Here is a 288,358-nt window from a genome sequence, read left to right on the forward strand (position 1 = left end):
CCGGGATCGATCCCGACTTCTTATGCCATCATCTGGCGATGGATAACTTGGTGAGACCAGTGCGACAAAGAAGAAGAAAGTTCAACGAGGAGAGGAGGCAGGCGATCAGGGACGAAACACAGAAACTCCTCGCTGCAGGCCATATCAGGGAAGTCCAGTACCCTGAATGGCTGGCAAATGTCGTGCTGGTGAAGAAGAGTAACGGGAAATGGCGCATGTGCGTCGATTTCACTGACCTGAACAAAGCTTGCCCAAAGGATTCGTATCCTTTACCAAGCATAGACGCCCTGGTAGATAGTGCTGCAGGGTGTAAGTTGCTGAGCTTCCTGGATGCCTTCTCGGGATATAATCAGATCAAGATGCATCCCATGGATGAAGAGAAGACAGCCTTCATGACGGAGAGGTCGTGCTATTGCTATAAGGTGATGCCGTTTGGGCTGAAGAACGCGGGGGCCACGTACCAGAGGCTGATGGATCGAGTACTTGCACCGATGCTAGGAAGGAACGTGCAAGCGTACGTCAATAACATGGTCGTGACCTCGCCGGAAAAGAGCAAGCACGTTGCAGACTTGGAAGAATTGTTCACGACGATCGCCAAGTTCAGATTAAAGCTTAATCCAGAGAAATGCATTTTCGGCGTGGAGGCTGGAAAGTTTTTGGGTTTCCTCTTGACTGAAAGAGGCATAGAGGCCAACCCTGATAAGTGTGCCGCCATCTTGGCGATGAGGAGCCCAACTACGGTGAAGGAAGTTCAACAGCTAACAGGTCGGATGGCAGCCTTGTCTCGCTTCGTGTCAGCTAGCGGAGAAAAGGGCCATCCCTATTTTTAGTGTTTGAGGCGCAATAACAAGTTTGTTTGGACGAAGGAGTGCGAGGAAGCCTTCGTCAAGCTGAAGGAATATCTGGCGAGCCCGCCGGTTTTGTGCAAACCGCTAGTGGGAACCCCTCTCAGGTTGTATTTTGCTGTAACTGAGAGGGCGGTGAGTGCGGTGCTCGCCCAGGATCAAGATCAGGCTCAGAAGCCTATTTATTTTGTGAGTAAGGTGTTGCAGGGCCCCGAAACGAGATATCAGGCCCTGGAAAAGGCTGCGCTAGCTGTGGTATTTTCGGCGAGGAGGTTGCGCCATTATTTTCATAGCTTCACCATATTGGTGATGACTGACCTGCCCATCCAGAAGGTCTTGAAGAAGCCTGACGTTGCGGGAAGGATGGTGAAGTGGGCAGTAGAATTGTCAGAGTTTGATATTAAGTACGAGCCCCGAGGACCGATCAAGGGGCAAATCTTTGCAGATTTCGTGGTCGAGCTCTCATCTGAGGCGACACGAGTTGAGGGGGACGATTTCCGTTGGGTACTCTCGGTGGATGGATCGTCGAACCAGCAGGGTAGCGGTGCTGGAGTCATTTTGGAAGGACCCAACGACGTGCTGATCGAACAATCTTTGAGATTTGCCTTCAAAGCCAGTAACAATCAAGCAGAATATGAGGCGCTGATCGCCGGGATTTTGCTGGCCAAAGAGATGGGAGCCAGGGTGCTAATGGCTAAGAGTGACTCGCTGCTAGTCACAGGGCAAGTAACAGGCGAGTTCCAGGCTAAAGATCCACAAATGGCGGCTTACTTGGAGTATGTGCAGGAATTGAAGAGTTCCTTTGCCTCCTTTGAAGTAGTGCACGTGCCCAGAGAACAGAATGCCCGAGCTAACTTGCTAGCTAAGCTCGCCAGTTCAGGCAAGGGGGGTAGGCAGAGGACGGTGATTCAAGAAACTCTGAAGACGCCAAGAGCATTTGTGGCAGATCACCTGGTTCTTCAGAAAAGCAAGTCGACGGAGAAAGCAGCGAGAAGTCATAAGTCGCTGACGCAAGAAACTTTGAGATCGCCGAGAATTAGAGCATGTCGAGGAGAGAAGGTGAACATGACGCAGGTTTGCGCTATCCATGAGCCAGACACCTGGATAACACAGTACAAGCGATGCCTGGCAGATGGCCTTCTCCCACTGGATCCAACAGAGGCTAGGAAGGTAAAGAAAAATTCTAGCAAATACACATTGATTGATGGCGATCTGTACAGGTTTGGGTTCACTCACCCACTCCTGGAATGCGTACATGGCGAGAAGTGCACGAGAATCATGGCAGAGCTCCACGAAGGTATATGCGGAAGCCACGTCGGGGGTCGAGCTCTGGCCGCAAGGACCCTCCGTGCAGGTTACTACTGGCCATCGATGAGAGAAGACTGCAAGAAGTATGCCCAATGTTGCAAACAATGCCAACAGCACGCCGATTGGCACAAGGCGCCTCCCGAGGAGTTGAAGTCGATCTACAGCCCTTGGCCGTTTCATACTTGGGGAATCGACATCCTGGGACCATTCCCGCTGGCGATCAGGCAGATGAAGTACTTGGTGGTGGCGATTGAGTATTTCACCAAGTGGATCGAAGCAGAACCAGTGGCCCAGATCACCGCACACAAGATCGAAGGTTTCGTGTGGAAGAACATTGTGTGCCGGTTTGGGGTGCCTAAGCATCTGGTGTCGGACAATGGGACTCAGTTTGCAAGCCACCTGTTGAAGAAGCTGTGTGAAGGGGTGGGAATTCAACAAGTGTTTGCATCCGTCGAGCACCCTCAGACAAATGGCCAGGTGGAGTCAGCTAATCGGGTGTTGCTGAGAGGTTTGAAGAGAAGGCTAGAGAAAGCCAAAGGAAGCTGGGCTGAGGAGGTACCCCGTATAGTCTGGGCGTACCACACCACCGAGCAGTCAGGAACCCATGAGACCCCGTTCAGCTTGGTCTATGGGTGTGATGCCATGATTCCAGTAGAGATCCAGGAGAGCTCGCCGAGATTCCAGAACTTCGTAGAGGAAGACTCGAATGAAGAGAGAAGGCTGAACCTGGATCTACTGGATGAGGTCAGGGAAGAGGCGAGATTGAAGGCTGAAGCGGTGAAGAGAAGGATTGAACGAAGATATAACTCGAAGGTGATGCCGAGACAGTTTAGAGAAGGCGACCTGGTGATGAGGAAAGCCCACCAGTACGAGATGGAGAATAAACTGTCGCCCAAGTGGACTGGACCGTTCAGAATAACCGAAGCGCTCGGGAACGGCGCCTACCGCTTGGAGACACTGGAAGGAGGGGCGATTCCTCGCACCTGGAACACCACGCACCTGAAGTTGTATTACAGTTGAGAACTTTGTAAGTAAAGATAAACACAAAGTTACATTACAATGTCTCTGCCAAAACAGTTTGAAGGGGGCACTCTTTTTTCCCTAAGGAGGGTTTTTAATGAGGCCACCCAATAAAGAGAAGTTTTTAAAGTACAAGTTGTTTTAGATTGCGTGCCTGTTGTTTTCAGAAAGTTTTGAAGAAAGACCTTGTCACTTATATGTGACTTAAGGCAAGTTAAAGATATATTGCATGCTTTCTAAAAAGTTTTAAGTCCTCATCGTTTTTCGGCGATCGGAGGCATCAGTTAAAGTTTTAAGTCCTCATCGTCTTTCGGCGATCGGAGGCACGAGTTAAGGTTAAAGTCCTCATCGTCTTTCGGCGATCGGAGGCACCAGTTAAAAGACCTCAACGCCCTCGCGCGTCCTGAGGCGAGTTAAAGACCTCCTCGTCGTCGAGCGAGTGCAGGCGAGGAAGAGCAAAAAGTCCTCAGTGTTTCTGGGGGCGAGAAGATGTAAACCCTGGGGCAATGTAGAGGCACCAGAGAAAAGTCCTCAGTGTTTCTGGGGGCGAGAAGATGTAACCCCTGGGGCAGTGTAGAGGCACCAGTGAAAAGTCCTCAGTGTTTATGGGGGCGAGAAGATGTAACCCCCGGGGCAATGTAGAGGCAAGTAAAAGACCTTCTCGCCTATGAGCGAGTTCAGGCGAGTTAAAGACCTTCTCGCCTATGAGCGAGTTCAGGCAAGATAAAATCCTTCTCGTCTCGAACGAGTTCAGGTATGGTGCTAAGGGTGGACGAAGTTTGGAAGGTGGCTAAGGTAGGTTCGAAGAGAGCGCCTAGCCACCCGGTCTTTTGTTCTAAAGTTCAGGAAGGTAGAGGAGGATCCGAAAGGCGCCTCTACCCCCAGATAAAAGAACAATGGCCAAGGTGTGAAGCCAGAAAGAAGCTGATATCGTCAAGAGTCTTTGGCGACCAGGGAAAGTTCAAACAGTGGCGAGAAAGTTAAAGACCCGTTTTGGTGAAGCAGATCGGGTGAAGCAATATTTTGAGCCAGTAGTTGAGTTAAAGTTCGTTGCTTGAAGAGTAATTTTACGCTAAGGTTGATTGCCTTAAGATTACGAGTTGTTAAAGTGGTTGTTGTTTGAAGTTAAAATGGTTCGAAGCAGTTAAGTATAAGATCGTGCCTACAATTTCGCTAAGTCATTCCTTTGAAGTAAATCACGCCGGGAAAGTTAAAAGCAGTTGAAGAAGTTATAAGAGGAAATATACAGACTTTTGTCATTAAAAGTAAATATCAGTTCAGAACGTATGTGCGGGAAGATATAAAGTTTATTACATGTTATACACAAAAGGAAAGTATAAAGGCAGTGGATGGAGTAAATTGATCAGTCTTCGGCGGGAACCACTTTTCCATCCACCACCTCATTATTAAGAGACACCATGCTGAGATCCAGATCGGGGAACAAGCAGGCGAACTGTTCCCGTGCAGCCTCGAATCCAGCAGCCAGAATTTGGGCAGAACTCAGATTAAGTTCTTCAATCTGCTTCTTGAGTTCTTCAATTTGCTCCTCGAGTTCTTCAGTCTGTTCTTTCAGCCCCTTGTTCTGCTGCTCCAGCTCTTCAACCTGTTTCTTGAGTTTTTCGTTGATTTCTTGAGCCTGGAGAAGGTCTTCAGCAACCTTCCTGGATTCTGCTTGCACCTTGCCCAGTTCAGCTGCAAGCTCCCCTTTTTCCTTGTTGGCTTCGTCGAACTCAGCCATGGCGTCATCCCTCGCCTTCTCCACCTTGCCAAGGAAGATCTCCTGGTCGGCTGACCTTTGCTCCAGTTTTTTCACCTTGGCGGCGTCAGTTTTTATGAGAGCCTCCAGGTCAGCCACCCTGACGCGATAAGGCACAATCTTGCTCTCTAGTTCGATCTTTTCTTGAGCCAGTTGCTGCACCTTATGGCGGAGTTCAGTGGCCTCCTTGCGCGCCATCCTGAGCTCGGTGCTCATTGCGTCTTCTACTCGGGAGTGTTCAATCTCCGCGAGTGTCAAATTGAAGGACAACTTCTCCACCTCAACCCTCATGGTGCTATTCTCAGTTCTAAGGTTGAAGAGGTCATCCTGGAGCTTCCTGGTGGAGTTCTCCACAGCTCTGGTTATGATGGCGGGGATGTCTTCTGCTATCGTCTTCAGCTTGGCAAGTAAAGGCTCCCACATCCTCGTGACCTCAAGAGGGAGGTTTGCTGCTTGTAGAGGCGCTGGGTGAGCCTGTTGTTGGTTTTCGTCGCCACCTTCTTTAGTTGGTTCTTCAGTAGGCGCTTCTGGGTGTGGTGGCGACGTCGGGGATTCGGTAATCAGGATTGGAGAGGTATGGGCAACCTCATCCCCGATTGGAGCAACATCTGCGGCTGAGGCATTTGAAGGAGGACCCCTTCCAGCTGATACATATGGCGTGGAGGCGCTCGGGGGGTCCTCCATGAAGTCTGGCTCGGGGGCCTCAACCGCAGGTGGCGCAGTTGCCAATGGAATGGCTTGGACTGGTGAGGCAGGAGCTGGTGGAGATGGCAAAGTTGGAGGTGGAGCAGGCGTGGATGGCGGCGTTGATGTGGGAAGAGGAGGTGGTGCAGGTGGTGAAGAAGGTGCCACCCTTTTCCTCTTCGTGACAAGGCCATCTTCAGTGGCCTCGTCGTCTTCTTCCTCCTCCTCGTGGACTACTTGGGGAGCTTTCCTCTTGGGCCTTTTGAGGACAAGTTTTTTGCGTGGTGGTGAGGAAGGTGATGTTGGCATCTGCCACGCTCTTCCAAAAGAAGCAGAGATCTCTGTCCAAGGCGCCCATGCTATCAGGACTTCTGGGTCTCCTGAAGCAGCTCTTGGACTCTTTGTTCCCCTTGTTCACCCAGTACAAGGGGAAACCGTCGAGTAGGGAAGTGTCCTTGTCGTTGGGGCGCACTTGGACGAACTTTCCCTTCCAATCTTTATAGGATTGCTGGAAGATGGAGAGGATCGACCTCCCAGCAATCCCATTCAAGCTTACCCACAGGCGGTCTCCTGGGTGCTTGGCTTCAAAAAGGAATAAGAATACATCTACGGATGCTGGCAACCCCAGATGGTCGCACATCACTTGGAACGCTTGCACAAACGCCCAGCTGTTGGGATGGAGCAGGGCGGCGGCGATGTTGAGCTCGGTGAGGAGCTCCCTCTCGAAACGAGTAAAGGGAAACTTTAGTTTCACCTTCTTGAACAGAGTTGTGTAGACGAAGCAAAAGGGCCCGTCATTGCTCGCCTTGTCGTCAGCACAAACTGGCAGGCCAGGGGGCAAGGCAGCACTACCATCTTCTCATCGTGCTCCTTGTGGAATGTTTGGTGAGGCTCATCCCCCTTAGTCAACCGCAAAACTGCCCCAGCAGTGTTCACAGAAGATGTTTCCCTCAAGAGGGTCGAGTTGGCCCAGGGATACAGATTTTTGAAGTCTGGTGGGGGAATGGAGGCTCCTCCGGTGACAGGTGGAGTAGCCTGGGCCGGGATGGGGCGGGAAGGTGCAGGCCTCTCAGCCTGGGAAGACGAAGCACCGCGTGCTTGCGGTGGGTTGAGTGCTTGAGAAGAGGGGTTTCGCGATGAAGGAGGAGGATTCGGGGTGATCTTTGAGCGAGTCATTGTCGAAGCTGCAAAGGAAGAAGAAAAGGAAAAATGATCAGGGTTCGCAGAGGCTGACTCGATCATGGGAGAAGGGTGAAAAACGAACGAACGTAGGTTCGTTGCAACGATTGATGAAGCCCTAAGTTACGAGAAAGGAGAAATGGAAAAACAACCCACAACGTATGAACCAGACAGTTACAGGATGATGCGAATCGGTTAAAATGTAGGAGAAACCAGGAGAAGAGGGAAAGGAGGTACCTTTTGATGATCAGGAAGACGATGAAGGATGCTGGTGATTCAGAATGTTGAAGAACGCTGAGAGCTTTTTTGCAGAAGAAAGTTAGAGCGTTTGAGAATACGAAGAAAAGTGATGGAACAGTGGAGCGAAAAATGGGTTTAAGGGTTTTTCGAAGCGGGTTTGGGAAGCGCAAACGGTAGCTGAAGGTAACCGTTGATGAAGCCACGTGTCGAGCGATGGGTGAGGGGTTTGGTGGAGCGTCAGAGAAGCAGAAAGTACAACCGCTTGGAATTCTGCGTCAGTGCCATGTAGATCGGTATTGAAGTGACTCTTTCAGTCTTTTCGCTGGACAAGTCTTCGCTTAAGACTGGGGGGCTTGTGTACCGCCCTGGTAGTCGGAAGTGATGACGTGGCACCAAGCTACAGTGTAGGCGTGTTGACAAGGCGCCAGGTTTGCAGAAGGGAAGGAAGTCGGGGGGTTCGTGTAATCGCCAGTTATTAAGTTGACGCGCTCCGATCTCCAGCATACCAGGCGATCGCCCAGTTGAAGATGAAGTCGCTAGATTGTAAACTCAGGCGACCAAGTGATTGGAGATCGCCAGAGCAAGCACATCGCCGAAGATGAAGGTGATGCAAATTATGAAGGCGGCCGACGAGACCACAGGGAAGGTGTACGAGAGCACCCTAACTCGCCAATTCTAGTAGAGATCGTGCTCCCAAGTTAGCTATGCACTGGGCAGTACCATGCATAAATAACTTAGCCAAAAAGAGAGTCAGAAGCAGCGCCCAAGTCAAGGAGGCTCCAGATGATGGCACGTGTACGACTGGATGCGAGCCACGTGTCCAGGTCTGTAACTGCCAGGAGAGAGAAAGTGACCAGGTATATAAGAGTTCTCAACGAACTTTCTGAGGTACGCACGTTCAGATTATACTCTTTACGCTTGCGAGTTCCAGAGCTGACTGTGAGAGAGAACATTGCACGGTTCCTTGAGATTTCTTGAGTGTTCTTGCTCTTAGTATTTGGTGGTTCGGTCACTGACTTGGGCGTTGGAGTGCGATCGGCCGCAGCGGCACCGCTCTGTTCTTTTGCAGGTTCTTGAGGTGGATCTTGAAGAAGGACGGAGGTTTGAAGCGGTGCACGCGTCGATCCTTTGACGAGGCAGTTTCCAGCGTTCTGGTCAACAGGCAGGATCAATAATCTATGCAAGCCTCTTTTAAGGATTCTTCTTTTTTTTTCTATGCTTGCAAGTGTTCCTTTACAAAAGGTAAGGGTTTGAGGTTGTTCAACAAGACACATATTTTCAAAGGTATTTTTAAATCTTTTGTCTTGTTGAATGACCTTGTGGGAAGGAACACTCTTCTCCCACGCCTTTTGTTTCTCAAGGGTCTTCTCATGCTTTTCTTTTTCTTTTTCTTTAGCTTCCCTTTCGACTTCCTCTCTTTTCTTTTGTATTTTTCTTTCCTTTCTTTCCTTATGGGAAGCAAACAATTTTTCTACCCTCATTTCCCAATCTAGGAAAGCTTCTATATTTTCTTTTCCATGGAAATGGGGTTGGTCTACCCTAACCTCTCTTGGGTTTTCTTGTTCTTTTCTATCTCTTATATGTCTTCTAGGGGGTGCTTGATAATAATCATTTATTCTAAGGCTTCCCTCCCCAAAAGAATCATGATCTTTAGAGATAGATGCATGAGAAGGTAATTTTTTTTAAAATGTGAGACTTCTCATCCTTTGCTTTAGTCAATTCATTGATTTTAGTCTCATTCTCCAATCGTCCAAATGAAATCATTTGCACAGCTTGTGAAACTTCTTTCAAAAGAGTTTTCAAAGATTTTACTTCACTTTCAATAGACTTTGCAGAATGAGAAGAAGAAGACATGATTAGAGCTTTGTGTGTAGAAGTATTTTACCTTGAAAAAATTTAGGGAAGTCAAAGAAGGTAGTCTTCCAGGTAAGGGAGGTGAGTCACAATGGACTACTTAAATACCAAGCCTTGCCTTAGCCAAAGACTATCCCTCAATGTCTTCACATAAAGCTTTCTCTTAGTAAACCACTTAAAACACAATTAGGTTGGAGAAATCAGATTTTAATGCAAGAAAACAATGCAAACTAGCTAATTAACCAAACAAGAATTAACAAAGCTTTAAGCAAGACAAAACAATTAAAAACATAACTAGCTAAAGAAAAAAGGTGCAATTAAAACAATTAACAATTGCTAAACTAGATAATTCTACACTAGTCGGCCTTAGGTGAGGCTTCTTGGACACTTGGAGCCCTTGAAGACACACTCACCGTCTAATCACGTAATTAAAGAAGTAATTAACAAAAGTTAAGTTGCAAAGAATAAAGAAAACTCCCTTTGTTGATCTTTTTTTTGCTATTGGCACTTCCTTGGTTGTCTTTTCTTTGTTGGGCCTTCCAATGTTTGTGGTGTTTTTGGTAGGTATTTGTTTCTGGCCTTGCCTTTGTTCCTCTTAGAATTAGGACAATAATTCTCCAATCCAGCACCTATCAAGCAACTAGACCTCACTCAAGTCAAATTTCTACTCAAATAAGCACCAATTGAGAATCAATCCAGCACCAAATTTAGAGGCCAAAGAATTAAAGCAAGAAACAAATTAATTGGAAAAACAGTACCACACAAATGGAGTTAAATTGTGACAACTAGAAAGAGTTCCAAAGAAATATTAGACAAGCAAATAAAGGTACTCAAAGAAAGGTAGGCACACAAAATGGATCCTAAGAATAGCACTAGAATTAATTTCAAAATAATAAACAACACCACTGAAAAATTGTTGTGGGCCAGAGAGCGTGATTTCCCCCGATTTATGCTGAGCTGTCCTTTTAAGATTTTCTTCTGAAATTTATATGCAAATAATTCAAGATCTTAAATAAATTCTGGCGTTGGTTTCACTCCAAACGCATGAACCATTTTGTTTTAATAAATTTTCTAAAATCAATGTTCAGTTACGCCAACTGTAGCGCCAGATTTGCACACTGTTTTTATAATATTTATCATTTTTTTTCTATTGACTCTTTTGAGCTGATTCTCTTTTTTTTTCTTTTCTGTAACACCTCAATCTTGCATAATCCAGAGAATCAGAAATTTCCTATGTAGGAAAATAATTTTCTTAAACAAAACAGCCAGCACAGAGTTATGTAAAACAGGGGATTCTGTAAAAAACTGGTTGGTAACGTTGTATCCATGATCGCTTGTGAGAGCGACATGATACGTGCCCTGAGTGGTACAGGTGGGGCACGTTCGTCCACCGCGTACTCCTCTACTTCCTGCAAATCCCGACGTAGTTCCTCATTGGCTCTACGCAGTTCTTCGTTGTCCGCTTGTGATGCGACAATTTCAACCCTATATGCTGCCACCTCTGCTTGGAGGGCACGAATAGTCTCCAAGATTTGTTGCGTTGTAACATTGTCCCCTCTAGGGGGCACAACTCCTGTGGGAACAGTTCCTTGCCTCATACTCCTCATATCGCTGGTAAAGACTCTTAACACGATTGTGAGTGGGACCTTTCTTTAACGGGCCCCACGGTGGGCGCCAAATGTTCTTGCCGGTTGACTCGCTCCGCCGGTTAATTCTAACAAAAGCCTTTGGCCCTTCTATCTCCGCTTGAGAATGGTGTTTCCTGATCAAGAAATCTCTCACCTGGAAAGACAAAGGGGCGCCTTGATAGCCGTTTGCACTCCGACGCTCATGTCAGTATAAGGGCAAAGAAACACCAAGTGTATAAAGTAGTTTCAGTCTCAGAAACTCTGTACCTTGCTAGGGTTCTTGGCACCCTTTATATAGGTTGAAACTAGGGTTTACCTTTGTGTTGTTCCCATTGTGTAAGGTTCCTTGGAGAATGTCCCTACGTCGCTATTTACATAATCTTAGCCTATCTGGCACATAAATATTCCCTTAACTTGAATACAACGAATAACAAAGTGATCGCTTGGGTACCAACTTCTGCACCTAATCTCTAGCGCCATCTGCTTTGTGGGTGACCTAAGCATTCATGTGCCATGCATGCAGCTTTCCCTGGAAATCCTTGTTGAACCAAGTGGTGTTCAAGCTTTGAAGAATCCAAAACCCTTTGAAGGATGTTGAAGGCTAGGCTGTGCTTGCTGTTGCTGAGTTGTCTTAGATAGGATCTGGGGTAGATTGAGTTTTGTAATCCACTCTTGATTGAATCCAAAGCATAGGCATTCTCAATCTTTTTAAAAGAAAAAGTGTTTTTCAAGCTAAGTGAAAAACAACCTGTTGTTTTGTCGAAACAACCGATTGTTTTATATTTAGGTGATTGTTTTATATTTAGGTGTTTTTAGAAAAGATTGAAAACTGTTTTTCAAATGGTTGAGCTGTTAAAACCAAACAACCGATTGATTCGAGGAAAAAACTGATTGTTTGTTTTGGTACCATGACAGAAAAATGGTTTTTGTTTTGACTGAGCTTTAAATTATTTTAACTGATTACGCTCCAATCTTTAATGCTTTGACCAATCTTTAAATGCAATGAATAGTTTGTTAAGATTTGGTAACAAACATCATCTTTGATCTTCTTAAGAAAAAAAAAAATTTAAGTAAGAATAATTAACACAAGTTTTTGAGTTTTTCAAAGAGTTAAGATTTCTTAGAGATTGAGATTGATCAAAGTGTGTGAGATAGGATTTTTGCTTGTATTGATTTCAGATTTGCTTCTGTAACAAGTGTAATCCTTGTATCTGTTGAACAAGAATCTTTGTGTGTTTGGTGAGAAGTGTTGTGTGTTCTTGAGGGGATCAAGATCAACATTCTTAGTGTTGGTGTATTGCCAAGAGAAGTGTGTGTCTTGAGGGGATCAAGGTCACTTTCTTGGTTGTGTTGTAAGTGATCTAGGTTTGATTTCTTAGTGGTGTTCCTCAGTGGTTTTTGAGAAGACTGGATGTACCTCTGGGTTTAGAGTGAACCAGTATAAATCTCTGTATGCATTTTCTCTATCCCTTAACTCATTAAATTCAGTTTTGATATTTGTAGACTGATATAAACAACCGATTGTTTCTGCGAAACAATCGATTGTTTTGCTGGTGTTGTGCTTTTAGCTTTGTGTTTTGAAAAACTGATTTCTTAATCAAGATATTCTCGAAGTAATTTCATTCAAAGCTTAAAAGTTTTCGAAATCCCTCTTTAAACCATTCACCCCTCCTCTAGTTTAAAGCCATATATTCTAACAATTGGCATCAAGAGCTTGGTTCTTGAAAGTTATTTAAGTTGATCCAAATTTTTTTTCTATGGCTGGAAAACAATCTTTTGGGGAAGGTGCTTCAATCTACAAACCACTTTTATTTTGTGGATTGAATTACAAGTATTGGGAAGCAAGAATGAAAATCTTTGTGTAATCTATTGATCAAGGAATCTGGGATTCAATTGAGAATGGTCCTTACATTCCAAAGTTTAAAAAGAATGGTTCTTTCATTGCAAAACCTTTGTCTCAATGGACCAATGATGAATGTAAAATGGCCAAGCTTGATTGTACTGCTCAAAACATAATAGCTTATGCACTAGATACTAATGACTTTTTCAGGATATCAAAATGCAAAACTCCTAAAGAGATGTGGTACACACTCAAGGCTGCTCATGGTAACAATGAACTAAGGGAGGCAAGGTCAAAAAGTCAAGCAAGAAGGAAAAGAAGGCAAAACAAGAAAAACCTCAACCTCTGCTTCATGACCAGAAAGAAGGATGACTCAAGTAGTGTAAGTTCATCTAACTCCTCAAACTGTAAGAATTATAGTCAATTACTTCAAGCCTTTTAAGAAACGCATGAAGAAGCGAACTGATTGGCCCTCTTGAACAATCGGTTAAAGGGAATGAATAGCTGGCTAGAAAATAGAGTAAAATCACTGGAAGAGGAATTAGAAAATTCAAAAACAGATTTTGAAAACCTTGAAATTGTTTACAAAATCTCCTCTTGCAAGTGTGATACTCTTATTTGTGAAAATTGCGAAAATCTTGAAAAGAAGGTCCATTATCTTGTTAAAACTGTGGATAAACTTTCCAAAGGTGAATCCAACTTTGAGAATGTCTTGGCATCTCAAAACTGTGTTTATGGAAAATCTGGATTGGGTTTTAATCCACAAAACAAGCAAGATAGATTTTCAAAGTCATTTTCGAAAATGCCACAAAAACAACCGATTGGACCATCGAAACAACCGATTTTTACATGCTTTTATTGCATGAAAAGAGGTCATTCTGTGAGGTTCTGTAAAATCAGAAAATTTGTTGTTCCTAGGGGCTTTATGAAGTGGATTCCTAAGTGCAATAAAGATTCAATTGATGAATGTAAACAAAATGGACCCACATTCATAAGGGGACCAAATCTTTGTACTTGAAAATCTTCTTTGTAGGAAATCTTGGAGGAGAGCAAGCAACAATGGTACTTGGACAGTGGATGTTCCAAGCACATGACAGGGGACAAAACAATGTTCCTGAGCATCTACTTTAAGCAAGAAGGGCATGTCACCTATGGGGACAACAGTAAAGGAAGGATTCTTGGGAGAGGATCCATAGGAGACAAAGACATCTTGGTCATCCATGATGTGCTCTATGTAGAAGGTCTAAAGCCGATGTCCGATCTCTCCCTCTGTTGGCGAGGTCTGATGTCTATCTCCAACGTCGGGGTCTACGATATCAATATCCGAAGACTAACCAATTCCCTGGTGAGTGTGTTTGGGCCCGCCCACCTTACGTGGCCCCTTCCACTATCAGGCACCAGTGTGCGATGTCTGAGGTCAGTCACTAGGATCGATGACCGAGGACTGGTCGGGAAAAATTCTTTTCTCACACCACATAAAAATTTCCTTCTACTCTTAGCGTCTGTTTGCTTATGTGAATGTACAGTTTACAAACAAATAAGTGAGGGGATAATAACTATTTGGATTCAGAATTTTGTGGGGAAAGAAGGAAAAGATATACATGTGCACAGTAAATATAATTTTCCCTCAAAATGAATAGACGTAGAGGAAAAGTCAAGCCAACATATATTATTTTTGAATTCACACTCATTTATTCTCCCGTTATAGTATTTTTTTTATTTTCCATTACTATAAGGTTTTCTAATATTAAAAAATATTATTTTTTATTTATATAAGATTTGATTTATTTTTTAATTTTATAATATATTTTTAATATTTTAAAAAATTATTTAGAATTTTTGTTTTTATTTAATTTGTTGTTGTGTTTATATTAATATATTTTTGTGTATAATCATTATGTTTATGAGTTATAATTTATTTAATTATAATGTTTTATGAATTTTTTCTATCATTAATTATGTTATATTTTTCTTGTAATATATTTTATTTTTCATTATTACAGGGTTTTTAATGTTAAAAAAACAATATATTTATTTATTTATATAATATCTTATTTATTTAATGTTTTATTTTTGGAATTTTATAATATATTTTAATATTTTAAGAAATTACATGAAGTCTTGCTTTTATTTAATTTTTTGAATACATATTTGTTTTAATTATAATTTTTAAATTATACCTATAATACATATTTATTTATTTTTAATTATAATTTTTAAATTTATGAATATGTGAAAGTTATTTATTTTTAAACAAAAACAAACTCATTTCATTATTAATTTTTAATAGGTAAGGGTAAATTTGTAAAGTAACATTTTACACCATTAAAATAATTCAAAATTCTCTCACAAACATCACATTACTCAAAAACTCCAATAAACTTTCCTCATAGATTCATTCTAACATATCTCAATTCAAACATTTGACACTTCCCTCTCACATCCTCGTAAATCCACTCCCTCAAATCCCCACAAATTCACTCTTTAATCGAAACACACCCTTAGCACATAATATTTTTTTCTATATGAATTCAATATCAAGGGAGGATCATCTCCTTCATAATCTCAAACTTAATATTGAACCTAAACATTCCTATATAGTGTTCTTTTTTGAAAATAAATATATAATAAATTATAAAACTTACCAATCATTCTCCAATAATAATATTTAGCATAATATATTAATAACTTATAATAAATATAATAACAATATAGTGAAAAAGATAAACAAATTATAACACTTATAAACATAAACATAGTAATTGCGGTGTCCGCCTAACTGATATGTCAAACTGCATAGTAATGCCTAACATAAAAACTTTTTATAAAAAAAAAACATAAACATAGTAAAATATGTTTTTATTCTATGATTTTTTTTTTAATTATAACTCTCATTAATTGTAACACCCTAGAAAATACATCTAACTTTTTTAAAACATGTTCTACATCTTTCTATACATCTTTCTATACAAACGTAAAGTTTTTCAAAATATTTCTATTACAAAATTATGACTTATAGAAATACAAATATTTACATATCCATAGCTCAAAATAAAACTTTGAAACCTTTAAGGCTCTCCTAGACCTATATGGTCATCCGCTCTGCTCGTGTACATAGTACACTCATTGTGGTTCAAACACAACACGAAAAACAAGGGTAAGCTTGTTAAAATAAAAATTTATAATATACGCAATTAAATTAAAAGAGAAAATCAAATTGCATGGTCAATTTCTCACTTATTCAATCTTCTTCAAATTCCAACATAAAACAATCACATAGATATACACATCTTGAATATTCAACAAACAACGTCTTTCAGAAGACCCGTATTAAGTAAGTCCTACCAGAGACTAACACCTGATCCGAAGATTACTAGCGAATCTAACAGAAAGGATCAGGGTAAGTTCAATACAACCTAAGTCGTGCATCTCATATGTCACGGTGTGCATGAACCTCCGCATCAGCTTCTCACCACCTGATATCTTAGTCTATGTGACTTAGATCATCAGTGAAACTCGGAGATCTCTATTACCACATAGGAATCAATACTTAATACACAACAAACATCAGTCCATACATTATCCCAAATGTATGAATTCAATTCCACACCATTTCATCATACAATATCATTCCAAACACGATCCACAACATTCAAAAGCTTAATTAACATAAAAAAAAACAACACTTAAATATTAAACCAAAAAAATCTAATATTTTTATAAATTTTAAATAATATATAAACAAACAACACAATATATAAACACACAATATATCCCTACAAGAGAAATTGAATATTGGGACCACGTCCCTTCCACATTAAGATCTTCTATCCTAGGGTGCTATTAAAAATTAAATTTCGCTTCCCTTACCTTAATTGAGTGCTTTCTAAGCAACTTCTAGAATTTTATTCCCCACAGTCTGGATAAGCTTCAAGATTTATGGGCCTAATGCAAGTTATCCAAACAGAACAAAAATTCAGTATATAGTAGAATAAGTTTAGAGGATTAAACTTCTCAACTAACCCCACAAAGATTGATGACTAAATCCTAAGGAAAAATAGAGAACAAATGATCTTTAGAGCAAAAATGAACTTGCTTTGTTTAAAAATATGATTGGGTAGAAATGTTCCGTAACTCCTCAACTACAACGTGGTATGATCAGATTCTAAAATAGATGAGGTATGGAGTGAGAAATTAAGAGAGAAGATAGAAGGGAGAGATGGACAAAGAAATAAGAAGGAGAAAAAGAAGACTGTGGTGCAGTGAGGGCTTCTCTGCTTTTGTACCACGCTGTTACATTATCTCCAACTACAAAAATTTTCTTCCTCGAAAATGAACTTACCAAGAAAGAGATTAGGGTATGATGCTTGTATCTCCTTTTCAATTTTCCAAGTAGAATATACAGAGAAGGATCCCACAATACTTTCACCATGGGAATACTTCTTTCCCGAAGTTGTTTCACTTGTGAATCTAAAATTCTTATTGACTTCATTTCAAATGACAGATTTTCTTTCACTTGGATGGAATCAGACTTTAGAATGTGGCTAGGATCACGTACAAATTTTCTTAGCTGGGATACATGGAAAATATTGTGAATGTTAGCTAAAGGAGGAGGAAAAGTAATTTCATAAGGTCTTATGAACTTAAGAGTCAATTTCTTGGATTTGAGTGCTCTTCCAACACCAGTGAACAATGTAACTCTAAAAAAGAAAGATCACGTGCAGAGAATTCTAAAGGTCTTCTTCTTTTTTCCGCATAAGATATTTGCTTGTTAAGAGATGTTTTCAATCTTTCTTGAATCTTTTTTACTTTCTCATTGATTTGTTGTATTAATTCTGGTCCAACTAACACACTCTCACCATCCTGAAACCAACACAGAGGTGTCCTTCACTTTCTTCCATACAATGCCTCGAAAGGAGCCATTCTTATGCTAGCTTGGTAACTGTTATTGTATGTGAACTCTACCAAAGGTAGAATTTCATCCCAACTGCCCAAATGATCTAACACACAAGTCCTAAGAAAATCCTCTAAGTACTGGATAGTTCTCTCTGATTGTCCATCAGTCTGAGGATGATATGCTGAACTAAGTCTGAATTTAGTCCCCAAAACTTCTTGAAGTGTTTTCCAGAATCTGGAGGTGAATCTAGGATCTCTATCTGAAACTATGTTGGAGGGTAGACCGTGCAATCTGACTATTTCATCTATGTAAATCTGGGTCAACTTTTGCATAGAGATTCTCAAATCTATAGGTAAGAAGTGTGTTGTCTTTGTCAACTTGTCCACTATGACCCAAACATAGTCATGTTTCCTCAAAGTACGTGGTAAGTGGGTAACAAAATCCATTGAGATGCTATCCCACTTCCACACTGGAATGTCTAACTGAATTAACATGCCTCCAGGTCGTTGATGTTCAATCTTTGACTTCTGACAAGTCAAGCAAGCAACTACAAAGTTAGCTACATCATTCTTCATGCCATGCCACTAATAAGACTTCTTGAGATCTTGATACATCTTGGTAATTTTTGGATGTAAACTGAGTTTGCTTTTATGATCTTCAAATAACACTGTTTGCTTTATTTCATTATCCTGGTATGCATATTCCATTCTTAAATCTCAAAATACCATCCACTCCTAAAGAGAAGTCTTTAGCTTTGTCAGTATTTTAGAAGCCCATGAATTTCTTCAATTTTGAATCTCCCAACTGCTTCTCCTTCACCTTCTCCAAAAATTCATTAGTTAGAACAAGTGTATTACAACTAATGCAATTTGAAGACATGGAAACCTCCAAATTCACAATCCTGAAATCTTCAATCAATGCTAGCTCTCTAATCATAAGCGACAACATTTGTATCTTTTTACGACTCAACGCATCTGCAACAACATTTGCCTTCCCAGGATGATATATTAGCTGGAAATCACAGTCCTTTAAAAATCGATCCACCTCATTTGCGTCATATTAAACTCCTTCTGATCAAACAAATACTTCAAGCTTTTATAATCACTGAACACATTAAAGCTAACTCTGTAAATAAAATGTCTCCATATTTTTAAAGCAAAGACAACTTCTGCCAATTCTAGATCATGAGTTGGATAATTTCTTTCATGCACCTTTAACTGACGAGAAGCATAGGCAACAATTTTCTTATTCTGCATCAGAACACAACTCAATCCATGATAGGAAGCATCACAAAAAACTTCAAAAGACTGATTGGTACTAGGGATTGTCAATACAGGAGCATTAGTCAACCTTCTTTTCAACTCTTCAAAGCTATTCTCACATTGTTCATTCCATGCCAAAGGATGATCCTTTCTAGTCAATTGGATCAAAGGAGCCATTATTTTAGAAAAGCATTCTATAAATCTCCTGCTAACCCGACAAAGCTTTTAATTTCTGTAACTCTTTTAGGACGTTCCCACTTTAGAAGGATATACTGATATTCCCTGTGCAGAGATGACATGTCCTAAAAATTATATTTCTGACATCCAGAAGTCACATTTTGAAAGTTTAGCATATAGTTGTTTTTCTCTCAAAATGTTCAGGACAGTTCAAAGATGTTTTGCATGTTCTTCCCTTGTACGAGAATAGTTTGAGATATCATCTATGAACAGTACCTCTGGCGGCATTGGTGGAAGTTGGTACAGCTTTAGATACAACCGTCTTAGAGATTCCATGGGATGCCAATGTTTTTTGAAGGCATAGTAATCTACCGTTGTACTTTCATATGTCTGATTTGTTGAACCTTGCATCCGAAGATCAATAGATTAACCTAACAATTCTGCAATTATGGATGATGTAAGTTCAAATATTAAAATCTTTATACTTTTGATTTATTAAATATATTAGTACTAACTTATTGAAATTTAGGTATCTTTTTAGATTATGCTTGGATGAGGGGAAACACAATATATATGGGTTTTTAGACCATCAAGTCATTTAATTAATTGGAAAAAAGAAGTCGGAAACACAAACATACATCACCACTGCCTTAAAGAATGGTGGAAAACAAATTTATTTTGCTCCTACATCCATGAGTAAGTCCTTATTTATTAAATAAGTTATAATAAATTGTTGAAATAAGAGAAACTAATTAACTAATTTGTTATATAGGTGTCATTGGCAACTATTGATCATATCTGTTCAAGATCATACCGTTGCATGGTTTTGCTCCTTGCATAAAAAAACCACCTACCTATTTTAAAAACATTATAGATAGGTACGACAATTTCATTTAACATTTATTATTACTTATACATTATATAATGTTATGTATTCTTACATGCAATCTTATTATTTTAGTGCTTACTCTGGATATTATATGTTGTGTGGGAGAAAAAGTTCAAACGCACAAAAACTCACTTGGATGTACCTTAAGGCATTTAAAGTATATTTGTTCACTCAATTTAATGTGTTTCACTCATTTATTTTCACATGCAGTCCAACAGGCAATCTGGAAATTATGAGTGCGGTTACTATGTTATGCAGTGGATGTTGACTATTTTGCAAGCTGCAATTAATAAAGGTTGGGATCAGGTAATACCTCAATACAATAAACACTTTAAAATTTGGAGTTTATTATTCATGCACTAATTAAAAATATTTCAAATGTCACAATTGTTCAACGACCAACACCCTTTAGATTCGAAAGCATTGGAATATGTGATAACAACATGGTCAAAGTATTTTGTAACCATGTATAATACCTTAGAATAGATAAATCATTAGAATGACAAACTTTTTCATATATTAGCAAATTTTTTTTGTATAATGTTATAATTTGTTGTATGTAATTTCTATATTTAAATTATGATTTTAAATGTTTTGATTTTCTAGAATTAAAAATTTTATGCTAGTTTGAGATTTATTAAAAAACAATTTTTTTTTTCAATACCTACATATAACGACGGTTCCAACGTCTTTAAAAGAACATACTTACAACGACGGTTCCTATGAGAAATATAAAAGCCTCTTAATTTTTATTTTTTTTAAATAGGTAGAAGCCACTTATAATGATGATTGATACAACCGTCGTTATAAGTATGGTTTTTAACGACGGTTGAAGAACCGTCATTAAAAACCCCTCACATTTTAATGACGCACGCAATAACGACGGTTGAAGAACCGTCGTTAAAAACCCCCACATTTTAACGACGCACACAATAACGACAGTTATGGAACCGTCATTACATGTTGATTTTAACCGTCGTTAATCTACCTTTTTGTACTAGGGATAATGACCATACCTTGATATAAATGCATAGACTTGATGAACCATCCTTCTTCTTCACTAATAGCATTGGAGCTCCCCATGGAGAAACACTAGGTCGAATGAATTGTTTTTCCAATAAGTCTTCTAGTTGTTTCTTTAATTCAACTAACTCTATTGCTGCCATTCGGTATGGAGAAATTGACACCGAGTCTGCTCCAGGAATCAAGTCTATTACAAACTCTATCTCTCTTTTAGGTGGAAGTCTAGGAATCTCATCAGGAAATACATCCATAAACTCTTGAACTACAAACATCTCTTTTTTTACTTTATTTGTAACTATAGAACAGGCCAAAAGCATAAAGTTTTTTGCACCTTCTTGTATCACTCTTTCAAACTGTTGAGCTGAGATAACCTGCATTCCTTCTAATCCAGCGAAAATTAACTTCTTCCGACCACAATCTAAAAGGATATGATTAGCAGACAACCAATCCATTCCCAATATAACCTCCTAACAACAAATATCAAGAAACCAAGATTTGCAAGAATTATGAAATATGCCAGTCATTAGACGATCCTAAAAAGCCAATTTATTTTATTTAAACAGAATATGAAACTCAAACAAAGCAAACAAAAATAAGAGACAAAATTAAATCCTAAACTATAATTCTCCTCCCCCACACTTAAATCAAACATTGTCCTCAATGTAAAAATAGTTAATAGATATGTACGGTAAAAGTAAGAGAAGGAATACTCCCTCTTCAAGCTTGAAGGTAATTGGCGCCGTTGCCGTGAAATCCAATTTGATTTTGGTTAACAGTTTATTTTTTCTTTATCTGCAATTTATTTATTTATTTATTTTTACTTTTTATTTATTTATTTTTATTTTCCTAATTTAATTTAATTTAATTTTTTTTGCATATTTAAATTTTATTTTCTTCTTATTAGTTTTTATTCATTTAGTATAAGCTAAAAAAAGAAACGATAAAAAAACTAAAAAAAAATCTAATATTCAAGATTTTTTCTCCTTCTTGTTTAATTTTATAAAAAAAATAATAAAAAAACGAAAAAAAATAATAGTCAACATTTTTCTTCTTTTTTTTATTTGTTTTTATTTTATTCCTTTATATCTTTTATCTTTATCTTATTTTGATTTGCCTTTATTTTATATCTTTTCTGTTTTTTGTTATTTTTTTATTTTGTTTTCTCATTCTTTATTTATTTATGTTTTTGTTTTAATTTTTATAATTTTTTTTTATTTTCCATATTTTATTTATTTCTTTATATATTTTTGCATAATTTTTCTCTAAGTATTCTTTTTAAAGCATTAAGTGTAGCATTTTTTTTATATAGAATTCTGCATTTAGGGTAGATACTTCAATTGCTACTCTTTGATTTTTTTTTAAAGAAATTCGGGGAAGACTAAGATTAGGAAAGACTTGATTTTAAGTTTGTCCATTTGTGACTCACCTCTCTTTCCTGGGAGTTGACTTGGGTTGTTTCTTAAAAAAAAAAAGATTTTGCTCTGAAGGGTCTAATAGAAAATTCAATTAATACATGTCTAGTGATACAACCTCGTCTTCTAGTTGATCACCTGTAAATCCTAGTTCATCACCGACTGCTGTCGTAAGTCCTAATTTTGGAATTATGGAAGGACGACCCCATAGAGAACTTGCTGCTCCAGATGTTTCCTTCCAAACTATGTGTATCCAATACCCATATGGGCAATGTGAGCTTAAATTTGATTTGATACACTTGCTGCCTAACTTTCATGGCCTTGAAGGTGAAGACCCACAAAAACATCTTAAGGAGTGACACACAGTGTGCACCACCATGAGGCCAGCTGGGGTCACAGAGGAGCACATCAAGCTTAAAGCATTCCCTTTTTCACTCCAAGATGCAGCTAAAGATGGGCTATATTATTTGCCAGCAGAATTAATGACTAATTGGGAAGGGTTGAAAAGAGTGTTCGTTGAAAAATTCTTTCCAACGTCTAGAGTCACATCAATAAGAAAGGAAATATGCGGGATCAGGCAACAAGACAAAGAAAGTCTCTATGAATATTGGGAAAGATTTAAGAGGCTATGTACAAGTTGTCCATACCATCAACGAACAACTTCTAATACAATATTTTTACGAGGGTCTGATGGCTATTGATAAACAAATGATAGATGCAGCCATTCAACAACCATTCAACCATGATTTGTCCAGTAATAAGTATAATCCGGGTTGGAGGAATCATTGGAATTTTAGATGGGGTAACTCACAACAACAACTACCATCCCCACCACCAGCTGTTGTATCAGAAAAAGGTGGATCTTCTCTGGAGGATGTAATAAAGCACATGGCTGAAGTTAATACGCAATTCCAACAGAGAACAAGTGAAATAGTACAAAGAGCAGATGAAAGAATACAAAGAACAAAAGTAAGCATTCATAACTTGGAAAATCAGATTGGTCAGTTAGCCACTCGTATGAATGAGATGAATTCCAAAGAGTCTGATAAGCTTCCCTCCCAGACGACCATCAATCCACATAATGGCAGTGCCATCACTCTAAGAAGTGGTACTGAGTTGCAAGCACCTGTGCGAAAACCCACCAAAGTAGACGATCAGCTGAGATCGTCTAACACCTCCAACATTACTACTCCTCCAGCGAATGATGATCAAAGAAGGGTCAACATAAGGAATAATGACATGGATGCTCCTCCTAGAGCGTCTCATGAAGATGATGTACAAGGAGAAATTGTTAGTCTTGACAAACCATCTATTCCTCTTCCTTTTCCACAAATAGTTTTTCAGACGAGCATAAAAATGGAAGAGGCTGACAAGGAGATTCTCGAGACATTCAGAAAGGTTAAGGTGAACATTCCTCTATTAGACGCTATTAAACAAATTCCTAGATATGCCAAATTTTTGAAAGATCTGTGTACACATAAAAGGCGTCTTAAAGGGAATGAAAAGGTAAACATGGGAAGGAATGTTTTTGCTCTCATTGAAAAGCCGGTGGCAACAATACCTGAAAAACGCAAAGATCCAGGCACTTTCACCATTCCTTGCATAATAGGCAGTAACCGATTTGAAAATGTGATGCTTGACTTGAGAGCATCTATAAATGTTATGCCTTTATCTGTGTTTATTTCTTTGTCTCTTGGTCCTCTTAAACCCACAGGCGTAGTCATTCAACTCGCTAATAGGAGCACAGTTCAACCTGCAGTATTTATTGAAAGATGTCTTTATTTAACTAAATAAACTTGTTTTTTCTGCAGATTTCTACATTTTGGACATGGGTGGAGAGGATTCACATTCTGGTGCAACAACCATCATCTTGGGCAGACCTTTCTTGAAGACAACCCGCACCAAGATTGATGTTCACGCAGGCACACTGACTATGGAGTTTGGGGACAATGTAGTCCAATTCGATATCCTAGACGCTATGAACCACCCAGTTGAAGATCACTCTATGTATTATCTTGACATTTTGGATGATATTATGGATGATAATGTGTTAGATTTTTTAGAGGACTGTGATCTTTCTAATTTAAATGATTGGACAGACTCTGAGATAGATGAGTTTATATCATCTGATGGTCTAAACTGTTATAACCTTTGTGATGCAGGTTTTGCAACTAAAGCAAATGTTGTTGATACACACTTGACAACATTAGACGATTCTAACCCCGATAAATTGCAGGTTGCTGAAGTTTCTCTCAATAATAGACCATTACCGTCCATCATCCAACCGCCCTCACTTGAACTGAAGCCACTTCTAGATCATCTTAAGTATGCCTATTTGGAAAAAAAGGAGCAACTTCCAGTGATTCTCTCCACTGCTCTATCTGATGAACAAGAGCAAAAACTGTTACAGGTGATTAGAGAGCACAAGAAAGCCATTGGTTGGACGGTGGCAGATTCCAAGTATCAGTCCTGCTATTTGTATGCATAAAACTCTACTAGAAGAAGGGACAAAACCTGTGAGATGGCCTCAACGTCGGCTTAATCCCCAGATTCTTGATGTGGTGAAGAAAGAGATCAGTAAGCTGCTACAAGCTGGTATCATATACCCTACCTCTGACAACACTTAGGTGAGTCCAATTAAAGTTGTTCCCAAGAAATCTAGGATAAGTGTGATAAAGAATGAGCGTAATGAACTTATTCCCACTAGAGTGCAGAACAACTGGAGAGTCTATATTGATTATAGACGCTTGAATCAAGACACGCGGAAGGACCACTTTCCCCTTCCTTTCATCGATCAAATACTTGAGCGCTTAGCTGGTAAGACACACTATTGTTTCTTGGATGGTTTTTCTGGCTATTTCCATATTTGTATTGCACCAGAAGATCAACACAAGACTACCTTTACCTGCCCCTTTGGAACCTTTGCTTATAGAAGGATGTCCTTCGGTTTGTGCAATGCCCCTGGAACCTTCCAGCGTTGTATGATGAGCATATTTTCTGACTTGATTGAACATTGCATTGAAGTTTTTATGGATGATTTCAGCATTTATGGTTCTTTTTTTAATGATTGTTTGACTAACCTTAGTAAGGTACTTGATAGGTGCATAGAAAATAATCTTGTTTTAAGTTATGAAAAATGTCATTTTATGGTGTCACAAGGCATAGTCCTAGGCCATATAATTTTTGAAAAAGGCATTAAGGTAGACTCTGCTCAATTGAATGTTATTTAACAGTTACCTTACCCCTCTTTTGTTAGAGAGATTATATCTTTTCTTGGACATGCAGGGTTCTATAGGCGGTTCATCAAGAATTTCAGCACGATAGCACTACCTTTATCTAACTTGCTGCAGAAGGATGTATCGTTTGATTTTGGAGAAGGATGCAAATAGGCATTTGATTCCCTTAAAGCAGCACTTGTGACACCGCCAATTATAAAACCCCCTGACTGGACAATCCCTTTTAAAATCATGTGTGATGCCTCAAATTATGCACTTGGAGCCGTTCTTGCACAACGAGTAGATGGTCTGTCACATGTGATCTACTATGCCTCTAAAACGCCAGACAATGCTCAATCTAACTACACCACCACGGAAAAGGAGTTGTTGGGCATTGTGTTTTCCCTGGATAAGTTCATATCATATCTCCTGGGATCCAAGGTGGTTGTTTTTACTGATCATGCTGCCTTGAAATACCTGCTAAAGAAGACTGACTCAAAACCAAGGTTGTTTAGGTGGATGTTGCTGCTCCAAGAATTTGTTTTGGAGATTAAGGATAGGAGTGGGGCATGTAACCATGTGGCAGATCACCTTAGTCGTATTGAGAAGGAACAAGATATAGTGCCCATCCATGATGGTTTCCCAGATGAGCATATTCTTCTCATAACAAAATCAGTAAACAGTCCAACCAGAGCGTCTAATGCATATTCTAGGTTATCTAGCACATTTGAACACATACCTTGGTACGCTGACATAGTAAACTACCTTGCTACTAAAAATTTTCCACCATTGGCAACCAAGGCATAGAGGGACAAACTCAAGAGTGAGTCCAAGTACTATGTTTGGGATGATCCTTACTTATGGCGCTTTTGTAGTGATCAAATCATACGTAGATGTATTCCTAACCATGAGATCCCATCTGTGCTGAATTTTTGTCATGCCTCACCTTTTGGAAGACACTTAGCTGCACAACGTACTGCAAGAAAAGTATTGGACTGTGGTTTCTTTTGGCCAACCATTTTTAGAGATGCATGGACCGTCTCATCGACGTGTGAGAGATGTCAAAGAGCAAGGGTTGTTATCTCCAAAAGGCAATAGATGCCACAACAACCCATGCTCTTTTGTGAAGTCTTTAATGTGTGGGGTATTGATTTCATGGGTCCCTTTCCTGTCTCTTTTGGATTCACTTATATCTTACTTGTTGTGGACTGTCTCCAAATGGGTGGAGGCAATAGCCACAAGAACTAATGATTCTCATGTTGTTGCAGCTTTTATTCGCTCTAACCTCTTTTGCAGATTTGGGATTCCTAAAGGTATCATTAGCGACCAAGGCACACATTTTTCTAACAGGTTACTAGATGGTCTATTTAGGAAATATGGGGTGATCCATAGAGCATCCAAATGATATCATCCACAAACAAATGGCCAAGCTGAGGTCTCCAACAGAGAAATAAAGCGCATTCTAGAAAAGATGGTTAACCCAACAAGGATGGATAGAAGTAAATGTCTTGACGATGCCCTTTGGGCCCATCGTACAGCCTATAAAGCACCTATTGGGGTGTCTCCCTTTAGGGTCGTCTTTGGAAAAGCTTGTCATCTACCTATGGAGATCGAGAACAAAGCTTATTGGGCAATAAAGGCATGCAACATGGATTATGACAAGGCAGGAGAGCAGCGAAAACTCCAGCTGCAAGAGCTGGATGAGATCCGTTTAGAGGCATATGAGAACTCAAAATTTTACAAGGAGAGGACCAAGCGTCTCCATGACCACTTCATCACTGGCAAGGAGTTTGTTGCAGGTCAACGTGTGTTAATGTTCAACTCCAGATTAAAGCTTATGTGATGAAGAAGTGCCTTCATGATTGGAGTTTTTGTTGGTGAAATGGCATAAGCACAATGGATGTCTACGATCAAGGCCCTCCTAAGAGGTGTGGTGGCCTTGGAGGTGCATGCTAGGTAGGGAATGAGAGTGGTGAGGCCATCTCTCTTTGGTAGTGATATGAACCCAAGAACATGATATGAACATGTTATGAATTCAATATGAGTTGGAACATGAATAGGCACCTTTAGAATTGGATCAAGATTCTTTACCCATTCAAGAACTTAATCAAGAACACAGGAACCAAGCCAAACTCACATAGAAACCCATTTTTCAATATATGAACTGAATGAAACAAGGAAAGAAAGCTAATGAACCGATTACAACTTAAACAAACACATTTAGAACCACAAGAACAACAAACCCATGCAAACCATCGAATATAATCACAAACTAAACAAGTTCTACTGATTGAAACAACAAGAAACAACAAAGACATGTTTTAGAGTTTGATTTGGAATGGGTATGGAAGAAGAAGATGAAAAGGACAAGGAAACTTATGTGGTTGGAGCTCTTGGAATTGTGCACGCCACTTGAAGGATGGTTGGCTTCAAGATGAGTGTTGTTGCTACCACTTGAGAGCCCAAGAGATCTCCCAAGATAAGACTAGAAGAGGAGAAGACACAAGCCTCTCACACTCACTCACCAATTTGGTAGAGTTTCCTTTCTAAAAACTCAATTTTAAACTTGTTATTTCAAAGACCCAAGCAGCTCTTTTATAATAGAGAGGGCCGGTCACAAATATACAAAAGAGAAGGAGCTTGAAGGGTTACTTTCTAGTTCCTTCTAAACTAGCGCCTAAGCCATAAAGGAATAGAAAGAGCCATTTCTTCTATCCTTTTCCCAAACTAGCGCCTAAGGTGCTATACAAATGGAGGTGTCTTTTTGGTTTCCCTCTTAGCACCTTCCTAAACACTACTCCTATATGTTTACAATTTTATACAAGGGTAATTACAAAAAGGGAAAACATTTGCACCCTATTACCCAAAACTTTAGCTTTGCTCCTTGTAATCCTTTGAGGTATGAAGGATGATGAGCTAATTTGCCTTTGAGAATCTTGAACTTGAGCCTCAATCTCTTCTTCTACTTGATCTCCGTCATGCTCCTCGAGTTGGAGAGAATTCAACCACGAATTCTGAAGACCTTCAGAAAAAAGGAGTTAGATCACTGATATTAAAAGTATGACTACCAAGAAAAGTATCAGGCATATCTAACTCATAAGCATTATCATTAATCCTCTTGATGACCTGAAAAGGACCATCTCCACGAGGCATAAGCTTTGACTTTCTTTGAGTAGGAAAACGATCCTTTCTCAAATGAAGCCAAACCCAATCACCAATTTCAAAAACTAATGCCTTTCTCCTTTTGTTGGCATTTTCAGCATATTTACCAACTTTCTTCTCAATTTGTAACTTGATGTGATTATGCAAATCTTTTATAAAAGAAGCTTTTTCAAAACCATCTTTGCATAGAACATCATCAAGTATAGGAATTGGAAGAAGATCTAGAGGTGTTAAAGGATTAAATCCATACACAACCTCAAAAGGAGAATGGGAAATGGTAGAATTTACTACTCTATTATAAGCAAACTCAACATGAGGTTGTAAATTCTCCCATACCCTAGGGTTCCCAGAAATAAAGCATCTTAGCATTTGACCCAAAGTTCTATTAACCACTTCAGTTTGACCATCATTTTGGGGGTGGCATATAGTAGAAAACAAAAGTTTTGTGCCAAGTTTGCCCCATAAGGTTCTCCAAAAGTGGCTTAAGAACTTAGAATCTCTATCAGAAACAATGCTTCGAGGAATCCCATGTAATCTAACAATTTCCTTAAAGAAAAGATTTGCAATAAAGCACGCATCATCTACTTTGTGGCATGGTATAAAATGAGCCATTTTAGAAAATCGATCCACAACCACAAAGATAGAATCCATTCCTTTTGATGTCTTGGGAAGACCTAAAATAAAATCCATGGAAATATCTACCCAAGGCATTGTTGGAATTGGAATAGGGGTATACAAGCCATGGGGTTGCACTTTAGATTTAGCCCTTCTACATGCTATGCACTTATCACAAAAGCTATGTACGGATTTTTGCATGTGAAGCCAAAAGAAATGCTCATGCAAAGTATCTAAAGGTTTTGCTACCCCAAAATGTCCCATTAATCCACCCTCGTGTGGTTCTCTAACAAGAGATTGTCTAATAGAGCTTTGGGGAACACAAAGTCGTTTACCTAAAAAGAAATCCATCTTGTAAGAAAAAAATCTTTGTGTCCACCTTTAGCACACTTTTGAAAGATGAGAGAAAAATCAAGGTCATCATGATAAAGTTCCTTGATGTGATCAAACCCAAGAAATTGGACATCTAAAAGGTTTAACAACGTATAGCTTCTAGAAAGCGCATCGACAACAACATTAATTTTACCTTGCTTGTATTTGATCACATAAGGGAATTGCTCAAGGAATCCCACCCACTTAGCATGCCTCTTATTAAGCTTGTTTTGGCTTTTCTAATATTTAAGAGATTCATGATCACTATGAATCACAAATTCTTTAGGGAAAAGATAATGTTGACAATTATACAAAGCTCTAACAAGTGCATATAACTCCTTATCATAAGTGGAAAAATTTAGATGACTTCCTTTCAATTTCTCACTAAAATAAGCTATGGGGTGGCCCTCTTGAAGGAGAACAACCCCAATGCCTATACTAGAAGCATCACATTCTATCTCAAATGTCTTATTAAAATTAGGAAGGGCTAAGATGGGAGCATTAGTTAACTTTTCTTTCAAAATCTCAAAAGCTTTTTGTTGCTCTTCTCCCCACTTAAAAACCACATCCTTTTTACTATGTCATTGAGAGGTGCGACAATTGTACTAAAGTCATTCACAAACCTTCTGTAAAAAGAAGCAATGCCATGAAAGCTTCGGACTTTGTTCACATTGGTGGTGTTGGCCAATGTTGAATTGTTACAACCTTTGTTTGATCTACGTGCACCCCTTTACTACTTACAACAAACCCAAGGAATTCTATATGATCAAGCGCAAACATACATTTAGCAAGGTTAACATACAAATGTTCTTTCCTAAGGGTTTCCAAAACTAGTCTAACATGCATTTCATGATCACCCAAAGACAAGCTATAAATGAGAATGTCATCAATATAAACTACCACAAACTTGCCAATGAATGGTCTTAAGACATGATGCCTGAGACGCATGAATGTACTTGGTGCATTAGTCAAACCAAATGGCATAACTAACCACTCATACAAGCCAAAGTTGGTCTTAAAAGCAGTTTTCCGTTCATCTCCTGATTTAATACGAATTTGGTTATAACCACTCTTAAGATCAATTTTGGTAAAATATTTTGATCCATGCAATTCATCCAACAAATCATCTAGCCTAGGAATAGGATGCCTGTATTTGATGGTAATGTTGTTTATGGCCCTACAATTCGAACATATCCTCCATGACCCATCCTTTTTAGGGACAAGTATGATAGGCATGGCACAAGGGCTCATACTATCTTGTACCCACCCTTTGGCAATTAACTCCTCAACTTATTGGCGTATCTCTTTTGTTTCACTTGGGTTGGTCCTATATGCAAGACGATTTGGCAAAGAAGCTCCCGAAATTAAATCAATTTGATGTTCAATCCCTCTTATAGGTGGTAAACCCTTAGGAGGATCTTGAAACACATCTTGAAATTCCTTTACCAAATTATCTAAACATGTTGGACTAACCTCCCCCTTTTCTAACGAAAGAGTCCTAGGAATAGCTAAAAAAATAGGCTTTTGAGAAGCTATTACCTTATTGACCGAATGGCTAGAAATAAGAAGGTTCTTCTTAGAACTTTTTTTATTTTCATTCTCCCTCTTTTGCTTCATTTGAACTTGGTCCTCATGGACCTCTCTTGGAGAGAGAGACTTTAGTATGATCTTGTGTCCATGGAAGTCAAAAGAAAGTTTATTGGTAAAGCCATCATGAAAAACTTTTCTATCAAATTGTCATGGCCTACCCAAAAGAACATGTGTAGCTTCCATTGGAACAACATCACACAAGACCTCATCTTTGTATTTACCAATAGAGAAATTAATGAGGACTTGGTTGTTAACAATGATCTCTCCTACTTCACTTAACCATTGTAGTTTGTAGGGCTTTGTATGAGAGATAGTAGACAATCCAATCTTATCTACCACTCTTGTACTAGCCACATTGGCACAACTACCCCCATCCACAATCAAAGAACATAACTTGTCATTAATGAGAAATCTTGTATGAAAAATATTTTCTCTTTGACTTTCATCAAAGGGCTTTAAAACTTGACCAAGAAGACGTCTCACTACCAACAAGTCACCCTCAAGTGGACTTTCGCTCTCATGCTCACTTGTTGTTCTAGAAGGGGAAGAATGCCTAGAGGATGCAGAATCATGCCCACTAACCACTACCACATCATGTATGAACATATTTCTTTTAGAAGGGAAATTAGAAGCTATGTGACCAAATCCCAAACATTTAAAACACTTCTTACTAGACGATTTGGTTGGAGACTTATGATTAGACGTTGAAGGCTTATAATCTCTAGCTTTGGAAGATGACTCTTTAGGAGGATACTTTGAAAAAGATTTGTTTTTAATTTTTCAAGAGTTGTTGTAGAAGCTATCATTAAGAGTGTTTTTGAAAGCATTTTTCTTTGAAATTTGAGTTTCAACCTTGATGGCAAGGTGAAGTAAAGTTTGTAAAGATGAGTACTCATGAAGTTCAACAACATCTTGGATGTCCCTCCTAAGAACACTTACAAACCTAGCCATTTTAGCTTCCTCATTTTCATGCATATTTACCTTAATTAAAAGCGTGTCTAATTCCTTGAAATATGCATCCACACTTAGCGTGCCTTGGTGAAGCCTTTGGAGCTTCAACAATAGGTCTTTCCTAAAGTGTGGTGGAACAAATCTATCACGCATACACTTTTTTAAATGGTCCCAAGAAACCACGGGAGGTCTCTTGTTTAGCCCAATGTCCATAAGAGTCTTATGCCACCATGGCATGGCATGTACATGAAATATTTGTTCACATTTAGGCTCCCAACCTAAATACACATTAGGATCACTATCCCTACTAAAACTAGGCAATTTTACAATTGGAAAATAAGGCTTTGCTACATTTTGGCGCCCATCTTCATGATGATGCCTATCTCCATGATGGTGATGATGCCTCCTCCTTCCATGTTCTTTTTTATTGTCGTGAGCATTGGAAGAACTCCTTGAAGAATGTCTATGAGCATGGTGGCTTCCATGGCTGCAATTGGTTGATCTATCATGATTCATTTCAAGTCTTTGTAATCTTTCCTCCAACTTTTTTATAGCTTCATCCTTTTGTGCAAGGGAGCGTTTTTCCTCTTTCAATTCACCAAGAATAAATGCTCTACGAGGAGAGTGTGGTTTGGAAGAGTCACCACTTTAATATGCAGGCATTAGAAAAAAGAAAACAGCAAACACAAAGAACAAACAATTTCAAGAAAAAACAAGGTTAGAAAATGGAACAATTATGATGTTGTAATGAAAATTAAAAAGACACTTAAATCACTCCAAGAAAGAATACTTCCCTCAACCAATCTGCTCTTGGGGTTTTGTTAACTCTCAAATGAAATATGTCAAAGTAAAGCATTCTCTCTTAAAGCCAATACACCACAAAACTTAAAGAACAATAAAAGACAAGCAAAAGAGGTGTTAACAAGAAAGGGCTATATCAAAAGGAATACAAGATATATGACAAACTCAAAGAATAGTGAAGAAAAGACAAGCAAGAAAAACAAGGTACTCAATTAAAAGATGGCACACAAAAGAAACTTAAAGAAAAGCACTAGAGTAGATGAAGAAAACAAAAAAATAGAACTACTATAATTTTATGTAAACTGTGTGTGACTTTACAGATTTATCTGGAACTGAAGAAATCAAACTGGATTATGAAATTTAAAACAAAGAAATTTCAAGATTTTATCTCAACAATGAGACTGGAATCACACAAAAATAGTGTGCCAATTAATTGTGATAAATTTTGAAAAATTACTGCCACTTTACCGTATTTTTTGTGTGCCAGAATTACACAGGGGACGTATTTGATTTATCATTTTTTTTTCTGTTTTGAATTTTGACTCACTTTTTTTTCTAATTTTTTGTAACACTCTCAAAAACTCAAATCCAGAATTTCAGAATTTTCCAGTAATCACTGAAATTTTAATAAACCCAAACAGTCAGCACATTTTCAAGAAAACAGAGGAAACCTAATGGAAAATGAAAAAACAAAATTGAGAACTTCAAAAGACATAATAGAATTGATATTTCAAGAACTTGTATAGATCTAAAATACAAGTAAGAACTCAAATCTAAAAAGAAAAGGCACCAAAGGATCAAGAAAACAAACACATAAAACTGCACTCAATTAAAAACAAATCAAGAAACCAAAATTATCAACAAAAGGACTACATAGAATTGATAACTTTTTGGGAGAAACGTGACTTTGACAAAACTTTTAGAGATTCAAAAATCAAAATGACACAAACACAATGTATTAAGAACAAGAAAACAGCAAGAAATACCCAAAAACAGTAAAAAACAGAATGCTAATGACAATAAAGGCAAGGTATATGAAATTAAAGAACAAGAATGTAAAGTTCTTGAATTAAAAGTGCAAAAAACAACTCAAACACACAAGAACACACCTAAGACTCATGATATGAACATGTTATGAATTCAATATGAGTTGGAACAGGAATAGGCACCTTTAAAATTGAATCAAGATTATTTACCCATTCAAGAACTTAATCAAGAACACAAGAACCAAGCCAAAAATCACATAGAAACCCATTTTTCAACATATGAACTGAATGAAACAAGGAAAGAAAGCTAATGCACCCATTAAAACTTCCACAAACACATTTAGAACCACAAGAACAACAAACCCATGCAAACCACCGAACATAATCACAAACTAAACAAGTTCTACCATCTGAAAACAAGAAACAACAAAGACATGTTTTAGAGTTTGATTTGGAATGGGTATGGAAGAAGAAGATGAAAAGGACAAGGAAACTTATGTGGTTGGAGCTCTTGGAATTGTGCACGCCACTTGAAGGATGGTTGGCTTCAAGATGAGTGTTGTTGCCGCCACTTGAGAGCCCAAGAGATCTCCCAAGATAAGACTATAAGATGAGAAGACACAAGCCTCTCACACTCACTCACCAATTCGGTAGAGATTCCTTTCTACAAACTCAATTTCAAACTTGTTATTTCAAAGACCCAAGCACCCCTTTTATAATAGTGAGGATAGGTCACAAATGTACAATAGAGAAGGAGCTTGAAGGGTTACTTTCTAGTTCCTTCTAAACTAGCGCCTAAGCCATAAAGGAATAGAAAGAGTCATTTCTTCTATCCTTTTCCTAAACTAGCGCCTAAGGTGCTATACAAATGGAGGTGTCTTTTTGGTTTCCCGCTTAGCACCTTCCTAAACACTACTCTTATATGTTTTACAATTTTATACAAGGGTAATTACAAAAAGGGAAAACATTTGCACCCTATTACCCAAACCTTTAGCTTTGCTCCTTGTAATCCTTTGAGGTATGAAGGATGATGAGCTAATTTGCCTTTGAGAATCTTGAACTTGAGCCTCAGTCTCTTCTTCTACTTGATCTCCATCAGGTAGTGTGGAGTTTGAAGATCAATAGTCTAACTTTGAGAGGTTTTTTACAAGAAGTGAAATTGGCTCAAATTTGGCAGCAATTCACTAGTATATTAATCTTGTGAAAACATGAGCCAAGCCACTCCTTATAAAGCAAGTGAGGGCCGATTTACATACAAGCAAAAGGAGGGAAATTCAAACTAACTCTAATTGAAATTGGCGCAAAAAATGGGAGCACATGGAAGGCATGTTCAAGGATCTAGAATGTGCAAGGATTCTAGAACTTGCGCTCCAATTGGGCTTGCTTTGGACCGGCCTAAGTTTAATTAGAAGTTTAGGAAACTCTAATTAAACTTAGGTTGGTATTTTAGGAACCAATCTTCATTTTAACAAAAATTACAAAAGAAATTTCCTATGCTAATTTTGACAATAATTTAAATGCTACCCTATACTAGAGTCTATGGCGTCTTGAACATGTATAAGAAGGTTTCTCAGCCAACAGTAGCAGTATTCCAGTCTTCTTGAAGCTTCTTAGTCATGGCTCTAGTGGTTGGCCCAATTCTACACTTTGGTGGGCTTTCATTTGAGTTCGTGCTTGGGCCTTTTCCATCATCCCCTCCCTCTTGAAAAGGATTTGTCCTCAAATCCAATGCTTCTTCGTCTTCATTATTACCTACAAAATGAGACAAATCAATGACATTAAAAGTATCATGCACTCCATATTCCACAGGTAAATCAAGTTTATATGCATTGTTATTAATTTTCTTGAGGACTTGGAAAGGTCCATCACATCGGGGACTAAGTTTAGACTTTCTCTTAGTTGGAAATCTACCCTTCCTAATATGAAGCCAAACTAGATCTCCTTCCTAAAAAATGATTTCTCTCTTTCCCTTATTGTTATGTTTAATATATTTCTCAGTTTGTTGTTGTATTTGTTCTTTAACCCTCTCATGCATTTTCTTAACAAATTCAGCTTTTGTAGCTCCTTCCTTATGCACAAAAGTTTGTGGATTAGGAAGGGGTAACAAATCTAAAGGAGTAAGAGGATTAAATCCATATACAACTTCAAATGGAGAAATATTAGTAGTCTTGTGAACTACTCTATTATATGCAAACTCAATATGGGGAAGGTACTCATCCCAAGATTTGTGGCTACCCTTCATGACCGCCCTAAGCATAGTAGAAAGAGATCTATTGACTACTTCCATTTGTCCATCCGTTTGAGGATGAAAAGATGTTGAAAATTGAAGTTGAGTGCCAAGTTTCCCCCAAAGGGTTTTCTAAAAATGACTTATGAATTTTGATCTCTATCCGATACTATGCTTCTAGATAATCCATGAAGTCTTACCACTTCTCTAAAGAAGAGTTTGGAAACATTTTGAGCATCATCCACTTTGTGGCATGGAATAAAATGTGTCATTCTGCTAAAACGGTCCACAACCATAAAAATGGAGTCAAAACCTCTTGCAGTACTAGGGAGCCCTAGAATAAAATCCATGTTAATGTCTTCCCACAAAGCACTTGCAATAGGTAAAGGAGTATAGAGTCCATGAGGCATTGTTTTAGATTTAGCTTTTAAACATGAAATGCATCTAAAATAATGTCTTTGAACATCTCGTCTTATATGAGGCCAAAAGAATTTTCCTTTTAAAAGATTAAGAGTCTTATATACTCCAAAATGGCCCATGAGACCTCCTTCATGAGATTCCTTTACAAGAAGTTTTCTATGTGTTCCTTGGGGTATACAAAGTTTTCCTTCCTTAAAAAGATACCCCTCAGACACATTAAATCCTCTTTGTGCTCTATGTTCACACTTAGTGAAGATGGATGCAAAATCATGATCTTCTTTGTAAAGTTCTCTTATGTTGTTAAATCTAAGAATTTGGGCTCCAAGTTTTGAAAAGCTTGTCATCTACCTGTGGAGATCGAGCAAAGCTTATTGGGCACTAAAGGCATGCAACATGAATTATACCAAGGCAGGAGAGCAACGAAAACTCCATCTGCAAGAGCTAGATGGGATCCGTTTGGAGGCATATGAGAACTCAAAATTTTACAAGGAGAGGACCAAGCGTCTCCATGACCACTTCATCACTAGCAAGGAGTTTGTTGTAGGCCAACGTGTGTTAATGTTCAACTCCAGATTAAAGCTTATGCTTGGAAAGTTGCGCTCAAGATGGATTGATCCATTTTTTATCATCCATGTCCATCCTCATGGTGTTGTAGAATTGCAGAGTCTAACGTCTACAAAGACATTTAAGGTGAATGGACATCATCTAAAGCTCTTTCATGAGATTCCTCAAGAAGAGACGGTGGAAGAGATTACCTTGCAAGCCCCCAATTACCTTCAAGCTTGAAGAGGGAGTATTCCTTCTCTTACTTTTATCATACACGTTTATTAACTGTTTTTACATTGAGGACAATGTTTTATTTAAGTGAGGGGAAGGAGAATTATAGTTTAGGATTTATTTTTGTCTCTTGCTTTTGTTTGCTTTGTTTGAGTTTAATTTTCTGCTTAAATAAAATAAATTAGCTTTTTAGGATCGTCAAATGACTGGCATGTTTCATAATTCTTGCAAATATTGGTTTCTTGATATTTGTTGTTTCAGTCATTTTGCTATCAAATTAATATGAATCAAGCGTAGACTTGTTCAATGCTAGAAATATGATAGTATAACAGTGGTCAGATGACCCCAAGTCGTCTCTTAGCTGGATCAGGTACACATGAAAAATATTGTGAATGTTAGCTAAAGGGGGAGGCAAAGCAATTTCATAAGCCACAGGGCCTATTCTCTTGAGAATTTGATAAGGTCCTATGAACTTAAGAGTCAATTTCTTGGATTGGAGTGCTCTTCCAACACCAGTGAATGGTGTAACTCTCAAAAAGACATTATCACCTATAGATAATTCTAAAGGTCTTCTTCTTTGATCCGCATGAGATTTTTGCCTGCTAAGAGATGTTTTCAATCTTTCTTGAATATTTTTGACTTTCTCATTGGTTTGTTGTATTGATTCTGGTCCAATTAACACACTCTCACCATCCTGAAACCAACATAGAGGTGTCCTACACTTTCTTCCATACAATGCCTCGAAAAGAGCCATTCCTATGCCATCTTGGTAATTGTTATTGTAAGTAAACTCTACCAAAGGTAGAATTTCATCCCAACTGCCCAAATAATCTAACACAAAGGTCCTAAGCAAATCCTCTAAGGAATGGATAGTTCTCTCTGATTGTCCATCATTCTAAGGATGATACGTTGAACTAAGTCTGAGTTTAGTCCACAAAGCTTCTTGGAGTGTTTTCCAGAATCTGGAGGTGAATCTAGGATCTCTATCTGAAACTATGCTGGAGGGTACACTATGCAATCTGACTATTTCATCTATGTAAATTTGGGCCAACTTTCGCATAGAGATTCTCAAATGTTTAAGTAAGAAGTGTGTCAGCTTTGTCAACCTGTCCACTATGACCCAAACAGAGTCATGGTTCCTCAAAGTACGTGGTAACTGTAACAAAATCCATTGAGATACTATCCAACTTCCACACTGGAATGTCTAACTGAATTAACATGCCTCTAGGTCGTTGATGTTCAATCTTTGATTTCTGACAAGTCAAGCAAGTAGCTACAAAGTTAGCTACATCATTCTTCATGCCATGCCACCAATAAGACTTCTTGAGATCTTGATACATCTTGGTAATTTTTGGATGTAAACTGAGTTTGCTTTTATGACCTTCAAATAACATTGTTTGCTTTATTTCATTATCCTAGTATGCATATTATATTCGTAAATCTCAAAATACCATCCACTCCTAAAGAGAAGTCTTTAGCTTTGTCAGTATTTAATAAGCCCATGAAGTTCTTCAATTTTGAATCTTCCAATTGCTTCTCCTTCACCTTCTTTAGAAATTCATTAGTTATAACTAATACAATTTGAAGACATGGAAACCTCCAAATTCATACTCCTGAAATCTCCAGTCAATGCTAGCTCTCTAATCATAAGCGACAACATTTGTATCTTTTTACAACTCAACGCATCTGCAACAACATTTGCCTTCCCAGGATGGTATATTAGCTGGAAATTCATAGTCCTTTAAAAATTCGATCCACCTCATTTGCTTCATATTAAGCTCCTTCTGGTCAAACAAATACTTCAAGCTTTTATAATCACTAAACACATTAAAACTATCTTCGTAAATAAAATGTCTCCATATTTTTAAAGCAAAGACAACTCTTGCCAATTCTAGATCATGAGTTGGATAATTTCTTTCATGGACCTTTAACTGACGAGAAGCATAGGCAACAATTTTCTTATTCTGCATCAGAACACAACCCAATCCCTGATAGGAAGCATCATAGAAAACTTCAAAAGACTGATTGGTATCAGAGATTGTCAATACAAGAGCATTAGTCAACCTTCTTTTCAACTCTTCAAAGCTTCTCTCACATTGTTCAGTCCATGCAAAAGGATTATCCTTTCTAGTCAATTGGATCAAAGGAGCCACTATTTTAGAAAAGCCTTCTATAAATCTCATGTAATATCCTGTTAACCCGACAAAGCTTCTAATTTTTGTAACTGTTTTAGGACGTTCCCATTGAAGTACAACCTCCACTTTAGAAGGATCTACTGATATTCCCTGTGCAAAGATGACATGTCCTAAAAATTATATTTCTGACATCCATAAGTCACATTTTGAAAGTTTAACATATAGTTGTTTTTCTCTCAAAATGTTCAGGACAGTTCTAAGATGTTCTGCATGTTCTTCCCTTTACGAGAATAGATCAAGATATCATCTATGAACACTACCACAAACTTATCAAGAAAAGGTTTGAATATCCGATTCATATAATCCATGAAGATAGCTAGAGCATTGGTCAAACCAAATGGCATAACCAGAAACTCATAGTGACCATACCTTGATCTAAAAGCAGTTTTCTGAACATCTTCCGCTTCCACTAAATTTTTTTGATAACCTGAGTGCGAATCTATTTTAGAAAAGACAACTGCCCCATGCAACTGATCCATCAGATCGTCAATTCTAGGAAGAGGATATTTATTTTTTATTGTTGACTTGTTTAATTGTCTATAACCTATGCATAGACGTGATGACCCATCCTTCTTCTTCACTAATAGCAATCGAGCTCCCCAAGGAGAAACACTAGGTCGAATGAATTGTTTCTCCAAGAAGTCTTCTAGTTGTTTCTTCAATTCAACTAACTCTGTTGGTGCCATTTGGTATGGAGAAATTGACATCGGGCCTGCTCTAGGAATCAAGTCTATTGCAAACTCTCTCTCTCTCTTTTAGGTGGAAGTCCAAGAATCTCATCAGGAAATACATCCATAAAATCTTGAACTACAAACATCTCTTTTTGTACTTTATCTGTAAATATAGAACAAACCAAGAGCATACAAAATTTTGCACCTTCTTCTATCTCTCTTTCAAACTGTTGAGCTGAGATAACCTGCATTCCTTCTAATCCAGGGAAAATTAACTTCTTCCGACCACAATCTATAAGGATATGATTAGTAGACAATCAATCCATTCCCAATATAACCTCCAAACAACAAATATTAAGAAACCAAGATTTGCAAGAATTATGAAACATGTCAGTCATTAGACGATCCTAAAAAGCTAATTTATTTTATTTAAGCAGAAATGAAACTCAAACAAAGCAAAAAAAAACAAGTGACAAAAATAAATCCTAAACTATAATTCTTTTCTCCCACACTTAAATCAAACATTGTCCTCAATGTAAAAACAGTTAATAGATGTGTACAATAAAAGTAAGAGAAGGAATACTCCCTCTTCAAACTTGAAGGTAATTGGCGCCCTTGCTGTGGAATCCAATTTGATTTAAGCTAAAAAACAAAACAAAAAAAAACTAAAACAAATCTAATATTCAATTTTTTTTTCCTTCTTGTTTAATTTTATAAAAAAAACAATAAAAAACGAAAAAATAAAAAAATATAATAGTCAAGATTTTTCTTCTTGTTTTTATTTTATTCATTTATATCTTTTATCTTTATCTTATTTTGTTTTGCCTTTATTTTATATATTTCCTAATTTTTGTTATTTTTTTATTTTGTTTTGTCATTCTTTATTTATTTATGCTTTTGTTTTAATTTTTATAATTATTATTTTTATTTTCTATATTTTATTTATTTCTGTATTTATTTTTGCATAATTTTTTTTCTGTAACTATTTTTTAAAGCATTAAGTGTAGCATTTTTTTAAAAAGGATTTTGCATTTAGGGTAGATACTTCAATTGCTACTCTTTGTTTTTTTTTTCTTTTTAATGAAATTTGGCGAAGACTCTGACTAGGAAAGACTTGATTTTTAAGTTTTTTCATTTGTGACTCACCTCTCTTTCCTGGGAGTTGACTAGGGTTGTTTATATATATATTGCTCTGAAGGGTCTAATACGAAATTCAATTAATACATGTCTAGTGATACAACCTCGTCTTCTAGTTGATCACCAACTACTGCTATAAATCCTAGTTCATCACCGACTGTTGCCGTAAGTCCTAATTTTGAAATTATGGAAGCACAGACCCTCAGAGAACTTGCTGCTCCAGATGTTTCCTTCCAAACTATGTGTATCCAATACCCAGATGGGCAATGTGAGCTTAAATCTGGTTTGATACACTTGCTCCCTAAATTTCATGGCCTTGCATGTGAAGACCCACACAAACATCATAAGGAGTTCCACACAGTGTGCACCACCATGAGGTCAGCTGGGGTCACAGAGGAGCACATCAAGCTTAAAGCATCCCCTTTTTCAGTCCAAGATGCAGCTAAAGATTGGCTATTTTATTTGCCGGCAGAATCAGTGACTAATTGGGAAGGGTTGAAAAGAGTGTTCCTTGAAAAATTCTTTCCAGCATCTAGAGTCACATCAATAAGAAAGGAAATATGCGAGATCAGGCAACAAGACAGAGAAAGTCTCTATGAATATTGGGAAAGATTCAAGAGGCTATGTACAAGTTGTTCATACCATCAGATTAACGAACAACTTCTAATACAATATTTTTACGAGGGTCTAATGGCTAGTGATAGACAGATGATAGATGCGGCCAGTGGAGGAGCGCTAGTTGACAAGACGCCAGCCACTGCAAAACAATTGATTGAGATCATGGCTTCTAACAATCAACAATTCTACTCACGTAGCAACTTTGCAACACCTGTTCGTGGAGTTCATGAGATGACAACCAATTATGCAGTTGCTCATGCTCAGATGAAGGCACAATTACATGATCTCATATCCATGATGAAGCAGCTAACTATGCCTCAGATGGTTGCAAGGGTATGTGGAATTTGCACCGTTAACCATGCCACTAATGCTTGCCCCCACTCTTCAAGAAGTTGAAGGACGAAACAATGTTGAATGTCTTCAAGCCTATGCTGCAAACATCTTTAATGGTGGTAAACAGTCTAACCCACCTCAACAACTACTCAACCATTATTTGTCCACTAATAAGTATAATCCGGGTTAAAGGAATCATCTGAATCTTAGATGGGGTAACTCCAGTAACAACAACCATCCCCATCACCAGTTGTTGTATCAGAAAAAAGGTGGATCTTCTCTGGAGGATGTAATAAAGCACATGGCTGAAGTTAATACGCAATTCCAACAGAGAACAAGTGAAATAGTACAAAGAACAAATGAAAGAATACAAATAATAGAGGTAAGCATTCATAACTTGGAAAATCATATTGGTCAGTTAGCCACTCAAATGAACGAGATGAATTCCAAAGGGTCTGATAAGCTTCCCTCCCAAATGACCATCAATCCACATAATGTCAGTGCCATCTCTCTGAGAAGTGGTACTCAGTTGCAAGCACCTGTGCGAAAATCCACCAAAGTAGACATTCATCTTCAATCGTCTAACACCTCCAACATTACTACTCCTCCAGCGAATGATGATCAAAGAAGGGTCAACACAAGGAATAATGACATGGATGCTCCTCCTAAACTGTCTCATGAAGATGATGTACAAGGAGAAACTGTTAGTCTTGACAAACCATCTATTCCTTTTCCTTTTCCAAAAAGAGTTGTTCAGACAAGCAGAAAAATGGTAGAGGCTGACAAGGAGATTCTCGAGATATTCAGAAAGGTCGAGGTGAACATTCCTCTGTTAGACGCTATTAAACAGATTCCTAGATATGCCAAATTTTTTAAGGATCTGGGTACACATAAAAGGAGTCTTAAAGGGAACGAAAAGGTAAACATGGGAAGGAATGTTTCTGCTCTCATTGAAAAGTCAGTGGCAGCAATACCTGAAAAATGCAAAGACCCGTGCACTTTTACCATTCCTTGCATAATAGGCAGTAACCGATTTGAAAATGTGATGCTCGACTTGGGAGCATCTCTAAATGTTATGCCTTTATCTGTGTTTACTTCTTTGTGTCTTGGTCCTCTTAAACCCACAGGTGTAGTCATTCAACTCGCTAATAGGAGCACATTTCAACCTGCAAGAATTATTGAAGATGTCCTTATACAAGTAAATAAACTTGTTTTTCCTTCTGATTTCTACATTTTGGACATGGGTGGAGAGCATTCACATTCTGGTGCAACAACCTGTAAGAATGTATGGCTTTAAACTAGAGGGGGGTGAATGGTTTAAAGAGGGTTTTCGCAAACTTTTAAGTCAAGAATGAAATTACTTCGAGAAACAGTTGATAAGGAAATCAGTTTGCCAAAACACAAAGCAAAAAGCACAGCACCAGAAAAACAATCGGTTGTTTCGCAGAAACAATCGGTTGTTTATACCGATTCACAAATATCAAAACTAAATTTAAAGAGATTAAGGATAGAGAGAATGCACACAGAGGTTTATACTGGTTCACTCTAAACCCAGAGCTACATCTAGTCTTCCCAAAAACCACTGGGGAATTCACTAAGCAATCAACCCTATATCACGTACAACACAACCAAAGAAGTGACCTTGATTCCCTCAAGACACACATTTCCTTTGGTCCAACACAACAACACTAAGATTGCTGATCTTGATCCCTTAGAACACAAAACATTTCTCAGCAACACATAGAAAGTTTCTTTCAAAAGATACAAAGGATTACACTTGTTACAGAACAAATCTGAAATCAATACAAGATGAAAATCCTATCTCACACTCTTTGATCAACTTCAATCTCTAAGCAGTTCTCAACTTTTTCAAAACCTCAAATCAGTTCTTAAAACACAAATCTGTTTTTCTGTATTTAAAACAAAGTTGTTTGTTGCATAATCTCAACAAACTATTAATTGCATTTAAATATTGGTCAAAGCATTAAAAACTGGAGCGTAAACAGTTAGAAAATCATTTAATGCTCAGTCAAAGCACAAAACAATTTTTTGTTATGGTACCAAAACAAACAATCGGTTGTTTCCACGAATCAATCGGTTGTTTCGACAAAACAATAGGTTGTTTTTCACTTAGTTTGAAAAACACTTTTCTTTTAAAAGGTTTGAGAATGCTTATGCTTTGGATTCAATCAAGAGTGGATTATACATGAAATCTACCCCAGATCCTATCTAAAAGACAGCTCAGCAACTACAAGCACATCCAGCCTTTTATCAACCTTTAAAGGGTTTGGATTCTTCAAAGCTTGAACACACTTGGTTCAACAATCTCCCCCTATTAGGTGAAGACAAATCCCTAATTGCTTGTGTTAGTTTTGGTTGAATCTGAAGCAGTTCCTGCAAGATACAGTTTAAGCAAAGCACTTCTGATATAGGGTTAGAACAGAAATAGTATATCAGAACAAAATATCAGAGCACAGAAAAACCTACAAGGCTTTCTTTAAACAACCATAAACTGTTTTGCAAAAATTAAAAAATGAAAACAACACACAGCATAAATCTCCCCCTATTTATCTTCACAAATAGACAAAGAAAATATATAAAGATAATTGTTCTTAATAAAATAGAATTAAAGAGCAGAAGCAGAAAACAGAAGAAACTGATACAAGTCATAAAAGCAATAGGTTGTTCCGTGACATCAACCGGTTGTTTTTCCTCTTTAGTCATCTTTGGCATATTGTAGATCAAAAATCTGATTCTGGACAGCTTCAATTTGTTCATCCAAAGTCATGAAGCGTGAATCCATGTTGTTGAACCTGTTATCAATGCTCTGGAAGTTGCTTACACACAGATCATGGAGATTTCTTTGATTCTCAGCAAAGCCATCAAGCCTATTGACCATGCATCTCTCAAAAGAAGACATGGTTGGCATTTCATCTTCCTGATTTCCAGCACTAGGTCCAGCATCTTGATTTGTTTCAGGATGATCTTCATGTTCAAAATCCATATCAGCAGCATGTTCATCTTCATCAAGATCAACAGCAGCACTTGATAAGGCATCATAGTCACCATCTTTGCTTATCCATTTGCCACCTACTTTGGTGAATCCCATTTTGCTGAGAGATCCATTGTTCATCTCTTGAGTTGACTTCACCAACTCAGATGTTTCATCTTCGAGATTCACTTCAAAATACAACAAAAATTTAGAAATCAAAACAACATATGGATAGTGATAGTCACTTAACCTCATTGCCTTTTGCATGTGTTCCTTGATGATGTGGATCCAATTGATTCTGATCTTCTTCATTATGAAGTAGATATACATAAGGTCCTCCTCTATAACAACAGAATGATTGCTCCCCCTTGGAGTTAGAATTCAAGTCACAATAAGGCCCAGCAACCTTTCATCAAGCCTCAAGCCTCCAACCGAACAAGTCCTTAGTTGAGCATTTTGATTTTTCAAACAGCTCTTGTAGTATTGGACTTTGTTGAAATTATCCACTACACCAAGGTTCCCCTTGTTGATTCTGAGGCCAGAATACTTTAGACTCGCCACTGCAGTCCACACATCATAGATGATCTCCATATCTACACCCTTCATATGAGAGACAAGGTTGTTTCCCTCAAATTTGAGATTTGTGTAGAACACTCTAATCAAATCTGGGTAGATGTTCCCCTTCATCTCTAAGAACTTTCTGAGAGATTGATCTTTGAGCAGCCTCCTCACATTATCTAGCTTTTGGCTTTTCAGCCAATCAAAGGAAACAACTTTGGGGTTGTTTATCACCTTTGTGCTAGTCTCAAACCTATACCTTTCAATTAGATCATTATCTCCAGAAAACCATCCTTCTAGCCTTCCTCCAGACCTTACTGCTCTGGTTTTAACTCTCTTTGAGGTGGGAGGAGTTGATTCCATGATGGCAGAAAATGAATAGTGAAAAACTCACACAAGAATTGCAAGAGATTACTCAATTGGTTGTTCTTGTGAAAGAGATCAGCTACAACAGATTTTAAAGCAAAAACAGAATCACATAGCATTCAATGACATGAGTGGGTACCAGATTTTAAGAGAGAAAAGACTTGACCAAGCCCTGCACTGAAAACGTCAAAAAAAGCAGAAAATCACATGGTCATCACATGTGATCTTTGACTAGTCATAAAAGCTCTTAAATTTTCAAGATTGTGGAATATATTCCTTTATGACTGTTGTAACTTCTTTTTGAGCGTGATCAGCTTTCAACACAGGTTCATTGACCAAAGATTCTTTATGTAATGTGATCTACAACAGACAGAAATTCAAAATAGAAATTAAATTGATTTCTTCACAGTGTTGTCAGACACAAAACAATCGGTTGTTTCGAGGAAACAATCGGTTGTTTTTCTACAGCAGTAAAACTGATTTTGAATTTTTAATCATGAGCAGAAAGAATTCAAAGCAGATGAATTTGAACATTTTAAAAGAGATTTTTAAGCATGAATATGAATTTAAACAGAAAATAAAGATAAAGATTAGGAAGGTAATCCTTTATGATGTTTTTTCAATGAGCCATATGCTTTGTGATCAAGAAGCCTCTTTTGATCATTGAGAGCCTTTGGAGAGATACAGAACATTGATTCAGCTTCAATGTTAGTCTTTTTCTTCCAAGAACTTGATCAGATGACTCAGACCCTCACACTTCTTTAGATTTCCTACACAAACATGAGTTCTGTTCCTGTCGGTTGACCAGATTGTTCTTCGTGCATAGCTAAGACCTGCGTATCAAGGACTCTTTCTTCCTCGTTCCAAACCTTCACCCTTCGCCACTGTGAATACCTGAAACAGAGAGAACAAAGGGCGCCCTCGCGGCCGTTTGCACTCCGACGCTCAAGTCAGTACTGGCAGAAAACACCGTGCACCTCCGTATCAGAACACCACAACTACAATGTTCTGAAGGTGCGTAACTGAATTCTAACTGATTTCTCTCTTGTTCTCAAATCACTCGTGCGTACAGTGTGTAAGCATCAAATGAGTAGAACGTACCTTAAACTCCTGACAACGAGAGTTTTTATACCTTGTCAGTGCTTCTGCCACGTGTCTCTTTCTAACTTAAGCGCAACTCTGTGTGGGAGGCCTTACGACACTGTAGCCCAACTTAGGGAAATCCCAGCATGTGAGTCTCCCTCCCTCGAAGTGCATCTGGCGCGGGGGGTGACTACCTGGGTGCCAACTCATGCGCCCCAGCCTCTAGTCACTCGCCTTGGGAGTATTTCTGCCCTTCTCACGTACCACGCATGCAGATTACCCCCTGGGACGTGGCCCTCTCTTGGGTCGTATCTGTCCCAGTGGTTCTCTAAAGGTGGCGCGCATTGCTGCATCTCCACGCCTCATGCATAGGTACTTCGCGAGTCGGGTCTCTCCCTACTGGTACTGGGAGTATGGCTTTGGAGCCACCTTTCTCTTCTATTATTACTCTTCTGAGATACCGAGGCCCGAGGCCTCCACGCCCCTACCGTACCACCTCCTACTTGGTCGCCCCCTCCACGGTCACTCCTACCCGTGGGTATCGGGGGGTGGTCCTACCCAACTGTAGGTACTTCTTGGTCCAAACCTAGTCAACACCCGAGGCCGGTCAACGCCCGAGGCCTGGCCGTCTCCCTTCTCATCTCATTGTGCCCCTGATGGGTCCCACCAAGTGTTGACTTTGGTCAACGCCCGGGGACGGGTCGGTACAAGTTCAAGCAACAAGATTTGGCCTCTTCACAAATGTGGGTCCAATTGATTTCTTTTTCTCATTTGAAACCTCACATCCTTTAGGAATCCATTTCATGAAGGCCCTGGGAACAGAAAACTCTTATTTTGCAAAATCTAACTGAATGGCCCTTTTTCATGCAGTAAAAGCATGTAACAACCGGTTGTTTCGACTTAACAATCGGTTGTTTTACTGGCTTTCTTGAAAAAACTTTTGAAAACTTATCTTGTTTGTTTTGTGGATTAAAACCTAAACCAGCTTTTCCAAAAACACAGTTTTGAGATGCCAAGACATTCTCAAAGTTAGATTTTCCTTTCGAAAGTTTATCCACGGTATTAACAAGATAATGCACTTTTTTCTCAAGGTTTTCACAAATGAGAGTGTCACACTTGCAAGAAGAGTTTTTGAAATGTGTTTCAAGATTTTTAAAATTATTTTTAGATTTTTCAAGCTCTTCTTCAAGTGCCTTCACTCTCTTTTCCAGCTAGCTGTTAAGTTCTTTCAATCGGTTGTTTGAAATAACCAATCGATTAGTTTCATCGTGAGTTTCTTGAAAAGCTTCAAGCAATTCACTATAATTTTGTTCATTTAAAGAAGCACAAGAACTTACTTCACTTGAGTTACTTGACTCATCATCTCCTTCAGCAATTAAGCATAAGTTTGCCTTTTCTTCCTTACTTGATGATGAGCTTTTATCATTATAAGCTTTTCTTGAATTACCTTTCTTCTCATGTTTCTTGAAGTTTATCTTCCTTCTGTTGGGACATTTAGTTTTAACATGACCCTTCTTTTTGGATTCTGAAGAGAAAGATTCAGCAGAAGATTCTTCTTTTTCCATCAATGCACTTCTTGGATTCTTGTGATACTCTTCAAGGGTATTCCACATTTCTTTGGCAGACCTACATTCTGAAACCTTGAGCAATTCATTAGAATCAAGTGCAGATACAATGATGTTCATAGCTATACAATCAAAATGTTCAGTTTCAGAAGAATCATTTTCAGATATAGGCATGAGATAGTTCTTTGTAATAATATTCCAGATTTTTCTATCTAAAGATTCAACAAAGAATTTCATTCTTATGCACCACAAATCATATTTCATACCACAGAACAAAGGTGGTTTGTTTAAACATGCACCTTCCCCAAAAGAAAACTTTTAAGCCATTTTAAAAAGATTTTAGGATCACACTTGAATAAATTTCAAGAACCAAGCTCTTGATGCCAATTGTAAGAATGTATGGCTTTAAACTAGAGGGAGGGTGAATGGTTTAAAGAGGGTTTTCACAAACTTTTAAGTCAAGAATGAAATTACTTCGAGAAACAGTTGATAAGGAAATCAGTTTGCCAAAACACAAAGCAAAAAGCACAGCACCAGAAAAACAATCGGTTGTTTCGCAGAAACAATCAGTTGTTTATACCGATTCACAAATATCAAAATTGAATTTAAAAAGATTAAGGATAGAGAGAATGCACACAGAGGTTTATACTGGTTCACTCTAAACCCAGAGCTACATCCAGTCTTCCCAAAAACCACTGGGGAATTCACTAAGCAATCAACCCTATATCACGTACAACATAACCAAAGAAGTGACCTTGATTCCCTCAAGACACACATTTCCTTTGGTCCAACACAACAACACTAAGATTGCTGATCTTGATCCCTTAGAACACAAAACATTTCTCAGCAACACATAGAAAGTTTCTTTCAAAAGATACAAAGGATTACACTTGTTACAGAACAAATCTGAAATCAATACAAGATGAAAATCCTATCTCACATTCTTTGATCAACTTCAATCTCTAAGCAGTTCTCAACTTTTTCAAAATCTCAAATCAGTTCTTAAAACACAAATCTGTTTTTCTGTATTTAAAACAAAGTTGTTTGTTGCATAATCTCAACAAACTATTAATTGCATTTAAATATTGGTCAAAGCATTAAAAACTGGAGCGTAAACAGTTAGAAAATCATTTAATGCTCAGTCAAAGCACAAAACAGTTTTTTGTTATGGTACCAAAACAAACAATCGGTTGTTTCCACGAATCAATCGGTTGTTTTGGTTTTGACAGCAAGTCAACCATTGAAAACAATTTTCAACCTTTCTAAAAACATCTAAGTTATAAAACAATCGGTTGTTTCGACAAAACAATAGGTTGTTTTTCACTTAGTTTGAAAAACACTTTTCTTTTAAAAGGTTTGAGAATGCTTATGCTTTGGATTCAATCAAGAGTGGATTATACATGAAATCTACCCCAAATCCTATCTAAAAGACAGCTCAGCAACTACAAGCACATCCAGCCTTTTATCAACCTTTAAAGGGTTTGGATTCTTCAAAGCTTGAACACACTTGGTTCAACAATCTCCCCCTATTTGGTGAAGACAAATCCCTAATTGCTTGTGTTAGTTTTGGTTGAATCTGAAGCAGTTCCTGCAAGATACAGTTTAAGCAAAGCACTTCTGATATAGGGTTAGAACAGAAATAGTATATCAGAACAAAATATCAGAGCACAGAAAAACCTACAAGGCTTTCTTTAAACAACCATAAACTGTTTTGCAAAAATTAAAAAATGAAAACAACACACAGCATAAATCTCCCCCTATTTATCTTCACAAATAGACACAAAGAAAAGATATAAAGATAATTGTTCTTAATAAAATAGAATTAAAGAGCAGAAGCAGAAAACAGAAGAAACTGATACAAGTCATAAAAGCAATCGGTTGTTCCGTGACATCAACCGGTTGTTTTTCCTCTTTAGTCATCTTTGGCATATTGTAGATCAAAAATCTGATTCTGGACAGCTTCAATTTGTTAATCCAAAGTCATGAAGCGTGAATCCATGTTTCTGTATTTAAAACAAAGTTGTTTGTTGCATAATCTCAACAAACTATTAATTGCATTTAAATATTGGTCAAAGCATTAAAAACTGGAGCGTAAATAGTTAGAAAACAGTTTTTTGTTATGCTCAGTCAAAGCACAAAACAGTTTTTTGTTATGGTACCAAAACAAACAATCGGTTGTTTCCACGAATCAATCGGTTGTTTTGGTTTTGACAGCAAGTCAACCATTGAAAACAATTTTCAACCTTTCTAAAAACATCTAAGTTATAAAACAATCGGTTGTTTCGACAAAACAATAGGTTGTTTTTCACTTAGTTTGAAAAACACTTTTCTTTTAAAAGGTTTGAGAATGCTTATGCTTTGGATTCAATCAAGAGTGGATTATACATGAAATCTACCCCAGATCCTATCTAAAAGACAGCTAAGCAACAACAAGCACATCCAGCCTTTCATCAACCTTCAAAGGGTTTGGATTCTTCAAAGCTTGAACACACTTGGTTCAACACAACCATCATCTTGGGCAAACCTTTCTTGAAGACAGCCCGCACCAAGATTGATGTTCATGCAGGCACACTGACTATGGAGTTTGGAGACAATCTAGTCCAATTGAATATCTTAGACGCTATGAAACACCCAGTTGAAGATCACTTTATGTATCATCTTGACATTTTGGATGATATTATGGATGATAATGTGTTGGATTTTTTAGAGGATTGTGATCTTTCTGATTTAATTGATTGGACAGACTCTGAGATAGATGAGTTTATTTCATCTGATTGTCTAAATTGTTCTAACCTTTGTGATGCAGGTTTTGCAACTAAAGCAAATGTTGTTGATACACACTTGACAACATTAGATGATTCTAGCCCCGATAAATTGCAGGTTGCTGAAGTTTCTCTCAGTAATAGACCATTACCGTCCATCATCCAACCGCCCTCACTTGAACTGAAGCCACTTCCAAATCATCTTAAGTATGCCTATTTGGAAAAAAAGGAGCAACTTCCAATGATTATCTCCACTTCTCTATCTGATGAACAAGAGCAAAAATTGTTACAGGTGATTAAAGAGCACAAGAAAACCATTGGCTGGACGGTGGCACATATTCCAAGTATCAGCCCTGCTATTTGTATGCATAAAATTCTACTAGAAGAAGGGACAAAACCTGTGAGGCAGCCTCAACGTCGGCTTAATCCCGAGATTCTTGATGTGGTGAAGAAAGAGATCAACAAGCTGCTACAAGCTGGTATCATATACCCTATCTCTGACAGCACTTGGGTGAGTCCAATTCAAGTTGTTCCCAAGAAATCTGGGATAACAGTGATAAAGAATGAGCATAATGAACGTATTCCCCTTAGAGTGTAGAACAATTGGAGAGTATGTATTGATTATAGACGCTTGAATCAAGCCACACGGAAGGACCACTTTCCCCTTCCTTTCATCGATCAAATGCTTGAGCGCTTAGCTGGTAAGACACACTATTGTTTCTTGGATGGTTTTTCTGGCTATTTCCATATTTGGATTGCACCAGAAGATCAACACAAGACTACCTTTACCTGCCCCTTCGGTACCTTTGCTTATAGAAGGATGCCCTTCGGTTTGTGCAATGCTCCTGGAACCTTCCAACGTTGTATTATGAGCATATTTTCTGATTTGATTGAACATTGCATTGAAGTTTTTATGAATGATTTCAGCATTTATGGTTCTTCTTTTAATGATTGTTTGACTAACCTTAGTAAGGTACTTGATAGGTGCATAAAAAATAATCTTGTATTAAGCTATGAAAAATGTCATTTTATGGTGTCACAAGGCATAGTCCTAGGCCATATAATTTCTTAAAAAGTTATTCAGTTAGACCCTGCTAGATTGAATGTTATTTTACAGTTACCTTACCCCTCTTCTATTAGAGAGGTTAGATCTTTTCTTAGACTATCTAGCACATCTGAACTAATACCTTGGTATGTTGACATAGTGAACTACCTTGCTACTTCAATTTTTCCACCATTGGCAACCAAGGCACATTGAGACAAACTCAAGAGTGAGTCCAAGTACTATGTTTGGGATGATCCTTACTTATGGCGTTTTTGTAGTGATCAAATCATACGTAGATGTATTCCTGACCATGAGATCCCATCTGTGCTGAATTTTTGTCATGCCTCACCCTTTGGAGGACACTTAGCTGCACAATGTACTGCAAGAAAAGTATTGGACTGTGGTTTCTTTTGGCCAATAATGTTTAGAGATGCATGGATCGTCTCATCCACGTGTGAGAGATGTCAAAGAGCAAGCGCTGCTATCTCCAAAAGACAACAAATGCCCCAACAACCCATGCTCTTTTGTGAAGTCTTTGATGTGTGGGGTATTGATTTCATGGGTCCCTTTCCTGTCTCTTTTGGATTCACTTATATCTTACTTGTTCTGGACTATGTCTCCAAATGGTGGAGGCAATAGCCACAAGAACTAATGATTCTCATGTTGTTGCAACTTTTATTCGCTCTAACCTCTTTTGGAAATTTGGGATTCCTAAAGTTATCATCAACGACCAAGACACACATTTTTGTAACAGGTTACTAGATGGTCTATTTAGGAAATATGGGGTGATCCATAGAGCATCCACACCATATTATCCACAAAAAAATGGCCAAGCTGAGGTCTCCGACAGAGAAATAAAGCGCAGTATGAAGAAGATGGTTAACCCAACAAGGAAAGATAGAAGTAAACGTCTTGACGATGCCATTTGGGCCCATTGTACAGCCTATAAAGCACCTATTGGGATGTCTCCCTTTAAGGTCGTCTTTGGAAAAGCTTGTCATCTACCTGTGGAGATCGAGCACAAAGCTTATTGGTCAATAAAGGCATGCAACATGAATTATGACAAGGCAGGAGAGTAGTGAAAACTCCAGCTGCAAGAGCTGGATGAGATCCGTTTGGAGGCATATCAGAACTCAATATTTTACAAGGAGAGGACCAACGACTCCATGACCACTTCATCACTAGCAAGGAGTTTGTTGCAGGCCAACGTGTGTTAATGTTCAACTCCAGATTAAAGCTTATGCCTAGAAAGTTGCGCTCAAGATGGATTGGTCCATTTTTTATCACCCATGTCCATCCTCATGGTGTTGTAGAATTGCAGAGTCTAACATCTACAAATACATTTAAGGTGAATGGACATCGTCTAAAGCTCTTTCATGAGATTCCTCAAGAAGAGACGGTGGAAGAGATTACCTTGCAAGCCCCCAATTACCTTCAAGCTTGAAGAGGGAGTATTCCTTCTCTTACTTTTATCGTACACATTTATTAACTGTTTTTACATTGAGACCAATGTTTGATTTAAGTATGGGGGAGGAGAATTATAGTTTAGGATTTATTTTTGTCTCTTGCTTTTGTTTGCTTTGTTTGAGTTTAATTTTCTGCTTAAATATGGCATGTTTCATAATTCTTGCAAATCTTGGTTTCTTGATATTTGTTGTTTCAGTCGTTTTGCTATCAAATTAATATGAATCAAGCGTAGACTTGTCCAATGCTAGAAAGATAATAGTATAATAGTGGTCAGATGACCCCAAGTCGTCTCCCAAAGAATCCAATAGTGAGTCCATTGAACAAATCTTCATAGCTAATTAGATATCAATTTAGAAACTATTTAACAATAATAGAAACTAATTTTTTTAAGTCTCTGGTCTCTAATTTATTAAATATAACAACTAATTAGTTTTGGTCTCTAAAATTAGTTTGTATTAGTAGTGATGTTTCACAAAAACTAGTTAGAAATTGAAACCTGAAAGTAATTAAGTTATAAATTTTACGTTTTGAGATGTTTATATTTTTTGTTTTTAAAAATATATATTTTAAATCTTTAAATTTTTATTAGTAGATGGATTACTTTAATTGCAATTTTTTTAGTTTCAATTACTGCTTTTGTTTTATATTATATTATTAATCTTATACTATTTCATAGCATATTTTTAATCAAAATTTTAAAAATAATATTAATAATACTATATCAATTAGTGTATTGGAGTAATAAATTAAATATTATAATAAAGTCAAAATAAGTACGTATAAATGGAGGGGAATAAGTTAAATAAATAATAACTCGCTCTAGTTGAAATAAAACGAAAAATTTAATAAATATTTAAAAAATAATAATAGAATAAATATAAAAGTTTAGAAGTTAATATTTTAAAAATCTACGTCAAATAAAAATTGATTTGCAAACAGATTCTATTAAAGTTAAACAAGCTTCTTAAATAATAAAAGTTAGAAACTATCTAAATAACCTGGTAAAAATATTATATCTAAATTTAGTTTTACAAAAATTAATGAAAATGTTATGTAAATTTTAATTTTTCAATTAAACTTTAAAACTTTCACGTTAATACTCTAGAAATGAACTTATTCTATATATTTACACATAAATCTTTGTTAATAACAGCACTCTAAAAGGTATAAATGATAATATTTAATTTTTTTCATGTAAAAATTGATATTCAATTATATATATTAATCTATTATAAAAATTATATATTAAAATTATTTTATTCATTAAACTTCTATTAGATTCACGTCAAATACCAGTGAAGAGTAAATATCATTTTCTCAAAAAAAATGAATAGATATAGAGGAAAAGTCACGTGAGCATATATTATCTTTGAATTCAAATTCATTTATTATCCTATTATAGTATTTTTTTATTTTTCCATTACGGTAAGGTTTTTTAATATTAAAAAATATTATTTTTTATTTATATAAGATTTGATTTATTTTTGAATTTTATAATATATGTTTAATATTTTAAAGAATTACTTAGAATTTTTGTTTTTATTTAATTTGTTGTTGTGTTTATATTAATATATTTATGTGTATAATTATTATGTTTATGAGTTATAATTTATTTAATTATAATGTTTTATAAAACAAAAATTATTGTTAATTATTTTATATTTTTTCTTGTAATATATTTTATTTTTCATTATTACAGGGTTTTTAATGTTAAAAAAATAATTTATTTATTTATTTAATGATTTATTTTTGAATTTTATAATACATTTTAATATTTTAAGAAATTACATGAAGTCTTGTTTTTATTTAATTTGTTGAATACATATTTTTTTAATTATAATTTTTAAATTATACCTATTTACATTTAACACATATTTATTTATTTTTAATTATAATTTTTAAATTTATGAATATGTGAAAGTTATTTATTTATAAACAAAAACAAACTCATTTCATTATTAAATTTTTTAATAGGTAAGGGTAAATTTGTAAAGTAACATTTTACACCTTTAAAATAATTCAAAATTCCCTCACAAACATCACATTACTCGGAAACTCCAATAAACTTTGATCATAGATCCACTCTAACATATCTCAATCAAAATATTTCACACTTCCCTTTCACATCTTCATAAATCCACTCCCTCAAATCCCCCAAAATTATCTCTTTAATTCAAGCACACCCTTAGCACATCATTTTTTTTTTTATATATGAATTCAATATCAAGGGAGGATCATCTCCTTCATAATCTCAATTTTAATACTGAACCTAAACATTCCTATATAGTGTTCTTTTTTTAAAATAAATATATAATAAATTATAAACTTACCAATCATTCCCCTATAATAATATTAAGCATAATATATTAATAAAATATAATAAATATAATAACAATATAGTGAAAAAGATAAACAAATTATAACACTTATAAACATAAGCATAGTAATTGAAGTGTCCATCTAGCTGGGATGTCAAGTTGCATAGTGATGTCTAATATGAAAACTTTTTATAAAAAAAAAAAATATAAACATAGTAAGACATGTTTTTATTCTATTTTTTTTAATTATAACTCTCATTAATCTCCATTTCATTGTACTATTGTTTTCTTTTTTATTTAAAAAGTTTGAAACTTTGAGAATCTATAATATTAAAAATTAGTATAATAAGTGTTACTTATAATATTTGTAATAAGTGTTATTGGGTAGTGTTAAAAGACATGCTTGTAAAACATTTATCTCTTCACTATTTATCTACAACCAACTAATTAAAAATAAATAAAACTTACAAATATTGTTTGAGTGATATTAAATTGATAATTTATATTCCTATTTTTTACTTGATATACACAAAATCCATGATAGAAACATTTATAATACTTTCTATTTTATAAAAAACTTTCATATGTTAAGTATAACTATTCAATTTGACATCTCAGCTAGACTCACACCTCAAGCAACCACAATCATCTATCATCATATGAAAAAACATATTATTAAAAAATAAAAAATAAAAAATTAAATAAGCACTAATCCAAAATTTCATATGTTAAAAAAAATCATACATAGATAGTTTATATCTATTTTCTAGTTATAAATATTAAAATGAATTTTTTTCTTTGTACAGTAATAATTAGCTTTTAAAGGATTTATTGAATTTTACAAAATCAATGAAAGTCCTGTTAATTTTTATTTTCTAATTAATATTTAAATATCACACATTTTTTGTTCATATATAAACTTATTTTATATATTTACGCGTAACTCTTCATTAATGACAATATGTTAAAAAGATATTGAATCTTTAAAATATACACTGAATTTTACAAAATTAATAATTAATAAAAGTCATATAAATTCTTATTTTCAATCAATATTTAAAAGCTACACATTAATAATCTCTGAATCAACATAAAATTTATAAATTTATATATAATTAATTACCAATGTTTTAACTACAAACTTTAGGATTTAAATTAATCGCTAGCTATCAATTTAGAGAGTAGTTTATAGATAATAAAAATTACTTTATATACTAATAAATTCTTTTAGTCTCTAAAATAATATCTAATTTAATCAAATAACTAATTATTATTTTTCTCTGAAATCAATTTCTATTTAATGATTTTTTTAATGGAAATTAAAGAAAATAATGTAAATTTAGTTTTTAATTAATATTTAAAACTTACACATTAATACTCATAAATATTCAATTATATTTATAGTATTATGAAAATAAAGTTTAAATTTGAGTATTAGAATATGTTGAATTTGAATTCACATGTATATAAAGGCAAATGTATATTGACAAATCATATAAAGCATATTGAAGGAAAAGCAGAAAAATTGTAAGAATGGCTGGTTATTCAGTAATGTGGATGATTTTGTTCAAAGTTCTCCTTGCAGCAACAATTGTGAAACATGTGTGTCTTTGAGTTTTGATTTTGGTGAATTGTTTCTAATTTTAGTTTTGAAAATCCATAATATAGGTGTGAGGAGTCAAGATCCACCGAAGTGTTCCTTTGATCTTCAACAATTCTCTTAGTTCAGTTCTAGTAGTTTCAACCAAACAATCTATTCCTTCAATAATATTGGAATCACGTTTTAATTAACTTTGTTTACAACTAAACTCTCTCTCCCTCTCTTTCTCTCTCTCTCAATTATTTATTTTTAATTATAATTTTTAAATTTATGAATATGTGAAAGTTATTTATTTTTAAACAGAAACAAACTCATTTCATTATTAATTTTTTTAATAGGTAAGGGTAAATTTGTAAAGTAACATTTTACACCTTTAAAATAATTCAAAATTTTCTCACAAACATCACATTACTCAAAACCTCCAATAAATTTTCCTTATAGATCTACTCTAACATATCTCAATCCAAACATTTCACACTTCCCTCTCACATCCTTATAAATCCACTCCCTCAAATCCCCACAAATTTTCTCTTTAATCGAAACACACCCTTAGCACATAATATTTTTTTCTATATTAATTCAATATCAAGAGAGGATCATCTCCTTCATAATCTCAAATTTAAAACCGACCCTAAGAGAAGATAGAAGGGATAGATGGAGAAAGAAATAAGAAGGAGAAAAAGAAGAACTTACTAAGAAAGATATTAGAGTATGATGCTTGTATCCCCTTTTCAATTTCCCAAGTGGAATCTACAGAGAAGGGATCCCACAATACTTTCACCATGGGAATATTCTTTGCCGAAGTTGTTTCACTTGTGAATCTAAAATTATTATTGACTTCACTTCAAATGACATATTTTCTTTCACTTGGATGGAATCAGACTCTAGAATGTGGTTGGGATCAGGTACAAATTTTCTTTGCTGGGATACATGGAAAATATTGTGAATGTTAGCTAAAGGAGGAGGCAAAGCAATTTCATAAGCCACAGGACCTATTCTCCTGAGAATTTGATAAGGTCCTATGAACTTAGGAGTCAATTTATTGGATTTGAGTGCTCTTCCTACACCAGTGAACGGTGTAACTCTAAAAAAGACATAAGATATTTTCCTGCTAAGAGATGTTTTCAATCTTTCTTGAATCATTTTGACTTTTTCATTGGTTTCTTGTATTAATTTTGGTCCAATTAACACACTTTCACCATCCTGAAACCAACATAGAGGTGTCCTACACTTTCTTCCATACAATGCCTCGAAAGGAACCATTCCTATGCTAGCTTGGTAACTATTATTGTAAGTGAACTCTACCAAAAGTAGAATTTCATCCCAACTGCTCAAATGATCTAAGACATAAGTTGATGTGAATGTAACTACAAGAACACATGATTCTTGACATTCTTAGGAACAACTTGAGCTGGATTTAAAAGGCACTCTACTTTAGAATTGGATCAATGTTCTAAATTCAAGAACTCACCAAAACTAAGCACCAACCAAGACTCATATTGAAGTCCATGTATTGTCAAATTGAATCAAAACAAAAGGAAAGAAGAACAAGAATTAAAACTGGACAGAATTTAAATGATAGCTACTGAACCAAAACAGAATTAAGAACACAATGCTGGAAACACAAAATAAACGGTAGAAAAAGAAGTAAACTCTAGGAATCAAAACTACCGAATGGAAAATTGAAGAAAAGGGAAGAAGAACACTTATAGAATAAGATGCTTGCTGGATTTTGAGAATTGGAAGAAGCCATTCACGCCACTTGGAACCTTGAACCAAGATAAGTGATGGAGTGCCACCACTTGAAGCTCACCATAGCTCACAAGATAAGGCAAAGAAGAGGAAGACTCAAAACTCACAAATTCTCTCCCAAATTGAGTATAGTCTCTCTACTATAAAATTCCAATCTGAATTGTGAAGGACCTAAGCCCTCCTTTTATAGGAGTAAGGGCTGGTCATTTACATAGCTTATTCCCTAAGCTACCCAAAAAACTCCTAAGATCACACCCCCTTACTAAGCTCACTCCCCAAGCTTCTAGAATTTGCTAAGCTAAAGCCTAAAGATGCTTTTACAAAAGAGGTGTCTCATGTTTCCCTCTAAGCACCTTTCTAAACATTATTCTATATTATTTACAATTTAAAAGAAACTATAAAGAGAGATATTTAATATGAAGCCTATTATTTGAGAGTTTGTAGACTTCTTTATCTTTAGGCTTGATCTTCTCTTTGACTTCTTTTAATTTGTGAGAAGACTAGAAGGAAGAACTTCAAATGTGTAGGTGAAAATCCTCTTCCTTCATTAATAAAATCCTCTCCTAGTGGATATCCATCATACTCCCCGAGTTGGAGAGAATTCGTCCACGAATTCAGTACTCCTGCATAAAACAAAGTCAGTTTGCTATTATATAAGAGAAGACAAGAAGAAATGGGCAAACATGACTTATCACTTTGAAATGTTGGGAGTTCAGAAAAAGATGGTCTATACACAGACCATGTTGGAAAAGATTGTTTAGGAATGATATTATTTGGTAAAATAGGAAATATGAAAAAATCATCCTTAACATTCTTTATCCAATATGGTGTGGAAGTAGGAACCTTAGGTAATGAAAATGACAAAGAAGAAGAAGACCTTGTAGGCGTAGCACGAGTCAACAAAAGTGATTGAGTTGAGAAGGTATTAAGACTCGGTTTATCATGTACTTCAATTTCCTTTTCATTTTCTTTTTGAGTTTCTTTGGGATTGGTCCTATATGCTAAACGATGTGGTAAAGAAACCCTAGGCATTAAGTCTATTTGGTGTTCAATCCCTCTTAAAGGTGGTAAGCCTTTAGGAGGATCTTGAATCACATCTTCACAGTCCTTTACCAATTTGTCCAAACATGTGGGACTATCCTTAGCCGACTCACAGTCAATAGTCCTAGGAATAGCTAAAGAAATAGGCTTTTGAGTAACTATTACCCTTTTAACTTGTTGTGTGGACATGAGAAGGCTTCTCTTGGAATTTTTTATATCATTTTCTTTCTCTCTTTTTTCTCTCATTTTAACTTGGTCCTCATGTACTTCCTTTGGAGAGAGAGACTTAAGAGTGACTTTGTGTCCATGGAAGTGAAAAGACATTTTGTTGGTAAAGCCATCATGAAAAACTTTTCTATCAAATTGCCATGGCCTACCTAAAAGAATATGTGTGGCTTCCATTGGGACAACATCACACAAGACCTCATCTTTATATTTACCAATAGAAAATGTAATGAGGACTTGCTTGTTAACAACTATCTCACCCACCTCACTCAACCATTGTAACTTGTAGGGCTTGGCATGAGAGATGGTAGGCAATCCAAGTTTGTCTACCACTCTTGTGCTTGCCACATTCGCACAACTCCCCCCATCCACAATCAAAGAGCATACTCTATCACTAATAAGACACCTTGAATGAAAAATATTTTCTCTTTGAGTTTCATCAAAAGGTTTTAAAACTTGTCCAAGCATGCGTCTTATTACTAATAGGTCACCCTCATGTGGGCTTTCACTTTCACTCTCACTTGGGGATCTAGAAGGTGAGGAATGTCTAGAAGATTCGGACCCATGCTCACTACTATCTACCCCATCATGCATATACATAGTTCGTTTAGTAGGGCAATTAGAAGCAATATGTCCATAGCTTAAACATTTAAAACACTTCTTACTAGACGATTTTTGTGGTGATTTAGGCCTAGCATTGGAAGTGGAAGGCTTAGACTCTCTAGGTTTGAAAGTAGAGTCCTTAGAAGGGATGTTTGAAAAAGAGTTTTTATTTTTCCAAGAAGAGTGGTAGTAGTTATCTTTAGAAGAATTTTTGAAAGCATTTTTCCTTGCAAGTTGATTTTCAATTTTGCTAGCAAGGTGCACCACATTTTCCAAAGAAGAATATTCTTGTAACTCTACCACGTCTTGAATATCCCTTCGAAGTCCACTCACAAACCTAGCTATCTTAGCCTCCTCACTCTCATCCATATTAACTCGAATTAAAAGCGTGTCTAGTTGTTTAAAGTAATCATCCACACTTAGCGCGCCTTGATGAAACCGTTGGAGTTTCAACATAAGGTCTTTCCTAAAGTGTGGGGGTACGAATCTAGCGCGTAAACATGCTTTCAAATCGTTCCAAGAGACCACGGGCGGCCTCTTGTGTAGGTCAATGTCCATGAGGTATTGATGCCACCATTGCATGGCATAGTCCAAAAATTCTAAAGAAGCTAACTTAACCCTATGCTCATCCCTAACCCCATTTACATCAAAAATTTGGTCCACCTTAGCCTCCCATCCTAAGTATACATTGGGATCACTATCACCACTAAAACTAGGAAGTTTTACATTTGGAGAACAAGGGCCAGCCACATGTTGGCGCCTCTCTTCATGGTGATGATGTCTTGGCCTTGGATTATCTTCATAATAACCATGGGAGTGCCTTGAAGAATGCCGACTAGGAGGAGGAGTTCTTCTCTCACGGTTTTGATGCATTTCTTCTCGGTTTAACTCCAAACTTTGGAGCCGTGCTTCCATCTTCCTTATCACCTCAAGATAGTGAGCATTGGATTGCTTGGCATTCTTTAAGTCTTCATAAAGGGCTGCCTTTTGTGGTGAGCACGGTTTGGAGGACTCTCCACTAGAGAAATGAGCCATGAGCAGAAAATACACAAAAACAGCAAACAAAAACAGTGAAAGAAACTTGTTAAACAATTAAAAACAGTGAGATATAGGTTGCTGGAAAATGCCCAAGAAAGCACTCAAACCACTCCAAGAAAAAATTCTGTCCTCAACCAAGCCTTGCTTGTGAAATGGAGTAGCTTCAAGTGAAATATGTTACAGCAAACCAACTTACTTAAGAACAAGTCTCCACACAACTTTTAAGAAGAACAAAAAGACAAGCAAGAAAAAGGTGTAAACAATAAAAGCTAAACCAAAAACAGAGAGTAATGTATGACAAACTAGAAAGAATATGAATGAAAGACAATCAAGAAAAATAAGGAACTCAATGAATAAAGAAGGCACACAAAAAGAGTCCTAAAGAAAAGTGCTAGAGTAGATTAAAGAAAACAGAAAACAGCTACTGGAAATGTATTGTTTTTTTTTTTTTAAAGCAAACTGTGCTATGTTTACAGATTTAACTGTACCGATTGAAAGCGAACTGGACTGTGAAAAATTAACCACAGAAACTTCAATGTCTTAACTCAAAAATGGCACTGGAATGAGGTAAAAACAGTAAGCCAATTGAGAGAAATAATTTTTTCAAAATTGCTGCCCAATTACCGTATTCTTTTCGGCAGTATTGTACACTTTTCGTATTTTATTTATCATTTTTTGTGTACTTGGAATTTTTGAGTGATTCTTTTTTCTATGCTTTTGTAACACTTTGAAGTATGTAAATCCAAATTTTCACAAATTTTCAGTGAGCCAATTAATTGCAGTAAATTGAAAACAGTAGCACGTTTGTAAGAAAACAGAGTATCCTATTCAGGAAAGAAAAACAGTAAGATGAACTAGCAAAGACATAATGGAATTTGTGTAAAAGAACTTGTATAGAATGAAGATACAAGCATGAACTCAAATCTAAAAATGAAAATGCACAAAGGATCAAGCAATAAACTAAAAAACAGAAAGTAATACCAAAGCAAGAAACAATCAAAGCAATAAAAGTACTACAAGAAGTAATGACAATTATGGAATAACATGACTAAGACAAAACTTGACATGATTACAAAATTAAAAGACATATAACAAGGTATAACCACAAGTGAAAGGAAGCTTAAGGTCAGCTCTAGGAAGGAGAATGCCATTCCAAAAGAGCAGCCATACTCATATGAACAATGAGTGCTAGAGTCCTTTTCACAAACACATGGTGTAACAAAAGAAAACAGCAAGAAAACTCAAAATAAATCCTAAAACAGAATGGTAAACAACTTGAATTAAAGAGCTCTTGAAAGTAAAGTGCAATACAACTCAAGAATTAAGCAAAAACAAGCCTAGACTCTAGATACCACATGATGTGAATGTAACTACAAGAACACATGATTCTTGACATTCTTAGGAACAACTTGAGCTGGATTTAAAAGGCACTCTACTTTAGAATTGGATCAATGTTCTAAATTCAAGAACTCACCAAAACTAAGCACCAACCAAGACTCATATTGAAGTCCATGTATTGTCAAATTGAATCAAAACAAAAGGAAAGAAGAACAAGAATTAAAACTGGACAGAATTTAAATGATAGCTACTGAACCAAAACAGAATTAAGAACACAATGCTGGAAACACAAAATAAACGGTAGAAAAAGAAGTAAACTCTAGGAATCAAAACTACCGAATGGAAAATTGAAGAAAAGGGAAGAAGAACACTTATAGAATAAGATGCTTGCTGGATTTTGAGAATTGGAAGAAGCCATTCACGCCACTTGGAACCTTGAACCAAGATAAGTGATGGAGTGCCACCACTTGAAGCTCACCATAGCTCACAAGATAAGGCAAAGAAGAGGAAGACTCAAAACTCACAAATTCTCTCCCAAATTGAGTATAGTCTCTCTACTATAAAATTCCAATCTGAATTGTGAAGGACCTAAGCCCTCCTTTTATAGGAGTAAGGGCTGGTCATTTACATAGCTTATTCCCTAAGCTACCCAAAAAACTCCTAAGATCACACCCCCTTACTAAGCTCACTCCCCAAGCTTCTAGAATTTGCTAAGCTAAAGCCTAAAGATGCTTTTACAAAAGAGGTGTCTCATGTTTCCCTCTAAGCACCTTTCTAAACATTATTCTATATTATTTACAATTTAAAAGAAACTATAAAGAGAGATATTTAATATGAAGCCTATTATTTGAGAGTTTGTAGACTTCTTTATCTTTAGGCTTGATCTTCTCTTTGACTTCTTTTAATTTGTGAGAAGACTAGAAGGAAGAACTTCAAATGTGTAGGTGAAAATCCTCTTCCTTCATTAATAAAATCCTCTCCTAGTGGATATCCATCATAAGTCCTAAGCAAATCCTCTGAGGACTGGATAATTCTCTATGATTGTCCATCATTCTGAGGATGATATGTTGAACTAAGTCTGAGTTTAGTCCCCAAAGCTTCTTGAAGTGTTTGCCAGAATCTGGAGGTGAATCTAGGATCTCTATCTGAAACTATGCTGGAGGGTACACCATGTAATCTGACTATTTCATCTATGTAAATCTGGGCCAACTTTCACATGGAGATTCTCAAATCTATAGGTAAGAAGTGTGTCGGCTTGGTCAACCTATCCACTATGAACCAAACAGAGTCATGCTTCCTCAAAGTACGTGGTAAGTGGGTAACAAAATCGATTGAGATACTATCCCACTTCCAAACTGGAATGTCTATATGAATTAACCTACCTCCAGGTCGTTGATGTTCAATCTTTGATTTTTGACAAGTCAAGCAAGCAACTACAAAGTTAGCTACATCATTCTTCATGCCATGCCACCAATAAGACTTCTTGAGATCTTGATACATCTTGGTCATTTTTTAATGTAAACCTAGTTTGCTTTTATGACCTTCAGATAACACTATTTGCTTTATTTCATTATCCTGGTATGCATATTCTAGTCTTAAATCTCAAAATACCATCCACTCCTAAAGAGAAGTCTTTAGCTTATATGAATCCAAATAGAAATGACAATAAAATTGGGAATTTAGGGTTACGGAACGGAATAAATTCAAAACGGTAACAATAGAAACCTGGATAAAGGAAGGCGCCACAAACAAAGTTAGATAAGCATAAGGATGATTGCCAAAACCAACTGATATGAATCCAAATAGAAATGACAATAAAATTGGGAATTTAGGGTTACGAAACGGAATAAATTCAAAATAGTAACAATAGAAACCTGGATAAAGGAAGGCGCCACAAACAAAGTTTGATAAGCCTAAGGATGATCACCACAAGAATTGGTGGATTTTTTATAAGATCGCAAGATGCAGGGAAAAACCCTAGCAGAAAAACACTCTAAAATTGTCAAAAGATTTGTTCCTTTATTCTGAGTTCCAATAGTGTATAAATTACAAGTTTAGCTAGAGGTTTTTTCTTGTTTGTAAGAAAATAAGACGAAACTACAATCCTTATATTTCATGATGCATCATTTGCCCCAGTGGTTAAGTTGATATTTTTCATCTGGTTCTGGGTTGAAAATCCTACTTGAGGCAAAAAAATAATAATATTATTCTATTTTTAAGGATCCAAACATGTTGTGCATGTAATCAACGAAGTCTTTTTAAACTGTGGGCAATTCAACAATTGGGCCTCCAAAATATTAGCCACCTTGTGCTGTAAAGTCTCTTGGGCCTTTTTAAGCCTTCCTCTTGTCATGGGTCCGCCTAAGTCTGGGATGACTTGGTCAAGTTCCTGCTCACTATACCCTTTGGTTCGAATGTCCTCATCATTCCCTTCCTCTTGAGAAAGACTTGAAGTTAATTCCAAAGCTTCATCATCTGCAATAAAAGGAGACAAATCAGACACGTTAAAAGTGTTACTCACATTGTACTTACTTGGAAGATCAATCTTCTAAGCATTGTCATTAATGTTTTCTAACACTTGGAAAGGTCCATCCCCTCTAGGTTGGAGCTTTGATTTTCTCTGTTTAGGGAACCTTTCTTTCCTCATGTGTACCCAAACCCAATCTCCAGGCTCAAAGATTACTTTCTTTCTTTCTTTGTTAGCTTGCTTAGAATAACCTTCAACCTTTTTTCAATTTGTGCTTTGACCTGTTCGTGTAGCTTTCTCACATAGTCAGGCTTAGCCTGTGCATCTTTATGCTTTACAACAGAAACGTTAGGCATAGGTAACAAGTCTAATGGAGTTAAAGGATTTAATCCATACACAATTTCAAATGGAGAACAATTTGTTGTGCTATGAACAGCCCTATTGTAAGCAAACTCAATATGAGGTAAACATAATTCCCAAGCTTTCAATTTTTTTTTTCAAAATAGTTCTAAGTAAGGTACCCAAAGTTCTATTCACTACCTTTGTTTGTCCATCTATTTGGGGATGACAAGTAGTTGAAAACAAAAGTTTGGTACCTAACTTACCCCATAAAATCCTCCAAAAGTGACTTAGGAATTTTGTATCCCTATCACTCACAATACTTCTTGGTAGCCCATGAAGTCTTACTACTTCCTTGAAAAACAAGTCAGCTACATGGCAAGCATCATCAATTTTTTTATAAGGAATAAAATGAGCCATTTTGGAAAATCTGTCAACAACCACAAAAATAGAATCTTTCCCTCCTTGAGTTCGTGGCAAACCCAATACAAAGTCCATTGAAATAACAATCCAAGGGCTATCAGGAATAGGTAAAGGAGTGTACAAACCTTGAGGTTTGACTTTTGATTTGGCCTTTTTACAAGTAATGCAATTTTTACAAAACTTTTGTACATCACGTTTCATGTGAGGCCAATAAAAATGTTCATGCAAAGTGTCCTAGCTCTTTTGAACCCCAAAGTGCCCCATTAGCCCCCCCTCATGTGCGTCTCTTACTAAAAGATCCCTAATGGAACATTTAGGAACACACAATCTTTTCTTCTTAAACAAATAACCATTGTCCTTAAAATAGCCATTGGTACTAAACTTTGTGCAAGCATTATAGATGTCAGCAAATTCAGAATCATGTGGATAAATATCTTTTAAAAATTCAAGACCAAACAATTTTGTTTCAAGAGTAGAAATCAAAACATGTCTTCTAGACAAAGCATCAACCACAATATTTCCTTTTCCTTTTTTATGCTTAATGACATATGGAAATTGTTCTAAAAATTCAACAAATTATTTAATTTGTCTTTTATTTAATTCACCTTGGCATTTCTTTTATTTAATTTTCCTTGGCATTTTAAGTACTTTAAAGACTCATGGTCACTATGAATCACAAATTATTTTTGTAAGAGATAGTGTTGCCATGTTTGTAATGATCTCACTAAGGCATACAATTCCTTATCATAAGTGGGATAGTTTAAGGAACCACCATTTAATTTCTCACTAAAATAAGCAATTGGATGACCTTCTTGCATCACATTTAATTTCAAAAGATTTTGGAAAGTTTGGCAATGCAAGAATGGGGGCATTAGTCAATTCATGCTTAAGGGCGGCAAAGGCTTTTTCCTTTTTTTCTTTCCATTTAAACCCAACATGCTTTTTAACAATCTCATTTAGGGGTGCTGCCAAGGTGCTAAAATTCCTTACAAATCTTCTGTAGAAATTAGCTAGGCCATGAAAGCTCCTAACCTCACTCAAATTTTTAGGGATAGGCCATTCTTAGATAACATTCACATTTTCATAATCTACCTGAACTCCTTTGGCACTTACCACAAAACCCAAGAACACAATTTGTTCAGTACAAAATCTGCATTTATCAAGATTAGCATACAACTTTTCTTTTCTAAGAACATTCAAAACAACACACAAATGTTCCTCATGTAATTCCAAACTAGTGCTATGGATCAAGATGTCATCAAAATACACCACAACAAATTTTCCCAAAAATTCTCTCAAAACATGGTTCATTAATCTCATAAAAGTGCTTGGGGCATTTGTTAGCCCAAATGGCATCACACGCCACTCATACAATCCATATTTTGTTTTAAAGGCAGTTTTCCATTCATCCCCCTCCCTAATCCTAATTTGATGGTAACCACTTCTTAAGTCAATTTTTGAGAATATACAAGCACCGTACAGTTCATCCGATAAATTATCTAACTTGGGAATAAGGTGTCTATACTTGATGGTAATGTTATTGAGTGCTCTACAATCTGTGCACATCCTCCAAGAACCATCCTTTTTAGGAACCAAAATAACTGGAACAGCACAGCGGCTCATGCTCTCTTGTACCCATCCTTTGTTCATCAGTTCTTCTACTTGAGTTTGGATCTCCTTTGTCTCTTGAGGGTTGCTTCTATAAGCTGGCCTATTAGGCAAATATGCTCCTGGAAGAAGGTCAATGTGATGTTCAATTCCCCTTAGGGGTGGGAGTCCTCTAGGAACATCACTTGAAAACACATCTTGGAATTCTTGCAACAAAGAATCAACACTAGGACCTTGCATCCGGAGATCAAGAGATTAACATAACAGTTCTGCAATTATGGATGATGTAAGTTCAAATATTAAAACTTTTATACTTTTGATTTATTAAATATATTAGTACTAACTTATTGAAATTTAGGTATCTTTTTGGATTATGCTTGGATGAGAGGAAACACAACTAATTAACTGATTTGTTATATAGGCGTCATTGGCAACTATTGATCATATATTTTCAAGATCATACCGCTGCATGGTTTTGCTCCTTGCATGAAAACCACCTACCTATTTTAAAAAATTATAGATATGTACGACAGTTTCATTTAACATTTATTATTATTTATACATTATATAATGTTATGTATTCTAACATGAAATCTTATTGATCCGATCGGTCATCGGTAGTCGATGACATCAGCATCAGAGAACCACGTGGACCACTCGCAGGGTGACACGTGGACCAGGTGGCAGAGAGGTAGGGGGACCATCGCCAAGAGAGGTGATCGGTGGTCAGTAGCCAAGTTACGAACGACAGATCAGACGGCAGAGGGGTCGGGGGATAGATCACCCAGAATGGTGATCGGTGGTCAGTAGCCAAGTGACCACCAGCAGACCAGTTCCCAGACTCGCGCCTGAGGGCAGAGCGCGAGTAGCGAATAAACACTGATCAGTCATCGGGTGTATTGTCATCGGGGTCTCGTGTTACACGCAGTTAAACTGGAACTAAGGTTCCCAGTGAGAGCGTTACGCATGGACCTCGCATGAGCACCCCTCAAGGAATCATGCACGAGAGTGGCCTGAGGGAACTAGTAAGCCAGTCGGTGATTGGTGATTCCCTCAACCCATTACGTGCGTGTCATCCCGAAGGGTAAGTCGCCTACGCAGAGAGTGACGTTTGGTGAGTGCGCCTAGACCAGCCACACCCGACGCTCTGCTAAGAGTATGCAATTTACCCAGATAAGAGAAGCATCCTAAGTTACTCCGCAAGGGCGTAACTTAGGCAGACAAAGGGAGGCGCTAGAGCCCTTCCAGTAAGTGACGCGTGTGTGGTTAGATGTGAGTTGCAGGCCTCCACATGTCACCATCTGAGAGGGGCGCGGTCCAGATAAAAGAGCACTCCGTACCGCTAAAGGTACAGACAGGCGCAGCCAAGCACAGGCATGCGCAGACTCTCACGCTCCCCATTGCTGATTCTGAAGGTACGCTGTCTCTGAAAAGCACGACAGGGTTCTGACACATGCCAGAAAAGCATAACAGAATTCTGTTATGCCCAGAAACAGGGAAAGAGAGATAAAAGGAGGAACCAGAGGGAGAGTGAGGGGGAGGAGGGAGGAGAAGAAAAAGAGAGTGCAAGTTTTTCTCAGATACACATTTTTACTAAGTTTCCAGTTTCTGGTGGTTCTGTTGAACTAACTTGATCGTCGGAGTGCAAACGGCCGCTAGAGGCGCCGTCTGTGTATTTTGCAGGTCACATTTGGAGATCCAAGAGAAGGTTCTGAGGGTGATTCTGCAGGAGACGCAGTCGCGTGGACAGGGCAGAGAGTGCTACGAAGCGATTCCTCCACGTTCGAGTTGCCGGCAGGATCATTTGGCGCCCACCGTGGGGCCCGAGTGAATCGTTGTCCCATATATACCACAGTTTTAAAGCTCACCAGAGTTTTATCAGTTCCTCTGATAGAGAAGATGCCTAGAAACAGACAACCATCACCCGCGCCATCCGCTGATGAAGGAGCTGTGACAATGGCGCAGGTCCTGGAAATGGTGCGCACGCTGCAGGATAACGCAGCAGCGTCGAAAGTCGAACAAGAAAGGATGCAGACGGAGTTGGCCGCGTCGCAAAGCAGGAACGACGAACTGAATCGTGTCAACGAAGAGTTGAGAAGAACGCTGCAGGCGCAGAGGGAGCACGTTGTTGACGAAAGGGTGTCTGGGCATCCTTCACCTCCAAGGGCATTTCCCATGCCATTCTCCCCTGAGATTATGGGAACCATGGTGCCTTCCAACCTGGTGGGGGTAAAAGCGTCGTTCAAAGGGGTAGAAGACCCGGAGGCGCATCTGACGGCATTCCACACCCAGATGATGTTGTCTGGGGGCTCAGACGCTGTATACTGCAAGATGTTCATGAGCACACTGAGCGGAATCGCCATGGAGTGGTTCGTGAGTTTACCGGAAGGGCATATCACGTCGTTCTCTCAGTTCTCGAAGCTCTTCATTGAACAATACATCGTCAACAAGGCGCCTGCAGTGGTGTCCTACGACCTGTTCGACGTACGCCAATACCAGGGGGAGTCGCTGAAAGACTACCTCAACCGTTTTGGAGCTCAAGTGGTTAGACTACCCAGCAAAGATGAAGACATGCTTGTGCACGCGTTTAAGAAGGGAGTGCTGCCTGGCCCTTTCAGTGAGTCTCTCATCAGGAGCCATCCCAGCACCTTTGCAGAGATCCGACGGCGTGCGGTGGCGCACATAGCGGCAGAAACAGAAGTTTCTGAGAAGAGGGGAAGTGCTGCACCACCCAGACCGCGTGGAGGGCAAGGAAAACCGCAGCAAGCGAGGGTGCATGAGGCCAAAGAGGGGAAGAAGGTGCGGGAAAAACCTCGTCCCTATGCACCAGGCAAAGACCAGAGTAAGGGGCGTGCAAGGGAGAATAACGCGCCCCCAAGATACAACTTCATGGTGGGGTTGGCGGACCTCATCGCCCTTCCTGCCGTAGCAGCAAGACTACGAGTACCAGAGAAGACAGACAAGGTACTCGGAAGGAAAAAGAATGAATGGTGTGAGTTTCATCAGGCCTTTGGACATACACTTCATTCCTGTTTGGCGCTGGGACACCAACTGGCAGAGTTGGTGAAGTCTGGGTTTCTAGCAGATTACCTGCGTGAGCCACAGGGTGATCGCGCGTCAGGATCCCAAACTGGAGAGCAACAGCATGAAGTCCCTGTGCATGGGGAAGTGCAGACGATCGCTGGAGGCTTCTCTGGTGGGGGATGCACAGCTTCACAAAGAAGGAGATACACTCGATCTGTGATGGCGGTAGATGCAGTGGATGAGAGTCATTACCCTGAGGTGGACATCGTCTTCAGGAAGGCTGACCTACGAGACGTTGTCCCACACGACAACGACCCTGTGGTCATTTCTCTCATCACAGCAGGAAGACGAGTGCATAGAGTACTCGTGGATCAAGGAAGCTCGGCGGATGTCATGTTCTGGCCAACGTTCAACAAGCTACAGTTGTCCCCTGATCAGTTGAGACCGTATACTGGTTGTCTCTACGGTTTCGCAGGGGACCAGGTAGAAGTGCGGGGATACATCGAGCTGAGGACAACGTTCACCGACGGAACGGCAGCCCGCACGGAAAGGATAAAGTACCTGGTGGTGAACGCCCCTTCCGCGTACAATGTCCTGTTGGGGAGGCCAACGCTCAATAGACTGGGCGCAATACCATCGACAAGGCATATGAAGTTGAAGCTGCCGTCGATGGAAGGGGCCGTGATAACCATCAAATCGGATCAGGCTGAGGCAAGACGCTGTTATGAGAACAGTTTGAAACAAAAAAGAAGTGTGTGCCACGTCACCACAAAACCACCACCAGGCGTGCGCGGAGAGCGATTGGCGGTCAGGGAGACACAAGGCACGATCACTCCTCGCGAGTCAGGGATCGCGAGAGCGGTCATTGCCAGTGAGAGGAGGCCCCACCCAGCTGAAGGATGGGTCGAGGTGGACATCAGGGGAAGAAAATTCAAGCTGGGGGGATCCCTCGTTGAAGAAGAGCGAAGGCTGATCATGGATGTGATCGAGGAGCACATGAATGCCTTTGCATGGTCATCATCCGACATGCCAGGAATCGACCCCGATTTCCTCTGCCATCGTCTATCAATGGACCCCATGGTTCGACCGGTGCGACAGAGAAGAAGGAAATTCAACGAGGAGAAGAGGAAGGTGATCCACGACGAAGCGCAGAAGCTCCTTGTCGCAGGGCATATCAGAGAAATCCAGTACCCCGAGTGGCTAGCGAATGTGGTACTGGTGCGGAAGGCAAGCGGCAAATGGAGAATGTGCGTGGACTTCACTGACCTCAATAAGGCCTGCCCCAAGGATTCTTTACCCAGTATAGATGCTCTAGTCGATAGCGCCTCGGGGGGAAAGCTACTCAGCTTCTTGGACGCTTTCTCAGGGTATAATCAGATCAGGATGCACCCAATGGACGAATGCAAGACCGCGTTTATGACGGAACGGTCTTGCTACTGCTACAAGGTCATGCCATTCGGGTTGAAGAATGCGGGGGCTACCTACCAGCGGCTCATGGATAGGGTGCTCTCGCCCATGCTGGGAAGGAACGTGCACGCCTATGTAGATGACATGGTGGTTACGTCCCAAGAGAAGAAGCATCATGCAGCTGATCTGGAAGAGCTATTCACCACCATTGCCAAGTATGGGCTGAAGCTCAACCCTGAGAAATGCATATTCGGTGTAGAGGCTGGGAAGTTTTTGGGCACCCTCTTAACAGAGCGAGGAATCGAAGCTAACCCGGAGAAGTGTGCGGCGATCGTGGCGATGAGGAGCCCAACGACGGTGAAGGAGGTGCAGCAGCTCACCGGCCGCTTGGCAGCACTGTCCCGGTTTATGTCTGCTGGTGGGGAGAAAGGTCACCCATACTTCCAGTGTCTCAAGCGCAACAGCAGATTTCTCTGGACGCAGGAGTGCGAGGAGGCCTTCATTAAGTTGAAGGGATATCTGGCAAGCCCACCAGTCTTGCGAAAGCCCCAGGTAGGCATCCCTCTCCGTCTATACTTTGCTGTTACGGAGAGGGCAGTCAGTTCAGTCCTGGTGCAAGAGCTGGACCAGGCCCAGAGGCCTGTTTATTTCGTCAGCAAGGTGCTGCAAGGCCCTGAAACCAGGTACCAGGCCCTCGAGAAGGCTGCTCTAGCGGTGGTATTCTCAGCCAGAAGACTCAGGCATTATTTCCACAGCTTCACAGTGGTGGTTATGACTGATCTGCCTATCCAGAATGTATTGAAGAAACCTGATGTGGCAGGAAGGATGGTCAAGTGGGCAGTGGAATTATCGGAATTCGATATTCAGTACGAGCCCCGAGGACCGATCAAGGGGCAGGTGTTCGCGGACTTCGTAGTCGAGCTATCATCCATCGCGACACCTGCAGAAGGGCTAGATTTTCGATGGGTGTTATCGGTGGATGGCTCCTCTAATCAGCAAGGAAGCGGTGCTGGGGTCATCCTGGAAGGGCCAAACGGGGTACTGATTGAGCAGTCCCTCCGTTTCGCCTTCAAAGCTAGCAACAATCAGGCGGAGTACGAGGCCCTGATCGCGGGAATGTTGCTAGCAAGGGAAATGGGAGCAAGAAATCTGCTGGCCAAGAGCGATTCGTTACTGGTCACCGGGCAGGTTACCGGGGAGTTCCAAGCAAAGGACCCCCAGATGGCAGCCTACCTGGAGTATGTGCAGCTCCTGAAGACGTCTTTCGCCGAGTTTGAGTTAGTGCATGTACCAAGAGAGCAGAACGCCCGAGCAGACCTGCTTGCCAAGCTGGCCAGCTCAGGCAAAGGGGGGAAGCAGAGGACTGTCATTCAGGAGACCCTGAAGGTGCCGCGCGCGTTCGTATCAGACAACCAGGTGCTTCATGTATACAAGTCAATGGAGCGTCTAACGATCGGTCATCGGTCGTTGACTCAAGAGACGCTGAGAGCGCCGAGGGTGAGATCGCGACCCTCAAAGATCGGTGAGTTGATGGAGGTCCACGCGGAGAAGGAACCCCATACCTGGATGACGCCATACCGGCTATACTTAGAAGATGGTGTGCTCCCGCTCGATCTGGCAGAGGCCAAAAGAATAAAGAGGGGTTCAAGTAAGTTTACTCTCATAGATGGAAGCCTATTTAGATTTGGATTTTCTCACCCTGTGCAGATCTGTGTACACGGCGAGCAGTGCACCAGACTCATGTCTGAGCTGCACGAGGGGGTGTGCGGAAGCCATGTGGGTGGTCGCGCTTTGGCAAGTAGAGTACTCCGCGCGGGGTACTACTGGCCGAAGCTGAAGGAGGATTGCATAAGGTTTGCTCAGCGATGCAAACAATGTCAGCTGCATGCAGATTGGCACAAGGCGCCCCCTGAGGAGTTGAGGTCCATCCATAGCCCGTGGCCATTCCATACATGGGGGATTGACATCCTAGGACCTTTTCCCCTGGCGACAAGGCAGATGAAGTTCCTCATTGTGGCCATCGAATATTTCACTAAGTGGGTGGAGGCAGAGCCAGTTGCACACATCACTGCACAGAAAGTCGAACACTTCGTCTGGAAGAACATTGTCTGCCGCTTCGGAATACCCAAGAGGCTGGTTTCTGACAATGGCACCCAGTTCACCAGTCATCAGTTGAGAAAGATGTGTGAAGAGCTAAAGATACAACAGGTTTTCGCATCAGTGGAGCACCCACAAACAAATGGGCAGGTGGAGTCAGCAAATCGAGTGCTGCTCAGGGGGCTGAAGCGGAGGCTAGACAAGGCCAAAGGAGGCTGGGCAGAGGAGGTCCCCAGAATTGTGTGGTCTTACCACACCACCCCACAGTCCAGCACCCATGAGACACCCTTCAGCCTTGTCTATGGGACAGACGCCATGATTCCTGTAGAGATACAGGAGAGCTCCCCCAGATTTTTGAACTTCATTGCTGAAAAGTCCAATGAAGAGCGTAAGGTGAATCTAGATTTGCTAGACGAAGTGCGAGAGGAGGCCAGAGTCAGTGCTGAAGCCGTGAAGAGAAGAGTAGAGCGGAGGCACAACTCTAAAGTGAGGCCCAGGCGCTTCTGGGAAGGTGATCTGGTGATGAGAAAGGCGCATCAGAATGACATGCAGAATAAGTTATCCCCGAAGTGGACAGGCCCGTACAGAGTGGTGGAGACATTAGAGAACGGAGCCTATCGCCTAGAGACTTTGGAGGGAGGAGCAATCCCCAGAACGTGGAACGCCACCCATTTAAAATTTTATTTCAGTTAAAATTGTACGGTAATGGCGTTCTCACGCTAAAAGGCACATGCTTTGTTTGTGGTGGAAACAGTTGAACAGACAAGGGTGGCACTCTTTTCCCTAAAGAGGGTTTTTAACGAGGCCACCCAATTAGAGAAAAATTTCCAGCATATAAAGTGTTCTCAAGTATTAAGGTTAAAATCCTCCTTGCCCCAGGTGCAAGTGCAGGTGATTGGTTAGGCCCTACTTGCCCTAGGCGCAAGTGCTGGCACCGATCTGAGTCTTCCTCACCCCAGGTGTGAGCGCAAGCAGAAAGGTTTGAAAGGCCAGGGATGCTAGTAAGACCAAGAGAAGGAAAGGAAAGGTTTTGACAAAACGTCCTTACCCACTTGGCATGCACCAATATTGGCCCAGTAAAACTCTCAGTCAGAAAACCTTTCTCACCCCAGGAGTGAGACAGGGAGTGAGCGACTCAACCCGCCAAAGGGTGATGACCTCGGGGAAAGGGAAAGGGGTTAGCGAGAAACACTTCCTCTTCCCCAAGATGAGGCCTCACTTTGAGCAATCGATGTCAAGGTCCTTTATGCACTTAGCGCTAGAGCGGCAGAGAAAGCTAAGTAAGGACTAAAGAGCGATCACCGATGAGTCGTCAGTAATTGGCTAGTAGTACAAAGCAGCGCACGAGAACTGTCAAACACCAAGCTGAGGGAACAGCCATTCGAGATCAAGCAGATCGTGCTAAGCCTGAGTTGGTTAACACTTAGTCGCGCGCAAAGAGTAAGAGAAGCAGATCGCGCTAAGCCTGAGTTGGTTAACACTTAGTCGCGCGCAAAGAGTAAGAGAAGCAGATCGCGCTAAGCCTGAGTTGGTTAACACTTAGTCGCGCGCAAAGAGTAAGAGAAATAGATCGCGCTAAGCCTAAGCTGTTGACACTTAGTCGTGTGCGAAAGGAAAGGTAAAGCCCAAGATCGCGCTGAACCTAAACTAGCTAATAGTTAGTCGCGCACATAAAGGTAAGTGGAGTCCAAAGAAAGTACAAAGGAAAATCGAGCAATTGAAACCAAGGTATATCACCAGAGATGTTCATACAATTGTCAGTTACAAAGAGTTGAATGGTGCAGAAACATAAGGTTACAGAATGAAACTTTGTACAGAAGAAGTCAAAATTACAAAAGGAAGAGATTCAGGGAGTAGGAGGCCTAAGTTTCCCATCTACTACCGAGTGATGAATGCTGAATTGCACAAGGTCCAGTTCTGGAAGGACGCAGCGGACTTGCTCGAGCGCCAGCTCGAATCCATCAATGAGGGAATCGACGCCCACGTTCATCAAGTCCTCTTTCTCCGCCTCCAGACTTCGCCTCGAAGCCTCTGCAGCATCCCTCTGCGTGGTAAGGGTAGCAAGGGAGGAGGCAGCTTCAGACAGCTTGCCCACTGCCTCCTCAAGCTTCTTTTCGGCGGCAGCAGTTGCCTCCTTGGCGGCCTTGAGCATCTCCACCCGCTGAGAATCCTGTTGGCGTAGGGAGGAGTTCTCAGCCTGTAACTCCTCCACCATCTGACTCCGTTCGAGCAAAGAGGAATTCTCAGCCTGTAACTCTGCCACCTTCCAGTCCAGAGGACCAACAGTCTGCCCCATCAAGATCTCCATCTTGATGGTCTCCTGGACCTGCAGCAAGTACTCCCTCCTGGCCTTCTCCACCATGCCTCGCATCAGCTCGACAGACCCCTGAGCGGCTTCAAGGTCACTGTGCAGCGACTCGTTGTCGTGCTCAAGTTCCTTCACCCTTTTCTCCAGGGCTTTCTGCTTGCGATGCTGGGTGGAGAACTCCAGCGAGAGCACCACCTGCTTGGCAAGGTGTGCGTCTATCTCCTCCCCGCTCCAGTCGACGAGCTCCCCATTGCTGATGTGCTGTCGCACCATGGAGATAACTCTACTGAAGTTCTCATGGTTGGCTCCAGTGTTGCTTGGGCGCGAGCCAGACCCACCATGTTCAGCATTGGCGGTGGAGATTGTCGTTGGAGGCGGGGCACACTCTTTTTGAGCAGAAACACCCCCAGCAGGGTGAGCGGATGGACCAGGTGATTGGCCTGCTGGGGAGGAAGTTGGCGGTTGAGAGGTTGGGGGCGATTTTTGGCCAGGAGAAGGTGGGCATGCGGGCTCTGGGGCCGGTCGGGTAGGGGGAGAGTGAGGTGGTGAACCTTCCTCTACCTCTACCACCTCTATCCCTCCAGGCTGGAGAGACGAGACCCCCTCAGCCACTGCTTTCTTTCTCTGGCGGTGAATGAGGGGGGAGCCTGAGCTTTCCTCTTCCACTGAGGCAGCGGCAGCAGCCGGCACCAGCGAAGAAGCCTTCACCAGCCTTTTCCTTTTCTTCCCTTGCTCGGGGCCTTCGGCTGGCGCGACCGAGAGCGGAGGGGCTTCGATTGGCTCGGTGGTGGAAGAGGAAGAGCCAGTCCCTTTGGCCACTCGGCGTTTAGCGAGCTCCAACACCGCCAACCTCCTATCTTTCCCTGACATTGAATCTGCATAGGCAAGAAAGAGGAAATTTAGACAGCTAAAAGACGCAAGCAAGGTGAAAAGTATGAGAGCATGCATGAGGAGGTATAAATGTCCTAAGGGGCGGCAGAGAAGGAACTACCTATATATTTCTTCAGGGAAACCACATCAAACTCATCCTTGATGAGGCGAGCGGAGTCATACTTAGCCCCCAGGAGCAGCCCACACAGCTCGCGCTCGTAAGGGGCCATGGTCTCGAGGTCCTTGGGTTTTTTAAATTGAACCTGGGGAACCCAGTAGAGGGGGTACCCCTCGAGCAGATGAGGGCTTTGTGGGGTGGCGGATATCATATAAAATCTGCCCTTCCAGTCTTTGAAGGACTGTTGGTACAGGCCCAGAAGCACCCGTCCAGCAACCCCGTTCAGGCTGACCCAGAACCTGTCCCCTGGTTTCTTCGCCTCAAAGAAGTAGAGGAACACCTCCACCGAGGCGTTGTGCCCAAAGTGGTTGCACAGAATCTGAAACGCCCGGATGAAGGCCCAGGCATTGGGGTGGAGTTGGCAGGGCGCGACGTTCAACTCCATCATCAGCTCTTTCTCGAAGAAGGTGAAGGGGAGTCGCAGCCTCAACCTTTTGAAGATTGCGGAGTAAACAAAAACGAAGGGCACCCCATTGGTGGCCCTGTCGTCAGCGCAAATGGGCATCCCTCGGGGAGGGATGCGGACTCGGATGTGGAAGTCGTTTTCCCTGTCTATGGAACACGAGGGTTCATCCGGGTCGTGGCTCAGAAGCGAGTTAAGATGGTCCTCAGGTAGCAAGATGGACGTTTCAGATAGCAATGCCAGAGGGGCCCAGTCATAGACTTTGGCGTTGTCATGGAATGAGGTGACAACAGGCGGTGGCGAAGCTGGTGCACTCGCGGAGGGCTGTGCACCAGAAGAAGAGGCAAGGACGCGAGCGGTCTGCTTCAAGCGAGCCATCGAGAGATAGCTGCAATGGAGGAAAACGAAGGGTCAGAAATAGAAAGGGAGAGAGTGATGGATGGTTCGGTGAAAAACATAGAGGGGGAATGAGGAAGAAATGCCCAGGTAAAGGAGAAAGAAGGGGAGGCAGAAGTCAAAACGGAAACATGAGAAAAACCCTAGCGCGGGTTGAGAAGAAGAAAAACAGGGACGGTGAATGCATGATAACTAGAATGGTAAATGCAATCAGTAAAGATGACCAAAAGGGGGCCAGGGAAAAGAAAAACCATACCTTTGAATGATCGCAGGAGTATGGGATCACAGAGAATTCGAAGAAAGATGGGTGCGCAGAAGAAAAGTTCGCGGAGAGTTTGGGAGTCAAATGAAGAAGATGGAGGAACAGTGGGAGGGCGTGCCATTTTGAATAAGAGAAGCGCTAGCGACGCACAACGCTGGCCGTTGATGGTGCCACGTGTCGCGAGATTAAGGAAGGAAGCCCAAACGTTAAAGAAGCAGCACGTGAGGTGGCACGTGAGGCGGCCCCACTTGCCACGTGGACTGAGGGCACGACCACTTAGTCTCTTCGCTGAGAACGAGTTCTCGACTCGAGACTGGGGGGCTTGTGATCCGATCGGTCATCGGTAGTCGATGACATCAGCATCAGAGAACCACGTGGACCACTCGCAGGGTGACACGTGGACCAGGTGGCAGAGAGGTAGGGGGACGATCGCCAAGAGAGGTGATCGGTGGTCAGTAGCCAAGTTACGAACGACAGATCAGACGGCAGAGGGGTCGGGGGATAGATCACCCAGAATGGTGATCGGTGGTCAGTAGCCAAGTGACCACCAGCAGACCAGTTCCCAGACTCGCGCCTGAGGGCAGAGCGCGAGTAGCGAATAAACACTGATCAGTCATCGGGTGTATTGTCATCGGGGTCTCGTGTTACACGCAGTTAAACTGGAACTAAGGTTCCCAGCGAGAGCGTTACGCATGGACCTCGCATGAGCACCCCTCAAGGAATCATGCACGAGAGTGGCCTGAGGGAACTAGTAAGCCAGTCGGTGATTGGTGATTCCCTCAATCCATTACGTGCGTGTCATCCCGAAGGGTAAGTCGCCTACGCAGAGAGTGACGTTTGGTGAGTGCGCCTAGACCAGCCACACCCGACGCTCTGCTAAGAGTATGCAATTTACCCAGATAAGAGAAGCATCCTAAGTTACTCCGCAAGGGCGTAACTTAGGCAGACAAAGGGAGGTGCTAGAGCCCTATTCATGCACTAATTCAAAAAATTTCAAATGTCATAATTGTTCAATGACCGACACTCGCTAGATTCGGAAGCATTGGATTATGTGAGAACAACATGGTCAAAATATTTTGTAACCATGTATAACACCTTAGAATAGATAAATCATTAGAATAACAAACTTTTTCATATAATAACAAAATTTTTTTATTTAATATTATAATTTGTTGTATGTAATTTTTATATTTAAATTATGATTTTAAAAGTTCTGATTTTCTAGAATTGGAAATTTTATGCTGGTTTGAGATTTATTAAAAAACAATTTTTTTTTCAATACCTACATATAACGACGGTTCCAAGTGGAATCGTCTTTAAAAGCACATACTTACAACAACGGTTCCAGTGGGAACATTCTTTAAAAGTCTCTTAAATTTTTTTAAAAAAATAGTTAGAAGTCACTTGATACCGTCATTATAAGTCTGGTTTTTAACGACGGTTGAAGAACCATCGTTAAAATCCATCGCAATAACAACAGTTCTGGAACCCTCTTTACATGTTGATTTTAACCATCGTTAATCTACCTTTTTGTACTAGTGATAGTGACCATAACTTGATCTAAAAGCAGTCTTCTGAACATCTTATGCTTCCACTAAAATTTGATGATAACCTGAGCGTAGATCTATTTTAGAAAAGACAACTGCCCCATGCAACTGATGCATCAGATCGTCAATTCTAGGAAGAGGATATTTATTTTTTTATTGTTAACTTGTTTAATTGCCTATAATCTATGCATAGACTTGATGAACCATCCTTCTTCTTCACTAATAGCATTGGAGCTCCCCATGGAGAAACACTAGGTCGAATGAATTGTTTCTCCAATAAGTCTTCTAGTTGTTTCTTCAATTCAACTAACTCTACTGGTGTCATTCGGTATGGAGAAATTGACACCGGGCCTGCTCTTGGAATCAAGTCTATTGCAAACTCTCTCTCTTTTAGGTGGAAGTCCGGGAATCTCATCAGGAAATACATCCATAAACTCTTGAACTACAAACATCTCTTTTTGTACTTTATCTGTAACTATAGAACAAGCCAAAAGCATAATTTTTTTTTGCACCTTCTTGTATCTCTCTTTCAAACTGTTGAGCTGAGATAACATGCATTCCTTCTAATCCATGAAAAATTAACTTCTTCCGACCACAATCTATAAGGATGTGATTAGCAGACAACCAATCCATTCCCAATATAATCTCCAAACAACAAATATCAAGAAACTAAGATTTGCAAGAATTATGAAAAATACTAGTCATTAGACAATCCTAAAAAGCTAATTTATTTTATTTAAGCAGAAAATGAAACTCAAACAAAGCAAACAAAAACAAGAGACAAAAATAAATCTTAAACTATAATTCTCCTCTCTCACTTAAATCAAACATTAGATGTGTACGATAAAAGTAAGAAAAGGAATACTCCCTCTTCAAGCTTGAAGGTAATTGGCGCCGGGAAATCCAATTTGATTTTGATTATCAGGTTTTTTTTTCTTTATCTGCAATTTATATATTTATACTTTTTTATTTTCCTAATTTAATTTTTTTTTGCATATTTAAATTCTATTTTCTTCTTATTAGTTTTTATTCATTTTAGTATAAGCTAAAAAAATAAACCAAAAAAACAATAAAAAAAATGAAAAAAAAAATATATAATAGTCAGCATTTTTCTTCTTGTTTTTATTTGTTCTTATTTTATTCCTTTATATCTTTTATCTTTATCTTATTTTGTTTTGCCTTTATTTTATATCTTTTCTGTTTTTTGTTATTTTTTTATTTTGTTTTGTCATTCTTTATTTATTTATTTTTTTTGTTTTAATTTTTATAATTATTATTTTTATTTTCTATATTTTATTAATTTCTTTATTTATTTTTCCATAATTTTCTTTTCTCTAACTATTTTTTTTAAAGCATTAAGTTTAGCATTTTTTATATATAGGATTTTGCATTTAGGGTAGATACTTCAGTTGCTACTCTTTGATTTTTTATTTGTTTTTTAAAGAAATTCGGGGAAGACTCTGACTAGGAAAGACTTGGTTTTTAAGTTTGTCCTTTTGTGACTCACCTCTCTTTCTTGGAAGTTGACTTGGGTTGTTTCTTAAAACAAAAAATTTTACTCTGAAGGGTCTAATAGGAAATTCAATTAATACATGTCAAGTGATACAACCTCGTCTTCTAGTGGATCACCAACTGCTGTTGTAAATCCTAGTTCATCACCGACTGTTGTCGTAAGTCCTAATTTTGGAATTATGGAAGGATGGACCCTTAGAGAACTTACTGCTCCAGATGTTTCCTTCCAAACTATGTGTATCCAATACCAAGATGGGCAATGTGAGCTTAAATTTGATTTGATACACTTGCTGCCTAAATTTCATGGCCTTGCAGGTGAAGACCCACACAAACATCTTAAGGAGTTCCACACAGTGTGCACCACCATGAGGCCAACTAGGGTCAAAGAGGAGCACATTAAGCTTAAAGCATTCCCTTTTTCACTCCAAGATGCAGCAAAAGATTAGCTATATTATTTGTCGGCAGAATCAGTGACTAATTGGGAAGGGTTGAAAGGAGTGTTCCTTGAAAAATTCTTTCCAGCATCTAGAGTCACATCAATAAGAAAGGAAATAAGTTGGATCAAGCAACAAGACAGAGAAAGTCTCTATGAATACTGGGAAAGATTCAAGAGACTATGTACAAGTTGTCCATACCATCAGATTAATGAACAACTTCTAATACAATATTTTTACGAGGGTCTGATGGCTATTGATAGACAGATGATAGATGCGGCCAGTGGAGGAGTGCTAGTTGACAAGACACCAGCCGTTGCAAAAACAATTGATTGAGATCATGGCTTCTAAGAATCAACAATTCCGCACACGTAGCAACTCTGCAACACCAGTTCATGGAGTTCATGAGATGACAACCAATTATGCAGCTGATCATCCTTAAATGAAGGCACAATTACACGATCTCACATGCATGATGAAGCGGCTAACTATGCCTCAGATGGTTGCAAGGGTATGTGGAATTTGCACCGCTAACCATGCCACTGATGCTTGCCTCACTCTTGAAGAAGTTGAAGGAGGAAACAATGTTGAATGTCCTCAAGCTTATGCTGCAAACATCTTTAATGGTGGTAGACAGTCTAACCCACTTCAACAACCATTCAACCATGATTTGTCCAGTAATAAGTATAATCCGGGTTGGAGGAATCATCGGAATCTTAGATGGGGTAACTCACAACAACAACTACCATCCCCACCACCAGCTGTTGTATAAGAAAAAGGTGGATCTTCTCTGCAGGATGTAATAAAGCACATGGCTGAAGTTAATACGCAATTCCAACAGAGAACAAGTGAAATAGTACAAAGAGCAGATGAAAGAATACAAAGAGTTAGCCACTCGTATGAATGAGATGAATTCCAAAGAGTCTGATAAGCTTCCCTCTCAGACGACCATCAATCCACATAATGGCAGTGCCATCACTCTAAGAAGTGGTACTGAGTTGCAAGCACCTGTGCGAAAACCCACCAAAGTAGACGATCAGCTGAGATCGTCTAACACCTCCAACATTACTACTCCTCCAGCGAATGATGATCAAAGAAGGGTCAACATAAGGAATAATGACATGGATGCTCCTCCTAGAGCGTCTCATGCAGATGATGTACAAGGAGAAATTGTTAGTCTTGACAAACCATCTATTCCTCTTCCTTTTCCACAAATAGTTTTTCAGACGAGCATAAAAATGGAAAAGGCTGACAAGGAGATTCTCGAGACATTCAGAAAGGTTAAGGTGAACATTCCTCTGTTAGACGTATGCCTAGATATGCCAACTTTTTAAAGGATTTGTGTACACATAAAAGGCGTATTAAATGGAACGAAAAGGTAAACATGGGAAGGAATGTTTTTGCTTTCATTGAAAAGCCGGTGGCAGCAATACCTAACAAATGCAAAGACCCAGGAACTTTCACCATTCCTTGCATAATAGGCAGTAACCGATTTGAAAACGCGATGCTTGACTTGGGAGCATATTTAAATGTTATGCCTTTATTTGTGTTTACTTCTTTGTCTCTTGGTCCTCTTGAACCCACAAGAATAGTCATTCAACTCACTAATAGGAACACAATTCAACCTACAAGACTTATTGAAGATGTCCTTATTCAAGTAAATAAACTTGTTTTTCCTGTAGATTTCTACATTTTGGACATGGGTGCCACAGGGCCTATTCTCTATTATTTTGGTCTAAACTGTTCTAACCTTTGTGATGCAGGTTTTGCAACTAAAGCAAATGTTGTTGATACACACTTGACAACATTAGACGATTCTAACCCCGATAAATTGCAGGTTGCTGAAGCTTCTCTCAGTAATAGACCATTACCGTCCATCATCCAACCGCCCTCACTTGAACTGAAGCCACTTCCAAATCATCTTAAGTATGCCTATTTGGAAAAAAGGAGCAACTTCCAGTGATTATCTCCACTGGTCTATCTGATGAACAAGAGCAAAAACTGTTACAGGTGATTAGAGAGCACAAGAAAGCCATTGGCTGGACGGTGGCAAATATTCCAGGTATCAGCCCTGCTATTTGTATGCATAAAATTCTACTAGAAGAAGGGACAAAACCTGTGAGACAGCCTCAACGTCGGCTTAATCCCCAGATTCTTGATGTGGTGAAGAAAGAGATCAACAAGCTGCTACAAGCTGGTATCATATACCCTATCTCTGACAGCACTTGGGTGAGTCCAATTCAAGTTGTTCCCAAGAAATCTGGGATAACAATTATAAAAAATGAGCGTAATGAACTTATTCCTACTAGAGTGCAGAAAAACTGGAGAGTCTGTATTGATTATAGACGCTAGAATCAAGCCACGCGGAAGGACCACTTTCCCCTTCCTTTCATCGATCAAATGCTTGAGCGCTTAGCTGGTAAGACACACTACTGTTTCTTGGATTGTTTTTTTGGCTATTTCCATATTTGGATTGCACCAAAAGATCAACACAAGACTACCTTTACCTGCCCCTTTGGAACCTTTGCTTATAGAAGGATGCCCTTCGGTTTGTGCAATGCCCCTGGAACCTTCCAACGTTCTATTAGGACCATATTTTCTGACTTGATTGAACATTGCATTGAAGTTTTTATGGATGATTTCAGCATTTATGGTTCTTCTTTTAATGATTGTTTGACTAACCTTAGTAAGGTACTTGATAGGTGCATAGAAAATAATCTTGTTATAAGCTATGAAAAATGTCATTTTATGGTGTCACAAGGCATAGTTCTAAGCCATATAATTTCTAAAAATGTTATTCAGGTAGACCCTGCTAAATTGAATGTTATTTTACAGTTACCTTACCCCTCTTTTGTTAGAGAGGTTAGATCTTTTCTTGGACTATCTAGCACATCTAAACTAATACCTTGGTATGTTGACATAGTGAACTACCTTGCTACTTCAATTTTTCCACCATTGGCAGCCAAGGCACATTGAGACAAACTCAAGAGTGAGTCCAAGTACTATGTTTGGGATGATCCTTACTTATGGCATTTTTGCAGTGATCAAATCATACGTAGATGTATTCCTGACCATGAGATCCCATCTGTGTTGAATTTTTGTCATGCCTCACCCATTGGAGGACACTTAGCTGCACAATGTACTGCAAGAAAAGTATTGGACTGTGGTTTCTTTTGGCCAACCATTTTTAGAGATGCATGGATTGTCTCATCCACAAGTGAGAGATTTCAAAGAGCAAGCGCTGCTATCTCCAAAAGACAACAGATGCCCCAACAACCCATGCTCTTTTGTGAAGTCTTTAATGTGTGGGGTATTGATTTCATGGGTCCCTTTCCTGTCTCTTTTGGATTGACTTATATCTAACTTGTTGTAGACTATGTCTCTAAATGGGTGGAGGCAATAGCCACAAGAACTAATGATTCTCATGTTGTTGCAACTTTTATTCGCTCTAACCTCTTTTGCAAATTTGGGATTCGTAAAGCTATCATCAGCGACCAAGGCACACATTTTTGTAACAGGTTACTAGATGGTCTATTTAGGAAATATGGGGTGATCCATAGAGCATCCACACCATATCATTCACAAACAAATGGCCAAGCTGAGGTCTCCAACAGAGAAATAAAGCGCATTTTGGAGAAGATGGTTAACCCAACAAGAAGGATAGGAGTAAACGTCTTGACGATGCCATTTGGGCCCATCGTACGGCCTATAAAGCACCTATTGGGATGTCTCCCTTTAGGATCGTCTTTGGAAAAGCTTGTCATCTACCTGTGGAGATCGAGCACAAAGCTTATTGGGCAATAAAGGCATGCAACATGAATTATGACAAGGCAGGAGAGCAACGAAAACTCTAGCTCCAAGAGCCTGGATGAGATCCGTTTAGAGGCATATGAGAACTCAAAATTTTACAAGGAGAGGACCAAACGTCTCCATGACCACTTCATCACTAGCAAGGAGTTTGTTGCAGGCCAATGTGTGTTAATGTTCAACTCCAAATTAAAACTTATGACTGGAAAGTTACGCTCAAGATGGATTGGTCCATTTTTTTATCACCCATGTCCATCCTCATGGTGTTGTAGAATTGCAGAGTCTAACCTCTACAAATACATTTAAGGTGAATGGACATTGTCTAAAGCTCTTTCATGAGATTTCTCAAGAAGAGACGGTGAAAGAGATTACCTTACAAGCCCCCAATTACCTTCAAGCTTGAAGAGGGAGTATTCCTTTTCTTACTTTTTATCGTACACATTTATTAACTGGTTTTACATTGAGGACAATGTTTGATTTAAGTGTGGGGGAGGAGAATTATAGTTTAGGATTTATTTTTGCCTCTTGCTTTTGTTTGTTGTGTTTGAGTTTAATTTTCTGCTTAAATAAAATAAATTAGCTTTTTAGGATCGTCTAATGACTGGCATGTTTGATATTTGTTGTTTCAGTTGTTTTGCTATCAAATTAATATGAATTAAGCGTAGACTTGTCTAATGCTAGAAAGATAATAGTATAACAGTGGTTAGATGATCCCAAGTCGTCTCCCAAAGAATCCAATAGTGAGTCCAGTGAACAAACCTTCATAACTAATTAGATATCAATTTAGAAACTATTTAACAATAATAGAAACTAATTTTTTTTAAGTCTCTGATCTCTAATTTATTAACTATAACAACTAATTATTTTTTGTCTCTAAAATTAGTTTGTATTAGTAGTGATGTTTCACAAAAACTAATTAGATTGAAACCTGAAAGTAATTAGCTTATAAATTTAACGTTTTTAGATGTTTATAGTTTTGGTTTTTAAAAATATATATTTTAAATCTTTAAATTTTTATTAGTAGATGGATTATTTTAATTGCAATTTTTTGAGTTTCAATTACTACTTTTATTTTATATTATATTATTAATCTTATACTATTTTATAACATATTTTTAATCAAAATTTTAAAAATAATATTAATAATACTATATCAATTAGTGTATTGGAGTAATAAATGAAATATTATAATAAAGTCAAAATAAGTACGTATAAATGGAGGGGAATAAGTTAAATAAATAATAACTCGCTCTAGTTGAAAAAAAAAACGGAAGATTTAATAAATATTTAAAAAATAATAATAAAATAAATATAAAAAATTAGAAGTTAATATTTTAAAAATCTACTTCAAATAAAAATTGATTTGAAAACAAATTCTATTCAAGTTAAACAAGGTTCTTGAATAATATAAGTTAGAAACTATCTAAATAACCTGGTAAAAATATTATATCTAAATTTAGTTTTACAAAAATTAATTAAAAAGTTATGTAAACTTTAATTTTTCAATTAAACTTTAAAACTTCCACGTTAATACTAGAAATGAACTTATTCTATATATTTATACATAAATCTTTGTTAATAACAACACTCTAAAAATATAAATGATGATATTTAAGTTTTTTCATGTAAAAATTGATATTTAATTATATATAATAATCTATTCTAAAAATTATATATTAAAATTATTTTATTTATTAAACTTCTATTAGATTCACGTCAAATACCAGTGAACAATAAATATCATTTTCTCTAAAAAAATTAATAGATGTAGAGGAAAAGTCACGTCAGCATATATTATCTCTAAATTCAAATTCATTTATTATCCTGTTATAGTATTTTTTTTATTTTTCCATTACGGTAAAGTTTTCTAATATTAAAAAATATTATTTTTTATTTATATAAAAAGTGATTTATTTTTGAATTTTATAATATATGTTTAATATTTTAAGAAATTACATGAAGTCTTGGTTTTATTTAATTTGTTGAATAGATATTTCTTTTAATTATAATTTTTAAATTATACCTATTTACATTTAATACATATTTATTTATTTTTAATTATAATTTTTAAATTTATGAATATGTAAAAGTTATTTATTTTTAAACAAAAACAAACTCATTTCATTATTAATATTTTTAATAGGTAAGGGTAAATTTGTAAAGTAACATTTTACACCTTTAAAATAATTCAAAATTTCCTCACAAACATCCCATTACTCAAAAACTCCAATAAACTTTCCTCATAGATTCACTCTAACATATCTCAATCCAAACATTCCACACTTACCTCTCACATCCTCATAAATTCACTCCCTCAAATCCCCACAAATTCTCTCTTTAATCCAATCACACCCTTAACACATAATATTTTTTTCTATATGAATTCAATATCAAGGAGGAACATCTCCTTCATAATCTCAATTTTAATACTGAACCTAAAAATTCCTATATAATGTTCTTTTTTGAAAATAAATATATAATAAATTATAAACTTACCAATCATTCCCCTATAATAATATTAAGCATAATATATTAATAAAATATAATAAATATAATAAAAATATAGTGAAAAGATAAACAAATTATAACACTTATAAAAATAAGCAGAATAATTGAGGTGTCAGTCTAGCTTAAATGTCAAGTTGCATAGTGATGCTTAACATAACTTTTTATAAAAAAAAAAAGATAAACATCATAAGACATGTTTTTATTATATGATTTTTTTAATTATAACTCTCATTAATCTCCATTTCATTGTACTATTGTTTTCTTTTTTTATTTAAAAAGTTTGAAACTTTGAGAATCTATAATATTAAAAATTAGTATAATAAGTCTTACTTATAATATTAGTAATAAGTGTTATTGGTAGTGTTAAAGACATGCTTGTAAAACATTTCTCTCTTCCCTATTTTTATACAACCAACTAATTAAAAATAAATAAAACTTACAAATATTGTTAGGGTGACATTAAAATGATAATTTATATTCCTATTTTTCACTTGATATACACAAAACCCATAACAGAAACATTTATAATACTTTTTTTTTATAAAAAACTTTCATGTTAGGTATAACTATGCAACTTGACATATCAGCTAGACTGACACCTCAAGCAACCACAATCATCTATCATCATATGAAAAAAATATTATTAAAAAAAAAATACAAAATTAATGACTAATACAAAATTTCATATGTAAAAAAAACCTTACATAGACATATTATATCTATTTCCTATTTATAAATATTAAAATGAAAATTTTCTTTGTACAGTAATAATTAGCTTTTAAAGGATATATTGAATTTTACAAAATCAATGAAAGTCATGTTAATTTTTATTTTCTAATTAATAATTAAATATCATACATTAATAGTTCATATATAAACTTATTTTATATAATGACGCGTAACTCTTCATTAATGACAATATCTTAAAAAGATATTGAATCTTTAACATATACACTGAATTTTACAAAATTAAAAATTAATAAAAGTCATGTAAATTTTTATTTTTCAATCAATATTTAAAAGCTACACATTAATAATCTTTGAATCAACATGAAATTTATAAATTAATTTATAAATTAATATATAATTAATTACCAATGTTTTAACTACAAAGTTTAGGATTTAAATTAATCGCTAGCTATCAATTTAGAGAGTAGTTTATAGATAATAAAAATTACTTTATATACCAATAAATTATTTTAATCTCTAAAATAATATCTAATTTAATCAAATAACTAATTATTATTTTTCTCTGAAAACAATTTCTATTTATTGATTTTTTTAATGGAAATTAAAGAAAATCATGTAAATTTATTTTTTAATTAATATTTAAAACTTACACATTAATACTCATAAATATTCAATTATATTATAGTATTATGAAAATAAAGTTTAAAGTTGAGTATTAGAATATGTTGAATTTGAATTCACATGTATATAAAGGCAAATGTATATTGACATATCATATAAAGCATATTGAGGGAAAAGCAAGAAAAATTATAAGAATGGCTGGTTATTCAGTAATGTTGATGATTTTGTTCAAAGTTCTCCTTGCAACAACAATTGTTCTTGTCATTTCATCTGGTATGTATAAATTCTTATATTATATTTTAGAACATATATTGGTGAAACATGTGTGTCTTGGAGTTTTGGTTTTGGTGAATTGTTCCTAATTTTAGTTTTGAAAATCCATAATGTAGGTGTGAGGAGTCAAGATCCACCGAAGTGTCCTGGAACATGTTCTCAATTTCCTGATTGTGATGCTCAGTGCAGGTTCATAGGTTATGGTGCAGGAAAATGCACAGGCAAATTGTGTTGTTGCTCCTTTGATCTTCAACAATTCGTTTAGTTCAAATCTTACTAGATCTGGTTGCAACCAAACAATCTATTCCTTCAATAATATTGCAACATCACGTTTATAAAACCTTGTTTACAACTAAACTCTCTCTCTCTCTATATATATATAATATTAAATATACTCTTATTTTATCTAATAATAAATTAACAATGAAATTACATTACTTAAGAATTATAATTTACCGTAAAATTTTAATTTATTATGATGTTTGTTCAAGCATTATGTTGAATTTTGTCTTTGGTTGCCATTATTGTTATTGTTAAAAATAGAGGAAAAAAAGATAGACCATTTACTAAAGATAACTTTTAACTTTCAGAGTTATTCTATACTTGTTAGATCCAACAGTTTTTATATGCAAATTTAATTTATTACTTTTATATGATTATTTTTACTTTCTATGTAAAATATATCGGTCAAACTTCATGATACCAATTATTGGATAATTTGTTATTAGGTAAAAAAGATTCATAATTGATAAGGTAACTTTTTACTTAAGAGTATAAAATGACTTGACTAATATAGTTTATATGGTAAAATAATTCATGCAAAAAGAACCAATATTGTTTATAATTTGTTTTTTAAATGTTGTCATATAAAATTTCAATCACAATCATTGGATTTCATTTTAATCTCACTGAACATAAATTTATCGCCAGAAGACTCATTAAGTATGAACATCTAATCCAAAGATTACCTGCGAATCCAAAAGAAATGATCAATAAGTTTAAACACCGTATATATCCATCTCAACTTCTCACCACCTGATATCTTAGTCTATATGACTTAGATCATCATGTGAAGCTAGAGGATCTTTGTTAAACATAGGTTTTTTTATACTAATTGTACCATCAAATAAAACTCATACATCATCCCAGATCTATAACATAAATTTCTTACAATTTTCATCATTCATATATAGTACATATATAATGCATATCATGTAATTTAGATTCTAACTACCAATTATTTAGATTATAAATTTGGTAGAAAAATCTTCATAGCTAATTAGATACCAATTTAAAAACTATTTAAGAATAATATAAACTAATTTAAAAACTAATTTTTTTTAAGTCTCCTAATTTATTAACTATAGCAACTATTTATTTTTTTTCTCTAAAATTAGTTTTTATTAGTAGTGATGTTTCACAAAAACTAGTTAGAAATTGAAACCTGAAAGTAATTAGCTTATAAATTTTGCGTTTTTATAGTTTTGGTTATTAAAAATATATATTTTAAATCTTTAAATTTTTATTAGTAGATGAATTATTTAAATTGCATTTTTTTTAGTTTCAATTACTACTTTTATTTTATATTATATTATTAATCTTATACAATTTAATAACATATTTTTAATCAAAATTTTAAAAATAATATTAAAAATACTATATCAATTAGTGTATTGGAGTAATAAATTAAATATTATAATAAAGTCAAAATAAGTACATATAAATGGAGGGGTTTAAGTTAAATAAATAATAACTCGCTCTAGTTGAAAAAAACCCGGAAGATTTAATAAATATTTAAAAAATAATAATAGAATAAATATAAAAAATTAGAAGTTAATATTTTAAAAAGCTACTTCAAATAAAAATTGATTCGCAAACAGGTTCTAATCATGTTAAACAAGCTTCTTAAATAATATAAGTTAGAAACTATCTAAATAACCTGGTAAAAATATTATACCTAAATTGAGTTATACAAAAATTAATGAAAAGGTCATATAAACTTTATTTTTTCAATTAACATTTAAAACTTCCATGTTAATACTCTATAAATGAATTTATTCTATATATTTATACATAAATCTTTGTTAATAACAACACTCTAAAAGGTATAAATGATAATATTTAAGTTTTTTCATGTAAAAATTGATATTCAATTCTATATATTAATCTATTATGAAAATTATATATTAAAATTATTTTATTCATTAAACTTCTATTAGATTCACATCAAACTCTCTACCAGTTGACTATCTCTCTTATCATAAAGTCATTGACATTAACATTACAATGCCATAGATCTATTACACTTATCAGACTACCTTTATTAACTTGTCTCATAGTAATACTACATAATGATAATAGAAAGAATTTACTTGTGTTACAAAAAAAAATTCATGAGACCTACCACAATTTTGTTCTTGCCGGTTAACTCACTCCGCCGATTGATTCTAACGGCAGCCTTTGGCCCTTCTATCTCTGCTTGAGAATGGTGTTTCCTTATCAAGAAATCTCTCACCTACAAAGACAAAAGGACGCCTTGACGACCGTTTGCACTCCGACGCTCAAGTCAGTATAAGGGCAAAGAAACACCAAGTGTATAAAGTAGTTTCAGTCTCAGAAACTCTGTACCTTGCTAGGGTTCTTGGCACCCTTTATATAGGTTGAAACTAGGGTTTACCTTTGTGTTGTTACCCTTGTCTAGGGTTCCTTGGAGAATGTCCCTGCGCCGCTATTTACATAATCTTAGCATATCTGGCACATAGAACTTCCCTTAACTGGAATGCAACGAATAACAGAGTGGTCGCTTGGGTACCAACTAGTGCACCTAATCTCTAGCGCCATCTGCATTGTGGGTGCCCTAAGCATTCACGTGCCATGCATGCAACTTTCCCTGTAAACCTTAATCCTAATCGGCTTTAGCGCCTCCCAGGAATATTCTCTCGTGCCGCGCCTGCATGTGGTATACACACTACGTGCATGGATCCTTCGTGATCTAGGCTTCCCACATATCTCATGTCTTAATTGTTAACTTATTTTGGGTGTTTTGATTGTCTCCTGTGTTAACGACCGATGACTCCTCCTCACCCCTTCCAATGTGCTAATATGTTGGACTTCTGCCAAGTTGTCTACGGTAGTCCGAGGTGTCTTCAGGGTCTCCTGAATCACTGTTCTCTGCCTGCCCCCCTTGATTGAACTAGCGAGCTTTGCAAGCAAGTTTGCTCGGGCATTTTGTTCTCTGGGTGGACTAACTTGAACACCTCAAACGTTTCCTTCATAACTTGGACGTACTCTAGGTATGCAGTCATTTGAGGATCCTTAGCTTGGTATTCCCCCGTGACCTGACTTGTGACTAACAAAGAATCACTCTTTGCCAGCAAACCTTTTGCTCCCATCTCCTTGGCCAACAACATTCCAGCGATTAGGGCCTCATATTCTTTTTGGTTGTTACTGGCCTTGAAAGCGAACTGTAGGGCCTGCTCAATCAGCAACCCATCTGGTCCTTCCAAGATGACACCAACCCCGCTGACTTGATGGTTTGAGGAACCATCAACAGAGAGCACCCATATGAAACCTGCTCCTTCTTGGTGCGGGGCTGCCTAGGAGATCTCTACTATGAAGTCAGCGTAAACCTGGCCTTTAATGGGGCCTCTAGGCTCATACTGTACGTCAAACTCAGATAGCTCTACTTCCCATCACACCATTCTCCCTGCCACATCTGGCTTTTGTAAGACCTTGCGAATTGGAAGGTCTGTCATTACTATCATGATGAAGCTCTGGAAGTAGTGGCGAAGTCTTCGCGCTGAGAATACTACTGCCAGAGCTGCTTTCTTTGGGGCCTGGTATCTCACCTCTGGCCCTTGCAGTACTTTGCTGAAGAAGTAGATCGACTTCTGCACCTGGTCTTGTTCTTGCAGCAGAACCGAACTTTTGCGCCTTATCAACTGCTGCACCTCCTTTGCCGAGATTGGGCTTCTCATTGCTATTATCGCAGCGCACTTCTCGGGATTTGCTTCTATCCCACGCTCAGTGAGTAGGAACCCCAAGAACTTGCCTGCTTCGACTCTGAACACACACTTCTCTGGGTTCAGCTTTAGCCTATGCTTCGCTATCGTGGTGAACAACTCTTCCAGGTCTACCACGTGCTGCTCCTTTTGTTGGGAGGTGACCACCATGTCATCTACATATGCTTGGACATTTCGCCCTAACATGGGCGCTAGTACTCTGTCCATCAGCCTCTAGTAGGTGGCACCTGCGTTCTTCAATCCAAAGGGCATTACCTTGTAGCAATAACAAGACAATGTTAGAATGGATAGTTTTAAACTAGAGGGGGGGGGTGAATTGTTTAAAGAGGATTTTCGTAAACTTTTAAAACAAGAATGAATTTATCTCAGGAAACAATTGATAAGAAATTCAGTTTACCAAAAACAGCAGAACCAGAAAAACAATCGGTTGTTTATACCAGCAAACAACAAACAAAACTGAATTTAAAGAGTTAAGGATAGAGAGATTGCACACAGATGTTTATACTGGTTCACTCTAAATCAAGAGATACATCCAGTCTTCTCAGAAACCCTGATGAAATCCACTAAGCAATCACAACTTGATCACTTACACAACAACCAAGAGAATGACCTTGAACACCTCAAGACACACACTCTTCTTGGCCAACACACCAACACCAAGATTGTTGATCTTGATCTCCTCAAGAACACACAGCCAATCTCAACAAACACAGAAACCAAACTTGTTTTACAGAGTTCAAGGATTACACTTGTTACGGAAGATAATCTGAAATCAATACAAGTTGAATCCTATTCCACAAACTTTGATCAATCACAAACTTTCAGCAATCTCAGCTCTTTGAAAAACTCAGAAAACTCTATTCAAAATTCTTGTTTTTTTACAAACTGTTTTTCTGAATATATTCAAAGATGTAGTTTGTTATCAAATCTTAACAAACTCTTAAATTGCATTAAAAGATTGGTCAAAACATTTAATGACTGGAGCGTAAGTAGTTAAATCATTTAAAGCTCAGTCAAAGATAAAACAGTTTTTCTGTTATGGTCCCAAAACAAGCAATCGGTTGTTTCTTCGAATCAATCGGTTGTTTTGGTTCTTAACAGTTCAACCATTTTAAAAACAGTTTTCAATCTTTTTCTCAAAACATCTAAGTATAAACAATCGGTTGTTTCGTAAAACAATCGGTTGTTTTAACTTAGTTTGAAAACATTTTACTTTCACAAAGATTGAGATGCTTATGATTTAGATTCGATCAAGGGGTGGATTACAATACTCAAACTACCCCAGAACTATACTAAACCAGCACAGCAACACCAAGCACAACCAAGGCTTCAACATCCTTCAAAGGGTTTGGATTCTTCAAAGCTTGAACACCACTTGGTTCAACAGACAACTCAGTCATAAATGATGTCTTGCACTCGTCCCTGGGGTGCATCATGATCTGGTTGTAACCAGAGAAGGCATCCAGGAAGCTGAGTAATCTGCATCCAGACGCGTTGTTTACCAAGGCATCAATACTGGGCAGCGGGTTGGAGTCCTTTGAACATGCCTTGTTGAGATCCGTGAAGTCAACGCCATCCTCCACTTCCTGTGGCCTTCTTTACTAACACCACATTGGCCAACCATTTGGGGTACTGAATCTCCCTAATGTGGCCAGCTTTCAACAGCTTCTCTGTCTCTTCGCGTATGACCAAACGCCTTTCTTCGTTGAATTTTCACCTTCTCTGGCGAACAGGTTGGACCTGGTGGTCCATGGTGAGACGATGACACAGGAAGTCAGGGTCTATGCCAGGCATGTCAGAGGCAGACCACGCGAAGGCGTCAAGGTGCCATGCTATGACCTCGACAACTTGATCATGCGAGTCTTGGCTCAAAGATTTGCGAAGCTTGAACCTCTTCCCACCGATCTCTCTTTCTACTACGTCTTCGGCGGGTTCGGGTCATTTCTCCCAGGCGATCTCTGCACGGGTGATCCCTTCTTCCCTTGGAGGCTGGGTAGTAACAGCGAACACCCCTCTCTTTGTCTTGAAGCTATTTTTGTAGCACTTCTTGGCCTCTTTTTGGTCAGGCTTGATGGTGATCACCATACCCTTAAGGGAAGGAAACTTCATCTTCATATGCCTTGTGGAGGCAACTGCTCCAATCCTGTTTAAAGCAGGTCTACCTAATAGTATATTGTAGGCTGACGGAGCATTAACGACAAAATACCTGATGCTGGTAGTGTGTGAAGTCGTGACATCCGTGAAGCTCGTCCTGAACTCTATATGCCCACGCACCTCCACCTGGTCTCCAACGAAATCATACAAACATCCGGTATAGGGCCTCAACTGGTCTGGGCATAGTTGTAACTTGTTGAAGGTTGATCAGAACATCACATCGGCTGAACTTCCTTGATCCACGAGGACGCGGTGCACCTTCCTTTCTGTTGTGGCTAGCAAAATCACTACCGGGTCATTGTCATGGGGTATGACATCCTGGTGGTCGGCCTTGGTGAAGACGAGATCGACGTCGGGAGTCTTATATACCTGTTGCACCTTCACCGCCACTACCTCTCGCGCGTACTTCTTTCGTTGGGAGGCGGTGCACCCTCCTCTTAAAAATCCTCTTGAGATCGTGTTGATATCCCCGTGAATGGAAACCTCGTGCCCCTGATCTGCCCCTACAGTTACCAACGCTTGATCGTTCTGCGGCTCTTGAAGATAATCCTTTAAGAACCCGCTCTTTACTAGCTCATCTAGTTGGTGTGTCAGGGCCAAGCAATTGCGTATGTAGTGGCCATTTGCTTGGTGAAACTGACACCAAGGGTTCTTGTTGGGCCCCATCTTCCTATCGGTCTTTGCGGGCACCTTCAGCCTCGTCGCTATGTTTGGGATAGCAATTAGCTCCTTGAGCTCCACTCGAAAATTATGCTTCGGGGGCAGGTCCCTCCGTGTGCACGTCCCCGTCTGGAACCGTTCGTAGGGCTTTTCCGTTCCCTTTTTCTCTATGGTCGCCTCGTGCACCCTCATGGGCTGAGGCCGACCTGTTGCTCGAGGTCGGATAGGACTGACAAGTCCTTGTTTCTCCGTTACTCGATCATTTGCAGCGATGTGTGCCAACTCTTGTCGTCTGTTCTTGGTGAACGTCTTTGTGTAGAACCTTAGCAGCGATTCGCTGAAAGGTCCTGGCTGTTGGGTTTAATAGTGCCAAAGTTCAAGAGGGGGGGTGAATTGACCTTTTAAAACTTCTTCGCAGAAACAGTGTTTAATCCAGTTTTACAGAAAATAAATCGATTTATGTAAAAATGAACAGATTTATTTCAGCACTGTTTTTGTTTGAAAAGCTTTTAATTCAGCAAGATTAATCACAAGATCATGCAGTGAAAATTTTCAGCAGCACACACACAAATATCAGATTTGAAAAACAGTGAAACACAAAACTGCAAGCTTCAATTTCAAGCAAGTGATTAAGGTTCAATTGGTAGCATGCTAATTAATTGAGTGATCTTTGCAAACAAGCTGTTTCAGTGGCTTTTAACAGACTATGAATGTTCTTCTTGATGTTAAGCAATTTTCCAGAAATTAAGAACACTTAATCACAGAACAGCAAGCTTTAATTTTAAGCAATTGTTTAAGGTTCAATTAATGACGTTGACAGTTTTCTTGAGCAACCTATCACGATCAATCTGTTCCAGTGGCTTTTAGCAGATTTTATATGTTCTTATCAGATTAAAACAGCTTTTTCAGAAATCAAGAACAGTATGCACTGTGCCCAGAAAGAACAGATTTATTTTCAATTGAACAGATTTATTTCTTCGCTGTTTTATCAATTATGCAGAAACGAAATTGCAGAGAGAGAGAGAGAATGAACACAAGCAATTATACTGGTTCACTCAACCTGAGCTACATCTAGTCTTCACCAACAACAGGTGGAATTCACTAACACACAGTACAATCAAGTACACTTCCCACTGTTCTTGAAACCTACAAGAACTTAGGTACTCTTGCTGAAAAAACCTATTTCAGCACTCATACACACACATCCACTCTCCAAGAACACCTATCAAGAAGAGGATTCAACCAAACTTTTGCAAGTAATAAGAAGTGAAACGACTACACCTGATTGAGGTAACAAAGATCAGCCTTAAACCAGTAGGCAAGATTGCTAGAACAGTAGCTGCACCTCACACCAAGCTTTTGGAACCAAACCAAGAACAAGCACTTTGTGATTTTTGAAATCTTTGAAGAACAAATGCTAATTCTTGAAAACACTTAACTCTCTGCTGTTAAAACTTGTTTTTTTGCAAAAGTATAAACTGTTTGAATCGTTGTTAAGCTCAGAAACAAGTTTGCATTTTATAGAAAGCCAGCTTATAACAGAATTTTGAAAAACAGTTAAAGCTGTTATAAAACCATTTGAACAAATTGAAAATAAAATAAACTGATTTATTTTCAAAAGCAGTTAGAGAATCTGTTAAGTGAGGAGACTTAGTCAACCATTCTGGTGCTGAGATAAGACTGAAAAAACGTTTAAGCTTGACATGGCACCAGAGGCAAAAAGAATCTATTCATTTACAGATGAACAGATTTATTTTTCAAAACGAAAACAGAGAAAGTTTAACAATTTAAAACTCAGTCGTTTTGAAAAGAAGAAGACTTAGTCAAAATACCTGATGCACAAAATCTAATTTTCACAAGACATAGCCAAGGCATCAGTGAAGAAAATGAATCTGTTTATTTAGAAAAGAACAGATTTATTTTTATGCAGTAAAACGTGTTTTTGTGTAAAACATGTGAAAAACAGTTTTAGAAAACTTATGCTTGTTCTTAACACATGGCCAGTGGTTATGAGGTGAGATACTCAGCAAAAAGCTACTCTTAGACAACCTCTAAGCACTAACTAAGACATTCTTAAAGCAAAGCACAAATACATGGAAAGTACATAAAAGTCTTCATCAAACACTACATACAAGTCTTCATCAAACACAATCTTGAAGGGGCAGCAACTATCTTCAACAATCTCCCCCTGTTTGATGGAGACAAATCCCCATAGCTAAACCTCATAGCTTTGTTGCTTTAAGTACCTGCACTGCACCAGACTTTAAACCAGAAAACAGCAATATTGCATAACATGCAGAATTTGTTTAAAGGTGCAGAATCAACTCCCTGTTTCAGCTAGCATCACCTAGCATGGTGAGCTATTTTTCTCCCCCTTTGGATTCATCAAACAGCATATAAGCATAGGGAATACAGGGGTATAAAGCAGAAACCACAATCATAATAGTTCAGAAACAGAAAACCAAATTGTTCAACATTACAGAAACTTTAAAACTGATAAAGAAAGCATTTAAAAACAGAATACTACTAATCCTTGTAGTAAAGCTCTGCAAGTTGTGCCTGAACTCCTTCAATCTGATTATCAAGGTGTTGGAACCTTGCATGAGTAGCCTCAAAGTGTGCCCTTTGTTCTGCAGACATGACATCAAGACGGTACAGCACTTGCCTCTCAAACATAGACATTGGTTCTCCACGGTATTCTGGACTTTGATAGGCAACTATGGCATTTGCAGCAACTTCCTCATGTTCAGATTGGGCAGCAGGTGAGTCATCATCCATAGGAATAGCTTCATCCTCATCTTCATGTTCTGCTGGAGTGTCCTTCTCCTTGAGGACCACCCACTTGTTTTCAATCTTGTGGAAACCCATTTTGGTGAGAGTTGAAGTATCAATCTCACTTACAGCTTTGATAGGGTCATTTCTCTCATTTGTAACATCAATACCAAAGTAATCAATTAATTTGGAAACAAGAATAGCATAGGGAAATCTGTAATCAGCCAACCTTTTTGACTTGAGCATGTGTTCGTTGACAATGAACACCCAGTTTACCTTAATCTGGTTCATGATGCAATATAGGAGAATGAGATCCTCTTCATGTAGGACAGCATGGTTTGTTCCTCTTGGAATCAGTTGCCAAGCTATGATGTATGCAACTAGACGTGGAGTGAGGTTCAAATGCCCTGCATGGAATCTGTTTATGCTTTCTGTAGGATTCCTCATGCAACTTTTGTAATATTGTAGCTTGTTGAATTCTGAAATTCCACTGGTGTTCCCTTTCCCTACTTTCAGTCCAGCATATTTTATTCCAGCCACAGAATTCCACACCTCACTTGTGATCTTCATCTTTGTCCCTTTCACATAAGAGACAACATTCTTCCCATCCAATGTGAGGTTAGTATAAAACACCTTAACCAAGTCAGGATAGACATTACCCGTTAATTCCAGCATCTTTTTCAGTTTCTGGTGCTTCAACATAGCCCTTGTTTCTACCAGTTTTTCAGATTTCAGCCAGTTGAAATCCAGCACCTTGGGTATGTTGATCTGCTTCCTGCTTGTTTCATGAATGTAGGCATTGATGCCTTCTTCATTTCCAGCGAACCATCCTTCTAACACACCTTGAGAAGTGGTTTGCTTTCCCTTGCCTTTCTGTTTTTGTCTTGAAGACGAAGCCATGGTAACCTGAATTCTTTTCTTGATTTCAAATGGTGAGAATAGAAAGAGAATGGCCAATGTGGGTAGCAAGTATTCACACAGATTTATAGCAGAATAAATGGATTGATATGGCAGTTATGAGAAGATATGCATGAAGATTTTATGCTTCTGAATTTTGTGCAGAGTATCTTTGAAAATAAGCACCAAATCTTTAGGGTCACGATGCATACACTCAAATTCTTATTGAGCACCCAAACCATCAATTCGGTTACATAACCATGACCAAAACCGTCAAAGGTACAGAGGTTAATGCCCACTAAGTCAGTAAAGCAGTCAAAGATCAGAATTTCTCTCTCCTAGTCATCAATGCGTATCAGTGCAGAAAATAAACACATTTAATTGCGAATAAACAGATTTAATTTTTCACTGCTAGGTACAATTGACATTTAAAATACCCAATTCATTAAGCAGAAAATTAAACCTATCTTTGGCTAATGGTTTTGTGAACAAATCAGCAAGTTGTAAATCAGTACCAATGAACTTAATATCACATGTTCCATTAGATATGTGTTCTCTTAGAAAATGATGCCTTATTTCAATGTGTTTGGTTCTTGAATGCATGACAGGATTTTTGGTTAAGTTGATTGCACTTGTATTATCACACAGCAGAGGTATATGGTTAAGTAAGATACCAAAATCATTCAATTGTTGTCTTAGCCATATAGTTTGAGCACAACAACTCCCTGCTGCAATGTATTCTGCTTCAGCAGTGGAAAGAGCTACACAAGCCTGCTTTTTGCATTGCCATGAGATCAAGCTTGATCCAAGCAAATGACAGGTTCCACTTGTGCTCTTCCTATCAATTTTGCAACCTGCAAAATCTGAATCAGAATAACCAGTTAAGCTTAATGAAATATTACCTGGATACCACAAGCCAACTTCTTTAGTTCCTTGCAAATACTTCAAAATCCTTTTGACAGCATTGTAGTGTGATTCTTTAGGAGCAGACTGAAACCTTGCACACATGCACACTGCAAACATTATATCTGGCCTGCTGGCAGTAAGATACAGCAGTGATCCTATGAGTCCTCTGTATTTGGTTTCATCAACAGAAATTCCAGCTTCATCATGATCCAAATGACAGCTTGTTGAGAAGGGTGTGCTGATTGGTTTACACTTGTCCATTTCAAATTTCTTCAGCAAATCCTTGCAATACTTGGCTTGACTTAGGAAAATGCCATCCTTGAGTTGTTTGACCTGCAAGCCTAGAAAATAGTTCAACTCACCCATCATTGACATTTCAAACTCACTCTTCATGACCTTCACGAAAGCTTCATACAATTCTCCATTGTTTGAACCAAAAATGATGTCATCCACATATACTTGGACTAGAATTGAGTCATCTCCTTTCTTCTTAATGAACAAGGTCTTATCTGATGTGCCTCTGTCATAGCCTTGTGAGGTGAGAAAATCACTTAGCCTCTCATACCATTGCCTAGGAGCTTGCTTGAGTCCATAGAGTGCCTTTTGGAGTTTGAACACATATTCTGGATGTTGATGGTCTTCAAAACCTGGTGGTTGTGAGACAAATACCTCTTCATTTATATAACCATTTAGAAAGGCACTCTTCACGTCCACGTCCATTTGAAATAACTTGAACCCTTTGATGCAGGAAAAGGCAAGCAGCAGTCTAACAGCTTCTAACCGAGCCACTGGTGCATATGTCTCATCATAGTCTATTCCTTCTTCTTGATTGTACCCTTTAGCTACAAGCCTAGCCTTGTTTCTGGTGATCACTCCATGCTCATCCATTTTGTTTCTAAATACCCATTTTGTTCCAATTACATTCATCTCAGGTATTCTAGGAACAAGAGTCCAGACCTCATTAAGAGCAAACTGATTCAGTTCCTCTTGCATAGCTAAAATCCAGTTACTGTCCTTGAGAGCTTCCTTCAAATTCTTGGGTTCAACTTGAGATACAAAGGCCATTGCTTCACAGAAATTGTTCAAGGATTTTCTAGTTGACACTCCTTTCTCAATGTTCCCAATGACATTATCAAGGGTTAAGTCTCTTGGGGTTTTCCACTCTTTTGGCAAACCTGCAGCTGCAGTAGATTCTTGTACAGTATGTGTATCAGCAGTATCAAAATGAATCGATTCATTTTGATTTAAAACAGATTTAAATTCATTACTGTCAGGTTCATCAGCAGTTTTAGATAGGCTATGATCAGTTTCATCAAAAACAACATGCATTGATTCTTCTACTATAAGCAGCCTTTTATTGAAGACTCTATATGCATGACCATTCAAAGCATAACCAATGTGCACACCTTCATCCGATTTAGCATCAAACTTACCAAGATTTTCTTTGCCATTATTCAATACAAAGCATTTACACCCAAATACTCTAAGGTGACTTACACTAGGTTTTCTGCCCTTATACAATTCATATGGGGTTTTCTTAAGAATTGGTCTTATTAAGGTCCTATTTAAGACATAACCTACAGTATAAACAGCATCAGCCCAAAAATACTTAGGAAGCTTAGATTCATTTAACATAGTTCTAGCAAGTTCCTCTAGTGATCTATTTTTCCTTTCAACTACACCATTTTGTTGGGGTGTCCTAGGGGCTGAAAAGGTATGAGCTATCCCATGCCTCTCACAGAACCTCTCAAACTTAGCATTTTGAAACTCTCCCCCATGATCACTTCGAATTGATTTAATGCAGCAACCATTTTCATTTTCCAGAATTTTTGCTAATCTCTTAAAAGCATAATAAGCATCATGTTTATGTGCAAGAAATAAAGTCCATGTAAATATAGAGTAATCATCCACAACAACTAAAGCATACAAATTTCCAGCCAAGCTAGCAACTCTAGATGGACCAAATAAGTCCATATGTAACACATCCAATGGATTTTTTGTAGAGACAATATCCTTTAACTTGAAAGAGGATTTGATTTGTTTACCTTTCACACAAGCATCACAAAGCCTGTTATCCTGAAATTTAATGTTAGGTAAACCAGAAACTAAATCTTTAGATTTCAATTTATTCAAGTGATTTGTGTGTATGTGAGCTAACCTCCTGTGCCACAACCAAGACTCATCACTTCTGGACAGCAAGCACTCATTTGAAGAGTTAGTTTCCATGATATTCAACAAGTAAATGTTATTCACTCTCTTACCAGTAAACAATGCCTTACTAGATGAATTACTTGAAATTGTGCAGCCACTTGACTCAAAATTCACTTTGTATCCTTTGTCACAAAGCTGACTTATGCTGAGAAGACTATGCTTGAGTCCTTCTACATACAGCACATTCTCAATGGTTGTTGAATTCCCTGTTCCAACAGTTCCTCTGCCCAAAATCCTCCCTCGGTTATTATCACCATAGGTCACATGTCCTTCTGCTTTGAGCTTTAAGCTGGTGAACTTTGTAAGATCTCCAGTCATATGCTTGGAACAGCCACTGTCCAAGTACCACTGGTTTTTCTTGCTCCCAATCTGCAAAACAGAATAAAAAATTCACAAATGGTACCCTTTTTCAATATAGGGTCCAGCACAGATTAACACCTTCTCTTTGGTAGCCATTTAGCTAAGTTCTTAGGCACAAGATGTCTTCTAGCAATGCAAGACCTAGATGTATGACCAGATTTCATGCAGTAAAAACAGGTTACATGAGATGCCTTTTTGCCACTGTTAAAAGCTGAAAAAACTGATTTTGCTGGAACAAAAAAACTTGAAAGCTTTTTGACATTGGTTGTATTTCCAGGGGTATAACCAAGTCCATTCTTATTGAAAACAGCATTCTGTGATCCAAGGAGAGACTCAAGGTTTTCTCTTCCCTTGGTGAAATTGGAAAGGGTTTTCAGCAAATATTCCACTTGTTTTTCCAATCTTTTGCAGTTTTCACAGTTTTTAATAGAGGCATGCAAGCAAGTCAGTTCAAGGCTTACCAAATCTGTTTTGGCCTTATGCAATTCTTCCTCAAGTGTTTTTACTTTAGGTGCAAGCACATTATTTACCTTTTGCAGCTTATTGCATATTACAGCTAGCCTATTGGCTTCCTCATGTGTTTCCTTGAAGGCAGCAAGCAAATCATCATAGTTATCAGAATCAGCAGAAAAATTACTTACTGATTCAGAGCTTGACTCCTCATCCTTCATCATGAAACACAGATTGTTCTCCTCATCTTCTGTTGAAGAGCTGCTAGTTGAGGATACTTCATTTTCCTCCCATGAGATGTAGGCTCTTCTTCCTTTGTTCCTTTCAAATTTCTTGCTGGCAGATTTGTCCTTAGTTTGATTGTCTGGACAATCTGTTTTGATATGCCCTGTTTTGCCACATCCAAAGCAAGTATATTTAGAGGAATTTGAATCATTGGGTTTAGGATACCTTCTTTTCTGCTGGTTCCTGTTTTTGCTTTTCTTCCTCAGGAATTTGCTGAATCTTTTTGTAAGAAGGCTGATTGTATCATCATCTTCAGCATCTTCTTTTTCTTCCTTGATCTCATCCAATTCAGTTGCTTTCAGTGCAAGACCTTTGGGTTTTCTCTCTGTTGTTTCCTGCTCTTTAAGTCTTTTAAGCTCTAGCTTGTGCTCCATCAGCTTTCCAAACAGTGCAGCAGTTTCCAATTTTGACAGGTCACGGCTTTCAGAGATAGCTGTCACCTTTGGTTGCCAGCTTCTGTCGAGACACTTCAATATCTTTGTGTTGAGCTCCTCTCTGTCAAATTCTTTTCCCAAGCCACTGAGGTGATTCACAATGTGGGTGAATCTCTTCTGCACATCAGCAATGCTCTCCTCGGGTTGCATTCTGAACAGCTCATATTCTTGGATGAGTGCATGTTTCCTTGACCTTTTCACATCTTCAGTACCTTCATGAGTCACTTCTAAGACTTCCTACATCTCCTTAGCTGACTTACATTGAGATATCCTGAAGAACTCATCCATGGTCAATGCAGAGGTTATGATGTTCTTGGCCACAAGATCATGTTGAGCCTTCCTCCTTTCGGTCTCATTCCATTCTGATCTTGGCTTTTCAACTTGTTCATCCTTGACAACCTGCATTGGCACATAAGGTCCATTGACCACAGCTTCCCAAATTAATGCATCAATGGATTCCATGAAAATTCTCATTCTAACTTTCCAAAATGCATAATTCATTCCATTAAACATAGGTGGTCTATTAACAGCAGAACCTTCAGCAAAAAGCACATTGAACTCAGACATTATTACAAACAAACTTGATTAACATACAAGTCCTAGCTCTTGATACCAATTGTTGGGTTTAATAGTGCCAAAGTTCAAGAGGGGGGGTGAATTGACCTTTTAAAACTTCTTCGCAGAAACAGTGTTTAATCCAGTTTTACAGAAAATAAATCGATTTATGTAAAAATGAACAGATTTATTTCAGCACTGTTTTTGTTTGAAAAGCTTTTAATTCAGCAAGATTAATCACAAGATCATGCAGTGAAAATTTTCAGCAGCACACACACAAATATCAGATTTGAAAAACAGTGAAACACAAAACTGCAAGCTTCAATTTCAAGCAAGTGATTAAGGTTCAATTGGTAGCATGCTAATTAATTGAGTGATCTTTGCAAACAAGCTGTTTCAGTGGCTTTTAACAGACTATGAATGTTCTTCTTGATGTTAAGCAATTTTCCAGAAATTAAGAACACTTAATCACAGAACAGCAAGCTTTAATTTTAAGCAATTGTTTAAGGTTCAATTAATGACGTTGACAGTTTTCTTGAGCAATCTATCACGATCAATCTGTTCCAGTGGCTTTTAGCAGATTTTATATGTTCTTATCAGATTAAAACAGCTTTTTCAGAAATCAAGAACAGTATGCACTGTGCCCAGAAAGAACAGATTTATTTTCAATTGAACAGATTTATTTCTTCGCTGTTTTATCAATTATGCAGAAACGAAATTGCAGAGAGAGAGAATGAACACAAGCAATTATACTGGTTCACTCAACCTGAGCTACATCCAGTCTTCACCAACAACAGGTGGAATTCACTAACACACAGTACAATCAAGTACACTTCCCACTGTTCTTGAAACCTACAAGAACTTAGGTACTCTTGCTGAAAAAACCTATTTCAGCACTCATACACACACATCCACTCTCCAAGAACACCTATCAAGAAGAGGATTCAACCAAACTTTTGCAAGTAATAAGAAGTGAAACGACTACACCTGATTGAGGTAACAAAGATCAGCCTTAAACCAGTAGGCAAGATTGCTAGAACAGTAGCTGCACCTCACACCAAGCTTTTGGAACCAAACCAAGAACAAGCACTTTGTGATTTTTGAAATCTTTGAAGAACAAATGCTAATCCTTGAAAACACTTAACTCTCTGCTGTTAAAACTTGTTTTTTTGCAAAAGTATAAACTGTTTGAATCGTTGTTAAGCTCAGAAACAAGTTTGCATTTTATAGAAAGCCAGCTTATAACAGAATTTTGAAAAACAGTTAAAGCTGTTATAAAACCATTTGAACAGATTGAAAATAAAATAAACTGATTTATTTTCAAAAGCAGTTAGAGAATCTGTTAAGTGAGGAGACTTAGTCAACCATTCTGGTGCTGAGATAAGACTGAAAAAACGTTTAAGCTTGACATGGCACCAGAGGCAAAAAGAATCTATTCATTTACAGATGAACAGATTTATTTTTCAAAACGAAAACAGAGAAAGTTTAACAATTTAAAACTCAGTCGTTTTGAAAAGAAGAAGACTTAGTCAAAATACCTGATGCACAAAATCTAATTTTCACAAGACATAGCCAAGGCATCAGTGAAGAAAATGAATCTGTTTATTTAGAAAAGAACAGATTTATTTTTATGCAGTAAAACGTGTTTTTGTGTAAAACATGTGAAAAACAGTTTTAGAAAACTTATGCTTGTTCTTAACACATGGCCAGTGGTTATGAGGTGAGATACTCAGCAAAAAGCTACTCTTAGACAACCTCTAAGCACTAACTAAGACATTCTTAAAGCAAAGCACAAATACATGGAAAGTACATAAAAGTCTTCATCAAACACTACATACAAGTCTTCATCAAACACAATCTTGAAGGGGCAGCAACCATCTTCAACAATCTCCCCCTGTTTGATGGAGACAAATCCCCATAGCTAAACCTCATAGCTTTGTTGCTTTAAGTACCTGCACTGCACCAGACTTTAAACCAGAAAACAGCAATATTGCATAACATGCAGAATTTGTTTAAAGGTGCAGAATCAACTCCCTGTTTCAGCTAGCATCACCTAGCATGGTGAGCTATTTTTCTCCCCCTTTGGATTCATCAAACAGCATATAAGCATAGGGAATACAGGGGTATAAAGCAGAAACCACAATCATAATAGTTCAGAAACAGAAAACCAAATTGTTCAACATTACAGAAACTTTAAAACTGATAAAGAAAGCATTTAAAAACAGAATACTACTAATCCTTGTAGTAAAGCTCTGCAAGTTGTGCCTGAACTCCTTCAATCTGATTATCAAGGTGTTGGAACCTTGCATGAGTAGCCTCAAAGTGTGCCCTTTGTTCTGCAGACATGACATCAAGACGGTACAGCACTTGCCTCTCAAACATAGACATTGGGATGGGCCTCTAGGTCCTCTACCCCTGTGAAGGTGACCTTCGGGCACAGACACGTGGTTGGTAATGTTGTATCCATGATCGCTTGTGAGAACGGCATGAGATGTGCCCTGAGTGGTACAGGTGGGGCATGTTCGTCCACCGCGTGCTCCCCTACTTGCTGCAAATCCCGGCGCAGTTCCTCATTGGCTCTCTGCAGTTCTTCATTGTCCGCTCGTGATGCGGCAATTTCAACCCTAGATGCTGCCACCTCTGCTTGGAGGGCACCCATAGTCTCAAAGATTTGTTGCGTTGTAACATTTTCCCCTCTAGGGGGCACAACTCCTGTGGGTACAACAGTTCCTTGCCTCGTACTCCTCATATCGTTGGTAAAGACTCTTAACACGATTGTGAGTGGGACCTTTTTTTAACGGGCCCCACGGTGGACGCCAAATGTTCTTGCCGGTTGACTCGCTCCGCCGGTTGATTCTAACGGAAGCCTTTGGCCCTTCTATCTCCGCTTGAGAATGGTGTTTCCTGATCAAGAAATCTCTCACCTGGAAAGACAAAGGGGCGCCTTGACGGCCGTTTGCACTCCGAGGCTCGTATCAGTATAAGGGCAAAGAAACACCAAGTGTATAAAGTAGTTTCAGTCTCAGAAACTCTGTACCTTGCTAGGGTTCTTGGCACCCTTTATATAGGTTGAAACTAGGGTTTACCTTTGTGTTGTTAGCCTTGCCTAGGATTCCTTGGAGAATGTCCTTGCACCTGCATGCACTATACACACCACGCGCATGTATCCTTCGTGACTTAGGCTTCCCACATATCTCATGTCTTAACTGTTAACTTATCATAACTCTAGGACCCACCTTATGTGGCCCACTACATCGTTCATACCGCCGATGATCGATCTCTCTCCTATGTTGGCGAGGTCTGATGTCTATCTCCAACGTCGGGGTCTACGATATCAATATCCGAAGTCTAACCATTTCCTTGGTGAGTGCGTTTGGGCCCACCTTACGTGGCCCCTTCCACTATCAGGCACCGGTGTGCGATGTCTGAGGTCAGTCACTAGGATCGATGACCGAGGACTGGTCGGGAAAAATTCTTTTCTCACACCACATAAAATTTTCCTTCTACTCTTAGCGTCTGTTTGCTTATGTGAATGTACTGTTTACAAACAAATAAGTGAGGGAATGATAACTATTTGGATTTAGAATTTTGTGGGGAAAAGAAGGAGAAGATATACTTGTGCACAGTAAATATAATTTTCCCTCAAAATGAATAGATGTAGAGGAAAGGTCACGCCAACATATATTCTTTTAGAATTCACACTCATTTATTCTCCTGTTATAGTATTTTTTATTTTCCATTACGATAAGGTTTTCTAATATTAAAAAATATTATTTTTTATTTATATAAGATTTGATTTATTTTTTAATTTTATAATAAATTTTTAATATTTTAAAAAATTATTTAGAATTTTTGTTTTTATTTAATTTGTTGTTGTGTTTATATTAATAAATTTTTGTGTATAATCATTATGTTTATGAGTTATAATTTATTTAATTATAATGTTTAATGATTTTTTTATCGTTAATTATGTTATATTTTTTCTTGTAATATATTTTATTTTTTATTATTACAGGGTTTTTAATGTTAAAAAAACAATATATTAATTTATTTATATAATATCTTATTTATTTAATGATTTATTTTGGAATATTAAAATACATTTTATTATTTTAAGAAATTACATGAAGTCTTGTTTTTATTTAATTTTTTGAATACATAATTGTTTTGATTATAATTTTTAAATTATACCTATAATACATATTTATTTATTTTTAAATCTATGAGTATGTGAAAGTTATTTATTTAAAAAAAAAACAAACTCATTTCATTATTAATTTTTTAATAGGTAAGGGTAAATTTGTAAAGTGACATTTTACACCATTAAAATAATTCAAAATTCTCTCACAAACATCACATTACTCAGAAACTCCAATAAACTTTCCTCATAGATCCACTCTAACATATCTCAAATCAAACATTTCACACTTCCCTCTCATATCCTCGTAAATCCACTCCCTCAAATCCCCACAAATTCACTCTTTAATCGAAACACACCCTTAGCACATAATATTTTTTTCTATATGAATTCAATATCAAGGGAGGATCATCTCCTTCATAATCTCAAACTTAATATTGAACCTAAACATTTCTATATAGTGTTCTTTTTTGAAAATAAATATATAATAAAATATAAACTTACCAATCTCCCCTATAATAATTTTAAGGATAATATATTAATAACTTATAATAAATATAATAACAATATAGTGAAAAATATAAACAAATTATGACACTTATAAACATAAACATTGTAATTGCGGTGTCAGCCTAACTGATATGTCAAGCTACATAGTAATGTCTAACATGAAAACTTTTTATAAAAAAAAACATAAACATAGTAAAACATGTTTTCATTCTATGATTTTTTTAATTATAACTCTCATTAATTGTAACACTCTAGAAAATACATCTAACTATTTTAAAACACGTTCTACATCTTTTTATACAAACTTAAAGTTTTTCAAAAAATTTCTATTACAAGATTATGACTTATAGAAATACAAATATTTACAAATCCACAGCACAAAATAAAACTCTGAAACCTTTAAGGCTCTCCTGCACCTATATGGTCATCTGCTTGTTGTACACAGTACAATCATTGCGGTTCAAACACAACAAGAAAAACAAGGTACACAGTACAATCATTGCGGTTCAAACACAACAAGAAAAACAAGGGTAAGCTTGTAAAAATAAAAAATTATAATATACGCAATTAAATTAAAAGAGAAAGTCAAATTGTATGGTCAAAATCTCAATTATTCAAACTTCTTCAAATTCCAACATAAAACAATCACATAGATCTCACATGGATCTACACATCTTGAATATTCAACACACAACATCTTTCGGAAGACCCGTATTAAGTAAGTCCTACTAGAGACTAACACCTGATTCGAAGATTACTAGCGAATCTAAGGATCAGGGTAAGTTCAATACAACCCAAGCCGTGCATCTCATATGTCACGGTGTTCATGAACCTCCCCATCAGCTTGTCACCACATGATATCTTAGTCTATGTGACTTAGATCATCAGTGAAGCTCGAAGATCTCTATTACCACATAGGAATCAATACTTAATACACAACAAACATCCGTCCATACATTATCCCAAATGTATGAATTCAATTCCACACCATTTCATCATACAATATCATTCCAAACACGATCCACAACATTCAAAAGCTTAATTAACATAAAAAAAAAACAACACAAAAATATTAAACCAGCAAAATCTAATATTTTTATAAATTTTAAATAATATATAAACAAACAAAACAATATATAAACACACAATATATCCTTACAAGAGAAATTGAATATTGGGACCACGTCCCTTCCACATTAAGATCTTCTATCCTAGGATGCTATTAAAAATTAACTTTCGCTTTCCTTACCTTAATTGATTGCTTTCCAAGCAACCTCTAGAATTTTATTCCCCACAGTCTGGATAAGCTTCAAGATTTATGGGCCTAATGCAAGTTATCCAAACAGAACAAAAATTCAGTATATAGTAGAATAAGTTGAGAGGATTAAACTTCTCAACTGACCCCACCAAGATTGATGACTAAATCCTAAGGAAAAACAGAGAACAAATGATCTTTAGAGCAAAAATGAACTTACTCTGTTTAAAAATCTGATCGGGTAGAAATGTTCCGTAACAAGTCAACTACAACGTGGTATGATCAGATTCTAAAATAGATGAGGATTGGAGTGAGAAATTAAAACAGAAGATAGAAGGGAGAGACGGAAAAAGAAATAAGGAGAAAAAGAAGATTGTGGTGCAGTGAGGGCTTATCTGTTTTTGTACCACGTTGTTACATTATCTCCAACTACAAAAATTTTCGTCCTCGAAAATGAACTTACCAAGAAAGAGATTAGGGTATGATGCTTGTATCTCCTCTTCAATTTCCCAAGTAGAATCTACAGAGAAGGATCCCACAATACTTTCACCATGGGAATACTTCTTTCCTGAAGTTGTTTCACTTGTGAATCTAAAATTCTTATTAACTTCACTTCAAATGACAGGTTTTCTTTCACTTGGATGGAATCAGACTTTAGAATGTGGTTGTGATCAAGTACAAATTTTCTTAGCTGGGATACATTGAAAATATTGTGAATGTTAGCTAAAGGAGGAGAAAAAGCAATTTCATAAGCCACAGGGCCTATTCTCTTGAGAATTTGATAAGGTCTTATGAACTTAAGGAGTCAATTTCTTGGATTTGAGTGCTCTTCCAACACAGTGAACAGTGTAACTCTAAAAAAGAAATGATCACCTGCAGAGAATTCTAAAGGTCTTCTTCTTTTGTTCGCATAAGATATTTGCTTGCTTAGAGATGTTTTCAATCTTTCTTGAATCTTTTTGACTTTCTCATTGGTTTGTTGTATTAATTCTGGTCCAATTAACACACTCTCACCATCCTGAAACCAACACAGAGGTGTCCTTCACTTTCTTCCATACAATGCCTCGAAAGGAGCCATTCTTATGCTAGCTTGGTAACTGTTATTGTAAGTGAACTCTACCAAAGGTAGAATTTCATCCTAACTGCCCATTTGATCTAACACACAAGTCCTAAGCAAATCCTCTAAGGACTGGATAGTTCTCTCTGATTGTCCATCATTCTGAGGATGATATGCTGAACTAAGTCTGAATTTAGTCCCCAAAGCTTCTTGAAGTGTTTGCCAGAATCTGGAGGTGAATCTAGGATCTCTATCTGAAACTATGTTGTAAGGTACACCATGCAATCTGACTATTTCATCTATGTAAATCTGGGTCAACTTTCACATAGAGATTCTCAAATATATAGGTAAGAAGTGTGTCGTCTTTGTCAACCTGTCCACTATGACCCAAACAGAGTCATGCTTCCTCAAAGTACGTGGTAACTGGGTAACAAAATCCATTGAGATGCTATCCCACTTCCACAATGGAATGTCTAACAGAATTAACATGTCTCCAGGTCGTTGATGTTCAATCTTTGATTTCTGGCGAGTCAAGCAAGCAGCTACAAAGTTAGCTACATCATTCTTCATGCCATGCCCCCAATAAGACTTCTTGAGATCTTGATACATCTTGGTCATTTTTTGATGTAAACTGAGTTTGCTTTTATGACCTTCAGATAACACTGTTTGCTTTATTTCATTATCCTGGTATGCATATTCTATTCTTAAATCTCAAAATACCATCCACTCCTAAAGAGAAGTCTTTAGCTTTGTCAGTATTTAATATGCCCATGAAGTTCTTCAATTTTGAATCTTCCAACTGCTTCTCCTTCACCTTCTCCAGAAATTCATTAGTTATAACAAGTGTATTACAACTAATGCAATTTGAAGACATGGAAACTTCCAAATTCATACTCCTGAATTCTTCAATCAATGCTAGCTCTCTAATCATAAGCGACAACATTTGTATCTTTTTACGACTCAACTCATCTGCAACAACATTTGCCTTCCCAGGATGGTATATTAGCTGGAAATCATAGTCCATTAAAAATTCGATCCACCTCATCTGCGTCATATTAAGCTCCTTCTGATCAAACAAATACTTCAAGCTTCTATAATCACTGAACACATTAAAGCTAACTCCGTAAATAAAATGTCTCCATATTTTTAAAGCAAAGACAACTTCTGCCAATTCTAGATCATGAGTTGGATAATTTCTTTCATGCACCTTTAACTGATGAGAAGCATAGGCAACAATTTTCTTATTCTGCATCAGAACACAACCCTCTCCCTGATAGGAAGCATCACATAAAACTTCAAAAGACTGATTGGTACCAGGGATTGTCAATGCATGAGCATTAGTCAACCTTCTTTTCAACTCTTCAAAGCTTCTCTCACATTGTTCAATCCATGCAAAAGGATGATCCTTTCTAGTCAATTGGGTGAAAGGAACCACTATTTTAGAAAAGCCTTCTATAAATCTCCTGCTAACCCGACAAAGCTTCTAATTTATGTAACTGTTTTAAGACGTTCCCACTGAAGTACAACCGCCACTTTAGAAGAATCTACTGATATTCCCTGTGTAGAGATGACATGTCCTAAAAATTATATTTCTTACATCCAGAAGTCACATTTTGAAAGTTTAGCATATAGTTGTTTTTCTCTCAAAATGTTCAGGACAGTTCTAAGATGTTCTGCATGTTCTTCTCTTGTACGAGAATAGTTCAAGATATCATCTATGAACACTACCTCTGGGGACATTGGTGGAAGTTGCTAAGCTTTAGATACAACTGTCTTAGAGGTTCCATGGGATGCCAATGTTTTTTGAAGGCATAGTAATCTATCGTTGTACGTTCACATGTCTGATTTGTTGAACCTTGCATTCAGAGATCAAGAGATTAACCTAACAGTTCTGCAATTATGGATGATGTAAGTTCAAATATTAAAATCTTTATACTTTTGATTTATTAAATATATTAGTACTAACTTATTGAAATTTAGGTATCTTTTTGGATTAAGATTGGATGAGGGGAAACACAATATATATGGTTTTTAGACCCTCAAGTCATTCAATTAATTGGAAAAAAGAAGTCGGAAACACAAACATACATCACCACTGCCTTAAAGAATGGTGGAAAACAAATTTATTTTGCTCCGTACATCCATGAGTAAGTCCTTATTTATTAAATAAGTTATAATAAATTATTGAAATAAGAGAAACTAATTAACTGATTTGTTATATAGGCGTCATTGGCAACTATTGATCATATCTGTTCAAGATCATACCGCTGCATGGTTTTGCTCTTTGCATAAAAAATCCACCTACCTATTTTAAAAACACTATAGATAGGTACGACAGTTTCTTTTAACATTTATTATTACTTATACATTATATAATGTTATGTATTCTTACACGCAATCTTATTATTTTAGTGTTTACTCTGGATATAATATGTTGTGTGGGAGAAGAAGTTCAAACGCACAAAAACTCACTTTGATGTACCTTAAGGTATTTAAAGTATATTTGTTCACTCAATTTAATGTGTTTCACTCATTTATTTAATACATTTATTTTCACATGCAGTCCAACAGGCAATCTGGAAATTATGAGTGCGGTTATTATGTTATGCAGTCGATGTTGACTATTTTGCAAGCTGCAATTAATAAAGGTTGGGATCAGGTAATACCTCAATACAATAAACAATTTAAAATTTAGGGTTTATTATTCATGCACTAATTCAAAAAATTTCAAATGTCACAATTGTTCAACGACCAACACCCGCTAGATTTGGAAGCATTGGAATATGTGAGAACAACATGATCAAAGTATTTGTAACCTTGTATAAAACCTTAGAATAGATAAATCATTAGAATCTTATAATCTCTAGCTTTGGAAGATGACTCTTTAGGAGGATACTTTGAAAAAGATTTGTTTTTATTTTTCCAAGAGTTGTTGTAGAAGCCATCATTATGAGTGTTTTTGAAAGCATTTTTCCTTGAAATTTGAGTTTCAACCTTGATGGCAAGGTGAAGTAAAGTTTGTAAAGATGAATACTCATGAAGTTCCACAACATCTTGGATATCCCTCCTAAGAACACTTACAAACCTAGCCATTTTAGCTTCCTCATTTTCATGCATATTTACCTTAATTAAAAGTGTGTCTAATTCCTTGAAATATGCATCCACACTTAGCGTGCCTTGGTGAAGCCTTTGGAGCTTCAACAATAGGTCTTTCCTAACGTGTGGTGGAACAAATCTATCACGCATACACTCTTTTAAATTTTCCCAATAAACCACGTGAGCTCTCTTGTTTAGCCCAATGTCCATAAGAGTCTTATGCCACCATTACATGGCATAGTCTAAAAATTCTAAAGAGGCTAATCTAACCCTTTGGTCTTCTTGGACCTCATGTACATTAAAGATTTGTTCACATTTAGGCTCCCAACCTAAATACACATTAGGATCACTATCCCCACTAAAACTAGGCAATTTTACAATTGGAAAATAAGGCTTTGCCACATTTTGGCGCCCATCTTCATGATGATGCCTATCTCCATGATGGTGATGATGCCTCCTCCTTCTATGTTCTCTTTCATTGCCGTGAGCATTGGAAGAACTCCTTGAAGAATGTCTATGAGCATGGTGGCTTCCATGGGTGGAATTGGTTGATCTATCATGATTCATTTCAAGTCTTTGTAATCTTTCCTCCAACTTTTTTATAGCTTCATCCTTTTGTGCAAGGGAGCGTTTTTCCTCTTTCAATTCACCAAGAATAAATGCTCTATGAGGAGAGTGTGGTTTGGAAGAGTCACCACTTGAATATGCAGCCATTAGAAAAAAGAAAACAGCAAACACAAAGAACAAACAATTTCAAGAAAAAACAAGGTTAGAAAATGGGACAATTATGATGTTGTAATGAAAATTAAAAAGACACTCAAATCACTCCAAGAAAGAATACTTCCCTCAACCAATTTGCTCTTGGGTTTTTTTTAACTCTCAAATGAAATATGTCAAAGCAAAGCACTCTCTCTTAAAGCCAATACACCACAAAACTTAAAGAACAATAAAAGACAAGCAAAAAAGGTGTAAACAAGAAAGGGCTATATAAAAAGGAATACAAGATATATGACAAACTCAAAGAATAGTGAAGAAAAGACAAGCAAGAAAAATAAGGTACTCAATTAAAAAATGGCACACAAAAGAAACCTAAAGAAAAGCACTAGAGTAGATGAAGAAAACAAAAAAACAGAAGTACTAGAATTTTATGTAAACTGTGCGTTACTTTACAGATTTATCTGGAAATGAAGATATCAAACTGGATTATGAAATTTAAAACAAAGAAAGTTCAAGATCTTATCTCAACAATGACACTGGAATCACACAAAAATAGTGCGCCAATTAATTGTGATAAATTTTGCAAAATTACTGCCACTTTACCATATTTTTTTTGTGCTAGAATTACACACTGGACGTATTTGATTTATCATTTTTTTTTTTGAATTTTGACTCACTTCTTTTTTCTACTTTTTTTGTAACACTCTCAAAAACTCAAATCCAGAATTTCAGAATTTTCCAGTAATTACTGAAATTTTAATAAACCCAAACAGCACATTTTCAAGAAAACAGAGGAAACCTAATGGAAAATGAAAAAACAAAATTGAGAACTTCAAAAGACATAATAGAATTGATATTTCAAGAACTTGTATAGATCTAAAATACAAGTAAGAACTCAAATCTAAAAAGAAAAGGAACCAAAGGATCAAGAAGACAAACACATAAAACTGCACTCAATTAAAAAAAATTCAAGAAACCAAAATTATCAACAAAAGGACTACATAGAATTGAGAACTTTTTGGGAGAAACATGACTTTGACAAAACTTATAGAGATTCAAAAATCAAAATGACACAAACACAATGTATTAAGAACAAGAAAACAGCAAGAAATACCCAAAAACAGTAAAAAAACAGAATGCTAATGACAATAAAGGCAAGGTATATGAAATTAAAGAACAAGAATGTAAAGTTCTTGAATTAAAAGTGCAAAAAACAACTCAAACACACAAGAACACACCTAAGACTCATGATACCACATGATATGAACCCAAGAACATGATATGAACATGTTATGAATTCAATATGAGTTGGAACATGAATAGGCACCTTTAGAATTGGATCAAGATTCTTTACCCATTCAAGAACTTAATAAAGAACACAAGAACCAAGCCAAACTCACATAGAAACCCATTTTCAACATATGAACTGAATGAAACAAGGAAAGAAAGCTAATGCACCGATTAAAACTTCAACAAACACATTTAGAACTACAAGAACCGCAAACCCATGCAAACCACCAAACATAATCACAAACTAAACAAGTTTTACCGATTGAAAACAAGAAACAACAAAGACATGTTTTAGAGTTTGATTTGGAATGGGTATGGAAGAAGAAGATGAAAAGGACAAGGAAACTTATGTGGTTGAAGCTCTTGGAATTGTGCACGCCACTTGAAGGATGGTTGGCTTCAAGATGAGTGTTGTTGCCGCCACTTGAGAGCCCAAGAGATCTCCCAAGATAAGACTATAAGATGAGAAGACACAAGCCTCTCACACTCACTCACCAATTCGGTAGAGATTCCTTTCTAAAAACTCAATTTCAAACTTGTTATTTCAAAGACCCAAACACCCCTTTTATAATAGAGAGGGTCGCTCACAAATGTACAAAAGAGAAAGAGCTTGAAGGGTTACTTTCTAGTTCCTTCTAAACTATCGCCTAAGCCATAAAGGAATAGAAAGAGTCATTTCTTCTATGCTTTTCCTAAACTAGCGCCTAAGGTGCTATACAAATGGAGGTGTCTTTTTGGTTTCCCTCTTAGCACCTTCCTAAACACTACTCTTATATGTTTTACAATTTTATACAAGGGTAATTACAAAAAGGGAAAACATTTGCACCCTATTACCCAAAACTTTAGCTTTGCTCCTTGTAATCCTTTGAGGTATGAAGGATGATGAGCTAATTTGCCTTTGAGAATCTTGAACTTGAGCCTCAATCTCTTCTTCTACTTGATCTCCATCAGGTAGTGTGGAGTTTGAAGATCAATAGTCTAACCTTGAGAGGTTTTTGACAAGAAGTGAAATTGGCTCAAATTAGGCAACAATTCACTAGTATATTAATCTTGTGAAAACATGAGCCAAGCCAATCCTTATATAGCAAGTGAGGGTCGATTTACATACAAGCAAAAGGAGGGAAATTCAAACTTACTCTAATTGAAATTGGCGCAAAAAATGGTAGCACATGGAAGGCATGTTCAAGGATCTAGAATGTGCAAGGATTCTAGAACTTGCGCTCCAATTGGGCTTGCTTTGGACCGGCCTAGGTTTAATTAGAATTTTAGGAAACTCTAATTAAACCTAGGTTGGTATTTTAGGTACCAATCTTCATTTTAAAAAAAATTACAAAAGAAATTTCCTATGCTAATTTTGACAAGAATTTAAATGCTACCCTACACTAGAGTCTATGGCGTCTTGAACATATATAAGAAGGTTTCTCAGCCATCAGTAGCAGTATTCCAGTCTTCTTGAAGCTTCTTAGCCATGGCTCTAGTGGTTGGCCCAATTCTACACTTTGGTGGGCTTTCATTTGAGTTGGTGCTTGGGCCTCTTCCATCATCCCCTCCCTCTTGAAAAGGATTTCTCTTCAAATCCAATGCTTCTTCATCTTCATTATTACCTACAAAATGAGACAAATCAATGACATTAAAAGTATCACGCACTCCATATTCCGCAAGTAAATCAAGTTTATATGCATTGTTATTGATTTTCTTGAGGACTTGGAAAGGTCCATCACCTCGGGGAGTAAGTTTAGACTTTCTCTTAGTTGGAAATCTATCCTTCCTAAGATGAAGCCAAACTAGATCTCCTTCCTCAAAAATGATTTCTCTCTTTCCCTTATTGTTATGTTTAATATATTTCTCAGTTTGTTGTTGTATTTGTTCTTTAACCCTCTCATGCATTTTCTTAACAAATTTAACTTTTGTAGCTCCTTCCTTATGCACAAAAGTTTGTGGATTAGGAAGGGGTAACAAATCTAAAGGAGTAAGCGCATTAAATCCTTATACAACTTCAAATGGAGAAATATTAGTAGTCTTGTGAACTACTCTATTATATATGCCAACTCAATATGGGGAAGGTACTCATCCCAAGATTTGTGGCTACCCTTCATGATCGCCCTAAGCATAGTAGAAAGAGATCTATTGACTACTTCCGTTTGTCTATCCGTTTGAGGATGACAAGATGTTGAAAATTGAAGGTTAGTGCCAAGTTTCTCCCAAAGGGTTTTCCTAAAATGACTTTTGAATTTTGGATCTTTATTCGATACTATGCTTCTAGGAAATCCATGAAGTCTTACTACTTCTCTAAAGAAGAGTTTGGAAACATTTTGAGCATCATCCACTTTGTGGCATGGAATAAAATGTGCCATTTTGCTAAAACGGTCCACAACCACAAAAATTGAGTCAAAACCTCTTGCGGTCCTAGGGAACGCTAAAATAAAATCCATGTTAATGTCTTCCCACGAAGCACTTGCAATAGGTAAAGGAGTATAGAGTCCATGAGGCATTGTTTTAGATTTAGCTTTTAAACATGAAATGCATCTAAAATAATGTCTTTGAACATATCGTCTTATATGAGGCCAAAAGAATTTTCCTTTTAAAAGATTAAGAGTCTTATATACTCCAAAATGGCCCATGAGACCTCATTCATGAGATTCGTTTACAAGAAGTTTTCTATGTGTTCCTTGGGGTATACAAAGTTTTCCTTCCTTAAAAAGATACCCCTCAGACACATAAAATCCTCCTTGTGCTCTATGTTCACACTTAACGAAGATGGATGCAAAATCATGATCTTCTTTGTAAAGTTCTCTTATGTTGTCAAATCCAAGAATTTGGGCTCCAAGTTTTGAAAAGCTTTTCATCTACCTGTGGAGATCGAGCAAAGCTTATTGGGCAATAAAGGCATGCAACACGAATTATGACAAGGCAGGAGAGCAGCGAAAACTCCAGCTGCAAGAGCTGGATGAAATCCATTTGGAGGCATATGAGAACTCAAAATTTTACAAGGAGAGGACCAAGCGTCTCCATGACCACTTCATCACTAGCAAGGAGTTTGTTGCAGGTCAACGTGTGTTAATGTTCAACTCCAGATTAAAGCTTATGCCTGGAAAGTTGCGCTCAAGATGGATTGGTCCATTTTTTATCATCCATGTCCATCCTCATGGTACTGTAGAATTGCGGAGTCTAACGTCTACAAAGACATTTAAGGTGAATGGACATCGTCTAAAGCTCTTTCATGAGATTCCTCAAGAAGAGACGGTGGAAGAGATAACCTTGCAAGTCCCTAATTACTTTCAAGCTTGAAGAGGGAGTATTCCTTCTCTTACTTTTATCATACACATTTATTAATTGTTTTTACATTGAGGACAATGTTTTATTTAAGTGTGGGGAAGGAGAATTATAATTTAGGATTTATTTTTGTCTCTTTCTTTTGTTTGCTTTGTTTGAGTTTAATTTTCTGCTTAAATAAAATAAATTAGCTTTTTGGGATTGTCTGATGACTGGCATGTTTCATTATTTTTTGTCTCTAAATTTAGTTTTTATTAGTAGTGATGTTTCACAAAAACTAGTTAGAAATTGAAACCTGAAAGTAATTAGCTTATAAATTTTACGTTTTGAGATGTTTATAGTTTTGGTTTTTAAAAATATATATTTTAAGTCTTTAAATTTTTATTAATAGATTAATTATTTTAATTGCAATTTTTTTAGTTTCAATTACTGCTTTTATTTTATATTATATTACTAATCTTATACTATTTCATAACATATTTTTAATCAAAATTTTAAAAATAATATTAATAATACTATATCAATTAGTGTATTGGAGTAATAAATTAAATATTATAATAAAGTCAAAATAAGTACGTATAAATGGAGGGGAATAAGTTAAATAAATAATAACTCGCTCTAGTGTAAAAAAACCGGAAGTTTTAATAAATATTTAAAAAAATAATAATAGACTAAATATAAAAATTAGAAGTTAATATTTTAAAAATCTACTTAAAAAAAATTGATTTGCAAACAGGTTCTAATCAGGTTAAACAAGTTTCTTAAATAGTATAAGTTAGAAACTATCTAAATAACGTGGTAAAAATATTATATCTAAATTGAGTTTTACAAAAATTAATGAAAAAGTTACGTAAACTTTAACTTTTTCAATTAACATTTAAATCTTCCACGATAATACTCTATGAATCAACTTATCCTATATATTTATACGATCTTCGTTAATAACAACACTCTAAAAATATAAATGATAATATTTAAGTTTTTTCATATAAAAATTGATATTCCATTATATATATTAATTTATTATGAAAATTATATATTAAAATTATTTTATTCTTTAAATTTCTATTAGATTCACGTCAAACTCTCAACCAGTTGACTACCTCTCTTATCATAAAGTCATTGACATTAACATTACAATGTCATAGATCTATTACACCTATCAGACTACCTTCACTAAGTTGTCTCACAATAATACTACATAATGATAATAGAAAAATTTACTTTTGTTACAAAAAAGATTTATGAGACCTACCATACACAATTCTTTTCTCACACCACATAAAAATATCATTCTACTCTTAGCATCTACTTGCTTCTGTGAATATGTTGTTTATAAACAAATAAGTGAGGGGATAATAACTATTTGGATTCAGAATTTTGTAGAAAAAAGCAGGAGAAGATATACCTGTGAACAGTAAATATAACTTTCTCTCAAAATGAATAGATGTAGAAGAAAAGTCACGCCAATATATATTATTTTTGAATTCACACTCATTTATTCTCCTGTTATAGTATTTTTTATTTTCCATTATTGTAAGGTTTTCTAATATTAAAAAATATTATTTTTTATTTTCCATTATTGTAAGGTTTTCTAATATTAAAAAATATTATTTTTTATTTATATAAGATTTGATTTATTTTTTAATTTTATACAAACTCAAAGTTTTCAAAATATTTCTATTACAAGATTATGACTTATACAGATACAAATATTTACATATCCATAGCTCAAAATAAAACTTTGAAATCTTTAAGGCTCTCCTGCACCTGTATGGTTATCTGCTCATGTACATAGTATAGTCATTGCAGTTCAAACACAACACGAAAAACAAGGGTGAGCTTGTGAAAATAAAATTTTATAATATACGCAATTAAATTAAAAGAGAAAATCAAAATGCATGGTCAATTTCTCAATTATTCAATCTTCTTCAAATTCCAACATAAAACAATCATATAAATCTCACATGGATCTACACATCTTTAATATTCAACAAACAACGTCTTCTGGAAGACCCGTATTAAGTAAGTCCTACCAAAGACTAGCACCTGATCCGAAGATTACTAGTTCAAGGTAAGTTCAATACAACCCAAGTCGTGCATCTCATATGTCACGGTGTGCATGAAGTCCCCCATCAGCTTCTCACCACCTGATATCTTAGTCTATGTGACTTAGATCATCAGTGAAGGTCGAAGATCTCTGTTACCACAAAGGCATCAATACTTAATACACAACAAATATTAGTCCATACATTATCCCAAATGTATGAATTCAATTCCACACCATTTCATCATACAATATCATTCCAAACACAAGCCACAACATTCAAAAGCTTAATTAACATTAAAAAAACAACACTTAAATATTAAACCAGAAAAATCTAATATTTTTATAAATTTTAAATAATATATAAACAAACAACACATTATATAAACACACAATATATCCCTACAAGAGAAATTGAATATTGGGACCACGTTCCTTCCACATTCAGATCTTCTATCCTAGGGTGTTATTAAAAAATAAATTTCACTTGCCTTGGCTTAATTGCTTGCTTTCCTAGCAACCTCTAGAATTTTATTCCCCACAGTCTAGATAAGCTTCAAGATTTACGGGCCTAATGCAAGTTATCCAAACAGAACAAAAATTCAGTATATAGTAGAATAAGTTGAGAGGATTAAACTTCTCAACTGACCCCACCAAGATTGATGACTAAATCCTAAGGAAAAACAGAAAACAAATGATCTTTAGACCAAAAATAAACTTACTCTGTTTAAAAATCTGATCGGGTAGAAATGTTTCGTAACTCCTCAACTACAGTGTGGTATGATCAGATTCTAAAATAGATGAGGTATGGAGTGAGAAATTAAGAGAGAAGATAGAAGGGAGAGATGGAGAAAGAAATAAGAAGGAGAAAAAGAAGATTGTGGTACAGTGGGGGCTTCTCTGCTTTTGTACTACACTATTACATTATCTCCAACTACAAAAAATTTCGTCCTCGAAAATAAACTTACCAAGAAAGAGATTAGGGTATGACGCTTGTATCTCCTCTTCAATTTCCCAAGTAGAATGTACAAAGAAGGGATACCATAATACTTTCACCATGGGAATACTTCTTTCCCGAAGTTGTTTCACTTGTGAATCTAAAATTCTGATTGGCTTCACTTCAAATGACAAATTTTCTTTCACTTGGATGGATCCAGACTCTAAAATGTGGTTGGGATCAGGTACACATTTTCTTAGCTGGGATACATGGAAAATATTGTGAATGTTAGTTAAAGGAGGAGGCAAAGCAATTTCATAAGCCACAGGGCCTATTCTCTTGAGAATTTGATAAGGTCCTATGAACTTAGGAGTCAATTTCTTGGATTTGAGTGCTCCTCCAACACAATGAACAATGTAACTCTCAAAAAGACATGATCACCTGTAGAGAATTCTAAAGGTCTTCTTCTTTGATCCGCATAAGATTTTTGTCTGCTGATGTTTTTAATCTTTCTTGAATCATTTTGACTTTCTCATTGGTTTGTTATATTGATTCTGGTCCAATTAACACACTCTCACCATCCTAAAACCAACACAGAGGTGTCCTACACTTTCTTCCATATAATGCCTCGAAATGAGCCATTCCTATGCCATCTTGGTAACTGTTATTGTAAGTGAACTCTACCAAAGGTAGAATTTCATCCCAACTGCCTAAATGATCTAACACACAAGTCCTATGCAAATCCTTTAAGGATTGGATAGTTCTCTCTGATTGTCCATCATTCTGAGGATGATATGTTGAACTAAGTCTGAGTTTAGTCCCCAAAGCTTCTTGAAGTGTGTGCCAAAATCTAGAGGTGAATCTAGGATCTCTATGTGAAACTATGCTGGAGGGTACACCATGCAATCTTACTATTTCATCTATGTAAATTTGGGCCAACTTTCGCATAGAGATTCTCAAATCTATAGGTAAGAAGTGTGTCGTCTTTGTCAACCTATCCACTATGACCCAAACAGAGTCATGCTTCCTCAAAGTACGTGGTAAGTGGGTAACAAAATCCATTGAGATACTATCCAACTTTGATTAACACTGGTATGTCTAACTGAATTAACATGGCTCTAGGTCGTTGATGTTCAATCTTTGATTTCTGTTGAGTCAAGCAAGCAGCTACAAAGTTAGCTACATCATTCTTCATGCCATGCCACCAATAAGACTTCTTGAGATCTTGATACATCTTGGTCATTTTTGGATGTAAATTGAGTTTGCTTTTATGACCTTCAGATAACATTGTTTGCTTTATTTCATTATCCTGATATGCATATTCTATTCCTAAATCTCAAAATACCATCCAGTCCTAAAGAGAAGTCTTTAGCTTTGTCAGTATTTAATAAGCCCATGAAGTTCTTCAATTTTGAATCTTCCAACTGCTTCTCCTTCACCTTCTTCAGAAATTCATTAGTTATAACAAGTGTATTACAACTAATGCAATTTGAAGACATGGAAACCTCCAAATTCATACTCCTGAAATCTTCAATCAATGCTAGCTCTCTAATCATAAGCGACAACATTTGTATCTTTTTATGACTCAACGCATCTACAACAACATTTGCCTTCCCAGGATGGTATATTAGCTGGAAATCATAGTCCTTTAAAAATTTGATCCACCTCATCTACTTTATATTAAGCTCCTTCTGGTCAAACAAATACTTCAAGCTTTTATAGTCACTGAACACATTAAAACTAACTCCGTAAATAAAATGTCTCCATATTTTTAAAGCAAAGACAACTCCTACCAATTCTAGATCATGAGTTGGATAATTTCTTTCATGGACCTTTAACTGACGAGAAGCATAGGCAACAATTTTCTTATTCTGCATCAGAACACAACCCTCTCCCTGATAGGAAGCATCACAGAAAATTTCAAAAGTCTGATTGGTATCAGGGATTGTCAATACAGGAGCATTAGTCAACCTTCTTTTCAACTCTTCAAAGCTTCTTTCACATTATTCAGTCCATGCAAAAGGATGATCCTTTCTAGTCAATTGGGTCAAAGGAGCCACTATTTTAGAAAAGCCTTCTATAAATCTCCTGCAATATCTTGTTAACCCGACAAAGCTTCTAATTTCTGTAATTGGTTTAGGACGTTCCCACTGAAGTACAACCTCCACTTTAGAAGGATATACTGATATTCCCTGTGCAGAGATGACATGTCCTAAAAATGATATTTCTGACATCCATAAGTCATATTTTGAAAGTTTAGCATATAGTTGTTTTTCTCTCAAAATGTTGAGGACAGTGCTAAGATGTTCTGCATGTTCTTCCCTTGTACGAGAATAGATCAAGATATCATTTATGAACACTACCACAAACTTATCAAAAAAAAGTTTGAATATCCGATTCATATAATCCATGAAGATAGTTAGAGCATTGGTCAAACCAAATGGCATAACCAAAAACTCATAGTGACCATACCTTGATCTAAAAGTAGTCTTCTGAACATCTTCCGCTTCCACTAAAATTTGATGATAACCTGAGCGCAGATCTATTTTAGAAAAGACAACTGCCCCATGCAACTGATCCATCAGATCGTCAATTCTAGGACGAGGATATTTATTTTTTATTGTTAACTTGTTTAGTTGGCTATAACCTATGCATAGATGTGATGAACCATCCTTCTTCTTCACTAATAGCATTGGAGCTCCCCATGGAGAAACACTAGGTCGAATGAATTTTTTCTCCAAGAAGTCTTCTAGTTGTTTCTTCAATTCAACTAACTCTGCTGGTGCCATTCGATATGGAGAAATTGACACCAGGCTTGCTCCAGGAATCAAGTTTATTGCAAACTCTATCTCTCTTTTAGGCGGAAGTCCAGGAATCTCATCAGGAAATACATCCATAATATCTTGAACTACAAACATCTCTTTTTGTACTTTATCTGTAAATATAGAACAAACCAAGAGCATACAAAATTTTGCACCTTCTTGTATCTCTCTTTCAAACTGTTGAGCTGAGATAACCTGCATTCCTTCTAATCCAGGGAAAATTAACTTCTTCCGACCACAATCTATAAGGATATGATTAGTAAACAACCAATCCATTCCCAATATAACCTCCAAACAACAAATATCAAGAAACCAAGATTTGCAAGAATTATGAAACATGTCAGTCATTAGACGATCCTAAAAAGCTAATTTATTTTATTTAAGCAGAAAATGAAACTCAACAAAAGCAAACAAAAACAAGTGACAAAAATAAATCCTGAACTATAATTCTTCTCCCTCACACTTAAATCAAACATTGTCATCAATGTAAAAACAGTTAATAGAAGTGTACGATAAAAGTAAGAGAAGGAATACTCCCTCTTCAAACTTGAAGGTAATTGGCGCCCTTGCTGAGGAATCCAATTTGATTTGGGTTAACAGTTCTTTTTTCTTTATCTGCAATTTATTTATTTATTTATTTTTACTTTTTTATTTATTTTTATTTTCCAATTTTGATTTAATTTTTTTTTTGCATATTTAAATTTATTTTCTTCTTATTAGTTTTTATTGATTTAGTATAAGCTAAAAAAAGAAACGAAAAAAAAAACTAAAAAAAATCTAATATTCAGGATTTTTTTCTCCTTCTTGTTTACTTTTATAATAAAAAACAATAAAAAAATGAAAAAATAAAAAAATATAATAGTCAATATTTTTCTTCTTGTTTTTATTTTATTCATTTATATCTTTTATCTTTATCTTATTTTGTTTTGCCTTTATTTTATATTTTTTCTAATTTTTGTTATTTTTTTTTATTTTGTTTTGTCATTCTTTATTTATTTATGCTTTTGTTTTAATTTTTATAATTATTATTTTTATTTTCTATATTTTATTTATTTCTTTAGTTATTTTTGCATAATTTTTTTTTTCTCTAACTATTTTTTTTAAAGCATTAAGTGTAGCATTTTTTTATATAGGATTTTGCATTTAGGGTAGATACTTCAATTGCTACTCTTTGTTTTTTTTAAGAAAATTCGAGGAAGACTCTGACTAGGAAAGACTTGGTTTTTAAGTTTGTCCATTTGTGACTCACCTCTCTTTCCTGAGAGTTGACTTGGGTTGTTTCTTAAAAAAAATTAAAACATTTAGCTCTGAAGGGTCTAATAGGAAATTCAATTAATACATGTCCAGCGATACAGCCTCGTCTTCTTGTTGATCACCAACTACTGCTATAAATCCTAGTTCATCACCGACTGGGGTGCCGTAAGTCCTAATTTTGGAATTATGGAATCACGAACCCTCAGAGAACTTGTTGCTCCAGATGTTTCCTTCCAAACTATGTGTATCCAATACCCAGATGGGCAATATGAGCTTAAATCTGGTTTGATACACTTGCTCCCTAAATTTCACGGCCTTGCAGGTGAAGACCCACACAAACATCATAAGGAGTTCCACACAGTGTGCACCACCATGAGGCCAGCTGAGGTCACAGAGGAGCACATCAAGATTAAAGCATCCCCTTTTTTACTCCAAGATGTAGCTAAAGATTGGTTATTTTATTTGTCAGCATAATTAGTGACTAATTGGGAAGGGTTGGAAAGAGTGCTTCTTGAAAAAAAAATTCCAGCATCTAGAGTCACATCAATAACAAAGGAAATATGCGGGATCAGGCAACAAGACAGAGAAAGTCTCTATGAATACTGGGAAAGATTCAAGAGGCTATGTACAAGTTGTCCATACCATCAGATTAACGAACAACTTCTAATAAAATATTTTTACGAGGGTCTGATGGCTAGTGATAGACATATGATAGATGCGGCCAGTGAAGGAGCGCTAGTTGACAAGACGCCAGCCGCTACAAAATAATTGATTGAGATCATGGCTTTTAACAATCAACAATTCCACACACTTAACAACTTTGCAACACCTGTTCGTGGAGTTCATGAGATGACAACCAATTATGCAGTTGATCATGCTCAGATGAAGGCACAATTACATGATCTCATATCCATGATGAAGTAGCTAACTATGCCTCAGATGGTTGCAAGGGTATGTGGAATTTGCACTGCTAACCATGCCACTGATGCTTGCCCCACTCTTCAAGAAGTTGAAGGAGGAAACAATGTTGAATGTCCTCAAGCTTATGCTGCAAACATCTTTAATGGTGGTAGACAGTCTAACCCACTTCAACAACCATTCAACCATGATTTGTCCACTAATAAGTATAATCCGGGTTGGAGGAATCATCTGAATCTTAGATGGGTAACTCAAAGCAACAACAACCATCCCCACCACCAGTTGTTGTATTAGAAAAAGGTGGATCTTCACTGGAGGATGTAATAAAGCACATGGCTGAAGTTAATACGCAATTCCAACAGAGAACAAGTAAAATAGTACAAAGAGCAGATGAAAGAATACAAAGAACAGAGGTAAGCATTCATAACTTGGAAAATCAGTTTGGTCAGTTAGCCACTCATATGAACGAGATGAATTCCAAAGGGACTGATAAGCTTCCCTCCTAGACGACCATCAATCCAAATAATGTCAGCACCATCACTTTGAGAAGTGGTACTCAGTTGCAAGCACCTGTGCAAAAATCCACCAAAGTAAACAATCAGCTGAAATCGTCTAACACCTCCAACATTAGTACCCCTCCAGCGAATGATGATCAAAGAAGGGTCAACACAAGGAATAATGACATGGATGCTTCTCCTAGACTATCTCATGAAGATGATGTACAAGGAGAAACTGTTAGTCTTGACAAACCATCTATTCCTCTTCCTTTTCTAAAAAGAGTTGTTCAGACAAGCAGAAAAATGGAAGAGGCTGACAAGGAGATTCTCGAGACATTCAGAAAGGTCGAGGTGAACATTCCTCTGTTAGACGCTATTAAACAGATTCCTAGATATGCCAAAATTTTTAAGGATCTATGTACACATAAAAGGCGTCTTAAAGGGAATGAAAAGGTAAACATGGGAAGGAATGTTTCTGCTCTCATTGAAAAGTCGGTGGCAGCAATACCTTTATCTATGTTTACTTCTTTGCCTCTTAGTCCTCTTAAACCCACAGGCGTAGTTATTCAACTCGCTAATAGGAGCACAGTTCAACCCACAGGCGTAGTTATTGAAGATGTCCTTATTCAAGTAAATAAACTTGTTTTTCCTGCAGATTTCTACATTTTGGACATGGGTGGAGAGGATTCACATTCTGGTGCAACAACCATCATCTTGGGAAGACCTTTCTTGAAGATAGCCCGCACCAAGATTGATGTTCACGTAGGCACACTGACTATGGAGTTTGGAGACAATCTAGTCCAATTCAATATCCTAGATGCTATGAACTACCTAGTTGAAGATCACTCTGTGTATTATCTTGACATTTTGGATGATATTATGGATGATAATGTGTTGGATTTTTTAGAGGATTGTGATCTTTCTTATTTAATTGATTGGACAGACTATGAGATAAATGAGTTTATATCATCTGATAGTCTAAACTGTTCTAACCTTTGTGATGCAGGTTTTGCAACTAAAGCAAATGTTGTTGATACACACTTGACAACATTAGATGATTCTAACCCCGATAAATTGCAGGTTATTGAAGTTTCTCTCAGTAATAGACCATTACCGTCCATCATCCAATCGCCTTCACTTGAACTGAAGCCACTTCCAAATCATCTTAAGTATGCCTATTTGGAAAAAAAGGAGCAACTTCTAGTGATTATCTCCACTGCTCTATCTGATGAACAAGAGCAAAAACTGTTACAGGTGATTAGAGAGCACAAGAAAGCCATTGGCTGGACGGTGGCAAATATTCCAGGTATCAGCCCTGCTATTTGTATGCATAAAATTCTACTAGAAGAAGGGACAAAACCTATGAGACAGCCTCAATGTCGATTTAATCCCCAAATTCATGATGTGGTGAAAAAAGAGATCAACAAGCTGCTACAAGTTGGTATCATATACCCTATCTCTGACAGCACTTGGGTGAGTCCAATTCAAGTTGTTCCTAAGAAATCTAGGATAACAGTGATAAAGAATGAGTGTAATGAACTTATTCCCACTAGAGTGCAGAAAAACTGGAGAGCCTGTATTGATTATAGACGCTTGAATCAAGCCACACGGAAGGACCACTTTCCCCTTCCTTTCATCGATCAAATGCTTAAGCGCTTAGCTGGTAAGACACACTACTGTTTCTTGGATGGTTTTTCTGGCTATTTCCATATTTGGATTGCACCAGAAGATCAACACAAGACTACCTTTACCTGCCCCTTTGGAACCTTTGCTTATAGAAGGATGCCCCTCAGTTTGTGCAATGCCCCTGGAACCTTCTAGCGTTGTATTATGAGCATATTTTCTGACTTGATTGAACATTGCATTAAACTTTTTATGGATGATTTCAGCATTTATGGTTCTTCTTTTAATGATTGTTTGACTAACCTTAGTAAGGTACTTGATAGGTGCATAGAAAATAATATTGTTTTAAGCTATGAAAAATGTCATTTTATGGTGTCACAAGGCATAGTCCTAGGCCATATAATTTCTTAATAAGTTATTCAGGTAGACCCTGCTAGATTGAATGTTATTTTACAGTTACCTTACCCCTCTTCTGTTAGAGAGGTTAGATATTTTCTTGGACTATCTAGCACATTTGAACTCATACCTTGGTATGTTGACATAGTGAAACTACCTTGCTACTTCAATTTTTCCACCATTGGCAACCAAGGCACATTGAGACAAACTCAAGAGTGAGTCCAAGTACTATGTTTGGGATGATCCTTACTTATGGCGTTTTTGTAGTGATCAAATCATACGTAGATGTATTCCTGACCATGAGATCCCATCTGTGCTGAATTTTTGTCATGCCTCACCCTTTGGAGGACACTTAGCTGCACAATGTACTGCAAGAAAAGTATTGGACTGTGGTTTCTTTTGGCCAACAATGTTAAGAGATGCATGGATCGTCTCATCCACGTGTGAGAGATGTCAAAGAGCAAGCGCTGCTATCTTCAAAAGACAACAGATGCCCCAACAACCCATGCTCTTTTGTGAAGTCTTTGATGTGTGGGGTATTGATTTCATGGGTCCCTTTCCTGTCTCTTTTGGATTCACTTATATCTTACTTGCTGTGGACTATGTCTCTAAATGGGTGGAGGCAATAGCCACAAGAACTAATGATTCTCATGTTGTTGCAGCTTTTATTCGCTCCAACCTCTTTTGCAAATTTGGGATTCCTAAAGCTATCATCAGCGACCAAGGCACACATTTTTTTAACAGGTTACTAGATGGTCTATTTAGGAAATATGGGGTGATCCATAGAGCATCCACACCATATCATCCACAAACAAATGACCAAGCTGAGATCTCCAACAAAGAAATAAAGCGCATTCTGGAGAAGATGGTTAACCCAACAAGGAAGGATAGGTGTAAACGTCTTAACGATGCCATTTGGGCCCATTGTACAACCTATAAAGCACCTATTGGGATGTCTCCCTTTAGGGTCATCTTTGGAAAAGCTTGTCATCTACCTGTGGAGATCGAGCACAAAGCTTATTGGACAATAAAGGCATGCAACATGAATTATGACAAGGCAAGAGAGCAGCGAAAACTCCAGCTGCAAGAGCTGGATGAGATCCGTTTGGAGGCATATGAGAACTCAAAATTTTACAAGGAGAGGACCAAGCATCTCCATGACCACTTCATCACTAGCAAGGAGTTTGTTGCAGGCCAACGTGTGTTAATGTTCAACTCCAAATTAAAGTTTGTGCCTGGAAAGTTGCGCTCAAGATGGATTGGTCCATTTTTTATCACCCATGTCCATCCTCATGGTGCTGTAGAATTGCAGAGTCTAACGTCTACAAAGACATTTAAGGTGAATGGACATCGTCTAAAGCTCTAACATGAGATTCCTAAAGAAGACACGGTGGAAGAAATTACTTTGCAAGCCCCCAATTACCTTCAAGCTTGAAGAGGGAGTATTCCTTCTCTTACTTTTGTCGTACACATTTATTAATTGTTTTTACATTAAGGACAATGTTTGATTTAAGTGTGGGGGAGGAGAATTATAGTTTAGGATTTATTTTTGTCTCTTGCTTTTGTTTGCTTTGTTTGAGTTTAATTTTCTGCTTAAATAAAATAAATTAGCTTTTTGGGATCGTCTGATGACTGACATGTTTCATAATTCTTGCAAATCTTGGTTTCTTGATATTTGTTGTTTCAGTCGTTTTGCTATCAAATTAATATGAATCAAGTGTAGACTTGTCCAATGCTAGAAAGATAATAGTATAACAGTGGTCAGATGACCCCAAGTCGTTTCCCAAAGAATCCAGTAGTGAGTCCAATGAACAAACCTTCATATCTAATTAGATATCAATTTAGAAACTATTTAACAATAATAGAAACTAATTTTTTTTTCAGTCTCTGGTCTCTAATTTATTAACTATAACAACTAATTATTTTTGGTATCTAAAATTAATTTGTATTAGTAGTGATGTTTCACAAAAACTAGTTAGAAATTGAAACCTGAAAGTAATTAACTTATAAATTTTACGTTTTGAGATGTTTATAGTTTTGGTTTATAAAAATATATATTTAAATCTTTAAATTTTTATTAGTAGATGGATTACTTTAATTGCAATTTTCTTAGTTTCAATTACTGCTTTTATTTTATATTATATTATTAATCTTATACTATTTCATAACATATTTTTAATCAAAATTTTAAAAATAATATTAATAATACTATATCAATTAGTGTATTGGAGTAATAAATTAAATATTATAATAAATTCAAAATAAGTACGTATAAATGGAGGGGAATAAGTTAAATAAATAATAACTCGCTCTAGTTGAAAAAAAACGGAAGATTAAATAAATATTTAAAAAATAATAATAGAATAAATATAAAAAATTAGAATTTAATATTTTAAAATCCTACTTCAAATAAAAATTGATTTGCAAACAGATTCTATTCAAGTTAAACAAGCTTCTTAAATAATATAAGTTAGAAACTATCTAAATAACCTGGTAAAAATATTATATCTAAATTTAGTTTTAAAAAATTAATGAAAAATTTATGTAAACTTTAATTTTTTAATTAAACTTTAAAACTTCCACGTTAATACTCAAGAAATGAACTTATCCTATATAAATCTTTGTTAATAACAACACTCTAAAAAGTATAAATGATAATATTTATGTTTTTCATGTAAAAATTGATATTCAATTATATATATTAATTTATTATAAAAATTATATATTAAAATTATTGTATTTATTAAATTTGTATTAGATTCACGTCAAATACCAGTAAACAGTAAATATCATTTTCTCTAAAAAATAATAGATATAAAGGAAAAGTCACGTCAGCCTATATTATCTCTGAATTCAAATTCATTTATTATCCCAGTATTTTTATTTTATTTTTCCATTACGGTAAGGTTTTCTAATATTAAAAAATATGATTTATTTTTTAATTTTATAATATATGTTTAATATTTTAAAAAAACTTAGAATTTTTGTTTTTATTTAATTTGTTGTTGTGTTTATATTAATATATTTCTGTGTATAATTATTATGTTTATGAGTTATAATTTATTTAATTATAATGTTATATGAATTTTTTTTATTGTTAATTATGTTATATTTTTTTATGTAATATATTTTATTTTTCATTATTACAGGGTTTTAAATGTTAAAAAAATAATGTTTATTTATTTTTGAATTTTATAATACATTTTAATATTTTAAGAAATTACGTGAAGTCTTTTTTATTTAATTTGTTGAATAGATATTTCTTTTAATTATAATTTTTAAATTATACCTATTTATATTTAATACATATTTATTTATTTTTAATTATAATTTTTAAATTTATGAATATGTGAAAGTTATTTATTTTTAAACAAAAAGAAACTCATTTGATTATTAATTTTTTTAATAGGTAAGGGTAAATTTGTAAAGTAACATTTTACACTTTAAAATAATTCAAAATTCCCTCACAAACATCACAGTATTCAGAAACTCCAATACACTTCATTTCCTCATAAATTCACTCTAACATATCTCATTCCAAACATTTCACACTTCCCTCTCACATCCTCAAAAATTCACTCTCTCAAATCCCCACAAATTCTCTCTTCAATCCAAGCACACCCTTAGCACATAATATTTTTTTCTATATGCACATAATATTTTTTTCTATATGAATTCAATATCAAGGGAGGATCATCTGTTCATAATCTAAATTTTAATACAGAACCTAAAAATTTCTATATAATGTTCTTTTATGAAAATAAATATATAATAAATTACAAACTTACCAATCATTCCCCTATAATAATATTAAGCATAATATATTAATAAAATATAATAACAATATTGTGAAAAGATAAATAAATTATAACACTTATAAACATAACCATAGTAATTGAGGTGTCAGTCTAGCTGAAGTGTCAAGTTGCATAGTGATGCCTAACATAAAAACTTTTTTATAAAAAAAAGATAAACATAATAAGACATGTTTTTATTCTATAATTTTTTTAATTATAACTCTCATTAATCTCCATTTCATTGTGCTATTATTTTCTTTTTTATTTAAATAGTTTTGAGAATCTATAATATTAAAAATTAGTATAATAAGTGTTACTTTTATAATATTAGTAATAAGTAGTGTTAAAGACATGCTTGTAAAACATTTCTCTCTTCACTATTTTTCTACAACCAACTAATTAAAAATAAATAACACTTACAAATAGTGTTAAGGTGATATTAATTGATAATTTATATTCCTATTTTTCACTTGATATACACAAAACCCATAAAAGAAACATTTATAATACTTTCTTTTTTATAAAAAACTTCCATGTTAGGTATAACTATGCAACTTGACATCTCAGCTAGACTGACATCCCAAGCAACCACAATCATCTTATGAAAAAAAATATTATTAAAAAAAAAATACAAAATTAAAGAATGACTAATCCAAAATTTCATATGTTTAAAAAAAAAACCTTATTATATGTATTTCCTATCAAATATTAAAATGATTTTTTTTTTCTTTGTACAGTAATAATTAGCTTTTAAAGGATATATTGAATTTTACAAAATCAATGAAAGTCCTGTTAATTTTTATTTTCTTATTAATACTTAAATATCACACATTAATAGTTCATATATAAATTTATTTTATATAATGACGCGTAACTCTTCATTAATGACAATATCTTAAAAAATATTGAATCTTTAACTATACACTGAATTTTACAAAATTAATAATTAATAAAAGTCATGTAAATTTTTATTTTTCAATGAATATTTAAAAGCTACACATTAATAATCTTTGAATCAACATGAAATTTATAAATTAATTTTTAAATTGATATATAATTAATTACTAATGTTTTAACTACAAACTTTAGAATTTAAATTAATAGCTAACTATCAATTTAGAGAGTAGTTTATAGATAATAAAAATTACTTTATATACCAATAAATTATTTTAGTCTCTAAAATAATATCTAATTTAATCAAATAACTAATTATTATTTTTCTCAAAAATCAATTTCTATTTAATGATTTTTTTAATGGAAATTAAAGTAAAACTTACACATTAATACTTATAAATATTCAATTATATTATAGTATTATGAAAATAAAGTTTAAAGTTGAGTATTAGAATATGTTGAATTTGAATTCACATGTATATAAAGGCAAATGTATATTGACAAATCATATAAAGCATATTGAGGGAAAAGCAGGAAAAATTGTAAGAATGGCTGGTTATTCAGTAATGTGGATGATTTTGTTCAAAGTTCTCCTTGCAACAACAATTGTTCTTGTCATTTCATCTGGTATGTATAAATTATTATATTATATTTTAGAACATATATTTGTGAAACATGTGTGCCTTTGAGTTTTGGTTTTGGTGAATTGTTCCTAATTTTAGTTTTGAAAATCCATAATGTAGGTGTGATGAGTCAAGATCCACCGAAGTGTCCTGGAACATGTTCTCAATTTCCTGACTGCGATGCTCAATGCAGGTTCATAGGTTATGGTGCAGGAAAATGTACAGGCAAATTGTGTTGTTGCTCCTTTGATCTTCAACAATTCTCTTAGTTCAGATCTTACTAGATCTAGTTGCAACCAAACAATCTATTCCTTCAATAATATTACAACATCATGTTTATAAAACCTTGTTTACAACTAAACTCTCTCTCTATATATAATATTACATGTACTCTTATTTTATCTAATAATAAATTAATAATGAAATTACATTACTTAAGAATTATAATTCACCGTAAAATTTTAATTTCTTTTATTAAACAAATCAGATTTTGTATTCATACTATAAAAACATTCGTTAATTTACTATGATGTTTGTTCAAGCGGTATGTTGAATTTTTTCTTTGGTTGTCATTGTTGTTATTGTTAAATATAGAGAAAAAAAAAAAGATAGATCGTTTACTAAAGATAACTTTTAACTTTCAGAGTTATTCTATACTTGTTAGATCCAACATTTTTAATCTGCAAACTTAATTTATTACTTTTGTATTTCAATATTGTTGATAAAATTTTATATGATTATTTTTACTTTCTACGTAAAATATATCGGTCAAACTTCATGATACCAATTATTGGATAATTTGTTATTAGGTAAAAAAGATTTATAATTGATAAGGTAACTTTTTACTTAAGAGTATAAAATGACTTGACTAATATAGTTTATACCGTCATGCAAAAAGAACCAATATTGTTTATAATTTGTTTTTTAAATGTTGTCCTATAAAATTTCAATATCAATTTTATCATTTATATAGACCACACATTGATCAATTTTCAATCACAATTATTGGATTTCATTTTAATCTCACTGAACATAAATTTATCGTCTTTCGGAAGACACATTAAGTATGTATCATCAAACAAAACTCATACATCATCCCAGATCTATGACATAAATTTCTTACATTTTTCATATTTCATATATAGTACATATATAATACATATCATGTAATTTAGATTTTAACTACCAATTATTTAGATTATAAATTTGGTAGAAAAACCTTCATGGCTAATTAGATACCAATTTAGAAATTATTTAACAATAATAGAAACTAAAAAACTATTTTCTCTTAAGTCTCTAGTCTCTAATTTATTAACTATAACAACTATTTATTTTTTTGTCTCTAAAATTACTTTTTATTAGTAGTGATGTTTCACAAAAACTAGTTAGAGATTGAAACCTGAAAATAATTAGCTTATAAATTTTACGTTTTTATAGTTTTGGTTTTTAAAAATATATATTTTAAATCTTTAAATTTTTATTAATAGATGAATTATTTAAATTTCAATTTTTTTAGTTTCAATTACTGCTTTTATTTTATATTATATTATTAATCTCATACAATTTAATAACATATTTTTAATCAAAATTTTAAAAATAATATTAAAAATACTATATCAATTAGTGTATTGGAGTAATAAATTAAATATTATAATAAAGTCAAAATAAGTACGTATAAATGGAGGGGTTTAAGTTAAATAAATAATAACTCGCTCTAGTTGAAAAAAACCCGGAAGATTTAATAAATATTTAAAAAATAATAATAGAATAAATATAAAAAGTTAGAAGTTAATATTTTAAAAAGCTACTTCAAATAAAAATTGATTTGCAAACAGGTTCTAATCATGTTAAACAAGCTTCTTAAATAATATAAGTTAGAAACTATCTAAATAACCTGGTAAAAATATTATATCTAAATTGAGTTTTACAAAAATTAATGAAAAGGTCATGTAAACTTTATTTTTTCAATTAACATTTAAACTTCCATGTTAATACTCTATAAATGAACTTATTTTATATATTTTTACATAAATCTTTGTTAATAACAACACTCTAAAAAGTATAAAGATAATATTTAAGTTTTTTCATGTAAAAATTTATATTCAATTATATATATTAATCTATTATAAAAATTATATATTAAAATTATTTTATTCATTAAACTTCTATTAGATTCATGTCAAACTCTCAACTAGTTGGATATCTTTCTTATCATAAAGTTATTGACATTAACATTACAATGCCATAGATCTATTACACTTATCAGACTACTTTCATTAAGTTGTCTCACAGTAATACTACATAATGATAATAGAAAGAATTTACTTGTGTTACAAAAAAAAAAAAAATCATGAGACCTACCATACACAATTTTGTTTCTGCCGGTTAACTCGCTCCGCCGATTGATTCTAATGGCAGACTTTGACCCTTCTATCTCCGCTTGAGAATGGTGTTTCCTGATCAAGAAATCTCTCACCTACAAAGACAAAGGGGCGCCTTGACGGTCGTTTACACTCCGACGCTCAAGTCAGTACAAAGAAACACCAAGTGTATAAAGTAGTTTCAGTCTCATAAACTTTGTACCTTGCTAGGGTTCTTGACACCCTTTATATAGGTTGAAACTAGGGTTTACCTTTGTGTTGTTATCCTTGTCTAGGGTTCCTCTGAGAATGTTCTTGCGCTGCTATTTACATTATCTTAGCATATCTGGCACATAGAACTTCCCTTAACTGGAATGCAACGAATAACCTTCACCCTTAACTATTTCTATTCTCCCATCGTAGACTATTAGAGCATCCAAAGCAATCCAAGGCTCTCTCTCTTCCTTCCATACAGATAGCTATCGATGGGGCATCTTCCTTTCATTTGAATACGCTGTTTGCAAGAATACCTGGGATATTCCTAATTCAGTCTATGCTTTCAGTAAAGTAAGGGCCCACCTTTTATGCTCGAGCATTCTGTTCTCTAGGTACGTGGACTAACTCGAACACCTCAAACGTTTCCTTCATAACTTGGACGTACTCTAGGTATGCAGTCATTTGAGGATCCTTAGCTTGGTATTCCCCCGTGACCTGACCTGTGACTAACAAAGAATCACTCTTTGCCAGCAAACCTTTTGCTCCCATCTCCTTGGCCAACAACATTCCAGCAATTAGGGCCTCATATTCTGCTTGGTTGTTACTGGCCTTGAAAGCGAACCGTAGGCCCTGCTCAATCAGCAACCCATCTGGTCCTTCCAAGATGACACCAGCCCCGCTGCCTTGTTGGTTTGAGGAACCATCAACAAAGAGCACCCATATGAAACCTGCTCCTTCTTGGTGCGTGGCTGCCGAGGAGATCTCTATTACGAAGTCAGCGTAAACCTGGCCTTTAATGGGGCCTCTAGGCTCATACTGTACGTCAAACTAAGATAGCTCTTCTGCCCATCACACCATTCTCCCTACCACATCTGGCTTTTGTAAGACCTTGCGAATTGGAAGGTTTGTCATTACTATCGCGCTGAGAATACTACTGCCAGAGCTGCTTTCTTTAGGGCTTGATATCTCACCTCTGGCCCTTGTAGTACTTTGCTGACGAAGTAGATCGACTTCTGCACCTGGTCTTGTTCTTGTAGCAGAACCGAACTAATCGCCTTCTCCGGGACTACAAAGTATAGGCAGAGCGGGGTACCTAATTCTGGCTTGCACAACACCGATGGACTGGCCAGGTACTCCTTCAGCTTCACAAACACATCTTCGCACTCCCGGGTCCATACAAACCTGCTGTTTCTTTTCAGACACTGGAAATATGGATGCCCCTTGTCAGCACCTACCGATACGAATATGGACAGAGCGACCATGCGCCCTATCAGCTGCTGCACCTCCTTTGCCGAGATCGGGCTTCTCATTGCTATTATCGCAACACACTTCTCGGGATTCGCCTTTATCCCACGCTCAGTGAGTAGGAACCCCAAGAACTTGCCTGCTTCGACTCTGAACACACACTTCTCTGGGTTCAGCTTCAGCCTGTACTTCGCTATCTGTGGAACACACACTTCTCTGGGAACAACGTGGTGAACAACTTTTCCAGGTCTGCCACGTGCTGCTCCTTTTGTTGGGAGGTGACCACCATGTCATCTACATATGCTTGGACATTTCGCCCTAACATGGGCGCTAGTACTTTGTCTATCAGCCTCTGGTAGGTGGCACCTGCATTCTTCAGTCCAAAGGGCATTACCTTGTAGCAATAACAAGACAACTCTGTCATAAATGATGTCTTGCACTCGTTCTTGGGGTGCATCATGATCTGGTTGTAACGAGAGAAGGCATCCAGGAAGCTGATTAATCTGCATCCAGACGTGCTGTTTACCAAGGCATCAATACTGGGCAGCGGGTAGGAGTCCTTCGAACAGGCCTTGTTGAGATCCGTGAAGTCAACTGTTGAACCAAGTGGTGTTCAATGTTTTGAAGAATCCAAATCCTTTGAAGGATGATGAAGCCTCTGCTTTGCTTGATGCTGCTGTGCTGGTTTTAGCTTTGTTCTGGGGTAGTTTAAATATTGTAATCAACCCTTAGATTAAATCCCAAAGCAATTAGCATCTCAATTTTAACAAAGCAAAATGTTTTTTAAACTAAGTTGAAACAACCGATTGTTTTGTCGAAACAACCGATTGTTTACACTTAGGTGTTTTGAGAGAGTTTGAAAACTGATTTTGAATGGTGAATTTTGTTAAGTAACAAAACAACCGATTGATTCGAGGAAACAATCGATTGTTTGTTTTGAAACCATAACAGAAAAACTGTTTTCTTTGACTGAGCTTTAAATGCTTTAAATGAATACGCTTCAGTCATTAAATGCTTTGACCAATTTGTTTTAAATGCAATTAAGAGTTTGTTAAGATTTGATAACAAACTATATTTTTAGATATATTCTAAAAAAACTGTTTTTATGTTTTAAGAATCTTGAAACAAAGTTTTGATCTAAGAGTTTTAAAAGAGTTCTGAGATTGCTTAAGAGTTGAGAGATTGATCAAGGTGCTGAATAAGATTCTACTTGTATTGATTTCAGATATTCATCTGTAACAAGTGTAATCTTTGTAAACTGCTGAACAATTCGTGTGTGTGTTTTTGCTGAGATTGACTGTGTGTTCTTGAGGTGTTCAAGATCAACAATCTTAGTGTTGGCCAAGGAGAGTGTGTTTCTTGAGGTTTTCAAGGTCATTCTCTTGGTTTTTGTGTAAGTGATCAAGGTGTGATTGCTTAGTGGATATCCTCAGGGTTTCTGAGAAGACTGGATGTAGCTCTTGTGTGGAGTGAACCAGTATAAACAACTGTGTACAATTTCTCTATCCCTAACTCTTTAATTTCAGTTTGTTTGTTGTTTGCTGGTATAAACAACCGATTGTTTCGAAGAAACAACCGATTGTTTTTTCTAGTATTACAGTTTTGCTTCCTGTTTTGGCTAACTGAATTGCTGAATCAATTGGTTTATGAAATAAGTTCATTCTAGATTTGAAAAGTTTGCGAAAACCTCTTTAAACAATTCACCCCCCTCTAGTTTAAAGCCATCTTTTCTAACAATTGGCATCAAGAGCTTGGTTCTTGAATGTCATTCAAGTTGATCCTAAAATCTTTCAAAATGGTTGATAGACTACCATTTGGGGAAGGTGCCTCAATAAACAGACCACCCTTGTTTTGTGGTTTGAATTACCAGTTTTGGAAAGTTAGAATGAAAATATTTATGGAATCTCTTGACAAAGGAATTTGGGATGCAATTGAAAATGGCCCTTTTATCCCAAAGTTTGAAAAAGATGGTTTTGTCATTGAGAAGCCATGGTCTCAATGGACTGATGCAGAAAGTAAAAAGGCCAAATTCGATTGCATTGCCAAAAATATTATAACCTCTGCTTTAAATTCTGATGAGTTTTTCAGGGTCTCACAATGCAAATCATCAAAAGAAATGTGGGATACTTTGGAAGTCACTCATGAAGGAACAAATGAGGTGAAAAGAGCTAGAAAGCATGCTCTCATCCAAGAGTATGAGATGTTTAGAATGCTTAAAGGTGAAACCATAGCTGAAGTGCAGAAAAGGTTTACACACATCACCAATCACCTTATGAGCCTAGACAAGACGTTTGATAAAGAAGAGCTGAACATCAAGATCTTGAAATGTCTTGATAGAGCATGGCAACCAAAGGTAACTGCTATTTCCGAATCTAAAGATCTAACATCATTAAGTGTTGCCTCTTTGTTTGGAAAGCTTAGGGAACATGAGCTAGAGATGAATAGACTCAATGTTCAAGAGAGTGAAGATAAGCATAGCCTTAAAAGCATCCAAACATAAGGGAAAGCAAGATTCAAGTGATGAGGAAAATCTTAGTTTGCTGTCAAGAAAATTCAGCAAATTCCTAAACAGAAACCGCAACAAAGACAACAAGGATAGGTATGGAAACAAGAAACCCAATGAATTTAATTCAAATAACTATACTTGTTTTGGTTATGGTGAGCAAGGTCACATAAAGGCAGATTGTCCCAACAAGAGCAAAGAGAAAAAGACAAGCTACAAGGAGAAGAAAGGCAAGACAAAAAGAGCCTACATAGCTTGGGATGAAAATGAGGTGTCATCATCAAGTTCTTCATCAAGTGAAGATGAAAAAGCCAACATATGCTTAGTTGCTGAGGATGATGATGATGATTCTTGCAGTTCAAGTGAGGTAAGTTCATGTGCCTCCTTAAATGAACAAAACTATAGTGAATTGCTTGAAGCTTTTCAAGAAACACATGATGAAGCTAATAGATTGGTTCTTTCAAACAACCGATTGAAAGATCTTAACAATGGGCTTGAAAAGAAAGTTAAATCACTTGAAGAGGAACTGAGAAAAGCAAAAAGTGATTTTGAAAAATTGGAAAATCATTTCAAAAATGCCTCTTGCAAGTGTGATACTCTCAATTGCACAAATTGTGAAAATCTTGAGAAAAAGGTTCACTATCTTGTTGAAACTGTGGACAAGCTTTCAAAAGGGAAGTCAAACTTTGAGAATGTCCTAGCATCTCAAAGCTGTGTTTTTGGAAAGGCTGGTTTAGGCTTCAATCCACAGAACAAGCAAGATAGGTTTTCAAAAAGCTTTTTAAGAAAATCTGAAAAACAACCGATTGTTAAGACGAAACAACCGGTTGTTACATGCTTTTACTGCATGAAGAAAGGCCACTCTGTTAGATTCTGCAAAATTAGAAAATATTATGTTCCTAAAGGTTTTATGAAATGGATTCCTAAGGGATTGATGTTTCTAACAGCAAAGAAAAGCCAAATGGACCCAAATTTGTAAGGGGACCAAATCTTGCAACTTGAATTTGTTTATGCAGGAAAAATGAAGAGAAAAGGAAGAATTGAGCCTTCTGATCAAGCTGTTGAAGAAAAAGGCAGTCATTGAAGCTGAATCAATGTTATGCAAAAGGTCAAAACAGTGAAAAGAAGTTTTCTTGATCAACAAGCAATTGGCTCATTGAAGAAACAACACAAGGATAAGACCTTCCTTTTATTTGTTCTCAATTTATGTTTCAAAGTTCTTTCTTATGATTAATTGTCTTTTAATCAATGTCATGTACTTTAATCTGTTTCTGTTTATGGTTAAAAATTACAAAATCAAGTTTTTAACTGCTGCAGAAAAACAACCGATTGTTTCTTCGAAACAACCGATTGTTTTAAGTCTGACAACACTGTGAAGAAATTGATTTAACTGCTTTTTGAATTTCTAGCCGTTGCAGATATTTTTCAAAAGGAGAATCTTGGTCAAAGGATCTGTGTTGAAAGTTGATCACGTTCAGAAAGAATTTACAACAGTCATAAAGGAATATATTCCAAAGGCTTGGAAATTCAAGAGCCTTAATGACTAGTTAAAGATCACATGTGAAGACCATGTGATTTTCAGCTTTTTCTGACATTTTCAGTGCAGAACAGAGTCAAGTCCTCTCTCTGAAAAATCGGGTACCCATTGAATGAAATTAAATTCAAATTGATTCTCTTTCTACTATAAAATCAGGTGCAAATTTCTTTCATCAAGAACAACCAATTGCAACATCTCTTGCAACATCTCTTGCACCATCTCTTGCAAAATTTCTGTGAAGTGAGTTTTCGTCTCTGCTGTCATGGAATCAACCCCTCCCACCTCTAAAAGAGTCAAAACCAGAGCTGTAAGATCTGGAGGAAGGCTTGAAAGCTGGTTTTCTGGTGACACCGATCTCATTGAGAAGTATAGATATGAAACAAGTGTCAAGAAGATAAACAACCCCAAGGTTGTGTGCTTTGACTGGCTGAAAAGTCAAAAGCTTGACAATGTGAGGAGGCTTCTCAAGGACCAATCACTCAGAAAGTTTCTGGAGCTCAAAGGGAACATATATCCAGATTTGGTGAGGGTTTTCTACACCAACTTGAAATTTGAGGGAAACAACTTAGTCTCTCATGTGAAAGGTGTGGAGATGGAGATAACCCATGAAGTTTGGGCAGTTGTTGCTGGGCTTAAGTTCTCTGGATTAAGAATCAGTAAAGGAAACCTTGGTGTGGTGGAAGATTTCAACAAAATCCAGTTCTACAAAAGTTGCTTGAAGAACAATCAATCTCAAGTTAGCACATGCTCGGTTGGAGGTTTGAAGCTTGATGAGAGGTTGCTTGCTCTCATTGTAACTTGGATTCTAAATCCAAGGGGGAGTAACCACTCTATGTTGACTGAAGAAGATCTGGTTTATATCTTCTGCATCACCAAGAAAGTGAAGATCAATTGGATTCACATAATCAAAGAACATATGCAAAAAGTCATGAGGTTAGGCGATTACCACTATCCCTATGCTGTTTTAATATCTAAGTTTCTACTCTACTTTGAAGTTAATCTTGAAGATGAAACTTCTGAGCTGGTCAAGTCAACTCAAGAGTTGAACAATGGATCACTCAGCAAGATGGGCTTTACAAAAGTAGGTGGAAAGTGGATAAGTAAGGATGGTGATCATGGTGCCTCATCTAGTGGTGTTGCTCATCTTGAACAAGATGAACCTGCTGACATGGATGTTCAACATGAAGATCCAGCGGAAGATTTTCAACATGCAGGTCCTAGTTCTGATGCTGAACATCAAGGAGAAAGAATGCAAACCATGTCTCCTTTTGAAAGACTCATGGTGAATAGGCTAGATACCTTTGCTGAAAATCAAAGGAGCCTTCATGATCTGTGTGTTAGTAACTTTCAGAGGATTGACACCAGGTTTGACAACATGGATGCAAGGTTTATGACTCTGGACGAACAGATTGAAGCTGTCCAGAATCAAATCTTTGATCTTCAGTTTGCTGATGAAGAAGATTGAAAGAAAAACAACCGATTGGTCATCAAAACAATCGATTGTTTTTGGCTGTTCTCTTTTTTGGTTTTAAAATTTCTTTCCTTTTGCTATTGCTGGTTTATTCTGATGTGATGGGAACAATGTCTTATTTTATCTCTTATCTTTGTCTATTTGTGAAGACAAATAGGGGGAGATATATGCTGTGTTTCCAATTTGTTTTAAGTTTCTGTTTTTCAAGTTGTTAAAAACAGTTTGGGTGATGTTATTTGGTTCTGATATTAGATGTTTTAAGCTTTAATTGTTTATCTGTATACTAACAGAATATCAGAAGTTCAATGTATTGCTCAAAGTTCTATTGTAGGAATTGCTTCAGATTTAATCAAGAACAACACAAGCATCAGGGATTTGTCTTCATCAAATAGGGGGAGATTGTTGAACCAAGTGGTGTTCAATGTTTTGAAGAATCCAAATCCTTTGAAGGATGATGAAGCCTCTGCTTTGCTTGATGCTGCTGTGCTGGTTTTAGCTTTGTTCTGGGGTAGTTTAAATATTGTAATCAACCCTTAGATTAAATCTCAAAGCAATTAGCATCTCAATTTTAACAAAGCAAAATGTTTTTCAAACTAAGTTGAAACAACCGATTGTTTTGTCGAAACAACCGATTGTTTACACTTAGGTGTTTTGAGAGAGTTTGAAAACTGATTTTGAATGGTGAATTTTGTTAAGTAACAAAACAACCGATTGATTCGAGGAAACAATCGATTGTTTGTTTTGAAACCATAACAGAAAAACTGTTTTCTTTGACTGAGCTTTAAATGCTTTAAATGAATACGCTTCAGTCATTAAATGCTTTGACCAATCTGTTTTAAATGCAATTAAGAGTTTGTTAAGATTTGATAACAAACTATATTCTTAGATATATTCTGAAAAACTGTTTTTATGTTTTAAGAATCTTGAAACAAAGTTTTGATCTAAGAGTTTTAAAAGAGTTCTGAGATTGCTTAAGAGTTGAGAGATTGATCAAGGTGCTGAATAGGATTCTACTTGTATTGATTTCAGATATTCATCTGTAACAAGTGTAATCTTTGTAAACTGCTGAACAATTCGTGTGTGTGTGTTTGCTGAGATTGACTGTGTGTTCTTGAGGTGTTCAAGATCAGCAATCTTAGTGTTGGCCAAGGAGAGTGTGTTTCTTGAGGTTTTCAAGGTCATTCTCTTGGTTGTTGTGTAAGTGATCAAGGTGTGATTGCTTAGTGGATATCCTCAGGGTTTCTTAGAAGACTGGATGTAGCTCTTGTTTAGAGTGAACCAGTATAAACAACTGTGTACAATTTCTCTATCCCTAACTCTTTAATTTCAGTTTGTTTGTTGTTTGCTGGTATAAACAACCGATTGTTTTGAAGAAACAACCGATTGTTTTGAAGAAACAACCGATTGTTTTTTCTAGTATTATAGTTTTGCTTGCTGTTTTGGCTAACTGAATTGCTGAATCAATTGGTTTCTGAAATAAGTTCATTCTAGATTTGAAAAGTTTGTGAAAACCTCTTTAAAAAATTCACCCCCCCTCTAGTTTAAAGCCATCTTTTCTAACAAGACAACTCTGTCATAAATGATGTCTTGCACTCGTTCTTGGGGTGCATCATGATCTGCTTGTAACGAGAGAAGGCATCCAGGAAGCTGAGTAATCTGCATCCAGACGTGCTGTTTACCAAGGCATCAATAATGGGCAGCGGGTAGGAGTCCTTCGAACAGGCCCTGTTGAGATCCGTGAAGTCAACGTCATCCTCCACTTCCCACTGGCCTTCTTTACTAAGACCACATTGGCCAACCATTTGGGGTACTGAATCTCCCTAATGTGGCCAACTTTCAACAGCTTCTCCGTCTCTTCGCGTATGACCTAACGCCTTTCTTCGTTGAATTTTCGCCTTCTCTGGCGAACAGGTCGGACTTGGGGGTCCATGGTGAGACAGTGACACAGGAAGTCAGGGTCTATACCAGGCATGTCAGAGGCAAACCACGCGAAGGCGTCAAGGTGCCGCCCTATGACCTCGGCAACTTGATTCTGCAACTATTGGCTCAAAGATTTGCCAAGCTTGAACCTCATCCCACCGATCTCTCTTTCTACTACGTCTTCGGCGGGTTCGGGTCGTTTCTCCCGGGCGATCTCTACACGGGTGATCCCTTCTTCCCTTGGAGGTTGGGTAGTAACAGCGAACACCCCTCTCTTTGTCTTGAAGCTATTTTTGTAGCACTTCTTAGCCTCTTTTTGGTCAGGCTTCCGGTATAGGGCCTCAACTGGTTTGGGCATAGTTGTAACTTGTTGAAGGTTGATCAGAACCTCACATCGGCAGAACTTCCTTGATCCACGAGGACGCGGTGCACCTTCCTTCCTGTTGTGACTAGCGAAATCACTATCAGGTCATTGTCATGGGGTATGACATCCTGGAGGTCGGCCTTGGTGAAAACGAGGTTGATGTCGAGAGTTTGATCTACCTGCTGCACCTCCACCGCCACTACCTCTCGCGCGTACTTCTTTCGCTGGGAGGCGGTGCACCCTCCTCCTCTTGAGATCGTGTTGATCTCCCCGTGAATGGAAACCTCGTGCCCCTGATCTGCCCCTACAGTTACCAACACTTAATCGTTCTGCGGCTCTTGAAGATAATCCTTTAAGAACCCGTTCTTCACTAGCCTATCTAGTTGGTGTGTCAGGGCCAAGCAATTGCGTAGGTAGTGGCCATTTGCTTGGTGAAACTCACACCAAGCGTTCTTGCTGGGCTCCATCTTCCTGTTGGTCTTTGCGGGCACCTTCAGCCTTGCCACTATGTTTGGGAAAGCGATTAGCTCCTTGAGCTCCACTCGAAAATTATGCTTTGGGGGCAGGTCCCTCCGTGTGCACGTCCCCGCCTGGGACCGTTCCTAGGGCTTTTCCGTTCCCTTTTTCTCTATGGTCGCCTCGTGCACCCTCATGGGCTGAGGCCGACCTGCTGCTCGAGGTTGGATAGGACCGACAATACCTTGTTTCTCCGTTACTCGATCATCTGCAGCGATGTGTGCCAACGCTCGTCGTCTGTTCTCGGTGAACGTCTTTGGGTACAACCTTAGCAGCGATTCGCTGAAAGGTCCTGGCAACATTCCCTTGACAAAGGCATGCACTGTCATGGCCTCATCCGTGGGTTTCAACCTCACCACCTGGACCCCAAATCTGTTCAAGGAGTCCTTCATGGACTCCCCCTAATACTGTTTAATATCGAAGACATCATAGGAAAGTCGATTGGGGTCCCTAAACAACGTAGCAAACTGGTCGAAGGGGGTGATGTGTCCGTCGGGAAGGCTAACAAACCATTCCAACGTCGCGCCTGCCAACGTACTCATGAGCAACATGTAGCACACGACGTCAGATCCTCCTGTAAGCATCATCTGAGTGTGGAACGCCGTGAGATGGGCCTCTAGGTCCTCTGCCCTTGTGAAGGTGACCTTCGGGCACAGAGACGTGGTTGGTAACGCTGTATCCATGATTGCTTGTGAGAACGGCATGAGACGTGCCCTTAGTGGTACAGGTGGGGCACGTTCGTCCACCACGTGCTCCCCTACTTGCTGCAAATCCCGGCGCAGTTCCTAATTGGCTCTGCGCAGTTCTTCATTGTCCGCTCTAGATGCTGCCACCTCTGCTTGGAGGGCACACACAGACTCCAAGATTTGTTGCGTTGTAACATTGTCCCCTCTAGGGGGCACAACTCCTATGGTACAACAGTTCCTTGCCTCGTACTCCTCATATCGCTGGTAAAGACTCTTAACACGATTGTGAGTGGGACCTTTCTTTAACAGGCCCCACAGTGGATGCAAAATGTTCTTGCCAGTTGACTCGCTCCGTCGGTTGATTCTAAAGGAAACCTTTGGCCCTTCTATATTCTCTTGAGAATGGTGTTTCCTGATCAAGAAATCTCTCACCTGGAAAGACAAAGAGGCTGCTTGACGGCCGTTTGCACTCCGACGCTCATGTCAGTATAAGGGCAAAGAAACACCAAGTGTATAAAGTAGTTTCAGTCTCAGAAACTTTGTACCTTGCTAGGGTTCTTGGCACCCTTTATATAGGTTGAAACTAGAGTTTACCTTTGTGTTGTTAACCTTGTCTAGGGTTCCTTGGAGAATGTCCCTGCGCCGCTATTTACATAATATTAATGTATCTAGCACATAGAACTTCCCTTAACTGGAATGCAACGAATAAAAAAGTGTTCGCTTAGGTACCAACTTGTGCACCTAATCTCTAGCGCCATCTGCTTTGTGGGTGCCCTAAGCATTCACGTGCCATGCATGCAGCTTTCCCTAGAAATCCTAACCCTAATGGGCCTTAGTGCCTCCCAGGAATATTCTTTCGTGTCGCCCCTGCATGCGCTATACACACCACGTGCATGGATCCTTCGTGACTTATGCTTCCCACATATCTCATGTCTTAACTGTTAACTTATCATAACTCTAGGGCCCACCTTATGTGGCCCACTACATTGTTCATACCGCCGATGTCCGATCTCTCCCTCTGTTCGTGAGGTCTGATGTCTATCTTTAACGTCGGGGTCTACGATATCAATATCCAAAGACTAACCAATTCCCTGGTGAGTGCGTTTGGGCCCACCTTACGTGGCCCCTTCCACTATCAGGCACCGGTGTGCGATGTCTGAGGTTAGTCACTAGGATCAATGACCGAGGACTGGTCGGGAAAAATTCTTTTCTCACAACACATAAAATTTTCCTTTTACTCTTAGCGTTTGTTTGCTTATGTGAATGTACTGTTTACAAACAAATAAGTGAGGGGATAATAACTATTTGGATTCAGAATTTTGTGGGGAAAAGAAAGAGAAGATATACTTGTTCACAGTAAATATAATTTTCCCTCAAAATGAATAAATGTAGTGGAAAAGTCACGCCAACATATATTATTTTTGAATTCACACTCATTTATTCTCATGTTATAGTATTTCTTTTTTATTTTCCATTACGGTAAGGTTTTCTAATAATAAAAAATATTATTTTTTATTTATATAAAATTTCATTTATTTTTTAAATTTATAATATATGTTTAATATTTTAAAAAATAATTTAGAATTTTTGTTTTTATTTAATTTGTTGTTGTGTTTATATTAATATATTTTTGCGTATAATTATTATGTTTATGAGTTATAATTTATTTAATTATAATGTTATTTTATTTGCCGACAGAATCAGTGACTAATTAGGAAGGGTTGAAAAGAGTGTTCCTTGAAAAAAAAATTCCAACATCTAGAGTCACATCAATAAGAAAGGAAATATGCGAGATCAGGCAACAAGACAGAGAAAGTCTCTATGAATACTGGGAAAGATTCAAGAGGCTAAATACAAGTTGTCCATACCATCAAATTAACGAACAACTTCTAATACAATATTTTTACGAGGGTCTGATGGTTAGTGATAGACAGATGATAGATGCGGTCAGTGGAGGAGCGCTAGTTCACAAGATGCCAGCCGCTGCAAAACAATTGATTGAGATCATGGCTTCTAACAATCAACAATTCCACACACGTAGCAACTTTGCAACACCTGTTCGTGGAGTTCATGAGATGACAACAAATTATGTAGTTGATCATGCTCAGATGAAGGCACAATTACATGATCTCATATCCATGATGAAGCAGCTAACTATGCCTCAGATGGTTGCAAGGGTATGTGGAATTTGCACCGCTAGCCATGCCACTGATGCTTGCCCCACTCTTCAAGAAGTTAAAGGAGGAAACAATGTTGAATGTCCTCAAGCTTATGCTGCAAACATCTTTAATGGTGGTAGACAGTCTAACCCACCTCAACAACTATTCAATCATTATTTGTCCACTAATAAGTATAATTCGGGTTGGAGGAATCATCTGAATCTTAGATGGGGTAACTCACAGCAACAACAACCATCCCCACCACCAGCTGTTGTATCAGAAAAAGGTGGATCTTCTCTGGAGGATGTAATAAAGCACATGGCTGAAGTTAATACGCAATTCCAACAGAGAACAACTGAAATAGTACAAAGAACAGATGAAAGAAGAACAGAGGTAAGCATTCATAACTTGGAAAATCAGTTTGGTCAGTTAGCCACTCGTATGAATGAGATGAATTCCAAAGGGTCTGATAAGCTTCCCTCCCAAACGACCATCAATCCACATAATGTTAGTGCCATCACTCTAAGAAGTGGTACTCAGTTGCAAGCACCTGTGCGAAAATCCACCAAAGTAGACAATTAGCTGAAATCGTCTAACACCTCTAACATTCCTACTCCTCTAGTGAATGATGATCAAAGAAGGGTCAACACAAGGAATAATGACATGGATGCTCCTCCTAGACTGTCTGATGACGTTGAGGTCTTCTTCTTGGTGGAAATTGGGGTGAATTTGCGGAAGCTTATGGTTGTTGATGGAACAAGGCCTTCCTAGGAAGTGTGGGTGCCTTGAAGGTGCATGGAGAGTGTGAGATTAGGGAGGTTCGACCAGCCCCTTTTAAGGTGTAAGGATTGAAGACTAAAACCTAAATTCTAGACAAGGAGTAAGGTATGGCTCAAGTTTGGCAGCATAACAATACTCAATTTAATCTTTCAAATACATGAGGTTGGCTCCTCCTTTTATAGGCTAAGGAGGACCGTAAATGATGACCTAAATGATGAGCAAATGCAAGCCAAATGATATGTAAATGAGTAGCACATGGAGGCACGTGGAGCACATGGCACATGGGAGCACATGGCCTCCTAACCTACACATGGTCGGTCCTAGATTAGTGGGGAGGTTCTAGAAACCGTAGCTAATCTAGGTTCACAAGGCTATGCTATTTACACCACAATTAAGACTAAGCTACACTTGATGGGCCTTCTTGGAATATATACAAATAGGTCTCTCTTCCATCTGTAGCTTGGTCCAAGTCTTCGTTTAGTCTCTTGGCCATGGACCTAGTAATTGGTCCTATGTGCTCTTGCCCTTGTCCTAGACGCTCTTGCCTTGGTTCTAGACGCTCTTGGCTTGTCTCTAGACGCTCTTGTCTTGGCTCTTGTCTTTCATGGGAGGTTGAGCTTGGCCCTCTTCTATCATCCCCTCCCCCTTGGAAAGAATTTGTCCTCAAATCCAAATCGTCTTCATTGGTACCTACAAATGAAGTTAAGTCAATTACATTAAAAGTATCATGCACTCCATATTCAATAGGTAAATCCAACTTGTAAGCATTGTTGTTGACTTTCTTGAGGACTTGAAAGGGTCCATCACCTCGGGGACTTAGTTTGGACTTTCTTTGAGTGGGAAATCTATCTTTTCGAAGGTGAAGCCAAACTAAGTCTCCTTCCTCAAAAAGTATTTCTCTCTTCCCTTTATTGTTGTATTTTGCATACTTTTCATTTTGTTGTTGTATTTGGAGTTTAACCTTCTCATGGAGTTTCTTAACAAAGTCGGCTTTGATAAGTCCTTCCTTATGCACAAATTCTTGTGGATTAGGAAGAGGTATAAAATCCAAGGGTGTAAGAGGGTTAGATCCATAGACAACTTCAAAAGGAGAAGCATTAGTAGTTTTGTGAACTACTCTATTATAAGCAAATTCAATGTGGGGAAGGTATTCATCCCAAGATTTTTGGTTTCCCTTCATGATAGACCTAAGCATAGTACCAAGAGATCTATTGACTACTTCGGTTTGGCCATCCGTTTGAGGATGACAAGAAGTTGAAAATTGTAGTCTTGTGCCAAGTTTGCCCCAAAGAGTTTTCCAAAAATGGCTTATGAACTTGGGATCTCTATCGGATATTATACTTCTAGGCAAACCATGGAGTCGCACCACTTCTCTAAAGAAGAGTCGAGAAATATTTTGAGCATCATCTACTTTGTGGCAAGGAATAAAATGGGACATTTTGCTAAATCGATCCACTACCACAAAAATAGAGTCATGACCTCTTGTAGTCCTAGGAAGTCCTAAAATGAAATCCATGCTAATGTCTTCCCAAGGAGCATTTCCAATTGGTAAAGGGGTATATAGTCCATGTGGCATTGTTCTAGATTTGGCCTTTAAAGATGAAATGCATCTAGAACAATGTCTTTGAACATCTTTTCTCATGTGTGGCCAATAAAATTTTCCTTTCAAAAGATCAAGAGTTTTATCAACTCCAAAATGGCCCATGAGATCCCCCTCATGTGATTCCTTTACAAGAAGCTTTCTATGTGTACCTTGGGGAATACAAAGTTTTCCTTCTTTAAAGAGATATCCCTCAATCACATAGTAACCTTCTTGTGCCCTATGTTCACACTTAGCATAGATAGATGTAAAGTCTTGATCTTCTTGATAAAGTTCTTTTATGTGGTCAAATCCAAGAATTTGGGCACCAAGTTTGGAAAAGAGCACATGTCTCCTTGAGAGAGCACCCGCCACTATGTTTGTGCTTCCTTTCTTGTATTTGATCACATAAGAAAATTGTTCAAGAAATTCCATCCATTTTGCATGTCCCTTATTGAGCTTGTGTTGGCCTTTCAAATATTTTAAAGACTCGTGATCACTATGGATAACAAATTCTTTGGACACAAGATAATGTTCCCAAGTCTTTAAGGCCCTCACAAGTGCATAGAGCTCTTTGTCATAGGTGGGATAGTTAAGGGTGGCACCATGAAGTTTTTCGCTAAAATATGCAATGGGGTGTCCACCTTGTAACAAAACCGCACATATGCCCACTCCCGATGCATCACATTCTATCTCAAAAGTTTTAGAAAAATTTGGGAGAGCTAGAATTTGTGCATTGGTGAGTTGAGCTTTTAGCCTTTGAAAGGCTTGCTCATGCTTTTCACTCCAACAAAATGCAACATCTTTTTTGACAAGTTCATTGAGAGGGGAAGCTAAGCTTGAAAAATTAGGTACAAAACGTCTATAAAAGCTAGCTAGCCCATGAAAACTTCTTACATCACTTACATTTTGCGGAGTTAGCCACTCTTGGATGGCTTTGATTTTCTCGGGGTCAACATGCACCCTCCTTTTGTTAACTATGAAACCTAGGAAAACTATGTTATCTACACAAAAGGTACATTTATCACTATTGGTAAATAAACTATTTTTCCTAAGTACTAGAAGAACTTCCCTAAGGTGACTTAGATGGTCTTCTAGGCTCTTGCTATACACTAAGATATCATCAAAGTAAACTACTGCATATTTACCTATACAATCTCGCAAGGCATGATTCATGAGCCTCATGAATGTGCTAGGTGCATTAGTGAGACCAAAAGGCATCACCAACCATTCATATAATCCAAACTTGGTCTTAAAAGCGGTTTTCCATTCATCACCCTCTTTGATTCGAATTTGGTGATACCCACTTTTAAGATCAATTTTAGAGAATATAATTGACCCATGTAACTCATCAAGCATGTCATCAAGCCTTGGGATTGGATGCTTATACTTGATGGTGATGTTGTTGATTGCTCTACAATCACAACACATTCTCCATTTTCCTTCTTTTTTTGGTACCAACAAGACAGGTACAACACAAGGGCTTAGGCTCTTTTGAACCCAACCCTTCTCCAACAAGTCTTGAACTTGTGACTCTATCTCCTTTGTTTCCTCGGGGTTAGTTCTATATGCGGGCCTATTTGGTAGGCTTGCCCCCAGAATTAAGTCAATTTGATGTTCTATACCTCTAATGGGAGTCCTTGAGGTCCCTCATTAGAGAATATATCTTCAAATTCACTCAAAAGATTTTTAATTTGAGGAGGTAGACTCATGGGTTCATGATTTGTGGCAGTGCATGTAAGTGTTCCTTTACAAAAGATTAGGCTAGGTTTTTCAACAAGAAGCAAATTTTCCAAGGCATTTTCAAAAGGTTTTTCTTGTTGAACAACCTTGTGGGAAGGAACACTCATCTCCCACGCCTTTCTATCCCTACGGATTTTCTCTTTTTCTAGCTGTACCGACCCGTTCCCGGGCGTTGACCAAAGTCAAAGTCAAACGTATGGCGGGACCCCCCAAGGGGGGTTGCAAAGAGGAAAGTCAGAATTAACCGCTTTGGGCGTCGCCAGGTGTGGGCGTCGCCATAAGTGGGCGTTGCCAGGTGTGGGCGTCGCCATGAGTGGGCGTCGCCGGATTCAGGCATCGATGCTGCCATCTCCCGATACCCATGGGTAGGGAAGATCGTGGAGGGGATGGCACAATAAGAGGCCACGGTACGGACAAGGAGGCCCCGGGCCCCGGTACCTCAAAATAGTAATAAGGGAAAGAGAAAGGTGGCTTCAAGGCCATATCCCCAGTACCAGTAGGGAGTAACCTGACTCGTGAAGTACCCACGCCACCTCTGGAGAATCCCTGGGATAGATACAACCCGGGAGAGGGCCACGCCCAGGGGTAATCCATGTGCATGGTACGAGAGGAAGGCTGATACACTCCCAGGGCGAGTGACTAGAGGCTGGGACGCATGAGTTGGCATCCAGGTAGTCACCCCTTGCGCCATATGCACTTCGAGGAAGGGAGACTTACACGCTGGGATTTCCCTAAGTTGGGTTACAGTGTCGTAAGGCCTTCCACGTGGAGTTACGGTTAAGTCAGAAAGGCCACATGGCAGTAAGCACTAAAACCCAAGGTATATAAGCTTATCTGAAGCTTAGTAAGGTACGTTTTCACATAGTCTACACACACTTTAATCATTTGCTCGCTTACTCATTGTACGCACGAGTGGTTGGAGAGAGGGAGAAAGTTAGTTACGATTCAGTTACACACCTTCAGAGCATTCAGTTACGGTGCTCCGATACGGAGGTGTTTGGTGTTTTCTACTTGCTGACTTGATCGTCGGAGTGCAAACGGCCGCGAGGGCGCCCTTTGTTCACTCTTTTTCAGGTACTCACGGCGGAGTAGGGAGAAGACCAAGTTGAAGACGAAAGAGTCGTTATTCGTGAGTCAAAGCAGCGCACGAAGATCCTTTCAGTCAACCGGCAGGAACACTAGCACTCTTTTTTTTTTGTTTCCTCGTCCCTGTTATGTTTCATTTGTATTTGGTCTTTTACCACTTGAGAATGTGGTAAAGGACTAAGTACAAACTTCTTATGCTTATGGGTGAAGGAAATCTCGTTAGTTAGACCATCATGCAAGGTTTTCTTATCAAATTGCCATGGTCTACCTAATAAGATATGGCAAGCTTCCATAGGTACTACATCACATAAAACCTTATCTTTGTAGTTACCTATAGAGAACTTGATTTCCACTTGCTTATCTACACTTAGTTCCCCATTCTCATTGATCCATTGTAGTTTGTAAGGTTTGGGATGAGGAACTACTTGTAGATTGAGCTTATCAACCATCCTAGCACTACAACAATTGCAACTAGATCCACTATCCACAATGAGGGAACATATATTTTCTAAAACATTACATCTTGTATGAAAGATGTTCTCCCTTTGTGTTTCTATGGATGTGCTAGGTTGATTGTTGAGGGTTCTCCTAATCATTAACAATTCTCCCTCTAATGGATTTACCCTCTCATCCTCTCCCCCTTCCTCTTCTCTCTCACTTGGCTCATCCTCACCACTAGTGTACTCATCTACACCCTTTAAGAATAAAGACCTTTGGTTTGGGCATTGTGCTTGCACATGCCCTCTTCCAAAGCACTTAAAGCACTTGGTGTCCCTAGCTCAGATGGGTGGGGTGGAGGTTTCCTTGGCCAAAGGCTTGGTAGTTTCCTTTGGTTTTTTTCTAGATGTGCTACCTTCCTTCTTAAAGTCTTTCTTGGGATAAAAGTTGGAGTATGAACCCACCCTTTGACTTGAAGTTTTGCGCAAATTTTGTTGTTCAACTTTAATGCAAAGTTGAACCAAATCATTCAAATCTTGATAGGGAAGGAGTTCTACCCTATCTTTTATCTCAAGAGAGAGGCCACTTAGGAATCTTGCTATGGTGGTGTCCTCTTCTTCTCTAATAGATGCTCTCATCATGTAGAGCTCCATTTTCTGCCTATACTCCTCTACACTCATATTCTTTTGTTGAAGTCTTTGGAGCTTGTCCATTAACTCTCTATGGTAGTAGGAGGGTATGTGTCGACGTCTTAGGGCTCCCCTAAGGTCATTCCAATATTCAACGGGAGGTTCCCTATGAAGACGTCTTTCTCTCTCTAGAGAGGTCCACCAACACATGGCATTTCCTTGGAAGCTAAGGGTGGCTAAGGGTACCTTTCTTTCTTCACTCACCCTATGGCAAGCAAAGAGTTGCTCTACTTTCATTTCCCAATCTAGATATACCTCTACGTTTTCTTTACCATTGAAATGAGGTAGGTCTACCCTAACCTCCCTTGGGCTCTCTTGCTCCCTTTGCCTATTTCTTCTAGGGGGTGGTTGGTAGTAATCATTGACTCTAAGGCTTTCCTCCCCTAGAGACTCATTATCTTTGGAGTGAGATGCATGAGTGTGTGATTTTTTTGAAGTTTGAGACTCCTTTTCCTTTGCTCTAGTCAATTCATTGATTTTAAATTCATTCTCCAATTGTCTATATGAAATTAATTGAACATCCTTTGCAAGTTGTTTTAAAAGAGATTTTAAGGACTTCACGTCACTTTCAATAGATTTAGAGGAGTGAGAAGACATGACTAAAGCTTTGTGTATAGAAATGTTTTACTTTAAGAAAGATGAGGAAAGCTAATGAAGGTAGTTTTCCAGGTAAGAGAGGTGAGTCACAATGGACTACTTAAATACCAAGTCTTTGCCTTAGCCAAAAACTATCCCTCAAGATCTTCACACAAATCTTTCTTTAGGTAAATCACTTAAAACACAATGAGGATGTAGAAATCAAATTTTATGCAACAAAAACAATGCAAGCTATCTAGGAACTAAAGCAAATTATCAAAGCTTTAAACAAGGCTAAACAAAAGCAATTAAGCGAAACTAAACAAAAGCAATTGGCGTAATTAAAGCAATTAACAAATGCTAAGCTAGAAAATTTAAACTAGTCGATCCTAGGTGAGGCTTCTTAGACACTTTGAGCCTTTGAAGACACACTCACTGTCTAATTGCGTGATTAAGCTACTAATTAACAAGAGAATTTGCAAAGAAAATTAAGTTGCACAAATTAAAGTGCACTCCCTTGACTTGTTGTTGATCTTCTCGGTTGTGCCCTTCAAGGTGTATGATGTATTTTGGTATTGTGTTTGTTGCTGCCCCTTTGCCTTGATCCTCTTTGATTTAAGTAATTAAATTCTTCAATACAGTACCTATTAAGTAAATCTAGACTCTCCTCAAGTCAAATCCCTCTCAACAAGCACCAATTGATATTAATCCACCAACAAAGCTTAGAGGTCAAGAAAAAAAAGCAAGAAACAAATAATATTTGAAAACAGCACCACTACAATTGGAATTAATATTGTGACACAACTAGAAGTAATTCAGAATGAATTGTACAAGCAAATAAAAAATAGGCACTCAAATAATGGATGGCACACAAAAGGAACCTAAGGAATAGCACTAGTTTGATTTAAAAAAACCAAAAACAGCACCACTGAAAATGTTGTGCTCCAGAAAGCGTGACTTAAAAGATTTATATTGAGCTGGCTATTTTATATTTGTTTCTGAAAATTTAAAAACAATCAATTCAGTTTCTGAACAAACTTTTTGCTTTGGTTTCACTTTAATCACATGCGCCAATTATTTATGATAATTTTTCCAAAAACAGTGTCCAAAATCATCAGTTCCAGCGCCAGAATACACACTTTTCTTGTGTGATTTTTTTTTCTCTATTTCTTTTTTTCAACTGATTCTTTTTTTTTTGTTTTTTTTTATAACACCTCAAACTAGTGAAATCCATAGGCTCATAATTTTCTTATGATGTATTTAATTTTCATAAAACAAAACAGCCAAAACAGAAAAAACAGAGGATTCTGAAATCTAAAATCAAAACAGAAAGATATACTTCAAAAACACAATGGAATTAATGTGATGAAATTTGTGTGGATCTAACACACAAATATGAACTCAAACTAAAAAGAAAAATGCACCAAAGGATCAAAACAATATAGATTTCAGATCAAGCACTCAAACCAAAAACAAGAAACAATTAAATCAAGAAGAGTACTACTATGATTTGTTGACAAATTTGGAAACACATGACTTAGACAAAACTTATAGATTCATAAAATAAAATGACTCAAACACATTAATATGAACCGAATGAAATTGCAATCAAGACTCAAGCAACCTAAAAAATTAAAAAAACAGCAACACAAAGTATCAAGAATCCTACAAAAAATTTAAATAAGATGTTCAAGCACAATTTGAACAAAAACTACCGATTGAATTGAATAGAAAAGCATTCAAATCATATTAAAATCATAAAAACAGCAAGACAAGATGAACACAAGATGAATAACTTGGAAATAAGAAGAACTCAAGCACAAAAATGAGAAGAGATACTTATCTCTTGAAGACCATAGCTCATGATACCAAATGATGGCATTGAGGTCTTCTTCTTGGTGGAAATTGGGGTGAATTTGTGGAAGCTTATGGTTGTTGATGGAAATAGGCCTTCCTAGGAACTGTGGGTGACTTGAAGGTGCATGAAAAGCGTGAGATTAGGGATTTTCGGCCAGCCCCTTTGAAGGTGTAAGGATTGAAGACTAAAACCTAGATTCTAGGCAAGGAGTAAGGTATGGCTCAAGTTTGGCAGCATAACAATACTCAATTTAATCTTTCAAATACATGAGGTTGGCTCCTCCTTTTTTAGGCTAAGGAGGACCGTAAATGATGACCTAAATGATGAGCAAATGCAAGCCAAATGATATGTAAATGAGTAGCACATGGAGGCACATGGAGCACATGGCACATGGGAGCACATGGCCTCCTAACCTACACATGGCCGGTCCTAGAATAGTGGGGAGGTTCTAGAAACCGTAGCTAATCTAGGTTATCTCCTTCTTAATCCTAATTTGCAGAAATTAAACAAAGGTTCACAAGGCTATGCTATTTACACCACAATTAAGACTAAGCTACACTTGATGGACCTTCATGGAATATATACAAATAGGTCTCTCTTCCATCCGTAGCTTGGTCCAAGTCTTCATTTAGTCTCTTGGCCATGGACCTAGTAATTGGTCCTATGTGCTCTTGCCCTTGTCCTAGACGCTCTTGCCTTGGTCCTAGACGCTCTTGGCTTGTCTCTAGACACTCTTGTCTTGGCTCTTGTCTTTCATGGGAGGTTGAGCTTGACCCTCTTCCATCATCCCCTCCCCCTTGGAAAGGACTTGTCCTCAAATCCAAATCGTCTTCATTGGTACCTACAAATGGAGTTAAGTCAATTACATTAAAAGTATCATGCACTCCATATTCAATAGGTAAATCCAACTTGTAAGCATTTTTGTTGACTTTCTTGAGGACTTGAAAGGGTCCATCACCTCGGGGACTTAGTTTGGACTTTCTTTGAGTGGGAAATCTATCTTTTCGAAGGTGAAGCCAAACTAAGTCTCCTTCCTCAAAAAGTATTTATCTCTTCCCTTTATTGTTGTATTTTGCTTACTTTTCATTTTGTTGTTGTATTTGGAGTTTAACCTTCTCATGGAGTTTCTTAACAAAGTCGGCTTTGATAACTACTTCCTTATGCACAAATTCTTGTGGATTAGGAAGAGGTATCAAATCCAAGAGTGTAAGAGGGTTAAATCCATAGACAACTTCAAAAGGAGAAGCATTAGTAGTTTTGTGAACTACTCTATTATAAGCAAATTCAATGTGGGGAAGGTACTCATCCCAAGATTTTTGGTTTCCCTTCATGATAGCCCTAAGCATAGTACCAAGAGATCTATTGACTACTTCGGTTTGGCCATCCGTTTGAGGATGACAAGAAGTTGAAAATTGTAGTCTTGTGCCAAGTTTGCCCCAAAGAGTTTTCCAAAAATGGCTTATGAGCTTGGCCCTCTTCCATCAGTGTCTCGTGAAGATGATGTACAATGAGAAACTGTTAGTCTTGACAAACCATCTATTCCTCTTCCTTTTCCAAAAAGAGTTATCCAGACAAGCATAAAAATGGACGAGGCTGACAAGGAGATTCTCGAGACATTCAGAAAGGTCGAGGTGAACATTCCTTTGTTAGACGCTATTAAACAGATTCCTAGATATGCCAAATTTTTGAAGGATCTGTGTACACATAAAAGGCGTCTTAAAGGGAACGAAAAGGTAAACATGGGAAGGAATGTTTCTGCTCTCATTGAAAAGTCAGTGGCAGCAATACCTGAAAAATGCAAAGACCCATGCACTTTCACCATTCCTTGCATAATAAGCAGTAACCGATTTGAAAACGCGATGCTTGACTTGGGAGCATCTATAAATGTTATGCCTTTATCTGTGTTTACTTCTTTGTCTCTTGGTCCTCTTAAACCCACAGGCATAGTCATTCAACTCGCTAATAGGAGCACAGTTCAACCTACAAGACTTATTGAAGATGTCCTTATTTAAATATATAAACTTGTTTTTCCTGCAGATTTCTACATTTTGGACATGGGTGGAGAGGATTCACATTTTGGTGCAACAACCATCATCTTGGGCAGACCTTTCTTGAAGATAGCCCGCACCAAGATTGATGTTCATGCAGGCACACTAACTATGGAATTTGGAGACAATCTAGTCTAATTGAATATCCTAGACGCTATGAAACACCCAGTTGAAGATCACTTTATGTATCATCTTGACATTTTGGATGATAATGTGTTGGATTTTTTAGAGGATTGTGATCTTTCTTATTTAATTGATTGGATTGATCTTTATGAGATTGATGAGTTTATATCATCTGATGGTCTAATTTGTTCTAACCTTTGTGATGTAGGTTTTGCAACTAAAGAAAATGTTGTTGATACACACTTGACAACATTAGACGATTCTAACCCCGATAAATTGCAGGTTGCTGAAGTTTCTCTCAGTAATAGACCATCACCGTCCATCATCCAACCGCCCTCACTTGAATTGAAGCCACTTCCAAATCATCTTAAGTATGCCTATTTGAAAAAAAAAACGAGATCAACCGCCCAGATTCTTGATATGGTGAAGAAAGAGATCAACAAGCTGCTACAAGCTGGTATCATATACCCTATCTCTGATAGAACTTGGGTGAGTCCAATTCAAGTTGTTCCCAAGAAATCTGGGATAACAGTGATAAAGAATGAGCGTAATGAACTTATTCCCACTAGAGTGCAGAACAACTGGAGAGTCTCTATTGATTATAGATGCTTTAATCAAGCCACAAGGAAGGACCGCTTTCCCCTTCCTTTCATTGATCAAATGCTTGAGCGCTTAGCTGCTAAGACACACTATTGTTTCTTGGATGATTTTTCTGGCTATTTCCATATTTGGATTTCACCAGAAGATCAACACAAAAGTACCTTTACCTGCCCCTTTGGAACCTTTGCTTATAGAAGGATGCCCTTCGGTTTGTGCAATGCCCTTGGAACCTTCCAACGTTGTATTATGAGCATATTTTCTGACTTGATTGAACATTTCATTGAAGTTTTTATGGATGATTTCAGCATTTATGGTTCTTCTTTTAAGGACTGTTTGACTAACCTTAGTAAGGTACTTGATAGGTGCATTGAAAATAATCTTATTTTAAGCTATGAAAAATGTCATTTTAAGGTGTCACAAGGCATAGTCCTAGGCCATATAATTTCTTAAAAAGTTATTCCAGTGCTAGATTGAATGTTATTTTACAGTTACCTTACCCCTCTTCTGTTAGAGAGGTTAGATCTTTTCTTGGACTATCTAGCACATCTGAACTCATACCTTGGTATGTTGACATAGTGAACTACCTTGCTACTTCAATTTTTCCACCATTGGCAACCAAGGCACATTGAGACAAACTCAAGAGTGAGTCCAAGTACTATGTTTGGGATGATCCTTACTTATGGCGTTTTTGTAGTGATCAAATCATACGTAGATGTATTCCTGACCATGAGATCCCATCTGTGCTGAAATTTTGTCATGCCTCACCCTTTGGAGGACACTTAGCTGCACAATGAACTGCAAGAAAAGTATTGGACTGTGGTTTCTTTTGGCCAACAATTTTTAGAGATGCATGGATCATCTCATCCACGTGTGACAGATGTCAAAGAGCAAGCGCTGCTATCTCCAAAAGACAACAGATGCCCCAACAACCCATGCTCTTTTGTGAAGTCTTTGATGTGTGGGGTATTGATTTTATGGGCCCCTTTCCTGTCTCTTTTGGATTCACTTATATCTTACTTGTTGTGGACTATGTCTCCAAATGGGTGGAGGCAATAGCCACAAGAACTAATGATTCTCATGTTGATGCAGCTTTTATTCGCTCTAACCTCTTTTGCAAATTTGGGATTCCTAAAGCTATCATCAACGACCAAGGCACACATTTTTGTAACAGATTATTAGATGTTCTATTTAGGAAATATGGGGTGATCCATAGAGTATCCACACCATATCATCCATAAACAAATGGCCAAACTGAGGTCTCCAACAGAGAAATAAAGCGCATTATAGAGAAGATGGTTAACCCAACAAGGAAGGATAGGAGTAAACGTCTTGACGATGCCATTTGGGCCCATTGTACAGCCTATAAAGCACCTATTGGGATGTCTCCCTTTAGGGTCGTCTTTGGAAAAGCTTGTCATCTACCTGTGGAGATCGAGCACAAAGCTTATTAGGCAATAAAGGTATGCAACATGAATTATGACAAGGTAGGAGAGCAGCGAAACCAGCTGCAATAGCTGGATGAGATCCGTTTGGAGGCATATGAGAACTCAAAATTTTACAAGGAGAGGACCAAGCGTCTCCATGACCACTTCATCACTGGCAAGGAGTTTGTTGCAGGCCAACGTGTGTTAATGTTCAACTCTAGATTAAAGCTTTTGCCTGGAAAGTTGCGCTCAAGATGGACTCGTCCATTTTTTATCACCCATGTCCATCCTCATGGTGCCGTAGAATTGCAGAGTCTAACGTCTACAAAGACATTTAAGGTGAATGGACATCGTCTAAAGCTCTTTCAAGAGATTCCTCAAGAAGAGACGGTGGAAGAGATTACCTTGCAAGCCCCCAATTACCTTCAAGCTTGAAGAGGGAGTATTCCTTCTCTTACTTTTATCGTACACATTTATTAACTGTGTTTACATTGAGGACAATGTTTGATTTAAGTGTGGGAGAGGAGAATTATAGTTTAGGATTTATTTTTGTCTCTTGCTTTTGTTTGCTTTGTTTGAGTTTAATTTTCTGGTTAAATAAAATAAATTAGATTTTTAGGATCGTCTAATGACTGGCATGTTTCATAATTCTTGCAAATCTTGGTTTCTTGATATTTGTTGTTTCAGTCGTTTTGCTATCAAATTAATATGAATCAAGCGTAGACTTGTCCAATGCTAGAAAGATAATAGTATAACAGTGGTCAGATTATCACAAGTCGTCTCCCAAAGAATCCAATAGTGAGTCCAGTGAACAAACATTCATAGCTAATTAGATACCAATTTATAAACTATTTAACAATAATATAAACTAAGTTTTTTAAATCTCTCGTCTCTAATTTATTAACTATAACAACTAATTCTTTTTGGTATCTAAAATTAGTTTGTATTAGTAGTGATGTTTCACAAAAACTAGTTAGAAATTGAAACCTGAAAGTAATTAACTTATAAATTTTACGTTTTCAGATGTTTATAGTTTTGGTTTTTAAAAATATATATTTTAAATCTTTAAATTTTTATTAGTAGATGGTTTATTTTAATTGCAATTTTTTTAGTTTCAATTACTGCTTTTATTTTATATTATATTATTAATCTTATACTATTTCATAACATATTTTTAATCAAAATTTTAAAAATAATATTAATAATACTACATCAATTAGTGTATTGGAGTAATAAATTAAATATTACTATAAAGTCAAAATAAGTACGTATAAATGGAGGGGAATAAGTTAAATAAATAATAACTCGCTCTAGTTGAAAAAAAAACGGAAGATTTAATAAATATTTAAAAATTAATAATAGAATAAATATAAAAAATTAGAAGTTAATATTTTAAATATCTACTTCAAATAAAAATTGATTTGCAAACTGGTTCTAATCAAGTTAAGCAAGCTTCTTAAATAATATAAGTTAGAAACTAAATAACCTGGTAAAAATATTATATCTAAATTTAGTTTTACAAAAATTAATGAAAAAGTTATGTAAACTTTAATTTTTCAATTAAACTTTAAAACTTCCACGTTAATACTCTAGAAATGAACTTATTCTATATATTTATACATGAATCTTTGTTAATAACAACACTCTAAAAATATAAATGATAATATTTAAGTTTTTCATATATATAAAAATTGATATTCAAATATATATATATATATATATATTAATCTATTATAAAAATTATATATTAAAATTATTTTATTCATTAAACTTCTATTAGATTCATTTCAAATATCAGTGAACAGTAAATATTATTTTCAATAAAAAATGAAAAGTTGTAGAGGAAAAGTCACGTCAGAATATATTATCTCTGAATTCAAATTCATTTATAATCCTGTTATAGTATTTTTTTTCATTACGATAAGGTTTTCTAATATTAAAAAATATTATTTTTTATTTATATAAAATGTGATTTATTTTTTAATTTTATAATATATGTTTAATATTTTAAAAAATTATTTTAAATTTTTGTTTTTATTTAATTTGTTGTTGTGTTTATATTAATATATTTCTGTGTATAATTATTATGTTTGAGTTATAATTTATTTAATTATAATGTTTTATGATTTTTTTTTATTGTTAATTAAGTTATACTTTTTCTTGTACTATATTTGATTTTTCATTATTACAGGGTTTTTAATGTTAAAAAAATAATTTATTTAATGATTTAATGATTTATTTTTTAATTTTATAATACATTTTAATATTTTAAGAAATTACATGAAGTCTTGTTTTTATTTAATTTGTTGAATAGATATTTCTTTTAATTATAATTTTTAAATTATACCTATTTGCATTTAATACATATTTATTTATTTTTAATTATAATTTTTAAATTTATGAACATGTGAAAGTTATTTATTTTTAAACAAAAAGAAACTCATTTGATTATTAATATTTTTAATAGGTAAGGGTAAATTTATAAAGTAATATTTTACACCTTTAAAATATTCAAAATTCCCTCACAAACATCACATTACTCAAAAACTTCAATAAACTTTCCTCATAGATTCACTCTAACATATCTCAATCCAAACATTTCTTACTTCTCTCTCACATCCTCATAAATTCACTCCCTCAAATCCCCACAAATTATCTGATTCACTCTAACATATCTCACATCCTCATAATATTTTTGAATTCCCACAAATTCCCACAAATTCTCTCTTTAATCCAATCACACCCTTAACACATAATATTTTTTTCTATATGAATTCAATATCAAGGGAGGATCATCTCCTTCATAATCTCAATTTTAATACTGAACATAAAAATACCTATATAATGTTCTTTTTTGAAAATAAATATATAATAAATTATAAACTTACCAATCATTCCCGTATAATAATATTAAGCATAATATATTAATAAAATATAATATAATAACAATATAGTGAAAAGATAAACAAATTATAACACTTATAAAAATAAGCATAGTAATTGAGGTGTCAGTCTAACTTAAATGTGAAGTTGCATAGATGCTTAACATGAAAACTTTTTATAAAAAAAAAAAGATAAACATCATAAGACATGTTTTTATTCTATGATTTTTTTAATTATAACTCTCATTAATCTCCATTTCATTGTACTATTGTTTTCTTTTTTATTTAAAAATTTGAAACTTTGAGAATCTATAATATTAAAAATTAGTATAATAAGTGTTACTTATAATATTAGTAATAAGTGTTATTGGTAGTGTTAAAGACATGCTTGTAAAACATTTCTCTCTTCACTATTTTTCTACAACCAACTAATTAAAAATAAATAAAACTTACAAATATTGTTAGGGTAACATTAAATTGATAATTTATATTCCTATTTTTCACTTGATATACACAAAACTCATAATAGAAACATTTATAATACTTTCTTTTTTATAAAAAACTTTCATGTTAGGTATAACTATGCAACTTGACATCTCAGCTAAATCGACACCTCAAGCAACCACAATCATCTATCATCATATAAAAAAAATATTATTAAAAAAGAAAAAATACAAAATTAAAGACTAATCCAAAATTTCATATGTAAAAAAACCTTACATAGATATATTATATCTATTTCCTATTTATAAATATTAAAATGAAAATTTTCTTTGTACAGTAATAATTAGCTTTTAAAGGATATATTGAATTTTACAAAATAATGAAAGTCCTGTTAATTTTTATTTTCTAATTAATAATTAAATATCATACATTAATAGTTCATATATAAACTTATTTTATATAATGACGCGTAACTCTTCATTAATGACGATATCTTAAAAAGATATTGAATCTTTAACATATACACTGAATTTTACAAAATTAAAAATTAATAAAAGTCATGTAAATTTTTTTTTTCAATGAATATTTAAAAGCTACACATTAATAATCTTTGAATCAACATGAAATTTATAAATTGATATATAATTAATTATCAATGTTTTAACTACAAAGTTTAGGATTTAAATTAATCGCTAGCTATCAATTTAGAGAGTAGTTTATAGATAATAAAAATTACTTTATATACCAATAAATTATTTTAGTCTCTTTATATATATATATAATATTACATATACTCTTATTTTATCTAATAATAAATTAACAATGAAATTACATTACTTAAGAATTATAATTCACCGTAAAATTTTAATTTCTTTTATTAAACAAATCAAATTTGTATTCATACTAAAAAAACATCCGTTAATTTATTATGATGTTTGTTCAAACATAATGTTGAATTTTGTCTTTGATTGCCATTGTTGTTGTTATTGTTAAAAATAGAGGAAAAAAATGATAGACCATTTACTAAAGATAACTTTTAACTTTCGGAGTTATTCTATACTTGTTAGATCCAACATTTTTTATCTGCAAATTTAATTTATTATTTTTGTACGATGTTCCAATATTGTTGATAAAATTTTATATGATTATTTTTACTTTCTATGTAAAATATATCGGTCAAACTTCATGATACCAATTATTGGATAATTTGTTATTAGGTCAAAAAGATTTATAATTGATAAGGTAACTTTTTACTTAAGAGTATAAAATGACTTGACTAATATAGTTTATACTATAAAATAATTCATGCAAAAAGAACCAATATTGTTTATAATTTGTTTTTTAAATGTTGTCATATAAAATTTCAATATCAATTTTATCATTTATATAGACCACACATTGATCAATTTTCAATCACAATAATTGAATTTCATTTTAATCTCACTGAACATAAATTTATCGCCAGAAGACTCATTAAGTATGAACACCATATATATCCATCTCAACTTCTCACCACCTTATATCTTAGTCTATATGACTTAGATCATCATGTGAAGCTAGAGGATCTTTGTTAAACATAGGTTTTTTATACTAATTGTACCATCAAACAAAACTCATACATCATCCCAGATCTATAACATAAATTTCTTACAATTTTCATCATTCATATATAGTACATATATAATACATATCATGTAATTTAGATTCTAACTTCCAATTATTTAGATTATAAATTTGGTAGAAAAATCTTCATAGCTAATTAGATACCAATTTAGAAACTATTTAAGAATAATAGAAACTAATTTAAAAACTAATTTTTTTTAAGTCTCTAGTCTCCTAATTTATTAACTATAGCAACTATTTATTATTTTGTCTCTAAAATTAGTTTTTATTAGTAGTGATGTTTCACAAAAACTAGTTAGAAATTGAAACCTGAAAGTAATTAGCTTATAAATTTTACGTTTTTATAGTTTTGGTTTTTAAAAATATATATTTTAAATCTTTAAATTTTTATTAGTAGATGAATTATTTAAATTGCAACTTTTTTAGTTTCAATTACTCCTTTTATTTTATATTATAATATTAATCTTATACAATTTAATAACATATTTTTAATCAAAATTTTAAAAATAATATTAAAAATACTATATCAATTAGTGTATTGGAGTAATAAATTAAATATTATAATAAATTCAAAATAAGTACATATAAATGGAGGGGTTTAAGTTAAATAAATAATAACTCGCTCTAGTTGAAAAAAACCCGGAAGATTTAATAAATATTTAAAAACTAATAACAGAATAAATATAAAAAAATTAGAAGTTAATATTTTAAAAAGCTACTTCAAATAAAAATTGATTTGCAAACAGGTTCTAATCATGTTAAACAAGCTTCTTAAATAATATAAGTTAGAAACTATCTAAATAACCTGGTAAAAATATTATACCTAAATTGAGTTTTACAAAAATTAATGAAAAGGTCATATAAACTTTATTTTTTCAATTAACATTTAAAACTTCCATGTTAATACTCTAGAAATGAATTTATTCTATATATTTATACATAAATTTTTGTTAATAACAACACTTTAAAAAGTATAAATGATAATATTTAAGATTTTTCATGTAAAAATTGATATTCAATTATATATATTAATCTATTATGAAAATTATATATTAAAATTATTTTATTCATTAAACTTCTATTAGATTCACATCAAACTCTCTACCAGTTGACTACCTCTCTTATCATAAAGTCATTGACATTAACATTACAATGTCATAGATCTATTACACTTATCAGACTACCTTCATTAACTTGTCTCACAGTAATACTACATAATGATAATAGAAAGAATTTACTTGTGTTACAAAAAAAATTCATGAGACCTACCATACACAATTTTGTTCTTGCCGGTTAACTCGCTCCGCCGATTGATTCTAACGACAGCCTTTGGCCCTTTTATCTCCGCTTGAGAATGGTGTTTCGTTATCAAGAAATCTCTCACCTACAAAGACAAAGGGGCGCGTTGACGATCGTTTGCACTCCGACGCTCAAGTCAGATAAGGGCAAAGAAACACCAAGTGTATAAAGTAGTTTCAGTCTCAAAAACTCTGTACCTTGCTAGGGTTCTTGGCACCTTTTATATAGGTTGAAACTAGGGTTTACCTTTGTGTTGTTACCCTTGTCTAGGGTTCCTTGGAGAATGTCCCTGTGCCGCTATTTACATAATCTTAGCATATCTGGCACATAGAACTTCCCTTAACTGGAATGCAACGAATAACAGAGTGGTCGCTTGGGTACCAACTAGTGCACCTAATCTCTAGCGCCATCTGCTTTGTGGGTGCCCTAAGCATTCACGTGCCATGCATGCAACTTTGCCTGGAAACCTTAACCCTAATGGGCTTTAGCGCCTCCCAGGAATATTCTCTCGTGCCGCGCCTGCATGTGGTATACACACTACGTGCATGGATCCTTCGTGATCTAGGCTTCCCACATATCTCATGTCTTAACTGTTAACTTATTTTGGGTGTTTTGATTGTCTCATGTGTTAACAACCGATGACTCCTCCTCACCCCTTGCAATGTGCTAATATGTTGGACTTCTGCCAAGTTGTCTGCGGTAGTCCGAGGTGTCTTCAGGGTCTCCTGAATCACTGTTCTCTGCCTGCCCCCCTTGACTGAACTGGCGAGCTTTGCAAGCAAGTTTGCTCGGGCATTTTGTTCTCTGGGTACGCGGACTAACTCGAACACCTCAAACGTTTCCTTCATAACTTGGACGTACTCTAGGTATGCAGTCATTTGAGGATCCTTAGCTTGGTATTCCCCCGTGACCTGACTTGTGACTAACAAAGAATCACTCTTTGCCAACAAACCTTTTGCTCCCATCTCCTTGGCCAGCAACATTCCAGCAATTAGGGCCTCATATTCTTTTTGGTTGTTACTGGCCTTGAAAGCGAACTGTAGGGCCTGCTCAATCAGCAACCCATCTGGTCCTTCCAAGATGACACCAGCCCCGCTGACTTGTTGGTTTGAGGAATCATCAACAGAGAGCACCCATATGAAATCTGCTCCTTCTTGGTGCGTGGCTGCCGAGGAGATCTCTACTACGAAGTCAGCGTAAACCTGGCCTTTAATGGGGCCTCTAGGCTCATACTGTACGTCAAACTCATATAGCTCTACTGCCCATCGCACCATTCTCCCTGCCACATCTGGCTTTTGTAAGACCTTGCGAATTGGAAGGTCTGTCATTACTATCACAATGAAGCTCTGGAAGTAGTGGCGAAGTCTTCGCGCTGAGAATACTACTGCCAGAGCTGCTTTCTTTAGGGCCTGGTATCTCACCTCTGGCCCTTGCAGTACTTTGCTGACGAAGTAGATCGACTTCTGCACCTGGTCTTGTTCTTGCAGCAGAACCGAACTAATCGCCTTCTCCGTGACTGCAAAGTATAGGCGAAGCGGGGTACCTAATTCTGGCTTGCACAACATCGGTGGACTGGCCAGGTACTCCTTTAGCTTCACAAACGCATCTTCGAACTCACGGGTCCATACAAACCTACTATTTCTTTTCAGACATTGGAAATAAGGATGCCCCTTGTCGCCACCTGCCGATACGAATTTGGACAGAGCGACCATGCGCCCTATCAGCTGTTGCACCTCCTTTGCCGAGATCGCGCTTCTCATTGCTATTATCGCAGCACACTTCTCGGGATTCGCCTCTATCCCATGCTCAGTGAGTAGGAACCCCGAGAACTTGCATGCTTCGACTCTGAACACACACTTCTTTGGGTTCAGCTTCAGCCTATACTTCGCTATCGTGGTGAACAACTCTTCCAGGTCTGCCACGTGCTGCTCCTTTTGTTGGGAGGTGACCACCATGTCATCTACATATGCTTGGACATTTCGCCCTAACATGGGCTCTAGTACTCTGTCCATCAGCCTTTGGTAGGTGGAACCTGCGTTCTTCAATCCAAAGGGCATTTACCTTGTAGCAATAACAAGACAATGTTAGAATGAATGGCTTTAAACTAGAGGGGGGGGGGGGGTGAATTGTTTAAGGAGGATTTTTGTAAACTTTAAAACAAGAATGAATTTATCTCAAGAAACAATTGATAAGAAATTCAGTTTACCAAAAATAGCAAACAAAAACAGCAGAACCAAAAAAACAAACGGTTGTTTCACATAAACAATCGGTTGTTTATACCAGCAAACAACAAACAAAACTGAATTTAAAGAGTTAAGGATAGAGAGATTGCACACAAATGTTTATACTGGTTCACTCCAAATCCAGAGCTACATCCAGTCTTCTCAAAAACCCTAAGGAAATCCACTAAGCAATCACAACTTGATCACTTACACAACAACCAAGATAATGACCTTGAACACCTCAAGAAACACACTCTTCTTGGCCAACACACCAACACCAAGATTGATGATCTTGATCCCCTCAAGAACACACAGCCAATCTCAGCAAACACAAAAAAAAAACTTGTTTCACAGAGTTCAAGGATTACACTTGTTGCAGAAGATAATCTGAAATCAATACAAACATAATCCTATTCCACAAACTTTGATCAATCACAAACTTTCAGCAATCTCAGCTCTTTGAAAAACTCAGAAAACTCTATTCAAAATTCTTGTTTTTTTACAAACTGTTTTTCTGAATATATTCAAAGATGTAGTTTGTTATCAAATCTTAACAAACTCTTAAATTGCATTAAAAGATTGGTCAAAGCATTTAATGACTGGAGCGTAAGCAGTTAAATCATTTAAAGCTCAGTAAAAGATAAAATAGTTTTTCTGTTATGGTCCCAAAATAAACAATCGGTTGTTTCTTCGAATCAATTGTTTGTTTATGTTCTTAACAGTTCAACCATTTTAAAAACAATTTTCAATCTTTTTCTCAAAACATCTAAGTATAAACAATCGGTTGTTTCGACAAAACAATCTGTTGTTTTAACTTAGTTTGAAAACATTTTACTTTCACAAAGATTGAGATGTTTATGCCTTAGATTCGATCAAGGGGTGGATTACAATGCTCAAACTACCCCAGAACTATACTAAACTAGCACAGCCAAGGCTTTAACATCCTTCAAAGGGTTTGGATTCTTCAAAGCTTGAACACCACTTGGTTCAACAATCTCTCCCTATTTGATGAAGACAAATCCCTGATGCTTGTGTTGTACTTGATTGAATCTGAAGCAGTTCCTGCAAGATACAGTTTTGAACAAAGCATAGAACTTCTGATATTTGGTTAGCACAGATAAACAATAATAAACTTCAGAGCTAAATATTAGAAAATATTACTCATCCAAACTGTTTTAACAACTAAAAGTAGAAACTTAAACACAACATATATCTCCTCCTATTTGTCTTCACAAATAGACAAAGAGAAGAGATAAAACAAGATATTGTTTTGATTACATTAGAATTAAAGCAGCAACAACAGAAAGAAAGAAAAGATTTAAAAACCAGATATAAGCACCAAAAACAATCGATTGTTTCGATACAACAATCGGTTGTTTTTCCTTCATTCTTCATCATCAGCAAACTGGAGATCAAAGATTTGGTTCTAGACAGCTTTAATCTGTTCATCTAGAGTCATGAATCGTGCATCAATGTTGTCAAACCTGGTGTCAATCCTCTGGAAATTACTAACACAGAGATCATGAAGGCTCCTTTGATTTTCAGCGAAGCTATCAAGCCTATTCACCATGAGTCTTTCAAAAGGAGACATGGTTTGCATCCTTTCTTCTTGATTTCCAGCACCAGCACGAGGTCCAGCATCATGATAATCTTCAGGTAAATCTTCATGTTGAACATCCATATCGGCAGGTTCATCTTATTCAAGATCAGCAAGACCACTAGATGAGGCACCAAGGTCACCATCTTTGCTTATCCATTTTCCACCTACTTTGGTAAAACCCATTTTGCTGAGTGATCCATTATTCAACTCTTGAGTTGACTTGACCAACTCAGATGTTTCATCTTCAAGGTTCACTTCAAAATAGAGTAGAAATTTAGATACCAAAACAGCTTATGGATAATGATAGTCACTTAACCTCATAGCTTTATGCATGTGCTCTTTGATGATGTAAATCCAATTGATTATGATTTTCTTCATGATTGGTCAAAGCATTAAATGACTGGAGCGTAAAAGATTGGTCAAAGCATTTAATGACTGGAGCGTAAGAAATTAAATCATTTAAAGCTCAGTCAAAGATAAAACAGTTTTTCTGTTATGGTCCCAAAACAAACAATCGGTTGTTTCTTCGAATCAATCGGTTGTTTTAGTTCTTAACAGTTCAACCATTTTAAAATCAGTTTTCAATCTTTTTCTCAAAACATCTAAGTATAAACAATCGGTTGTTTTGACAAAACAATCGGTTGTTTTAACTTAGTTTGAAAACATTTTACTTTCACAAAGATTGAGATGCTTATGCTTTAGATTCGATCAAGGGGTGGATTACAATACTCAAACTACCCCAGAACTATACTAAACCAGCACAGCAACACCAAGCACAGCCAAGGCTTCAACATCCTTCAAAGGGTTTGGATTCTTCAAAGCTTGAACACCACTTGGTTCAACAGACAACTCTGTCATAAATGATGTCTTGCACTCGTCCCTGGGTTGCATCATGATCTGGTTGTAACCAGAGAAGGCATCCAGGAAGCTGAGTAATCTGCATCCAGACGCGTTGTTACCAAGGCATCAATACTGGGCAGCGAGTAGGAGTCCTTCAAACAGGCCTTGTTGAGATCCGTGAAGTTAATGCCATCCTCCACTTCATGTGGCCTTCTTTACTAACACCACATTGGCCAACCATTTCGGGTACTGAATCTCCCTAATGTGGCCAGCTTTCAACAGCTTCTCCGTCTCTTCGCGTATGACCTAACGCCTTTCTTCGTTGAATTTTCACCTTCTCTGGCGAACAGGTCAGACCTGGTGGTCCATGGTGAGACGATGACACAGGAAGTCAGGGTCTATGCCAGGCATGTCAGAGGCAGACCACGCGAAGGCGTCAAGGTGTCGCGCTATGACCTCGACAACTTGATCATGCGACTCTTGGCTCAAAGATTTTCCAAGCTTGAACCTCTTCCCACCGATCTCTCTTTCTACTACGTCTTCGGCGGGTTCGAGTCGTTTCTCCCAGGCGATCTCTGCACGAGTGATCCCTTCTTCCCTTGGAGGCTGGGTAGTAACAGCGAACACCCCTCTCTTTGTCTTGAAGCTATTTTTGTAGCACTTCTTAGCCTCTTTTTGGTCAGGCTTGATGGTGATCACCATACCCTTAAGGGAAGGAAACTTCATCTTCATATGCCTTGTGGAGGCAACTGCTCCAATCCTGTTTAAAGCAGGTCTACCTAATAGTATATTGTAGGCTGACAGAGCATTAACGACAAAATACCTTATGCTGGTAGTGTGTGAAGTCGTGACATCCGTGAAGGTCGTCCTCAACTCTATATGCCCACGCACCTCCACCTGGTCTCCAGCGAAATCACACAAACATCCGGTATAGGGCCTCAACTGGTCTGGGCATAGTTGTAACTTGTTAAAGGTTGATCAGAACATCACATCGGCCGAACTTCCTTGATCCACGAAGATGTGGTGCACCTTCCTTCTTGTTGTGACAAGCAAAATCACTACCGGGTCATTGTCATGGGGTATGACATCCTGGAGGTCGGCCTTGGTGAAGACGAGATCGACGTCAGGAGTCTGATCTACCTGCTGCACCTCCACCGCCTTTACCTCTCGCGCGTACTTCTTTCGTTGGGAGGCGGTGCACCCTCCTCTTGAAATCCTCTTGAGATTGTGTTGATATCCCCGTGAATGGAAACCTCGTGCCCCTGATCTGCCCCTACAATTACCAACGCTTGATCGTTCTGCGGCTCTTGAAGTTAATCCTTTAAGAACTCGCTCTTTACTAGCTCATCTAGTTGGTGTGTCAGGGCCAAGCAATTGCGTATGTAGTGGCCATTTGCTTGGTGAAACTCACACCAAGGGTTCTTGTTGGGCCCCATCTTCCTATCGGTCTTTGTGGGCACCTTCAGTCTCGTCGCTATGTTTGGGACAGCGATTAGCTCCTTGAGCTCCACTCGAAAATTATGCTTCGAGGGCAGGTCCCTCCGTGTGCACGTCCCCGCCTGGAACCGTTCGTAGGGCTTTTTCGTTCCCTTTTTCTCTATGGTCACCTCGTGCACCCTCATGGGCTGAGGTCGACCTGCTGCTCGAGGTCGGATAGGACTGACAAGTCCTTGTTTCTCCGTTACTCGATCATCTGTAGCGATGTGTGCCAACGCTCGCCGTCTGTTCTCGGTGAACGTCTTTGTGCAGAACCTTAGCAACGATTCACTGAAAGGTCCTGGCAACATTCCCTTGACAAAGGCATGCACCGTCATGGCCTCAACCGTGGGTTTCAACCTCACCACCTGAACCCCAAATTTGTTCAAGTAGTCCTTTGTGGACTCCACCTAATACTGTTTAATATCGAAGACATCATAGGAAAGTCAAGTGGGGGCCTTGTTAACAAGGTATTGTTCCCTAAACAACGTAGCAAACTGGTCGAAGGTGGTGATGTGTCCGTCGGGAAGGCTAACGAACCATTCCAACACCGCGCCAGCCAACGTACTCATGAGCAACTTGCAGCACACGACGTCAGATCCTCCTGTAAGCATCATCTGAGTGTGGAACGCCGTGAGATGGGCCTCTAGGTCCTCTACCCCTGTGATGGTGACCTGGGCACAGACACGTGGTTGGTAACGTTGTATCCATGATCGCTTGTGAGAACGGCATGAGATGTGCCCTGAGTGGTACAGGTGGGGCATGTTCGTCCACCGCGTGCTCCCCTACTTGCTGCAAATCCCGGCGCAGTTCCTCATTGGCTCTGCACAGTTCTTCATTGTCCACTCGTGATGCGGCAATTTCAACCCTAGATGTTGCCACCTCTGCTTGGAGGGCTCCCATAGTCTCCAAGACTTGTTGCGTTGTAACATTTTCCCCTCTAGAGGGCACAACTCCTGTGGGTACAGCAGTTCCTTGCCTCGTACTCCTCATATCGCTGGTAAAGACTCTTAACACGATTGTGAGTGGGACCTTTCTTTAACGGGCCCCACGGTGGACGCCAAATGTTTTTGCCGGTGGACTCGCTCCACCGGTTGATTCTAACGAAAGCCTTTGGCCCTTCTATCTCCGCTTGAGAATGGTGTTTCCTGATCAAGAAATCTCTCACCTGGAAAGACAAAGGGGCGCCTTGACGGCCGTTTGCACTCCGACGCTCATATCAGTATAAGGGCAAAGAAACACCAAGTGTATAAAGTAGTTTCAGTCTCTGAAACTCTGTACCTTGCTAGGGTTCTTGGCACCCTTTATATAGGTTGAAACTAGGGTTTACCTTTGTGCTGTTACCCTTGTCTAGGATTCCTTGGAGAATGTCCTTGCGCCTGCATGCACTATACACACGACGTGCATGGATCCTTCCTGACTTAGGCTTCCCACATATCTCATGTCTTAATTGTTAACTTATCATAACTCTAGGGCCCACCTTATGTGGCCCACTACATTGTTCATACCGCTGATGTCCGATCTCTCTCCTATGTTGGCGAGGTCTGATGTCTATCTCCAACGTCGGCGTCTACGATATCAATATCCGAAGTCTAACCAATTCCCTGGTGAGTGCGTTTGGGCCCACCTTACGTGGCCCCTTCCACTATCAGGCACCGGTGTGCGATGTCTGAGGTCAGTCACTAGGACCGATGACCGAGGACTGGTCGGGAAAAATTCTTTTCTTACACCATAAAATTTTCCTTCTACTCTTAGCGTCTGTTTGCTTATGTGAATGTACTGTTTACAAACAAATAAGTGAGGGGATAATAACTATTTGGTTTCAGAATTTTGTGGGGAAAAGAAGGAGAAGATATACTTGTGCACAGTAAATATAATTTTCCCTCAAAATGAATAGATGTAGAGGAAAAGTCACGCCAACATATATTATTTTAGAATTCACACTCATTTATTCTCCTGTTATAGTATTTTTTATTTTCCATTACGATAAGGTTTTCTAATATTAAAAAATATTATTTTTTATTTATATAAGATTTGATTTACTTTTTAATTTTATAATATATTTTTAATATTTTAAAAAATTATTTAGAATTTTTGTTTTTATTTAATTTGTTGTTGTGTTTATATTAATATATTTTTGTGTATAATCATTATGTTTATGAGTTATAATTTATTTAATTATAATGTTTTATGATTTTTTTTATCATTAATTATGTTATATTTTTTCTTGTAATATATTTTATTTTTTATTATTACAGGGTTTTTAATGTTAAAAAAACAATATATTAATTTATTTATATAATATCTTATGTATATAATGATTTATTTTTGAATTTTATAATACATTTTAATATTTTAAGAAATTACATGAAGTCTTGTTTTTATTTAATTTTTTTAATACATATTTGTTTTTATTATAATTTTCAAATTATACCTATAATACATATTTATTTATTTTTAATTATAATTTTTAAATTTATGAATATGTGAAAGTTGTTTATTTTTAAACAAAAACAAACTCATTTCATTATTAATTTTTTAATAGGTAAGAGTAAATTTGTAAAGTAACATTTTACACCATTAAAATAATTCAAAATTCTCTCACAAACATCACATTACTCAGAAACTCCAATAAACTTTCCTCATAGATCCACTCTAACATATCTCAAATCAAACATTTCACACTTCCCTCTCACATCCTCGTAAATCCACTCCCTCAAATCCCCACAAATTCACTCTTTAATCGAAACACACCCTTAGCACATAATATTTTTTTCTATATGAATTCAATATCAAGGGAGGATCATCTCCTTCATAATCTCAAACTTAATATTGAACCTAAACATTTCTATATAGTGTTCTTTTTTTGAAAATAAATATATAATAAAATATAAACTTAACAATCATTCCCCTATAATAAATTTAAGCATAATATATTAATAACTTATAATGAATATAATCATTCCCCTATAATAAATTTAAGCATAATATATTAATAACTTATAATGAATATAATAACAATATAGTGAAAAATATAAACAAATTATAACACTTATAAACATAAACATAGTAATTGATGTGTCAGCCTAACTGATATGTCAAGCTGCATAGTAATGCCTAACATGAAAACTTTTTATAAAAAAAAACATAAACATAGTAAAACATGTTTTCATTCTATGATTTTTTTAATTATAACTCTCATTAATTGTAACACCCTAGAAAATACATCTAACTATTTTAAAACACGTTCTACATTTTTTTTATACAAACTTAAAGTTTTTCAAAATATTTCTATTACAAGATTATGACTTATAGAAATACAAATATTTACAAATACATAGCTCAAAATAAAACTCTGAAACCTTTAAGGCTCTCCTGCACCTATATGGTCATCTCCTCGTGTACATAGTACAATCATTGCGGTTCAAACACAACAAGAAAAACAAGGGTAAGCTTGTGAAAATAAAAAAATTATAATATACGCAATTAAATTAAAAGAGAAAGTCAAATTGCATGGTCAAAATCTCAATTATTCAATCTTCTTCAAATTCCAACATAAAACAATCATATAGATCTCACATGGATCTACACATCTTGAATATTCAACAAACAACGTCTTTTGGAAGACCCGTATTAAGAAAGTCCTACCAGAGACTAACACCTGATTCGAAGATTACTAGCAAATCTAACAGAAAGGATCAGGGTAAGTTCAATACAACCCAAGTCGTGCATCTCATATGTCACGGTGTTCATGAACCTCCCCATCAGCTTCTCACCACCTGATATCTTAGTCTATGTGACTTAGATCATCAGTGAAACTCGAAGATCTCTATTACCACATAGGAATCAATACTTAATACACAACAAACATCATTCCATACATTATCCCAAATGTATGAATTCAATTCCACACCATTTCATCATACAATATCATTCCAAACACGATCCACAACATTTAAAAGCTTAATTAACATAAAAAAAAACAACACATAAATATTAAACCAGCAAAATCTAATATTTTTATAAATTTTAAATAATATATAAACAAACAAAACAATATATAAACACACAATATATCCCTACAAGAGAAATTGAATATTGGGACCACGTCCCTTCCACATTAAGATCTTCTATCCTGGGATGCTATTAAAAATTAACTTTCGCTTTCCTTACCTTAATTGATTGCTTTCCAAGCAACCTCTAGAATTTTATTCCCCACAGTCTGGATAAGCTTCAAGATTTATGGGCCTAATGCAAGTTATCCAAACAGAACAAAAATTCAGTATATAGTAGAATAAGTTGAGAGGATTAAACTTCTCAACTGACCCTACCAAGATTGATAACTAAATCCTAAGGAAATGTTCCTTAACAACTCAACTACAGCGTGGTATGATCAAATTCTAAAATAGATGAGGATTGGAGTGAGAAATTAAGAGAGAAGATAGAAGGGAGAGATGGAGAAAGAAATAAGGAGAAAAAGAAGATTGTGGTGCAGTGAGGGATCCCAAGTAGAATCTACAGAGAAGGATCCCACAATACTTTCACCATGGGAATATTTATTTCGTGAAGTTGTTTCACTTGTGAATCTAAAATTCTTATTGACTTCCCTTGAAATGACAAATTTTCTTTCACTTGGATGGAATCAGACTTTAGAATGTGGCTGGGATCAAGTACAAATTTTCATAGCTGGGATACATGAAAAATATTGTGAATGTTAGCTAAAGGAGGAGGAAAAGCAATTTCATAAGCCACAGGGCCTATTCTCCTGAGAATTTGATAAGGTCTTATGAACTTAGGAGTCAATTTCTTGGATTTGAGTGCTCTTCCAACACCAGTGAACAATGTAACTCTTAAAAAGAAATGATCACCTGCAGAGAATTCTAAAGGTCTTCTTCTTTTTTTTGCTTAGAGATGTTTTCAAACTTTCTTGAATCTTTTTGACTTTCTCATTGGTTTGTTGTATTAATTTTGGTCTAATTAACACACTCTCACCATCCTGAAACCAACACAGAGGTGTCCTTCACTTTCTTCCATACAATGCCTCAAAAGGAGCCATTCTTATGCTAGCTTGGTAACTGTTATTGTAAGTGAACTCTACCAAAGGTAGAATTTCATCCCAACTGCCCATTTGATCTGACACACAAGTCCTAAGCAAATCCTCTAAGGACTGGATAGTTCTCTCTGATTGTCCATCAGTCGTAGGATGGTATGCTGAACTAAGTCTGAATTTAGTCCCCAAAGCTTCTTGAAGTGTTTGCCAGAATTTGGAGGTGAATCTAGGATCTCTATCTGAAACTATGTTGTAGGGTACACCATGCAATCTAACTATTTCATCTATGTAAATCTGGGTCAACTTTCACATAGAGATTCTCAAATATATAGGTAAGAAGTGTGTCGTCTTTCTCAACCTGTCCACTATGACCCAAACAGAGTCATGCTTCCTCAAAGCACGTGGTAAGTGGGTAACAAAATCCATTGAGATGTTATCCCACTTCCACAATGGAATGTCTAACTGAATTAGCATGCAGGTTGAAACTAGGGTTTACCTTTGTGTTGTTACCCTTGTCTAGGATTCCTTGGAGAATTTCCTTGCGCCTGCATACACTATACACACCACGTGCATGGATCCTTCCTGACTCAGGCTTCCCACATATCTCATGTCTTAACTGTTAACTTATCATAACTCTAGGGCCCATCTTATGTGGCCCACTACATCGTTGATGTTCAATCTTTGATTTCTGACAAGTCAAGCAAGCAACTACAAAGTTAGCTACATCATTCTTCATGCCATGCCACCAATAAGTCTTCTTGAGATCTTGATACATCTTGGTCATTTTTTGATGTAAACTGAGTTTGCTTTTATGACCTTCAGATAACACTGTTTGCTTTATTTCATTATCCTGGTATGCATATTCTATTCTTAAATCTCAAAATACCATCCACTCCTAAAGAGAAGTCTTTAGCTTTGTCAGTATTTAACAAGCCCATGAAGTTCTTCAATTTTGAATCTTCCAACTGCTTCTCCTTCACCTTCTCCAGAAATTCATTAGTTATAACAAGTGTATTACAACTAATGCAATTTGAAGACATGGAAACCTCCAAATTCATACTCCTGAATTCTTCAATCAATGCTAGCTCTCTAATCATAAGCGAAAACATTTGTATCTTTTTACGACTCAACGCATCTGCAAAAACATTTGCCTTCCCAGGATGGTATATTAGCTGGAAATCATAGTCCTTTAAAAAATTGATCCACCTCATCTGCATCATATTAAGCTCCTTCCGATCAAACAAATACTTCAAGCTTTTGTAATCACTGAACACATTAAAGCTAACTCCATAAATAAAATGTCTCCATATTTTTAAAGCAAAGACAACTTCTGCCAATTCTAGATCATGAGTTGGATAATTTCTTTCATGCACCTTTAACTGACGAGAAGCATAGGCAACAATTTTCTTATTCTGCATTAGAACACAACCCAATCCCTGATAGGAAGCATCACAAAAAACTTCAAAAGATTGATTGGTACCAGGGATTGTCAATACATGAGCATTAGTCAACCTTCTTTTCAACTCTTCAAAGCTTCTTTCACATTGTTCAGTCCATGCAAAAGGATGATCCTTTCTAGTCAATTGGGTCAAAGGAGCCACTATTTTTGAAAAGCCTTATATAAATATCCTGTTAACCCGACAAAGCTTCTAATTTCTGTAATTAGTTTAGGACGTTCCCACTGAAGTACAACCTCCACTTTAGAAGGATCTACTGATATTCCCTGTGCAGAGATGACATGTCCTAAAAATGATATTTCTGACATCCATAAGTCATATTTTGAAAGTTTAGCATATAGTTGTTTTTCTCTCAAAATGTTCAGGACAGTTCTAAGATGTTTTGCATGTTCTTCCCTTGTACGAGAATAGATCAAGATATCATCTATGAACACTACCACAAACTTATCAAGAAAAAGTTTGAATATCCGATTCATATAATCCATGAAGATACTTAGAGCATTGGTCAAACCAAATGGCATAACCAGAAACTCATAGTGACCATACCTTGATCTAAAAGTAGTCTTCTGAACATCTTCCGCTTCCACTAAAATTTGATGATAACCTGAGCGCAGATCTATTTTAGAAAAGACAACTGCCCCATGCAACTGATCCATCAGATCGTCAATTCTAGGAAGAGGATATTTTTTTTTATTGTTAACTTGTTTAATTGTCTATAACCTATGCATAGACGTGATGAACCATCCTTCTTCTTCACTAATAGCATTGGAGCTCCCCATGGAGAAACACTAGGTCGAATGAATTGTTTCTCCAAGAAGTCTTCTAGTTGTTTCTTCAATTCAGCTAACTCTGCTGGTGCCATTCGGTATGGAGAAATTGACACTGGGCCTGCTCCAGGAATTAAGTCTAATGCAAACTCTATCTCTCTTTTAGGTGGAAGTCCAGGAGTCTCATCAGGAAATACATCCATAAAATCTTGAACTACAAACATCTCTTTTTGTACTTTATCTGTAAATATAGAACAAACAAAGAGCATACAAAATTTTGCACCTTCTTATATCTCTCTTTCAAACTGTTGAGCTGAGATAACCTGCATTCCTTCTAATCCAGGGAAAATTAACTTCTTCCGACCACAATCTATTAGGATATGATTAGTAGACAACCAATCCATTCCCAATATAACCTCCAAACAACAAATATCAAGAAACCAAGATTTGCAAGAATTATGAAACATGTCAGTCATTAGACGATCCTAAAAAGCTAATTTATTTTATTTAAGCAGAAAATGAAACTCAAAAAAAGCAAACAAAAACAAGTGACAAAAATAAATCCTAAACTATAATTCTTCTCCCTCACACTTAAATCAAACATTGTCATCAATGTAAAAACAGTTAATAGATGTGTACGATAAAAGTAAGAGAAGGAATACTCCCTCTTCAAACTTGAAGGTAATTGGCGCCCTTGCTGAGGAATCCAATTTGATTTGGGTTAACAGTTCTTTTTTCTTTATCTGCAATTTATTTATTTTTTTTTTTTACTTTTTTATTTTTTTTTATTTTCCAATTTTAATTTAATTTTTTTTTGCATATTTAAATTTTATTTTCTTCTTATTAGTTTTTATTCATTTAGTATAAGCTAAAAAAAGAAACGAAAAAAAAACTAAAAAGAATCTAATATTCATGATTTTTTCTCCTTCTTGTTTACTTTTATAAAAAAAACAATAAAAAAATGAAAAAATAAAAAAATATAATAGTTAAGAGTTTTCTTCTTGTTTTTATTTTATTCATTTATATCTTTTATCTTTATCTTATTTTGTTTTTCCTTTATTTTATATTTTTTATATTTTTTGTTATTTTTTTATTTTGTTTTGTCATTCTTTATTTATTTATGCTTTTGTTTTAATTTTTATAATTATTATTTTTATTTTTTATATTTTATTTATTTCTTTATCAAGCCTTGGAGAAGGCGGCTTTGGCGATTGTGTTTTCAGCAAGGAGGTTGCGCCATTACTTCTAGAGTTTTACAGTGTTGGTAATGATTAATTTACCTATCCAGAAGGTTTTGAAGAAGCCAGATGTAGCTGGAAGAATGGTAAAATGGGTGGTGGAGTTATCGGAATTTGATATTAAGTATGAGCCCCGAGGACCAATCAAGGGGCAAATCTTCGCTGATTTTGTGGTCGAGCTCTCTTTTGAAGCAGCGCAGAGTGAGGGGAATGATTTTCGTTGGGTGCTCTCAGTGGATGGATCGTCTAACCAACAAGGTAGCGGTGCTGGAGTTATTTTGGAGGGGCCCGACAGTGTGTTGATAGAACAATCCCTGAGGTTTGCCTTCAAAGCTAGCAATAATCAAGCAGAGTATGAGGCATTGATCGTCGAAATTTTGTTGGCAAAAGAAATGGGAGCAAAGGTGTCGGTGGCCAAGAGTGACTCGTTGTTGGTCATTGGGCAGGTAACTGGCGAGTTTCAGGCCAAGGATCCGCAAATGGCGGCTTACCTGGAGTATATAAAAGAGTTAAAGGGGTCCTTCGCCTTGTTTGAAGTGGTACACGTGCCAAGGGAGCAGAATGTTCGAGCTGACTTGCTAGCCAAGCTCGCCAGTTCGGGCAAGGGGGGCAGGCAGAGGACCGTCATAAGAAACTTTGAAGATACCTCGGGCGTTTGTGGCAGATCATCAGGTTCTTCAAGTAAGCAAGTTGACGAAGGGAATGGCAAGGAGTCATAGATCCTTGACTCAGGAGACTTTGAAAAGGCCGAGAATTAGAGCACATCCAGTGGGAGAAGTAAAGATGATGCAGGTTTGTACTATCCATGAGCCAGATACATGGATAACGCCATACCGGCGCTACATGGCGGATGGCGTGCTCCCACTGAACCCGACAGAAGCTAGAAAAATAAAGAAGAATTCCAGCAAGTTTACCCTCATTGATGGCGAGTTATACAGGTTTGGGTTTACGCATCCTCTTCTAGTATGTGTACACGGAGAGAAGTGCATGAGAATTATGGCTGAGCTCCATGAGGGGATTTGTGGGAGTCACATCGGGGGTCGAGCTTTGGCAACGAGAACTCTCCGTGCAGGTTATTATTGGCCCACAATGAGGGAAGATTGCAAAAGATATGCCCAGTGTTGCAAACAATGCCAGCAGCACGCTGATTGGCACAAGGCGCCTCTAGAAGAACTGAGGTCAATTTGCAGCCCCTGGCCGTTTCACACATGGGGAATTGATATTCTGGGACCCTTTCCATTGGTGATTAGGCAAATGAAGTACTTGGTTGTGGCAATCGAGTACTTTACGAAGTGGATTGAAGCAGAGCAGGTGGCCCAGATCACCGCGCACAAGATTCAGAGTTTCATGTGGAAGAATATTGTGTGTCGATTTGGTGTGCCTAAACGTTTGGTGTCGGATAATGGAACTCAATTTGCAAGTTTCCGGTTAAAGAAGCTGTGCGAGGATGTTGGAATAAAGCAGGTGTTTGCTTTTGTGGAGCACCCACAAACGAATGGGCAAGTTGAGTCTGCCAATCGGGTTTTGCTGAGAGGCTTGAAGAGGAGGCTAGAGAAGGCTAAGGGGTCTTGGGCTGAGGAAGTTCCCCGTATAGTATGGGCATATCATACCACCGAGCAGTCAGGAACCCATGAAACCCCGTTTAGTTTGGTATATGGGTGTGATGCAATGATTCCAGTTGAAATCCAGGAAAGTTCGTCGAGATTTCAGAATTTTGTGGCTGAAGATTCGAATGAAGAGAGGAGAATGAATTTGGACTTGCTGGACGAAATCAGGGAGGAGGCTCGGGTGAAAGCTGAAGCGGTGAAGAGAAAAGTGGAACGCAGGCATAACTCTAGGATAAAGCCAAGGCAGTTCAGAGATGGCGATCTGGTGATGAGGAAGGCCCACCAGTATGAGATGGAGAACAAATTGTCGCCCAAGTGGACAGGACCGTTCAGAATAACCGAAGTGCTCGGAAACGGCACCTACCGCTTGGAGACGTTGGAGGGAGGGGCGATTCCTCGTACTTGGAATGCCACCCATCTCAAGTTTTATTACAGTTAAAATATGGTAAATAGTGATTAAATTGAACAGTTTTAAACAGTTGGTATTCAGTTGAAACAGTTTTCAAGGGGGCACTCTTTTTTCCCTAAGGAAGGTTTTTAATGAGGCCACCCAATAAAGAAGGTTTCAAAGTTTATTAAAGTTTCCAAGATTATTAAGTTTGCATGTTTATCATTCTAAAGTTTTCAGAAAAATACCTTATCGCTCTTGTGTGATTTAAGGCAACAGTTTAAAGATTATCGCATGCATTCAGTTTAAAGTTTTTAAGTCCTCATCGCTCTCGTGCGATCGGAGGCATTAGTATAAAGTTTAAAAGTCCTCAACGCCCTTGTGCGTTTTGAGATGATAGAGAGAAGATTGAAAGGTCCTCCTCGCCTTGAGCGGGTGCAGGCAAGAATAGATTGCAAGACCTCTTTGTTGTAAGCCAGTTGAGGCAAGTTTGAAAGTCCTCAGTGCATCCAGGAGGGATGAGGTATCACCCCTGGGCAAGTTGAGGCACTAGAGAAAGTCCTTCTCACCCTCGAGTGAGTTCAGGCAAGTTGAAACTGAAAAGTCAGGGGTGTTAATGATCTTAAATGTGGAGGAGGAAGGTTGATGGAAAACGCCTCCTCTCTTTAAGTGAAACATCAATATTGGCCTAGTAAAACCTGTTAAAGCTTCCGCGTTTGCGGGCGTTATGAAGATAGATAAAATCCTTCTCGTCTTGAACGAGCTCATGTGCGGTGTGAAGGGTGGAAAAGGTTAAAGGGTGGCTGAGGTAGGTTCACAGTGAACACCTCACTATCCGGATCATTGTTTTAAAACTCAGGGAGGTAGGGAGGGATCCGAAAGGCAGCTTTACCCCCAGATGAGGGAACAATGATCAAGTTATTTCAGGTTAAAGGCTCAGGGAAGGTAGAGGGGGATCCGTAAAAGGCACCTCCCTTTCCTAGATGAGTGGATGGTAGTAAAGATTGGAAGCTCAGAGAGGTAGAGAGAGATCCGCAAGGCAGCTCTCCTCCCAGATGAGTAAAGATAACCACTCAAAGTTATGAGGTAGCTCCATAGAGGACGCCTTTCCAGTTAAAAGAAAAATGACATTGCCGAAAGCCTGTGGCTTTAAGATTGAGATGGCAAGAGGATTACACAGCGAGAACTAGATCAGCGGAGTTTTGGGCGATGACATAGAAATACACATTTCACTTGGCAGATCGGGCAACGGTATCTAAAATACTAGATTGACTTGCACCTCCTGCCCAACAAGTGATTTTACGTTAAATGTTATTGCTATAAGTTAACAGTTTATTCAGGATAATTTGATTTTTAGAAAATTAAGTGTCAGTTTGTGCTGAGTTAATTTGGTTAAGCAAATTTAGCCAGTTACATCAGATAATTGCACAACAGACAAAGGTAAAGATATACAAAGCTAAGATAGATTGAATTGCCATAAACAGGTGATGTCGCATATACAAAAGTAGTTTATACAAGATGAGAGTTATTACAGATAAATCAAAAAGTTCAATGTAAGAGTTTCCAAGATAATAAGGTTGAAGTGGCGGATGAAAGCAGTTAAATCGAAGGCGTGATCTTGCTATCCACCACTTCATTGTACACAGAGAATTTAGAGAGGTCGAGATCGGGAAATTCACAAGCAAACTGCTCCAGAGCGGCCCCAAAGCCTGAGGTTAGAACATGCGCGGCATTGAGTTGAAGTTCGTCGATCTTCTTCTTGAGCTCACTATTCTCTTCATGCACTTGGGCAAGCTCCATGGTAGTTTTGCTCAGTTCTTCAGATTTTTTATCCCGTTCTGTTTTGATTTGTCCTAGAAGGCCTTCTCTCTCAGCTGATCTTTCCTTTAGTGTAGCCATCTCGGCCTTGTCGGTTTCGTGGGCCTTTTCCAACTCAAATGTTTTGACCTTCAAAGAAACAATCCTATTCTCTAACTCAACAGCTTCTTGAAGCTTGGCATCCAGCCTTTGGCGCAGATCAGCATTATCTTCGCGCAAACTTCGAACCTCAGCATTGAGGGCATTTTCTACTCGCGAGAACTCTAGCCCTTGCATCGTTGTGTCACATCTAAGCTTGTCGGCTTGAGCTCTCGCGGTGTTTGCCTCTTCTTGATGAAGGCAGTTGTCGATTTCAAACTTGTTCAAGGAGTCCTTCAGGGCTTCACCAACAATTTGGGGAAGGCGTTTCTCCAAATTTTCAACAGCTATGTCACTGAAGTGTGCAGTGAAGGACTTCAGAGCTTCCTGGAGAGGAGCTGGAAGCGTTCGAGCTGGAGGAGGAGTTGTTGGTTGATTCTCACCACCACCACCTTCATCAGGTTGGATGGTAAGAGCAGCTTCAGGGTGTGGTGGTGAGGAGGGTTGCTCAGCTGCAGGTTGAGGGGATGTTTGGGTATCAGCAAGTTGCTCTTGGGAATTCCCAGCAGTGGAGGCATTTGAAGGAAGAGCGTCGTCAGCAGATTCAAATGGTGTGGAAGCGCTTAGGGGGTTTTCTGCGTAGTCGGGGGTGACGCCTTCATTCGCAGATGATTCAACAGCAGTTGCTCTTTTCCTTTTAAAGGCCGATTCTTCTTGAGGGCTCTCATCCTCTTCCTCATCAGAGACCACCCTAGCAGCTTTCCTTTTGGTCTTCTTTAATGGCGGCTCTCTTTGTTCAAGGGCAGGGGGAACTAGGCCAACTGTTGGAGATTTGCCACGTGCTGCAGCAGTTTCTGCAACGGAGTTGGGAATGGTTTGGGAGCCCGCCTCCAAGTTGTGTAGTTCGGCAATGGAGTGCAGTCTAGCCATCTGTTCTTTTACCAACATCGTATCTGCATAAGAGGAACAAGATTTACAAACTAGCACAGAGAATTTTGAGAGTTAATAGTGTGCAGAAAAGCAAGTAACGTGAACAAACGCATGAGTTAGCTAGTGAAGACTGAGTGCAAACCAGAATAACACAAACAAAGGCGATAAAAGATAGTATGATTTGGGACACAGGGAAAAGGGAATTTGGAGATGAGGGGAAAACAAATCAATATGGAAGTCCAACTGATCTTCATGGAATTCAAAGGTAATTATGGAGGAGGTGGGCAGAGTGATGTTGGAAGAAGCGACTCCTTTCCAGAAATTGCACAAGTCTTTATCGAGGTCCCCCATCTTCTTTGGACTCCTTGCCCTTCTAAAGTTGTCTTTAGATTCTTTCTTTCCCTTATTCACCCAATACAAGGGAAATCCGTCGAGGAGGGTGGGGTCTTGATCGTTATGGCAAACATGAACGAATTTTCCTTTCCAGTCTTTGTAGGACTGCTGGAAGATGGAGAGGATGGACCTCCCAGCAATCCCACTGAGGCTAACCCATTGTCGATCACCTGGGTTTTTAGCCTCGAACAGGAACAGGAAGACATCAACGGAAGCTGGATGCCCCAAATGTGCGCACATGATTTGATAGGCCCTAACGAACGCCCAGCTGTTGGGGTGTAGTTGGGCAGGGGCTATGTCCAGTTCAGTTAGAAACTGATGAGAATCAAATAAAGGAGGCTTTTATTAATAGAGGAAGAGGACATCCACCCTCACATTTGAAGTTCTTCCTTCTAGTCTTCTCAAAATTAAAAGAAGACATAAAATAAAGAAGAGGCCCAAGCCCAAAGCCCAAGCCCAAGCCCAAGAAGGCCAAAGCCCAAAGAGCCCAAGTCCATCCCATGAGGGGCAAGGCCAAACTTTGAAATACTCTTGTATAGTTTTAGGAGGTGTGGTTATTAAATAAAGGACTGTGAAAATGTAAAATAAAGTCACATTACCCATGTGACTTAGGAGAGTGGTGTAGGTGTAGTTTTTGGGAGGTGTCAGAGTAGAAAAAGGTCACACCTCCCATGTGACTTGTTTTTGGTGGGAATTTCAAATGAGTTTATTTGAAATTTCCCACCTATTTTTCAGCACCTTAGGCTATAAATAGAGGTGCTTCCTTTGTAAAATTCAGATTGGAATTAATCTAAGAAAACTCTACTCAAATTTTGAGTGATCATTGGAGAGCTTTTGAGCCATCTTCTCTAGTCTTATCTTGATGGATCCATGGAGTCCTCAAGTGGCGGCAGCAACTCTTATCTAGGAGCATTCCACACTTCTAGTGGCGAGATCATCCAACATCCTTCCATCTTCATGAGCAATTCTTCTCTCCTTCCTTTCTCCTCTTTCTATTGTTTTTGTTAGTTTGTGTTCTTGAGTTTTGGTTTGATGTTCTTGCTGTTTTTATGAGTTTTTGGTTCGACAGTTTTATAATTCTGTCCATTCATCTTGTCCCTTTGTTTTTCTTGCTAATTTGTTCGGTTCAATTTGACTATAATTGGTTCATCCAAATGAGTTTGGGATTTGGTACTAGTTTTTGGTGAGTTCTTATCTTAGAACAATGATCCAACTCTAAGAAAAGTGCCTCTATAATGTCCAACTCAAGGTGATTCCTAAGAAGGTCAAGAACCTTTCTCTATGTGGCTAGTGGAATCGCATCAGAAGCTCTCTTTCAAAGCGGGTGAGGGGAAGGCGAAGTCTGACCTTCTTGAAGACGGTAGTATAGATGAAGAAAAATGGTTCACCGTTGTTCCCTTGGCCATCGGTGCATACGGGTTCTCTAGGAAAACAAGGGTGAACGGTGACTTTGTCGTCATGTTCTTTGCTAAACGAAAGGTGGGCCTTATCAGCTCTCTTGAGACGAAGAACGGCGGGTTCTGTGTTAATGGAGGAAGTTTCACTCAGCAAAGTTGAGGTGGCCCAAGGATATAGTTTTCTGTAGTCATAAAGGGGTTTCACAGGTTCTTCAGTTTGTGGTGGAGTTGGTTGTGGTTGGTTGGGTTGAGAAGGTGCGGGTCTCTCAGCTTGGTTTGAAGGGATATTGGGTTCCCTCGGTGGATTGTGAGAGGAGGAAGGGTTTTGTGAAGGATTGACTCTGCGAGTCTTTGGTGGAAGGTTTCGGAAAGACAAAGGTGGGTTTGGGATGTTTCTTGTACGAGCCATTGGAAGAGCTGCAAAGAAGGTAAAAAGGGAAGAGATGAAGGTTTATAAACAGAATGATTTGATTGAAAGGAAGAAAACAACATGAACAAGGGGGGCTCGCAAAGAGAAAACGTAATAGAGAAAACCTAAATACAGAAAAATAGAGCAACCCACAACGTATGCTTCAGAACAGTTAATGGATGATGCAAACCGATTAAAATACAGCAAATGTCAGTGGGAGGAAGAAAAACGTTACCTTTTGATGATCGGAAGTGCTTTGAGAAAGACGATGATTGAGGGAGATGAAGGGTCCGCAAGAGTATTTCGAACGCTATGAGTAAAGAATAGGGTAATGAAACAGTGAAGTGGCGGAGGGTTTTAAGAGTTTTGAACGATGCAGGAAGCGCAAACGAAAACAAATAATGGCTGTTGATAAGTCCACGTGTGGGTTGATTGAAGGGGGTTGGGGAAATGTTGAATCAGTAAATAGTACAAGTGTTAGCACGCAGAGCCACGTAGATCGCCGAGAATTCGACTTCTTAGTCTTTTCGCTGGACAAGTCACAGCTTAAGACTGGGGGGCTTGTGTACCGGTCAGGTCATCGGGTGTGATGGCGTGGATAGTAAGTCTATGTGGAGCATACTTGGAGGGACACGTGGTCGAGAGAAAGACGAGTAGTCAAGAAGTTAACATAGTCGCCATTCGTTGAAGCGGCGTTCTTTAGTGTACATAGTCGGTTGTCGCCAGAGTTTCGTATCATCGCCGTGTTTGAGAATAGAAGATCAAGTGGTCAGGAATCGGCGTAAGAAGCACATCGCCGGATGTTTCAGTAAACTTAGTTAAAGCTGTTAGGAGGTTCAGGCGTGTAAACATCAGCACGGAACATAGAGGTTAAGATACAAGGTGATCATGTCCTAGCATGAGAAGTGAGTTAGAGGAAGCAGCTTGCTCATCGGTGATAGGGTTTCCCAGAATGGACATTCATTGATAGCAAGGTTTCCTTAGCTAGAACATGCATGGCGTGTCAATGAAGAAGGTGGCACTTGCGACAGGCGATACCACAGAGGTGGTGTACTCTGTTGCATCCTGGTACTTGCTTTGTCAGGTGTGCATTCCAGAGTGTGTTACGTGCTAGGTTACTCCTTGTATGGGTAACTTAGTCGCGTAACGAGATACATAGAAATGACGCTTGAGTTACTTTAGCCCCAGATGATGACACGTGTAAAGTTGGATACGAGCCACGTGTCCAAAGGTGTAACTGTCTGGAGAGAGAAAATGCCTAGGTATAAAAGCTGAACTTAACAGAATTTCAAGGGGGGGGAATTCATTACGATTCATTTTCTTAGAGAGGGCACTTGAGCACGGTTCCACAGAATCCAGTTTCTCTGAGTTTTTGGTGTTCCTGCTGTTGACTTGACCGTCGGAGTGCACCGGCCGCAGTGGCGCTATTCTGTAATTTTAGGTTCTCAAAGAGGAAATCTGGAACGAAGACTTGAAATGCACATGGCGTTGAAGTTGGTGAGTGTAGGTCGTGACGAGGCAACATTCTTGCATTTAGTCAACCGGCTGGATCAGTACAAGTTGTCCATACCATCAGATTAATGAACAACTTCTAATAAAATATTTTTACGAGGGTCTGATGGCTAGTGATAGACAGATGATAGATGCGGCCAGTGGAGGAGCGCTAGTTGACAAGACGTCAGCCGCTGCAAAACAATTGATTGAGATCATGGCTTCTAACAATCAACAATTCCACACACGTAGCAACTTTGCAACACCTGTTCGTGGAGTTCATGAGATGACAACCAATTATGCAGTTGATCATGCTCAGATGAAGGCACAATTACATGATCTCATATCCATGATGAAGCAGCTAACTATGCCTCAGATGGTTGCAAGGGTATGTGGAATTTGCACCGCTAACCATGCCACTGATGCTTGCCCCACTCTTCAAGAAGTTGAAGGAGGAAACAATGTTGAATGTCCTCAAGCTTATGTTGCAAACATCTTTAATGGTGGTAGACAGTCTAACCCACCTCAACAACTATTCAACCATTATTTGTCCACTAATAAGTATAATCCGGGTTGGAGGAATCATCTGAATCTTAGATGGGGTAACTCACAGCAACAACAACCATCCCCACCACCAGTTGTTGTATCAGAAAAACGTGGATGTTCACTGGAGGATGTAATAAAGCACATGGCTGAAGTTAATACGCAATTCCAACAGAGAACAACTGAAATAGTACAAAGAGCAGATGAAAGAATGCAAAGAACAGAGGTAAGCATTCATAACTTGGAAAATCAGTTTGGTCAGTTAGCCACTCATATGAATGAGATGAATTCCAAAGGGACTGATAAGCTTCCCTCCTAGACGACCATCAATCCAAATAATGTCAGTGCCATCACTCTGAGAAGTGGTACTCAGTTTCAAGCACCTGTGCGAAAATCCACCAAAGTAGACGATCAACTGAAATCGTCTAACACCTCCAACATTACTACTCCTCCAGCGAATGATGATCAAAGAAGGGTCAACACAAAGAATAATGACATGGATGCTCCTCCTAGACTATCTCATGAAGATGATGTACAAGGAGAAACTGTTAGTCTTGACAAACCAACTATTCCTCTTCCTTTTCCAAAAAGAGTTGTTCAGACAAGCAGAAAAATGGAAGAGGCTGACAAGGAGATTCTCGAGACATTCAGAAAGGTCGAGGTGAACATTCCTCTGTTAGATGCTATTAGACAGATTCCTAGATATGCCAAATTTTTGAAGGATCTATGTACACATAAAAGGCGTCTTAAAGGGAACAAAAAGGTAAACATGGGAAGGAATGTTTCTGCTCTCATTGAAAAGCCGGTGGCAGCAATACCTTTATCTGTGTTTACTTCTTTGTCTCTTGGTCCTCTTAAACCCACAGGCGTAGTTATTCAACTCGCTAATAGGAGCACAGTTCAACCTGCAGGACTTATTGAAGATGTCCTTATTCAAGTAAATAAACTTGTTTTTCCTGCAGATTTCTACATTTTGGACATGGGTGGAGAGGATTCACATTCTGGTGCAACAACCATAATCTTGGGCAGACCTTTCTTGAAGAAAGCCCGCACCAAGATTGATGTTCACGCAGGCACACTGACTATGGAGATTGGAGACAATCTAGTCCAATTCAATATCCTAGATGCTATGAACCACCTAGTTGAAGATCACTTTGTGTATTATCTTGACATTTTGGATGATAATGTGTTGGATTTTTTAGAGGATTGTGATCTTTCTTATTTAATTGATTGGACAGACTCTGAGATAGATGAGTTTATATCATCTTATGGTCTAAACTGTTCTAACCTTTGTGATGCCGGTTTTGCAACTAAAGCAAGTGTTGTTGATACACACTTGACAACATTAGATGATTCTAACCCTGATAAATTAAAGGTTACTGAAGTTTCTCTCAGTAATAGACCATTACCATCCATCATCCAACCGCCTTCACTTGAACTGAAGCCACTTCCAAATCATCTTAAGTATGCCTATTTGAAAAAAAAAGGAGCAACTTCCAGTGATTATCTCCACTGCTCTATCTGATGAACAAGAGCAAAAACTGTTACAGGTGATTAGAGAGCACAAGAAACCCATTGGCTGGACGGTGGCAAATATTCCAAGTATCAGCCCTGTTATTTGTATGCATAAAATTCTACTACAAGAAGGGACAAAATCTGTGAGACAGCCTCAACGTCGACTTAATCCCCAGATTCTTGATGTGGTGAAGAAAGTGATCAACAAGCTGCTACAAGTTGGTATCATATACCTATCTCTGACAGCACTTGGGTGAGTCCAATTCAACTTGTTCCTAAGAAATCTGGGATAACAGTGATAAAGAATGAGCGTAATGAACTTATTCCCACTAGAGTGCAGAACAACTGGAGAGTCTGTATTGATTATAGACGCGTGAATCAAGCCACACGGAAGGACCACTTTCCCCTTCCTTTCATCGATCAAATGCTTGAGCGCTTAGCTGGTAAGACACACTACTGTTTCTTGGATGGTTTTTCTGGCTATTTCCATATTTGGATTGCACCAGAAGATCAACACAAGACTACCTTTACCTGCCCCTTTGGAACCTTTGCTTATAGAAGGATGCCCTTTGGTTTGTGCAATGCCCCTGGAACCTTCGAGCGTTGTATTATGATCATATTTTCTGACTTGATTGAACATGGCATTGAACTTTTTATGGATGATTTCAGCATTTATGGTTCTTCTTTTAATGATTGTTTGACTAACCTTAGTAAGGTACTTGATAGGTGCATAGAAAATAATCTTGTTTTAAGCTATGAAAAATGTCATTTTATGGTGTCACAAGGCATAGTCCTAGGCCATATAATTTCTTAAAAATTTATTTAGGTAGACCCTGCTAGATTGAATCTTATTTTACAGTTACCTTACCCCTCTTCTGTTAGACAGGTTAGATCTTTTCTTAGACTATCTAGCACATTTGAACTCATACCTTGCTATGTTGACATAGTGAACTACCTTGCTACTTCAATTTTTCCACCATTGGCAACCAAGGCACATTGAGACAAACTCAAGAGTGAGTCCAAGTACTATGTTTGGGATGATCCTTACTTATGGCGTTTTTGTAGTGATCAAATCATACGTAGATGTATTCCTGACCTTGAGATCCCATATGTGCTGAATTTTTGTCATGCCTCACCCTTTGGAGGACACTTAGCTACACAATGTACTGCAAGAAAAGTATTGGACTGTGGTTTCTTTTGGCCAACAATGTTTAGAGATGCATGGATTGTCTCATCCACGTGTGAGAGATGTCAAAGAGCAAGCGCTGCTATCTCTAAAAGACAACAGATGCCCCAACAACCCATGCTCTTTTGTGAAGTCTTTGATGTATGGGGTATTGATTTCATGGGTCCCTTTCCTGTCTCTTTTGGATTCACTTATATCTTACTTGCTGTGGACTATGTCTCCAAATGGGTGGAGGCAATAGCCACAAGAACTAATGATTCTCATGTTGTTGCAACTTTTATTCGCTCTAACCTCTTTTGCAAATTTGGGATTCCTAAAGCTATCATCAGCGACCAAGGCACACATTTTTTTAACAGGTTACTAGATGGTCTACTTAGGAAATATGGGGTGATCCATAGAGCATCCACACCATATCATCCACAAACAAATGACCAAGCTGAGGTCTCCAACAGAGAAATAAAGCGCATTCTGGAGAAGATGGTTAACCCAACAAGGAAGGATAGGAGTAAACGTCTTAACGATGCCATTTGAGCCCATTGTACAACCTATAAACCACCTATTGGGATGTCTCCCTTTAGGGTCGTCTTTGGAAAAGCTTGTCATCTACCTATGGAGATCGAGCACAAAGCTTATTGGGCAATAAAGGCATGCAGCATGAATTATGACAAGGCAAGAGAGCAGCGAAAACTCCAGTTGCAAGAGCTGGATGAGATCCGTTTGGAGGCATATGAGAACTCAAAATTTTACAAGGAGAGGACCAAGCGTCTCCATGACCACTTCATCACTGGCAAGGAGTTTGTTGCAGACCAACGTGTGTTAATGTTCAACTCCAGATTAAAGCTTGTGCCTGGAAAGTTGCGCTCAAGATGGATTGGTCCATTTTTTATCACCCATGTCCATCCTCATGGTGCTGTAGAATTGCAGAGTCTAACGTCTACAAAGACATTTAAGGTGAATGGACATCGTCTAAAGCTCTAACATGAGATTCCTCAAGAAGACACGGTGGAAGAAATTACCTTGCAAGCCCCCAATTACCTTCAAGCTTGAAGAGGAAGTATTCCTTCTCTTACTTCTGTCGTACACATTTATTAATTGCTTTTACATTAAGGACAATGTTTGATTTAAGTGTGGGGGAGGAGAATTATAGTTTAGGATTTATTTTTGTCTCTTGCTTTTGTTTTCTTTGTTTGAGTTTAATTTTCTGCTTAAATAAAATAAATTAGCTTTTTCGGATCGTCTAATGACTGGCATGTTTCAAAATTCTTGCAAATCTTGATTTCTTGATATTTGTTGTTTTAGTCGTTTTGCTATCAAATTAATATGCATCAAGCGTAGACTTGTCCAATGCTAGAAAGATAATAGTATAACAGTGGTCAGATGACCCCAAGTCGTCTCCCAAAGAATCCAATAGTGAGTCCATTGAACAAATCTTCATAGCTAATTAGATATCAATTTAGAAACTATTTAACAATAATATAAACTAATTTTTTCAAGTCTCTGGTCTCTAATTTATTAACTATAACAACTAATTATTTTTTGGTATCTAAAATTAATTTGTATTAGTAGTGATGTTTCACAAAAACTAGTTAGAAATTGAAACTTGAAAGTAATTAACTTATAAATTTTACGTTTTGAGATGTTTATAGTTTTGGTTTTTAAAAATATATATTTTAAATCTTTAAATTTTTATTAGTAGATGGATTACTTTAATTGCAATTTTCTTAGTTTCAATTAGTGCTTTTATTTTATATTATATTATTAATCTTATACTATTTCATAACATATTTTTAATCAAAATTTTAAAAATAATATTAATAATACTATATCAATTAGTGTATTGGAGTAATAAATTAAATATTATAATAAAGTCAAAATAAGTACGTATAAATGGAGGGGAATAAGTTAAATAAATAATAACTCGCTCTAGTTGAAAAAAACGGAAGATTTAATAAATATTTAAAAAATAATAATAGAATAAATATAAAAAATTAGAATTTAATATTTTAAAAATCTACTTCAAATAAAAATTGATTTGCAAACAGATTCTATTCAAGTTAAACAAGCTTCTTAAATAATATAAGTTAGAAACTATCTAAATAACCTGGTAAAAATATTATATCTAAATTTAGTTTTAAAAAATTAATGAAAAAGTTATGTAAACTTTAATTTTTTAATTAAACTTTAAAACTTCCACGTTAATACTCTAGAAATGAACTTATCCCATATATTTATATATAAATCTTTGTTAATAACAACACTCTAAAAAGTATAAATGATAATATTTAAGTTTTTTCATGTAAAAATTGATATTTAATTATATATTAATCTATTATAAAAATTATATATTAAAATTATTGTATTTTTTAAACTTCTATTATATTCACGTCAAATACTAGAGAACAGTAAATATCATTTTCTCTAAAAAATAATATATGTAGAGGAAAAGTCACGTCAGCTTATATTATCTCTGAATTCAAATTCATTTATTATCCTGTTATAGTATTTCTTTTATTTTTCCATTACGGTAAGGTTTTCCAATATTAAAAAATATTATTTTTTATTTATATAAGATGTGATTTATTTTTTAATTTTATAATATATGTTTAATATTTTAATAAAAATTTAGAATTTTTTTTATTTATTTAATTTGTTGTTGTGTTTATATTAATATATTTTTGTGTATAATTATTATGTTTATGAGTTATAATTTATTTAATTATAATGTTTTATGAATTTTTTTTATTGTTAATTATGTTATATTTTTTCTTGTAATATATTTTATTTTTCATTATTACAGGGTTTTTAATGTTAAAAAAATAATATATTTATTTATTTAATGATTTATTTTTGAATTTTATAATACATTTTAATATTTTAAGAAATTACATGAAGTCTTTTTTTTATTTAATTTGTTGAATAGATATTTCTTTTAATTATAATTTTTAAATTATACCGATTTATATTTAATACATATTTATTTATTTTTAATTATAATTTTTAAATTTATGAATATGTGAAAGTTATTTATTTTTAAACAAAAAGAAACTCATTTGATTATTAATTTTTTTAATAGGTAAGAGTAAATTTGTAAAGTAAGATTTTACACCTTTAAAATAATTCAAAATTCCCTCACAAACATCACAGTACTCAGAAACTCCAATAAACTTCTTTTTCTCATGAATTCACTCTAACATATCTCAATCCAAACATTTCACACTTCCGTCTCACATCCTCATAAATTCACTCCCTCAAATCCCCACAAATTCTCGCTTCAATCCAAGCACACCCTTAGCACATAATATTTTTTTCTATATGAATTCAATATCAAGGGAGGATAATCTCAATTTTAATACTGAACCTAAAAATTCCTATATAATGTTCTTTTATGGGACTTGCTACTTGTGGAGGTATTTTTCGTGGGAGTATGGGAGAATTTATTGGTGCTTTTTCAGCGTTTCTTGAAGTTCAAACTGCTTTGGTTGCTGAGTTTTATGGAGTTATACATGCTATGGAGGAAGCTCAAAAAATGGGACTTACTAATGTCTGGCTTGAATGTGATTCTGCCTTGGTTTGTTCTGCGTTTATTGCTAGGACTAATGTTCCGTGGATGCTTCAGAATCGATGGAATACTTGTCTTAATTTTTGTGGGACAATCAGGTTTAGGGTAACTCATATTTTTCGTGAAGGGAATGCGTGTGCTGATAAGTTAGCTAATTTAGGATTTATTCATAGATAATCATTTCATTGGTATAATAGACTCCCAGCTAGTCTGTTCTTAGAATTCTTTATGAATAGGTATAATCTACCTATGTATCGTTTGTGTTAACATATGGGTTTTGGTCTAGTCCCCCCATATTCTTGTATTTTCTTTCTTTTTTCTTTTTTTAATAATATTTTTTTTCATGTGATGGCAGATGATTGTTGTTACTTGAGGTGTCAGCTTAGCTGAGATGTCAAGTTGCATAGTGATGCCTAACACGAAAACTTTATAAAAAAAAAATATAATGTTCTTTTATGAAAATAAATATATAATAAATTACAAACTTACCAATCATTCCCCTATAATAATATTAAGCATAATATATTAATAAAATATAATAAATATAATAACAATATAGTGAAAAGATAAACAAATTATAACACGTATAAACATAAGCATAGTAATTGAGGTGTCAGTCTAGCTGAAATGTCAAGTTGCATAGTGATGTCTAAAGTAAAAACTTTTTAGAAAAAAAAAAAGATAAACATAATAAGACATGTTTTTATTCTATAATTTTTTTAATTATAACTTTTATTAATCTCCATTTCATTGTACTATTGTTTTCTTTTTTATTTAAAAAGTTTCAAACTTTGAGAATCTATAATATTAAAAATTAGTATAATAAGTGTTACTTATAATATTAGTAATAAGTGTTTTTTTTTATCAGCAATTAGTAATAAGTGTTATTGGGTAGTGTTAAAGACATGCTTGTAAAACATTTCTCTCTTCACTATTTTTCTACAACCAACTAATTAAAAATAAATAAAACTTACAAATATTGTTAAGGTGATATTAAATTGATAATTTATATTCCTATTTTTCACTTGATATACACAAAACCCATAATAAAAACATTTATAAAACTTTCTTTTTTATAAAAAACTTTCATGTTAGGTATAGCTATGCAACTTGACATCTCAGCTAGACTGACACCTCAAACAACCACAATCATCTATCATCATATGAAAAAAAATATCATTAAAAAAGAAAAAATACAAAATTAAAGAATGACTAATCCAAAATTTCATATGTTAAAAAAAACCTTACATAGATAGATTATATGTATTTCCTATTAAATATTAAAATGAATTTTTTTCTTTGTACAGTAATAATTAGCTTTTAAAGGATATATTGAATTTTACAAAATCAATGAAAGTCCTGCTAATTTTTATTTTCTTATTAATATTTAAATATCACACATTAATAGTTCATATATAAACTTATTTTATATAATGACGCGTAACTCTTCATTAATGACCATATCTTAAAAAGATATTGAATCTTTAACATATACACTGAATTTTACAAAATTAATAATTAATAAAAGTAATATAAATTTTTATTTTTCAATGAATATTTAAAAGCTACACATTAATAATCTTTGAATCAACATGAAATTTATAAATTAATTTTTAAATTGATATATAATTAATTACTAATGTTTTAACTACAAACTTTAGGATTTAAATTAATCGCTAGCTATCAATTTAGAGAGTAGTTTATAGATAATAAAAATTACTTTATATACCAATAAATTATTTTAGTCTCTAAAATAATATCTAATTTAAACAAATAACTAATTATTATTTTTCTCAAAAATCAATTTCTATTTAATGATTTTTCTAATGTAAATTAAAGAAAATCATGTAAATTTATTTTTTAATTAATATTTAAAACTTACACATTAATACTCATAAATATTCAATTATATTATAGTATTATGAAAATAAAGTTTAAAGTTGAGTATTAGAATATGTTGAATTTGAATTCACATATAAAGGCAAATGTATATTGATAAATCATATAAAGCATATTGAAGGAAAAGCAGGACAAATTGTAAGAATGGCTGGTTATTCAGTAATGTGGATGATTTTGTTCAAAGTTCTCCTTGCAACAACAATTGTTCTTGTCATTTCATCTGGTATGTATAAATTATTATATTATATTTTAGAACATATATTTGTAAAACATGTGTGCCTTTGAGTTTTGGTTTTGGTGAATTGTTCCTAATTTTAGTTTTGAAAATCCATAATGTAGGTGTGAGGAGTCAAGATCCACCGAAGTGTCCTGGAACATGTTCTCAATTTCCTGACTGTGATGCTCAGTGTAGGTTCATAGGTTATGGTGCAGGAAAATGCATAGGCAAATTGTGTTGTTGCTTCTTTGATCTTCAACAGTTCTCTTAGTTCAGATCTTACTAGATCTGTTTGCAACCAAACAATCTATTCCTTCAATAATATTGCAACATCATGTTTATAAAACCTTGTTTACAACTAAACTCTCTCTCTCTCACTATATATATATATATATATATATATATATATATATATAATATTATATACACTCTTATTTTATCTAATAATAAATTAATAATGAAATTACATTACTTAAGAATTATAATTCACCGTAAAATTTTAATTTCTTTTATTAAACAAATCAGATTTTGTATTCATACTAAAAAAACATCCGTTAATTTATTATGATGTCTGTTCAAGCAATATGTTGAATTCTTTCTTTGGTTGCTATTGTTGTTGTTATTGTTAAAAATAGAGAAAAAAAAGATAGTTTTGTTAGATCCAACATTATTTAATTTATTACTGTTGTACGATGTTCCAATATTGTTGATAAAATTTTATATGATTATTTTTACTTTCTATGTAAAATATATCCGTCAAACTTCATGATACCAATTATTGGATAATTTGTTATTAGGTAAAAAAGATTTATAATTGATAAGGTAACTTTTTACTTAAGAGTATAAAATGACTTGACTAATATAGTTTATACCGTAAAATATTTCATGCAAAAAGAACCAATATTGTTTATAATTTGTTTTTTAAATGTTGTCCTATAAAATTTCAATATCAATTTTATCATTTATATAGACCACACATTGATCAATTTTCAATCACAATCATTGGATTGCATTTTAATCTCACTGAACATAAATTTATCGTCTTTCGGAAGACACATTAAGTATGTATCATCAAACAAAACTCATACATCATCCCAGATCTATGACATAAATTTCTTACATTTTTCATCATTCATATATAGTACATATATAATACATATCATGTAATTTAGATTCTAACTACCAATTATTTAGATTATAAATTTGGTAGAAAAACCTTCATGGCTAATTAGATACCAATTAAGAAACTATTTAACAATAATAGAAACTAATTTAAAAACTATTTTCTTTTAAGTCTCTAGTCTCTAATTTATTAACTATAGCAACTATTTATTTTTTGGTCTCTAAAATTAGTTTTTATTAGTAGTGATGTTTCACAAAAACTAGTTAGAGATTGAAACCTGAAAATAATTAGCTTATAAATTTTACGTTTTTATAGTTTTGGTTTTTAAAAATATATATTTTAAATCTTTAAATTTTTATTAGTAGATGAATTATTTAAATTGCAATTTTTTTAGTTTCAATTACTGCTTTTATTTTATATTATATTATTAATCTTATACAATTTAATAACATATTTTTAATCAAAATTTTAAAAATAGTATTAAAAATACTATATCAATTAGTGTATTGGAGTAATAAATTAAATATTATAATAAAGTCAAAATAAGTACGTATAAATGGAGGGGTTTAAGTTAAATAAATAATAACTCGCTCTAGTTGAAAAAAACCCGGAAGATTTAATAAATATTTAAAAAATAATAATAGAATAAATATAAAAATTAGAAGTTAATATTTTAAAAAGCAACTTCAAATAAAAATTGATTTGCAAACAGGTTCTAATCATGTTAAACAAGCTACTTAAATAATATAAGTTAGAAACTATCTCAATAACCTCGTAAAAATATTATATCCAAATTGAGTTTTACAAAAATTAATGAAAAGGTCATCTAAACTTTATTTTTTCAATTAACATTTAAACTTCCATGTTAATACTCTAGAAATGAACTTATTCTATATATTTATACATAAATCTTTGTTAATAACAACACTCTAAAAAGTATAAATATAATATTTAAGTTTTTTCATGTAAAAATTGACATTCAATTATATATATTAATCTATTATAAAAATTATATATTAAAATTATTTTATTCATTAAACTTCTATTAGATTCACGTCAAACTCTCAACCAGTTGGATACCTTTCTTATCATAAAGTCATTGACATTAACATTAAAATGCCATAGATCTATTACACTTATCAGACTACCTTCATTAAGTTGTCTCACAGTAATACTACATAATGATAATAGAAAGAATTTACTTGTGTTACAAAAAAAAAAAATCATGAGACCTACCATACACAATTTTGTTCCTGCCGGTTAACACGCTCCGCCGATTGATTCTAACGGCAGCCTTTGGCCCTTCTATCTCCGCTTGAGAATGGTGTTTCCTGATCAAGAAATCTCTCACCTACAAAGACAAAGGGGCGCCTTGACGGTCTTTTTTACACTCTGATGCTCAAGTCAGTATAAGGGCAAAGAAACACCAAGTGTATAAAGTAGTTTCAGTCTCTGAAACTCTGTACCTTGCTAGGGTTCTTGACACCCTTTATATAGGTTGAAACTAGGGTTTACCTTTGTGTTGTTACCCTTGTCTAGGGTTCCTCTGAGAATGTCCTTGCGCCGCTATTTACATTATCTTAGCATATCTGGCACATAGAACTTCCCTTAACTGGAATGCAACGAATAACCTTCACCCTTAACTATTTCTATTCTCCCATCGTAGACTATTAGAGCATCCAAAGCAATCCAAGGCTCTCTCTCTTCCTTCCATACAGATAGCTATCGATGGAGCATCTTCTTTTCATTTGAATACGCTGTTTGCAAGAATACCTGGGATATTCCTAATTCAGTCTATGCTTTCAGTAAAGTAAGGGCCCACCTTTTATGCTCGGGCATTCTGTTCTCTAGGTACGTGGACTAACTCGAACACCTCAAACGTTTCCTTCATAACTTGGACGTACTCTAGGTATGCAGTCATTTGAGGATCCTTAGCTTGGTATTCCCCCGTGACCTGACCTGTGACTAACAAAGAATCACTCTTTGCCAGCAAACCTTTTGTTCCCATCTCCTTGGCCAACAACATTCCAGCGATTAGAGCCTCATATTCTGCTTGGTTGTTAGTGGCCTTGAAAGCGAACCGTAGGGCCTGCTCAATCAGCAACCCATCTTGATGAGAATCAAATAAAGGAGGCTTTTATTAATGGAGGAAGAGGATATCCACCCTCACATTTGAAGTTCTTCCTTCTAGTCTTCTCAAAATTAAAAGAAGACATAAAATAAAGATGAGGCCCAAGCCCAAAGCCCAAGCCCAAGCCCAAGAAGGCCAAAGCCCAAAGAGCCCAAGTCCATCCCATGAGGGGCAAGGCCAAGCTTTGAAATACTCTTGTATAGTTTTAGGAGGTGTGGTTATTAAATAAAGGAGTGTGAAAATGTAAAATAAAGTCACATTACCCATGTGACTTAGGAAAGTGGTGTAGGTGTAGTTTTTGAGAGGTGTCATAGTAGAAAAAGGTCACACCTCCCATGTGACTTGTTTTTGGTGGGAATTTCAAATGAGTTTATTTGAAATTTCCCACCTATTTTTCAGCACCTTAGGCTATAAATAGAGGTGCTTCCTTTGTAAAATTCAGATTGGAATTAATCTAAGAAAACTCTACTCAAATTTTGAGTGAACTTTGGAGAGCTTTGAGCCTTCTTCTCTAGTCTTATCTTGATGGATCAATGGAGTCCTCAAGTGGCGGCATCACTCTCATCTAGGAGCATTCCACACTTCTAGTGGCGAGATCATCCATCCTCCTTCCATCTTCATGAGCAATTCTTCTCTCCTTCCTTTCTCCTCTTTCTATTGTTTTTGTTAGCTTGTGTTCTTGAGTTTTGGTTTGGTGTTCTTGCTATTTTTATGAGTTTTGGTTCGGCAGTTTTATATTTCAGTCCATTCATCTTGTTCCTTTGCTTTTCTTGCTCTTTTGTTCGGTTCAATTTGACTATAATTGGTTCATCCAAATGAGTTTGGGATTTGGTACTAGTTTTTGGTGAGTTCTTGTCTTAGAACAATGATCCAACTCTAAGAAAAGTGCCTCTATAATGTCCAACTCAAGGTGATTCCTAAGAAGGTCAAGAACCTTTCTCTATATGGCTAGTGGAATGACATCACATCTGGTCCTTCCAAGATGACACCAGCCTCGCTGCCTTGTTGGTTTGAGGAACCATCAACAAAGAGCACCCATATGAAACCTGCTCCTTCTTGGTGCGTGGCTGCCGAGGATATCTCTATTACGAAGTCAGCGTAAACCTGGCCTTTAATGGGGCCTCTAGGCTCATACTGTACGTCAAACTCAGATAGCTCTACTGCCCATCGCACCATTCTCCCTACCACATTTGGCTTTTGTAAGACTTTGCGAATTGGAAGGTCTGCCATTACTATCACGATGAAGCTCTGGAAGTAGTGGCAAAGTCTTCGCGCTGAGAATACTACTGCCAGAGCTGCTTTCTTTAGGGTCTGGTATCTCACCTCTGGCCCTTACAGTACTTTGCTGACGAAGTAGATCGACTTCTGCACCTGGTCTTGTTCTTGTAGCAAAACCGAACTAATCGCCTTCTTCGGAACTGCAAAGTATAGGCGGAGCGGGGTACCTAATTCTGGCTTGCACAACACCGGTGGACTGGCCAGGTACTCCTTCAGCTTCACAAACACATCTTCGCACTCTCGGGTCCATACAAACCTGCTGTTTCTTTTCAGACACTGGAAATAAGGATGCCCCTTTTCACCACCTGCCGATACGAATTTGGACAGAGCGACCATGCGCCCTTTCAGCTGCTGCACCTCATTTCGAGATCGGGCTTCTCATTGCTATTATCGCAACACACTTCTCGGGATTCGCCTTTATCCCACGGTCAGTGAGTAGGAATCCCAAGAACTTTCCTGCTTCGACTCTGAACACACACTTCTCTGGGTTCAGCTTCAGCCTGTACTTCGCTATCGTGGTGAACAACTCTTCCAGGTCTACCACGTGTTGCTCCTTTTGTTGGGAGGTGACCACCATGTCATCTACATATGCTTGGACATTTCGCCCTAACATGGGCGCTAGTACTTTGTCCATCAGCCTCTGGTAGGTGGCACCTGCGTTCTTTAGTCCAAAGGGCATTACCTTGTAGCAATAACAAGACAACTCTGTCATAAATGATGTCTTGCACTTGTTCCTGAGGTGCATCATGATCTGGTTGTAACCAGAGAAGGCATCCAGGAAGCTGAGTAATCTGCATCCAGACGCTCTGTTTACCAGGGCATCAATACTGGGCAACGGGTAGGAGTCCTTCGAACAGGCCTTGTTGAGATCCGTGAAGTCAACGTCATCCTCCACTTCCCACTGGCCTTCTTTGCTAACACCACATTGGCCAACCATTTGGGGTACTGAATCTCCCTAATGTGGCCAACTTTCAACAGCTTCTCCATCTCTTCGCGTATGACCTAATGCCTTTCTTCGTTGAATTTTCGCCTTCTCTGGCGAACAGGTCGGACCTGGGGGCCCATGGTGAGACAATGACACAGGAAGTCAGGGTCTATGCCAGGCATGTCAGAGGCAGACCACGCGAAGGCGTCAAGGTGCCACGCTATGACCTCGACAACTTGATTTTGCGACTCTTAGCTCAAAGATTTTCCAAGCTTGAACCTCTTCCCACCGATCTCTCTTTCTACTACGTCTTCGGCGGGTTCTGGTCGTTTCTCCCGGGCGATCTTTGCACGGGTGATCCCTTCTTCCCTAGGAGGTTGGGTAGTAACAGCGAACACCCCTCTCTTTGTCTTGAAGCTATTTTTGTAGCACTTCTTAGCCTCTTTTTGGTAAGGCTTCCGGTATAGGGCCTCAACTGGTTTGGGCATAGTTGTAACTTGTTGAAGGTTGATCAGAACATCACATCGGCAGAACTTCCTTGATCCACGAGGATGCGGTGCACCTTCCTTCCTGTTGTGACTAGCGAAATCACTACTGGGTCATTGTCATGGGGTATGACATCCTGGAGGTCGGCCTTGGTGAAGACGAGGTTGACGTTGGGAGTTTGATCTACCTGCTGCACCTCCACCGCCACTACCTCTCGCACGTACTTCTTTCGCTGGGAAGCGGTGCAGCCTCCTCTTGAAAATCCTCTTGAGATCGTGTTGATCTCCCCGTGAATGGAAACCTCGTGCCCATGATCTGCCCCTACAGTTACCAACACTTAATCATTCTGCGGCTCTTGAAGATAATCCTTTAAGAACCCGCTCTTCACTAGCTCATCTAGTTGGTGTGTCAGGGCCAAGCAATTGCGTATGTAGTGGCCATTTGCTTGGTGAAACTCACACCAAGCGTTCTTGCTGGGCCCCATCTTCCTGTTGGTCTTTGCGGGCACCTTCAGCCTTGCCGCTATGTTTGGGATAGCGATTAGCTCCTTGAGCTCCACTCCGTGTGCACGTCCCCGCCTGGGACCGTTCGTAGGGCTTTTCCGTTCCCTTTTTCTCTATGGTCGCCTCGTGCACCCTCATGGGCTGAGGCCGACCTGCTGCTCGAGGTCGGATAGGACCGACAAGACGTTGTTTCTCCGTTACTCGATCATCTGCAGCGATGTGTGCCAACGCTCGTCGTCTATTCTCGGTGAACGTCTTTGGGTAGAACCTTAGCAGCGATTCGCTGAAAGGTCCTGGCAACATTCCCTTGACAAAGGCATGCATCGTCATGGCCTCATCCGTGGGTTTCAACCTCACCACCTGGACCCCAAATCTGTTCATGTAGTCCTTCATGGACTCCCCCTAATACTGTTTAATATCGAAGACGTCATAGGAAAGTTGAGTGGGGGCCTTGTTAACAAGGCATTGTCCCCTAAACAACGTAGCAAACTGGTCGAAGGGGGTGATGTGTCCGTCGGGAAGGCTAACAAACCATTCCAATGTCGCGCCTGCCAACGTACTCATGAGCAACATGGAGTACACAATGTCAGATCCTCCTGTAAGCATCATCTGAGTGTGGAACGCCATGGGATGGGCCTCTAGGTCCTCTGCCCTTGTGAATGTGACCTTCGGGCACAGAGACGTGGTTGGTAACGCTGTATCCATGATCGCTTGTGAGAACGGCATGAGACGTGCCCTTAGTGGTACAAGTGGGGCACGTTCGTCCACCGCGTGCTCCCCTACTTGCTACAAATCCCAACGCATTTCCTCATTGGCTCTGCGCAGTTCTTCATTGTCCGCTCGTGATGCGGCAATTTCAACCCTAGATGCTGCCACCTCTGCTTGGAGGGCACACATAGTCTCCAAGATTTGTTGCGTTGTAACATTGTCCCCTCTAGGGAGCACAACTCCTATGGGTACAACAATTCCTTGCCTCGTACTCCTCATATCGCTAGTAAAGACTCTTAACACGATTGTGAGTGGGACCTTTCTTTAACAGGCCCCACGGTGGGCGCGAAATGTTCTTGCCAGTTGACTCGCTCCGTCGGTTGATTCTAACGAAAACCTTTGGCCCTTTTATATTCTCTTGAGAATGGTGTTTCCTGATCAAGAAATCTCTCACCTAAAAAGACAAAGGGGCGCCTTGACAGTCTTTTACACTCCGACGCTCAAGTCAGTATAAGGGCAAAGAAACATCAAGTGTATAAAGTAGTTTCAGTCTCAGAAACTCTGTACCTTGCTAGGGTTCTTGGCACCCTTTATATAGGTTGAAACTAGAGTTTACCTTTGTGTTGTTAACCTTGTATAGGGTTCTTTGGAGAATGTCCCTGTGCCGCTATTTACATAATCTTAGCGTATCTGGCACATAGAACTTCCCTTAACTAGAATGCAACGAATAACAAAGTGGTCGCTTAGGTACCAACTTGTGCACCTAATCTCTAGCGCCATCTGCTTTGTGGATGCCCTAAGCATTCACGTGCCATGCATGCAGCTTTCCTTGGAAATCCTAACCCTAATGGGCCTTAGTGCCTCCCAGGAATATTCTTTCGTGTCGCGCCTGCATGCTCTATACACACCACGTGCATGGATCCTTCGTGACTTAGGCTTCCCACATATCTCATGTCTTAACTGTTAACTTATCATAACTCTAGGGCCCACCTTATGTGGCCCACTACATCGTTCATACTGCCGATGTCCGATCTCTCCCTCTATTCACGAGGTCTGATGTCTATCTCCAACGTTGGGGTCTACGATATCAATATCCAAAGACTAACCAATTCCCTGGTAAGTGCGTTTGGGCCCACCTTACGTGGCCCCTTCCACTATCAGGCATCGGTGTGCGATGTCTGAGGTTAGTCACTAGGATCGATGACCGAGGACTGGTCGGGAAAAATTCTTTTCTCACACCACATAAAATTTTCCTTCTACTCTTAGCGTCTGTTTGTTTCTGTGAATGTACTGGTTACAAACAAATAAGTGAGGGGATAATAACTATTTGGATTCAGAATTTTGTGGGAAAAAGAAGGAGAAGATATACTTGTGCATAGTAAATATAATTTTCCCTCAAAATGAATAAATGTAGAGGAAAAGTTACGCCAACATATATTATTTTTGAATTCACACTCATTTATTCTCATGTTATAGTGTTTTTTTATTTTCCATTACGGTAAGGTTTTCTAATATTAAAAAATATTATTTTTTATTTATATAAAATTTGATTTATTTTTTAAATTTATAATATATGTTTAATATTTTAAAAAATTATTTAGAATTTTTATTTTTATTTAATTTGTTGTTGTGTTTATATTAATATATTTTTGTGTATAATCATTATGTTTATGAGTTATAATTTATTTAATTATAAATTTTGATGAATTTTTTTATCGTTAATTATGTTATATTTTTTCTTGTAATATATTTTATTTTTTATTATTACAGGGTTTTTAATGTTAAAAAAACAATATATTTATTTATTTATATAATATCTTATTTATTTAATGATTTATTTTGGAATTTTATAATACATTTTAATATTTTAAGAAATTGCATGAAGTCTGTTTTTATTTAATTTTTTGAATACATATTTGTTTTAATTATAATTTTTAAATTATACCTATAATACATATTTATTTATTTTTAATTATAATTTTTATATTTATGAATATGTGAAACTTATTTATTTTTAAACTAAAACAAACTCATTTCATTATTAATTTTTTAATAGGTAAGGGTAAATTTGTAAAGTAACATTTTACACCATTAAAATAATTCAAAATTCCATCAGAAACATCACATTACTCGAAAACTCCAATAAACTTTCCTCATAGATCCACTCTAACATATCTCAATCCAAACATTTCACACTTTCCTCTCATATCCTCGTAAATCCACTCCCTCAAATCCCCACAAATTCACTCTCTAATCGAAACACACCCTTAGCACTTAATATTTTTTTCTATATGAATTCAATATCAAGGGAGGATCATCTCTTCATAATCTCAAACTTAATACTGAACCTAAACCTTTCTATATAGTGTTCTTTTTTGAAAATAAATATATAATAAATTATAAACTTACTAATCATTCCCCTATAATAATATTAAGCATAATATATTAATAACTTATAATAAATATAATAACAATATAGTGAAAAAGATAAACAAATTATAACACTTATAAACATAAACATAGTAATTGCAGTGTCAGCCTAACTGATATGTCAAGCTGCATAGTAATGCCTAACATGAAAAAATTTTACAAAAAAAAAACATAAACACAGTAAAACATGTTTTTATTCTATGATTTTTTTAATTATAACTCTCATTAATTTTAAAACATGTTCTACCTCTTTCTATACAAACTTAAAGTTTTTCAAAATATTTCTATTACAAGATTATGACTTATAGAAATACAAATATTTACATATCCATAGCTCAAAATAAAACTTTGAAACCTTTAAGGCTCTCCTGCACCTATATGGTCATCTGCTCGTGTACATAGTACAGTCATTGCGGTTCAATGACAACACGAAAAACAAGGGTAAGCTTGTGAAAATAAAAAATTATAATATACGCAATTAAATTAAAAGAGAAAATGAAATTGCATGGTCAATTTCTCAATTATTCAATCTTCTTCAAATTCCATCATAAAACAATCAAATAGATCTCACATGGATCTACACATCTTGAATATTCAACAAACAACGTCTTTCGGAAGACCCGTATTAAGTAAGTCCTACTAGAGACTAACACCTGATCCGAAGATTACTAGCGAATCTAACAGAAAGGATCAGGGTAAGTTCAACACAACCCAAGCCGTGCATCTCATATGTCACGGTGTGCATGAACCTCCCCATCAACTTCTCACCACCTGATATCTTAGTCTATGTGACTTAGATCATCAGTGAAGCTCGGAGATCTCTATTACCACATAGGAATCAATACTTAATACACAACAAACATTAGTCCATACATTATCCCAAATGTATGAATTCAATTCCACACCATTTCATCATACAATATCATTCCAAACACGATCCACAACATTCAAAAGCTTAATTAACAAAAAAAAACAACACTTAAATATTAAACCAGCAAAATCTAATATTTTTATAAATTTTAAATAATATATAAACAAAAAAACAATATATAAACACACAATATATCCCTACAAGAGAAATTGAATATTGGGACTACGTCCCTTCCACATTAAGATCTTCTATCCTAGGGTGCTATTAAAATTTAAATTTCGCTTCCCTTATCTCAATTGATTGCTTTCCAAGCAACCTCTAGAATTTTATTCCCCACAGTCTGGATAAGCTTCAAGATTTATGGGCCTAATGCAAGTTATCCAAACAGAACAAAAATTCAGTATATAGTAGAATAAGTTGAGAGGATTAAACTTCTCAGCTAACCCCACCAAGATTGATGACTAAATCTTAAGGAAAAACAGAGAACAAATGATCTTTAGAGCAAAAATGAACTTACTCTGTTTAAAAATCTGATCGGGTAGAAATGTTCCGTAACTCCTCAACTACAGCGTGGTATGATCAGATTCTAAAATATATGAGGTATGGAGTGAGAAATTAAGAGATGGAGAAAGAAATAAGAAGGAGAAAAAGAAGACTGTAGTGCAACGAGGGCTTCTCTGCTTTTGTACCACGCTGTTAGATTATCTCCAACTACAAAAAATTTCTTCCTCGAAAATGAACTTACCAAGAAAGAGATTAGGGTATCATGCTTGTATATCCTCTTCAATTTCCCAAGTAGAATCTACAGATAAGGGATCCCACAATACTTTCACCATGGGAATACTTCTTTCCCAAAGTTGTTTCACTTGTGAATCTAAAATCCTTATTGACTTCACTTCAAATGACAGATTTTCTTTCACTTGGATGAAATCAGACTTTAGAATGTGGCTGGGATCAGGTACAAATTTTCTTAGCTAGGATACATGGAAAATATTGTGAATGTTAGCTAAAGGAGGAGGAAAAGAAATTTCATAAGCAACAGGGCCTATTCTCCTGAGAATTTGATAAGGTCTTATGAACTTAGGAGTCAATTTCTTGGATTTGAGTGCTCTTCCAACACCAGTGAACAATGTAATTCTTAAAAACAAATGATCACCTGTAGAGAATTCTAAAGGTCTTCTTCTTTTTTTCGCATAAGATATTTGCTTACTAAGAGATGTTTTCAATCTTTCTTGAATCTTTTTGGCTTTCTCATTGGTTTGTTGTATTCATTCTGGTCCAATTAACACACTCTCACCATCCTGAAACCAACACAGAGGTGTCCTTCACTTTCTTCCATACAATGCCTCGAAAGGAGCCATTCTTATGCTAGCTTGGTAACTGTTATTGTAAGTGAACTCTACCAAAGGTAGAATTTCATACCAACTGCCCATTTGATCTAACACACAAGTCCTAAGCAAATCCTTTAAGGACTGGATAGTTCTCTCTGATTGTCCATCAGTTTGAGGATGATATGCTGAACTAAGTCTGAATTTAGTCCCCAACGCTTCTTGAAGTGTTTGCCAGAATCTGGAGGTGAATCTAGGATCTCTATCTGAAACTATGCTAGAGGGTACACCATGCAATCTGACTATTTCATCTATGTAAATCTGGGTCAACTTTCGCATAGAGATTCTCAAATCTATAGGTAAGAAGTGTGTCGTCTTTGTCAACCTGTCCACTATGACCCAAACAGAGTCATGCTTCCTCAAAGTACGTGGTAAGTGGGTAAAAAATCCATTGAGATGCTATCCCGCTTCCACAATGGAATGTCTAACTGAATTAACATGCCTCCAGGTCATTGATGTTCAATCTTTGATTTCTGACAAGTCAAGCAAGCAGCTACAAAGTTAGCTACATCATTCTTCATGCCATGCCACCAATAGGACTTCTTGAGATCTTGATACATCTTGGTCATTTTTTGATTGAAACTGAGTTTGCTTTTATGACCTTTAGATAACACTGTTTGCTTTATTTCATTATCCTGGTATGCATATTCTATTCTTAAATCTCAAAATACCATCCACTCATAAAGAGAAGTCTTTAGCTTTCTCAGTATTTAATATGCCCATGAAGTTCTTCAATTTTGAATCTTCCAACTGCTTCTCCTTCACCTTCTCTAGAAATTCATTAGTTATAACAAGTGTATTACAAGTAATGCAATTTGAAGACATGAAAACCTCCAAATTCATACTCCTGAAATCTTCAATCAATGCTAGCTCTCTAATCATAAGCGAAAACATTTGTATCTTTTTACGACTCAACGCATCTGCAACAACATTTGCCTTCCCATGATGGTATATTAGCTGGAAATCATAGTCCATTAAAAATTCGATCCACCTCATCTGTGTCATATTAAGCTCCTTCTGATCAAACAAATACTTCAAGGTTCTATAATCACAGAACACATTAAAGCTAACTCCGTAAATAAAATGTCTCCATATTTTTAAAGCAAAGACAACTTCTGCCAATTCTAGATCATGAGTTGGATAATTTCTTTCATGCACCTTTAACTGACGAGAAGCATAGGCAACAATTTTCTTATTCTGCATTAGAACACAACCCAATCCAGATAGGAAGCATCACAGAAAACTTCAAAAAAGACTGATTGGTACCAGGGATTGTCAATATATGAGCATTAGTCAACCTTCTTTTCAACTCTTCAAAGCTTCTCTCACATTGTTCAATCCATGCAAAAGGATGATCCTTTCTAGTCAATTGGGTGAAAGGAGCCACTATTTTAGAAAAGCCTTCTATAAATCTCCTACTAACCCGACAAAGCTTCTAATTTTTGTAACTGTTTTAAGACGTTCCCACTGAAGTACAACCTCCACTTTAGAAGAATCTACTGATATTCCCTGTGCAGAGATGACATGTCCTAAAAATTATATTTTTGACATCCAGAAGTCACATTTTGAAAGTTTAGCATATAGTTGTTTTTCTCTCAAAATGTTCAAGACAGTTCTAAGATGTTCTGCATGTTCTTCTCTTGTTCGAGAATAGTTCAAGATATCATCTATGAACACTACCTCTGGCGACATTGGTGGAAGTTGCTACATCTTTAGATACAACCTTCTTAGAGGTTCCATGAGATGCCAATGTTTTTTGAAGGCATAGTAATCTACCGTTGTACGTTCACATGTCTGATTTGCTGAACCTTGCATCTGGAGATCAAGAGATTAACCTAACAGTTCTGCAATTATGGATGATGTAAGTTCAAATATTAAAATCTTTATACTTTTGATTTATTAAATATATTAGTACTAACTTATTGAAATTTAGGTATCTTTTTGGATTATGCTTGGATGAAGGGAAACACAATATATATGGTTTTTAGACCCTCAAGTCATTGAATTAATTGGAAAAAAGAAGTCGGAAACACAAACATACATCACCACTGTCTTAAAAAATGGTGGAAAACAAATTTATTTTGCTTCGAACATCCATGAGTAAGTCCTTATTTATTAAATAAGTTATAATAAATTATTGAAATAAGAGAAACTAATTAACTGATTTGTTATATAGGCTTCTTTGGCAACTATTGATCATATTTGTTCAAGATCATACCGCTGCATGGTTTTGCTCCTTGCATAAAAAACCACCTACCTATTTTAAAAACATTATAGATAGGTACGACAGTTTCATTTAACATTTATTATTACTTATACATTATATAATGTTATGTATTCTTACATGCAATCTTATTATTTTAGTGTTTACTCTGGATATAATATGTTGTGTGGGAGAAGAAGTTCAAACGCACAAAAACTCACTTGGATTTACCTTAAGGTATTTAAAGTATATTTGTTCACTCAATTTAATGCGTTTCACTCATTTATTTAATACATTTATTTTCACATGCAGTCCAACAGGCAATTTGGAAATTATGAGTGCGGTTACTATGTTATGCAGTGGATGTTGACTATTTTGCAAGCTGCAATTAATAAAGGTTGGGATGAAGTAATACCTCAATACAATAAACAATTTAAAATTTGGGGTTTATTATTCATGCACTAATTCAAAAAATTTCAAATGTCACAGTTGTTCAACGACCAACACCCGCTAGATTCGGAAGCATTGAAATATGTGAGAACAACATGGTCAATGTATTTTGTAACCATGTATAACACCTAAGAATAGATAAATCATTAGAATCTTATAATCTCTAGCTTTGGAAGATGACTCCTTATGAGGATACTTTGAAAAGGATTTGTTTTTATTTTTCCAAGAGTTGTTGTAGAAGCCATCATTATGAGTGTTTTTGAAAGCATTTTTCTTTGAAATTTGAGTTTCAACCTTGATGGAAAGGTGAAGTAAAGTTTGTAAAGATGAATACTCATGAAGTTCCACAACATCTTGGATATCCCTCCTAAGAACACTTAAAAACCTAGCCATTTTAGCTTCATCATTTTCATGCATATTTACCTTAATTAATAGTGTGTCTAGTTCCTTGAAATATGCATCCACACTTAGCGTGCCTTGGTGAAGCCTTTGGAGCTTCAACAATAGGTCTTTCCTAAAGTGTGGTGGAACAAATCTATCATGCATACACTCTTTTAAATTGTCCCAAGAAACCACGAGAGGTCTCTTGTTTAGCCCAATGTCCATAAGAGTCTTATGCCACCATTGCATGGCATAGTCTAAAAATTCTAAAGAGGCTAATCTAACCCTTTGATCTTCTTGGACCCCATGTACATGAAAGATTTGTTCACATTTAGGCTCCCAACCTAAATACACATTAGGATCACTATTCCCACTAAAACTAGGCAATTTTGCAATTGGAAAATAAGGCTTTGCCACATTTTGGCGCCCATCTTCATGGTGATGCCTATCTCCATGATGGTGATGATGCCTCCTCCTTCTATGTTCTTTTTCATTGCCGTGAGCATTGGAAGAACTCCTTGAAGAATGTCTATGAGCATGGTGGCTTCCATGGGTGGAATTGGTTGATCTATCGTGATTCATTTCATGTCTTTGTAATCTTTCCTCCAACTTTTTTATAGCTTCATCCTTTTGTGCAAGGGAGCGTTTTTCCTCTTTCAATTCACCAAGAATAAATGCTCTATGAGGAGAGTGTGGTTTGGAAGAGTCACCACTTGAATATGCAGCCATTAGAAAAAAGAAAACAGCAAACACAAAGAACAAACAATTTCAAGAAAAAACAAGGTTAGAAAATGGAACAATTATGATGCTGTAATAAAAATAAAAAAGACACTCAAATCACTCCAAGAAAGAATACTTCCCTCAACCAATCTGCTCTTGGGGTTTTGTTAACTCTCAAATGAAATATGTCAAAGCAAAGCACTCTCTCTTAAAGCCAATACACCACAAAACTTAAAGAACAATAAAAGACAAGCAAAAAAGGTGTAAACAAGAAATGGCTATATCAAAAGGAATACAAGATATATGACAAACTCACAGAATAGTGAAGAAAAGACAAGCAAGAAAAATAAGGTACTCAATTAAAAGATGGCATACAAAATAAACCTAAAGAAAAGCACTAGAGTAGATGAAGAAAACAAAAAAACCGAACTACTAGAATTTTATGTAAACTGAGCGTGACTTTACAAATTTATCTGGAACTGAAGAAATCAAACTGGATTATGAAATTAAAAAAAAAAGAAAGTTCAAGATCTTATCTCCACAATGACACTGGAATCACACAAAAATAGTGCGCCAATTAATTGTGATAAATTTTGCAAAATTACTGCCACTTTACCGTATTTTTTTTGTGCCAGAATTACACACCGAATGTATTCGATTTATCATTTTTTTTTTCTGTTTTGAATTTTGACTCACTTCTTTTTTCTACCTTTTTCTAACACTCTCAAAAAACTCAAATCCAGAATTTCAGAATTTTCCAGTAATCACTGAAATTTTAATAATCCCAAACAGTCAACACATTTTCAAGAAAACAGAGGAAACCTAATGGAAAATGAAAAAACAGAATTGAGAACTTCAAAAGACATAATAGAATTGATATTTCAAGAACTTGTATAGATCTAAAATACAAGTAAGAACTCAAATCTAAAAGGAAAACGCACCAAAGGATCAAGAAAACAAACACATAAAACTACACTCAATTAAAAAAAATCAAGAAACCAAAATTATCAACTGATCCTGCTGGTTGACCCAGCGCAAGAGCGTTGCCTCGTCACGATCCTCCTCACCAGCTTGACACCACGTGCCCTTCACGTCCACACCACAAATAGCCTCTTTGAGAACCTGAAAAACACAAGGTGGCGCCTCTGCGGCCGGTGGCACTGACAAGAACACCCAAAAACTGAGAGAAAATATACTCTCTAGAACCGTACTAAAGTGAACACAACCCTAGCAATGAGCCGTAATGAAAAACGTACCTCTGCAAATTCTGTTAAGTTTACCTTTATAGCTAGGTTTTTGCTCTCTCCAAGCAGTTACGCTTTGGACGCGTGGCTCGCATCCAACCCTGCACGTGTCATCATCTGGGCTGGGGTAGCAGGTAGTACCCAGCCCTACACGTGTCATCATCTGAGCTGGGATAACCCGAGCGTCATTTCTCTATTGCATCCAGCCCTACACGTGCTATCATCTGGGTTGGAATAACAGGTAGCATCCAACCCTACACGTGTCGTCATCTGGGTTGAGGTAACTTCTGTGTAGTAACTAGTCGCGCGGCTAAGTTCTCTACTCAAGGAGTAAGCTAGCACGCAATATGCTTTAGAACACCACTTGACAAGGCGAGTATTGGGTGCTGCAAAGTGCACCATCTCTGTGATATCTCTTGTCGCTAATGGCACCTTCCTTATTGCTGCGCCATGCATGTTCTAGCTGAGGAAACCTTGCCACCAACGAATGTCCACTCTGGGAATCCTGTCGCTGATGGGCAAGCTGTTCCCTTCAACCCACACGACCTTCACGCCCTATGTTGGCGCAACAATCATCTTACTGAAATTATACGCTTGAACTTACTCTTCTGAGCCTCCAACAGCTTCAACTGAGTTTACTGGGAGATCCGGCGATGTGCTCCTCGCGGCGACGTCAGACCACCTGATCTCCCATTATCTAACACGTCGATGACACGCAAACCCGGCGACAATCGACCATGTTCACTACAGAACGCCAGTTCCATGAACAGGCGATTATGCTCACTCTTGAACCATTCGTTTCTCACTTTTCCACGTGTTCTGCTGAGCATGCCCCACACGGTCACATGGCAGGCACGTCATCACGACCGGTGACCTGGTCGGTACACAAGCCCCCAGTCTTGAGCTGCGGCTTGTTCAGCGAAAAGGCTATACAGTTAAATTTCCGGCGACCTACGTGGCCTTGCGCGTTGGCGCTCATTCTGTTCATCGATTTGACACTTCACCAACCTCCTTCGATCGCTCGACACGTGGACGTATCAACGACCATAATTCCGTGTCGCTTGCGCTTCTCGCAACGTTTGGGATTCTTTAAAACCCTTAAACACTTCGCGCCACTTCACTGTTTCATTATCTTCTTCCCTACTCCAAACGCTCGAAACACCTCAGTGAGCGCTTCGACTCCCTCGATCTCCATCTTGCCCAGCGCTTCTCTGATCATCAAAAGGTAACTTTTTTGTCACTCCCACTGATATTTGTTGCATTTTAATCGGTTTGCATCATCCATTAACTATCTGGTGCATACGTTGTGGGATGCTCTCACTGTTTTACTTTTTCTTCTTTACGTTTAGGGTTTCTAAACCTTTTCTCTGCGAGCCCCCCCTTGTTCTTTTATCTCCTTCTCTTCTGTCGAGTCTCTCTGCTTACGAACTCTCATATCTTCCCTTTTCGTCTTCTTGCAGCTTCTTCGATGGCTCGCTCCAAAATTACACCAAACCCTCCTCCGTCTCCTCGCAATCCTCCGGCGAACACCCATAGGGCAACCCCTTCCTCCTCCCGCGACCCCCCAAGGGACCCTAACGTCCCTTCGAGCCAGGTCGTGAGACCCGCGCCTTCTCGACCCAACCAAGCACAGCCAAACCCACCTCACACTAGCGCAGCTGTGAGGCCCCTTCCCAACTACAAGCAACTATATCCTTGGGCCTCCGCAACCCTGCTGGGTGAGACTTCATCCATCAACACTAATGTTGATGTCCTCCGCCTCAGAAAGGTGATCCCGTTCACCTTTCTTTCAGCAAAGAGGACGACGACAAGGTGTCCGTTCGTCCTTGCCCTCGCGGGGAACCCATTTGTGCTGACAACTAGGGAAGCGACGGCAAACCCTTCTGTTTTATCTATGCCACCATGTTCAAAAACGTCAAGCTTCGCTTTCCCTTCACTCGCTTCGAGAGGGAGCTTCTGACGGAGCTTGAAATAGCCCCCGCCCAGCTTCATCCCAACGGCTGGGCGTTCGTTAGGGCGTATCAAATAATCTGATGGGGCATCCGGCTTCAGTGGACGTTTTTCTCTACCTGTTCGAGGCTAAAAACCCGGGTGATCGCCTATGGATAACCCTCAATGGGGTTGCTGGGAGGTCCATCCTCTCCATCTTCCAGCAATCCTATAAGGACTGGAAAGGGATGTTTGTACGCATGTGCTGCAACGCTCAAGACCCCACCCTCCTCGACGGTTTCCCCTTGTACTGGGTGAACAAGGGAAACAAGGAGACCAGCTTCAGGAGGGCCAGGGGGTTGGAGAAGATGAGGGAGCTTGACAAGGACTTATGCAAGTTCTGGAAGGGAGTCGCCTCCTCCAACGTGACCTTGGCCACCTCCTCCATCATCACCTTTGAGTTCCACGAAGGTCAACTGGATGCCCACATAGGTTCGTCTCTAAGTCCTATCCCTGGCTCGAAATCGCCTAACCTTGTTTTTACTTAGGAGCCACTGTTCTGGTTAGCGCATAGTTTTAACTTATTCCATGCATTGACTTACACTGTTTGTTTTCCTAAGTCTCATCGCCTGTTGAATCTCTGCACTGGTTTGTAATTGTTGACCTCTTTGTGCAGATATGATGCTAGGAAAAGACAGGATGGCTGAGCTGCGCTCCATAGCCAAACTCCACAAACTTGCCGAAGCCGATGTCGCCCGAGGTGAGTCTCCGTCGGTGGGCCCATCCAACGCCGCTGCTCTTCTCGCCCCCGAGCAGAAGAAATTACAACCCAAAAGGGCTAAGAGGAAGGCCCCCAGGGTTGTTTCAGGGGATAAAGCTGATGAGAGTACCGAGGACGGGCTGATCTGCAAAAGAAAAAGGGGAGTTGCAACTACAACGCCAGCAGCTGAGGTCGCCCTCCCTGATTACGTCGAGAACCCCCCCAGCACCTCCACGCCCTTCGAGTCCGCTGGGGACGTTCTTGCTTCAAACGCCTCGGCTGCTGAAGTTGCCCCTGAACAGCTTGCTGACACGCAAGCTTCCTCTCAAGCTGCGACGGAAACTCTCGCCTCACCACCACGCCTCGAGGCTCCTCTCGCCATCCAACCTTGCGAGGGTGGTGGTGAGCACCAACCTTCAGCTCCTCCTACAACTCCAAGCCTTCCAGCTCCTCTCCAGGAAGCCTTGAAGTCTTTCACCGTGCGCCTACATGCCATGGTCGACGAGTGTCTTCCCCAAATCGTCGGTGAAGGGCTAAAAGACACCTTGGACAAGTCTGAGCTCGATAACCGTGTCCATCAGGAAGTGGCGAGCACTGCGAGAGCTGAAGCTGAGAAGATCAAATGCGATATGATGATGCAAGGCTTGGAGTTCTCAAGGGTCGAAAACGCTCTCAACGAAGAGCTCCGAAGCTTGCGCAAAGACAAAGCGGAACTGCGCCGGAAATTGCACGACAAGCTTCAAGACACTGTAGAGTTGGAGAGCAAGCTCGTCCCTATGAGGTAGAAAATTGCAACACTGGAGGAGGCTCGAAAACTGACGCCGAAAAAATGGCCAAGCTGGAGAAAAGGTCAACTGAGAGGGAGACCCTTTTGGGAAGGTCGAACAAGACCGGGATAAGGCTTCGAAAGAACTGAGCGAAACTGCTGCCGAGCTTGCCCGAGTTCGTGAAGAAAACAACAGGTTCAAGAAGAAGGTCGACGAGCTCGAGCTTGAAGTCACCCAGGATCGTGAAGAGAACAATGGGTTCAAGACGAAAATCGACGAGCTTCAACTTGAAGTTGCCCAAGTTCTTACTTCCGGCTTTGGGGCGGCCTTGGAGCAGTTCGCTTGCAAGTTTCCTGACCTTGACCACTCAGAGTTTTCGGTGTACAATGAAGTGGTGGATGGCAAGATCATGCCTCCGACTTAACTGCTGCTCCCATCTACCACTTCAACTTTACCGCCTTAACTTTGGAATTCTTGTATCTAATTTGACTTGTATGTAATAACTTTCACTCTGCTTGAACTGTTTGATATACCTGTGTATATATATATATATATGTGGTCTTCTAATTTATCTGTTGTGCGATCACCTGGTTTGACTGGCTGATTTTTACTCAACCCAATGCACTTTGCACAAATTGGTACTTGATTATCTGGAAATCACCTTAATTTAAACAAACGGTTAGTCTGTAGCAATAGCGTTTAACGCGAAATCACTTACTTGGCAAAAAGACGTAGGTCGATCTTAGCATCTGAAATCTCACTCGCCTGATCTGCCAAAGGACAAGCGTATTTCTACGTTATCGCCCAAACTTCGCTGATCTAGCTCTCGCTGTGTGATCCTCTTACTATTTCGATTTCAAAGCCATGGGCCTTTGGCGACGCCATTTTACTTTGACTGAAAACGTCCCTTGCGGGACCACCTCATGACTTCATCTTTGCTCATCTGGAAGGAGAGCTGCCTTTCGGATCTCCCTCTACCTTCCCCGAGTCTTTAACTTGAGATAGCTTAAATCATTGTCCCCTCATCTGGGGGTAGAGCCGCCTTTCGGATCCTTCTCTACCTCCTTGAGTTTTAGGACAATGACTTAGGTGGTGAGGTGTCCTCCGTGAACCTTCCCCGACCACCCTTTAACCTCTTTTTTAACTAGTCTTACTAGGTCAATATTGATGTCTCACTCAAGGGGAAAAAAGTTCTTCTCCAACCCTCCTTTCCCATACTTAAGATTATTAACACCCCTGACCTTTCAGTTTCATCTTACCTGAACTCACTCGAGGGCGAGAAGGACTTTTCTTGATGCCTCAACTTGCCCAGAGGTTACATCTCCTCCTCCCCTGGATGCACTGAGGGCTTTCAACTTGCCTCAATTTGCTCACGCAAAGAGGCCTTGTGATCTGCTCTTGCCTGTTCTCGCTCAGGGCGAGGAGGACTTTAATCTTTTCTCGCCTACACTCGCTCAAGGCGAGGAGGTCTTTGATCTTTTCTCGCCCACGCTCGCTCAAGGCGAGGAGGTCTTTTAAATCTTTTTCTTGCCTGGTGGCGGTCAGAAAATTTAATACTTGTGCCTCCGATCGCCGGGTGGCGGTGAGGACTTAAAACTTAAACTTGCACCTCCGACCGCCGGGTGGCAATGAGGATTTAAAACTTCATGTTTTGAAAATTTTGTACTGGATGCATGCGATTTGGATTTACCATTGTTTAAAACTACACAAGGGCAATAAAATCTCTCCCCACAAGCTTGAAAAACAAACAGCATGCAAACTTAATAACTGGGAAACTTCGATAAACTTCTTTATTGGGTGGCCTCATTAAAAACCCTCCTTAGGGAAAAAAGAGTGCCCCCTTGAAAAATTGTTTAAACTGATACATCTTAAATTGTTCGAGTTAATTGCTACTTACAATGCCTTAACTGTAGTAAAACTTGAGATGGGCGGGGTTCCAAGTGCGAGGAATCGCCCCTCCTTCCAGCGTCTCCAAGCGGTAGGCGCCGTTCCCGAGTGCTTCAGTTATTCTGAACGGTCCTGTCCACTTGGGTGACAATTTGTTCTCCATCTCGTACTGGTGGGCCTTCCTCATCACTAGGTCGCCTTCTCTGAACTGCCTCGACTTTATCTTGGAGTTTTACTTACGCTCAACTCTTCTCTTTACTGCTTCGGCCTTCACCCGTGCTTCCTCCCTGACCTCGTCCAGCAAATCCAAGTTCATTCTCCTTTCTTCGTTCGAGTCTTCCGCCACGAAGTTCTGGAATCTCGACGAGCTTTCTTGGATTTCGACTGGAATCATCGCATCACATCCATATACTAAGCTAAACGGGGTTTCATGGGTTCCCGATAGCTCAGTGGTATGATATGCCCACACTATGCGGGGAACTTCCTCGGCCCAAGACCCCTTGGCCTTTTCCAACCTCCTCTTCAAGCCTCTCACCAGAACCTGATTAGCAGACTCCACTTGCCCATTCGTTTGCGGGTGTTCCACGGAAGCAAACACCTGTTGTGTCCCGATGTCCTCGCACAGCTTCTTCAACAGGTGGCTTGCGAACTGAGTCCCATTGTCTGATACTAGACGCTTGGGTACGCCAAAACGACACACAATATTCTTCCACACGAAACTCTGGATTTTGTGCGCGGTGATCTGGGCTACTGGTTCTGCCTCAATCCATTTTGTGAAGTACTCGATCGCCACAAACAAATACTTCATTTGCCTGATCGCCAACGGGAAGGGTCCCAGAATGTCAATTCCCCACGTGTGGAACGGCCAGGGGCTGTAGATTGACTTCAACTCTTCTGGGGGCGCCTTGTGCCAATCGGCGTGCTGCTGGCGTTGCTTGCAACGCTGGGCATATCTCTAGCAATCTTCCCTCATTGTGGGCCTGTAATAACCTGCACGGACAGTCCTCGTCGCCAGAGCTCGACCTCCAATGTGGCTCCCACAAATCCCTTCATGGAGCTCGGCCATAATTCTCGTGCACTTCTCTCCGTGTACGCATACAAGAAGAGGGTGTGTAAATCTGAACTTGTACAGCTCGTCGTCGATGAGGGAAAACTTGCTGGAGCTCTTCTTTATCTTTCTGGCCTCTGTTGAGTCCATTATCTGCCAAGTAGCGCTGGTATGGCGTTATCCACGTATCTGGTTCGCGGATAACGCAAACTTGCATCGTTTTTACCTCTTCCGCTGGGCGCGCTCTGACCCTCGGCATCCTCAAGGTCTCTTGTGTTAGAGATCTATGGCTCCTTGCCGTCCTTTCCATCGATCGGCAAACGTGAAGGACCTGGTGATCTGCGACAAAAGCCCGAGGGGTCTTCAAAGTTTCTTGAATAACGGTCCTCTGTCTGCCCCCCTTGCCCGAACTGGCGAGCTTGGCTAGCAAGTCAGCTCGGGCATTTTTCTCTCTTGGCACGTGCACCACTTCGAACAAAACAAAGGATCTCCTTAACTCTTACACGTATTCCAGGTAGGCTGCCATCTGCGGATCTTTAGCTTGGAACTCACCAGTTACCTGCCCAGTGACCAACAGCGAATCACTTTTGGCCATCAGCACCTTTGCCCCCATCTCCTTTTCCAACAGAATATCGGCGATCAAAGCCTCAAACTCTGCTTGATTGTTGCTTGCTTTAAAAGCGAACCTTACTGATTGCTCTATCAACACCCCGTTGGATCCCTCCAAAATAACCCCAGCCCCGCTACGAAGCTGGTTAGACGACCCATCCACTGAGAGCACCCAACGAAGGTCATCCTTGGCGTTTTGTGTTGTTCCGGAAGACAGCTCGACCACAAAATCGGCAAAGATTTACCCCTTGATCGGTCCTTGATCGGTCCCCGGGGCTCATACTTGATGTCGAATTTCGACAGTTCCACCGCCCACTTCACCATCCTCCCAGCTACATCCGGTTTCTTCAAAACCTTCTGGATGGGTAAGTCAATCATTACAACCACCGTAAAGCTCTGGAAGTAATGGCGCAGCCTCCTCGCCGAAAATACAACCGCCAGCGCCGCCTTTTCTAAGGCCTGATACCTCACTTCTGGGCATTGCACCACCTTGCTAACAAAATAGATGGGTTTCTGGACATGATCTTGATCCTGGACGAGCACCACGCTTATTGCCCTCTCAGTTACGGCAAAATACAGCCTGAGTGGCGTTGCTGCATGAGGTTTGCATAGAACTGGCGGGCTCGCCAAGTATTCTTTGAGCTTTATGAAGGCTTCTTCACACTCCTTCGTCCAGACAAACCTGTTATTCCTCTTCAAGCACTGGAAGTATGGGTGGCCCTTCTCTCCACTGGCTGATACGAATCGGGACAGGGTGGCCATCCGTCCCGTGAGTTGCTGCACTTCCTTCACAGTGGCAGAGCTCCTCATCGCCAAAATGGCAGCACATTTGTCGGGGTTGGCCTCGATTCCCCTCTCCGACAAGAGAAATCCCAGAAATTTCCCTGCCTCTACGCCGAAAATACACTTCTCAGGATTCAGTTTCAGCTTGTACCTGGCTATCGTAACGAACAACTCTTCTAGATCGGCAACGTGCCTGCTCCTTTCCAGAGATGTCACGACCATGTCGTCAACATATGCCTGCACATTCCTCCCGAGCATAGGGGCGAGCACCTTGTCCATTAGCCTTTGGTACGTGGCCCCTGCATTCTTCAGCCCGAAGGGCATCACCTTGTAGCAATAGCATGACCTTTCCGTCATGAAGGCAGTCTTTTCTTCATCCATGGGGTGCATTTTGATTTGGTTGTATCCTGAGAAGGCATCCAGAAAACTGAGCAACTTGCACCCTGATGCACTGTCTACTAGGGCGTCTATACTTGGCAAAGGATAAGAATCCTTTGGGCAAACCTTATTCAGGTCTGTGAAGTCAACACACATCCGCCATTTCCCGCTACTCTTCTTGACCAGAATGACGTTGGCGAGCCATTCTGGGTACTGGACCTCCCTGATGTGGCCTGCTGCAAGGAGTTTTTGCGTCTCATCCTTGATCGCCTACCTCTTTTCCTCGTTGAACTTTCTCCTTCTTTGGCGGACGGGCCTGACTTGGGGATCTATTGCTAAGCGATGGCACAAGAAATCGGGGTCGATTCCCGGCATGTCTGAAGCGGACCAAACAAATGCATCCAGGTGTCTACTTATCACCTTGGCAATTTGGTCTTGTGTCTCGCTGTCTAAGGCTTTTCCCAATTTGAACGTCTTGCCGTTGATCTTCCTCTCAAGCCATTCCTCCACCGGCTGAGGCTTCTTCTCGCTTGCGATCACCGCCCTCGCGATACTTGTCTCCCTGGCGATCACCGAGCAGCTCCTTTCTCCCTCCACCCGGGCGGCGCCCTCGGACCTCGCCTCGATATCCTCCATTGGCACATCGCCCTCGGCGGCCACCTCCAACACCGTATCCGCAACTCGCCGGTTATCCTGTGCGGGCTCCACGCCAGGGGGCGGTGTTGTGGTTACGTGGCATACAGATCTCTTGTTCTTGAGGCTGTTTTCATAGCACTTTTTCGCCTCCTTTTGGTCAGAACAGATGGTGATGATCAAACATTCCATAGACGGTAGTTTGACCTTCATGTGCCTTGTTGAAGGCACAGCTCCTGTCCTGTTGAGCGTTGGCCTTCCCAACAGTATGTTGTATGCCGACGGAGCGTTTACGACAAGATACCTGATCTTTTCTGTTCGTGAGGCCAAACCATCTGTGAACGTCGTCCTTAACTCAATATACCCCTTGACCTCCACTTGATCGCCGGCGAAACCGTACAAGCAGCCCCCATATGGCCTCAGTTGATCGAGGGATAGTTGTAACTTTTCAAAAGTCGGCCAAAACATCACATATGCCGAGCTTCCTTGGTCGACCAGCACCCGATGGACAGTCCTTCCCGCCGTGACAAGCGAGATCACAGTAGGGTCGTTGTCGTGAGGCACAACGTCCCTAAGGTCTCCTTTGGTGAATGTGATGTCCACGTCGGGTGAGTGATCCTCAAAAACTTCCACCGACATCACCGACCTTGCGTACTTCTTGCGCTGCGATGCAGTACACCCTCCACTTGAGAATCCACCAGCTATGGTGTGGATCTCACCGTGAATGGGCACCTCGTGCTGCTGTCCTTCATTGCCCGCCGGTTGGGGACCTGTTGATTGGCCCGCTTGCTTTTCTAGCAAATAATCTTTCAAGAATCCACACTTGACCAACTCGGCGAGTTGGTATCCCAAAGCCAAACACGAGTTGATAGAGTGGCCAAAGCTCTTGTGGAATTCACACCACGCGTCTGGTTTTGGACCCAAAACCTTTTCCGTTGTCTTCTCGGGCACCTTGAGCCTGGCAGCAATATTCGGGATGGCGATCAGATCGGCCAACCCCATCACAAACTCATACCTTGGCGGGCGATTAGTCTCTCTGGGCCGCCCCGGACCCTTCCCCTTATTCTTCTTAGGGTCATAAGGATGACGCATCCTTTGGTCCCTCTTCCCCGCTGCTGCCTCCATTACCCTCTGCGGCTGGACCCTTGCCTGGGCGCGCGGCTTAGCTGGAGCCACGTTTCCCCTTTTCTCGGAGACTTCGCTTTCAGCGGCGATGTGAGCCACGACACGTCGCCGGATTTCAGCAAACGTGGCGGGGTGACTCCTGATAAGCGATTCACTAAAGGGTCCGGGCAACACACCCTTCTTGAAGGCATGTATAAACATTTCCTCGTCTTTACCTGGTAAGCGAACTATCTGAGCTCCGAATCTGTTCAGGAAATCCTTCAGGGACTCCCCTTGGTACTGCCTCACGTCGAACAGGTCGTAAGACACCAACGGTGGTGCCTTGTTCACTATATACTGCTCAACAAACATCTTGGAAAACTGTTGAAATGTGGTAATGTGGCCAGTAGGTAAACTAACTAACCAGTCCAGCGCTGTTCCACTAAGAGTGCTCATGAACACCTTACAGTAGACCGCGTCCGACCCCTCCGAGAGCATCATCTGGGTGTGAAACGCCGTGAGATGAGCCTCAGGGTCCTCCACACCGGTGAAAGACGCCTTCACCGCCACCGTATTGGCCGGGACCACCGAGTCCATGATCTCTTGAGAAAATGGCATGGGAAAGCTGCGTGGTGGGGATGGGGGTGCAGATTTGTCCCCGACCGCGCGCTCCTCCTGTTCTTGAAGAGCTTTACGCAGCTCTTCGTTGACCCTGTTGAGCTCCTCATTCCTAGCTTGCGAGGTCACCAGCGCCTCGTGCATTCTTTCCTGTTTAGAACGTGATGCAACTACATTCTCCTGCAGCGTCCTCACCATATCCATGACCTGCGTCATGGACACAACATCCTCATCTGTTGACGGCGCGACTGAACAAGACCGCGTTGTCCTCATCCTTTCCCAGCAAACTCAACAACTCAAAGAAACTCCAAATGAACGGCGAGAACTTCGAAAACCGACTGCGACAACAAGCGGTTGGACAGGAAACACCAAAACTTCAGCAAACTCGAACTGTGGTTGGGAATCACCTTTTATACGGCCCCACGGTGGGTGCCAGATGATCCTCGAGTTGATCCAGCGCAAGAGCGTTGCCTCGTCACGATCCTCGTCACCAGCTTGACACCACGTGCCCTTCACGTCCACACCACAAATAGCCTCTCTGAGAACCTGAAAAACACAAGGTGGCGCCTCTGCGGCCGGTGGCGCTCCGACGCTCAAGTCAGTGACAAGAACACCCAAAAACTGAGAGAAAATATACTCTGTAGAACCGTACTAAAGTGCACACAACCCTAACAATGAGCCGTAATGAAAAACGTACCTCTGCAAATTCTGTTAAGTTTACCTTTATAGCTAGGTTTTTTCTCTCTCCAGGCAGTTACGCTTTGGACGTGTGGCTCGCATCCAACCCTGCACGTTTCATCATCTGGGTTGGGGTAGCTGGTAGTACCCAGCCCTACACGTGTCATCATCTGAGCTGGGATAACCCGAGCGTCATTTCTCTATTGCATCCAGCCCTACACGTGCTATCATCTGGGTTGGAATAACAGGTAGCATCCAACCCTACACGTGTCGTCATTTGGGTTGAGGTAACTTGAGCGTTATTTCTGTGTAGTAACCAGTCGCGCGGCTAAGTCCTCTACTCAAGGAGTAAGCTAGCACGCAATATGCTCTAGAACACCACTTGACAAGGCGAGTATCAGGTGCGGCAAAGTGCACCATCTTTGTGATATCGCTTGTCGCTAATGGCACCTTCCTTATCACTGCGCCATGCATGTTCTAGCAGAGGAAACCTTGCCACCAACGATTGTCCACTCTGGGAATCCTATCGCTGATGGGCAAGCTGTTCCCTTCAACCCACACGACCTTCACGCCCTATGTTGGCGCAACAATCATCTTACTGAAATTATACGCTTGAACTTACTCTTCTGAGCCTCCAGCAGCTTCAACTGAGTTTACTGGGATCCGGCGATGTGCTCCTCGCGACGACGTCAGACCACCTGATCTCCCATTATCTAACACGTCGATGACACGCAAACCCGGCGACAACCGACCATGTTCACTACAGAACTTCAGTTCCATGAACCGACGACTATGCTCACTCCTGAACCATTCATTTCTCACTTGTCCACGTGTTCTGCTGAGCATGCCCCACACGGTCACGTGCCAGGCACGTCATCACGACCGGTGACCTGGTCGGTACATCAACAAAAGGACTACATAAAATTGATAACTTTTTGGGAGAAACATGACTTTGACAAAACTTATAGAGATTAAAAAATCAAAATGACACAAACATAATGTATTAACAACAAGAAAACAGCAAGAAATACCCAAAAACAGTAAAACACAGAATGCTAATGACAATAAAGGCAAGGTATATGAAATTAAAGAACAAGAATGTAAACTTCTTGAATTAAAAGTGCAAAAAACAACTGAAACACACAAGAACACACCTAAGACTCATGATATCACATGATATGAACCCAAGAACATGATATGAACATGTTATGAATTCAATATGAGTTGGAACATGAATAGGCACCTTTAGAATTGGTTTAAGATTCTTTACCCATTCAAGAACTTAATCAAGAACACAAGAACCAAGCCAAACTCACATAGAAACCCATTTTTCAACATACAAACTGAATGAAACAAGGAAAGAAAGCTAATGCACCGATTAAAACTTCAACAAACACATTTAGAACCACAAGAACAACAAACCCATGCAAACCCATGCAAGCGTCTCCATGACCACTTCATCACTAGCAAGGAGTTTGTTGCTGGCCAACGTGTGTTAATGTTCAACTCCAGATTAAAGCTTATGCCTGGAAAGTTGCGCTCAAGATGGATTGGTCCATTTTTTATCATCCATGTCCATCCTCATGGTGCTGTAGAATTGCAGAGTCTAACGTCTACAAAGACATTTAAGGTGAATGGACATCGTCTAAAGCTCTTTCTTGAGATTCCTCAAGAAGAGACGGTGGAAGAGATTACCTTGCAAGCCCCCAATTACCTTCAAGCTTGAAGAGGGAGTATTCATTCTCTTACTTTTATCGTACACATTTATTAACTGTTTTTACATTGAGGACAATGTTTTATTTAAGTGTGGGGAAGGAGAATTATAGTTTAGGATTTATTTTTGTCTCTTGCTTATGTTTGCTTTGTTTGAGTTTAATTTTCTGCTTAAATAAAATAAATTAGCTTTTTAGGATCGTCTAATGACTGGCATGTTTCATAATTCTTGCAAATCTTAGTTTCTTGATATTTGTTGTTTCAGTCGTTTTGCTATCAAATTAATATGAATCAAGCGTAGACTTGTTCAATGCTAGAAAGATGATAGTATAACAGTGGTCAGATGACCCTAGGTCGTCCCAAAGAATCTAATAGTGAGTCCAGTGAACAAACCTTCATAGCTAATTAGATATCAATTTAAAAACTATTTAGCAATAATAGAAACTAATTTTTTTAAGTCTATGGTCTCTAATTTATTAACTATAGCAACTAATTATTTTCTGTCTCTAAAATTAGTTTTTATTAATAGTGATGTTTCACAAAAACTAGTTAGAAATTGAAACCTGAAAGTAATTAGCTTATATATTTTACGTTTTGATATGTTTATAGTTTTGTTTTTTAAAAATATATATTTTAAATCTTTAAATTTTTATTAATAGATTAATTATTTAATTGCAATTTTTTTAGTTTCAATTACTGCTTTTATTTTATATTATATTATTAATCTTATACTATTTCATAACATATATTTAATCAAAATTTTAAAAATAATATTAATAATACTATATCAATTAGTGTATTGGAGTAATAAATTAAATATTATAATAAAGTCAAAATAAGTACGTATAAATGGAGGGAAATAAGTTAAATAAATAATAACTCGCTCTAGTTGAAAAAAACCGGAAGTTTTAATAAATATTTTAAAAAATAATAATAGACTAAATATAAAAATTAGAAGTTAATATTTTAAAAATCTACTTAAAAAAAAATTGATTTGCAAACAGGTTCTAATCAAGTTAAACAAGTTTCTTAAATAGTATAAGTTAGAAACTATCTAAATAACCGGTAAAAATATTATATCTAAATTGAGTTTTACAAAAATTAATGAAAATGTTACGTAAACTTTAACTTTTTCGATTAACATTTAAATCTTCCACATTAATACTCTAGGAATGAACTTATTCTATATATTTATACATAAATCTCGGTTAATAACAACACTCTAAAAAGTATAAATGATAATATTTAAGTTTTTTGATATAAAAAATTGATATTCAATTATATATATGAATCTTGTAAGGATCTAGAAAATTACTTTAGAGTAGAAGTGGTATATTTTAAATGACTCCTGAATAATTTTAAATGAAAAGGGCATATAAATAGAAATTCAATTATTCAGGTTTCATTTTAAAAAGAACCACCATCTCTCTAGAAAGTTCTTTTCCTTTCCTCTCCCTTCTCTCTACAATTCTGACTTCCTTGTTCATCTATTTGACGATCAGAGTCCACCATCAGACTCCTGGCAGTGAGTACTACAAGACTGCCCGATCAGAATCTCTGCTAGAGTAAGTTCGTTTTTGCTCTTCTCTTTGAGTTAAATTTGGAACTTGTTAGGTTGTTTTTGTCCTTGCTTGCATGTGACCCTTTTAGCTTCAGGGTTAATCTCTGTTAGCTCAGGGTCCTAGTGATATAGTTAGATTTTTTAATAGGACTCTGTGATACAGGTTAAGTTACCTTTGGGTTCTTGGTGGTTTTGGGGCTCTTAGTGAATATCTTCTAATTTTTCAGGTAAGGGAAGCTAGCCTTAATTTCCAATAGAACACTAGGCTAGAAGATTTGAAGGTGAAATTGGATATAGGGTTGCTGTTATACAATTATAATGTTGTTGAGTATTGGTTGTTTGATGTTGATTAGAGTAATTTTAGCTATAGCAGGGCCTTTGTCAATTTCGGTGCTCTCTGGTGTGATTTCGATCAACCTAAAATATTTTCGTTCAGACCAAAATTTTTGGGTGCTCTCTGCTGTGATTTCGATCAACCTAAAATATTTTCGTTCAAACCAAAATTTCTGGGTGCTCTCTGTTGTGATTTCGATCAACCTAAAATATTTTCGTTCAAACCAAAATTTCTGGGTGCTCTCTGGTGTGATTTCGATCAACCTAAAATATTTTTGTTCAAACCAAAATTCCTGGGTGCTCTCTGGTGTGATTTCGATCAACCTAAAATATTTTCGTTCAAACCAAAATTTCTGGGTGCTCTCTGGTATGATTTTGATCAACCTAAAATATTTTCGTTCAAACCAAAATTTCTGGGTGCTCTCTGGTGTGATTTCGATCAACCTAAAATATTTCCATTCAAACCAAAATTTCTGGGTTCTCTCTGATGTGATTTCGATCAACCTAAAATATTTTCGTTCAATCCAAAATTTTGTATACATATATGAATATTGTTATTTTTATTATTTTAGCATAGTTTATATTAAGATTACTATTGTTAAATAACTTTTTGGATATATTTGGATTGTTAGAAAGTTTAAATTATATATTATGATTGAATGGTGTATTGATGTGTTAAATGAAGTGTGCAATGATTTGAAAGTGTTATCAAGACATAGTATTTTCAGGAAAGGAAATACCGTGTCGAGATTGTTGTTAGGGTGTATTGATCTGTCAGGCCCGTAATGAGACATCCTAACTCTACTGATATAATGGAATCACATAGATGAAGTTATTCAGTTGGTGAGAGTCGATGGAGGTTCATATGACTTTGTCTGGGGTTTGAAATATAATCTCGTCTTTCAGGTCATGTGAATTTACCCTGTCATACGAGATGATGAGATATTTAGATGTTTATGCGCATGGTTGTGTGGATTCACAACAAGTAGTATGACAGGTGCAGGTCACAGGATTCTAATTTCAATACACGAGTCTTCTGGAAGTAGAGTCAAGTGTCTACGTTATATGAGTCAGTGGAAGTCTGACATGTGAAAGATGAATATAGAATTTGTATGACACTTGATGATTTGAGAATTTGTATGAGACTTATGATTTATGTTTTATTAATTTCAAAGTGAAATTTTATAGAATTTTGTTTTATATGGCTAGCTTACCCTTTTATTTGGTTGTGTTGTTTCTCTAACTGTGATGATCATGTATTTACACGGGAGCAGATGAGATTGCAGGTAATAGAGCTCCTTAGTGAGTAGCAGAAGGATTAGATAAATTTAAATTGAATGCTTTGCTTTGTTTAGTTTTTAAACTTTTTGGATGTATTTATTAAATCCCTATGAAGAGGGATATATTTTGAGATACAAATATGAGAAAACAATATATGTTTATATGTTAATTAGATATTGCACGCATAATATTTTTTTTTTATAAAAAGGAGTAAAATTAGGGATGTTACATTATGGTATCAGAGCTGTTCGAACCTTAGGAGACCTAAGGGTTATGGGGTTGTTTTTGTGTTCTTTAATTGGTTTGTTAGTAAAAACTACATAGTTTAAAATTCTAGTGTGTTTTATAGAATGGCTCCTAGACCTCCTACCCCTCCCCAACCTTCTTCTTAGATGAACCAGATTGCCAGGGCTATTGAGATGATGGCAAATGCTATCCAACAATAGAATGTGGCAATGGCTCAGAATCACCAGGCAGCAATGCATCATTGGGAGAATGCTAGATCTGTTGCAACAGCTTCTCATGTCAGTTTGTCACAGGAACAGATGGGACTGACAGAGTTTATGAGGCATAACCCACCTAAGTTCAGTGGGAATGCCACTCCTGATCAAGCAGACCAATGGATAAGGGAGCTAGAGAAGATCTTTAGGGCAACCTCCTACCCTGAGGATAAGAAATTGGTTTTTGCTACATATTTGTTGTCTGGAGAAGTAGAGTTCTGGTGGATGGGAGCTCAACAAATGATGGAAGCCGGAGCTGAAGTTTTGGACTGGGAGTGTTTTAGAGTGAAGTTTTTGGAGAAATATTTTCCAGATAGTGCCAGGTTTGCAAAGGAAGCTGAATTTCTCAAGTTGGAACAAGGAGAGATGTCAGTGAATGCTTATGCTGCTAGGTTTGAGTATCTAGCCAGATTCTACACCCAAGCTACCTCTGAGGCTTGGAGGTGTAGGAAGTTTGAAGAAGGTTTAAAACATGAGTTGAAGAAGACTATATCACCTATGTGCATCAGGGAGTTTCCTGCCTTAGTGGAGAATGCGAAGATGGTGGAGACCTTGGAAAAGGGTGATTCCAGGGTAATGAGATCACACCCAGGAGGGTCTTATAGTGGGAAGGCCAAGGTACAACATCAACCACACAAGCCTTATGCTAGACCTCCACAGCATAGGACAGGAATAGCTCCACCCCAGTTTCAGCAGCAATAATCATGGAAACCTAGATGTTTCCATTGTGGTGGACCACATACCACCAATATGTGCACCAAGGGAACTCCAGAGAAAAGATGTTTTACATTCCAAAAGATGGGACATTTTGCTAGAGATTGTCCTAACAAGAATAGGATGACTCCATCAGGCAGTTTTCAACAATTTAGGAGTGAAGGCAATAGACCTCAGGCAACAGGGAGAGTTTTTGCTATGTCAGGAGCTGAAACATCTCAGTCAGGTAACTTGGTACAAGGTATATGTTATATAGCTGGTAGATGTGTTAAAGTTTTGTTTGATTCAGGAGCGACACATTCTTTTGTATCAAGTTTGTGTGTAGATGAGTTGGGTCTTTTAGTGAAAGAGTTGTCGTTTGAACTGCTGGTCTCTACACCTGCATCAGGAAAAGTATTGACCTCTACTGTTTGCTTAGAATGTCCAGTAATAGTAGAGGGACGGATGTTCAAAATAAATTTGATTTGTCTACCTCTTCAAGACCTGGATGTTATTCTAGGAATGGATTGGCTATCTGCCAATCACATTCTCATAGATTGTAGTCAACAGAAAATAGTATTTTCAGATTCCAAGGAGTCATATGTGATGTCTGCTCAACATGTGTGGTCAGAATTGAAAGAAGGATCAAGGTGCTTTGTAATCTTAACTCAGATGGGAGTTAAGAATGATAAAGAAAAAAGTAGTATACATGTGGTGAAGGATTTCATGGATGTATTTCCAGAAGAAATACCTGGAATACCTCCCAAGAGAGAAGTAGAATTCTCTATTGATTTGGTACCTGGAGCTGGACTAGTGTCAATGGGACCTTACAGAATGGCTCCAGCTGAATTAATTGAACTAAAGAAGCAAGTTGAAGACTTATTGGAGAAACAATTCATCAGGCCCAGTGTATCTCCATGGGGGGCTCTGGTGCTTCTAGTTAAAAAAAAGGATGGAGGGTCTCGGTTGTGTGTGGATTACCGACAATTGAATAAGTTGACCATCAAGAACAAGTATCCTCTGCCCAGAATTGATGATTTGATGGATCAGTTACATGGAGCCTCAGTGTTCTCAAAGATTGATTTGAGATCTGGATACCATCAGATTTTAGTAAAAGCTGAAGATGTTCAGAAGACAGCTTTTAGGTCTCGTTATGGACACTATGAGTATGTAGTGATGCCGTTTGGAGTAACAAATGCTCCAGTTCTTTTCATGGATTACATGAATAGAATTTTCCGTCCTTTCTTGGATAAGTTTGTTGTAGTATTTATAGACGAGATACTTATTTATTCAAGGACCGAGGAAGAACATGAAGAACATCTGAAGATAGTGTTGGAAATTTTGAGGGAAAAAGAATTATATGCTAAGTTCTCTAAGTGTGAGTTTTGGCTGGAGGAAGTCAATTTCTTAGGGCATGTAATATCAGCTCAGGGGATCTCAGTGGATCCAACCAAGGTGGAGGCAGTATTTCAGTGGGAACACCCTAAGACAGTCACTGAGATAAGAAGTTTTGTGAGTCTAGCTGGCTATTATCGGAGGTTCATTGAAGATTTTTCTAGAGTAGTAGCTCCTTTGACACAGTTAACTCGCAAAGATCAACCTTTTGCTTGGACTGACAGATGTGAGCAGAGTTTCATAGAGCTAAAGAAAAGGTTAACTAGTGCTCCGGTGTTAGTGATTCTTGATATAGGAAAACCTTTTGAGGTTTACTGTGATGCTTCCTATCAGGGTTTGGGTTGTGTCTTGATGCAAGAGAAAAGAGCAGTTGCATATGCTTCAAGGCAACTTAAAGTTCATGAGAGAAACTATCCTACTAATGACTTTGAGTTGGCAGCCGTAGTGTTTGCTTTGAAGATTTGGAGGCATTATTTGTATGGAGCTCAATTTCAGGTGTTCAGTGACCATAAAAGTTTAAAATATTTGTTTGATCAAAAAGAGTTGAATATGAGACAAGGAAGATGGATGGAATTTCTGAAGGATTATGATTTTCAACTGATGTATCATCCAAGGAAGGCTAATGTAGTTGTAGATGCTTTTAGTAGAAAGTCAGTACAAGTGTCAGCTATGATGATTGAAGAGCAGAAGTTGATTGAGCAATTCAGGGATTTAAATTTGGGAGTGAAATTCCATGTTAATCATATTAGTTGTAGGAAGTTAACTATAACTAATGATTTCCTTGGAATAATAAAGGAAAAGCAGTTAGAGGATCCTAGTCTGAAGCGTATTGTGGAGTTACAAGGTACAAATCAAGTTAAGGACTTTGTGATGGAAAAAGATGAGATCTTGAGATTTAATGGCAGGATTTGCATACCTGAAAATGAAGAGCTGAAGAGAATGATCCTAGAAGAGGGTCATAAGAGTCATCTTAGTCTACATCCCGGTATGAATAAGATGTACCAAGATTTGAAGGAGTCCTTTTGGTGGTCAGGCATGAAGAAAGAAATAGCTCAATATGTTGGTACTTGCTTGACATGTCAGAAGGCCAAAGTAGAGCATCAGAGACCTGGTGGTTTGTTACAGCAGTTGGATATTCCTGAGTGGAAATGGGATAACATTGCTATGGATTTTGGGAACTAGGTTGAGAATGAGCTCTGCATATCATCCTCAAACAGATGGACAGACTGAGAGAACGATCCAGTCTTTAGAAGATCTGTTAAGGACATGTATTTTGGATCATCTGGGAAGTTGGGATGAGATGTTACCTCTAGTGGAGTTCACTTACAATAATAGTTATCATGCTAGTATTGGGATAGTACCATATGAAGCTCTATATGGGAGGAAGTGCAGAACTCCTTTATGCTGGTATCAAGATGGTGAAACAGTTTTGGTTGGGCCAGAGTTAATTCAACAAACCACTGAGAAAGTGAAGCAGATACAAGACAGAATGAAAGCTTCCCAAAGTAGGCAGAAATCTTATGCAGATAAGAGAAGAAAACCTTTGGAGTTTGTAGCTGGAGACCATGTATTCATGAGAGTGACACCAACCAAGGGTGTAGGACGAGCTATCAGATCAAGGAAGTTATCTCTTAAGTTTATTGGACCATATCAAATCTTAAGGAAGATAGGTCCAGTGGCTTCTCTTTAGAAGCAAAACCAGTTAGGATTGAAGATCAACAGAGTAAACAATTGAGGGGTAAGACCATCAGTATTGATGGAGATCAAGCTCAAGTGGACATGGAGGCCAATCATCAAGAGCAAGAAGAGGTTGAGGCTCAAATGGAGGACGCCCATGGAGGTCAAAGCCCACCTCAAAGGCTTGCAAGAAGCATGTTCAAAGCTTTAGGAGCTAATGGACGTTTATTTTCTCTTTTTGTAATTTCTTTGTTTGAAGGTGCTTAGAGGGAAACATTAGAAACCTCTTTTGTTAAAGCATCTTTAGGTCTTTAGTTAGGAGTCTTAGGGGGGTGCGTTAGTAGATAGGTGTAGGAGTAATTAGGGAGGTGCCAAAGTGAGAGAGAAGGTCACACCTTCCTCATGACTATAGTTGGCGCCACTTTCATTTGTTTTTGGGGGGAATTTTGAATTCATTTAGCTTTGCATTTCAGCACCTCTAGGCTATAAATTAAGGTGTTGCCTTTGTATTTTTCAGATTTGAATTTTGATTAGAGAAACTATACTCAATTTTTGAGAGAGCATTGGAGAGCTTTGTGCCTTCTTCACTAGTCTTATCTTGAGAGTTCAATGGTTACCTCAAGTGGCAGCTTGCACACTCATCTTGGAGTCACCATCCTCTGAGTGGCGTGATCATCCAACCATTCCTCCATCTTCATGAGCTTTCTCTTCTCCTTCCTTCCTTCTCTTTTTATGTTCATGTCTTAGCTTGTGTTCTTGCCTTTTTTTGGTTCGGCTTTTTCAATTTTCAGCTGGCTGTTCTTCTTTTGTTTGATTTTGGTTCGGTGCTTTTAAGTTTCTAGCATTTCTATTCGGTAATCTTGCCTTTTGTTCCATTTTAATCGGTTCAATTTGACAATACATGGAACTTCCATATGAGTTTGGGTTTTGGTACTAGTCTTGGTGAGTTCTTGTTCATAGAACCTTGATCCAATTCTATGATAAAGTGCCTATCTCATATCCAACTCAAGATGATTCCTAAGAATGTCAATAATCATTCAAATTGTGCTATTGGAATCATATCATGTGATATCATGAGTTTAGGTGTGTTCTTGTTTAATTTTTGAGTTGTGTTGCACTTTAATTTCAAGAGCTCTTTAATTTCTTGCAATTTATGTTTCTGTTTTAGGCTTATTTGAGTTTTCTTGCTGTTTTCTTTATGTTGCCTATCATATGTTTGACTATTTTCCTTTTTGAATCCATACAAGTTTTGTCTTAGTCTTTTTTTTTTCCATAATTGTCATCACTTCTTGTAGTACTTTTATTGAATTTGTTGTTTCTTGCTTTAGTGTCATATAATTTTCTGAGTTTGATACTTGATCCTTTGTGCATTTTCTGTTTTCGATTGAGTTCATGCTTGTATTCTAGACCTATACAAGTTCCTATACGTCATTTTCCATTATGTCTTTGCTAGTTCATAATTTTGTTTTTCATTCCTATTAGGATTCCTCTGTTTTTCTGAAAACGTGCTTACTGTTTTTCCTTATTGCAATTGATTTACTCACTGGAAAATTCTGAAATTCTGGATTTGTGTTCTTCAAAGTGTTAGAAAAGAGTAGAAAAAAGAAGTACTCAAAAATTCAAAGTACACAAAAAATGATAAATAAAATACAAAAAGTGTACAATTCTGCCGAAAAAAATACGGTAATCTGGCAGCGATTTTGAAAATTTTATCTCAATTAATTGGCTTACTGTTTTTGCATAATTCCAGTGCCATTTTTGAGCCAAGATCTTGAAGTTTGTGTGGTTAAAATTGCTTAATCCAGTTCGCTCTATATCATTCCAGTTAAATCAGTGAACATCAAGCACAGTTTGCATAAAAAATATTTTCTAGTAGGTAATTTTTTTTTTCTTCATCTACTCTAGTGCTTTTCTTTAAGTATTCTTTTGTGTGCCTACTTTCTCATTGAGTTCCTTATTTTCTTGCTTGTCTTTTGTTCCTTAATCTTTGAGTTTGTCAAACATCTAGTATTCCTTTTGTTCTAGCCTTTCATTGCTTATACTTTTTCTAGTTTGTCTTTATTGCTTCATGGGTTTTGTTGTGGTTGGCTTTGAGATTGGTGTGCCTTGCTTTGACATATTTCATTTGAGGATTCCAAGACCTCAAGATCAGATTGGTGCAGGGACATTATTTCTTTGAGAGTGACCTATTTTTCTGGCCAAATTTACTTCGGCAATTTGGGTGCCAAACTCATTGTTTTGCTAACTTTGTTTCTTGACTTGTTTGCTGTTTTTGTGTGTTTGCTGTTTTCATTTGCAAATGGCTGGATTTTCAAGTGATGCATCCTACAAACAGCACTCTCCTTCCAAAGCTTCGGTCCTTGGTGAATTGCATGAAGCTCAACGCACCATTAGGCGTTTGGAAGAGAAATTGCAAAAGATGGAGGTGCAACAAGCTAGACCATCTCACTCTATCCATGATGAGCATCATTCACATAGACCTTCAACAAGAGCTTCTTCAAATGACATAGGCCGTGAAGAAGACCATAGGAGAAGGAGGACTCCACCCCAATTCCTTGGACATAGACATTACAACCGAATGGAGAGACCTCACCATGGCAATGGCTACTACCAAGATGCAAAGGCTAGGCTACCTTCGGTCAAGCTTCCTTGTCTCAATGGATCTAGTGATCCTAATGTGTATTTAGATTGGGAGGCTAAGTGTGAAAAAATATTTGAGATCCATGAGATCCAAGATGAACAACACAAGTATAAGCTAGCCACCTTAGAATTTGTAGATTATGCCATGAAATGGTGGCATGGTGTTGTAAAGGACATTATGTATCACAAGGGTCCTCCCGTGGACTCTTGGAACTCTTTAAGGGATCAAATGCGCGCTAGGTTTGTGCCCCCACATTTTAGGAAAGACCTCATGTTGAGACTCCAACGGTTTCAACAAGGCACGCTAAATGTGGATGAATATTACAAAGAGTTAGAAACGCTTGTGCTTAAAATTGAATTAGAGGAAAGTGAGGAAGCTATGATTGCTAGGTTTGTGAGTGGTCTAAGGAAGGATATTCAAGATATTGTTGAGTTACAAGAGTATTCATCATTGGGTGCTTTAGTTCATCTTGCAATGAAGGTGGAAGCCCAACTTGCTAAGAAAAATTCATTCAAAAATACTCCCAATGATGGTTACTAAAACAAGTCTTGGAGGAATAAAAAGTCTTTTTTCTAAATTTCCTTCCAAAGATTCTTCTTTCAAACCCAAGGAACCTAAGCCATCTACTTTTAGGCCTAAATCACCCACTAGAACGTCTAATACCAAATGGGTTATGGTCACATAGCTGTTAATTGCCCTTTTAAACGAAGTATGTACATGCATGATGGCATTGTAGTGAGTGAGCATGATTCGGATTCTCCTAAGCATTCTTTGCATTCTAGTGCATCTAGTGGGGATGAGAGTGAGTGTCCACTTGAAGGGGATTTGTTAGTTGTGAGAAGACTTCTTGGCCAAGTTTCCCAACCTTTTGATGAAAGTCAAAGGGAAAATATTTTTCATACAAGATGTCTTATTCAAAACAACATTTGCTCTTTGATAGTGGATGGGGGTAGTTGTGCTAATGTGGCTAGTACAAGAGTAGTAGATATGCTAGGATTGCCTACTATCTCTCATACAAAGCCATATAAATTGCAATGGCTTAGTGAAGTAGAAGAAATTGTTGTGAATAAACAAGTCCTCATCCATTTCTCAATTGGAAAATACAAAGATGAGGTATTATGTGATGTTGTTCCCATGGAAGCTACTCATGTTCTTTTGGGAAGGCCTTGGCAATTTGATAGAAAAGTTTTTCATGATGGCTTTACCAACAAACTTTCTTTTGATTTCCATGGTCACAAGGTTACTTTAAAATCTCTCTCTCCTAGAGAAGTCCATGAGGACCAAATCATAATGAAGAAAAAGAGGGAGAGTGAAAAAGATAAAAAAGATAAGAGTTCTAAGCCTACACTCCTTGTGTCTAGGCATGAGATTCAAAGGGAAATAGTGGCTTATCATCCTCTTTTCTTAGCCATCCTTAGAACTCTTAAGGTAGAACCACTTGTTGATAGTCCTCATTGTTTGGAAAATTTGGTAGAAGAGTTTCAAGATGTGTTTCAAGATCCTCCAAAAGGACTTCCACCTTTGAGAGGGATTGAACACCAAATTGATTTGATACCGGGCTCTTCTTTACCAAACCGTCCAGCATATAGGACCAATCCAAGTGAAACAAAGGAAATTCGCCAACAAGTTGAGGCTTTGATTGAGAAAGGGTGGGTTCAAGATAGCATGAGTCCTTGTGCTATGCCTATCATCTTAGTGCCTAAAAAGGATGGCACATAGCAAATGTGTTCGGATTGTAGGGCCATCAATAACATTACAATTAAGTATAGGCATCCCATACCTAGACTAGATGATTTTTTGGATGAATTGCATGGTTCGAAAATCTTTTCAATGATTGATCTTAAAAGCGGCTACAATCAAATCCGTATCAAACCGGGTGATGAATGGAAGACGCCTTTTAAGACCAACTTTGGTTTATATGAGTGGTTAGTTATGCCCTTTGGTTTAACTAATGCACCAAGTACCTTCATGCGCCTCATGCATCATGTTCTTAGACTTTTCATTGGTAAGTTTGTTGTTGTTTACTTTGATGAAATTCTCATTTATAGCTTATCTTTGGATGACCATAGGTTGCATGTTAGGCAAGTTTTAGAAACCCTTAGGAAGGAACATTTGTATGCCAATCTTGCTAAATGTATGTTTGCTCTTGATCATATAGAATTCCTAGGGTTTGTTGTGAGTTGCAAAGGGGTCCATGTGGACAAAACAAAGGTGATGGCCATTCAAAATTGGCCTACACCGAAATCTTTGAATGAAGTCCGAAGTTTCCATGGACTTGCTTCTTTCTATAGAAGATTTGTACCAAACTTTGGTACCATTTCCGCACCTCTCAATGTCATAGTGAAAAAGGATGTGGTCTTTCAATGGGGAGAACCACAACAAAAAGCTTTTGAAACTTTGAAAGAAAAATTAACTAATGCTCCCATCTTGGCCCTTCCTAATTTCACTAAGACATTTGAGATTGAGTGTGATGCTTCTAACATAGGCATTGGGGCTGTTCTCCTTCAAGAGGGCCATCCCATAGCCTATTTTAGTGAGAAATTGAAGGGAAGTCATCTCAATTATTCCACTTATGATAAAGAATTATATGCACTTGTTAGGGCTTTGTTTACTTGGCAACACTATCTTTTTCCTAAAGAGTTTGTGATACATGGTGATCATGAATCTCTTACGTATTTGAAAAGCCAAAACAAGCTTAACAAGAGGCATGCTAAGTGGGTGGAATTCATTGAGCAATTTCCTTATGTGATCAAACACAAGCAAGGCAAAGTAAACATTGTGGCGGATGCACTTTCTAGAAGATACACTTTGCTAAATCTTTTATGTTCTCAATATCTTGGCATTGATCACATTAAGGAACTTTATCATGATGACCTTGATTTTTCTCGCATCTATCAAGAGTGTCTTAAAGGAGGACACGAAGATTTTTTTATAAAAGATGGCTTTCATTTTAAAGGAAAACGTATTTGTGTTCCTCAATGCTCTATTAGATTATCTCTTGTTAGAGAAGCTCATGAGGGGGGCTTAATGGGTCACTTTGGGGTTGCTAAAACTTTGGATGTGTTGCATGAACATTTCTTTTGGCCTCATATGCATAAACATGTTCATAGTTTGTGTGATAAATGCATAGCTTGCCGCAAAGCTAAGTCTAAAATGCATCCCCATGGTTTATATACTCTTCTTCCTATCCCTTCAATGCCTTGGGTTGACATATCTATGGATTTCATCTTAGGATTACCCAAGACATCAAAGGGAAAGGACTCCATTTTTGTGGTAGTGGATCGTTTTTCAAAGATGGCTCACTTTATTCCTTGCCACAAAGTGGATGATGCATGTCACATTGCAAACCTCTTCTTCCAAGAAGTGGTTCGTTTGCATGGGATCCCTAGATCTATAGTGTCTGATAGAGATCCCAAGTTCTTAAGTCACTTTTGGAAGACCTTGTGGGGCAAGCTTGGAACTAAACTTTTATTTTCTACCACTTGCCACCCACAAACCGATGGTCAAACCGAGGTGGTCAATAGAACTTTGGGACAACTATTGAGATGTTTTATTTCGGGGAATCCTAGAGTGTGGGAGAATTTACTACCCCATGTTGAGTTTGCATATAACCGTGTAAGAAATTCTACCACCTCACATTCTCCTTTTGAGGTTGTCTATGGGTTTAACCCCTTAACACCTCTTGATCTTCTTCCTATTCCCATTCTTGGAGATGTCTTGTGCAAAGATGGGGATGAAAAGGCTTCTTTTGTAAAAACTTTGCATAAAGACATCAAGAAGAGAATTGAGAAGAAGTTTGGAAAGTATGTTGAACTTGCCAATAAAAGGAGAAAAGCATTGTTGTTTAAGGAGGTTGATTGGGTTTGGCTTCACTTGAGGAAGGATCGATTTCCTACTCAAAGGAAGTCCAAACTAATGCCTCGTGAAGATGGACCTTTCCAAGTCCTAAAGAGCATTAATGACAATGCTTATGAGTTAGATATGCCTGATACATTCTTAGGTAGTCATACTTTTAATATCAGTGATCTAACACCTTTTTCTGTAGGTCTCCAGAATTCGTGGTTGAATTCTCTCCAACTCGGGGAGTATGATGGAGATCAAGCTCAAGTGCACACGGAGGCCAATCATCAAGAGCAAGAAGAGGTTGAGGCTCAAATGGAGGACGCCCATGGAGGTCAAAGCCCACCTCAAAGGCTTACAAGAAGCATGTTCAAAGCTTTAGGAGCTAATGGACGTTTATTTTCTCTTTTTGTAATTTCTTTGTTTGAAGGTGCTTAGAGGGAAACATTAGAAACCTCTTTTGTTAAAGCATCTTTAGGTCTTTAGTTAGGAGTCTTAGGGGGGTACGTTAGTAGATAGGTGTAGGAGTAATTAGGGAGGTGCCAAAGTGAGAGAGAAGGTCACACCTTCCTCATGACTATAGGTCGCGCCACTTCATTTGTTTTTAGGGGGAATTTTGAATTCATTTAGCTTTGCATTTCAGCACCTCTAGGCTATAAATTAAGGTGCTGCCTTTGTATTTTTCAGATTTGAATTTTGATTAGAGAAACTATACTCAATTTTTGAGAGAGCATTGGAGAGCTTTGTGCCTTCTTCACTAGTCTTATCTTGAGAGTTCAATGGTTACCTCAATTGGCGGCTTGCACACTCATCTTGGAGTCACCATCCTCTGAGTGGCGTGATCATCCAACTATTCCTCCATCTTCATGAGCTTTCTCTTCTCCTTCCTTCCTTCTCTTTTTATGTTCATGTCTTAGCTTGTGTTCTTGCCTTTTTTTGGTTCGGCTTTTTCAATTTTCAGTTGGCTGTTCTTCTTTTGTTTGATTTTGGTTCGGTGCTTTTAAGTTTCCAGCATTTCTATTCGGTAATCTTGCCTTTTGTTCCATTTTAATCGGTTCAATTTGACAATACATGGAACTTCCATATGAGTTTGGGTTTTGGTACTAGTCTTGGCGAGTTCTTGTTCATAGAACCTTGATCCAATTCTATGATAAAGTGCCTATCTCATATCCAACTCAAGATGATTCCTAAGAATGTCAAGAATCATTCAAATTGTGTTATTGGAATCATATCAAGTATGGTGAAAGTGGTGTGGGATGATAGATCTGGTGATTACACTTGGGAATAAGAAGAATCCATTAGGGAAACCTATCCCTATCTCTTTTCTGGTAAGTCAATTTTTGGGGACGAAATTTTTTTTTGTTGGGGACAATGTAAGGATCCAGAAAATTACTTTAGAGTAGAAGTGGTATATTTAAAATGACTCCTGAATAATTTTAAATGAAAAGGGCATATAAATAGAAATTCAATTATTCAGGTTTCATTTTAAAAAGAACCACCATCTCTCTAGAAAGTTATTTTCCTTTCCTATCCCTTCTCTCTACAATTCTGACTTCCTCGTTCATCTGTTCGACGATCAGAGTCCACCATCAGACTCCTGTAGTGAGTACTACAAGACTGCCCGATCAGAATCTCTGATAGAGTAAGTTCATTTTTGCTCTTCTCTTTGAGTCAAATTTGGAACTTGTTAGGTTGTTTTTGTCCTTGCTTGCATGTGACCCTTTTAGCTTCAGGGTTAATCTCTGTTAGCTCAGGGTTCTAGTGATATAGTTAGATTTTTTATTATGACTCTGTGATACAGGTTAAGTTACCTTTGGGTTCTTGGTGGTTTTGGAGCTCTTAATTTTTCAGGTAAGGGAAGCTAGCCTTAATTTCCAATAGAACACTAGGCTAGAAGATTTGAAGGTGAAATTGGATATAGGGTTGCTGTTATACAAATATAATGTTTTTGAGTATTGGTTGTTTGATGTTGATTAGAGTAATTTTTGCTATAGCAGGGCCTTTGTTAATTTGGGTGCTCTCTGGTGTGATTTCGATCAACCTAAAATATTTTCGTTCAAACCAAAATTTCTGGGTGCTCTCTGATGTGATTTCGATCAACCTAAAATATTTTCGTTCAAACCAAAATTTCTGGGTGCTCTCTGGTGTGATTTCGATCAACCTAAAATATTTTCGTTCAAACCAAAATTCCTGGGTGCTCTCTGGTGTGATTTCGATCAACCTAAAATATTTTCCTTCAAACCAAAATTTCTGGGTGCTCTCTGGTGTGATTTCGATCAACCTAAAATATTTTTGTTCAAACCAAAATTTCTGGGTGCTCTCTGGTGTGATTTCGATCAACCTAAAATATTTCCATTCAAACCAAAATTTTTGGGTTCTCTCTGATGTGACTTCGATCAACCTAAAATATTTTCGTTCAATCCAAAATTTTGTATACATATATGAATATTGCTATTTTTATTATTTTAGCATAGTTTATATTAAGATTACTATTGTTAAATAACTTTTTGGATATATTTGGATTGTTAGAAAGTTTAAATTATATATTATGATTGAATGGTGTATTGATGTGTTAAATGAAGTGTGCAATGATTTGAAAGTGTTATCAAGACATAGTATTTTCAGGAAAGGAAATACCGTGTCGAGATTGTTGTTAGGGTGTATTGATCTGTCAGGCCCGTAATGAGACATCCTAACTCTACTGATATAATGGAATCACATAGATGAAGTTATTCAGTTGGTGAGAGTCGATGGAGGTTCATATGACTTTGTCTGGGGTTTGAAATATAATCTCGTCTTTCAGGTCATGTGAATTTACCCTGTCATACGAGATTATGAGATATTTAGATGTTTATGCGCATGGTTGTGTGGATTCACAACAAGTAGTATGACAGGTGCAGGTCACAGGATTCTAATTTCAATACACGAGTCTTCTGGAAGTAGAGTCAAGTGTCTACGTTATATGAGTCACTGGAAGTCTGACATGTGAAAGATGAATATAGAATTTGTATGACACTTGATGATTTGAGAATTTGTATGAGACTTATGATTTATGTTTTATTAATTTCAAAGTGAAATTTTATAGAATTTTGTTTTATATGGCTAGCTTACCCTTTTATTTGGTTGTGTTGTTTCTCTAACTATGATGATCGTGTATTTACATGGGAGCAGATGAGATTGCAGGTAATAGAGCTCCTTAGTGAGCAGCAGAAGGATTAGATAGATGTAAATTGAATGTTTTGCTTTGTTTTGTTTTTAAACTTTTTGGATGTATATATTAAATCCCTATGAAGAGGGATATATTTTGAGATACAAATATGAGAAAACAATATATGTTTATATGTTAATTAGATATTGCACGCATAATATTTTTATTTTTTTTAAAAATGAGTAAAATTAGGGATGTTCCCGTGTACATAGTATAGTCATTGCAGTTCAAACACAACACAAAAAACAAGGGTAAGCTTGTGAAAATAAAATTTTATAATATACGCAATTAAATTAAAAGAGAAAATCAAATTGCATGGTCAATTTCTCAATTATTCAATCTTCTTCAAATTCCAACATAAAACAATCACATAGATCTCACATGGATCTACACATCTTTAATATTCAACAAACAACGTCTTCCAGAAGACCCGTATTAAGTAAGTCCTACCAGAGACTAGCACCTGATCCGAAGATTACTAGTTCAGGGTAAGTTCAATACAACCCAAGTCGTGCATCTCATATGTCACGGTGTGCATGAAGTCCCTCATCAGCTTCTCACCACCTGATATCTTAGTCTATGTGACTTAGATCATCAGTGAAGCTTGGAGATCTTTGTTACCACATAGGCATCAATACTTAATACACAACAAATATCAGTCCATACATTATCCCAAATGTATGAATTTAATTCCACACCATTTCATCATCCAATATCATTCCAAACACGATCCACAACATTTAAAAGCTTAATTAACATAAAAAAAACAACACTTAAATATTAAACCAGCAAAATCTAATATTTTTATACATTTTAAATAATATATAAACAAACAACACAATATATCCATACATGAGAAATTGAATATTGGGACCACGTCCCTTCCATATTCAGATCTTATATCCTAGGGTGTTATTAGAAAATAAATTTCACTTCCCTTGGCTTAATTGCTTGCTTTTCAAGCAACCTCTAGAATTTTATTCTCCAGAGTCTGGATAAGCTTCAAGATTTACTGGCCTAATGCAAGTTATCCAAACAGAATAAAAATTCAGTATATAGTAGAATAAGTTGAGAGGATTAAACTTCTCAACTGACCCCACCATGATTGATGACTAAATCCTAAGGAAAAACAGAGAACAAATGATCTTTAGAGCAAAAATGAACTTACTCTGTTTAAAAATCTGATCGGGTAGAAATGTTTTGTAACTCCTGAACTACAGCGTGGTATCATCAAATTCTAAAATATATGAGGTATGGAGTGATGAATTAAGAGAGAAGATAGAAGGGAGAGATGGAGAAAGAAATAAGAAGGAGAAAAAGAAGATTGTGGTGCAGTGGGGGCTTCTCTGCTTTTGTACCACACTGTTAGATTATCTCCAACTACAAAAAATTTTGTCCTCAAAAATGAACTTACCAAGAAAGAGATTAGGGTATCATGCTTGTATCTCCTCTTCAATTTCCCAAGTAGAATCTACAGAGAAGGGATCCCACAATACTTTCACCATGGGAATACTTCTTTCCCGAAGTTGTTTCACTTGTGAATCTAAAATTCTGATTGGCTTCACTTCAAATGACAGATTTTCTTTCACTTGGATGGAATCAGACTCTAGAATGTGGCTGGGATCAGGTAAACATTTTCATAGCTGGGATACATGGAAAATATTGTGAATGTTAGCTAAAGGAGGAGGCAAAGCAATTTCATAAGCCACAGGGCCTATTCTCCTGAGAATTTGATAAGGTCCTATGAACTTAGGAGTCAATTTCTGGGATTTGAGTGCTCTTCCAACACCAGTGAACGGTGTAACTCTCAAAAAGACATGATTACCTGTAGAGAATTCTAAAGGTCTTATTCTTTGATCCGCATATGATTTTTAACTGCTAAGAGATGTTTTCAATCTTTCTTGAATCATTTTAACTTTCTCATTGGTTTGTTGTATTGATTCTGGTCCAATTAACACACTCTCACCATCCTGAAACCAACACAGAGGTGTCCTACACTTTCTTCCATATAATGCCTCGAAAGGAGCCATTCCTATGCCATCTTGGTAACTGTTATTGTAAGTGAACTCTACCAAAGGTAGAATTTCATCCCAACTGCCCAAATGATCTAACACACAAGTCCTAAGAAAATCCTCTAAGGACTGGATAGTTCTCTCTGATTGTCCATCATTCTGAGGATGATATGTTGAACTAAGTCTGAATTTAGTCCCCAAAGCTTCTTGAAGTGTTTGCCAGAATCTGGAGGTGAATCTAGGATCTCTATCTAAAACTATGTTGGAGGGTACACCATGTAATATGACTATTTCATTTATGGTAGTTCGAGGTGTCTTCAGGGTCTCCTGAATCACTGTCCTCTGCCTATCCCCCTTGCCCGAACTGGCGAGCTTTGCAAGCAAGTCTGCTCGGGCATTTTGTTCTCTGGGTACGTGGACTAACTCGAACACCTCAAACGTTTCCTTCAGAACTTGGATGTACTCTAGGTATGCAGCCATTTGAGGATCCTTAGCTTGGTATTCCCCTGTGACCTGACCTGTGACTAACAAAGAATCACTCCTTGCCAGCAAACCTTTTGCTCCCATCTCCTTGGCCAGCAGCATTCCAGCGATTAGAGCCTCATATTCTGCTTGGTTGTTACTGGCCTTGAAAGCGAACCGAAGGGCCTGCTCAATCAGCAACCCATCTGGTCCTTCCAAGATGACACCAGCCTCGCTGCCTTGTTGGTTTGAGGAACCATCCACAGAGAGCACCCATCTTAAACCTGCTCCTTCTTGGTGCGTGGCTGCCGAGGAAAGCTCTACTACGAAGTCAGCGTAAACCTGGCCTTTAATGGAGCCTCTAGGCATAATACTGTACGTCAAACTCATATAGCTCTACTGCCCATCGTACCATTCTCCCTACCACATATGGCTTTTGTAAGACCTTGCGAATTGGAAGGTTTGTCATTACTATCACGGTGAAGCTTTGGAAGTAGTAGCAAAGTCTTCGCGCTGAGAATACTACTGTCAGAGCTGCTTTCTCTAGGGCCTGGTATCTCACCTCTGGCCCTTGTAGTATTTTGCTGACGAAGTAGATCGGCTTTTGCACCTGGTCTTGTTCTTACAGCAGAATTGAACTAATCGCCTTCTCCGTGACTGCGAAGTATAGGCGGAGCGGGGTACCTAATTTTGGCTTGCACAACACCGGTAGACTGACTAGGTACTCCTTCATCTTCACAAACGCCTATTCGCACTCCCGGGTCCATACAAACCTAGTGTTTCTTTTCAGACATTGGAAATAAGGATGCCCCTTGTCGCCACCTGCCGATACGAATCTAGACAGAGCGGCCATGCGCCCTGTCAGCTCTTGCACCTCCTTTACCGGGATCGGGCTTCTCATTGCTATTATCGCAACGCACTTCTCGGGATTCGCCACTATCCCACACTCAGTGAGTAGGAACCCCGAGAACTTGCCTGTTTCGACCCCGAACACACACTTCTCTGGGTTCAGCTTCAGCCTGTACTTCACTATCGTGGTGAACAGCTCTTCTAGGTCTGCCACGTGCTGCTCCTTTTGTTGGGAGGTGACCAATATGTCATCTACATATGCTTGGACATTTCGCCCTAACATGGGCGCTAGTACTCTGTCCATCAACCTCTAGTAGGTGGCACCTGCGTTCTTCTGTCCAAAGGGCATTACCTTGTAGCAATAACATGACAACTCTGTCATAAATGCTATCTTGCACTCGTCTCTATGGTGCATCATGATCTGGTTGTAACCAGAGAAAGCATCCAGGAAGCTGAGTAATTTGCATCCAGACGCGCTGTCTACCAAGGCATTAACACTGGGCAACGGGTAGAAGTCTTTCGGACAGGCCTTGTTGAGATCCGTGAAGTCAACGCACATCCTCCACTTCCCGCTGACCTTCTTTACTAACACCAAATTGGCCAGCCATTCGGGGTACTGAATCTCCCTAATGTGGCCAGCCTTCAACAACTTCTTCGTCTCGTCGCGTATGACCTGACGCCTTTCTTCATTGAATTTTCACCTTCTCTGGCGAACAGGTCGGACCTGGGGGTCCATGATGAGACGATGACACAAGAAGTTAGGGTCTATGCCAAGCATGTCAGAGGCAGACCACGCGAAAGCGTTAAGGTGTCGAGCTATGACCTCGACAACCTGATCCTGTGACTCTTGGCTCAAAGATTTGCCAAGCTTAAACCTCTTCCCACCGATCTCTCTTTCTACTACGTCTTCGACGGGTTCGGGTCGTTTCTCCCGGGCAATCTCTGCACGGGTGATCCCTTCTTCCCTTGGAGGCTGGGTAGTAACAACGAACACCCCTCTCTTTGTCTTGAGGCTATTTTCGTAGCACTTCTTAGCATTTTTTTGGTGAGACTTGATGGTGATCACCGTACCCTCAAGGGAAGGCAGCTTCATCTTCATATGCCTCGTGGAGGCAACTACTCTAATCCTGTTTAAAGCAGGTCTACCTAACAGTATATTGTAGGCTGACGGAGCATTAACGGCGAGATACCTGATGCTGGTAGTGCGTGAAGTCGTGCCATCTGTGAAGGTCGTCCTCAGCTCTATATGCCCACGCACCTGCACCTGGTCTCCAGCGAAACCATACAAACATCCGGTATAAGGCCTCAACTGGTATGGGGATAGCTGTAACTTGTTGAAGGTCAACCAAAATATCACATCAGCCGAACTTCCTTGATCCACGAGGACGCGGTGCACCTTCCTTCCTATTGTGACTAGCGAAATCACTATCGAGTCATTGTCATGGGGTATGACATCTAGGAGGTCGCCCTTGGTGAAGACAAGGTCGACGTCACGAGTCAGATCTACCTGTTGCACCTTCACCGCCATTACCTCTCGCGCGTACTTCTTCACTGGGAGGCGGTGCACCCTCCTCCTGAAAATCCTCTTGAGATCGTGTTGATCTCCCCGTGAATGGGCACCTCGTGCCCCTGATCTACCCCTGCAGTAATCAATGCTTGATCGTTTTGTGGCTCTTGAAGATAATCCTTTAAGAACCCGCTCTTCACTAGCTCATCTAATTGGTGTGCCAAGGCCAAGCAATTGCGTATATAGTGGCCATTTGCTTGGTGAAACTCACACCAAGCGTTCTTGTTGGGTCCCATCTTCCTATCGGTCTTTGCGGGCACCTTCAGCCTCGTCGTTATGTTTGGGATAGAGATTAGCTCCTTGAGCTCTCGAAAATTATGCTTCGGGGGCGGGTCCCTTCGTGTGTGCGTCCCTGCCTGGGACCGTTCATAGGGCTTTTCCATTCCCTTTCTCTCTATGGTCACCTCGTGCACCCTCATGAGATGAGTTTGACCTGCTCCTCGAGGTCGGATATGACTGACAAGACCTTGTTTATCCATTACTCGATCATCTGCAGCGATGTGTGCCAACGGTCGTCGTCTGATCTCGGTGAACGTCTTTGGGTAGAACCTTAGCAGCGATTCGCTGAAAGGTCCTGGCAACATTCCCTTGACAAAGGCATGCACCTCATCCGTGGGTTTCAACCTCACCACCTGGACTCCAAATTTGTTCAAGTAGTCCTTCATGGACTCCCCCTGATACTGTTTAATGTCGAAGACATCATAGGACATCCCTGAACGACGTAGCAAACTGGTCGAAGGTGGTGATGTGTCTGTCGGGAAGGCTAACGAACTATTCCAACGTCGCACCTGCCAACATAATCATGAGAAACTTGTAGTACACGACGCTAGATCCTCCTGTAAGCATCATCTGAGTGTGGAACACCGTGAGATGGGCCTTTGGGTCCTCTACCCCTGTGAAGGTGACCTTCGGGCCCAAAGATGTGGTTGGTAACGCTGTATCCATGATCGCTTGTGAGAACGACATGGGACGTGCCCTAAGTGGTATAGGTGGGGCACGTTCGTCCACCGCGAGCTCCCCTACTTGCTGCAAATCCCGAAGCAGTTCCTAATTGGCCCTGCGCAGTTCTTCGTTGTCCGCTTGTGATGGGGCAATTTCAACCCTAGATGCTGCCACCTCTGCTTGGAGAGCACGCATAGTCTCCAAGATTTGTTGCGTGGTAACATTGTCCCCAACAGGGGGCACAACTCCTATAGGTACAACAGTTCCTTGCCTCATACTCCTCATATCGCTGGTAAAGACTCTTAACACGATTGTGAGTGGGACCTTTCTTTAACGAGCCCCACGGTGGGCACCAAATATTCCTGCCGGTTGGCTCGCTCTGCCGGTTAATTTCAACGGCAGCCTTTAGCCCTTCTATCTCCGCCAGAGAATGATGTTTCCTGCTCAAGAAATCTCTTACCTGCAAAGACAAAGGGGCGCCTTGACGGCCGTTTGAACTCCGACACTCAAGTCAGTATAAGGGCAATGAAACATCAAGTGTATAAAGTAGTTTCGGTCTCATACACTCTGTACCTGACTAGGGTTCTTGGCACCCTTTATATAGGTTGAAACTAGGGTTTACCTTTCTGTTGTTACCCTTGTCTAGAGTTTCATGGAGAATGTCCTTGCGCCGCTATTTACATAATCTTACCGTATCTGACACATAGAACTTCCCTTAACTGGAATGCAACGAATAATAGAGTGGCCGCTTGGGTACCAACTTGTGCTCCTAATCTTAGAGGAACAGAAAGAGTTTATAAAAACAATTTTTCCAAGATTTGAAAGGGCTTTGGATCATTCTTAAGTGTGTGGAATAGGATTGGGTTGTAATTCTGAACTTTAAGCTTTGTAATACCCAGGTGTATTCTATTCCCTTCTTCCTTGATTACTATATTTCTGTATTGGTGTTGCCAAGGAGTGTTGTGTGTTCTTGAGAGGTTCAAGATCAACACTATTAGTGTGGTTTGCCAAAGGTAGTGTGTTTCTTGAGGGGTTCAAGGTCACTACTTTGGTGTGTGGTGTTTGTAATCTGGTTTTGATTGCATAGTGGAATACCCAGTGGTTTCTGGGGACTGGATGTAGCTCTTGGTGTAAGAGTGAACCAGTATAAATTTCTTGTGTGCTTATCTCTTACCCTTAACTCTTTAAATTCTGTTTTTAAGCTGTTTATGTTCTAACTGGTATAAACAACCGATTGTTTTTCTGATATCATCTTAAAACAGTTTCGGTTCTTTGTTTCCTTGATTCTTTTCTCTGTAATTCAGCGTTGAATTTCATTATACCTTCAAAGTTTGCGAAAATCCCTCTTTAAACCATTCAACCCCGGCTCCCTCTAGTTTAAAGCCATACATTCTAACAATTGGTATCAAAGCTTGGTTCTTGAAAGATATTCAAGTTTGATCCTAAATCTTTTTTCTATGGCTGAAAAATTACCTTTTGGGGAGGGTGCCTCAATAAACAGGCCACCTTTATTTTATGGTTTGAACTATCAATTATGGAAGGTTAGAATGAAATTCTATGTTGAATCTATAGATAGAAAAATCTGGAATGTTATTACAAATAGCTATCTCATGCCTATATCTGAAAATTTTTCTTCCGAAAGAGAACATCTTGATTATGTAGCTATGAACATCATTGTATCTACACTTGATTCTAATGAATTGCTCAAGATTTCAAAATGTAGTTCTGCCAAAGAAATGTGGAATACCCTTGAAGAGTATCACAAGAATCCAAGGAGTGCCTTGATGGACAACGAAGAATCTTCTGTTGAATCTTTCTTTTCAGAATCCAGAAAGGAGGTTTGTCTTATGACAAAAGAAGAATCTGGATCAAGTCAAGCAAAAAGGAAAAGAAAGCAAAATAAAAAAAGAAGTCAATATGTGTTTGATGGCCAAAGAAGAAGATGATGCAAGTAATGTAAGTTCTTGTACTTCTCTAAATGCTGAAAATTATAGTCAACTTCTTCAAGCCTTTAATGAAACTCATGAGGAAGCTAATAGATTGGCCCTTTTAAATAAACGGTTGAAAGATTTGAACAACTCATTGGAAAATAGAGTCAAGATCTTGGAAGAATAGTTGAACAATTCAAAAACTGATTTTGAAAATTTGGAAATGATTTACGAAAACTCTTCTTGTAAATGTGTTGATTCAAGTTTTTGTGAAAATTGTGAATCTCTTCAAAAGAAGGTTCACTATCTTTTAAAAACCATGGACAAGTTTTCCAAAGGCCAATCCAATCTTGAAACTGTTCTTGCTTCTCAAAAATGTGTTTTTGGCAAGGCTGGGTTAGGGTTTAATCCAAACAGCAAGAAAAAATTTGTTTCAAAACCCTTTTCAAGTTTCTTTGAAAAACAACCTATTGTTTTATCGAAACAACCGGTTGAAATTTATCATTACTGCATGAAAAGGGGCTACACTATTAGATTCTGCATAGTAAGAAGGTTTTTTGTTCCTAAAGGTATTTTGAAATGGGTTCCTAAGGTTTCTAAGGTTCCTACTAACATCATTGGACCCAAATTCATAAGGGGACTAAATCTTGCTTCTTAATCCTCTCTTGTAGGTATCCTTGGCAGCCAAGAATCATCCTTGGGCTTGAAGTATGATTATCAAAGGGAAAAGTGACAAGAGTAAAGTCAATCTTTGTACCTACACTTTTCAACTGTATATGTCTTGCAGAGTTCTTTGAATGTTAAGAGACATCCTTGGCACATGCATAATGTTGATCAAAAGAAACTTCAAAGAGAGTATGTGTGCTCTCATTTCTCAATTTATGTAAATGTGCCTTGTGATCATATGAACATCTCAAAGTCTTCTTTTTGAGTAAATCTATTGGGGTTCTCTGTGCAAAGGTATGAACAAATTGCATACTGCATTTTCATCAATTTTAAAGGTAAATTTTGGTTATGAAAAATGTTTTTCTTGCTGTCTCAGAAAAACAACCGATTGTTTTCACAAAACAACCGATTGTTTTACCCCTGGCACATTTGAATAAAGCTGTTATGATTTCTTATGCATGATTACAAATGTTTATTTTCTTTCATAACTCATTAGGAGTCAAATATGCATTCTTTGTGCCTCTGAATTAGATCATAAAGAGATATATTCTTTATCTTCCTTGAAATTCAAAGCTTTTTATGAATAACAACCACATTGGTGGTCATGGGGTTGATGAATATTTGTGAATGTATCTTTGGATTATCTGGAAGGTTTGCTCTTAACAGAAGAGAGAATGCGTCTACCAAATCCAACTCTTGAGCAATCATTTGACCAACTTGAATTGCTGGATGAAGAAAAGATAGGGCGAGAAATTGTGGTCTCCTTGCTTAAATTTCTTGGAGTCTATGGTACTTTGATTTTGCTGTTGTCATAGTTCTGATACACCATAGATTTTGTTGTAATTCTGATATGGTATCAAAGATTTGTTGCTGCAACGGTGTTGCTACACATACTGGTTTTCTGGTTTATTATGTTGCTACTATATGCGGGGTTTTCAATGCTGGAAATTCTGTTGTTTGTATCCCTTCTTTCGTTCTATTTGAGAAGACAAATAGGGGGAGAATTGTGTGGTTTTATGTGTTGTAATGCTGCTGCTACACTATGGTGTTATCTGGTTTTATCATGGTTTAAATTCTGTTGTTGCCATGCTCTTATTCACCATAGTTCTGCTGCACACAAGTCTCATTTTGGCACTGGTTTTTATGGTTATTTGAATGGTTTTTCTGCTTAAAGGCTTATGCAGAAAATTGGTTTTGTGTGCCTTGGTATCCTGCTGGTATACTTGCTTTGTATATCCACAAATTTTGTTTTGCAGAACCTTTCAAGTTCAAAAACAACAACACATACAAATCAGGGATTTGTCTTCATCAAATAGGGGGAGATTGTTGAACAAGATGCTTTGATGTCTCCAAATCCAAGAGGTAAGCTTGAAGACCTTGCTGTTGGGTGTGTGTGTTGTTTAGTTGTTTGAAACTTGTTAATTCACTCCTTAAGATGTTCCAAGTTCATTTGAATCTTTAACCTTTTGAAAAGATGTGTTTTCTAAAAAGCTGTAAAAAAATTCAACAGGTTGTTTTACCTTAGCAGTTTTTGAAAAGGTTTTGAAAAACTTGGTTGACTTTGTTATCAAACCAAAACAATCAATTGTTTCGACAAAACAACAGATTGTTTTCCTGAAAACCTTAACAGAATTCTGTTAAGCGGTTTTAATATGTTTTAAATGATCCTAACTAACTTGGCTCCTTTATTAAATGCTTTTAACCACTTGGTGGGTCTATATAAAGGTGGTTTTACGCTCCTAATCTTAGACGAACAGAAAGAGTTTATCAAAACCATTTTTCCGAGATTTGAAATAGCTTTGGATCATTCTTAAGTGTGTGGAATAGGATTGGGTTGCAATTCTGAACTTTAAGCTTTGTAATACCCAGGTGTATTATATTCCCTTCTTCCTTGATTACTGTATTTTTGTATTGGTGTTGCCAATGAGTGTTGTGTGTTCTTGAGGGGTTCAAGATCAACACTCTTGGTGTGGTTTGCCAAAGGTAGTGTGTTTCTTGAGAGGTTCAAGGTCACTACTTTGGTGTGTGGTGTTTGTAATCTAGTTTTAATTGCATAGTGGAATACCCAGTGGTTTCTGGGAACTGGATGTAGCTCTTGGTGTAAGAGTGAACCAGTATAAATTGCTTGTGTGCTTATCTCTTACCCTTAACTCTTTAAATTCTGTTTTTAAGTCGTTTATGTTCTAACTGGTATAAACAACCGATTGTTTTTCTGATATCATTTTAAAACAGTTTTGGTTCTTTGTTTTCTTGATTCTTTTCTCTGTAACTCAGCGTTGAATTTCATTATACCTTCAAAGTTTGCGAAAATCCCTCTTTAAACCATTCAGCCCCCCTCTAGTTTAAAGCCATACATTCTAACAATGTGGCCCACTACATCGTTGATACCGTCGATGTCCAATATCTCCCTCTGTTGGCGAGGTCTGATGTCGATCTCCAACGTCGGGGTCTACGATATCAATTTCTGAAGACTAACCAATTCCCTGGTAACTGTGTCTGGGCCCACCTTACATGGCCCCATTCCACTATCAGACACCGGTGTGCGATGTTTGAGGTCAATCACTGCAATCGATGACCGAGGACTGGTCAGGACAAAATTTTATAATACATTTTAATATTTTAAGTAATTACATGAAGTCTTGTTTTTATTTAATTTGTTGAATACATATTTGTTTTAATTATAATTTTTAAATTATACCTATTTACATTTAATAAATATTTATTTATTTTTAATTATAATTTTAAAATTTATGAATATGTGAAAGTTATTTATTTTTAAACAAAAACAAACTCATTTTATTATTAATTTTTTAATACGTAAGGGTAAATTTCTAAAGTTAAATTTTACACCTTTAAAATAATTCAAAATTCCCTCACAAACATCACATTACTCAGAAACTCCAATAAACTTTCCTCATAGATCCACTCTAACATATCTCAATCCAAACATTTCACACTTGCCTCTCACATCCTCATAAATTTCCTCCATCAAATCTCAACAAATTCTCTCTTTAATACAAACATACCCTTAGCACATAATATTTTTTTTCTATATGAATTCAATATCAAAGGAGGATCATCTCCTTCATAATCTCAAATATATAATAAATTATAAACTTACCAATCATTTCCCTATAATAATATTAAGCATAATATATTAATAACATATAATAAATATAATAACAATATAGTGAAAAAGATAAAGAAATTATAACACTTGTAAACATAAACATAGTAATTGAGGTGTCAGCCTAACTGAGATGTCAAGTTGCATAGTGATGCCTAACATGAAAACTTTTTATAAAAAAAAACATAAACATAGTAAAACATGTTTTTATTCTATGATTTTTTTAATTATAACTCATTAATCTCCATTTCATTGTACTATTGTTTTCTTTTTTATTTAAGGGATTTCAATCTTTGAGAATCTATAATATTAAAAATTAGTATAATAAGTGTTACTTATAATATTCCTAATACGTTTTATTGGGTAGTGATAAAGACATGCTTGTAAAACATTTATCTTTCCACTATTTTTCTACAACCAACTAATTAAAAATAAATAAAACTTACATATATTGTTAGGTGACATTAAATTGATAATTTATTTTCCTATTTTTCACTTGAAATACACAAAACTCATAATAAAAACATTTATAATATTTTTTTTTATAAAAAACTTTCATCTTAGGTATAATTATGGATTTTGACATCTCAGCTAGACTGACACCTCAATCAACAACAATCATCTCTCATCATATGAAAAAAATATTATTAAAAAATACAAAATACAAAATTAAAGAAGGACTAAACCAAAATTTCATATGTTAAAAAAAATCATGAGGTAGATTTTATCTATTCATAAAAAATTCTAAAAAGATATTAGATGATAATAATACTTTAAATTAATTCATACTTTTTTTTTCCTGATATATTATTGGTAATTTTAAATATCAACATTATAAAGCTGCTGTGCTAAACAAATTTTCATCACTTTGATAATCAAGAATCAATTTCCTATTTATAAATTTTTTTTTCTTTGTATAGTAATAATTAGATTTTAAAGGATATATTAAATTTTACAAAATCAATAAAATTCATGTTATTTTTTTTCAAATTAATATTTAAATATCACACATTAATAGTTCATATATAAACTACTACGCATAACTGTTCGTTAATGATAATATCTTAAAAAGATATTGAATCTGTAAAATGATACACTGAATTTTACAAAATTATTAACTAATAAAAGTCATATAAATTTTTATTTTTCAATCAATATTTAAAAGCTACACATTAATAATTTCTGAATCAACATATTTCTTACACATAAAAGATACATTTAACATTTAAAAGATAGATTGGCTCTTATTAATAAAAAAATAATTATTAAATAATAATTAAATCAAGAGAGAAAAAGATATATTATTTTAAAAATTACAAAAGTTATTTGTATCTAAATAATTTTAATTATTAATAGAAAATTTAAATTCGCCACTCCGTTGAAGCTCAACCATAGCTTCTTCCCAGGATTCTTTGCCTCAAAGAAGTTGAGGAAGACGTCCACAGAGGGTGGGTGGCCTAGATGGTCGCAAAGGATCGCGAAGGCCCATACAAAGGCCCATATGTTAGGAAGCAGTTGGGAAGGGGCGACATTGACCTCTCTAAGGAGAGTGCACTCGAACCACGAGAAGGGAAGGCGGAGTCTGAGTTGCTTGAAAACGGTGGTGTACATGAAAAAGAAGGGTTCTTCAGGATCCGCGCGATCGTCAGCACACACGAGAATGCCTTCCCGACAAGGAAGAACCTTTAGGTACACGTCGAGTTCCTTCCCGAAGACATGGAACTTGTCATGAGATTCACCCTGCTTGTACGTGTCGATGTCTTTGAAGGTTTTCATTTGGCCAGAAGGTCCTCTGGTGCCCAGTGGTAGAGGGTTTTGTAGTTAACAGAAGCTGGAGGGTTCGGTGTGGTTTTTGTTCTGGCCATCTCGATAAGAAATCTAAAAAGAGAGAAAGAAAAGAAGAAAACGAGGGTTTAGAAGAAGATGATGGGGCGACTCAAAAAAACCAGAGGAGCAGGGACTCAAAACGGAGAACAGAGTAATGAAAACGCAGAAAACATAAACAGTCCCAGAACAGTTATGACATGTTATGAGCGTCGAAAACATAAAGCAAGAGTAATTGTGCAGTAAAAATCATACCTTTGAATAAATTAGGTTTCGGAGGTATGAGTTTTTGAAGAGGAAGAGAGAGCGTTTCGAGGGAGAGAAATGCTTGAGAAATGTTCGAGAATTGCTTAAGTGAAAGTAATGAAACAGTGAAAAGAGCGTAAGGAGTTAAGGGTTTAAAGGTATATGAAGAAACGCAAGAGGCAACAAGCCCTAGCCGTTGATTTTGCCACGTGTACGCTGGTGGAAAAAGTATGGTGAGATGTCACTTCGGTGCATTGTTCACATCCTATCTCCAAGAGCCACGTAGGTCGCCTAGGGCGATAACTTAGTCTTTTCGCTGAAACAAGTTACAGCTCGAGAATGGGGGTTGTGTACCGACCAGTCCTCGGACATCGACGTTAGGGATCGACATCGGACCTCGCCAACAGAGGGAGAGATCGGATATCGGTGTTCTGAACAGCTATATTGGGCAACGTAAGGTGGGTCCCAAAATTATACTAGTTTCCAGTTAAAACATCAAAGATGGGAGGAAGCCCTGAGACACGAGAGACCAATGCAGGTGGTGTGTATAGCGCATTCAGGCACGACACGAGTAAATAGTCCTTGGAGGTGTTAACGCCCGTTAGGGTTAGGGTTTCCAAGGGAAGTTGCATGCATGGAACATGCACACTTAGGGAACCCATAAAACAGATGGCCCCGCAACATGGGTGCATGAGTTGGTACCTTGGCGACCATTCTGTTAGTCATTGCACTCCAGTAAAGGGAAGTCCTATGTGCTAGATTACACTAAGATTGTGTGATAGCGGCGCAGGGACATTCCCCAAGGAACCCTAGATATGGGAAACAGAATAGAGGTAAACCCTAGTTTCAACCTATAAATAGGGTGGTAAGAACCCTAGAAAGGTACATTACTGAAACTGCTTTATACATTTACTGTTTCTTTGCTCGTCGGAGTGCAAACGACCGTCAAGGCGCCCTTTGTCTTTGTCGGTAAGAAGGCGGGCCAGAGATTGCCCAAGTACTAAATTACATGATATGTATTATCTATGTACTATATATGAATGATGAAAATTGTATGAAATTTATGTCATAGATTTGGGATAATGTATGAGTTGTTGTTTGATGGTACAATAAGTATGAAAAACCTATGTTTAACAAAGATCCTCTAGCTTCACTGATGATCTAAGTCATATAGACTAAGATATCAGGTGGTAAGAACCTGAGATGGATATATACACACCGGTGTTTAAACTTATTTTGACCCTTTTCTTTTGGATTCGCTGGTAATCTTTAGATTAGATGTTCATACTTAATGAGTCTTCCGGAAGACGATAAATTTATCTATAATCAGTGAGATTAAAATGAAATCCAATGATTGTGATTGAAAATTGATCAATGTGCGGTCTATATAAATGATGAAATTGATATTGAAATTTTATATTTAAAAAATATATTAAATTTGCAGCTAAAAAACGTTGCATCTAACAAGTTTAGAATAACTCGAAAGTTAAAAGTTATCTTTAGTTAAAAGTTTAGTCTATCTTTTGTTTTCGCTATTTTTAATAAATTAACGGAGAGAGAGAGAGAGAAAGACTCCTCCTGACTCTCTTCCAACAGTCTTATAAGGGCTTCAAGAAGAAGTTCTTGAAGATATGCTGCAGCATCCACGACCCCACCTTGCTGGATGGTTTTCCGCTGTACTAGGTGGAGAAATCGAGAGTCAAGAAACATAAAAGTCTTGAGGACTTGACCCCTTTTGATCGTGAGATGTGCCAACTGTTGAACCAAATGGTGTTCAAGCTTTGAAGAATCCAAAACCCTTTGAAGGATGTTGAAGGGCTATGCTTGCTGTTGCTGAGCTGTCTTAGATAGGATCTGGGGCAGTTTGAGTTTTGTAATTCACCCTTGATCGAATCCAAAGCATAGGCATTCTCAATCTTTTTAGAAGAAAAGTTTTTTTCAAACTAAGTGAAAAACAACCGATTATTTTATACTTAGGTGTTTTTAGAAAAGATTGAAAACTGTTTTTCAAATGGTTGAGCTGTTAAAACCAAAACAACTGATTGATTCGAGGAAACAACCGATTGTTTGTTTTGGTACCATAACAGAAAAGTGGTTTTTGTTTTTGACTGAGCTTTAAATGTTTTAACTAATTACGCTCCAGTATTTAATGCTTTGACCAATCTTTTAAATGCAATAAATAAGTTTGTTAAGATTTGATAAAAAAAAAACAACATCTTTGAATATATTCAGAAAAATAGATTTGAGAAATAACAATTAACACAAGTTTTTGAGTTTTTCAAAGAGTTGAGATTGAGATTGATCAAAGTGTGTGAGATAGGATTTCTGCTTGTATTGATTTGAGATTTGCTTCTGTAACAAGTGTAATCCTTGTATTTGTTGAACAAGAATCTTTGTGTGTTTGCTGAGAAGTGTTGTGTGTTCTTGAGGTGATCAAGATCAGCATTCTTAGTGTTGGTGTGTTGGCCAAGAGAAGTGTGTGTCTTAAGGGGATCAAGGTCACTTTCTTGGTTGTGTTGTAAGTGATCTAGGTTTGATTGCTTAGTGGTGTTCCTCAGTGGTTTCTGAGAAGACTGGACGTAGTTCTGGATTTAGAGTGAACCAGTATAAATCTCTATGTGCATTTTCTCTATCCCTTAACTCTTTAAATTCAGTTTCATATTTGCTGCTAATTGCATACTGTGTTGGTTTAGTTTCTTACCCTTTGTTGTTCCTATGCAGACATGGCACTTGTTGAAGAGAAGAGGAGAAAGTTGGGCGAGTTGGTTGCCCGACGTAGGGCTGCTCTGGCCAATGCGGGCACCTCAGCCCCTGTGGGCCCTCCTTCTGCTGCTGCTGAACCAGCCCCCATCGATAATAGGCAGAAAGGGGATTTGGAGGCCACTACCTCCGAAGAGGAGGGCACCTGCATGAGCCTCATCTTTAAGAGGAAAAAGGCAGGCAATTTCGCGGTGCCCTCACATTCTGCCTCTGATGGACATGCTCCATCCTTTAGAGACAACCCTCCAAGCGCCTCATCTCCTCCCGACCTCATTATGCACGAAGGTGGGGGGAGAGTGCTCCTAAAGGTGACCAAGTGCCCCCTGCGGTCGAACTCCCAGCTTTCTTCCAACAAGCCCTCAAAAGCGTTCAGAATAAAGAGGCGGTAGAGAGCTTGAGTGAGGACTCCCTACAGGATCGTGTGGCTCAAAGCCTTGGGGAGTTCCTTATTGCGTCCAGCCTCTCTATGAGTAAGGCGTGAGACTCGCAGGCTGAGACGGAAAAGCTGGGGGAAGAGTTAGCTCTTTAGGCCAAGATCTTTTCCAAGCGCGAAATGGCCTTGCATCAGGAGCTGGCGAGCCTTCGACAATCCGAGAAGGAGACCAAGAGGCTTCTCTTCGAGAAGTCTCATGAGGCCCTCCAATTTGAGTCGAAGATCCTACCTCTCCACAACGAGGTGATTGATCTGAAGGAGAAGGTCGAGGAGGCACAGGCCTAGATGGCCAAACTGGAGGAAAGGGCCACTCGGCATGAGGTCCAACTTTGCCAACTGGAGGGGGAGCCAGCCCAGAAGATTGAACTCTTCAAGCAAACGGAGGAAGAGCTCACCAACGATGCCGCCAATGCTTATGGCGCTGAGTTTGAAGATGCCATGGCTTAGGTTGCCTGCGTGCATCCTGAGATGGATCTTTCCCCATTTGCAGAAACAAAGCAGGTCGTTGATGGGTAGCTCGTGGCCAGGGAGTAGACTCTTCAGCATTGTAATTTAACATTCTGGCGAACACTTGTAATTTATACATATTTATTTTATGAAATTTGCCTACTTTAAACTGCTTTCTTGTCTTGGTCGTTGTTCTGTTGAGTCTTGCACTAACTTCGCTAACAACGCCTTTGACGCATATTCACACCTTAAGTAGCACGCTTCTCCCCCCACTTTACCTTCTTACGACCTTCATTGTCTTAAGGTATTGATGATGTGCGCGCAACTATTGGCTGGTCTTCCCTTCGTTGCTCGAAGATAGGAAAAACCTTCACTTACTGCTTCTAACCTTCGTCTTCCAGGATAAGGGAAAGGTCTTCCTAGCGATTTCACCCTTGCCCTTTAAGGCCAAAGGAGATGTCTTAATAGTGATACTGGTGAACCATGTTGTCCTCTACCTTGACTTACAAACAAGGGAGAAGTTTGTTTTCCAACCTCCACCTTGCTCCATGGGGGCAAGAGATGATTTAACTGTTGAACCAAACTGTTCAACCTTAGCATTCTCACTCAAAGGGGGAGGTGTTCTCTACGAATCATCCTCTCCCAATCTTGAGGCTTCTAACCCAAGTGAACGGTTCGTAACTGACCTCGTCCTCGCCCGTAGGGAAATAGAGGATTTAACTGGTGAACCATATTGTTCAACCTTGGCATTCTCACTCAAGGGGGAGGTGTTCTCTATGAATCATTCTTTCCCAATCTTAAGACTTCTAACCCAAGTGAACGGTTCGTAACTGACCTCATCCTTATTGTACGAAGGCAAGGGAGGATCTTAATAACTGACCCCATCCTTGTTGTACGAAGTCAATGGAGGATCTTAATAACTGACATCATCCTTGCTGTATGAAGTCAAGGGAGAATTTTAATAACTGACCTCATCCTTGTTGTATGAAGTCAAGGGACAGGTTCGTTTTACTGCACTGTGCAAAATATTTATTTTTAACTGAGTAACTGAAATTTTATTGGGTGACCTCGTTAAAAGAAAAGAAGTGTCCCCTGAAAACTGTGTATAATGCAATAATTCATTTGAAATAAAATTTCAGGTTATCGCTCCACCTTCTAATGTCTCGAGCCTGTATACTTCATTCCCAAGGGCCTCTGACACTCTGAAAGGACCATTCCACTCGGGGGACAATTTTTTTCTCTAACTGGTATGGGTGGGCTTCCACATCACCAAGTCGGCGAACTGAAACTGCCGAGGTCTCAGCTTGGAGTTGTACTTGTACTCCACCCTTCTCTTCAAGGCTTCAGCCTTGATTCTTGCTTCCTCCCTCACTTCATCCAGTAGATCTAGGTTCCCCTTTCTTTCTTCATTGAACTCTTCGACCACGAAGTTCGGGAAACGCGGCGAGTTCTCCTGGATCTCTACAGGAATCATTGCGTTTGAACCATACACCAAGCTAAAGGGTGTTTCTTTGGTAGTGGACTGGGGAGTAGTGTGGTTAGCCCACACGATTCTAGGAACTTCTTCTGCCCAAGTCCCTTTGGCTTTATCTAGCCTTCTCTTCAGATCTCTTAGTAGAACTCGGTTGGCAGACTCGACCTGCCCGTTCGTCTGGGGGTGTTCGACCAATGTGAACACCTGCTTTATTCCCAGCTCCGTACATAGTTTGCCTAACTGTTGGCTCGCAAACTGGGTACCATTATCTGACACCAACCTTTTTGGATTCCAAAGTGGCACACTGTGTTTTTCCACACAAAGTGTTGAATCTTATGGGTTATGATCTGCGCTACTGGCTCAGCCTCTATCCACTTTGTGAAGTATTCTATGGCAACCATGAGGTACTTCATCTGTCGCACTGCTAAAGGGAAAGGGCCTAGAATGTCGATCCCCCAAGTAAGAAACGACCATGGGCTATAGATCGACCTAAGTTATTCTGGAGGCGCCTTGTGACAATTAGCGTGTTGTTGGCACTGCTTGCACTGCTGTGCATACCCCGTGAAATCTCCCCTCCTGGTTGGCCAATAATATCCTGCACGAATGGCCTTTGATGAGAGAAATCGACCGCCGATGTGGCTTCTACATATCCATTCATGAATTTCTGCCATAATGTGTGTGCATTGCTCACCACTTGCACACACCAGGATAGGGTGGGTGAACCCATGCCTGAACAACTTTCCATCGATCAAGGTGTACTTGCTCGAAATTTTCTTGATTTTCCTAGCCCCTGTAGGCTCTAGCGGAGGTACCCCATCAGCCAAGTAGCGTTGGTAAGGTGTCATCCAGGTTTCTCTTGCTTCAACTAGGAAAACCTGCAACAACCTTTCCCCAGCAACTAGGTACACACTTATTCTTGGCGTTTTTAACTTCTCCTTAGTCAACGACCGATGACTCCTCTTCACCCCTTCCAAAGTGTCGATCTGTTGGACTTCTGTCGTATTATCTGTGGCAGTTCGAGGTGTCCTCAGGGTCTACTGAATGACGGTCCTCTATGACTCGATCTTCTGCGGCGATGTGCGCCAAAGCCCGACGCCTGATCTCGCAGAACGTCTTCGGCTAGTATCTAAGCAGCGATTCACTGAAGGGCCCTGGTAGCATTCCCTTGGTGAAGGCGTGCACCGTCATGGCCTCATCCGTGGGTTTTAGCCTTACCACCTAGACTCCAAACCTGTTCAAGAACTCTTTCAAGGACTCTCCCTGGTATTGTTTTATGTCAAAGACATCATAAGAGATTCGAGGAGGAGCCCTGTTGATAAGGTACTGTGCTCTAAACAACGTTGCGAATTGGTTGAAGGTAGTAATGTGTCCGTCAGGGAGACTGATGAACCATTCTAACGTTGCGCCTGCCAACGTGCTCATCAATAGCTTGTAGTATACAGCATCAGATCCTCTTGTAAGCATCATCTGGGTGTGGAACGTTGTGAGGTGGGCCTCTGGGTTCTCTATACCCGTGAAGGTGACTTTCGGGCCCAGAGACGTGGTTGGTAACACAGTATCGATAATCGCCTGAGAGAACGACATGGGGCGTGCCCTAGGTGGTATGGGTGGGGTGCGCTCATCCACCGCGCGCTCCCCTACTTGTTGTAAACTCCTACGCAGTTCCTCATTGGTTCTGCGCAACTCTTTGTTGTCCGCCTGTGACGCAGTTATGTCAACCTTAGACGTTGTTACTGCCTCTAGGAAGGCGCGCATGGTCTCCATGAGTTGTTGCATGGTGACGTTGTCCCCTCCAGAGGGCGCAGCAGATCCTTGCCCGTACTCCTCATATTGTTGGTAAACTCTTAACACGATTGTGAGTGGGACCTTGTTTTATCGGGCCCCACGGTGGGTGTCAAATGTTCTCTCCAGTTGACTCGCTCACAGATTAACTCGAACGGCAATCTCTGGCCCGCCTGTCTCTGCCTGAGAATCAAACTTCCTTGTTGAAGAATTTCTCACCTGCAAAGACAAAGGGCGCCTTGACGGTCGTTGCACTCTGACGCTCAAGTCAGTACTGGGGCAAAGAAATAGTAAGTGTATAAAGCAGTTTCAATCTTAGAAACAGCGTACCTTTCTAGGGTTCTTACCACCCTATTTATAGGTTGAAACTAGGGTTTACCTCTGTTCTGTTTCCCGTATCTAGGGTTCATTGGGGAATGTCCTCATGCCGCTATCACACAATCTTAGTGTAATCTAGCACATATGACTTCCCTTTACTGGAGTGCAACAACTAACAGAATGACCGCCAAGTTACCAACTCATGCACCCATGCTACGGGGCCATCTGTTCTATGGATGCCTCAAGTGTTCACGTGCCATGCATGCAGCTTCCCATGTAAACCCTAACCCTAACGGGCCTTAGCGCCTCCAAGGACTATTTACTCGTGTCACGCCTGAATGCGCTATACACACCACCTGCATGGGTCTCTCGTGTCTTAGGGCTTCCTCCCATCTCTGATGTTTTAACTGGCAACTAGTATAATTTTGGGACTCACCTTACGTGGCCCAATATAGTTGTTCAGACCACCGACGTCCGATCTCTCCCTCTGTTGGCGAGGTCCGATGTCGATCCCTCTATTGGCGGTACAGATTCTAACTACCAATTATTTAGATTCTAAATTTTGTAGAAAAACCTTCATAGCTAATTAGATACCAATTTAGAAACTATTTAACAATAATAGAAACTAATTTAAAAACTAATTTTTTAAGTCTCTAATCTCTAATCTATTAACTATAACAACTAATTATTTTTTGTCTCTAAAATTAGTTTTTATTAGTAGTGTTGTTTCACAAAAACTAGTTAGAAATTGAAACCTGAAAGTAATTAGCTTATAAATTTTACGTTTTGAGATGTTTATAGTTTTGGTTTTTAAAAATATATATTTTAAATCTTTAAATTTTTATTAGTAGATGAATTATTTTAATTGCAATTTTTTTAGTTTCAATTACTGCTTTTATTTTATATTATATTATTAATCTTATGCTATTTCATAACATATTTTTAATCAAAATTTTAAAAATAATATTAATAATACTATATCAATTAGTGTATTGGAGTAATAAATTAAATATTACTATAAAGTCAAAATAAGTACGTATAAATGGAGGGGAATAGGTTAAATAAATAATAACCCACTCTAGTTGAAAAAAACCCGGAAGATTTAATAAATAATTAAAAAATAATAATAGAATAAATATAAAAAATTAGAAGTTAATATTTTAAAAAGCTACTTCAAATAAAAATTGTTTGTAAACAGGTTCTAATCAGGTTAAACAAGTTTCTTAAATAATATAAGTTAGAAACTATCTAAATAACCTGGTAAAAATATTATTTCTAAATTGAGTTTTACAAAAATTAATGAAAAAGTCACGTAAACTTTAATTTTTCAATTAACATTTAAAACTTCCACGTTAATACTCTAGTTACAACTTATTCTACATAATTATACATAAATCTTTGTTAATAACAACACTTTAAAGTATAAATGATAATATTTAAGTTTTTTCATTAAATATAGGTAATAATTGATATTCAGTTATATAAATTAATCTATTATGAAAATTATATATTAAAATTATTTTATTCATTAAACCTCTATCAGATACACATCAAACTCTCAACCAGTTGACTACCTCTCTTATCATAAAGTCATTGACATTAACATTACAATGCCATAGATCTATTACACCTATCTTACACCTATCAGACTACCTTCACTAAGTTGTCTCACTATAATACTACATAATGATAATTGGAAGAATTTACTTGTGTGACAAAAAATATTTAATGAGACCTACCATACACAATTCTTTTCTCACACCACATAAAAATTTCCTTATACTTTTAGCGTCTGTTTGCTTCTGCGAATGTACTGTTTACAAACAAATAAGTGAGACACGATAATAGCTATTTGGATTCATAATTTTGTGGGGAAAAGAAGGAGAAGATATACCTGTGAATAGTAAATATAATTTTCTCTCAAAATGAATAGATGTAGAAGAAAAGTCACGCCAGTATATACTATTTCTGAATTCACACTCATTTATATTCCTGTTATAGTATTTTTTTATTTTCCATTACTGTAAGGTTTTCTAATATTAAAAAATATTATTTTTTATTTATATAAGATGTGATTCAATTTTTAAGTTTGTAATATATGCTTAATATTTTAAAAAATTACTTAGAATTTTTGTTTTTATTTAATTTGTTGTTGTGTTTATATTAATATTTTTTTTTTGTATAATTATTATGTTTATGAGTTATAATTTATTTAATTATGATGTTTTATGAATTTTTTTATTGTTAATTATGTTATATTTTTCTTGTAATATATTTTATTTTCATTATTATAGGGTTTTTAATGTTAAAAAAAAATATATTTATTTATTTATATAATATCTTATTTATTTAATGATTTATTTTTGAATTTAATAATAGATTTTAGTATTTTAAGAAATTACATGAAGTCTTGTTTTTATTTAATTTGTTGAATACATATTTTTTTTAATTATAATTTTTAAACTATACGTATATACATTTAATATATATTTATTTATTTTTAATTATAATTTTTAAATTTATTAATATGTGAAACAAAAATAAAACTCATTTCATTATTAATTTTTTAATAGGTAAGGGTAAATTTGTAAAGTAACATTTTACACCTTTAAAATAATTTAAAATTTCTCCACAAACATCATATTACTCAGAAATTTCAATAAACTTTCCTCATAGATCCACTCTATCATATTACCCTTAGCACATAATATATTTTTTTTCTATATAAATTCAATATCAATGGAAGATCATCTCCTTCATAATCTTAAATTTAATACTAAACCTAAACATTCCTATATAGTGTTCTTTTTTGAAAATAAATATATAATAAGTTATAAACTTACCAATCATTCCCTTATAATAATATTAAGCATAATATATTAATAACATATAATAACAATATAGTGAAAAAGATAAATAAATTTTAACACTTATAAACATAAACATAGTAATTGAGGTGTCAACCTAACTGAGATGTCAAGCTGCATAGTGATGCCTAACATGAAAAAAATTTATAAAAAAAAAACATAACCATAGTAAAACATGTTTTTATTCTATGATTTTTTTTAATTATAACTCTCATTAATCTTGATGGAGATCAAGCTCAAGTGGACATGGAGGCCAATCAACAAGTTCAAGAAGAGGTGGAGGCACAAGTAGAGGACGCCCATGGAGGTCAAAGCCCACCTCAAAGGCTTACAAGAAACATGTTCAAAGCTTTAGGAGCTAGGGGACAATTATTTTCTCTTTTTGTAATTTATTTGGTTGAAGGTGCTTAAAGAGAAACATTAGAAACCTCTATTGTTATAGCATCTTTTAGGCTTTAGTTAGGAGCTTTAGGAGGGGGGTGCGTTAGTAGATAGGTGTAGGAGTAGAATAGGATGTGCCAAAGTGAAGGAAGAGGTCACACCTTCCTCATGCATTGTTTTGGCGTCGATTCTAGAAGCTTTTTAGGAGGGAGTTTATGAATTTGTGTAGCTTGCATTTCAGCACCTTAGGCTATAAATAGAGGTGCTCCCTTTGTATTTTTCAGATTGGAATTTAGAGTAAAGAAACTATACTCAAATTTTGAGTGAGCATTGGAGAGCTTTCTCTAGTCTTATCTTGAAGGATCCATGGTGTCCTCAAGTGGCGGCAGCACACTCATCTAGGAGCAACCATCCTTCTAGTGGCGTGATCATCCAACCTTACATCCATCTTCATGAGCATTCTTTTCTCCTTCCTTCCTTCTCTTTCAATTGTTCATGTTTAAGCTTGTTTCCTTGAAATTCTGTCTTGTGTTCTTGAGTTTATGGTTCGGTTGTTCTTATTTTCCAGCAATCCTTTTCAGTTCTTTGCCTTTTAATTTCATTTTGTTCGGTTCATTTTGATTCTTATCCAATTCTGTTCGGTGCTTTTGAGTTTTACCTCTTTTTGTTAGTTCAATTTGACAATATGAGGAACTTCCATGTGAGTTTGGATTTAGTGCTAGTTTTGGTGAGTTCTTGACTTAGAACATTGATCCAATTCTAAGAAAAAGTGCCTAACAATTGTCCAACTCAAGTTGATTCCTAAGAATCTCAAGAATCATTCTCTTCTTTGCTATTGGAATCACATCATGTCCATTTCATTGTACTATTGTTTTTTTTTTATTTAAGGAGTTTCAATCTTTGAGAATCTATAATATTAAAAATTAGTATAATTAGTGTTACTTATAATATTCCTAATAAGTTTTATTGGGTAGTGTTAAGACATGCTTGTAAAACATTTCTCTCTCCACTATTTTTCTACAACCAACTAATTAAAAATAAATAAAACTTACAAATATTGTTAGGGTGATATTAAATTGATAATTTATTTTCCTATTTTTCACTTGATATACACGAAACCCATAATAGAAACATTTATAATACTTTTTTTTTATAAAAAAGCTTTCATGTTAGGTATAACTATGCATTTTGACATCTCAGTTATACTGACACCTCAATTAACAACAATCATCTGTCATCATATGAAAAAAAAAAATATTATTAAAAAATATAAAATACAAAATTAAAGAATGACTAAATCAAAATTTCATATGTTAAAAAAAAACATACATAGGTAGATTATATCTATTCCTAAAACATTCTAAAAAGATATTAAATGGTAATAATACTTTAAATTAATGCATACTTTCTTTCTTTTTTTTCCTGATATATTATTGGTAATTTTAAATATCAACATTATAGAACAGCTGTGCTAAACAAATTTCATCACTTTAATCATCAAGAATCAATTTCCTATTTATAAATATAAAAATAAAAAAAATTCTTTGTAAAGAAATAATTAGCTTTTAAAGGATATATTGAATTTTACAAAATCAATAAAAGTCATGTTAATTTTTGTTTTCTAATTAATATTTAAATATCAGACATTAATAGTTCATATATAAACTTACTTTATATAATGATGCGTAACTCTTCATTAATGACAATATCTTAAAAAATACTGAATTTTACAAAATTAATAATTAATAAAAGTTATATAAATTTTTATTTCTCAATCCATATTTAAAAGCTACACATTAATAATTTCTGAATCAACATATTTCTTACACATAAAAGATACATTTAACATTTAAAAGATAGATTGACTCTTATTAACAATAAAATAATAATTAATTCAAGAGAAAAAAATATATATTATTTTAAAAATTACAAAATTTATTAGTATCTAAAATAATTTTAATTACTAATAAAATTTATAAATTAATGTTTAAATTGAAATATATAGTTAATTACCAATGTTTTAACTACAAACTTTAGGATTTAAATTAATCGCTAGTTATCAATTTAGAGAGTAATTTATAGATAATAAAAACTACTTTATATACCAATAAATAATTTTGTCTTTGGCTTGCCATTGTTGTTGCTATTGTTAAAAATAGAGACAAAAATTAGACTTATTTACTAAAAATAACTTTTAAAATTCAAGAGTTATTCTAAACTTGTTAAATCCAACATTTTTTATCTGCAAATTTAATTTATTACTTTTGTACGATATTCCAATATTGTTGATAAAATTTTATATGATTATTTTTTACTTTCTATGTAAAATATAGCGGTCAAACTTCATGATACCAATTATTGGATAATTTGTTATTAGGTAAAAAAGATTTATAATTGATAAGGTAACTTTTTACTTAAGATTATAAAATGACTTGACTAATGTAGTTTATACCGTAAAATAATTCATGCAAAAAGAACCAATAATTTTTTTTTAAATGTTGTCATATAAAATTTCAATACCAATTTCATCATTTATATAGACCACACATTGTTCAATTTTCAATCACAATCATTGGATTTCATTTTAATCTCACTGATTATACTTAAATTTATGGTCTTCCGGAAGACTCATTAAGTATAAACATCTAATCCAAAGATTACTTGCGAATCTAAAAGAAAATATTAGAATAAGTTTAAACACCGTGTGTATATATCCATCTCCGCTTCTCATCACCTGATATCTTAGTCTATATGACTTAGATCATCAGTGAACCTAGAGGATCTTTGAAACATAGGTTTTTAATACTTATTGTATCATCAAACAACAACTTATACATTATCCCGAATCTATGTCATAAATTTCATACAATTTCATCATTCATATATAGTACATATATAATACATATCATGTAATTTAGATTCTAACTACCATTTATTTAGATTCTAAATTTTGTAGAAAAACTTTCATAGCTAATTAGATACCAATTTAGAAACTATTTAACAATAATAGAAACTAATTTAGAAACTATTTTTTTTTAAGTCTCTGGTCTCTAATTTATTAACTATAGCAACTAGTTATTTTTGGTCTCTAAAATTAGTTTTTATTAGTAGTGATGTTTCACAAAAACTAGTTAGAAATTGAAACCTGTTATAAACAAGTTTCTTAAAAAATATAAGTTAAAAACTAACTTGGTAAAAATATTATATCTAAATTGAGTTTTACCAAAATTAATGAAAAAGTAATGTAAACTTTAATTTTTCAATTAACATTTAAAACTTCCACGTTAATACTCTATAAATGAAGTTATTCTATATATTTATACATAAATAAATCTTTGTTAATAACAATACTTTAAAAAGTATAAATTATAATATTTAAGTTTTTTCATTAAATATATGTAAGAATTGATATTCAATTATATATATTAATATATTATGAAAATTATATATTAAAATTATTTCATTCATTAAACCTCTATCAGATTCACATCAAACTCTCAACCAGTTGACTATCTCTTTTATTATAAAGTCAATGACATTAACATTATAATGTCATAGATCTATTACACCTATCAGACTACCTTTATTAAGTTGTCTCACAATAATACTACATAATGATAATAGGAAGAAGTTACTTGTGTGACAAAAAAAATTCATGAGACCTTCCATACACAATTCTTTTCTCACACCACATAAAAATTTTCCTTCTACTCTTAACGTATGTATGCTTTTGTGAATGTACTGTTTACAAACAAATAAGTGAGGGGATAATAGCTATTTCGACTTACCTTATTGGGCCTGATTAATGGAATGGATCACACCTATGGTTGCATTACATAATTCTTAGTGGTAATTTAGCTTCATTGACCTTGATTTGAGCGTTAATGGTGATATGTGTCAGTCGGTCAGGCCGTCTGTGGGGGTCTTGGTCATCTTGGCCAGGGAGACTGAGTCTCGGTCAACTCAGTCTCGTCCATACCAGTACAGTTGCCCCCAGGTTCGAGGATATATGTATCCGCTAAGTATTCGGTCATGGGTGTCGGTCAGTTCCCTTTGGGTGTATGACTACTTGGGTTTCCCGAGGTGTGATGTGACCTCAGGTGGTGTGGCGTGACCCGCATTAATGAGGGGTATTTTGGGCACGAGGCGTTGTGGGTCGTTGGATCTGGGAGATCTAATGGTTGAGATCATTTTGAAGTTTCGCATTCCGAGGTCCATGGGCCCTATAAATAGTGGTCCCAACAGTGCCGAGATACTGTGCTTTTTCTTCTTGAGTGATCTGATAACCAAGCAATCTCTCGCCTTAGTTCTTATAACCGAGTGACATATCGCCCTTTGCTTTGTTCCCGGTCTTCTGCATTTCATAAGGTTAGTTATGTCAACCTTATCTCGGCCTACATCTTCTTCTGATCGCCCTTCCCCTCCTCTTGTTCGTTCTTCTTCTCCTCTTGGTCATTCTTCGTCTTCTTCTTCTTCTTTTCTTCTTCTTCTTCTTCGTCCTCTACCACCAATTCCTTGTCAGTCGGGGTGGCCGAGGTGCCACTTTAGGTAGAGGTAGTAAGGGTGATGATCTGGCCAATGTTGTTGACCGGTTGGACTCCCCCCCGATGGGCGTTCCTTTGGTGGACCTTAGCTGGGTGGACTCGAAGGTGGTTGGGATCTTGTCTAACTATAAGACCGAGGCTTCTGTGTCCAAATTTTTGGACAAGTGTCCAATTTTAAAGGTGGGCAGGCATTCTTCCCTACTCGTCCATCGAGAGTGTTTTTCTGGGAGACCAGGTACCGGTCCCCATTCTTTTACATGTATACCTATCTTTTTCCAGACATACACGTTTCTCTTCCATTTGAAGAATTTACAATGGGCGTCCTTCGAGCGCTCAATGTGGCTCCCACCCAAATTCATCCAAACACATGGACGTCCATTCAGGCCTTTCGCCTGTTATGCGGTGTCATGCGTCTTCACACTTCTCCCTCTTCCTTCATTTCTTATTATACCTCTCACCCGCCCAACCTATGTCTTGGCACTTTTTGATCGGTCAGTCAGGGAGTGTCCTTTTCAACTCCTTTGTTGTCTCTTACAAAATATTTAAATAGAGATTTGTGAAGGTTATCGTTCGGCCAGAGGTGACGACCTATTTTTTTGACGAGGCTGGTCGGTCTCGGTTTCCCCTTTACTGGACTTTAAAGAGTGGTCGAGGCCGATGGGAGGTGCCGACAAGCTAGAGATTCTCTCGCTCTTTGATGCGCTCTCGAGGAAACTTACCACCAGGAGGCTGATTGGTGCCTACACTGAGTCGGCACGATGGGCGGCCGTTAAGGGTATGATTCTTAACTTTTGTTATCGTTCGGTCTTGTTTCTCGTCTTCTAACACTTGTATTTTTTGTAGAAATCATGGCTCAAGAGTCGCTTGCTGGTGCCGACGTCCTCAATGCGTATAGAAAACGAGTGGCCGAGCGAAAGGGGCGCCAAAGCATCAACGCTCTGCCTACCACGAAGGGCTCGGATGCCCGAGCTCGCAAGGGCTTGGCTGGCCCATCCCACAAGTCCAAGAAGAAGGCAAGGGACGGTGGTAACATTGCCACCACTACTCGCTCCCCTGGGTTCCTACCGACACCGCCACCTCGTTGGGACGCGGTTGAGGTGGACTCGTCCTCTTCCAAGCATGTTGGGCAGGCGGCTGGTTTTCCCGAGACCGAACACATGATGGAGGTCTCGATGTCACCCCTCGCCCTTCTTGGGGGTGACTTTCAATTTACTCGAAGGGTGCGTGTGGCACTTCCCGAGAAAACTCGGGACGTGATTTGGGGTGTCCCTTCCTCGGATTTGTTGAGGGGCGGCCTGGAGATGCTGTGCTGCTCGGTCGTCATGGTCCAGTTGGAGATCAAGGAAAGAAAGCATCATGTCGAGGAGATATCTCGGTTGGATCATCAAATGGCCGAGGCGTCCGACCAACAACAACAATCTTTGGCTGCCAACTTCGATCTTTCAAAGAGGTCGAACTCGGAGGTGGCCGAGAAGGAGAAGGCTCGATGGGAGGTTGCTGAGGTCGAGCGCCTCTTGGGGAAGGTGAAGGCCGAGATGGCTAGGGTGGCGGCTAAGAACACCCATTTGAAGAAGATGGTCGAGGAGAGGGATGAGAAACTTTCATCCCCGACCACTTAGTTGGCCACCCTTAAGGCTGCAAAGAACAAGGCTGAGGACGAGCTTTAGCGCAACTTCGAGCAGACCGAGGAGTTGCTGAGACAGAGCTTCCTGCGCGTTGTTCGCCAGGCCCACGCTTTTTATGGGGGGTCTGGTGCCTTCGACCTCGACCACGAGGTGTATCAGGGTCAAATCATGCCTATCGCTGAGATGAAGGCCTTGGCGAGTCAGCAGGCTGGGCCGATCAAGGGCAATGAAGACGAAGGTAAACAAGAGGCTGGGGTGTGGCCTCCCTCTTTTGCTATTAATGTATCGGTCTTACTTTTATATTGTGTCTTCGGCCTAATTGATTTTAAGAAGAAAATTCACAAGTTAAAGATGTCGTTCTTCATTTGATTGGGCGGTCAGCCTTCAATGCGAAACCTAAATTTGAACAGGTCGAACTGGTTGTTGTCCTTTAATGTGAATGCTTAATCGTACAAGTTGAATGAGCGGTCATCCATTAATGTGATCGCTTAATCAAACAAGTTGAATGGGCGGCCGGTTATTAATGTGATTGCTTAATCGAACAAGTTGAATGAGCGATCGATCCTTAATTGTGAGTCCATAGCTTGATTTTAAGTTTATTTGTGCCAAGTTAAAAGGTTAACTTGGGTGCGTTGATCGGTTTCAGCAGGGTATGCTGGTTAAGGCTTCGTCCAGAACGAACCGAATGAGAGGTGTTCATAGGGTATGCCAGTTAGGGTTTATCCAGACCAAACCTATTTGATCGGTCTCGGTAGGGTATGCCAGTTAAGGCTACCTCTAAATTGAACCGAGTGAGAGGTGTTGGTAGGGTATTCCGGTTAAGGCTTCATCCAGACCAACCTGGTTGATCGGGCTCGACAGGGTATGCCAGTTAAGGCTACGTCCAAACCGAGCCGAGTGAGAGGTGTTGGCAGGATATGCTGGTTAAGGCTTCATCCAGACCAAACCTAGTTGATTGGACTCGGCAGGGTATGCCGGTTAAGGCTGCGTCCAGACCGAGCAAAGTGAGAGGTGGTGGCAGGGTATGCCGGTTAAGGCTACGTCCAAACCAAGTCGAGTGAGAGGTGTTGGCAGGGTATGTCGGTTATAGCTTCATCCAGACCAAACCTAGTTGATTGGTCTCGGCAGGGTATGCCAATTAAGACTACATCCAGACCGAGCCAAGTCTTTGCAGGAGAATGATGCTAGTATTTTGAGAAAAATGCCTTGTTAAAACCTCCCTGGTAGGGTGAGGAAAGAGTGCGTGACTTTATTTCTTTCAGCTGTAATAAAATTTAAGGTACGTGGCATTCCACGTCCTTGGTACAATTTTGCCCAAAAGCCATTCTAAGTGGTAAGTTTCCCCCTTTGCGACTTCTTGGACTCGGAAAGGTCCCTCCAAGTTGGACGAGAACTTCGCTTTGTTTTTTCTCGCATCGTTGCGCATCCTCCAGACGAAGTCTCCTTTTGGAAGCTCCTCGGTCAGACTTTTGTGTTGTACCTTCTTGACGCCCGAAGTTTGCACGCGATCTCCCAAATCTTGCTCTCTTGTCACGAAGCTCACTTACCAAATCGAGGTTGACCGCTAAGCTTTCTTAGTTTAGGGTGAGGGCGAACATTTGCCTTCTTATGGTGGGTTCACCCACTTCGACCAAGATCATCGCCTCGGTCCCGTATGTCAGGTTGTATGGTGTTTCCTGCGTGGTTGTCTACGGGTGCACCTGTACGCCCAAAGTATTTCTATCAGCTCCTCAGTCCATCAGCCTTTTGCCTTGCCCAGGCGTTTCTTCAGCTCATTCAATATGACCTTGTTTGTGGCCTCGGCCTGCCCATTGGTTTATGGGTGCTCGACCGAGGCCGTGATTGACTTGATGCCGAGGTCGTCGTAGAAAGACTGGAGACCTCGGTCAATGAATTCTCGACCATTGTCGGTTATTATTGTGTTCAGAACGCCAAATCGACACACAATGCTTTTCCACACGACACTTTGAACGTTCTTGGTCGAGATGGATGCGAGTGGCTCGACCTCGATCCATTTTGTAAAGTAGTCGACTCCAACTAGGAGGAACTTGGTCTGCCCTTTTCCTGGTGCGAAGGGACCGATGATGTCCATGCCCCAGATGGCGAACGACCATGGGGAGATGACACAATGCAACTCTTTTGGCTTGGTATGGTGAAGGGGGCTGAATTCCTGACATTTGGTACATTTTTTTACGTACTCGGCACAGTCTCCCTGGATGATCGACCAATAATAGCCTGCTCTCAGGACTTTATAGGCCATCATCCATGCCCCCAAGTGGTTTCCGCATACTCCCTCGTGGATCTCGGTCAGGACATACTCAGTCTGCTTGCTGGTGATGCATTTTAGCAGGGGGGGTCGAGTAGCCTCTTCGGTACAAATCATCGTTGATCATGGTGTACCAGGCACACTATTGCTTCATTGTTTTTTCTTGTTCTGGTCCGCATGTGCCATCCTCTAGGTACTGGATGATTAATGTCATCCAATTATTAGTTTCGGCCTCAGCTATTGCAAGGCATTCGGTCTCTGACACACCGGGGTGCCTCAGCCATATTTGTATGACTGATCGTTGGTGGCTCATCTTCTTGGTGACCGACAGCCTAGACAAGGCCTTGACCCTTTTGTTTTCCTCCCTCAGTATGTGCTCCAAAGGTGCTTTGTTGAACCAGGCGATTGTGTTTTAGGCAGCATGGTAGTAACGTTGTAGTAGAGATTCCTTCACCTCGAACTCTCCCTTGACTTGACCGACCATAACCTGGGAGTCGCTTTTGCACACAACCTCGCGTGCTCCCATGTCGTACGCTAGGTTTAGCACAGCGAGCAAGGCCTCGTACTCGGCCTGGTTTTTGGTCGCCTTATATCCAAAATGGAGTGCTTGCTCCAAGAGGAGGTCGCCTGGTCCTTCCAGGACAACTTCTGCTCCACAGGCTGTTTTGTTGGATGAACCATCCACGTAGAGTGTCCACTCGGCCAACAAGGTGGGTAGCAATGTGAGCTCGACAGAGAAGTCAGCCAGGCACTGAGACTTGATAGCCCCCCTCGATTGGTATTGAATGTCGAATTCGGACAACTCGACTGACCATCCTATCATCCTCTCTGCAAGGTTGGGTTTAGACAAAATTTTAAAGAGGGGGTAGTTGGTCCTTACAGTAATTGAATGGTTTGGAAGTAGGGGCACATACATCTCGCTGTGAGAACCAGAGCGAGCACCACCTTTTCGATCATTTGATACCTCGTCTCGACCACGTGGAGCGTCCGGTTGACGAAGTATATTAGTCTTGTGTATGGTGACTTGGAACTTGTGGATTGTCCTCAATCAAGGTGCCTACTTGGTTGTTTGGTTGACGCCATGTATCTCCTTTTGACCTTTTAGTGCCCAAAATTCTATTCTACTTTTGCTCAAAATTCAAGGCCTAAAATCTTATTCCTTCTACAAAGAGTGTAATTAAATTCTAACTACTATATATAATTTTTATAAGGCTAAAAAAGGACACATTATTAGAAATAATTTTGAATCATTATTTTCTCTTTTCTTAGCCTAAATGTCTTGGTGGTTGGGATGGTTGGGATGGTCCTCCATCATGAAACCCCCTAGACAACCAAGAAATAGAAATAATTTTTTCCCTAAAGACCCAAAGGTTGATCTTCCTCCCTTTCATGGTAAAGAAAATGTTGAAGAATATTTAAATTGGGAGATGAAGGAAGAAAGAGTGACCCTAGCTACATTGAGCTTTTATGATTCAACCCTGACTTGGTGGACAACCATTATTAGAGACCTTACAGATTCGATATTGGAATGAGTTAAGGTTTACCTTTAGGAGGAGATATGTTCCCTTGTACTATGATAGGGAGTTAATGCAAAAACTCCAACGCCTCCAACAGAGAGACATGAGTGTGGAAAAGTATAGACAAAGAATGGAATTACTCATGTTAAGGGCAAGTATTAGGGATGAACCTAGATTAACAATAGTTCGGTTCCAAAGTGGTATTAATATTGGCATTAGCGATAAAGTTGGACTATTAAACTATAATTATTTGAATGATTTAGTTCAACTTTGTGTTAGAGTAGAGGAACAATTGAAAAGAAAAACATCTTATAAGAAAGACTACTCTTATTAAAAATTAGGGTTATGCCTCCAAGGAAAAAGAATACAGACCACGTGAAAAAGAGCGGGATAGGGAAAGACAAAAAGAAAAAGATAAATATAATTATAAAAACTCTTCAAAAGAAGTCAGAGTAAAGTATACTCTGTTAGAAAAGATGGCTTTAAACTAGAGGGGGGTGAATTGTTTAAAAGAGTTTTCGCAAACTTTTCAAAAACTAGAATGAATTTATCTTAGAAACCAATTGATTCAGCAATTCAGTTAGCCAAAACAGCAAGCAAAAGCTGTAGTACCAGAAAAACAATCGGTTGTTTCGTAGAAACAATCGATTGTTTATACCAGCAAACAACAAATAAACTGAATTTAAAGAGTTAGAGATAGAGAGATTGTACACAATTGTTTATACTGGTTCACTCCAAACCAGAGCTACATCCAGTCTTCTCAGAAACCCTGAGGATATCCACTAAGCAACCACCACTTGATCACTTACACAACAACCAAGAGAACCTTGAACACCTCAAGAAACACACACTCATTGGCCAACACTAAGATTGTTGATCTTGAACACCTCAAGAACACACAGCCAATCTCAGCAAAACACATAAACGAATTGTTCAACAGATTACCAAGATTACTCTTGTTACAGATGAATATCTGAAATCAATACAAATAGAATCCTATTCCAGCACCTTGATCAATCACAAAACTCTTAGCAATCTCAGCTCTTTGAAAAACTCTTAGAAAAACTGTCAAAAGATTCTTTTTTTTTCTCAAATCTGTTTTTCTGAATCTATACAAAGATATAATTTGTTATCAAATCTTAACAAACTCTTAAATTACTTTAAAAGATTGGTCAAAGCATTTAATGACTGGAGCGTATTCAGTTAAATCATTTAAAGCTCAGTCAAACACAAAACAGTTTTTCTGTTATGGTTCCAAAACAAACAATCGGTTGTTTCCTCGAATCAATCGGTTGTTAATCAACCGATTGTTTTGGTACTTAACAGTTTCAACCATTCAAAAACAGTTTTCAATCTTTCTCAAAACACCTAAGTATAAACAATCAGTTGTTTTGACAAAACAATCGATTGTTTCAACTTAGTTTGAAAAACATTTTACTTTGATAAGGATTGAGATGCTAATTGCTTGAGATTTAATACAAGAGGGTGGATTACAACATATAAACTACCCCAGAACAAAGCTTAAACCAGCACAGCAACATCAAGCAAAGCAGAGGCTTCAACATCCTTCAAAGGATTTGGATTCTTCAAAACATTGAACATCACAAGGTTCAACCTACTCAATGTTAAGTGTCTTGAGAAAGGACACTATTCTTCTGAGTGTCCTTATAAAAGATGAAATTTGATTTTAAAAGAACAAGATATTAAAAACACTAAGACTTCCTCTTCTTCTTCCAATGAAGAAGAAACACCAACTTCTGAGGAGGAGATTTAACCCTGAATAAAGGAGTTACTCTTGGTCAAAAGGTTACTTCAAAGTAAACCATTAGAGTTGGCAGAATCTTAATGAGAGAACGTATTCCACACCTGCTGTAAGGTTTTAGATAATATTTATTCAACAATTGTGGATAATGTCTCTTGTTGTAATTGTTGCAACTCTAGATTAATTGAAAAAATAGTCTTAACTCCCATACCCCATCCTCACCCTTATCAATTAGTTTGGATCAATCAAGATGGGGGAATTATAGTGAAAAACCAAGTTAGTGTACCCATTGCTATCGAGAAATACAAAGAAAATGTTATGTGTGATATTGTCCCTATGGAGATACATCACATTATTCTTGGTAGACCTTGGCAGTTTGATCATCATACATTTCATGAAGGTCATACAAATAAAATCACTTTCTCTTTTCAGGTTACTAAGTTTATTCTTTGTCCTCTCACTCCTCAGCAGGTATGAAAGGATGAAATAAAACTAAAACAAAAAATTGAAAAGAAAATACCTTATTAATACCTAAGGTAGAAGAGTCTAGGATACACCCTTCTAAATATCTATGCCTACTCTCCCCATCTTCTACCTCAGGTACATTTTCTTCTTCTTCAGATAGTGTGTTTTTCTCACAAACACTAGGTACTACCACACACTGCAAATCACTTTAAACAAAGAAAAATAAACTTCTCTTATGCTCTACGCAACAATACCACTCACACATCACTTTCCTTTTTATCTGTGTGTTTCTGATGTTTGCTAGCTTTTACAGGTGGATACATGAGCTAGAAGGATATTAGAAACATGTAAAAAACAAATAAGGTGGCACCCCTACCCACACTGCAAATATGAGGTTAAATCTTGATGTTAGTTAATTTTAGGATTGCACATTTTAATTAGTTGCTCTTTGTTTATGATTTTTTATTTTAACAATTTAAGGTGAGAACCCAAAGAAGATTCTCACTGGACACGAACTTAACCAAGTGGTTAAATAAGTGTGAATGTTCACTTTTAGAGGGTAAAAAGAAAAACACAATATGGTGATTATGATGATGAAAGTAAATTGCGAAAATGGAAGGAACATAAGATGAATAAAGACAAGTGATAACCAAAATTAAAAGACAAGCATGATATCATAAAGAGGAATGGAATGGATGGAAAAAAAGAAAGATAAAAAGAGGAAGGGGTGAAGAAAGCTTATGGAAGAAGAAGGGATGTCACGCCACTTGGAGAATAGAGGACTCCAAGATGAGTGGTGCAAAGACCTGCCACTTGAGATGTTACCCACCCAAGATAAGAACCCAATAGAGAGCTCACAAGTCTCACAAAAACACTCCTACAGAGTTTCTTTACTATACAAATTCAATGTGTGAATACATTAGGCAACACACCCTATTTATAGGAATTGGTGCCTTGGTGGGCAAGATGGGGAAGGGTAAAAGGGGTTGCCTAGGGTGTTGACCATGATCAAAACCACACCTTTAGGCACATCTTTTAGAAGGTAGGTTAAAAACCCTAACTCTAGGTGTCTTGTCTTGAAAAAGTGGGCTTGGTACAAACTCATTT

At 37.5% G+C, this 288,358-nt stretch overlaps 3 protein-coding genes and 9 pseudogenes across 3 annotated transcripts; 8 read left to right on the top strand and 4 right to left on the bottom strand.

The window, feature by feature from the left end:
• The first annotated feature begins 22,205 nt into the window (after positions 1 to 22,205).
• LOC137837654 (uncharacterized) lies at positions 22,206 to 37,139 on the top strand (annotated as a pseudogene).
• On the bottom strand, positions 30,045 to 32,435 carry LOC150023156 (uncharacterized; annotated as a pseudogene).
• A 4,180-nt stretch (positions 37,140 to 41,319) lies between the features above and the next one.
• LOC137837645 (uncharacterized) lies at positions 41,320 to 52,668 on the top strand (annotated as a pseudogene).
• Positions 52,669 to 53,078: 410 nt separating this feature from the next.
• Positions 53,079 to 53,534, top strand: LOC137837625 (uncharacterized). Its single transcript, XM_068646697.2, has one exon. The coding sequence runs from the start codon at positions 53,079 to 53,081 to the stop codon at positions 53,532 to 53,534; it is 456 nt and encodes a 151-aa protein (XP_068502798.2).
• A 12,518-nt stretch (positions 53,535 to 66,052) lies between these two features.
• LOC150023157 (uncharacterized) lies at positions 66,053 to 66,778 on the bottom strand (annotated as a pseudogene).
• A 15,980-nt stretch (positions 66,779 to 82,758) lies between these two features.
• LOC137837601 (uncharacterized) lies at positions 82,759 to 122,068 on the top strand (annotated as a pseudogene).
• A 7,231-nt stretch (positions 122,069 to 129,299) lies between these two features.
• Positions 129,300 to 133,913, top strand: LOC137837575 (uncharacterized; annotated as a pseudogene).
• Positions 133,914 to 153,693: 19,780 nt separating this feature from the next.
• On the bottom strand, positions 153,694 to 159,390 carry LOC150023158 (uncharacterized; annotated as a pseudogene).
• A 3,780-nt stretch (positions 159,391 to 163,170) lies between these two features.
• Positions 163,171 to 163,599, top strand: LOC137838607 (uncharacterized). The gene has a single exon (XM_068647851.2). The coding sequence runs from the start codon at positions 163,171 to 163,173 to the stop codon at positions 163,597 to 163,599; it is 429 nt and encodes a 142-aa protein (XP_068503952.2).
• A 192-nt stretch (positions 163,600 to 163,791) lies between these two features.
• Positions 163,792 to 166,217, top strand: LOC150023159 (uncharacterized; annotated as a pseudogene).
• A 71,220-nt stretch (positions 166,218 to 237,437) lies between these two features.
• Positions 237,438 to 239,539, top strand: LOC137838675 (uncharacterized; annotated as a pseudogene).
• Positions 239,540 to 255,007: 15,468 nt separating this feature from the next.
• On the bottom strand, positions 255,008 to 255,838 carry LOC137838697 (uncharacterized). Its single transcript, XM_068647930.2, has one exon. The coding sequence runs from the start codon at positions 255,836 to 255,838 to the stop codon at positions 255,008 to 255,010; it is 831 nt and encodes a 276-aa protein (XP_068504031.2).
• Positions 255,839 to 288,358: the final 32,520 nt, after the last annotated feature.

This window comes from Phaseolus vulgaris, chromosome 11 (assembly GCF_051622355.1).
Source record: "Phaseolus vulgaris cultivar YP4 chromosome 11, ASM5162235v1, whole genome shotgun sequence".
NCBI lineage: Eukaryota > Viridiplantae > Streptophyta > Magnoliopsida > Fabales > Fabaceae > Phaseolus > Phaseolus vulgaris.

Bases quoted from the DNA above. Each gene is read 5' to 3' on its own strand.
- LOC137837625 (XM_068646697.2), top strand. From the start codon at position 53,079: ATGGTGGAGGCAATAGCCACAAGAACTAATGATTCTCATGTTGTTGCA.
- LOC137838607 (XM_068647851.2), top strand. From the start codon at position 163,171: ATGGACGAGGCTGACAAGGAGATTCTCGAGACATTCAGAAAGGTCGAG.
- LOC137838697 (XM_068647930.2), bottom strand. From the start codon at position 255,838: ATGGCGGTGAAGGTGCAACAGGTAGATCTGACTCGTGACGTCGACCTT.